The 281,257-nt window shown below is 44.7% G+C and overlaps 4 protein-coding genes across 12 annotated transcripts in view; 3 read left to right on the top strand and 1 right to left on the bottom strand.

Annotated features, from left to right (window-relative positions):
• LOC139537784 (glucocorticoid receptor) overlaps positions 1-32,689 on the top strand; it is a 108,840-nt gene extending 76,151 nt beyond the window's left edge. For 3 of the 4 annotated variants that reach the window (XM_071339560.1, XM_071339558.1, XM_071339559.1), the window contains exons 3-10: positions 5,770-5,936; positions 7,816-7,842; positions 10,256-10,372; positions 11,467-11,745; positions 22,214-22,358; positions 26,469-26,599; positions 31,670-31,827; positions 32,303-32,689. In XM_071339560.1, the coding sequence (XP_071195661.1) occupies positions 5,770-5,936; positions 7,816-7,842; positions 10,256-10,372; positions 11,467-11,745; positions 22,214-22,358; positions 26,469-26,599; positions 31,670-31,827; positions 32,303-32,473 (1,195 nt within the window). In that variant the 3' untranslated portion in view covers positions 32,474-32,689. The remainder of the gene's footprint in view (positions 1-5,769; positions 5,937-7,815; positions 7,843-10,255; positions 10,373-11,466; positions 11,746-22,213; positions 22,359-26,468; positions 26,600-31,669; positions 31,828-32,302) is intronic. The other variant, XM_071339561.1, reaches the window with a different exon arrangement.
• Positions 32,690-38,257: 5,568 nt separating this feature from the next.
• LOC139537783 (rho GTPase-activating protein 26-like) lies at positions 38,258-177,510 on the bottom strand. Of its 5 annotated transcripts, none has more exons than XM_071339552.1 (24): positions 176,895-177,508; positions 112,826-112,921; positions 111,679-111,740; positions 109,980-110,051; positions 105,419-105,520; positions 103,778-103,888; positions 102,235-102,339; positions 100,591-100,720; positions 99,218-99,318; positions 97,263-97,357; positions 93,525-93,603; positions 92,511-92,547; positions 92,267-92,332; positions 91,138-91,212; positions 88,758-88,842; positions 83,813-83,871; positions 72,105-72,210; positions 67,962-68,121; positions 65,874-66,021; positions 65,402-65,645; positions 48,447-48,482; positions 46,741-46,851; positions 45,333-45,424; positions 38,258-39,599 (listed from the first exon to the last, which is right to left on the bottom strand). In XM_071339552.1, exons 1-24 carry the CDS (start codon positions 177,046-177,048, stop codon positions 39,511-39,513), a joined length of 2,415 nt encoding a protein of 804 aa, XP_071195653.1. In that variant the 5' UTR covers positions 177,049-177,508; the 3' UTR covers positions 38,258-39,510. The 5 variants fall into 5 exon arrangements, with proteins under 5 accessions (XP_071195653.1, XP_071195657.1, XP_071195658.1 ...); XM_071339556.1 differs by lacking the exon at positions 176,895-177,508 and adding an exon at positions 118,785-119,257; XM_071339557.1 differs by lacking the exons at positions 46,741-46,851; positions 48,447-48,482 and adding an exon at positions 65,109-65,221 and having other exon boundaries at positions 65,605-65,645; positions 176,895-177,510.
• A 6,204-nt stretch (positions 177,511-183,714) lies between these two features.
• LOC139537782 (putative fibroblast growth factor 1) lies at positions 183,715-188,057 on the top strand. The gene is made up of 4 exons (XM_071339551.1): positions 183,715-184,008; positions 185,095-185,296; positions 187,045-187,148; positions 187,590-188,057. Exons 1-4 carry the CDS (start codon positions 183,781-183,783, stop codon positions 187,788-187,790), a joined length of 735 nt encoding a protein of 244 aa, XP_071195652.1. The 5' UTR covers positions 183,715-183,780; the 3' UTR covers positions 187,791-188,057.
• A 55,362-nt stretch (positions 188,058-243,419) lies between these two features.
• LOC139537780 (protein sprouty homolog 4-like) lies at positions 243,420-250,774 on the top strand. Of its 2 annotated transcripts, XR_011667599.1 has the most exons (3): positions 243,420-243,614; positions 246,361-248,502; positions 248,543-250,774. XR_011667599.1 is itself a non-coding variant. In XM_071339547.1 (2 exons), exon 2 carries the CDS (start codon positions 246,393-246,395, stop codon positions 247,356-247,358), a length of 966 nt encoding a protein of 321 aa, XP_071195648.1. In that variant the 5' UTR covers positions 243,420-243,614; positions 246,361-246,392; the 3' UTR covers positions 247,359-250,774. The 2 variants fall into 2 exon arrangements, 1 of the variants encoding a protein (XP_071195648.1); XM_071339547.1 differs by having other exon boundaries at positions 246,361-250,774.
• Positions 250,775-281,257: the final 30,483 nt, after the last annotated feature.

Below are 281,257 nucleotides of genomic sequence, written 5' to 3'. Positions count from 1 at the left end.
ATTACATGTATACAAATACAGTGACTCACGTGTAGGCCGTTTCACTGCTCTTCAGACTGGGCCGCTGCATCCTGACTGCGCTCTGCAGTGTTCTCTTCTTCTGAAGCCCGCGGTGCAGGTGTGTTTGTTCGGGAGAAGAGCATAGTGATAGGCAGCTGTTGTCGCTCTTTTTTCTTCTTTGCAAAAAGATCCTTGTACACCGACATGCCACCATCGATTACGTTGGAGAACTGTAATGAACGGCTCATCAAAGGGTCCCATTCCTCAGCTACTCGCTTAAGTTCAGTGGCCATTCGCACCATGGTTGCTAAGCGACCAAGCGTTAGTCCTTCCTTCCTTCCTGGCCAACTTAATGTAAATTTGCCAAGCTGTTTTATGTACGTACACATAACTGCACGAGACGACAAAATGATAGCACAATTCGTAGCATGTTTTGATACAAGAAGCGGGAGTGAGTTTTTAGCGAATCAGAATGCAGAGCACAATGCACCAAAAAAAAATAAAAAATGCATTATGAAAATCCGCGAAATAGCGAATCCGCGATAAGTGAACCGCGAAGTGGCGAGGGATCACTGTATATATATGCACAATTCTCAAAAACAGTTTTTGCTTTGTCATTATGGGGTTTTGTGTGTAGATTGAGGGAAAAATGTCATACATTTTAGAATAAGTTTACACATACTATATGTTTTTTAGTTTACACATACTATAAAACTTCAATTAAACGGTGTCTCAAATAGCCCTTTTTAAAAGCCGGGCAGCGGCACACATTTCAGCAAGTAAGTAACTGCTTCTTTCAAATAAACACTTGGTCTAAATTAATTGCTTACGGGGTTACCGTGAAAGTTTACGAGGTTTAATGCTTGATTACATTAAATAAGACAGTAATGACTAAAAAATTACGGCAATCATCTGTTTTTACCAACAGTAAGAAACTGCTAGCCATTGGTTGCTAACAGCTGAGAACTGCTAGTTAAATGGCAAGCACAAATACAGTCAACAACTTCGGGAGTACAGACCCCCATCAATCGCCTGATCGCACTCTAGTGGCAAAGGTAAGAACTGCCAAATGCAGTCAGAAGAATAATTATTCTGTAATGGAAAATATATATATTATATATTCATATATTTTTTTATATAGAGGCATAGTAAGACAGAAAACGTGACGGTGTTTAAATGATAACACATTAGTGCAGGAAATGAAGAAATGTATTAAAATGCTGGAATTAAACAATTTACTATGCAAATGAGCAAAGCTGTGTGCATTAAGGAAATAGATACCTGGCTCAAATAGAAGCCTGTCTGTAATAAGCACATTTTAAGTGATTTAAGCAAATAAGCTCCTGGGCTACTAATTGAAGTTTTTGTTTACTCATACTTTAGGCATTTATTAGTTTGCGAGTCGCAGGCAATTGGTGTCCGGGGGAATAGTAGTGTAAAGGGGGAATATTTTCATGGAATGAGCTGTCAAGCAGCCTTGTAGTCAGCCTAAATCCAGCCTAGCTGTGAATGGCTTGGCTGCCTGCCAAAGTCCAACCCCCCCCCCCCCCCCCCCCCCCATCACCACCACCACTTATATAAACAAGTGTCGTCTTTCCAATGACCATTAGACTGGCCTTTGAATTTAGGTCATACTCTTTGGGCCTCCCTCAGCTGTGTGACTCGTATTGAATGTAAATGCCATGCCCTAGTCTATAGACGTTAGGCCCACTTCTCATGATCTCTTAAATAAGTTACATAATCAAATGTTATTTGTCACATGCGCTGAATACAGCAGGTGTAGACCTTACCGTGAAATGCTTACTTACAAGCCCTTAACCAACAATGCAGTTCAAGAAATAGAGTTAAGAAAATATTTACCAAATAAACTAAAGTAAAAAAACAAAAAAAATCTAAAAGTAACAAGAAAATTACAAACCGATAACGATGCTATATACAGGGGTTGTATGGGGAGGTGATGTGACAATGCTTGATAATGTAAATTGAGTCAATGTGCGGGGGTACAGGTTAGTTGATGTAATTTGTCATGTGATTATGCATAGATAATAAACAGCAAGTAGCAGCAGTGTAAAAACAAGGGGGGTCAATGTAAATAGTCCGGGTGGTCATTTGATTAATTGTTCAGCAGGCTTGGGGGTAGAAGCTATTAAGGACCCTTTTGGTCCTAGACTTGGCGCTCCCTTACCGTTTGCCTTGCGGTAGCAGAGAGAACAGTCTACACTGCCTAGTATATAAATCCAGTCGGTGATGCAACCGGTCAGGATGCTGTCAATGGTGCAGCTATGTAATTTTAAGGATCTGGGGACCCATGCCAAATCTTTTCTGTCTCCCGAGGGGCAAAGGTGTTGTCGTGCCCTCTTCACAACAGTCTTGGTGTGTTTGGACTATGATAGTTCGTTGGTAATGTGGACACCAAGGAACTTAACTCTCGACCTGCTCCACTTCAGCCCGTCAATGTTAATGGGGGCCTGTTCTGCCCTCCTTTTCTTATAGTCCACGATCAGCTCCTTTGTCTTGCTCACATTGAGGGAGAGGATGTTGTCCTGGTCTCTGACCTCCTCCCTATAGGCTGGCTCATCGCTGTTTGTGATCAGGCCTACCACTGTTGTGTCGTCAGCAAACTTAATGATGGTGTTGGAGTCGTGCTTGGCCTGCCACGCAGTTGTGGGTGAACAGGGAGTACAGTAGGGGACAAAGCAAGCACCCCTAATGCCTACCCTTACCACATGGGGTGGCCTGTCAAGAAGTCCAGGATCCAGTTGCAGTGGGAGGTATTTAGTCTCAGGGTCCTTAGCTTAGTGATGAGCTTTGGTGTTGAATGCTGAGCTGTAGTCAATGAACAGCATTCTCAGAGGTATTCCTTTTGTCCAGGTGGGAAAGGGCATTGTGGAGTGGAATAGAGATTGCATCATTTGTGGATCTGTTGAGGCGGTATGCGAATTGGAGTGGATCTAGAGCTTCTTGGAGCCATGACCAGCCTTTCAAAGCACTTCATGGCTACAGACGTAAATGCTATGGGTTGGTAGTCATTTATGCATGTTACCTTGGTGTTCTTGGGCTCCGGGACTATGGTGGTCTGCTTGAAACATGTTGGTATTACAGACTCGGTCAGGAGCAGGTTGAAAATGTCAGCGCATGCTCGGAGTACACGTCCTGGTAGTCCGTCTGGCCCTGCGGCCTTGTGAATGTTGACCTGTTTCAAGGTCTTACTCACATCGGCTACGGAGAGCGTGATCACACAGTCGTCCCGAACAGCTGATGCTCTCATGGCGAGCATAGAAGTAATTTAGCTCGTCTGATAGGCTCGTGTCATTGGGCAGCTCGCATCTGTGCTTCCCTTTTGTAGTCTATAATATAAGCCCTGTCTATTGTGTTGGCAAAGCAAACTAGGGTGGAAAGCTTTACCTAATGCTGTTAAAATCTTCCTATGGATTGTATTAGAAATTAGTAAATGCTTTTTGTCTGACGAGGCGTTAAAAGGTTACTCCTAGTGTACGTCTGTCAGCATTGCTTTGACAAAGTAGTGTTAAGTTTCTGTAGTTTCATAGCGTCGTTAATTTAATGTGAAAGGGAGTCGGAGATAATTACAATCGTAGAATTGCAACCAAGGCGGGTAATTATCCTGGCTCAGACATGGCAGTATATTACAGTATCCTTCAGTTGATGCTTGAGTGTGAGATTAAAACCTCAGTCGTTACTCTCCTGGCGTAACTATAAATGCCATATATTTTCTAGGCAACTACCTGTGTTATGATTAACAACCTTGCATTAAGAATTGTTTGCTTTGCAATAACTCAGATGACTCTTTGGATGACTCTTTGGATGAAAGTCAGACAAAACACAGATAATATTAAGCTGTTTTGATATTGTCAAATGTTCTTGCTGAACACCAATAATCCCTCATAAATTGCCTATACACGGGTTGCCTGACAACGTCATGAAAATGATGCACGTGTATCTCAGGGGTAAAAGGCAGTCTTTTATGATTCTGAACGGTCAGATAGCTAGCAACAGTGACGAGAAGCTGCCATGTGGGCAATCGTAGGTGGCTAGTTTCAGCTAGTTCTTTCTTGTTCTTGATACCATGTCTTATTTTGAGGTGTTTTGACTTATGTCACGTCTATGCTAATATAGCTCAAATTAGCTAGCTTGCTAACCAACGACTGTAAACATGTACAGTGCAGTCAAAGTATTCACACCTTAACTTTTTCCACATTTTGTTACAAAGTGGGTTTAAAATTGATTTCATTGTCGTTTTTTGGTCAACGATCTACACAAAATAAATGTATAAGTAAAAGAAAAATTATAACATTTGTAAAAACAATCATGAAAAATAAAACGCGTATCTCTTGATTACATAAGTATTCAACACCCGGAGTCAATACATAGTAGAATCACCTTTGGCAGCGATTACAGCTGTCTTTCTGGGTAAGTCTCTAAGAGCATTGTACACCTGGATTGTACAATATTTGCACATTTTTCTTTATAAAATTATTCAAGCTCTGTTAAGTTTGTTAATCAGGTTGTTAAATCATTGCTAGACAGCCATTTTCAAGTCTTGCCATAGATTTTCAAGCTAATTAAGTCAACTGTAACTGGGCCACTCAGGAACATTCAATGTTGTCTTGGTAAGCAACTCCAGTGTATATTTGGCCTTGTGTTTTCGGTTATTGATCTGTTGAAAGGTGAATGTGTCTCCCAGTGTCTGTTGGAAAGCTGACTGAAACAGGTTTTACTCTAGGATTTTGCCTGTACTTAGCTCTGTTCCGTTTCTTCTTATCCCCCCCAAAAATCCCTATTTGCCGATGACAAGCATACCCATAACATGATGCGGCCACCACCATGCTTGAAAATATGAAGATTGGTACTCAGTGATGTGTTGGATTTGCCCCAACGTAATGTATTTTTTGGCAAAATCTTATGTAGTTTTACTTTAGTGCCTTATAGCAAACAGGATGCATGTTTTGGAATATTTGTATTATGTACAGGCTTCCATTTCTCGCTGTCATTTATGTTAGTATTGTGGAGTAACTACAATGTTGATCCATCCTCCGTTTTCTCCTATCACAGCCATTAAACACTTAATTATTTTAAATTGGCCTCATTGGCCTCATGGTGAAATCCCTGAGCGGTTTCCTTCCTATTCGGAAACTGAGTTAGGAAGGACACCTGTATCTTTGTAGTGACTAGGTGTATTGATACACCATCCAAAGTGTAATTAGAGTCAGTCCATGCAACTTATTATGTGACTTGTTAAGCAAATTTTTACTCCTGAATTGATTTAGGCTTGCCATAACATAGGGGTTGAATACTTACTGACTCAAAACATTTTAGCTTTTAATTTGTATTGATTTGTAAAAATGTCAGTTTGACATTATGGGGTATTGTGTGTAGGCCAGTGATTTAATACCATTTTAAATTAAGGCTGTAACACAATAAAATGTGGATAAAGTCAGTGTGCATACATTCTGAAGGCACTGTATTTGAGAGACAACCGGTGCATATTGTGCAAATGCATTTGATTTCAATAAACTATATTTTGTCACCAAATATTTAACTTTACATGTTGTCAATAATCCTTTGAATGTCAGCCAACCCCTTCTGTTTTGCCCAAAGTTGCACGTGCATTGGTTTTGTTGCTTAACAACCCACCCATCTATAGTTGTCTGGATCTGAGTGATATTCACCTGTGTAAAACTAAAACAACTGATTCTTTAAAAATACTTTTAAATTGAATGGATCTGATATGAACCTGTTGTGTTTGTGCAGTCCAACGGCGAGACCCGAGGCCAGCGGCTCCACGTCGTCAGCCCCTGCCAAGCCCAGCGGTCCAACCCATAAGATCTGCCTGGTGTGTTCAGATGAGGCGTCTGGTTGCCACTATGGAGTCCTCACCTGCGGAAGCTGCAAGGTCTTCTTCAAGAGGGCCGTTGAAGGTTGGTGACGGAGTAAACATCCACACTCACAACTCCATTCATGCCCAGTTCTCCCTCTCAATAATAGACTATAGTTGAACATATGTACTACCGGTCAATCTATTGTGGTAAAATGTACAGCGACTTTGCAGTAGTACACTTGTATGTCCTTTTTGACACATGACATGTGGACTCACTAAGTGTTGTCTTTACCTATAGGCTAGGTAAAGATATTCTAACAAAAGGGTACCGATTGGCTCTGTGTTAAAAAGTGGGCTCATTTTAATGTTTCATTTGAGCAGACTATTTTATTTAACTAATTTTCTTACAATTTCTAGCTAAGATTAGGAACATTTTAGGTTCACACAAATATAATCAGAAAAGGTTTCCTTAGGCTTCTATTACCCCAGGCCAGAGTAGGCTAGTGACTCATGGTTTTCTATCAGGCTGTGGTGTCTATGCTGCTATTTTTATGTCCAACCCATTGTTTGCATCCTATACCTCTGAACAGCCTGTCCAAACGACTGTTGGTCATTAGAATTACATGAGATCTCCTCTCCTGTTTCATATGGGGGAGATGCCGCTAAAAGATGCTGTTCCATTGTGTAGGCCTACATTGTGCTTCAAAGGGTTAATTTGTATCTTTAAAGAGCTTGGAAACTAGTTTTAGATTAAATTGTAATCATTACATTAGTTTACTCATTTGAGGCGAAGGGCTATTAGTGAAGAGTGGCTGATATGCTATTAGTGAAGAGTGGCTGATATGCTATTAGTGAAGCGTGGCTGATATGCTATTAGTGAAGAGTGGCTGATATGCTATTAGTGAAGAGTGGCTGATATGCTATTAGTGAAGCGTGGCTGATATGCTATTAGTGAAGAGTGGCTGATATGCTATTAGTGAAGAGTGGCTGATATGCTATTAGTGAAGAGTGGCTGATATGCTATTAGTGAAGAGTGGCTGATATGCTATTAGTGAAGGGTGGCTGATATGCTATTAGTGAAGGGTGGCTGATATGCTATTAGTAAAGGGTGGCTGATATGCTATTAGTTAAGAGTGGCTGATATGCTATTAGTGAAGGGTGGCTGATATGCTATTAGTGAAGAGTGGCGGCTGGCACAAAGAGCTAGCTGATGACAGTGTGTTTTAATAAATGTGGAAAACTGTCTTAACCTGTTTTCGCTTTGTCATTATGGTGTATTGTGTGTAGATTGATGAGAAAAAAAAAAATATTTCATCAATTTTAGAATAAGGCTGTAACATAACAATGTGGGACAAGTAAAGGGGTCTGAATACTTTCCAAATGCACTGTATGTGTGTGTTTGGGATTTGTAGCCTTTTTCGGGTTTGTTATTTTAACCATTTTCTCTTAACGTAGCCTAGATTTGTTTTATTACAATCTCACTACCACAGTCAATGTACCGTTCACTGGGACTGCCTTTGAAGTCCATTTAGTTGCTCTGAATGCTTGACAAGTGGGCTGCCATGCTACTGTTACTCCTATGAATACAATTGAGCAGCCATGAACGTTATCATAATTCAGGGCAGTCTATGTATTTATGTTGAGGTGTATTTACGTAGTTTGTAACACAGCTATTTCGGTGTTTGTATTGAAAGAATGGAGATATAGCTACTGGATCTGTTTGTCAAATTCAAACCCTGCGTTTAACTACAAAAATAACAGATATCACTCTGAGTGAAATACAATATTTGAGTTCAGTTTAAAGGATAATTGTTACATATTGTAAATGTTATTTCAACTTTACTGGTGTAAATGACCAAGTAAAATCATATTTAACTTTTTTGAGACTTGAATTGAGCTGTACTTTCAGCGAGAAGACGTCATATCTGTTATTTTGCTCTTTCTTCCTCCATTCTACGGTTGTTGTCGCTATGGTGAAGGATGGAGAGCACGACAAAACACAGATGGTAAATAAACCCACCTTTTTAATAACACTTCTGCTTTATCCATGTCCCTCAATCACTGTACTGGAAATCTGACCTGATATGCAAGATTGAACATGCACAGTACCCTTCTCAATGCATGTGTTTGTGATTTGATGATTCATAATGTATTTGGGTCTTAAATTCTGTTTTTAATTCCTGCTTGGAATGTGGCTCTATCATCACTTCGCTAATAGAGTTAAAGGCCCAGTGCAGTCAACGTGATTTTGGAATAATACTTTGAAGTTGTGAAAATGATAATGCCGTGTTAGTGTAACGGCTGTTTGAAAAGACTGCCTGAAATTTCTGCCTGTTTTGTTGGGATGGAGTTTTGGACTGCCTGATGACAACACCAGGCGGTAAATTGGTTAATAGATTAATAAGAAAGAGTTCCAAACCGCTCTGACAATAACTAGTTTTCAGTTTTCCCCGCTCAGACCACTCCCAAACAGTCCTAGCTAAATTCTTGCTTGAGAAATTGCTCTTGCTAAGAAGCAATTTTTGTTTCTTTGTTTTCAATCAAAATGGTCAAAAATCACACTAAGGTACTTAATTGTTACCAAGAAATGATTTGATTTTGAGATAAAAACAGCTACATTGGGCCTTTAAGAGATGTATTTATGCACAAAACCCAATAATGTCATACTGTAACTGCACTGATTCTAATGATTTGTTTGCCCTTGATTATTTTTTAACTTGTTATAATCCGAAATAAAAAATTCACATTTTGCTTTTGCTGGTAATTGTTTAATTGAATGTGATGGTGTATTTTTCTTTTAGCCAAAAGAGAGATGCCTATTTTTCAGAATAACTAACCGTGCAGTTTAAATGAACATTAGTGAACCTCTTTATTGACCTGTGATGGATAGAACACTAGAACGGAAATGCACTCATTTTGTATATTTGTGACAATACAATGTTTGTTGGGATGTCAATCATACCAACAAATATAAGAAAGGTTCAGCATAGCATGTTATTGTGTATAAAGATGCCACTGGGATTCTCGCAGCATATTAGGCTCAAGGTAAAGGCCTGTGAAGGGATGCTACAAGTAGCATGTGTACTTATCTGCCATTACCACCACGCTCGGTAAGATGTAGACCGTCTTGTGTACCTTTCTAACCTACTGTGCCTTTGTCTGACTCAAATGGCAACCTATTCCTCTCTTTATAGTGTGCTATACAGTAAGGTGCTATTTGGGACGCATGTTAGAGGCAGAGCTGAAGGAGCAAGCCCCGCAGCGGTTGGTTATGACACACAAATCACCATAACCTGTCAACATGTCACATGACCCAAATCACTCACTCGCTTTTACTAAGAGGACACTCTAGTCATGTTTGGATGGCTATTGGCTAGTGACGTCACCCTCCAACCAAAGAGTCCCCGTTCCCTTCCCCCACTCCCATCTCCCACTGTATCCCTAGCCTGACCATGTTTTCTCAGCAGGGCTGGAGGAAGCCTGCCAACCAGGGCTAGCCTAGCACCTACCGCCAGCCAAGTCCTCCTCAAAAGCCTACAGTATGAAAATGGGATTAGAGAGCGGATGCTTCTGGGGATTCAGCTGGCACTGTTTAGTTTAGTTTATGGATGGTTGTTTGCTCTGCTCTTTGCAATGGCTGCTGCTGCCATGACTACCCACTGCATTACAGTTAGCTGGGATTTGATGTTGCAGGTTCCAGGTGGATATTGTTCTGCAGTGCTTTGGCTGCGTTTCTCTGCGGTTAATCATTTGTTGTGGTACTGTAAAATAGTAATATATTAATCTATTTAACTAACTTTTACGTAAATGCCCTGACTGTAGATCAAACAAAAAAAGCTATCACATCAGTAGAAAGTGTGGCATTTGATCTCATTAATGATCATATTTATAGTTGGTATAAAACATGTTATCTGTAGATGTACTAGGTCCTTTAAAAACATTTGTTTTTGTATTTGACCGATGATGTGAATACAGTTGGGTAGGCCTACTTGTTGCTTATATTAAATTAGTTAGTCATGAGCATGGCCTCTGTCTACCATAGAAGATGCGTTGATCTGGGTGAACATTTTCAGTTGGCATTCTCCAGGCTCTGTCATACAAGCAATATTTTTTTCCCTCGTCTTCAAAACTAGGCCACACTATCAACAGCATTACACCCACAGCATAGGGACAATCTCTTTATCTCTGTTTTTAAAAAGCTTAGGCTACTATTTTACCTGTCCGTGGAGGGGTGTAAACCTCAAAAGTGAATGAGCTGTCACCTTACTTCACCTTTAGGTTAGGTCATGAGCGGCAACCCGCAGTGCTTGGCTTAGACCCTCTTGCTAGTAAAAATAAGAAAAATGAAAATATTTTGTCACACACCGGATAGGTGCAGTGAAATGTGTTGTTTTAATTACCATGTTCCTCCATCCCCAGGACAACACAACTATCTGTGCGCTGGGAGGAACGACTGCATCATAGACAAGATCCGCAGGAAGAACTGCCCGGCGTGCCGCTTCCGCAAGTGTCTCCAAGCAGGGATGAATCTGGAAGGTAAGAGTGGCACCAACACACATTCATATTGTTCTCATATCAGTGGACTGGTAGTATACACTATTTCAGTCTTTTGGCAAACATAGTCATCCGGCAAAGGTAGACAGCATGTTGTCTCTGAAAGGTAGGGCTTTATGTTTTTGTCCCCTATAGCGACTGTGATTAGGAGTAGGATTAACTCTTGGATTCACTTAAGCCAGTAGTGGGCCTTAATTCCCGCGGTTAATGTTGACATAAGCTAACCCAGTGGTTCCTCTCTGGCCCAGTGTTTAACAAGGGTCAGAGCCAGTGATCAACAACAATCATTCAGTCAGAGCCAGTTGTTCCCATGTCCCTGAGCCATAGAAAGATGGATACAAGGTTCACATCAGCTGTGTTTGGTTGTGGACATTTGTGTTTTTAAGGGAAATAGGGCCTAAATGGTCGAGTGAGAACGAAAATATGCCATTAAGAAAGAGGCAGCACTCTGCGGAAATGGACATGACGATAATTCACATTAAATCACCACTATATGCTATTTATATACATGTTCATTCTCACAGTGCTGCAGGGTATTAAATTGTTGATTTTATTTGTGAGTCAGAGAGGGGAAAAAACCTTGATGGATACGGGTGCATAAGCAGACAACCAAAACCTTGGGTTGTACCAGAACGGCTTAGTTGCCATAGAAACGTGTATGGAGGAAATAAAAAAAGGATAGACAAGACTGAGATGTTTTTTTGATGGTGACCCTCTCATCCGTTGCCAAGCGCCACATATTATAACAAAATTGATAGAACAGTTTTTCACCCAAGTCCAAAATACAATTTGTGTTCTTCTTGTGTTACGTTGCTCTTTTTAACTCACTTTCAATTATTAAAACCTTTTCAGGCGTAACACAATGTGGATGACCGACCTCTATGTTAGGGGTAAACTGTAGCCAAGGTAACCGGATAAGGCATCCTATAGGCTGCAAGTTTTTTTAATGAAAACACAAGGCAAGGTTTCTGTGTGGTTTATGTACTATCACCACCTGGGTTGAGTGAGATACGATAGCTAACAGGGAGGAGAATTACTGATCAGCTCTCTTTTATTCTCTGTCTTCCTCTTTGCAGCGAGGAAAAACAAGAAGCTGATCCGATTAAAAGGTCAGCAGACAACGATGGAGCCGAGCCCTCCCCCACCTGACGAGAGGGCCTGCGCCCTGATCCCCAAGTCCATGCCCCAGCTGGTACCCACCATGCTATCCCTGCTCAAAGCCATCGAGCCGGAGGCCATTTACTCTGGCTACGACAGCACCATTCCCGACACCTCCACCCGCCTCATGACCACCCTCAACAGGCTGGGCGGACAGCAGGTTGTCTCAGCTGTCAAATGGGCCAAGTCCCTACCAGGTGAGAACACCTGGTACACCTTCATTAACACTGGGACCACAGACATCGGGTCATTTTAGCACAAATATGACTAGCCGTCATTATGGGCTAGGCTTGGTCCATTCCATTTCAACTCGAGTTAATTCAGGAAATGAGCTAGGCCTAAATGTAAATCCAGTGGCTTGCAAATTAATGAGGATATTTTTGTATTCATCTCATGAATTTCCATTTTATTGATTGTGGAATGGAATTGAGTTGACCCCCAGCCTCTAATCATGAGAACGAAGGAGCATGGTTTGATAATCGCCCCAAATATTTACTCTGTGCCTTGGTCTCTTCCAGCGGCCAACTGGCCTGGAATGAAATAACTTGTGGAGAAATCTTACATAACCACTGCATGGTTAAGCAAATATGATCTGAAAGGACCTTCAACACTTTTGAAGTCTCAACAATGAGAGATGATTGAACTGCAATTAAAGGTCACTTTTAACATTGACTTAACCCATAACAGTCTAAGCCCCGACTAAGCTGGGATGGGTTCTACTAAGCTATATGGAATTGTTTTAAAAAGGTCATACCAAGGATAATTTTTCTATTTGATTTTGAAATTTAAGACCAGTTGAAGAACAGATTCACTACATGGAACAACAGATAGTCCCTAAAACAATCTAAAGGAACTTCCTTCTGAAGTGCCTGTTCTATATCTGAGAGAGATAAGAAAGATCAGGAAACAAATTTGTTTTGTTTTTTTTACATGTATTTAACCCCTTATTTTTGGTACTGGAGACTGTTTAGTACCAAAAATAAGGGGTTAAATACATGTACAAATAAATAAAATAGAATATATATATATATAATGTGTTTATATACTGAAACAAAAATATAAACACAACATGTAAAGTGCTGCAATAAAAGGTCCCAGAAATGTTCAATACACACAAAAAGCTTATTTCTCTCAAATTCTGTACACACATTTGTGCATCCCTGTTAGTGAGCATTTCTCCTTTGCCAAGATAATCCATTCACCTGACAGGTGTGGCATATCAAGAAGCTGATTAAACAGCATGATCATTGCATTGTGCTGGGGACAATAAAAGGCCCCTCTAAAATGTGCAGTTTTGTCACACAACACAATGCCAACGATGTCTCAAGTTTTGAGGGAGTGTGCAATTGGCATGCTGACTGCAATAATGTCCACTCGAGCTGTTGTCAGATCATTTAATGTTCATTTCTCTACCATTAGTCGCCTCCAACGCGTTTTAGAGAATTTGACAGTACGTCCTACCGGCCTCACAGAACGACCAACTGAACGCAGACCATGTCTAACCACGCCAGCCCAGGACCTCCACATGCGGGATCTTCACCTGTGCGATCCTTATGAGATCAGCTACCCAGACAGCTGATAAAACTGAGGAGTATCTGTCTTTAATAAAGCCATTTTGTGGGTGATAACTCATTCTGATTGGCTGGGCCTGGCTCCCCATTAGATTAGGGCCCAATCTGATTTCCTTATATGAACTGTAACTCAGTACAATCGTTGAAATTGTTGCATGTTGTGTTTATTTTTGTTCAGTACTTCTATAAAAAAAAATCAACTGGTACCGGGGGACTTTCAGACGAGTCTTGTGAGGCCTGTGAGCGTCCTTGAGCAAAACAACTGACGTGTTCGTGGGTCTCACCTTTCCACAGATATTAGTGTGTAGACCAAACTGTTCGGACGCTATAGACAGAAGTTGGCAGATCGGCTGTACCGACTTCAGACGAGTCCCAAACGGAGAACACCATTGTGTTTGTGAGAGTCTCATCTTTCCATAGAGGGGTCATAATAGTTTGTAGGCCAAACCGTTCTGACGGTACAGATTTTTGGTCTGACGAACACCGCTCTAGCTCTGTCTCCTTTCACCATGACATCGGCGGATGCCGGTGGATTGAGACTCATCCAATGCAAAAAACATGCAGTACCCGTCAAATGTTTGGACACCTACTCATTCAAGGGTTTTTATTGATATTTTCTACATTGTCTACATCAAAACTAGGAAAAAACACATATGGAATCATGTAGTAACCAAAAAAGTGTTAAACAAATCAAAATATATTTGAGATTCTTCAAAGTATCCACCCTTTGCCTTGACAGCTTTGCCTTGGCAGCTTTGCAAATATATTTAACAACTTTTTTAGGTTACTAGATGATTCCATATGTGTTATTTCATAGTTTTGATGTCTTCACTATTATTCTACAATGTAAAAAACAGTAAAAAATAAAGAAAAACCCTTGAATAAGTAGGTGTCAACTTTGGACTGGTACTCTGTATGTATATACAGTGGGGAGAACAAGTATTTGATACACTGCCGATTTTGCAGGTTTTCCTACTTACAAAGCATGTAGAGGTCTGTAATTTTTATCATAGGTACACTTCAACTATGAGAGACGGAATCTAAAACAAAAATCCAGAAAATCACATTGTATGATTTTTAAGTAATTAATTTGCATTTTATTGCATGACATAAGTATTTGATACATCAGAAAAGCAGAACTTAATATTTGGTACAGAAACCTTTGTTTGCAATTACAGAGATCATACGTTTCCTGTAGTTCTTGACTAGGTTTGCACACACTGCAGCAGGGATTTTGGCCCACTCCTCCCTACAGATCTTCTCCAGATCCTTCAGGTTTCGGGGCTGTCGCTGGGCAATACGGACTTTCAGCTCCCTCCAAAGATTTTCTATTGGGTTCAGGTCTGGAGACTGGCTAGGCCACTCCAGGACCTTGAGATGCTTCTTACGGAGCCACTCCTTAGTTGCCATGGCTGTGTGCTTCGTGTCGTTGTCATGCTGGAAGACCCAGCCACGACCCATCTTCAATGCTCTTACTGAGGGAAGGAGGTTGTTGGCCAAGATCTCGCGATACATGGCCCCATCCATCCTCCCCTCAATACGGTGCAGTCGTCCTGTCCCCTTTGCAGAAAAGCATCCCCAAAGAATGATGTTTCCACCTCCATGCTTCACGGTTGGGATGGTGTTCTTGGGGTTGTACTCATACTTCTTCTTCCTCCAAACACGGCGAGTGGAGTTAGACCAAAAAGCTCTATTTTTGTCTCATCAGACCACATGACCTTCTCCCATTCCTCCTCTGGATCATCCAGATGGTCATTGGCAAACTTCAGACAGGCCTGGACATGCACTGGCTTAAGCAGGGGGACCTTGCGTGCGCTGCAGGATTTTAATCCATGACGGCGTAGTGTGTTACTAATGGTTTTCTTTGAGACTGTGGTCCCAGCTCTCTTCAGGTCATTGACCAGGTCCTGCCGTGTAGTTCTGGGCTGATCCCTCACCTTCCTCATGATCATTGATGCCCCACGAGGTGAAATCTTGCATGGAGCCCCAGACCGAGGGTGATTGACCGTCATCTTGAACTTCTTCCATTTTCTAATAATTGCGCCAAAAGTTGTTTCCTTCTCACCAAGCTGCTTGCCTATTGTCCTGTAGCCCATCCCAGCCTTGTGCAGGTCTACAATTTTATCCCTGATGTCCTTACACAGCTCTCTGGTCTTGGCCATTGTGGAGAGGTTGGAATCTGTTTGATTGTGTGTGGACAGGTGTCTTTTATACAGGTAACGAGTTCAAACAGGTGCAGTTAATACAGGTAATGAGTGGAGAACAGGAGGGCTTCTTAAAGAAAAACTAACAGGTCTGTGAGAGCCGGAATTCTTACTGGTTGGTAGGTGATCAAATACTTATGTCATGCAATAAAATGCAAATTAATTATTTAAAAATCATACAATGTGATTTTCTGGATTTTTGTTTTAGATTCCGTCTCTCACAGTTGAAGTGTACCTATGATAAAAATTACAGACCTCTACATGCTTTGTAAGTAGGAAAACCTGCAAAATCGGCAGTGTATCAAATACTTGTTCTCCCCACTGTATATATACACATACATACATACATACATACATACATACATACATACATACATACATACATACATACATACATACATACATACATACATACATACATACATACATAGTACCAGTCCAAAGTTGACACCTACTTATTCAAGGGTTTTTCTTTATTTTTACTGTTTTATTATATATAGATATATATTATAAAACTGCCAGATTTCTTCTTTATAATGCTGATTACATTTCTGCGGGGGCGTGGGTTCACTTAAAAAAAAAAAAAAAAATGTATCGAGCTTGAGCTTTATAATTGTTGTTAATAATAATAATGGAATATAGGGTTGGGCGTTTGTTTCATACTGGGATATACGGTATAGCCAGAAGTGCACACAAGGTGCACTATTTCAAAACAATTTAGGCAAAAGGAATCTTGATCCAGGAGGTAGAATTTAATGTCTCTGCTCTGACTGCTTACAGTGCCTCCAGAAAATATTCACACTTTGTTGTTACAGCCTGAAAAAAATAAATTATTTAAAAAAGCACTGGCCTACACCCAATACCCCATAATGTCAAAGTGGAATTATGTTTCTCTGAATTTTTATAAATTCATTAAAAGTGAAAAACTTAAATGTTCAACCCCTTTGTTATGGCAAGCCTAAATAAGTGAAGTCTAAAAAATGTAGTGTTTAGTGTTTAACATTAGTTTTTGTATGACTATCTCATGTCTGTCCAGATTTAACTGCAAAGACCAGGGAGGTTTTTTAATGCCTTCAAAAGAAGAGCACCTATTGGTAGATGGATAAAAATAAATAAAAAAAGCAGACATTGAATATCCCTTTGAGCATGGTGAAGATATTAATTACACTTCGGGTGGTGAATTAATGCACCCAGTCACTACAAAGATGCAGGTGCCTTTCCTAACTCAGTTGCCAGAGAGGAAGGAAACCGCAGAGGGATTTCACCCTGAGGCAAATGGTAACTTTAAAACAGTTACAGAGTTTAATGGCTGTGATAGAAAAGCTGAAGATGGCTCAACATTGTAGTAACTCCACAATACTAACCTAATTGAGTGACAAGATGGAAGCCTGGACGTAATAAAATATTCCAAAACATGCATCCTGTTTGCAACAACTCTTCCAAGATGGCGTAGCAGTGGGATGTTTTTGATTGTCTTGTCCCATCCCTTGTATATATTTTTAATCTCATTTTTCCATCTACAGACTGAACATACTCTTCTGCAACCCGCCTCACCCAATGTGGTATGGATCTGCGATTTTTTGTTGTTGTTGTATACTTTAGAACTGTAACCCCCTTCAGAAGCTAGCCAGCTAACTAGCTAGTAGTCAGTTAGCCACTGCTAGCGGTCATCACCTTTAACTCGGACATCTGCCAGCTTCAGCCCGGTCAACTCCTGCCAGCCTGCACAGCGCGATATCAACCCGTAGCATATCGGACTGCTTTTCTCCACCATATTTCCGGATTTCTACCGCAGACTTTGAACCTTTACGCCGGATCATTGCAGTTAGCAAGCTGCTATCCGAGGGGCTACTCCTGGCTAACGTCTCTGTCCCGAAGCAAGCACCAGTTAGCCTGGAGCTAGCCTTTAATCTAGGCCGATCTCCCGGCTAGCCGAAGAAATCTATCAAGCAATTCTTGGGCTTCAATTACCTCTTTTTCCAATTGGCCTGGACCCTTTGCTGCCGACACGGAGCCCCGCCGATCCATCACGACTGGTCTGCCGACGTAACTGTCCGAGGGGGTTTCAACAGGCTCTTCCGTTGTGACGTCCCCCTGAGGCCCATCTGCTAGCCCTGACCTGCTAGCTGTCTGAATCTCTGTGCCACCAGCTCGCTTAGCTACTCACTGGACCCTATGATTACTTGGCTACACACTCTCCCTACTGTCAATATGCCTTGTCTATTGCTGTTTTGGTTAGTACATTTTGTCTTATTTCACTGTAGAGCCTCCAGCCCTGCTCAAAATCCTTAGCTAGTCCTGTTCCACCCCCCACACGTGGTGACCGCACCAGGCTTAAATGGTGTTTCTAGAGACAAAACCTCTCTCATCGTCACTTAATGCCTAGGCTTACCTCCACTACTCACATCCTACCATACCCTTGTCTGTACATTATGCCTTGAATCTATTATTCCGTGCCCAGACACTGTTCCGAACGCACTAGACGACCAGTTCTTTTAGCCTTTAGCCGTACTCTTATCCTACTCCTCTTCTGTTCCTCTGTTGATATAGAGGTTAACCCAGGCCCTGCAGCCCCCAGCATCCCATTCTCCAGGCGCTCTTATTTGTTGACTTCTGTAACCGCAAAAGCCTTGGTTTCAGGCATGTTAACATTAGAAACCTCCTCCCTAAGTTTGTTTTATTCACTGCTTTAGCACACTCCGCCAACCCGGATGTCCTAGCCGTGTCTGAATCCTGGCTTAGGAAATTTCTATCCCTAACAATACAATTTTGCGACAAGATTGAACTGCCAAAGGGGGCGGAGTTGCAATCTACTGCAGAGATAGCGTGCCGAGTTCTGTCTTGCTATCCAGGTTTGTGCCCAAACAATTCGAGCTTCTACTTTTAAACATCCACCTTTCCAGAAATAAGTCTCTCACCGTTGCCGCTTGTTATAGACACCCTTCAGCCCCCAGCTGTGCCCTGAACACCATATGTGAATTGATCGCCCCTATCTATCGTCAGAGTTCGTGCTGTTAGGTGACCCAAACTGGGACATGCTTAATACCCCAGCCGTCCTACAATCTAAGCTAGATGCCCTCAATCTCACACAAATTATCAAGGAAACTACCAGGTACAACCCTAAATCCGTAACCATAACCTCTTAGATATCATCCTGACCAACTTGCCTTCTAAATACACCTCTGCTGTCTTCAACCAGGATCTCAGCGATCACTGCCTCATTGCCTGTGTCCGTAATGGGTCCACGGTCAAACGACCATCCCTCATCACTGTCAAACGCTCCCTAAAACACTTCAGCGAGCAGGTCTTTCTAACCGACCTGGCCCGGGTATCCTGGAAGGATATTGACCTCATCCCGTCAGTAGAGGATGCTTGGTTGCTCTTCAAAAGTGCTTTCCTCTCCATCTTAAATAAGCATGCCCCATTCAAAGAATGTAGAACTAAGAACAGATATAGCCCTTGGTTCACACCAGACTTGACTGCCCTTGACCAGCACAAAAACATCCTGTGGCGTTCTGCATTAGCATCGAATAGCCCCCGCGATATGCAACTCTTCAGGGAAGTCAGGAAGCAATATTCTCAGTCAGTTAGGAAAGCTAAGGCTAGCTTTTTCAAAGAAATATTTGCTTTCTGTAGCACTATCTCCAAAAGGTTCTGGGACACTGTAAAGTCCATGGAGGATAAGAGCATCTCCTCCCAGCTGCCCACTGCAGAGGATAGGAAACACTGTCACCACCGATAAATCTACGATAATTTCAATAAGCATTTTTCCATTCCATTTTTCTGGCCATGCTTTCTACCTGGCTACCCCCCCCCCCACACACTTATCCTTTACCCAAGTCCAAACAGTTGATTTTCTGAAAGACCTGCAAAATCTGGACCCCTACAAATCAGCTGGGCTAGACAATCTGGACCCCCTCTTTCTAATATTATCAACTGAAATTGTTTGCAACCCCTATTACTAGCCTATTCAACCTCTCATTCGTATCGTCTGAGATCCCCAAAGATTGGAAAGCTACCGCGGTCATCCCCCTCTTCAAAGGTGGAGACACTCTAGACCCAAACTGTTATAGACCTATATCCATCCTGCCCTGCCTTTCTAAAATCTTCGAAAGCCAAGTTAATAAACAGATCACCGACCATTTCGAATCCCACCGTACCTTCTCCACTATGCAATCTGGTTTCCGAGCTGGTCATGGGTTCACCTCAGCCACGCTCAAGGTCCTAAACGATATCATAACCGCCATCGATAAGACAGTACTGTGCAGCTGTATTCATCGACCTGGCCAAGGCATTCGACTCAATCACCTCATTCTTATCGGCAGACTCAATAGCCTTGGCTTCTCAAATGACTGCCTCGCCTGGTTCACCAACTACTTCTCTGATAGTGTTCAGTGTGTCAAATCGAAGGGCCTGTTGTCCGGACCTCTGGCAGTCTATGGGGGTGCCAAAGGGTTCAATTCTCGGGCCGACTATTTTCTCTGTATATATCAATTATGTTGCTCTTGCTGCTGGTGATTCTCTGATCCACCTATACGCAGACGACACCATTCTGTATACATCTGGCCCTTCTTTGGACACTGTGCTAACAAACCTCCAAACGAGCTTCAATGGCATACAACACTCTTTCCGTGGCCTCCAACTGCTTTTAAATGCTAGTACAACTAAGTGCATGCTCTTCAACCGATTTGCTGCCCGCACTCTCCCGCCTGACTAGCATTACTACCCTAGACGGTTCTGACCTAGAATATGTGGACATCTACAAATACCTAGGTGTCTGGTTAGACTGAACTCTCCTTCCAGACTCACATTAAGCATCTCCAATCCAAAATTAAATCTAGAATCATCTTCCTATTTCGCAACAAAGCCTCCTTCACTCTTGCTGCCAAACATACCCTCGTAAAACTGACTATCCTACCGATCCTTGACTTCGGCGATGTCATTTACAAAATACCCCCAACACTCTACTCAGCAAACTGGATGTAGTCTATCACAGTGCCATCTGTTTTATCACCAAAGCCCCATATACTACCCACCACTGAGACCTCTATGCTCTCGTTGGCTGGCCCTCACTACATATTTGTCGCCAAACCCACTGGCTCCAGGTCATCTATAAGTCTTTGCTAGGTAAAGCCCCGCCTTATCTCAGGTCACTGGTCACCATAGCAACACCCACCCGTAGCACGCACTCCAGCAGGTATGTTGCATTGGTTATCCCAGAAGCCAACACTTCCTTTGGCCGCCTCTCCTTCGTTCTCTGCTGCCAATGACTGGAACAAATTGCAAAAATCACTGAAGCTGGAGTCTTATATCTCCCTCTATAACTTTAAGCATCAGCTGTCAGAGCAGCTTACCGATCACTGTACCTGTACGTAGCCAATCTGTAAATAGCACACCCGACAACCTCATTCCCATATTACTACTTACCCTCTGGCTCTTTTGCACCCCAGTATCTCTACTTGCACATCATCATCTGCACACATATCACTCCAGCCCTCACGAGGCAGGGGTTAAACGGTATTGAAAGTCATACCGTCTGTATTTCGAAATACTCCGGTATATGGTATACACAGTATATTGCCCAAGCCTAATGGAATATGGATATCGAGGAAGAGCACAGTGCTTTTGCACATTCAAGGAATCCTTAGCTCAGCCAAGCTGGTAACACAAAGGGGAGAGAATATTTCTCATCTTGAGATTGTTCAAACTGACAACATCCAAGTGGGCAACAGTTGTTGAAATTACGTCATAGTAACTATGCAGAAACCGGTTGAAATTCTGCCGCCTGGAATATTTGTGCTCCACAGCATGGCAATGTTCTGATCAAATAAACATGTACTGTTTAATTGTATCAGAATTGTTATTTGAAAGACCACTACTAACACTGCAGTACAGTGTATTAAAATGACCTATCTTCGTCTTACCTTCGTCTTATTATATCAATGTTTTGATCAAATTATGATATTCAGTTAATTAGGTACATAGCCAGTTAATGAGGTAAACCACCCCATTCATGAAAATGGTTTGCTCTTAAAGTCACGTGGTCGTGGCTTGCTATATTAAGCAGGCAGACAGGCATGGAGATATTAAATTACTGTTCTATTGAACGTTAGGACACTCAATTTGCCCATTCTAAGTGACTGAGCGTGGTATGATTGTCGGTGCCAGGCGTGCCTGTTCCATCTCAAAAATGGCCAGCCTCCTGGGCTTTTCACACACAACAGTGTCTAAGGTTTACCAAGAATGATGTGACAAACAAAAAACATTCAGTCAGAGGAAGACCTGTGGGCGGAAACAGCTCGTTGATGAGAGGTCAAAGGAGAATGACAAGAATTGTGCAAGTTAACAGGCAGGCCACAAACAGGCAAATAATGGCTCAGTACAACTGAGGTGTGCAGAATGGCATCTCAGAACGCATAACTCGTTGGTCCTTGTCACGGCTGGGCTATTTCAGCAGACGACCACACTGGGTTCCATTTCTATCAGCTAAAAACAAGAAGAAGCACCTCCAGTGGACAATTTGAGGAGTAGAAAAACACTGCCTGGTCTGACGAATCCTGGTTCCTGTTGTCATGATGTTGACAGTCAGTATTTTGTGTAAGCAGCATAAGTCCATGACTCCATCCTGCCTAGTGTCAGCGGTAAATGCTGGTGGTGTAAGGAATATTTTCCTGGCACTTGTTAGGTCCCTTTATACCAATTGAGCCACGTTTCCATGCCCAACTAATTCAGGCTGTTCTGGAGGCAAAGGGGGGTTTGATCCGGTACTAGATGGGTGTACCTAATAAACCGAGTGTATAATTTTATCAGCATTATAGCTCACTCAAAAGAATAGCACTAACAACACTGCAATCCTGACTAATGCTCTGTGGGTTGTCTGTTTTGTGCAGGGTTCCGGAACCTTCACCTGGATGACCAGATGACCCTGCTGCAGTGCTCCTGGCTTTTCCTCATGTCGTTCGGCTTGGGCTGGCGCTCCTACCAGCAGTGTAACGGGGGGATGTTGTGCTTCGCCCCTGACCTGGTTATTAATGAGTAAGTTCAGAGATGGAGAGGGGTCAGGAATACACCTAGGAGGGCTGTAGCTGGTTGGGGGCTCTGGAGATGAAAGGTCAGCCTGGGTGGTAGGTGGGTTTCTATGAATCACTAGTTAAACCCTCTTTATGATATGGATTGCCTGAATGAAACACCGATGCATATATATACAGTGTATATATACAGTACCAGTCAAAAGTTTGGACACACCTACTCATTCCAGGGTTTTTTTCTTTATTTTTTACTATCTTCTATATTGTAGAATAATAGTGAAGACATCAAAACTATGAAATAACACACATGGAATCATGTAGTAACCCAAAAGTGTTAAACAAATAAAAATATATATTTTATATTTGAGATTCTTCAAAGAAGCCACCCTTTGCCTTGATGACAGCTTTGCACACTCTTGACATTCTCTCAACCAGCTTCATGAGGTAGTCACCTTGAATGCATTTCAATTACCAGATGTGCCTTGTTTGTGTAATTTATTTCCTTTTTATGCGTTTGAGCCAATCAGTTCTGTTGTGACAAGGTGGGGGTGGTATACAGAAGATAGGGCTATTTGGTAAAATACCAAGTTGATATTAGAAAAAGTTTTAAAAGCCAAGGCTAGCTTTTTCAAGCAGAAATTTGCTTCCTGCAACACAAACTCAAAAAAGTTCTGGGACATTGTAAAGTCCATGGAGAATAAGAGCACCTCCTCCCAGCTGCCCACAGCACTGAGGATAGGAAACTCTGTCACCACTGATAAATCCACTATAATTGAGAATTTCTATAAGCATTTTTCTACGGGTGGCCATGCTTTCCACCTGGCTACCCCTACCCCGGTCAACAGCACTGCACCCCCCACAGCAACTCGCCCAAGCCTTCCCCATTTCTCCTTCTCCCAAATCCAGTCAGCTGATGTTCTGAAAGAGCTGCAAAATCTGGACCCCCACAAATCAGTCGGGCTAGACAATCTGGACCCTTTCTAAAATGATCTGCCGAAATTGTTGCAACCCCTATTACTAGCCTGTTCAACCTCTCTTTCGTGTCGTCTGAGATTCCCAAAGATTGGAAAGCAGCTGCAGTCATCCCCCTCTTCAAAGGGGGGGACACTCTTGACCCAAACTGCTACAGACCTATATCTATCCTACCCTGCCTTTCTAAGGTCTTCGAAAGCCAAGTTAACAAACAGATCACCGAACATTTCAAATCCCACCGTACCTTCTCCGCTATGCAATCTGGTTTCAGAGCTGGTCATGAGTGCACCTCAGCCACGCTCAAGGTCCTAAACGATATCTTAACTGCCATCGATAAGAAACAATACTGTGCAGCCGTATTCATTGACCTGGCCAAGACTTTCGACTCTGTCAATCACCACATCCTCATCGGCAAACTCAACTGCCTTGGTTTCTCAAATGATTGCCTCGTCTGGTTCACCAACTACTTCTCCAATAGAGTTCAGTGTGACCGGGCCTCTGGCAGTCTCTATGGGGGTGCCACAGGGTTCAATTCTTGGGCCGACTCTCTTCTCTCTATACACCATTGATGCCGCTCTTGCTGCTGGTGAGTCTCTGATCCACCTCTACGCAGATGAAACCATTCTGTATACTTCTGGCCCTTCTTTTTGACACTGTGTTAACAACCCTCCAGACGAGCTTCAATGCCATACAACTCTCCTTCCGTGGCCTCCAACTGCTCTTAAATACAAGTAAAACTAAATGCATGCTCTTCAACCGATCGCTGCCTGCACCTGCCCGCCCGTCCAGCATCACTACTCTGGACGGTTCTGACTTAGAATATGTGGACAACTACAAATACCTAGGTGTCTGGTTAGACTGTAAACTCTCCTTCCAGACTCACATAAAACATATCCAATCCAAAGTTAAATCTAGAATTGGCTTCCTATTTCGCAACAAAGCATCCTTCACCCATGCTGCCAAACATACCCTCGTAAAACTGACCATCTTACCGATCCTCGACTTCGGCGATGTAATTTACAAAATAGCCTCCAACACCCTACTCAACAAATTGGATGCAGTCTATCACAGTGCCATCCGTTTTGTCACCAAAGCCCCATATACTACCCACCACTGCAACCTGTACGCTCTCGTTGGCTGGCACTCGCTTCATACTCGTCGCCAAACCCACTGGCTCCAGGTCATCTACAAGTCTTTGCTAGGTAAGGCCCCGCCTTATCTCAGCTCACTGGTCACCATAGCAGCACCCAACCGTAGCACGCGCTCCAGCAGGTATATTTCACTGGTCACCCCCAAAGCCAATTCCTCCTTTGGCCGCCTCTCCTTCCAGTTCTCTGCTGCCATTGACTGGAACGAACTATAAACATCTCTGAAACTGGAAACACTTATCTCCCTCACTAGCTTTAAGCACCAGCTGTCAGAGCAGCTCACAGATCACTGCACCTGTACATAGCCCATCTATAAATAGCCCAAACAACTACCTCTTCCCCTACTGTATTTATTTATTTATTTTGCTCCTTTGCACCCCAGTATTTCTACTTTGCACACTCATCTACTGTCAAATCTACCATTCCAGTGTTTTAATGGTTTTAATTAATATTGTATTTACTTCGCCACCATGGCCTATTTATTGCCTTTACCTCCCTTATCTCACCTCATTTGCTCACATTGTATATAGATTTTCTTCAACTGTATTATTGACTGTATGTTTTGTTTATTCCATGTGTAACTCTGTTGTTGTTTGTGTCGAACTGCTTTGCTTTATCTTGGCCAGGTTACCTGGTTAAATAAAGGTGAAATAAAAATAAAATGGCAAGAACAGCTCAAATAAACAAAGAGAAACGACAGTCCATCATTACTTTAAGACATGAAGGTCAGTCAATCCGGAAAATGTCAAGTAATTTGAAAGTTTCTTCAAGTGCAGTCGCAAAAACCAAGCGCTATGATGAAACTGGCACTCATGAGGACCGCCACAGGAAAGGAAGACCCAAAGTTACCTCTGCTGCAGAGGATACGTTCATTAGAGTTACCAGCCTCAGATTGCAGCCCAAATAAATGCTTCAAAGAGTTCAAGTAACAGACACATCTCAACATCAACTGTTCAGAGGAGACTGCATGAATCAGGCCTTTATGGTCGAATTGCTGCAAAGAAACCACTACTAAAGGACACCAATAAGAAGATACCTACTTGGACCAAGAAACACGAGGAATGGACATTAGACCAGTGGAAATCTGTCCTTTTGTCTGGTGAGTCCAAATGGAGATTTTTGGTTCCAATTACTGTGTCTTGGTTCCAATCACCGTGTGAGACGCAGAGTAGGTGAACGGTGAATGATCTCCGCATGTGTGGTTCCCACCGGGAAGCATGGAGGAGGTGTGATGGTGTGGGGGTGCTCTGCTGGTGACACTGTCACTGATTTATTTAGAACTTAACCAGCATGGCTACCACAGCATTCTGCAGCGATATGCCATCCCATCTGGTTTGCGCTTAGTGGGACTATCATTTGTTTTTCAACAGGACAATGACCCAACACACCTCCAGGCTGTGTAAGGGCTATTTGGTCAATAAGGAGAGTGATGGAGTGCTGCATCAGATGACCTGGCCTCCACAATCACCCAACCTCAACCCAAATGAGATGGTTTGGGATGAGTTGGACCGCAGAGTGAAGGAAAAGCAGCCAACAAGTGCTCAGCATATGTGGGAACTTCTTCAAGACTGTTGAAAAGCATTCCAGGTGAAGCTGGTTGAAAGAATGCCTTGATGACAGCTTTGCACACTTTTGGCAAAGGGTGGCTTCTTTGAAGAATCTCAAAACACTTTTATTGGTTACTACATGATTCCAAATGTGTTATTTCATAGTTCACTATTGTCTTCACTATTATTCTGCAATGTAGAAAATAGTAAAAAAAAAAAAAAAAAAAAATTGAATGAGTAGGTGTGTCCAAACTTTTGACTGGTACTGTATATATATCCTGGACAAAGTGAAGAGAGAGGACATACTGTTCACCCAATAAGGGCTGATTTCACAGCCCAGTGTATCAACGCTCTGTTTCTCCAGCTGTATCATAGGCGGAACATTCATTACACTATGTGGATTGCAGATGGACACAGGTGTTGATTATTGTGTGTGTGTGTGTGTGTCAGTGAGAGGATGAAGTTGCCCTACATGACCGACCAGTGTGAGCAGATGCTGAAGATCTCCACTGAGTTTGTGAGGCTGCAGGTGTCCTATGACGAGTACCTGTGTATGAAAGTCCTGCTGCTGCTCAGCACAGGTACAGTACAACATTTACAGTGATTCTTAGTTATACAGTATGATTTGTATACTATGTTTTTCATTGTCATATTTGTAAAAGTATAACCTAAAAATGTTACCTGAATAATTTTAGTAATTTAGCAGGTGCTCTTATCCAGAGCGACTTAAAATGAATGCATTAATCTTAAAATGGCTAGTTGAGACAACCACATGCCATGGGATTTAAGATAAACCCTACCTCTTCAAAGAGTATCTGAGATGTTTTCAGAAGATGGGTAGGGACTCCCGTGTCCTGACGTTAGGGGGAAGCTTGTTCCACCATTGGGGTGCCAGGACAGAGAAGAGCTGGACTGGGCTGAGCGGGAGCTGACCCCTTGGAGATTTAAACAGTTATTCATTATAGCAGTCCAACACAGTTTGAAAGGAACAGGCTGGGGAAAAGCAGAACAAATGTTCTGACATCTCAAAGTACAGAAGAGGAGGTAATCCAGACAGACAACTGAAGCTTCAGTTTTTCAATTAGCTTTGTACAAATGAGGCCTCGGTAAAAAAAAGTCCCAGCATGACAAACCATTACCAAAACATATTTAAGCAGAAGACACTGCTTATTGACTGGGGAAAAAAGCTTTTAAAGGCTTTCAAATTACTCAGTGAGTAGTGTTGAAAGGAGCACACACTTGTCTTTTGATTGCTTCTTAGGGAAATTAAAATTACATTTGAAGACAGCTGTGCTTTTTTTTAAACCAGTGAGCAATCATCCTTGATTTCCTCTCACACAGGACCGACAGACATTTTCATGTTTTATTTTTGACTCATCAATAATGATATCCACATAATTGAAACTGGAAATGTCAAAGAAATACACAAGGGGACCATTTTTGATCGATGTAGACATATTGCCTGCTATTATAGACCTGGGTCATTCCACGAAAATGTTGTCCCTTTTTGGCGTCCCTTTGCTATTTTAAATAGAAATTCTTAACCAATATTGAGTAAAAAAAATCGATGTAAAAAGTCTGCATTTTGACATGTCCCTCCATGTTCCATCTGTGTCTTCTTGGAAGATTTTAACCCACTTAAACCCAAAATGTTTGCTAAGTTTTCACCATCAGTAATTCCATCCACCGTTTTTATGCGAGTACGGTTATACCGTATATAAAAGAAAAATGTCACGACAGCTGTTAAGAAAATTTCTTCATTTGAAATGGTGGTGAACTTTTTGTGTCGGTAAAATGTATTATGTGGGTAATTGTTGTGGAAACAATAAAACAAATTATGATGAAATTCACAAGGTGAAGAAAGTGCATGCGCTTGATGCTCCTTTACAATAAATGTCGAGTGTCTTATTCTGGTGACATGATGTTCAATGCTTGATTGCCGTTTTGACAAATAAAAACAATCTCATCATGTAGACTAGCCTACCCGCACTGTATCTGCGAGCTGTTGGCTAGAACACGTGCCAAGGCCCATTTGTTATTTAACGCAACAGTTTTTGTGTTGGTATAGTTGAAAATGTGATGAAAACACATTGAACATTACACTTTTATTTGGTACATGAAAACTTAAGCAAAAAAGTAAATGTTGTGTGCCCTATGTCATCACACACTGATTTTTATCTGCAACAAGTCAGTTTGGTGGGAAAATGCGCTTTTTTAAAAAGCGTATTTTAGAATATTTGCATGAAATTTGGTCACCAATTGGATGTACTGACCCTATTGGATGGAAACCTAGCTACGGACTCTCTCTAACTGACCCTATTGGATGGAAACATAGATATTGACTCTCTCTAACTGACCCTATTGGATGGAAACCTAGCTACGGACTCTCTCTAACTGACCCTATTGGATGGAAACCTAGCTATTGACTCTCTAACTGACCCTATTGGATGGAAACCTAGCTACGGACTCTCTCTAACTGACCCTATTGGATGGAAACCTAGCTATTGACTCTCTCTAACTGACCCTATTGGATGGAAACATAGCTATTGACTCTCTCTAACTGACCCTATTGGATGGAAACATAGCTATTGACTCTCTCTAACTGACCCTATTGGATGGAAACATAGCTATTGACTCTCTCTAACTGACCCTATTGGATGGAAACCTAGCTATTGACTTTCTCTAACTGACCCTATTGGATGGAAACATAGCTACGGACTCTCTCTAACTGACCCTATTGGATGGAAACATAGCTATTGACTCTCTCTAACTGACCCTATTGGATGGAAACCTAGCTATTGTAAAGCTGTCCCAAATGTTTAGGTTAATTAACCCTGTGAGGTGAACCGAACTCTCATTTTAATATGGTGAGACTTGTCGTAAAAAAAAAAGTTTTAATAACCTAAAGAAACATTGAACAACTAATAGCCACATCATATTGTAAAAGCGGGTGAGCTAGTTCTACTCTTTTTGGCCATTTTTGTCTGGTGTTTTGTGCTGGAAAACTGAGTGTCTTGAGAAAAACACGTCAACCCTGTTAACCATAGTTAGACAGGCTAGAAATATATATAACAATAAAACAATTTTGTGAAGCTTGTATTCAATTGCCACTTCCTGTTGCACACAACAAGCTTCTATACCCCCTGTAACAAGGATTCATGGCGGATTTAACTAGTAATTACCAGTTGGAGGCTCAGTATGTGAGCAGAGTTGAGCGGTCCAATGCTCCACGTCCCTTTCAACCGCTCCGCTAAAATCCGCTCCTCACAGGAAAAAAATCTGCTGCTCCATTCATTAAAATCACAATTTAACCAACAGCCATCCATTTTTGTGACTACCTGGACCTATCATTTGGTTGTGAAAATCTCACGTCGCACTCCAGTCAAATTGGGCTCTGCTCCACTCCACTCCACTCCAGCTCTGGTTGGAGTGCTGAATGCACCATAACACCTCTAACTATCCGGTTTGGCCGGATTATTACACATGCACATTTGTGGCCTGCTGGAGGTCATTTTGCAGGGCTCTGGCAGTGCTCCTCCTGCTCAAAGGCGGAGGTAGCGGTCCTGCTGCTGGGTTGTTGCCCTCCTACGGCCTCCTCCACGTCTCCTGATGTACTGGCCTGTCTCCTGGTCGCGCCTCCATGCTCTGGACACTACGCTGACAGACACAGCAAACCTTCTTGCCACAGCTCGCATTGATGTGCCATCCTGGATGAGCTGCACTACCTGAGCCACTTGTGTGGGTTGTAGACTCCATCTCATGCTACCACTAGAGTGAGAGCACCGCCAGCATTCAAAAGTGACCAAAACATCAGCCAGAAAGCATAGGAACTGAGAAGTGGTCTGTGGTCACCACCTGCAGAATCACTCCTTTATTGGGGGTGTCTTGCTAATTGCCTATAATTTCCACCTTTTGTCTATTCCATTTGCACAACAGCATGTGAAATTTATTGTCAGTCAGTGTTGCTTCCTAAGTGGACAGTTTGATTTCACAGAAGTGTGATTGACTTGGAGTTACATTGTGTTGTTTAAGTGTTCCCTTTATTTTTTTGAGCAGTGTATTTTCATGAACTGAAGTTCAATTTCAATAGGTGAATAACAAGTGGCAACCTAGCTAATACTTACTCACAAGGATTCCCTAAATCATTGCTAAGAATAATGAAAATGACTGCAGTTTCTACTGGTCATTGTTTTCAGGCTGGTTGTTTTGGTGCTAGCTAGGTACCAAGCTAAAGCTAGCTACCCAAGAAGTTACGGTCAAACAAATTATGCTTTATTACCAATGTGGTATTGTATGTGGTATTGTAAACACATCGTTCGTGTTTGCTTGTTTGCAGACTTTTTTGTAAAGTTTTGACAGTGCTACAGTATCTTTGTTGACACGCAAAGTCCCAAATAGCGTTCCATAGTATGTCTTGAAGCTAATAGAAGTGACGCTATTACTGTGTAACTCCGGTAGGGCAACATCTGAAAAATAGCGCACTTGGTAGTGTGTACCGGTGCTCGACCAGTCAGCGAAAGCCAACATCACCCATGAGAGAACGCTTGATTGTCAAGAAAAATGAATTCCATTATCTTGGCTTTAATGTATTTCGCCTTTTGAGTTGTCTCGCTGAAATGTTCTTACCCTTTCAAATGACTGCTCGACTTGTTGACTGCTTGATCCACACAGCAGACATTGTGGGCTAGGTTATGAATGCTGTGTTGCACGTGTAGCGCAACATTTTACGTGGCGTCATTACGGCATGTACCTACGTTATATAGGTATGCATGTCAGCTTTGACGTCGGTTTTGCACATCGGCGTTAAACTAGACATCGGCATATACCGGTATTTTTAGCTAATATCGTCCGATTACGATATGTTCACCGATATATCGTGCATCCCTGCCTGTTAGTATTGCCTGCTACTTCAATGCATCTTTAATTTAAAAAAGTAGATGAAGGCTAATAGCTGGAGGATTACACACATATTGTAGCTCTTTCAAAACAAAATAGTGATTTGTCAGTTATTCTGCACTGGAGAGGCATAAAATACTTCTCTTCTATGTTTGGAAAATAACCTCACTATATCCAAACCAAAAATAGTATACCAGGGGCAAGCCAATTTGTATATATCATCTGATAAGACAATTGGAGAGTATTTGACAATTTCTCACCTATGTTGTTTTGCATAATATCCATTGAGTGCGGTTTTGCCTGGGCCCAATTCCAAGATCCCAGAAGCCTGCAGTCCACGGTAGATCCTTCATCTGGCTCTCATCAGGGAAGAATGGGACAGCATAAAACCCATTGATGTTACCTGTGGTTCTGCATATTTTCCATTGACCTAATTGTGGTTGGTACGGAAGGGGTGGGTGGTGTGTATGAGACCGTAGTGACAGGATAATGGGCAGTGTTCAGACTAGGAGACTCTCTGGGTCAAAAGAGACTCCTTCCTGGCCTAGCCTAGCTGTAGGTCAGATTGTCTAGCGTGAATGTTGGTAGACAGAATGAGGTTGTGTCCTTGACATCCCAAGCTTTTTATTATGGCTTTTTTGTAATGACCGTGACGTAAGTACTATATTGACATACACTGCCTTAAATGCATGATGTGTAAAATATTGTTTATGTATGTTTTACTCCCTCCCGCCCTCCTTCGCTTGTGCTTACAGTACCAAAAGATGGATTGAAGAGCCAGGCTGTGTTTGATGAGATCCGCATGACCTACATCAAGGAGCTGGGGAAGGCCATCGTCAAGCGGGAAGAGAACTCCAGCCAGAACTGGCAGAGGTTCTATCAACTTACTAAGCTACTGGACTCCATGCAAGAGGTGAGACTGAGGCTGAACCCAGCCTGCTCACACAGCAACACAACACCATTCAGCAACACTTGCCACTGTTTTCCAGGGACTTATGGAACCCAGGACTTCCTGGTAAACAATGGCAAGTGTTACTGCTTGGCATATCCTGCCTAAATAAATACAATGAAATGAATGAGTATGCCCATCCACAACACACACACACACACATATTACATCTTCTACTTGTCAACATACCAACCTGTTACAGAGATCCAGTATGCATGATGAGCAGTTGTTGTTCTATGTGTATTTGTGAACCTCTTGAGTTAGAGGAGCTCATTAGAATGTCACAAGCTTCCTTTTCCAGCTATGCTATCAATGTGAAAGATGTCTTGACACTGTGCACTGTACCAAACAGTAGCTAAGCACCCTTGCATGTTGCTCTGTTGTTGCCAATGTGCGCCTAGTGAAAGACCGCTAAAAAAATACCCTGTTGTTTCCACAGATGGTGGGGGGCCTCCTGCAGATCTGTTTCTACACATTTGTGAATAAATCCCTGAGCGTGGAGTTCCCGGAGATGCTGGCTGAGATCATCAGCAACCAGTTACCGAAATTCAAAGATGGGAGCGTCAAGCCACTTCTGTTTCATGCCTTAAACCATGACACAATGCCTTAAAATGCCTCCCCTGCCTTCCGTCCGCCCGCCCGTCAAATTGCCAGCCAGCCAGACCCGCCTATTTTCCCTGCAGATGGCCCAGGACCCCCACCATTACGGATTAATGTAGTGAGAGCGTGCTCCTGAATCGGTTTCCAGAGGACTCCGGTGGAGAAATAGAACTTTCAAAGGAGAATGACACAGTGACCGAGCGACAGGTCACAAACTAGACTGACCCTTCTGAATCAAACATAACCTTTTCTGGAATCGTGTTTAGACCATGAATCACTTCATAACAGTTGATTATTGTGAGATTGGAGGAATCAAATTTTACCAATGAAAAGAGATTAATATTTTGAATTGATTTTATGCATGCACACACCGGCTCTTTTCTTCTTTTTTTTCTACACACAAGATTATCAGAAAAGGGAAAACGTGCCTTTTTTTGGTTTAGCTTTGCAGGCTGTCTATAGCCATTCTTATCAAACTGTCAAAAGCAAGTATTTTGCATAGGAATCTAATATAAACACTTTTGTATGCATTTCTATCTGTTATTCACAATGGCAGTTTCTTTTCTCAATTGGGCAGCTTAATGATCCCCGGAAGTGAACTAGCGAGAGTGAGCTCCTCATGTAAGGTAATGAAATCCAACATTTATGTCCTATTTCATTCTCCGCAACCTTTCATTAGTTGTTATACGCAAAAGCATCAATAATGCTTTGTGGTATTAATTATTCATAAGGAGAATTTGGTTCCTGCCCATGTCTGAGCTTATGTCACATACAGAATGTTAGAATTCAACAGTGGAAAAAAAAGATTCACATTTGTTATAGGTGAAACGTCAGTTCAACCTTTACAGTACCAGTCAAAAATTTAGACACACTTAAGTCAGTCTATTTTCTACATAATAGAATAATAGACCGGTGAAAATCAGGTTGAGAGAATGTCAAGAGTGTGCAAAGCTGTCATCAAGGCAAAGGGTGGCTACTTTGAAGAATCTCAAATATAAAATATATTATAACCACTTTTTTGGTTACTACATGATTCCATGTGTTATTTCATAGTTTTGATGTCTTCACTATTATTCTACATTGTAGAAAATAGTCAAAATAAAGAAAAACCCTTGAATAAGTCGGCGTGTCCAAACTTTTGACTGGTACTGTATGTGTAATAGGTTAAGTCTTCGTGTTAAAGGGAGGGCTCACTTCATGCTAAAACCGGCCTTGATTTGTGAGCTAAATGAAAATGCCAGCGTTGGTCTAGGGAGACGGGATGGGAGTTTGCAGCAGTGGCTAATGATTGTCTGTGTGTATCAGTGAGTGAGAGAGAGCAAAAAGGACAGAAAGTAACAACCTGAACAGGTTTGTTCATATGATATGAAAACGGATGTATTTATTTCAAAGTTGTCACAAGCCTATTTCTTAGGATGCGTCAAGCTGAGTTTGAGAGCATACGCACAGTCACTATTCTCTGGGAGTTGCAAATAAATTATGTAAAATGTCACAAGCTCTTCAGTTTGGCCCCTTTTCCCGTCACCTGTATCTATTATACTAGTGCCAAACCAGAACTGTGTAATTGTTTTGCTGTCCAAGCATTATTATTCTATGCTTCAGGGTGCTCATTTTATAAAAAATATTATTGTGTAAAAATAATAAGTACACCAGCTAACGAGGAATACAAGTATTGATTGTTGTTCACTAGATCATGTAGATGTTTTCAAGCCATTTTGTATACTTGTACTCTGAGACTCTTGAACTTGCAATGGTGTTTTGTAATGCTATCAAAGTATGGTGACCTGCACATTTCCCTGTGAAAAGGAAGTTTGCCGTCCCTGCTAGAAGTCATTCTCTCTCTCTTGAGGTAATCACCACACACCAGCTTATGCCATGTAAAAGACCAAAGTAAAATGGCTTTTGGAGTGCAAGTGCAGAATCATTGCTATAAGGCTTTCTACTTGGCCTCAGAATTGTTTTATTCTAACTTCTAAGCTCCTTCTTCGTAATCATTAGGCCAGGATAGTTAACAACCAAAATGGCAGCCATGTGGTCTAACTACCTCATGTAGTCATCCTTTCAGTCTGACTGATGGAATGACCACGTGAGATGGATCCCCTGGTGCTGCTCTCTGCACGTGTTTTGGGGGGAGATTGACATATTTTGGTTTACTTTCACATAGTGTTAGAGGACTGTCTGTTCTGGTCTTCGATTGGTCAAACCAGCTTGATCATATCCTAATGATCACTGCATTGCCGTAGATGTACGTACATATAGGGTAACATCCCCTGAAGTTTTGATTAATACATGTTTCATGACAACTTTTGACAGAATACCTGTATATTCCTATACGAATTTGTTTTTTTCAAACAAGTTTCACTTAAGGCCTTGCGAAAGGGAGACAGAGAGCCATACAAAAATGTGTGTTTAAATTCAGGAAAACGTAACTGTCAATGCTTTTGAAAATGGATTTCTTTTAAAACAACTTTTCAGTAATTTTGAATATCAGTTTGATCCTCTTTGATATGAATCATTTTACTGTCTTTTTGTGCATTTGATGAGTAAGACAGTAATTGTTTTATTTTTCTGTTGGTTTGTGTTTGACAAAGATAAATGTATTGCATATGTACTTAGAAAGTGTTAATATGTTGTCTGACTAAATATAAATTCTATAAATCAATGGGAAAGATTATATGAAAGACCACTTTGTTTTAGAAAATGTGGGTTTTGGGAGGGGATGAAGGACTGGAGTATATTTTGTATAGTGCAACAGAGTTGCCAAAGCAGAGAGAACAGAAGTATTCAAACAGCCAGTTACATTTACAGTAGCACTTATTATCCAATTATAGTACCTATTTTTAAATATATTTTGTAATGGTCTAGGCTTTGGTCTCTTGTATATTGCTGTGAGGATTAACCAGTCATTTAAAAATACATTTAAAAAAAGGTATTTGTGTGAAAGTAATCTACCAGAGAATTTGCACTACCACGTTTCATAATAAATAGGAAAGGAGGTAGGTTTGTACTCAAGTCTTTGCAGTGAAAGAAAGGAAATGGTCGTTTTTCACTGCAAACACTCAATACTGACCTGCCTCATATCCCATTGATTTCAGATTGATTTGTTTTGGTCTACGAACCACAAAACGGCCTACAAGAATCTACAAATATATGTTAATTCACTACCTCATCTCAACCTCATACTGGTTGAGAGAGTCTATTTTCTGTATAAAATACATGCAAATAGTATCTTTAAAGTTCGAGGGCAGATCATATTTCACTGGTATATGGCTTTCATTAAAGTCTGTTCTGTTTGTATTTCAGTTCTGTACATGTAATCCAAATGTAAAGAATATATACATTGTCTATTTGTTTACAAAATAGTTTGTATTACCGCTGTCAATGTCAATATTTTCACCAATTTGATTAAATGTTGGACTAAAATGTCTGTAGTTCTGGTTGCTCTAGTTTCACTTCATGACCTCCTAGATGATTATCAAATGTTTCTCCAGATAAACCTGTTCATAAAATAAAGGGTTTCTCAATCATTTCGCAAGTCATTTCTTAGGCCTCCAAATTTGTCTTAACCGTGTTTGTTGGATGACATCAAATACATCAGACATAAAAGTTAACGACAATTTCCATATCACTGTGTAGTATAAAAATGTTTTGACTCCATCAAACTTTGGAGCTGGGAACCTGTTCACCACCTGAAGAAATATTTGAGAAACGACCGTAAGCCTATTCTGTGTTCAACTTCTAAAGGGCTTACGTTGCTAACATAGCTGGTTTGAAGTCACTGAGGTCGAGCATGATAACGGATTATAAACCGGGTAGTTTGAGATCTGGATGCTGATTGGCTACAAACGGTGGTAAAATCTGACAATATACCACAGCATGATGCAAAATGTTTTGTTTACTGTTCTAATTACCTTGGCAACCAGTTTCTAATACCAATAAGGCACCTCAGGGGTTTGTGGTACAGTATGTGGGGTTTGTGGTACATACTGTACCACAGCTAAGGCGTGTATGAAGGCAATCCGTCGTGCTTAACAGCCCTTAGCCGTGGTATATTATTGACCCTGTCGTGTCTTTGCAACCCTATACAACACCCCTGAGGGCCTTATTGATTGAATCTACCACCTCCGTGATTAGGTACATTTTTTATTGGGGTGAACTGTCGCTTTAATGTCAGCCAGCTTAGTTATCATAATCCTCGTCTGGCCAGGGTCATAATTATTTGGGCACAACTTATCAAAACCTTTTGCAACAGAAAACAAAAATGAGTCCCTCCCTGTTTGTTTTGTGCCTAACAAATACAACCCAGGTGTGTCTTGGCTTTCCAATACTCTACACTACGGGTGTCAAATGTATCCACAGAAGGTTTTTCCTTTCAATTAAGACCTACACAACCAGGTGATGGGGAGTTCCTTACTAATTAGTGGCCTTAATTTATCAATCAAGTACAAAGGGGGAGCGAAAGCCCGCAGACACTCGGCCCTCCTTGGAATGAGATGGAATTCCCTTTATTTTGAATACGTTTTTTCATATCGGAAATGCTTTGTTATATGAGGGTTGTCTACTCAGAACCAGTAGCGGTGCGTGGGTAAAATCACTGCGGATGTGAAATACCACACCTTTGTTTCATCACAAAACCAGAGAGCAACCTCTGTCCAGTAACAGACAGTTACATGACCTACAGCATGGTCAAGCAAGTTAATTTTTCCGACATTTTCAGACCACTAAACAACTATTGATTTAGAACCATGGAGTTACCACAAGTCGCAAAGAAAACAGCAGCTGTCTCCACTATAAAAACACTATTTCAATTTCACTGTCATTAAATCACCTCTGCTTAGTCTAATACAGTGACAACTAAATAATACCAAAAACAATTTGGTTCAATCAATATAAACGAAACATGATGTGGCTGTCCATGTTTCTGATTTCTCTGTGTGTATGTGCAAGTAGAAAAACATGTTGACTCACCCTACTTGTAGAGAAACGCCAATGCCATCCTCTCTTCCATGTTGACGAAACGGTCTGTCACTCTGTCATGCAGTACACGTTTTCATTTTTTGTTGTCCTAGGATACCTGGCTAAAATCCTCGCTAGCCTAACTTCCTTACATGGGCAACGTTAGCTAGTTAACATTAGCCTTCTACATCTAGCTACATATTGAACTTCCATCCTCTCAGGCCAGAGGCACAATGTATGAATTAATGGTTGGATCAGAATAGTCGTTATAATCATTGGCCAGTACGGAAAATTAAGTAAAACCACAAATCTAAATCCCTATTTCCATCCATGGCTAATTTAGGAAAGGGACAATTTGGCTAGCTAGCCATCGGAGGACAACTCAACGAGATGCAACAATTCAAGTTTTTCTGTCACTGACGTATGCTCTCGATGGGATTTGATAGGAGTGACGCCAAATTAAAGCTGGCTTCTCTTGACACTTTCTTTGGTGCGCCTGGACCATACACAGTTGAGCTTGTTCAGTTTAGCTCAAAGCTATGGGCGGCAACAATGTCATACTCATTTGGACCAGACAGCATCAGAGAAATGGCCTACACGTTGAGAGACAGAGGGGCGCTGTTTCACTCGCTCGGATGCTTTCTCCTGTGAGATACATTCAGCCTTTTGTAAACTGAAGGAAAATGTTGAAACACAGAAACGAAAGATACATTATTTTTAAAAATCATCATATTGGAAAGAAATTTGGGCTTCCCTTGGCATCCATGACTACACGCTAGTGCTCAGAATAGGTCTATAAAATCCAAGGCATTGAGACATGAAGAAACTAGGACAGATCTGCGAGTTCAATGTTGGTCTTTAATAGATTATCTTCTATACAACCTTGTTCATGATTCAATTGATCAGAAAGAATATTCAGGCTCCCAATGGACAGGAAATAGATGCCCCCAAAAATTTAGCAACTAAGATGCTAAAAAAAAATCTGTTAGTATGCTACAATACAAAATGTGATACTTAAAAAATGATACCTTATCAAATGTATTTACAATGTTAATACACTCCAAAAGAATACAGTTCAGATCTCAGCTTTGAAATTGTATATAAATAACATAAGTGGTCTAGTTTCACATTAAAACATTTTTTACACTCTCTACCTGTTAAGAATTTTTTTTTTTTTAATTCAGTTAATGAAAACAGTTAAGTTAACTTTCTAGGTTTTTTGAGACAATTTCACCCAGTAGTTCCAATTTCTTAAATAAAAAAAGCTATTAAGAGTTAAGATATTCTGGATGCTCCCACCGCTGTACTGTATAGGTAGGTAAACAGCAGTTGTGGTCTATCTTGTCTAGGGGAATACCGGGTTGCCATGCCAAGGCGCTCACATTTATAGCGATACTCGTTGAAAAATACCCCCCTGTCATTTAGAGATGAAAGCACCCCACACAGTCAACTCCATTCATTGTGACATTTGACATTTTAGCAGACGCTCCAGAGCGACTTACAAGAGCAATTAAGGTTAAGTGCCTTGCTCAAGGGCACAATGGATTTTTCATCTAGTCAGATTGTGGATTCAAACCAGCGACCATTGGGTTACTGGGCCAACGCTCTTAACCGCTAGGCTACCAGCCGCCCTGTTCCTACAGGCAGTACACAGGAAGAGAAGTTGGACTGCAGTCCAAACCTCAGACCAATTACTTTTTTCCCGCCCCAAAATGGAAACATCTTCCAAAGTTTCAACTGATGATAGAAGACACTAAAAGCAGTGGCAGTGCAATGAACTAAGGACTGTCTGAACAGGGGAATGAGCTTTTGTAGCAACACACACACACACACACACACACACACACACACACACACACACACACACACACACACACACACACACACACACACACACACACACACACACACACACACACACACACACACACACACACACACACACACACACACACACAGAGAGAGAGTCTGCTACTGAATTCCAGATTCATGACCATGCACAGCAGGAAGCCCTCTGTGCTCCAGACTTCCAATAAGCTGCAGGGGCACAGTGCAGCTGCGTGGTCTCTCCAGTTCAGTCCTGATCCAGGACTACACAAACTCCACATAGTTCTCCGGTATCAGGCCCGTCCTGCCGTCCAGGGTGCCTTCCAGCCAGCCTGGCTCCCTGGAGGAATGAACTGAGGGATGAGAGACAGATGCACATAGCTGAGCTGTTCTCAACCGTTAACCGCCTCTCATGTTATCCAACAGAACATTAGATAGTCCCAATTTGAAAGCAGAGACCAATATGGTGAGTAGCTACTGACAGCTGGGACAGTGGCACTCTGGTGGTTATGGGAAGAATCAGAGAGGGGGGTGACACACACCGCTGCATACTTCTTGAGAAGGCGGTATAAGATGAACAAGACCCCAGTGTGCAACTGTAGCAACATTGCAACATTGTTGACCGCTAGCAGCATTGATGACCGCTAGCAGCATTGATGACCCCTAGCAGCATTGATGACCCCTAGCAGTATTGATGACCCCTAGCAGCATTGATGACCGCTAGCAGCATTGATACCCCAAGCCACCATGAAAAGCCATTACAAGCTGGCTATAGATACAATTTACATAAGGGGTCATTGCAATTACATACATTATTGTAAATGTATCAGTCCATAGGTCTGTGTTTTCTATATTTTAAAAACAAAAAACCTATAAACAAAATATAGGCACTGAGAAATGACAGGTTACTCAGAGAGTTGACAGGTTACTCAGAGAGTTGACAGGTTACTCAGAGAGTTGACAGGTTACTCAGAGAGTTGACAGGTTACTCAGAGAGTTGACAGGTTATTCAGAGAGTTGACAGGTTACTCAGAGAGTTGACAGGTTACTCAGAGAGTTGGCAGGTTACTCAGAGTTGACAGGTTATTCAGAGAGTTGACGGGTTACTCAGAGAGTTGACAGGTTACTCAGAGAGTTGACAGGTATTTCAGAGAGTTGACATGTTACTCAGAGATTTGACAGGTTATTCAGAGAGTTTCCAGGTTACTCAGAGAGTTGACAGGTTATTCAGAGAGTTGACAGGTTGCTCAGAGAGTTGACAGGTTACTCAGAGAGTTGACAGGTTACTCAGAGAGTTGACAGGTTACTCAGAGAGTTGACAGGTTGCTCAGAGAGTTGACAGGTTACTCATAGAGTTGAGAGGTTACTCAAAAAGTTGACAGGTTGCTCAGAGAGTTGACAGGTTACTCAGAGAGTTGACAGGTTATTCAGAGAGTTGACAGGTTACTCAGAGAGTTGACAGGTTACTCAGAGAGTTGGCAGGTTATTCAGAGAGTTGACAGGTTGCTCAGAGAGTTGACAAGTTACTCAGAGAGTTGACAGGTTACTCAGAGTTGACAGGTTACTCAGAGAGTTGACAGGTTGCTCAGAGAGTTGACAGGTTACTCAGAGAGTTAACAGGTTACTCAGAGAGTTGACAGGTTGCTCAGAGAGTTGACAGGTTGCTCAGAGAGTTGACAGGTTACTCAGAGTTGACAGGTTACTCTGAGAGTTGACAGGTTACTCAGAGAGTTGACAGGTTACTCAGAGAGTTGACAGGTTGTTCAGAGAGTTGGCAGGTTACTCAGAGAGTTGACAGGTTATTCAGAGAGTTGACAGGTTACTCAGAGAGTTGACAGGTTATTCAGAGAGTTGACAGGTTATTCAGTGAGTTGACAGGTTACTCAGAGAGTTGACAGGTTATTCAGAGAGTTGACAGGTTATTCAGTGAGTTGACAGGTTACTCAGAGAGTTGACAGGTTACTCAGAGAGTTGACAGGTTGCTCAGAGAGTTGGCAGGTTGCTCAGAGAGTTGGCAGGTTGCTCAGAGAGTTGACAGGTTGCTCAGAGAGTTGGCAGGTTACTCAGAGTTGACAGGTTATTCAGAGAGTTGACAGGTTACTCAGAGAGTTGACGGGTTACTCAGAGAGTTGACAGGTTACTCAGAGAGTTGACAGGTATTTCAGAGAGTTGACATGTTACTCAGAGATTTGACAGGTTATTCAGAGAGTTTCCAGGTTACTCAGAGAGTTGACAGGTTATTCAGAGAGTTGACAGGTTGCTCAGAGAGTTGACAGGTTACTCAGAGAGTTGACAGGTTACTCAGAGAGTTGACAGGTTACTCAGAGAGTTGACAGGTTGCTCAGAGAGTTGACAGGTTACTCATAGAGTTGACAGGTTACTCAAAAAGTTGACAGGTTGCTCAGAGAGTTGACAGGTTACTCAGAGAGTTGACAGGTTATTCAGAGAGTTGACAGGTTACTCAGAGAGTTGACAGGTTACTCAGAGAGTTGGCAGGTTATTCAGAGAGTTGACAACAGGTTGCTCAGAGAGTTGACAAGTTACTCAGAGAGTTGACAGGTTACTCAGAGTTGACAGGTTACTCAGAGAGTTGACAGGTTGCTCAGAGAGTTGACAGGTTACTCAGAGAGTTGACAGGTTACTCAGAGAGTTGACAGGTTGCTCAGAGAGTTGACAGGTTGCTCAGAGAGTTGACAGGTTACTCTGAGAGTTGACAGGTTACTCTGAGAGTTGACAGGTTACTCTGAGAGTTGACAGGTTACTCAGAGAGTTGACAGGTTACTCAGAGAGTTGACAGGTTGTTCAGAGAGTTGGCAGGTTACTCAGAGAGTTGACAGGTTATTCAGAGAGTTGACAGGTTACTCAGAGAGTTGACAGGTTATTCAGAGAGTTGACAGGTTATTCAGAGAGTTGACAGGTTACTCAGAGAGTTGACAGGTTACTCAGAGAGTTGACAGGTTGCTCAGAGAGTTGGCAGGTTGCTCAGAGAGTTGGCAGGTTGCTCAGAGAGTTGACAGGTTGCTCAGAGAGTTGACAGGTTACTCAGAGAGTTGACAGGTTACTCAGAGAGTTGACAGGTTACTCAGAGAGTTGACAGGTTACTCAGAGAGTTGACAGGTTATTCAGAGAGTTGACAGGTTACTCAGAGAGTTGACAGGTTACTCAGAGAGTTGACAGGTTACTCAGAGAGTTGGCAGGTTACTCAGAGAGTTGACAGGTTACTCAGAGAGTTGACAGGTTACTCAGAGAGTTGGCAGGTTACTCAGAGAGTTGACAGGTTACTCAGAGAGTTGACAGGTTGCTCAGAGAGTTGACAGGTTGCTCAGAGAGTTGACAGGTTACTCTGAGAGTTGACAGGTTACTCTGAGAGTTGACAGGTTACTCTGAGAGTTGACAGGTTACTCTGAGAGTTGACAGGTTACTCTGAGAGTTGACAGGTTACTCAGAGAGTTGACAGGTTACTCAGAGAGTTGACAGGTTATTCAGAGAGTTGACAGGTTACTCCGAGAGTTGACAGGTTACTCAGAGAGTTGACAGGTTACTCAGAGAGTTGACAGGTTACTCAGAGAGTTGGCAGGTTATTCAGAGAGTTGACAGGTTACTCAGAGAGTTGAGAGTTGATAGGTTACTCAGAGAGTTGAGAAGAGAACTTCTGCACATAAATGAGTGTGAAAACTCACTTGTTCTTGACTGACCGTACTGACTATTCAATCCGTATTGCGGAAGTTCAGCGTTACAGTGCCTTAAAATGTCAATTGCGATCAAATTTCACAGTAAACACTGCATATGACCGTCCAATCGGAAATGACCTTTACATTTCTATCACGCAATCAGCTTTCCAGACTGAATAAAACCCCTAGTCTTGTTTTGGTAGCTAGGAACTGTAGCTAGGACCTGTAGCTGGGAACTGTAGCTGGGAACTGTAGCTAGGAACTGTAGCTAGGAACTGTAGCTGGGAACTGTATCTAGGAAAGCTTAGGGAAACATTTCCTAGAGCACTATCGACCCTAGGGTGTTCCTCAAATGACATCCTATCCCATATAGAGTGCACTACTTTTGACCAGGGCCCTATTCCCTATATAGCGCACTGCTTTTGACCAGGGCCCCTATTCCCTATATAGTGCACTACTTCATACAATAATTGTTCTTCTTTCTTCCTGTACCTGAGCAACCTGGGTGGCTGTGTGGCTGATTCCCACGCTGCTAATCTCTTCTTTTCCCAGATAATCAGACCCTTGACCCAACCAGACATGCACTATAATCCTTCTGCTTCTAAGACAGGCTACACTGGGTTTGGACATTCACACAGTGTATTTCATAAAAACTCAATAACAGTTTTAATCTATAACCTAACTCGCTCAAATGGCTGCTCTGTCTACAGTAAATGTCACACTGATTCGTGAGAGCCAAATTTCCTCCTCAGCTAAACTAGGACTCTATTCAATCTGGAAAGCGTTACAGCGTTACAGCGTTACAGCGTTACAGATTCCGGGATAGAAATGTAAACGTAGTTTCCGATTGAGCGGACATATGCAGCATTTACTGTGACTGCAGTCTCTGATAAAGGTAGAAAATTGGCTTTACATTTCAAACACACTGTAAAACTGAACTTCCTCGATGTGGATTGAACAGAGCCCTTAGTTATCGTTTTAAACAGTATGAAAGTGGTTTTCATTAGGACCGAGAAAAACGGCTTTAACTAAAACAGAGATAGGATTTGGGGCTCTATTCAATCAGCATTGCGGAAGTTCAGCTTAACAGCGTGATTGAAATTTAATGGCGATGTTTCTTGCGTTAACGGAGACTGCTTTCACGGTAAACGCTGCATAAATCGGCACAATCAGAGATGACCTCTTCCATTTTTATTCTATCGCCTAATCTGTAACGCTGAATAGAGCCCTTAGTGTTAAGAGTGGTGAGGTTTCGGGATGATTAAGATAAAGTAACAGTAGGGTCCTGGCCCCTGGAGGTTTGGCTAGGATCAGGTTCCTCCCTGGAGGAGAGAAGAGGTGAGGCAAGGTAATGACAAGCCCCAGCCTGGCCCTCCTCCCTGCTCCTCCTCCTCAACCACACACTGGTACCAGGGAGGACGATGAGGGGAGAGAGGCTTGTCTTAGAAAACCCCTGGCTAATTTCTCATCTGACCAGTATATCATGTATTCAAAAAGTATTCAGACCCCTTGACTTTTTCCACATTTTCTTACATTACAGCCTTATTCTAAAATTAATTAAATAAAAAATGTTCCTCATCAATCTACACACAATACCCCATAATGACAAAGTAAAACAGAAATACCTTAGGATCAAGGGAAAGATGAACGGAGCAAAGTACAGAGAGATCCTTGATGAAAACCTGCTCCAGCGAGCTGAGGACCTCAGACTGGGGCGAAGGTTCACCTTCCAACAGGACAACGACCCTAAGCACACAGCCAAGACAACGCAGGGGTGGCTTCGGGACAAGTCTCTGAATGTCCTTGAGTGGTCCAGACAGAGCCTGGACTTGTACTCGATCTAACATCCCTGTAAAGACCTGAGAATACCTGTGCCGCGACGCTCCCCATCCAACCTGACAGAGCTTGAGAGGATCTGCAGAGAAGAATGGGAGAAACTCCCCAAACACAGGTGTGCTAAGCTTGTAGCGTCATACCCAAGAAGACTCGAGGCTGTAATTGCTGCCAAAGATGTTTCAACAAAGTACTGAGTAAAGGGTCTGAATACTTACAGTATGTAAATGTGATATTTCAGTGTTTTATTTTGAATAAATTAGCTAGTCAAGAGTCAAGAGGTCTGAATACTTTCGGAATGCACTGTATTGTTTTATAATAATAATAGGTCTACCTTCCCACATTTTCCCACCCCTAGACCCTACACCCTCTGCACTTATGGGTATCTGAGAGGATTTGCCAGGTGCAACCAATCTGGTAGTAGCTCCACCTTGCTCTCTGATGGGCTAGCTGGAAGTTTCACCATATTGTTAATACCAACCAAAACTGTTCAGATATCCACAAGTGCACAGGGCGTAGGGTTTATGGGTCCATTTGGTATTGGGACACGGTTATTTAAGAGTCACAGTGATCCGTACTCACCATTTTCAAAGGTGGTCCCTGCGATGAATGAAAGCTCAGAGTGGTGCTCCGCTTTGCAGGCGTAGAGGGCCCTAGCCTGCCTGCCTGGGATGCTACAGAGGGGGAGGGAAAATAACATGTTATAATCCAACTCACTCGGATACCACATTGGGCACTTTGAGTGTCCCACCACTTCTGTCGGGAGCAACGACAGGTGAAGCTCCAACTGTACCAGTGTCTCAAAACATCATCATTGCTCCCATATGGAAAGTCTCTGTGTGCCTATAATTCCCTTTTCCCTAATAGTCATCAACTGTATAAATACATTTATATAGTTTGACAAGGAAGTTTTATTTAAGTCTTATTTATAATGACAGGCTCAGAAGAAGGCTACCTTGGGTGGCAGGTAGCCTAGTGGTTAGAGTGTTGGGCCAGTGACTGAAAGGTTGCTAGATCACTGCCTTGTTCAAGGGCAGAACAACAGATTTTTACCTTGTCAGCTCAGAGATTTGATCTAGCAACCTTTCAGTCACTGGTCCAACACTCTAACCACTAGGCTACCTGCCACCCAAGGTAGCCTTCTTGCTTTACAAGAAGTGTGTCCTTGTAAAGCAAAAAGCCGCAACGAATATGCTATACATCCGACAGATATTTAAACAGCTCCCCTTTAAAGGCCCATGGTTATTCTGAACCTGTCAAAACCTGACTCAAGGTATTTCTAATCTGGAGTTTCTGTCTAAACCTGACTCAAGGTATTTCTAATCCGGAGTATATCTGTCTAGACCTGACTCAAGGTATTTATAATCCGGAGTATATCTGTCTAGACCTGACTCAAGGTATTTATAATCCGGAGTATATCTGTCTAGACCTGACTCAAGGTATTTATAATCCGGAGTATATCTGTCTAGACCTGACTCAAGGTATTTATAATCCGGAGTATATCTGTCTAGACCTGACTCAAGGTATTTATAATCCGGAGTATATCTGTCTAGACCTGCCTGAAGGTATTTATATTATGGAGTTTATCTGAATGCCCTGGCTACATGTATAACAATTTTTGGAAGTCTGATAGACTGGCTGTATCCTGAATCAACCAAAGATGAGCCTGTGATCCACCTTACTTATACCTTTTCACACGACTGAGCCAAGCTGAGCTGAGCTGTACTGCGCTGGCCTGGTTACACATCTGCCGTAGTTGCTGGGAAGGAATAAATTAATCTGAGCTAGTATAGTGCAATTCAAATTGGCGTGATAGTGTGAACAGGGTTCGCCTCTCAGGGTGATCAGGAACTATCTGTCAGTGATCATGCACGGTGGTGGGGGTGGGGCAGAGGGGGTGCAGCAGTGAGGCGGCGCAAAGCTCCAGAATTGGCATTGTGAGTAGGAGGTGCAACCGAAGATGGCGTGTTGGGCGGACGTGGTGACAGACCTGATTGGGGAGGAGTCACTGGAGGTGGAGGAGGCTGGCTGGGGGCTGGAGGGTGCGGAGAACATCGGCCAGGAGGGGGAGCGTGGTGAGGTGGGGCTGGGTGAGGCTGGGCTGAGAGACACACATACACAACATCCACGGTGACTAGACTGTCAGCGACTACATGGAGTGGCTATACTATATCCAGTATCTAGTGGACAGTGGCTCAGTGAGTGCAGGGACGTGAGGCAACCCGTACAGGCTGCATACAGGAATCAGCTGGAACTAAGCATCAGCTGGAACTAAGCATCAGCTGGAACTAAGCATCAGCTAGAACTAAGCATCAGCTAGAACTAAGCATCAACTAGAACTAAGCATCAGCTAGAACTAAGCATCAGCTGGAACTAAGCATCAACTGGAACTAAGCATCAGCTGGAACTAAGCATCAACTAGAACTAAGTATCAGCTGGAACTAAGCATCAGCTAGAACTAAGCATCAGCTAGAACTAAGCATCAGCTGGAACTAAGCATCAACTGGAACTAAGCATCAGCTGGAACTAAGCATCAGCTAGAACTAAGCATCAGCTAGAACTAAGCATCAGCTGGAACTAAGCATCAACTAGAACTAAGTATCAGCTGGAACTAAGCATCAGCTAGAACTAAGCATCAGCTAGAACTAAGCATCAGCTGGAACTAAGCATCAACTGGAACTAAGCATCAACTAGAACTAAGCATCAACTGGAACTAAGCATCAACTGGAACTAAGCATCAACTAGAACTAAGCATCAGCTAGAACTAAGCATCAGCTGGAACTAAGCATCAACTGAAACTAAGCATCAACTAGAACTAAGCATCAGCTAGAACTAAGCATCAACTAGAACTAAGCATCAGCTAGAACTAAGCATCAGCTGGAACTAAGCATCAACTGGAACTAAGCATCAGCTGGAAATAAGCATCAGCTGGAAATAAGCATCAACTAGAACTAAGCATCAACTGGAACTAAGCATCAGCTGGAAATAAGCATCAACTAGAACTAAGTATCAGCTGGAACTAAGCATCAGCTAGAACTAAGCATCAGCTAGAACTAAGCATCAGCTAGAACTAAGCATCAGCTGGAACTAAGCATCAACTAGAACTAAGTATCAGCTGGAACTAAGCATCAGCTAGAACTAAGCATCAGCTAGAACTAAGCATCAACTAGAACTAAGCATCAGCTGGAACTAAGCATCAACTGGAACTAAGCATCAGCTGGAACTAAGCATCAACTGGAACTAAGCATCAGCTGGAACTAAGCATCAACTAGAACTAAGCATCAGCTGGAACTAAGCATCAACTGGAACTAAGCATCAACTGGAACTAAGCATCAGCTGGAACTAAGCATAAACTGGAACTTAGCATCAACTAGAACTAAGCATCAGCTGGAAGTAAGTATCAGCTGGAACTTGGTTGTTCTTTGTTGGCTTCAGACGCAAGTAAACAATGGTAATTCCCATTAGACTAGAGTTGTCATAGTTCGATGACATCTGCGATATAATATATCTGATTGTGAACAAAGATCAGGGTGCATTTGAATTATAGCTCAGTACGTATTGAGTTGGAACTGGTAAGAACGCTAGGTGATTTGTTATTGTGATGGCACAGACATATCTTGGCTGAATTATCTTGTTATTTGTGATAGATTTGTGTCATTGGTTAGTGACGAAAGGGTGTGAAGAACACGTCCATACCTCGTTGGGATACTGGTGCGGCTCTTTGGGTTCAGCCTGGAATCACAATGGAGGAGACTGAGTTAGGCATGCTGCTTCACATTACACTGGAGTGAAGAGGTTATTAATGAGGCATGCTGATGCCTACAGTATATTTAATCATGCATAGGGTCACTGTGCCTCTATGTGCTGTTACTTTTAGAAACAGCCATTAGTGACAACAGTGCAAACCATGAATAATACTTTACACATAGCTAGCTCTGCCTGTTGTAACAACCCCCCACAAACTGACTGGGCCCAATCTGTCACATGAAATACCCCAAGGTGTTCAGATAAATATTTTGTCCTTTTTTTAGGTTTTAAACCAATCTTATGATCTACATCAGATACACCTCTACCTTTGTTTGTCTACAATTTTTAATTCAAAGCAAATGCATCTTATTCTTTCAACACTGCGGCATATATCTCTGCCATTCCCCTGACTAGCAGCAAATCTCTGCTCCTCCTCCCAGAGCGGCACGCTTCGCCTGAGCTGGCTTAATGAAACTGATCCCTTTTCACATCGTCCATCAATCTTGACAACATCATTCAATTACAGTGCGCCAGGCCCAGAGAGCTTTATCAGATGGGGTATCAACACTGCCAGACTAAATAAAGATTACCGTATTACACCTAGTCTGCTACCCCCCTAGGTTACTAAACAGCCTGTAGGCCAAATGTAACGCAGGATATTACTGGTCAGGGCAGGGGGCCTTGTTGCATTAATGAAGAGAACACAGGCAGGGCAAGCGAAATGTCAACACAGTTCTCCTGCAACAGCGTAATCAAATTAAGATCCTACATCTGTAGTGTTTTCCACTACGTCTCCAAGAATTCCACTTTGTAAGAAGGAAAGTCACCTAAGCAGCAGAATTATGAGTAAATCATATTTGTACTCCCAAAGCCTGTAATAACTGTATTACTATGTCATCTGTCTTATGATGTCTGAATGGCTCTTAGCATATTGTTGGTGCGTTTCTCAACCTTTGGAAATACTTAATGTGCCTGAGAATTCTAATTCCATCTGGTTTGTGTTCTTGTCTGCAAAGGGTCAGCTGAATTTAGTACCTCTCTCATTAGAACAATAGGCTACAGATCCGTCACTAATCCATAACTATCATATTGCTGTCCGTGCCTTGTTTTTATGACCTGCTCCCTTCGCTAACCAAGGTTCTAGAATCCTGACCTGAGACAATAAATTCTACAGTTCTGCCAGTCCCCAGAAGTGGATGAACCGGTCCAAGCCTACTTTCTGCTATTTACAATTCTTGAGAGAGACAGCTCTACTGAGAGAGAGGAGAGAGAGACAGAGACTTCCGGCGCCGAAAAGAGATGGCTGCCTCGCTTCGTGTTCCTTGGAAAATATGCAGTATTTTGTTTTTTTACGTGTTATTTCTTACATCGGTACCCCGGGTAATCTTAGGTTTCATTACATACAGTCGGGAGGAACTACTGAATATACGATTAACGTCAACTCATCATCGTTCCTACCAGGAATATGACTTTCCCGAAACGGATCCAGTGTTTTGCCTTCCACACAATACAATGGATCTGATCCCAGCCGGCGACCCTGTGCGACGCCGAAAAAGGGGAAAACGTGGCGGTCTCGTGGTCAGGCTTCGGAGACGGGCACATCGCGCTCCACTCCCTAGCATACTACTCGCCAATGTCCAGTCTCTTGACAATAAGGTTGATGAAATCCGAGCACGGGTAGCATTCCAGAGAGACATCAGGGATTGCAACGTGCTCTGCTTCACGGAAACATGGCTAACTCAAGGGACGCTAACGGAGTCGGTGCAGCCAGCTGGTTTCTTCATGCATCGCGCCGACAGAAACAAACATCTTTCCGGTAAGAAGAGGGGCGGGGGGGTATGCCTTATGATTAACGAGAAGTGGTGTGATCATCATAACAACACACAAGAACTCAAGTCGTTCTGTTCACCTGATCTAGAACTCCTCACAATCAAATGTAGACCGCATTATCTACCAAGGGAATTCTCGTCAATCATAATCACAGCCGTATACATTCCCCCCCAAGCAGACACATCGATGGCCCTGAACGAACTTTATCTGACTCTTTGTAAACTGGAAACCACACACCCTGAGGCTGCATTCATCGTAGCTGGGGATTTTAACAAGGCTAATCTAAAAACAAAACTCCCTAAATTCTATCAGCATATCGATTGTGCTACCAGGGCTGAAAAAACACTAGACCATTGTTATACTAATTTCCGCGACGCTTATAAGGCCCTCCCCCGCCCCCCTTTCGGAAAAGCTGACCACGACTCCATTTTGTTGATTCCAGCCTACAAACAAAAACTCAAACAACAAGCTCCCGCGCTCAGGTCTGTTCAACGCTGGTCCGACCAATCTGAATCCACGCTTCAAGACTGCTTCGATCACGCAGATTGGAATATGTTCCGCATCGCGTCCAACAACAATATTGACGAATATGCTGATTCGGTGAGCGAGTTCATTAGGAAGTGCATTGACGATGTCGTACCCACAGCAACGATAAAAACATTCCCAAACCAGAAACCGTGGATTGACGGCAGCATTCGCGTGAAACTGAAAGCGCGAACCACTGCTTTTAACCAGGGCAAGGTGACCGGAAGCATGACCGAATACAAACAGTGTAGCTATTCTCTCCGCAAGGCAATCAAACAGGCCAAGTCTCAGTACAGAGACAAAATCGAGTCGAAATTCAACAGCTCAGACACAAGAGGTATGTGGCAGGGTCTACAGTCAATCACGGATTACAAAAAGAAAATCCGCCCCGTCGAGGACCAGGATGTCTTGCTCCCAGACAGGCTAAACAACTTTTTTGCCCGCTTTGAGGACAATACAGTGCCACTGACACGGCCCCCTACCAAAACCTGCGGGCTCTCCTTCACTGCAGCCGAGGTGAGTAAAACATTTAAACGTGTTAACCCTCGCAAGGCTGCAGGCCCAGACGGCATTCCCAGCCGCGTCCTCAGAGCATGCGCAGACCAGCTGGCTGGTGTGTTTACGGACATATTCAATCAATCCTTATCCCAGTCTGCTGTTCCCACATGCTTCAAGAGGGCCACCATTGTTCCTGTTCCCAAGAAAGCTAAGGTAACTGAGCTAAACGACTACCGCCCCGTAGCACTCACTTCCGTCATCATGAAGTGCTTTGAGAGACTAGTCAAGGACCATATCACCTCCACCCTACCGGACACCCTAGACCCACTCCAATTTGCTTACCGACCCAATAGGTCCACAGACGACGCAATCGCAACCACACTGCACACTGCCCTAACCCATCTGGACAAGAGGAATACCCATGTGAGAATGCTGTTCATCGATTACAGCTCAGCATTTAACACCATAGTACCCTCCAAACTCGTCATCAAGCTCGAGACCCTGGGTCTCGACCCCGCCCTGTGCAACTGGGTCCTGGACTTCCTGACGGGCCGCCCCCAGGTGGTGAGGGTAGGTAACAACATCTCCACCCCGCTGATCCTCAACACTGGGGCCCCACAAGGGTGCGTTCTGAGCCCTCTCCTGTACTCCCTGTTCACCCACGACTGCGTGGCCATGCACGCCTCCAACTCAATCATCAAGTTTGCGGATGACACTACAGTGGTAGGCTTGATCACCAACAACGACGAGACGGCCTACAGGGAGGAGGTGAGGGCCCTCGGAGTGTGGTGTCAGGAAAATAACCTCATACTCAACGTCAACAAAACAAAGGAGATGATTGTGGACTTCAGGAAACAGCAGAGGGAGCACCCCCCTATCCACATCGACGGGTCAGTAGTGGAGAAGGTGGAAAGTTTTAAGTTCCTCGGTGTACACATCACGGACAAACTGAACTGGTCCACCCACACAGACAGCGTTGTGAAGAAGGCGCAGCAGCGCCTCTTCAACCTCAGGAGGCTGAAGAAATTCGGCTTGTCACCAAAAGCACTCACAAACTTCTACAGATGCACAATCGAGAGCATCCTGTCGGGCTGTATCACCGCCTGGTACGGCAACTGCTCCGCCCACAACCGTAAGGCTCTCCAGAGGGTAGTGAGGTCTGCAGAACGCATCACCAGGGGCAAACTACCTGCCCTCCAGGACACCTACACCACCCGATGTCACAGGAAGGCCATAAAGATCATCAAGGACAACAACCACCCAAGCCACTGCCTGTTCACCCCGCTATCATCCAGAAGGCGAGGTCAGTACAGGTGCATCAAAGCAGGGACCGAGAGACTGAAAAACAGCTTCTATCTCAAGGCCATCAGACTGTTAAACAGCCACCACTAACATTTAGCGGCCGCTGCCAACATACTGACTCAACTCCAGCCACTTTAAAAATGGGAATTGATGGAAATTATGTAAAAATGTACCACTAGCCACTTTAAGCAATGCCACTTAATACAATGTTTACATACCCTACATTACCCATCTCATATGTATATATACTGTACTCTATATCATCTACTGCATCTTGCCATCTTTATGCAATACATGTACCACTAGCCACTTTAAACTATGCCACTTTATGTTTACATACCCTACAGTACTCATCTCATATGTATATACCGTACCCTATACCATCTACTGCATCTGCCATGCCGTTCTGTACCACCACTCATCCATATATCTTTATGTACATATTCTTTATCCCTTTACACTTGTGTGTGTGTGTAAGGTAGTAGTGTGGAATTGTTAGGTTAGATTACTGTTGGTTATTACTGCATTGTCGGAACTAGAAGCACAAGCATTTCGCTACACTCGCATTAACATCTGCTAACCATGTGTATGTGACTAATAAAATTTGATTTGATTAGAGAAAGAGAGGGATGGAGAGAGCGTTAGCTCCTCGAGAGACTGTAGTCGCGGCAGAACTCGCTGCGACTGGCCCTGTTGAGTGATGCCTCTTTGTACAACTGGCTGACTAGGAGAAATGGAAATATTTTGATGACACGTTTTCAAGAACATTTTTGAGGTCTGAGTCACCAGGGATTCTAGTCTTGTGTGTTTTTCTCAGTTGTAATTCAGCCCTATGCTACACCGCCCCTTCTAATAAAACAAAATAGGAAGAAACGATAACAGCTGAGATCCCCAGAGGAAAAGACTGACCCTGCCATGGGGTCATCGCTGAGGCCAAACAAAGGACCTGTAAGTTCCGACTTAACCAAAACAAACAGATGGAACGTTGAAGGGTTTTGTGTTAAATCATCATTTCACCATCTGATAAAATTACAAAGACAGAGAAGACCGAAACGAAACTCAAGGTGCATTAGTAAAAGTCGTATTACTTTCAGAGGCGGTTTTGGATGGCTTGAAATTCTGCCTCTTTCCTGATGTTTCCACTGAGGTCAGGGGTCAAGGTCTTCCTAGAACTTGTAAGTGGTACCAGGGTTACTATTATGAGCTGTGATACTGTTAAACAGCTTATCAGACATACACTGATTGTACAAAACATTAAGAACACCTTCCTAATATTGAGTTGCACCCCACCTCTTTTGCCCTCAGAGCAGACTCAATTAGTTGGGGCATGGACTCTACAAGGTGTCAAAAGCATTCCACATGGATGCTGGCCCATGTTGACTATAATGTGTCTGACAGTTGTGTCAAGTTGGCTGGATGTCCTTTGGGTGATGGACCATTCTTGATACACACAGAAAACTGTGTGAAAAACCGAGCAGCTTTGCTTGTCACAAACCGCTGCACCAAGCAACTACAATCATACCCTGTCTTGCCCATTCACCCTCGGAATGGCACACATACACAATCAAAGTCTCAATTGTCTCAAGGCTTAAAAATCCTTCTTCGACCTGTCCTCCCCTTCATCTAGACTGATTGAAGTGGATTTGTTAACAAATTACATCAATAAGGGATCATGGCTTTCACCTGGATTCACCTGGTCAGTCTATGTCATGGAAAGAGCAGGTGTTCCTAATGTTTTGTTCACTCAGTGTAAAGGTGCCAGCTGTCTCCATTCAGAAAATAACAAATCCTAACTTTTATATAAGTGTTTTTTTTAAGTCAAACAAGTGCTGTGTTAAAATAACTTGTATGCCTGTTCATGGAGCAAACGGTTCACTTTCTAACATCCTGGCTAATCTGAGGAAGTCTTTAGAGGGTAATGGTGGCTATGATTGGCTAATGGCTAGGTTGTCCCAGACAGGACCACTGTCACTTGACATGTCTGAATGGGGGCCTGCCAGCCACCGTGTCCAAGCCAGCTATTAACAACCAGAACGTTCTACAAGCTGAAACAAATAGGCTAGCATTGGTGTGGCAAGTAGCCTAGTGGTTAGAGCGTTGGGCAAGTAACTGAAAGGTTGCTAGATTAAATCCCCAAGCTGACAAGTTAAAAATCTGTCATTGTAAATAAGAATTTGTTCTTAACTGACTTGCCTAATAAAAAAAAATGTAATGAAACCAAGTCACTGTACAGGCTAGCATTGAATGAAACCAAGTCACTGTACAGGCTAGCATTGAATGAAACAAAGTCTCTGTACAGGCTAGCATTGAATGAAACCAAGTCTCTGTACAGGCTAGCATTGAATGAAACCAAGTCACTGTACAGGCTAGCATTGAATGAAACCAAGTCACTGTACAGGCTAGCATTGGATAAAACCAAGTCTCTGTGCAGGCTAGCATTGAATGAAATCAAGTCACTGTACAGGCTAGCATTGAATGAAACCAAGTCTCTGTACAGGCTAGCATTGAATGAAGCCAAGTCTCTGTGCAGGCTAGCATTGAATGAAACCAAGTCACTGTACAGGCTAGCATTGAATGAAACCAAGTCACTGTACAGGCTAGCATTGAATGAAACAAAGTCACTGTACAGGCTAGCATTGAATGAAACCAAGTCACTGTACAGGCTAGCATTGAATGAAACCAAGTCACTGTACAGGCTAGCATTGAATGAAACCAAGTCACTGTACAGGCTAGCATTGAATGAAACAAAGTCTCTGTACAGGCTAGCATTGAATGAAACCAAGTCTCTGTGCAGGCTAGCATTGAATGAAACCAAGTCACTGTACAGGCTAGCATTGAATGAAACCAAGTCACTGTACAGGCTAGCATTGAATGAAACCAAGTCACTGTACAGGCTAGCATTGAATGAAACCAAGTCACTGTACAGGCTAGCATTGAATGAAACCAAGTCACTGTACAGGCTAGCATTGAATGAAACCAAGTCACTGTACAGGCTAGCATTGAATGAAACAAAGTCTCTGTACAGGCTAGCATTGAATGAAACCAAGTCACTGTACAGGCTAGCATTGAATGACACCAAGTCACTGTACAGGCTAGCATTGAATGAAACCAAGTCTCTGTACAGGCTAGCATTGAATGAAACCAAGTCTCTGTACAGGCTAGCATTGAATGAAACCAAGTCACTGTACAGGCTAGCATTGAATGAAACCAAGTCACTGTACAGGCTAGCATTGAATGAAACCAAGTCACTGTACAGGCTAGCATTGAATGAAACCAAGTCACTGTACAGGCTAGCATTGAATGAAACCAAGTCACTGTACAGGCTAGCATTGAATGACACCAAGTCACTGTACAGGCTAGCATTGAATGAAACCAAGTCTCTGTACAGGCTAGCATTGAATGAAACCAAGTCTCTGTACAGGCTAGCATTGAATGAAACCAAGTCACTGTACAGGCTAGCATTGAATGAAACCAAGTCACTGTACAGGCTAGCATTGAATGAAACCAAGTCACTGTACAGGCTAGCATTGAATGAAACCAAGTCACTGTACAGGCTAGCATTGAATGAAACAAAGTCTCTGTACAGGCTAGCATTGAATGAAACAAAGTCACTGTACAGGCTAGCATTGAATGAAACAAAGTCTCTGTACAGGCTAGCATTGAATGAAACCAAGTCTCTGTGCAGGCTAGCATTGAATGAAACCAAGTCACTGTACAGGCTAGCATTGAATGAAACCAAGTCACTGTACAGGCTAGCATTGAATGAAACCAAGTCACTGTACAGGCTAGCATTGAATGAAACCAAGTCACTGTACAGGCTAGCATTGAATGAAACCAAGTCACTGTACAGGCTAGCATTGAATGAAACCAAGTCACTGTACAGGCTAGCATTGAATGAAACAAAGTCTCTGTACAGGCTAGCATTGAATGAAACCAAGTCACTGTACAGGCTAGCATTGAATGACAACCAAGTCTACTGTACAGGCTAGCATTGAATGAAACCAAGTCTCTGTACAGGCTAGCATTGAATGAAACCAAGTCTCTGTACAGGCTAGCATTGAATGAAACCAAGTCACTGTACAGGCTAGCATTGAATGAAACCAAGTCACTGTACAGGCTAGCATTGAATGAAACCAAGTCACTGTACAGGCTAGCATTGAATGAAACCAAGTCACTGTACAGGCTAGCATTGAATGAAACAAAGTCTCTGTACAGGCTAGCATTGAATGAAACAAAGTCTCTGTACAGGCTAGCATTGAATGAAACCAAGTCTCTGTACAGGCTAGCATTGAATGAAACCAAGTCACTGTACAGGCTAGCATTGAATGAAACCAAGTCTCTGTACAGGCTAGCATTGAATGAAACCAAGTCTCTGTACAGGCTAGCATTGAATGAAACCAAGTCTCTGTACAGGCTAGCATTGGATGAAACAAAGTCTCTGTACAGGCTAGCATTGAATGAAACCAAGTCTCTGTACAGGCTAGCATTGAATGAAACAAAGTCTCTGTACAGGCTAGCATTGAATGAAACAAAGTCTCTGTACAGGCTAGCATTGCATGAAACCAAGTCTCTGTACAGGCTAGCATTGAATGAAACCAAGTCTCTGTACAGGCTAGCATTGAATGAAACCAAGTCTCTGTACAGGCTAGCATTGAATGAAACCAAGTCTCTGTACAGGCTAGCATTGAATGAAACCAAGTCTCTGTACAGGCTAGCATTGAATGAAACAAAGTCTCTGTACAGGCTAGCATTGAATGAAACCAAGTCACTGTACAGGCTAGCATTGAATGAAACCAAGTCTCTGTACAGGCTAGCATTGAATGAAACCAAGTCTCTGTACAGGCTAGCATTGAATGAAACCAAGTCACTGTACAGGCTAGCATTGAATGAAACCAAGTCTCTGTACAGGCTAGCATTGAATGAAACCAAGTCTCTGTACAGGCTAGCATTGAATGAAACCAACGTCTCTGTACAGGCTAGCATTGAATGAAACCAAGTCACAGTACAGGCTAGCATTGAATGAAACCAAGTCTCTGTACAGGCTAGCATTGAATGAAACCAACGTCTCTGTGCAGGCTAGCATTGAATGAAACCAAGTCACTGTACAGGATAGCATTGAATGAAACCAAGTCACTGTACAGGCTAGCATTGAATGAAACCAAGTCTCTGTACAGGCTAGCATTGAATGAAACCAAGTCACTGTACAGGCTAGCATTGAATGAAACCAAGTCTCTGTACAGGCTAGCATTGAATGAAACCAAGTCTCTGTACAGGCTAGCATTGAATGAAACCAAGTCTCTGTACAGGCTAGCATTGAATGAAACCAACGTCTCTGTACAGGCTAGCATTGAATGAAACAAAGTCTCTGTACAGGCTAGCATTGAATGAAACCAAGTCTCTGTACAGGCTAGCATTGAATGAAACCAAGTCTCTGTACAGGCTAGCATTGAATGAAACCAAGTCTCTGTTCAGGCTAGCATTGAATGAAACAAAGTCTCTGTACAGGCTAGCATTGAATGAAACCAAGTCACTGTACAGGCTAGCATTGAATGAAACCAAGTCTCTGTACAGGCTAGCATTGAATGAAACCAAGTCACTGTACAGGCTAGCATTGAATGAAACAAAGTCTCTGTACAGGCTAGCATTGAATGAAACCAAGTCTCTGTACAGGCTAGCATTGAATGAAACAAAGTCTCTGTACAGGCTAGCATTGAATGAAACCAAGTCTCTGTACAGGCTAGCATTGAATGAAACCAAGTCTCTGTACAGGCTAGCATTGAATGAAACCAAGTCTCTGTACAGGCTAGCATTGGATGAAACAAAGTCTCTGTACAGGCTAGCATTGAATGAAACCAAGTCTCTGTACAGGCTAGCATTGAATGAAACAAAGTCTCTGTACAGGCTAGCATTGAATGAAACAAAGTCTCTGTACAGGCTAGCATTGCATGAAACAAAGTCTCTGTACAGGCTAGCATTGAATGAAACCAAGTCTCTGTACAGGCTAGCATTGAATGAAACCAAGTCTCTGTACAGGCTAGCATTGAATGAAACCAAGTCTCTGTACAGGCTAGCATTGAATGAAACCAAGTCTCTGTACAGGCTAGCATTGAATGAAACAAAGTCTCTGTACAGGCTAGCATTGAATGAAACCAAGTCACTGTACAGGCTAGCATTGAATGAAACCAAGTCTCTGTACAGGCTAGCATTGAATGAAACCAAGTCTCTGTACAGGCTAGCATTGAATGAAACCAAGTCACTGTACAGGCTAGCATTGAATGAAACCAAGTCTCTGTACAGGCTAGCATTGAATGAAACCAACGTCTCTGTACAGGCTAGCATTGAATGAAACCAAGTCACAGTACAGGCTAGCATTGAATGAAACCAAGTCTCTGTACAGGCTAGCATTGAATGAAACCAAGTCTCTGTACAGGCTAGCATTGAATGAAACCAAGTCTCTGTTCAGGCTAGCATTGAATGAAACAAAGTCTCTGTACAGGCTAGCATTGAATGAAACCAAGTCACTGTACAGGCTAGCATTGAATGAAACCAAGTCTCTGTACAGGCTAGCATTGAATGAAACCAAGTCACTGTACAGGCTAGCATTGAATGAAACAAAGTCTCTGTACAGGCTAGCATTGAATGAAACCAAGTCTCTGTACAGGCTAGCATTGAATGAAACAAAGTCTCTGTACAGGCTAGCATTGAATGAAACCAAGTCTCTGTACAGGCTAGCATTGAATGAAACCAAGTCTCTGTACAGGCTAGCATTGAATGAAACCAAGTCACTGTACAGGCTAGCATTGAATGAAACCAAGTCTCTGTACAGGCTAGCATTGAATGAAACCAAGTCTCTGTACAGGCTAGCATTGAATGAAACCAAGTCTCTGTACAGGCTAGCATTGGATGAAACCAAGTCACTGTACAGGCTAGCATTGAATGAAACCAAGTCTCTGTACAGGCTAGCATTGGATGAAACCAAGTCACTGTACAGGCTAGCATTGAATGAAACCAAGTCTCTGTACAGGCTAGCATTGGATGAAACCAAGTCACTGTACAGGCTAGCATTGAATGAAACCAAGTCTCTGTACAGGCTAGCATTGAATGAAACCAAGTCTCTATACAGGCTAGCATTGAATGAAACCAAGTCACTGTACAGGCTAGCATTGAATGAAACCAAGTCACTGTACAGGCTAGCATTGAATGAAACAAAGTCTCTGTACAGGCTAGCATTGAATGAAACCAAGTCACTGTACAGGCTAGCATTGAATGAAACAAAGTCTCTGTACAGGCTAGCATTGGATGAAACCAAGTCACTGTACAGGCTAGCATTGAATGAAACAAAGTCTCTGTACAGGCTAGCATTGAATGAAACAAAGTCTCTGTACAGGCTAGCATTGAATGAAACCAAGTCTCTGTACAGGCTAGCATTGAATGAAACCAAGTCTCTGTACAGGCTAGCATTGAATGAAACAAAGTCACTGTACAGGCTAGCATTGAATGAAACCAAGCCAGAAGGTCTCCCCTGCTTCCCCCTGAGAGTTCTGCTCTCCCTCGCTCCCCAACACGTTTCAGATAATCAGCACGGGGAGTTAAATAAACACTTGTAATATGAGTCAGTTTTCTGCTGTAAAAAAGCCGCATCACTGTTAAAATCTGACCTTCAACTCATAAAGCATAGTTGGTCCATGACAAGCCCATTAATGACTTAGTCAGCTGTTTTATGGCCTTTCACTGCATGTCAGTACTGAGTAGATGAACTCTTGGCTTACCAAACCACTGTATTTGCTTTCTGAGAGGAAATCTTGCTTTTAACCTATTTTTTAAAGCTAAATAACTGGTTGTTGTCAAACCATCAAATTGCTTGTGAAGGTTTGATTAAAAGAAAACTCCTAAAAGGCTCGTTTGCGGTGGCATTTGGGCATGGCATTTAGGAGTACTTATCTTTCTAGATTTGTATTTATTTAAATGCATTTGGGTCCATTTTCCCATTCTAAATCAATGAATATGCCATTATGATAACATTTTGTCACCAGTAGGAGTAGTAACACCAATGAGACAAGTTTGGTTATTTAGGATTTTTTAAATCGAGGCAACAGATGCTGAAATCTAATGTCATTAACCCTTTTAAAATGATTTACTAAAGTGATATAATTAATAATTTTGCTCACAATGTAATTTCCTTCATTTAAATTGACTAAAACTAAGTGACACTTTGGATTCAGACACACCACATGATCAATGGAATCCTCAAATAAACCATTTTGTGAACGCACCCACAGATTGTTTTGAGGAGATGGGGAAACTCCATTGGAATTGTATTTACGCCCATTGTGTATATTGCCCATGCGTCGTCAATGGGCCGTACAGTTCATTCTGGGACAAGGAAAGCTCTCCTTCAAGGAGTGAATGCGAGTCAATTGTGCGCAAGCTCAAAAACCCAACATCAGCATGAATTTCGTGACCAAGGAGTACAACATTACAAATATTTTCTGAGATGTGAGATTATTAACTTGTTTTCTGTAATATCGTATAGCTTTGGAATCGTGACATTACATACTTTTGAGGAAAATAGGCATGTTTCTCGACTCATACCCTGACTTTGAGAAGGGATTGCGTGACGATTAGCTTAGCAACTGCATGACACAGCATGACAATGTGAATGTGATTGGCCAACAGTCTGCTGGGTGGGGGGGTGTTATACGTTTCTCCATTCATTGCCCCATGGGATTCCTATCTCCTCCTTTCTCTAATATCTCTGATGCACTATTTTGTGAATGTGCCATGTTGTGAATGTGCCATGTTGTGAATGTGCCATGTTGTGAATGTGCCATGTTGTGAATGTGCCATGTTGTGAATGTGCCATGTTGTGAATACTCCATGTTGTGAATACACCATGTTGTGAATGTGCCATGTTGTGAATACTCCATGTTGTGAATGCGGCATGTTGTGAATGCACCATTTTGTGAATGTGCCATGTTGTGAATACTCCATGTTGTGAATGCGGCATGTTGTGAATGCACCATTTTGTGAATGTGCCATGTTGTGAATACTCCATGTTGTGAATACACCATGTTGTGAATGCACCATGTTGTGAATGCACCATGTTGTGAATGTGCCATGTTGTGAATGCACCATGTTGTGAATACTCCATGTTGTGAATACTCCATGTTGTGAATACACCATGTTGTGAATGTGCCATGTTGTGAATGTGCCATGTTGTGAATGTGCCATGTTGTGAATGTGCCATGTTGTGAATGCACCATTTTGTGAATACGCCATGTTGTGAATGTGCCATGTTGTGAATGCACCATTTTGTGAATGTGCCATGTTGTGAATGTGCCATGTTGTGAATGTGCCATGTTGTGAATGTGCCATGTTGTGATTGCGCCATATTGTGAATGTGCCATGTTGTGAATGTGCCATGTTGTGAATGTGCCATGTTGTGAATGTGCCATGTTGTGAATACACCATGTTGTGAATGCGCCATGTTGTGAATGCGCCATGTTGTGAATGCGCCATGTTGTGAATGTGCCATGTTGTGAATACACCATGTTGTGAATACACCATGTTGTGAATGCGCCATGTTGTGAATACGCCATGTTGTGAATGTGCCATGTTGTGAATGTGCCATGTTGTGAATACTCCATGTTGTGAATGCGCTATGTGCCATGTTGTGAATGTGCCATGTTGTGAATACACCATGTTGTGAATGTGCCATGTTGTGAATACACCATGTTGTGAATACTCCATGTTGTGAATGCACCATTTTGTGAATGTGCCATGTTGTGAATGTGCCATGTTGTGAATACTCCATGTTGTGAATACACCATGTTGTGAATACACCATGTTGTGAATGTGCCATGTTGTGAATGTGCCATGTTGTGAATACACCATGTTGTGAATACACCATGTTGTGAGTACACCATGTTGTGAATGTGCCATGTTGTGAATGTGCCATGTTGTGAATGCACCATTTTGTGAATACGCCATGTTGTGAATGTGCCATGTTGTGAATGTGCCATTTTGTGAATGTGCCATGTTGTGAATGTGCCATGTTGTGAATGTGCCATGTTGTGAATGCGCCATGTTGTGAATGTGCCATGTTGTGAATGCGCCATGTTGTGAATGTGCCATGTTGTGAATACACCATGTTGTGAATGCGCCATGTTGTGAATACACCATTTTGTGAATGTGCCATGTTGTGAATGTGCCATGTTGTGAATACTCCATGTTGTGAATGTGCCATGTTGTGAATACACCATGTAGTGAATGTGCCATGTTGTGAATGTGCCATGTTGTGAATACACCATGTTGTGAATGTGCCATGTTGTGAATACACCATGTTGTGAATACTCCATGTTGTGAATGCGGCATGTTGTGAATGCACCATTTTGTGAATGTGCCATGTTGTGAATGTGCCATGTTGTGAATACACCATGTTGTGAATGTGCCATGTTGTGAATGTGCCATGTTGTGAATACTCCATGTTGTGAATGCGGCATGTTGTGAATGCACCATTTTGTGAATGTGCCATGTTGTGAATGTGCCATGTTGTGAATACACCATGTTGTGAATGTGCCATGTTGTGAATGTGCCATGTTGTGAATACTCCATGTTGTGAATGTGCCATGTTGTGAATACACCATGTTGTGAATACTCCATGTTGTGAATGTGCCATGTTGTGAATGTGCCATGTTGTGAATGTGCCATGTTGTGAATACACCATGTTGTGAATGTGCCATGTTGTGAATACACCATGTTGTGAATACTCCATGTTGTGAATGCACCATTTTGTGAATGTGCCATGTTGTGAATGTGCCATGTTGTGAATACTCCATGTTGTGAATACTCCATGTTGTGAATACTCCATGTTGTGAATGCGGCATGTTGTGAATGCACCATTTTGTGAATGTGCCATGTTGTGAATGTGCCATGTTGTGAATGCGGCATGTTGTGAATGCACCATTTTGTGAATGTGCCATGTTGTGAATGTGCCATGTTGTGAATACTCCATGTTGTGAATACTCCATGTTGTGAATGTGCCATGTTGTCGTTAAAACTACGATCCATTATGACCCATTATCAGACCCCTGTTCAGGATTGCTGCTAGCGTCAGCGGAGAAACATACTGACAACACGATGTCTCTCTCTCCATCTCTTGTCCTACATTTTATATTGGAGGGAATTAAGTGTGTTCCAAAAGGCCATCAGCTTGTGGCTCAAAATCAATTTCTTATTCAATCTGCTGTGTCCACTTCCTGTTCTGAGAGAGGGGGGGGGATTAAGGAGGAGAGAGAGAGGGAGAAAGAGAGAGAGAAAGGGATAGAGAGAGAGCAAGGAAGGGAGGGAGGGACAGAGAGAGAGAGGGGGGAGAGGGAGAAAGAGAGAGGGAGGAAGAGAAAGAGAGAGACAGAGAGAGAGAAGTGGAGGGAGAACAGGAGAGGGAGGAAGAGAGACAGAGAGAGAGAGGGAGAAAGAGATAGAGACAGAGAGAGAGAGTGATAGAGAGAAAGAGCGAGAGAGAGAAGGAGGGAGAGAGAGAGGGAGAAAGAGATAGAGAGACAGAGAGAGAGAGTGATAGAGAGAAAGAGCAAGAGAGAGAGGAGGGAGAGAGAGAGAGTGATAGAGAGAAGGAGGGAGAGAGAGAGAGGATCACACTGCAAATGGACCCATTCTCCTCAGTACCAACACCTCCAAACATGACCTTAAGGGAAAGAAAATACATGAGAACAGAGCTCTGAAGATGAGACATAATCAATGGGAGAGCAAGCGCGAAAGAAGGAGTATGAGAGAGACAGAATTGAGTATAGCCTATTTCTGTGGTTTTGGAGAGGCAGCCTTTGAGAACACATCTCGCTTCTCCCAGTGAGTTAAATTACTTTTGTCAACCCTCAAGAGATTTCACAAGGTAAGATCATATTCCATCAAAGATGTCTTCTATCAACACTCGGGGGAGTATTATGTCAATGCAAAGGTGAAGAAAGAGACCGAGAGGAGGGTGAAGAGAGAGACAGAGAGGAGGGTGAAGAAAGAGACAAAGAGGAGGGTGAAGAAAGAGACAGAGAGGAGGGTGAAGAAAGAGACAGAGAGGAGGGTGAAGAGAGAGACAGAGAGGAGGGTGAAGAGAGAGACAGAGAGGAGGGTGAAGAGAGAGACAGAGAAGAGGGTGAAGAAAGAGAGAGGAGGGTGAAGAAAGAGACAGAGAGGAGGGTGAAGAAAGAGACAGAGAGGAGGGTGAAGAAAGAGACCGAGAGGAGGGTGAAGAAAGAGACAGAGAGGAGGGTGAAGAGAGAGAGGAGGGTGAAGAGAGACAGAGAAGAGGGTGAAGAAAGAGACAGAGAGGGGGGTGAAGAAAGAGACCGAGAGGAGGGTGAAGAAAGAGACCGAGAGGAGGGTGAAGAAAGAGACCGAGAGGAGGGTGAAGAAAGAGACCGAGAGGAGGGTGAAGAAAGAGACAGAGAGGAGGGTGAAGAAAGAGACAGAGAGGAGGGTGAAGAGAGAGAGGAGGGTGAAGAGAGAGACAGAGAGGAGGGTGAAGAAAGAGACAGAGAGGAGGGTGAAGAGAGAGAGGAGGGTGAAGAGAGAGACAGAGAGGAGGGTGAAGAAAGAGAGGAGGGTGAAGAAATAGAGAGGAGTGTGAAGAAAGAGACGGAAAGGAGGGTGAAGAAAGACACAAAGAGTACAGTGAAGAAAGAGAGTGTGCGTGCGTACAAACGCGTTTGCAGGCTTGCTGATGTATGTGTACTCACAGTGAGTTTGGGCGGCTCTGTGAGTTCTGCCTGGCAGTCAGGCCCCTGTCCTGGTCTCCGTCAGTGCTGGTCAGGCTGTTGCGTGGGGTCAAGCTGTGGCCGTGGCTGCCACTGCTGTTATGGTTGACCGCTGCTGAGGAGGAGGGGGTGGCTGAAGGGTTGTTGTGGGGGGCCTTGGCCTGGGCTGGCTGCGGCTGCTGGAGCTCTAGAGTAGAGTTCACTACCACACTGTTCCTCTCCTCCACTACATAACAGCAATAAGAGGAGGAGGATATTTAAGATTGGTGATCAACGTGTCAGCCGCCAACGCAAATGCTCTCAATAGATTTTTTTTTTTACATTTGAAAAGGAGAAGAAAGTAATTTAAATCAAGAAGGATGAACAAATCTCAGGCAATTTGGATGTCTCCTGTCCTGACTGACACTGAACATTAGGAAGGGTGTGTGGGATGAAGAGAGACTGTTGTGCCCACCTTTCTGGGAGTGTGTGGGTGTGTGGAAGAGGGTGAGGGGTCTCTCGCTGCAGGACGGGGCCTTGCTCTCCGTGCTCCTCCTCCGCGGCTGCAGGTTGAGCTGTAGGTTGGCCGGGCCACCTCCCGGAACTGGCATGTCCTTGAATATCTGCACACACAGCACTGGCACAATCAACCTTCCCATACTGTACACTGACTACAGGTACCCACCCATGGCTAAATAAACTTACTCACACAACTAAACATTTAGTTTGACAATGAAATTGTAGGTCCTTTGTGAGAAGAGAGGAAATGGTATTACAATTTACAGATACACTACATGGCCTAAAGTATGTGGACACCTGCTCGTCGAACATCTCATTCAAAAATCAATGGGCATTAACATGGAGTTGGTCCCCCCTTTGCTGCCATAACAGCCTCCACTCTTCTGGGAAGGCTTTCCACTAGATGTTGGAACATTGCTGCGGGGACTTGCTTCCATTCAGCCGCAAGGGCATTAGCGAGGTCAAGCACTGATGTTGGGCGATTAGGCCTGACTTGCAGTCGGCGTTCCAACTTATCCCAAAGGTGTTCGATGGGGTTGAGGTCAGGGATCTGTGCAGGCCAGGAAAGTTCTTTCACACCGATCTCGACAAGTCATTTCTGTATGGACCTCGCTTTGTGCATGCAGCAATGTCATGCTGAAACCAGAAAAGGCCTTCCCCAAACTGTTGCCACAAAATTGGAAGCACAGATTCATCTAGAATGTCATTGTATGCCGTAGTGTTAGGTCCAGTGAAGGGAAGTCTTAAGGGGTCGAGCCCGAACCATGAAAAACAGCCCCAGACCATTATTACTCCTCCTCCACCAAACTTTACAGTTGGCACTATGCATTCGGGCAGGTAGCGTTCTCCTGGCTCATCCAAACCCAGATTCGTCCGTCGAACTGCCAGATGGTGAAGCGTGATTCATCACTCCAGAGAACGCGTTTCCCTGCTCCAGTGTCCAATGGCGGCGAGCTTTACACCACTCCAGTCGAAGCTTGGCATTGCACATGGTGATCTTAGGCTTGTGTGCGGCTGCTCGGCCATGGAAACACATTTCATGAAGCTTCCGGCAAACAGTTCTTGCTCTGACGTTGCTTCCAGAGGCAGTTTGGAACTCGGTAGTGAGTGTTGCAACCGAGGAGAGACAATTTATGCGCGCCACGCACATCAGCACTTGGTGGTCCCGTTCTGTGAGGTTGTGTGGCCTACCACTTCGCGGCTGAGCCGTTATTGCTCCTAGATGTTTCCACTTTACAATAACATCACTTACAGTTGACCGGGGAAGCTGCTAGCAGGGCAGAAATGTAACTAATTGACTTGGAAAGGTGGCATCCTACACTATATATACAGAAGTATGTGAACACACCTTCAAATTAGTGGATACGGCTATTTCAGCCACACCCATTGCTGACAGGTGTATACAATCGAGCACACAGCCATGCAATCTCCATAGACAAACATTGGCAGTAGAATGGCCTTACTGAAGAGCTCATTGACTTTCAACGTGGCACCGTCATAGGACGTCCATGATTTTGGAATGATATGTTCGACGAGTCGATGTCCATATACTTTTGGGGATGTAGTGTATGACGGTGCCACGTTGAAAGTCACTGAGCTCTTCAGTAAGGGAGTGGGTGTCCACATACTTAATACCATGCCACTCTCATAATGCTTCAGGTATTCAGAAATGTTATCAGCATTATGACAAGGATGCTTCTTTTCCCAACACTGTGTCTGGCAGCCTCCATTCCTCTGACAACATTCCATTCAGATAATTAAATCAAAAGTCTGGGGCAGATGAATCTCAGAATCAATCGCTGCTCAAGTAAAAGTGGATCATTAGTTTTCACAGACACACTTAGTGATAAATACTCCTCCACCCTGGCTAACCAGATTACAGCTCTGGTCTCTCCCTCCCTCCCTCCAACGGCCCCATTATCCGCCAGGGGCCAATGTGGGACTTGGAGACTAACCCTGTCATCCAGGTAAGAGAGATAAGATAAGGTGTTGGATTGTTTTGAACAGAACTTCTCTCTTTGAGATCCCTCAGTGACTGACTCACCCTCTCGTGGTTCTCGATGAGGATCTCCACCACGATGTTCTGGAACTTGATGTCCATGATGGCTGCCACAGTCTCTTCCTGCGGCCTCAGCAGAGTGGGGCCGAACACCACCCCCAGGTTGGCCACAGTCATCAGGTTCTGCTGGTGGTGACTGGCCACACTGGGGGGGGTCGTGAGGTAAGGGTGGGGGGGGAGCGAGGAAAGATGTGTGAGAGACTTTACATTTACATTTGAGTCTTTTAGCAGCCGCTCTTATCCAGAGTGACTTACATGAGCAGTTAGAGTTAAATGCCTTGCTCAAGGGTACATCGCCCGATTTTTCACCTAGTCAGCTCGGGGATTCGAACCAGCAACCGTTCTGTTATTGGCCCAATGCTCTTAACCGCTAGGCTACCTGCCGCACTTTAAAGATGTGTCCTGCTAGTGTGCTATAAGAGCATGGGGTTCCATTTGGGGTGCAGTATAAATCATTGATTCATTGTGACACATCTCACTAATGCCAGTTGGCTCGTATTCATATTGAGGACACACATTCTCCCCAATCAAAGTAAAATCGCAAATGGGAGTTTTGCACTGCTGATATCAGCTAAACTCCATCAAAAAAATTATTTTTCTCTTTGGCCCTGTCCAGTGTTAGTGTTGCATGGTGTTGCTACTTTCTGAGTGACAAACACTGCTGGGTCGTTCCACCAAATGACTGACTTTTGTGTCCCTTTGATATTTTAAATAGAAATTGTGCACCAATATTGAATTTTAAAAGGCTGTTATATTTAATGAAGCGCCCTTTAATATAGGCCACATGGAAAATTCAATAAATCAGATTTTTTTATGAATATGAATAAAGGCTTGCTAAAGTGCCAAAGTGTCCCTCCGTCAACCCTGTGTCACTTCTAGGAAGATTTTAACCCACTTCATTCAGCCTTAGTTATTTTGTTGCTTCGACAGTCATTTTTGAAGATCATTATTTATTTCATGTGGTTAGTGATTCATTTACGTCTGTCCCTCGTTTTAAGGTCAACCCTGTTACGTGAACTGAACTCTTGTTTTAATATGGTGGAACTTTAAACATCTAATAGTCATCTAATTTAAACATCTAACATTAAACATCTAATAGTCAAATCATAGAGTAAATGCAGTTTGTCATTTTCTGGTGTTTTGTGGTGTAAACCTGAGCAGGTGGAGCGTAACACCTGTTACCCATAGACAGACAGGCTAGAATAACACGTCAACCCTGTTACCCATAGACAGACAGGCTAGAATAACACGTCAACCCTGTTACCCATAGACAGACAGGCTAGAATAACACGTCAACCCTGTTACCCATAGACAGACAGGCTAGAATAACACGTCAACCCTGTTACCCATAGACAGACAGGCTAGAATAACACGTCAACCCTGTTACCCATAGACAGACAGGCTAGAATAACACGTCAACCCTGTTACCCATAGACAGACAGGCTAGAATAACACGTCAACCCTGTTACCCATAGACAGACAGGCTAGAATAACACGTCAACCCTGTTACCCATAGACAGACAGGCTAGAATAACACGTCAACCCTGTTACCCATAGACAGACAGGCTAGAATAACACGTCAACCCTGTTACCCATAGACTAGGACACGTCAACCCTGTTACCCATAGACAGACAGGCTAGAATAACACGTCAACCCTGTTACCCACAGACAGACAGGGTGAGAATAACACGTCAACCCTGTTACCCATAGACAGACAGGCTAGAATAACACGTGAACCCTGTTACCCATAGACAGACAGGCTAGAATAACACGTCAACCCTGTTACCCATAGACAGACAGGCTAGAATAACACGTCAACCCTGTTACCCATAGACAGACAGGCTAGAATAACACGTCAACCCTGTTACCCATAGACAGACAGGCTAGAATAACACGTCAACCCTGTTACCCATAGACAGACAGGCTAGAATAACACGTCAACCCTGTTACCCATAGACAGACAGGCTAGAATAACACGTCAACCCTGTTACCCATAGACAGACAGGCTAGAATAACACGTCAACCCTGTTACCCATAGACAGACAGGCTAGAATAACACATCAACCCTGTTACCCATAGACAGACAGGCTAGAATAACACGTCAACCCTGTTACCCATAGACAGACAGGCTAGAATAACACGTCAACCCTGTTACCCATAGACAGACAGGCTAGAATAACACGTCAACCCTGTTACCCATAGACAGACAGGCTAGAATAACACGTCAACCCTGTTACCCATAGACAGACAGGCTAGAATAACACGTCAACCCTGTTACCCACAGACAGACAGGCTAGAATAACACGTCAACCCTGTTACCCATAGACAGACAGGCTAGAATAACACATCAACCCTGTTACCCATAGACAGACAGGCTAGAATAACACGTCAACCCTGTTACCCATAGACAGACAGGCTAGAATAACACGTCAACCCTGTTACCCATAGACAGACAGGCTAGAATAACACATCAACCCTGTTACCCATAGACAGACAGGCTAGAATAACACGTCAACCCTGTTACCCATAGACAGACAGGCTAGAATAACACATCAACCCTGTTACCCATAGACAGACAGGCTAGAATAACACGTCAACCCTGTTACCCATAGACAGACAGGCTAGAATAACACGTCAACCCTGTTACCCATAGACAGACAGGCTAGAATAACACGTCAACCCTGTTACCCATAGACAGACAGGCTTGAAAATGTTTGAACAATTTAAAAAATGTTGTGAAGCTTGCATTCAATTGCCACTCCCTGTTGCACACAACAAGCTTCCATTCCCCCTGTCACAAGGGGATTTATGGGTGATTTAAGAAGAAATCGTCAACTATGTTACTTTATTTGGCACTTAAAGACCCAATGCAGCAGTTTTTATATCAATATCATAGAATTTCTGTGTAACAATTAAGTACCTTACTGTAATAGACTTCCGTTAAAATTGGGCATAAATAGCTTTAAAGCAAAAAACTATTTCTCAAGCAAGAATTTTGCTAGTAGTGTCTGGGTGTTGTCTGAGTGGGGAGGGAAAAACTGGCAGAGAGGTTTGGTACTCTCTTCGTTACTGGTCTATTAACCAATTTACCGTATGGTGATGTCACCATAGAAATCCAAAACTCCCGCCCATGCAAACCTGCTGATCGGAAAATGCTGTGTAGACTATATTTTCAACCAGCTATAAGGAAATAACACTGATCACATTTTATTCTCTCACTTTTACAGTGTTAGTTTCATCAGCTGCTGTACAGTATGATATAAAACACAGCACTGGGCCTTTAACAGGCAGGTACTATATATTTTGATGAGGTTGAACATGTGCACTTTATGACAGAATGTTAATGTTCATTTTTCTATGAATTTTTTACCACGTTACACTTCTCAAAAGGCAGCAAATTGGTGGAACAACCCTGCTGCATCATAGTGCACATGCCAACCAAGTCAAGCCCTTCTTTTAGCTGGGGTCAAACACTGTCATTATCCAACATCTGCCCATTCCTATAAAAACACTGTCATTTCCGATTTCAGGATGTACCATCTCGTATGTGACGGCACATGAAATGTAAAAATAAATGTACATAGACATAGTGTATGTTAGTTAAATCTAAACCATGACGACCGGTTTAGGATTACCCATAATCCTCTCTCAGCATGTTGGACAACAATAAATAGGGTAAGAGTTTTAACTCTGCTGCCTGCCTCTGATAGTAACCTATCGTCACTCTGACATGGTATTGAGAAAGACAGATGGCAAACTGCACCGCCTGCATTGGACAACAATACCCAGAAGAAGAGGATGAGTCTGGCGACCAAACTAATGACGTGTGTTGTTTTTCGGTGGTGGTGTAGAGGAGGAACACAGGGGAAAGTTAGGAGCCATTACTGGTGTCAACACTACAGTCCTGAGTTCATTACCAAGCCAATCCTCTTACAGGCCTGGGTGGGGGATTTGTAACATGGTCTGCATCCAAAATGGACACCCTATTCCCTAAATAGTGCACTACATAAGGAATAGGGTGCATTTGGGAGTCAGTTGTGGTCATGGCCGTCAGCGCGGTACAGGCAGGAGGATTTGTAACACAGTACATGGGAGACCCCAGGGGAGTGGGCCTAAACCAAACCTACTTTGCCAAGTGTTTCGTAAGCAGGTCCAGCATCTGCCGGTTCTTCTCTGGGAGCCAGTGGACGATCCTATGGATCTCTGTGATCCTCGCCTCCTGATTGTCACGTTCTAGAGAGAGAAGAGGGAGAGTGGAGAGAGAGAAGAGGAGAGAAGAGAGAGAGATAAGTTAGAGAAGAGAAGATAAAGAAGAGAGAGGAGAGAGAGAGAAGAGAGAAAATATAGAGAGAAGAGAGAGATGAGAGAGAGAATAGAAAAAAAGAGAGAGAAGAGAGAGAGAGAGAGAGAGAGAGAGAGAGAGAGAGAGAGAGAGAGAGAGAGAGAGAGAGAGAGAGAGAGAGAGAGAGAGAGAGAGAGAGAGAGATGGTAAGGTGAGGTAAGGACGCTGTCTAAATAACAGTGACAACGTCATGCAGAACACTCAGATGTGTTTCTAGACATCCTACTACCCAAAACATCTGTTTCCTCAGAATTCCTAATAAGGATTTCCAGCTATTGCCATTATCACAACAACAATGTTGCATTTATCAGAAGACTGGTGAAACTAATAAAACCTGCCCTTGGTTCAATCTCCTTTCAACCCACATGAAGAAATACTACAGTTGACAATAGAATACTACTGTACTTACTATAGATTTCTGTAGTAAACTGTAGTATACTGTAGAATACTATACTACACAGTGTACAGTAGTATCCCTCGATCATGTGTAGTACTTACTGTATAATGTTGTGGTATACTGTAGAATACAATAGTAAATACTATAGTATTATCCGGAAAATAAACTGTAGTAAATACAGCAGTAATGTCTGCAAAAATACTACAGTCTGCAAAACCACTACATTTAAAAAAAACTCTATTAAATACTACAGTATTTATTTTGCATATACCCTGTCCATTCCATTCCCACCCGTATCCCAATTTATGCCACCCATAAGTGAGAAACCTACATGCCAAGTACACACCATATATTGTGTTCCCTACAGGTTATAGAAAAGAGCAGAAGCTCTGACCTCTCTGTTCAGACCTACCTACCTACAGGTTATGGAAAACCTTTTAAAAACCTGCTCTTTAGTATTTCTCCAGTAGGTTTCCTCAAGGAGAAAGCCTCCAGTTCTATGTCACAGACAATAAAACAAAAACACTATAGATAGGTTGGCTGACAAAGTCAGGAAACCGATGTGCGCGCTTCCATGCAGCAGATTCAGCCTGGTGTTGTGGTTCTGGATGGCCAGACTACTAGCATGGATGGCCAGACTACTAGCATGGATGGCCAGACTACTAGCATGGATGGCCAGACTACTAGCATGGATGGCCAGACTACTAGCATGGATGGCCAGACTACTAGCATGGATGGCCAGACTACTAGCATGGATGGCCAGACTACTAGCATGAACGACAACAAACTGCCATGTGGGGAATCGTAAGGGACTCGTTTCAGCTCGTTTCATCTTATTGACACCATGTCTTGATTTGAGCTGTTTTGACGGATTTCATGTCAATGCTAATATGGCTCAAATTCGCTAGCTAGCTAACCAACAAATGTAACAATGTATTTGAGAGACAACAAGTGGTCATTGTGCAAATGTATTTATGTTTTCAATAAATATTGGAGACAAAATATAGCTTACATGTTGTCAACAATCTAAGCCAACCTCATCTGTTTTGCCTCATGGTTAGGGCATGTTGTTTCTGTTCCTAATGAACCAACTAGTCTATAGTAAATACTACAGTATACTACAGTAAATGCTACAGTATACTACAGTAAATGCTACAATATACTACAGTAAATACTGCAAAAACACTACAGTGAATACTATAGTATTTATACCATAGTATACTATAGTATTTCTTCATGTGGGAACTGCTCACACATACTATATACTATACTATTGTAGCATTTATTATGGATCCCCATTAGCTGCTGCTACTCTTCCTGCGGTCCAGTAAAATTAAGGCAGTTTATACCATTTTAAAAACATTACAATACATTTACAAGGTCTCCCTACTTCCGGGTTGGAGCGAGTAGTCGCATTTCGCTTCGCTCCACAGGTAGTATTACATTTCATTTCATTACAGTACAACGGTTTGATTTGTTTGATCTTAGCAATTTTTTTTCTTAGCTAGCTACATAGCCGTCTTTGTATCAAAGATAATTGTGTAGTTTAGAGTAATTATCGAGGTTAGCTAGCCAGCTATTTTCGTCCTTCTAACGTAGTCAACACTGCTAGCTGCTAGCTAGCCAGCTAGCTAACTTCTACCGAATAGCAGCACTGTAGAAACTATTACATTACAACGGAACGACTTGATTAGTGTAGTGTTAGCTAGCTACATAGTTGTCTTTGCTGTCTTTGTATCTAAGATAATTGTGTAGTTTAGAGTAATTATCGAGTAATTATCGAGGTTAGCTAGCGCCGCCGTTCTCCTACCTAGTCAACACTGCTAGCAACACTGCTAGCTAGCCAGCTAGCCAACTATCATTTTAGTCAATAAGATTTTTTGCTAACTTCTACCGAATAGCAGCACTGTAGGAACTATTACATTACAACGGAACGACTTGATTAGTGTAGTGTTAGCTAGCTACATAGTTGTCTTTGCTGTCTTTGTATCTAAGATAATTGTGTAGTTTAGAGTAATTATCGAGTAATTATCGAGGTTAGCTAGCGCCGCCGTTAGCTAGCGCCGCCGTTCTCCTACCTAGTCAACACTGCTAGCAACACTGCTAGCTAGCCAGCTAGCCAACTATCATTTTAGTCAATAAGATTTTTTGCAACGTAAGCTTAACTTTCTGAACATTCGAGACGTGTAGTCTACTTGTCATTCCAATCTCCTTTGCATTAGCGTAGCCTCTTCTGTAGCCTGTCAACTATGTGTCTGTCTATCCCTCTTCTCTCCTCTCTGCACAGACCATACAAACGCTTCACACCGCGTGGCCGCTGCCACTCTAACCTGGTGGTCCCAGCGCGCACGACCCACGTGGAGTTCCAGGTCTCCGGCAGCCTCTGGAACTGCCGATCTGCGGCCAACAAGGCAGAGTTCATCTCAGCCTATGTTTCCCTCCAGTCCCTCGACTTCTTGGCACTGACGGAAACATGGATTACCACAGATAACACTGCTACTCCTACTGCTCTCTCCTCGTCTGCCCACGTGTTCTCGCACACCCCGAGAGCTTCTGGTCAGCGGGGTGGTGGCACTGGGATCCTCATCTCTCCCAAGTGGACATTCTCTCTTTCTCCCCTGACCCATCTGTCTATCGCCTCCTTTGAATTCCATGCTGTCACAGTTACCAGCCCTTTCAAGCTTAACATCCTTATCATTTATCGCCCTCCAGGTTCCCTTGGAGAGTTCATCAATGAGCTTGACGCCTTGATAAGTTCCTTTCCTGAGGATGGCTCACCTCTCACAGTTCTGGGTGACTTTAACCTCCCCACGTCTACCTTTGACTCATTCCTCTCTGCCTCCTTCTTTCCACTCCTCTCCTCTTTTGACCTCACCCTCTCACCTTCCCCCCTACTCATAAGGCAGGCAATACGCTTGACCTCATCTTTACTAGATGCTGTTCTTCCACTAATCTCATTGCAACTCCCCTCCAAGTCTCCGACCACTACCTTGTATCCTTCTCCCTCTCGCTCTCATCCAACACTTCCCACACTGCACCACTCGGATGGTATCGCGCCGTCCCAACCTTCGCTCTCTCTCCCCCGCTACTCTCTCCTCTTCCATCCTATCATCTCTTCCCTCTGCTCAAACCTTCTCCAACCTATCTCCTGATTCTGCCTCCTCAACCCTCCTCTCCTCCCTTTCTGCATCCTTTGACTCTCTATGTCCCCTATCCTCCAGGCCGGCTCGGTCCTCCCCTCCTATAGTATATAGTATGTGCTCCGTGGCTCGACGACTCATTGCGAGCTCACAGAACCGGGCTCCGGGCAGCCGAGCAGAAATGGAGGAAAACTCGCCTCCCTGCGGACCTGGCATCCTTTCACTCCCTCCTCTCTACATTCTCCTCTTCTGTCTCTGCTGCTAAAGCCACTTTCTACCACTCTAGATTCCAAGCATCTGCCTCTAACCCTAGGAAGCTCTTTGCCACCTTCTCCTCCCTCCTGAATCCTCCTCCCACCCCCCCTCCCTCTCTGCGGATGACTTCGTCAACCATTTTGAAAAGAAGGTCGACGACATCCGATCCTCGTTTGCTAAGTCAAACGACACCGCTGGTTCTGCTCACACTGCCCTACCCTGTGCTTTGACCTCTTTCTCCCCTCTCTCTCCAGATGAAATCTCACGTCTTGTGACGGCCGGCCGCCCAACAACCTGCCCGCTTGACCCTATCCCCTCCTCTCTTCTCCAGACCATTTCCGGAGACCTTCTCCCTTACCTCACCTCGCTCATCAACTCATCCTTGACCGCTGGCTACGTCCCTTCCGTCTTCAAGAGAGCGAGAGTTGCACCCCTTCTGAAAAAACCTACACTCAATCCCTCCGATGTCAACAACTACAGACCAGTATCCCTTCTTTCTTTTCTCTCCAAAACTCTTGAACGTGCCGTCCTTGGCCAGCTCTCCTGCTATCTCTCTCAGAATGACCTTCTTGATCCAAATCAGTCAGGTTTCAAGACTAGTCATTCAACTGAGACTGCTCTTCTCTGTGTCACGGAGGCGCTCCGCACTGCTAAAGCTAACTCTCTCTCCTCTGCTCTCATCCTTCTAGACCTATCGGCTGCCTTTGATACTGTGAACCATCAGATCCTCCTCTCCACCCTCTCCGAGTTGGGCATCTCTGGCGCGGCCCACGCTTGGATTGCGTCCTACCTGACAGGTCGCTCCTACCAGGTGGCGTGGCGAGAATCTGTCTCCGCACCACGTGCTCTCACCACTGGTGTCCCCCAGGGCTCTGTTCTAGGCCCTCTCCTATTCTCGCTATACACCAAGTCACTTGGCTCTGTCATATCCTCACATGGTCTCTCCTATCATTGCTATGCAGACGACACACAATTAATCTTCTCCTTTCCCCCTTCTGATAACCAGGTGGCGAATCGCATCTCTGCATGTCTGGCAGACATATCAGTGTGGATGACGGATCACCACCTCAAGCTGAACCTCGGCAAGACAGAGCTGCTCTTCCTCTCGGGGAAGGACTGCCCGTTCCATGATCTCGCCATCACGGTTGACAACTCCATTGTGTCCTCCTCCCAGAGTGCTAAGAACCTTGGCGTGATCCTGGACAACACCCTGTCGTTCTCAACTAACATCAAGGCGGTGACCCGTTCCTGTAGGTTCATGCTCTACAACATTCGCAGAGTACGACCCTGCCTCACACAGGAAGCGGCGCAGGTCCTAATCCAGGCACTTGTCATCTCCCGTCTGGATTACTGCAACTCGCTGTTGGCTGGGCTCCCTGCCTGTGCCATTAAACCCCTACAACTCATCCAGAACGCCGCAGCCCGTCTGGTGTTCAACCTTCCCAAGTTCTCTCACGTCACCCCGCTCCTCCGCTCTCTCCACTGGCTTCCAGTTGAAGCTCGCATCCGCTACAAGACCATGGTGCTTGCCTACGGAGCTGTGAGGGGAACGGCACCTCCGTACCTTCAGGCTCTGATCAGGCCCTACACCCAAACAAGGGCACTGCGTTCATCCACCTCTGGCCTGCTCGCCTCCCTACCTCTGAGGAAGTACAGTTCCCGCTCAGCCCAGTCAAAACTGTTCGCTGCTCTGGCACCCCAATGGTGGAACAAACTCCCTCACGATGCCAGGTCAGCGGAGTCAATCACCACCTTCCGGAGACACCTGAAACCCCACCTCTTTAAGGAATACCTAGGATAGGATAAAGTAATCCTTCTAACCCCCCCCCCCCCCCCCCCTTAAAAGAGTTAGATGCACTATTGTAAAGTGGTTGTTCCACTGGATATCATAAGGTGAATGCACCAATTTGTAAGTCGCTCTGGATAAGAGCGTCTGCTAAATGACTTAAATGTAAATGTAAATGTACTTAAGCAATAAGGCCCGAGGGGGTGTGGTATATGGCTAATATACCACGGCTAAGGGCTGTTCTTAGGCACAACGCAAAGCGGAGTACCTGGACACAGCCCTTAGCCGTGGTATATTGGCCATATACCACAAACCCCTGAGGTGCCTTATTGCTATTATAAACTGGCTACCAACGTAATTAGAGCAGTAAAAATGCATGTTTTGTCATACCCGTGGTATCCGGTCTGATATACCACGGCTGTCAGCCAATCAGCATACAGGGCTCGAACCACCCAGTTTATAATGCTGTTTTTATAGCTTACCACAAGAGCTTATCATACTATATGTTATGAAAGCATTGATTCCCTGAAGAGGCAAATATACTATGGTTACAACCTGCATGTAGATTCTGAATCCAGCCGGCAGTTATCCCTACTTTCCATCATTATACTCCATTACCTTGAGAGAGGTTTGCCTCAGAGCACCTTTACTACTGCACTCTACAGAAGTCCTACTGTCACGATACCAGTCAACACTGTACAACAGCTGGAGATGAGGCTACCTGTCTCCTCCTGTCTTCAGGCCAGGGGCAGGACTGCCCAATTCCCTTCCAATACAGTTGGTTACCTTTCAAATACGTTGAGTGTCATTTTCCCTCCTGGAGTACCATATGGTGCTATTAGATTGGGTCCATTGTGCCGGCCAGACAACCTCAATCAAGCGTAGATGATTTTCGAAGTACATATATATTTTAAAGAAGACAAATGCTATTTGAACCCAGGTCAACAGGTCTGTGTACTGTGCTGTCTCAGAGCAGGTCTGTGTGTCTACAGGTCTGTGAGTCTACAGGTCTGTGAGTCTACAGGTCTGTGTACTGTGCTTGTTGTGGGGTCCGACCAGGATGCCAAGTCGATGACAAAGATCCTCACATATTTTTGCTTAATCATAATATGATTAGCCTGCTTAATTGCTTACACATAACTTCAAACAGTCTGAAGTATAGGTCAACAGGTGGCAGGACACAGAATTTTTGCCAGTCAGCCAGGTACCAGCCAGTCAGCTTGGTACCAGCCAGCCAGTCAGCCAGGTACCAGCCAGTCAGCTTGGTACCAGCCAGCCAGTCAGCTTGGTACCAGCCAGCCAGTCAGCTTGGTACCAGCCAGCCAGTCAGCCAGGTACCAGCCAGGCAGTCAGCTTGGTACCAGCCAGCCAGTCAGCCAGGTACCAGCCAGCCAGTCAGCTTGGTACCAGCCAGCCAGTCAGCTTGGTACCAGCCAGCCAGTCAGCCAGGTACCAGCCAGTCAGCCAGCCAGGTACCAGCCAGTCAGCCAGCCAGGTACAATTCATTTACAGCTCATTCTTCTTACTCACTCCATCTCTGTGGGTTCGCTCCAAATGGCTCCCTATTCCCGATATAGTGAACTATAATACGGGACTAGAGTGCAAGTGCACTGTAAAGGGAATAGGGAGCCAATTGGACAACAGGCGGTGTGTTTTCAACAGACGAGAGTTTATCACTTCCTGCCGTACAGCGCTAAGATTTTAAAAACACTTGCAAAGACACTCCAAGCGCACTCTCATACTGAGAGAGAGAGAGACAGAGAGACACAGAGAGAGAGAGAGAGAGAGAGAGAGAGGAAAGAGAGAGAGAGAGAGACAGAGAGACGGAGAGAGAGAGAGAGAGAGAGAGAGAGAGAGAGAGAGAGAGAGAGAGAGAGAGAGAGAGAGAGAGAGAGAGAGAGAGAGAGAGAGAGAGAGAGAGAGAGAGAGAGAGAGAGAGAGAGAGAGAGAGAGAGAGAGAGAGAGAGAGAGAGAGAGAGAGAGAGAGAGAGAGAGAGAGAGAGAGAGAGAGAGAGAGAGAGAGAGAGAGACACAGAGACGCAGAGAGAGAGACAGAGAGAGAGACAGAGAGACAGAGAGGCAGAGATATAGAGATATAGAGATAGAGAGATATAGATATAGAGAGATATAGAGATAGGGTGAGAGAGGTAATAAGATGAAAGATAGTTTGTTGTGTCAACAACAAGAGAGCAAGACTCAGAGTCTGGGTTGAGACGCAGGGCGATTCCCTGCCTGTGTGTGTCTGTCTGGTGGGTGGGTGTTTTCCTGTTAGTGCCTCAGACTATGGGTAGGTTCCAGGTGGCACACAGCCCTCCCTCCCCAAACTGGAGCTAAGAGGGGAGGGTGGAGAGGGGGGAGGAGGGACTCAAAAAACAGAGTTCATCTCAGGACAACGGCCTTGCGCTTCCCGGCATGCAGTGGAGCAAACAGACGGCTCAGAGCAGGAGGCTGCTAGACAGCCAGACAGCAGAGATGAACCAGGGAGAGAGGCTACGCAGATCTGGAATATGGAAGGACAAGCAGCGATAGGGGACAGGGGGAAGTTAGGGGACAGTTGGGTGGCAGGATGGGGTATGAAGGGAGCGTCTCTCCCTCTCTCCCTCTTTCCCTGCTCCATGATCCCAGCTGGCCTCACTGTAAAGCCATTTCCTCGTTGGCGTGCCAAGGACACGCCCTTACTTCCTGCTCCTCGCTCACAAGCCAACCCCACTACCGCCTGCCAGAGTTAAACCAGGTCATCAAAACCGGACCGGGTTGTTATACAACTTCAGGGGAGCGGGTATCAGGGAGAGGAAGAGGGAGAAACAAGTAGAACCAGATAAAATGTAATGAAAAGGGCAGAGAGAGAGAGAGAGAGAGAGAGAGAGAGAGAGAGAGAGAGAGTAGGGTGGAGCGAGACAGAGAGAGAGAGAGAGAGAGAGAGAGAGAGAGAGAGAGAGAGAGAGAGAGAGAGAGAGAGAGAGAGAGAGAGAGAGAGAGAGAGAGAGAGAGAGAGAGAGAGAGAGAGAGAGTAGGGCAGAGCAAGAGAGAGACAGACAGAGAGAGAGAGAGAGAGAGAGTAGGGTGGAGCGAGACAGAGAGAGAGAGAGAGAGAGAGAGAGAGAGAGAGAGAGAGAGTAGGGCAGAGCAAGAGAGAGACAGACAGAGAGAGAGAGAGAGTAGGGTGGAGCGAGACAGAGAGAGAGAGAGAGAGAGAGAGAGAGAGAGAGAGAGAGAGAGAGAGAGAGAGAGAGAGAGAGAGAGAGAGAGAGAGAGAGAAAGGTTGAGAGAGACAGAGACAGAGAGACAGAGACAGAGAGACAGAGAGAGAGAGAGAGAGAGAGAGAGAGAGAGAGAGAGAGAGAGAGAGAGAGAGAGAGAGAGAGGGCATTCTACGCCATTAAAAAGCTAATTCAAATTGAAATACCTATTAAAATTGGCTAAAATGAATTGAATGTGGGGTGCGAGGTGTGGGGTCCACTTGCAAAACAAGATTTCATCAAATGGGACAAACACCCCATTGAAACCCTGCATGCAGAGTTCTGTAAGATTCTCCTGCATGTCCAGAGGAAACTACAAACAATGCATGCAGGGCAGAATTAGGCCAATATCCACTAATAATAAAAACTAAAAAAATAGCAATTAAGTTTTGGAAACATCTAACATACTGAGCAAAGAAAATAGCTGAGCAAAGAAAAGAGTCCCCTCATCCAGCTGGTCCTGGGGCTGAGTTCACAAACCTGTTCTACTAACACACTGAAGCCTCAGGACCAGAACATCCAATCAATCAGGATAAACCAAATTACAACACAGTCAAAACAAAACTATATTGCTTATTGGGAAAGACAAGCACAAACACAAAGCAAAATGCAGTGCTATCTGGCCCTAAATCGACAGTACACTGTGGCTAAATATTTGACCATGGTTACTGATCAAAACCTTAGAAAAACCTTGACACAGTACAGGCTCAGTGAGCACAGCCTTGCCATTGAAAAGGGTAGACACAGGAAAACCTGTCTCCCTGTAGAGGAAAGGCTGTGCAACCACTGCACAACAGCAGAACCTGAGACGGAGCTGCATTTCCTGACAAAATGTAAAAAACAAACAAAAAAAAAATTAGAGTGTCATTTCCCCAAATTTGAAACCCTTATTCAAGGTTTCAAAGACCTCTCTGATGAGGATAGGCTACCAGTCCTGTTGGGGGAGGACGCAGAGAGCTGTGGGTTGGCAGCGCACTACATTGCTGCCTGCCATAAGATGAGGGACAGTTGGTCTGACAGACCAATCAACCTGCACATGTCCTCTACTGTATGCTTATTGTTATTGTTGAATGTATGGTTATTTTGACCCTTGGTTATTGTTGTTACTGTTGTCCCGTTGACCATTTGATTCTCATTTTTATGTTGTAAATAAGCTTTGGCAATATGTACATTGTTACGTCATGCCAATAAAGCAAATTGAATTGAATTGAATTGAGAGAGAGAGAGACAGTAAATCTGACAGTAAATCTCAGTAAGACCAAAATAATGGTGTTCCAAAAAAGGTCCAGTCGCCAGGACCACAAATTCCATCTAGACACCGTTGCCCTAGAGCACACAAAAAACTATACATACCTCGGCCTAAACATCAGCACCACAGGTAGCTTCCACAGAGCTGTGAACGATCTGAGAGACAAGGCAAGAAGGGCATTCTATGCCATCAAAAGGAACATAAATTTCAACATACCAATTAGGATCTGGCTAAAAATACTTGAATCAGTCATAGAGCCCATTGCCCTTTATGGTTGTGAGGTCTGGGGTCCGCTCACCAACCAAGATTTCACAAAATGGGACAAACACCAAATTGAGACTCTGCATACAGAATTCTGCAAAAATATCCTCCGTGTACAACGTAGAACACCAAATAATGCATGCAGAGCAGAATTAGGCCGATACCCACTAATTATCAAAATCCAGAAAAGAGCCGTTAAATTCTACAACCACCTAAAAGGAAGCGATTCCCAAACCTTCCATAACAAAGCCATCACCTACAGAGAGATGAACCTGGAGAAGAGTCCCCTAAGCAAGCTGGTCCTAGGGCTCTGTTCACAAACACAAACACACCCCACAGAGCCCCAGGACAACAGCACAATTAGACCCAACCAAATCATGAGAAAACAAAAAGATAATTACTTGACACATTGGAAAGAATTAACAAAAAAACTGAGCAAACTAGAATGTTATTTGGCCCTAAACAGAGAGTACACAGTGGCAGAATACCTGACCACTGTGACTGACCCAAACTTAAGGAAAGCTTTGACTATGTACAGACTCAGTGAGCATAGCCTTGCTATTGAGAAAGGCCGCCGTAGGCAGACATGGCTCTCAAGAGAAGACAGGCTATGTGCTCATTGCCCACAAAATGAGGTGGAAACTGAGCTGCACTTCCTAACCTCCTGCCCAATGTATGACCATATTAGAGAGACATATTTCCCTCAGATTACACAGATCCACAAAGAATTTGAAAACAAATCCAATTTTGATAAACTCCCATATCTACTGGGTGAAATTCCACAGTGTGCCATCACAGCAGCAAGATTTGTGACCTGTTGCCACAAGAAAAGGGCAACCAGTGAAGAACAAACACCATTGTAAATACAACCCATATTTATGCTTATTTATTTTAACTTGTGTGCTTTAACCATTTGTACATTGTTACAACACTGTATATATATAATATGACATTTGTAATGTCTTTCTTGTTTTGAAACTTCTGTATGTGTAATGTTTACTGTTAATTTGTATTGTTTATTTCACTTTTGTGTATTATCTACCTCACTTGCTTTGGCAATGTTAACACATGTTTCCCATGCCAATAAAGCCCCTTGAATTGAATTGAATTGAATTGAGAGACACACAGAGAGACAGAGAGGGAAGAGGAGGGGAAAAATGACTTACTGGCTGCCTTGATGAAGCTCCTTTGATACTGATAAGTCATGAGAGGTGCAGGCAGCATTCTGTGAGAGGAGAGAAGACACAGAGTCAATGAGGGGCACAGTGGCAGGCAGAGAGAGAGACAAAGAGTTGTGGCCCTCCACCCATCAGGCTGATTTTACTCTCCTTCAGGGAGGCAAAAGCTTGGGCTGTTTTTACGTGGATCTCCCTGTTAATAGCCGTCTCCCCCATCACCCTCTCTACTTTCCTCTCCCCCGTCACCCTCTCTACTTTCCTCTCCCCCGTCACCCTCTCTACTTTCCTCTCCCCCGTCACCCTCTCTACTTTCCTCTCCCCATCACCCTCTCTACTTTCCTCTCCCCCATCACCCTCTCTACTTTCCTCTCCCCATCACCCTCTCTACTTTCCTCTCCCCCATCACCCTCTCTACTTTCCTCTCCCCCGTCACCCTCTCTACTTTCCTCTCCCCCGTCACCCTCTCTACTTTCCTCTCCCCCGTCACCCTCTCTACTTCCCTCTCCCCCGTCACCCTCTCTACTTTCCTCTCCCCCGTCACCCTCTCTACTTTCCTCTCACCCGTCACCCTCTCTACTTTCCTCTCCCCCGTCACCCTCTCTACTTTCCTCTCCCCATCACCCTCTCTACTTTCCTCTCCCCCATCACCCTCTCTACTTTCCTCTCCCCCATCACCCTCTCTACTTTCCTCTCCCCCGTCACCCTCTCTACTTTCCTCTCCCCCGTCACCCTCTCTACTTTCCTCTCCCCCGTCACCCTCTCTACTTTCCTCTCCCCCGTCACCCTCTCTACTTTCCTCTCCCCCGTCACCCTCTCTACTTTCCTCTCCCCCGTCACCCTCTCTACTTTCCTCTCCCCCGTCACCCTCTCTACTTTCCTCTCCCCCGTCACCCTCTCTACTTTCCTCTCCCCCGTCACCCTCTCTACTTTCCTCTCCCCCGTCACCCTCTCTACTTTCCTCTCCCCCGTCACCCTCTCTACTTTCCTCTCCCCCGTCACCCTCTCTACTTTCCTCTCCCCCGTCACCCTCTCTACTTTCCTCTCCCCCGTCACCCTCTCTACTTTCCTCTCCCCCGTCACCCTCTCTACTTTCCTCTCCCCCATCACCCTCTCTACTTTCCTCTCCCCCGTCACCCTCTCTACATTCCTCTCCCCCGTCACCCTCTCTACTTTCCTCTCCCCTGTCACCCTCTCTACTTTCCTCTCCCCCGTCACCCTCTCTACTTTCCTCTCCCCCGTCACCCTCTCTACTTTCCTCTCCCCCGTCACCCTCTCTACTTTCCTCTCCCCCGTCACCCTCTCTACTTTCCTCTCCCCCGTCACCCTCTCTACTTTCCTCTCCCCCGTCACCCTCTCTACTTTCCTCTCCCCCGTCACCCTCTCTACTTTCCTCTCCCCCGTCACCCTCTCTACTTTCCTCTCCCCCGTCACCCTCTCTACTTTCCTCTCCCCCGTCACCCTCTCTACTTTCCTCTCCCCCGTCACCCTCTCTACTTTCCTCTCCCCCATCACCCTCTCTACTTTCCTCTCCCCCGTCACCCTCTCTACTTTCCTCTCCCCCGTCACCCTCTCTACTTTCCTCTCCCCTGTCACCCTCTCTACTTTCCTCTCCCCATCACCCTCTCTACTTTCCTCTCCCCCGTCACCCTCTCTACTTTCCTCTCCCCATCACCCTCTCTACTTTCCTCTCCCCCGTCACCCTCTCTACTTTCCTCTCCCCCATGGCTCTTTATCCTCTCCATTTCCCCTCTCCCCTTTCCATTCCTCTCTCCTCTCCCTGGCTCTAAGACCCAGCCTGGGTGAGCCCTATGGCTCTGTAGCGAGCCCTGAGGTGTTTAGGCCGGAGGTACAGTGGGGGGCAGATGAATGACTCCCATAGATATCAATGGGCCCTGGGTGGGCTGGATCTACAGGCCGCAGGTCATTCAGGTGAGTGAGCACAGCTAGTCACTGCTCTGCCTCTAGATGCGTCACTGCTCTGCCTCTAGATATGTCACTGCTCTGCCTCTAGATACGTCACTGCTCTGCCTCTAGATACGTCACTGCTCTGCCTCTAGATACGTCACTGCTCTGCCTCTAGATACGTCACTGCTCTGCCTCTAGATACGTCACTGCGCTGCCTCTAGATACGTCACTGCTCTGCCTCTAGATACGTCACTGCTCTGCCTCTAGATACGTCACTGCTCTGCCTCTAGATACGTCTCTGCTCTGCCTCTAGATACGTCTCTGCTCTGCCTCTAGATACGTCACTGCTCTGCCTCTAGATACGTCACTGCTCTGCCTCTAGATACGTCACTGCTCTGCCTCTAGACACGTCACTGCTCTGCCTCTAGACACGTCACTGCTCTGCCTCTAGACACGTCACTGCTCTGCCTCTAGACACGTCACTGCTCTGCCTCTAGACACGTCACTGCTCTGCCTCTAGACACGTCACTGCTCTGCCTCTAGACACGTCACTGCTCTGCCTCTAGACACGTCACTGCTCTGCCTCTAGACACGTCACTGCTCTGCCTCTAGACACGTCACTGCTCTGCCTCTAGATACGTCACTGCTCTGCCTCTAGATAAATCACTGCTCTGCCTCTAGATAAATCACTGCTCTGCCTCTAGATACGTCCCTCCTCTGCCTCTAGATACGTCACTGCTCTGCCTCTAGATAAGTCACTGCTCTGCCTCTAGATAAGTCACTGCTCTGCCTCTAGATAAGTCACTGCTCTGCCTCTAGAGACGTCACTGCTCTGCCTCTAGAGACGTCACTGCTCTGCCTCTAGAGACGTCACTCCTCTGCCTCTAGAGACGTCACTCCTCTGCCTCTAGAGACGGCACTCCTCTGCCTCTAGATACGTCACTGCTCTGCCTCTAAAGAGGTCACTGCTCTGCCTCTATAGACGTCAATGCTCTGCCTCTAGGTACATCACAGCTCTGCCTCTAGAGAAGTCACTGCTCTGCCTCTAGATACATCATAGCTCTGCCTCTAGAGAAGTCACTGCTCTGCCTCTAGATACGTCACTGCTCTGCCTCTAGATACGTCATGGCTCTGCCTCTAGATACGTCACTGCTCTGCCTCTAGATACGTCACTGCTCTGCCTCTAGATACGTCACTGCTCTGCCTCTAGATACGTCACTGCTCTGCCTCTAGATACGTCACTGCTCTGCCTCTAGATACGTCACTGCTCTGCCTCTAGAGACGTCACTCCTCTGCCTCTAGAGACGTCACTCCTCTGCCTCTAGAGACGTCACTCCTCTGCCTCTAGATAAGTCACTGCTCTGCCTCTAAAGAGGTCACTGCTCTGCCTCTATAGACGTCAATGCTCTGCCTCTATAGACGTCAATGCTCTGCCTCTAGTTACGTCTCTGCTCTGCCTCTAGTTACGTCTCTGCTCTGCCTCTAGATACGTCGCTGCTCTGCCTCTAGATACGTCGCTGCTCTGCCTCTAGACACGTCGCTGCTCTGCCTCTAGACACGTCGCTGCTCTGCCTCTAGACACGTCGCTGCTCTGCCTCTAGGTACATCACAGCTCTGCCTCTAGAGAAGTCACTGCTCTGCCTCTAGATACATCACAGCTCTGCCTCTAGATACATCACAGCTCTGCCTCTAGAGAAGTCACTGCTCTGCCTCTAGAGAAGTCACTGCTCTGCCTCTAGAGAAGTCACTGCTCTGCCTCTAGATACGTCACTGCTCTGCCTCTAGAGAAGTCACTGCTCTGCCTCTAGAGAAGTCACTGCTCTGCCTCTAGAGAAGTCACTGCTCTGCCTCTAGAGAAGTCACTGCTCTGCCTCTAGAGAAGTCACTGCTCTGCCTCTAGAGAAGACACTGCTCTGCCTCTAGAGAAGTCACTGCTCTGCCTCTAGAGAAGTCACTGCTCTGCCTCTAGAGAAGTCACTGCTCTGCCTCTAGAGAAGTCACAGCTCTGCCTCTAGAGAAGTCACAGCTCTGCCTCTAGATACATCTCTGCTCTGCCTCTAGATACGTCACTGCTCTGCCTCTAGAGAAGTCACTGCTCTGCCTCTAGAGAAGTCACTGCTCTGCCTCTAGAGAAGTCACAGCTCTGCCTCTAGAGAAGTCACAGCTCTGCCTCTAGATACATCTCTGCTCTGCCTCTAGATACGTCACTGCTCTGCCTCTAGAGAAGTCACAGCTCTGCCTCTAGATACGTCACTGCTCTGCCTCTAGATACGTCACTGCTCTGCCTCTAGATACGTCACTGCTCTGCCTCTAGATACGTCACTGCTCTGCCTCTAGATACGTCACTGCTCTGCCTCTAGAGAAGTCACTGCTCTGCCTCTAGAGAAGTCACTGCTCTGCCTCTAGAGAAGTCACTGCTCTGCCTCTAGAGAAGTCACTGCTCTGCCTCTAGAGAAGTCACTGCTCTGCCTCTAGAGAAGTCAGTGCTCTGCCTCTAGAGAAGTCAGTGCTCTGCCTCTAGAGAAGTCACTGCTCTGCCTCTAGATACGTCACTGCTCTGCCTCTAGATACTTCACAGCTCTGCCTCTAGATACGTCAGAGCTCTGCCTCTAGATACGTCACTGCTCTGCCTCTAGATACGTCACAGCTCTGCCTCTAGATACGTCACAGCTCTGCCTCTAGATACGTCACAGCTCTGCCTCTAGATACGTCACAGCTCTGCCTCTAGATACGTCACTGCTCTGCCTCTAGTTGCTCCACTCAGCAGGCCGTGACCATACTGCACAACCACATGCTCTCAGCTCTCTCTCTCTGCAGCATTATTATACTGACCACACTGCAGTACCAACAGAGGGCTGTATCTTTACTATGTTCAGTCATCTCCAAGACTGGACCTGGGAATGGATTCACAGTACCGTACCTGAGGTAGAACTTCACAGTACCGTACCTGAGGTAGAACTTCACAGTACCGTACCTGAGGTAGAACTTCACAGTACCGTACCTGAGGTAGAACTTCACAGTACCGTACCTGAGGTAGAACTTGATTGCACTGGTGATGGTCTTGATCTCCCATTCTGTACTGTCCAGCTCCACGTCAGCACAGGTTTTAGGATCTGTCATACGGAGAGGATAGATGTCATCATTACTCAGTCTCAGAGCTACAGTGTCTCCTCCATGTCTCTGTCTGTCAGTCTCAGAGCTACAGTGTCTCCTCCATGTCTCTGTCTGTCAGTCTCAGAGCTACAGTATCTCCTTCATGTCTCTGTCTGTCAGTCTCAGAGCTACAGTATCTCCTCCATGTCTCTGTCTGTCAGTCTCAGAGCTACAGTATCTCCTCCATGTCTCTGTCTGTCAGTCTCAGAGCTACAGTATCTCCTCCATGTCTCTGTCTGTCAGTCTCAGAGCTACAGTATCTCCTCCATGTCTCTGTCTGTCAGTCTCAGAGCTACAGTATCTCCTCCATTTCTCTGTCTGTCAGTCTCAGAGCTACAGTGTCTCCTCCATGTCTCTGTCTGTCAGTCTCAGAGCTACAGTGTCTCCTCCATGTCTCTGTCTGTCAGTCTCAGAGCTACAGTATCTCCTCCATGTCTCTGTCTGTCAGTCTCAGAGCTACAGTATCTCCTCCATGTCTCTGTCTGTCAGTCTCAGAGCTACAGTATCTCCTCCATGTCTCTGTCTGTCAGTCTCAGAGCTACAGTGTCTCCTCCATGTCTCTGTCTGTCAGTCTCAGAGCTACAGTATCTCCTCCATGTCTCTGTCTGTCAGTCTCAGAGCTACAGTATCTCCTCCATGTCTCTGTCTGTCAGTCTCAGAGCTACAGTATCTCCTCCATGTCTCTGTCTCTCAGTCTCAGAGCTACAGTATCTCCATGTCTCTGTCTGTCAGTCTCAGAGCTACAGTATCTCCTCCATGTCTCTGTCTGTCAGTCTCAGAGCTACAGTATCTCCTCCATGTCTCTGTCTGTCAGTCTCAGAGCTACAGTGTCTCCTCCATGTCTCTGTCTGTCAGTCTCAGAGCTACAGTATCTCCTCCTCCATGTCTCTGTCTGTCAGTCTCAGAGCTACAGTATCTCCTCCTCCATGTCTCTGTCTGTCAGTCTCAGAGCTACAGTATCTCCTCCTCCATGTCTCTGTCTGTCAGTCTCAGAGCTACAGTATCTCCTCCATGTCTCTGTCTGTCAGTCTCTGAGCTACAGTATCTCCTCCATGTCTCTGTCTGTCAGTCTCAGAGCTACAGTGTCTCCTCCATGTCTCTGTCTGTCAGTCTCAGAGCTACAGTATCTCCTTCATGTCTCTGTCTGTCAGTCTCAGAGCTACAGTATCTCCTCCATGTCTCTGTCTGTCAGTCTCAGAGCTACAGTGTCTCCTCCATGTCTCTGTCTGTCAGTCTCAGAGCTACAGTATCTCCTCCATGTCTCTGTCTGTCAGTCTCAGAGCTACAGTATCTCCTCCATGTCTCTGTCTGTCAGTCTCAGAGCTACAGTGTCTCCTCCATGTCTCTGTCTGTCAGTCTCAGAGCTACAGTATCTCCTCCATGTCTCTGTCTGTCAGTCTCAGAGCTACAGTATCTCCTCCATGTCTCTGTCTGTCAGTCTCAGAGCTACAGTATCTCCTCCTCCATGTCTCTGTCTGTCAGTCTCAGAGCTACAGTATCTCCTCCATGTCTCTGTCTGTCAGTCTCAGAGCTACAGTATCTCCTCCATGTCTCTGTCTGTCAGTCTCAGAGCTACAGTGTCTCCTCCATGTCTCTGTCTGTCAGTCTCAGAGCTACAGTATCTCCTCCATGTCTCTGTCTGTCAGTCTCAGAGCTACAGTATCTCCTCCATGTCTCTGTCTGTCAGTCTCAGAGCTACAGTATCTCCTCCATGTCTCTGTCTGTCAGTCTCAGAGCTAGTATATCTACAGTAAATGAACTCCTTTTGCATTATTTATGTCGTTTTATAAATGATCTAGCTATTCCCCATAGCTAGTCACATAAACCCTCAGGATGGTTTTCTGCTACAGTATAGACTCCCCTTACAGGCAGAGGTTTCCAGCTATCAGAATAAGACAGGTGTGTGTGTGAGTGGAGGTTGTGTAAACAAAACTACTGCATAAATATGAAATACATTCGCTTCAAATCTTTCCCCGAATATATACCTGTTTGGATTTGTTCCTCTCTCTCTCTCTCTCTCTCTCTCTCTCTCTCTCTCTCTCTCTCTCTCTCTCTCTCTCTCTCTCTCTCTCTCTCTCTCTCTCTCTCTCTCTCTCTCTCTCTCTCTCTCTCTCTCTCTCTCTCTCTCTCTCTCTCTCTCTCTCTCTCTCTCTCTCTCTCTCTCTCTCTCTCTCTCTCTCTCTCTCTCTCTCTCTCTCTCTCTCTCTCTCTCTCTCTCTCTCTCTCTCTCTCTCTCTCTGATATCTCTGTCTTACCCATGGCAAGACCCAGTAGGTTCTGTACTCTGGAGTTCACCCCAACAATCCTGTACAGACCCTGCTCATCGATGCCTGTGGGAGGGAACAGAACAGAGACACTTTTCCATATTTTGTTACGTTACAACCTTGTTCTAAAATGGGTTAAATAAAACATTTTCCTCAGCAATCTACACACAATACCCCAAAAGGACAATTGTCTGTAGAGCTGAGACAGGATTGTGTTGAAGCATTGAAGGTCCCCAAGAACACAGTGGCCTCCATCATTCTTAAATGGAACACGTTTGGAACCACAAAGACTCTTCCTAGAGCTGGCCGCCCGGCCAAACTGAGTAATCGGGGGAGAAGGGCTTTGGTCAGGGAGGTGACCAAGAACCTGATGGTCACTCTAACAGAGCTCTAGAGTTTCTCTGTGGGGTTGTTTTTCAGCAGCAGTGACTGGGAGACTAGTCAGGATCGAGGCAAAGATGAACAGAGCAAAGTACAGAGAGATCCTTGATGAAAACCTGCTCAGAGAGCTCAGGACCGGGGTGAAGGTTCACCTTCCAAAAGGACAACGACCCTAAGCACACAGCCAAGACAACGCAGGAGTGGCTTCGGGACAAGTCTCTGAATGTCCTTGAGTGGTCCAGCCAGAGCTCGGACTTGAACCAGATCGAACATCTCTGGAGAGACCTGAGAATAGCTGTGCAGCAACGCTCCCCATCCAACCTGACAGAGCTGGAGAATCCTACCCAAGAAGACTCGAGGCTGTAATCGCTGCCAAAGGTTCTTCAATAAAGTACTGAGCAAAGTGTCCGAATACTTATGTAAATGTGATATTTCAGTTTTTTTTATTTTGAATAGATTAGCTAACATTTCTAAACAACAGTTTTATCTTTGTCATTATGGGTTATTGTGTGTAGATTGATAAGGGGGAAAAATATGTTTTATCAGTTTTAGAATAAGGTTGTAACGTAACAAAATGTGGAAAAAGTCAAGGGGTCTGAATACTTTCCGAAAGCACAGTATATAAAGATCTTATAGGACCTATAAGAGACACACTGCCCGATGACACCAGATTGACAGTACAGTAGTATTAGAGAATACTACTGTGTGGGCTGTAAGCAGCCACGCCTTAGTTCAATACCTCTGGTCTCCACAGCATAGATTAACTTCTTCACAACGTTGAAGCCAACCACGTCCAGCTGGACCACTGTTACATGGAGAGAGAGGAATGGAGAGAGGGCAGAGGGAGAGAGGGAGGGAGGTATAGAGAAAAAAAGAAAGGGAGAAACAGAGGTAAAGAAGAAAATAAATCCCATCAATTATCAGTGTGCATTGATCTGGACAGATGGTAGAGTAAAGATAATGAATACCAATGAGTCACTTACTGCCTTCACTCTGGCTGTCTCTGTTTAAGTTATAGACCTGGAAGGAACAGAAACGCCCGGTTACCACGGTTACACCGCTTAGCTTTACCGCCAGCACCACCAGTCTCAAACACCTATCTGTGTACTGAACCCAGGCTGTACTTACATAAGCCCATGTACACCATGCTGTAATAAAACACTGTTGGACACAGTATGTCAGACTACCTGGCCGCCGTGTAGTAAAACAGTACATTGGCATCAATGGAGAGACCACAGCCTGCGGTCTTCCTCCGATAGAGCCTACTGATTCAGGTGGCTTCCTGAAGGAGCTGAAGGTTAGTTATTCAGCTATGCATCTACTGGAACCGGTGTTTGAGGAAGGCCTGCAGCATCATCAAGGACCCCACACACCAGCTGTTCACTCCCGTACCAACAGACTCAGAGACAGTTTCTATCTACAAGCCATCAGACTGCTGAACACTTGAACTGGACTGACTACCTGCTGTGATTCTACGAGCCTTAACACTCATGTATTCACACACACACACACACACACACACACACACACACACACACACACACACACACACACACACACACACACACACACACACACACACACACACACACACACACACACTTCCATGCTACACACACATTCATGCTACACACACACCTGCTGCTACCAGTCTCTTATTATGATTTGTAAATACTAAACACTTCCCCCTTCCACAAAACAAAACAGGTGTAAATATTGGACTATAAATTGTGTCTTCCTGTATTATAATAAATGCTAACATGTTTATTCTATTCTACTGTCATTTACTTTATGTTCGTATTCTTATCTGTATTATTTCTTATTGTTGTTGCATTGCATTTCATTGAACGGTGTGTAACATGTGTATCCTGTACATACGACTAATACAAAAAGAACATGGAGATTACGGAGTTCCTGTGATGGGCTAGACACACACATATGCACATACACACGCACGCGCATACACACAGGATGGGTGTGTAACCGTGGCAACATACCGGTTCTCTCCCATCCATAGCCTCCATCCACAGCCTACGGTCTTCCTCCGATAGAGCCTGCATGGTGATCACCCCCGACCTGCAACACATACACACACACACTGATACAGGCTCACCTTCAGCTGTCAATACAGTCCTGCTTCAAACCACACACACACACACACACACACACACACACACACACACACACACACACTGATACAGGCTCACCTTCAGCTGTCAATACAGTCCTGCTTCAAACCACGCACACACACACACACACACACACACACACACACACACACACACACACACACACACACACACACACACAGATACAGGCTCACCTTCAGCTGTCAATACAGTCCTGCTTCAAACCACACACACACACACACTGATACACATACACACATCCGCGCCACACACACATGCGTGCATATACAGACATGGACACACGCACACGCACTCATAAACACACACACACACACACCATAATGCACCATAATGAACACTCTGCCTAACACTCACAGTCAAGTTGTCCTTGTGAACTGTTAAAGCATGTTGAGTCCAGCTTTTACTGACATGCTGATAAAAAGGGTTGTGGTTACAACAACTGTACACTGCATCTAGCAAACACACACACACACGCTGGGCAGAGGACACACACACAAACACACACACTGGGCAGAGAACACACACATACAATGGGCAGAGAACACACACACACTGGGCAGAGGACACACACACACACACACACTGGGCAGAGGACACACACACACACACACACACACACACACACACACACACACACACACACACACACACACACACACACACACACACACACACACACTGGGCAGAGAACACATACATACAATGGGCAGAGAACACACACTCACACACACACACTGGGCAGAGGACACACACACACACACACACACTGGGCAGAGGACACACAAACACACACACTGGGCAGAGGACACACACACATACACACACTGGGCAGAGGACACACACACACACACATACACACACTGGGCAGAGGACACACACACATACACACACTGGGCAGAGGACACACACACACACACACACACTGGGCAGAGGACACACACACTAGAGGTCGACCGATTAATCGGAAGGGCCGATTTCAAGTTTTCATAACAATCGGAAATCGGTAATTTTGGACGCCGATTTTGCCGATTATTTATTTATTTAAAAAAAAAAATTTTACACCTTTATTTAACTAGGCAAGTCAGTTAAGAACACATTCTTATTTTCAATGACGGCCTAGGAACAGTGGGTTAACTGCCTTGTTCAGGGGCAGAACGACAGATTTTTACCTTGTCAGCTCAGGGATTCAATCTTGCAAACTTACGGTTAACTAGTCCAACGCTCTAACCACCTGCCTCACGAGGAGCCCGCCTGTTACGTGAATGCAGTAAGAAGCCAAGGTAAGTTGCTAGCTAGCATTAAACTTATCTTATAAAAAACAATCAATCAATCAATCATAATCACTAGTTATAACTACACATGGTTGATGATATGACTAGTTTATCTAGCATGTCCTGCGTTGCATATAATCGATGCGGTGCGCATTCGCGAAAAAGGACTGTCGTTACTCCAACGTGTACCTAACCATAAACATCAATGCCTTTCTTAAAATCAATACACAGAAGTATATATTTTTAAACCTGCATATTTAGCTAAAAGAAATCCAGGTTAGCAGGCAATATTAACCAGGTGAAATTGTGTCACTTCTCTTGCGTTCATTGCACGCAGAGTCAGAGTATATGCAACAGTTTGGGCCGCCTGGCTCGTTGCGAACTAATTTGCCAGAATTTTACGTAATTATGACATAACATTGAAGGTTGTGCAATGTAACAGGAATATTTAGACTTATGGATGCCACCCGTTAGATAAAATACGGAACGGTTCCGTATTTCACTGAAAGAATAAACGTTTTGTTTTCGAGATGATAGTTTCCAGATTCTACCATATTAATGATCTAAGGCTCGTATTTCTGTGTGTTATTATGTTATAATTAAGTCTATGATTTGATAGAGCAGTCTGACTGAGCGATGGTAGGCACCAGCAGGCTCGTAAGCATTCATTCAAACAGCACTTTTGTGCGTTTTGCCAGCAGCTCTTCGCAATGCTTCAAGCATTGCGCTGTTTATGACTTCAAGCCCATCAACTCCCAAGATTAGGCTGGTGTAACCGATGTGAAATGGCTAGCTAGTTAGCGGGGTGCGCGCTAATAGCGTTTCAAACGTCACTCGCTCTGAGACTTGGAGTAGTTGTTCCCCTTGCTCTGCGTGGGTAACGCTGCTTCGAGGGTGGCTGTTGTCGATGTGTTCCTGGTTCGAGCCCAGGTAGCGGCGAGGAGAGGGATGGAAGCTATACTGTTACACTGGCAATACTAAAGTGCCTATAAGAACAGCCAATAGTCAAAGGTATATGAAATACAAATGGTATAGAGAGAAATAGTCCTATAATTCCTATAATAACTACAACCTAAAACTTCTTACCTGGGAATATTGAAGACTCATGTTAAAAGGAACCACCAGCTTTCATATGTTCTCATGTTCTGAGCAAGGAACTGAAACGTTAGCTTTCTTACATGGCACATATTGCACTTTTACTTTCTTCTCCAACACTTTGTTTTTGCATTATTTAAACCAAATTGAACATGTTTCATTATTTATTTGAGGCTAAATTGATTTTATTGATGTATTATATTAAGTTAAAATAAGTGTTCATTCAGTATTGTTGTAATTGTCATTATTACAAATACATTTTTTTTTTTATCAGCCGATTAATCGGTATCGGCTTTTTTTTTTTGGTCCTCCAATAATCGGTATCGGCGTTGAAAAATCATAATCGGTCGACCTCTAACACACACGCACGCACGCACGCACGCACGCACGCACGCACGCACGCACGCACGCACACACACACACACACACACACACACACACACACACACACACACACACACACACGCACACACACACACACACACACACACACACACTGGGCAGAGGACACACAAACACACACACTGGGCAGAGGACACACATACACACACTGGGCAGAGAACACACACACACTGAGCAGAGGACACACAAACACACACTGGGCAGAGGACACATACACATCATGAATAAATAAAGAGGACTGAGTGCAGGAACGGGCTGATGACGGTGGAGAGAGATCTGAGGCTGTAGTGTCGGGGAGGCACAGACTCTGCTGCTCTAACTGCAGTCAGACAACACTCTGCTAAGACTGGCCTGGATAGGAGAGGAGGCAGACATCTCTCATGATCTAACTTACACCCTCATTTTCAAAACTAGACCTTCTAGCGTCTGTCTCCAGGCAGCTTGTAGTGTTCACAGGACAGGCACGGCTTAATGCTGAACAATGCATTTCAAACTACTTCCATCTTAATGTTGAACAAAGCATTTCAAACTGCTCTCATCTTAATGTTGAACAAAGCATTTCAAACTGCTCTCATCTTAATGTTGAACAAAGCTTTTCAAACCACCCCTCATCTTCATCTGCAATTAATGTAACATTAAAGAGACAAGCTGTGTACTGGGATTTTGCGATTGCCAATCCTCATTAAGATCCTCTGTGTTGAGCTCTCTCACTAGTCACTCAGCCACAGCCACAGCCTCAGCCCCAGCAAGACTTGTGAGCACCACCCTGTGGTTGGAATGAGTCACAACAAGCTATTCGACAGCAGCAATGACTCACCTGTCTACGCCCTCCACATCAAAACAGAACCTCTTCTCTATAGAGTCCGTCTTCCGCCTTGTGCAGGACTTCAGAGTGAAGCTCTCCTCCTCTCCCTGAAAGACAGGGGTGACCTTAATCAACCTTTAAGAAGAGACATTTTATGACATTCAAGTTAAATCAATGTGAAGTTCCTTTCCCAACGTGTGTGGAACCATGTCATTACGGTGCATTTCTTATATTCTCGAAGTGAATTGGGGACAAGGACTAGGATGGACGGACTCAAAGGACCTAGGAAAAGATGTGTAGGAAGCTTAGATGTATCATTCCAGTGCAACTATTTTACAGCCCATCTCCCTACTATCAATCCCTCCTCTCCCCTTTCTTCTCCTTTCCTTTCCTCTCTTCGTCTCTCCTTTCCTTTCCTCCCCTCTCCTCTCTTCTCCTCTCCTTTCCTCTCCTCGTCTCCCCTTTCCTCTCCTTTCCTCCCCTCTCCTCTCCTTTCCTATCCTCATCTACCCTTTCCTCTCCTTCTCTCCTTCTCTCCTTTCCTCTCCTTTCCTCTCTCCTCTCTTCTCATCCTCTCCCCTCTCCTCCCCTTTCTTCTCACCCCTCCCCTTTCCTCTCCTCTCTCCCCTTTCCTCTCCTCTCCTTTCCTCTACTCTCCTCCCCTTCCCTCTCCTCTTCTCCCCTGTCCTCTCCTTTCCTCTCCTCTCCTCCTTCAAAGGGACTGCATTAGCACCTGAAGTGTCACTACTCTGTTTGTACACAGGATCCCAGCAGACACAGGGCAGTAATCCTGAGAGAGGGACCATCAAGCCACAACTCTGATGTGTTCCGAATGATAGGTCCTCTCCTCTCTGATTCTTCCTCTCATGTCCTCTCATGTCCTCTCCCCTCTCCTGCCCTTTCTCCTCTTCCCCCATCACTTCTCTCCCTTCATCTCCCTCTCTCTGCCATCCTTTTCTCCACAGTACACTTCAATCAGTGTGAAAGGAACTGTGAGATGAGGAGTAGAGCCCGACCGACATATTGGTTCACTGATATTATCAGCCGATATTGGCCTTTTACAGCTATCGGACGATAATTCCACCGATAAACGATATTCAATAAATAGGATGAAAAAAGTGAATCTCATGCTGATCTGAACACTTACAGACATAATGATGTCATTCATTTCACCATGTAAGAAATCAACATTTGAAACATATTTCTTGGGCAATTTAGAAATTACTTTTTCATTTCCCCGGTGTAAAACACTATATCGACAGTTTCCCCCAAAATAACTGCAGTCATTCAAACCTCTAGTGACAGATGTCACACATGATTTCTGCTTTAAATCGTGACTGGGAGGCCTTAAATATGAATGTGTCTAATTAATGTGTCTATGGCTCTGTTCATGAGGGTTGGAGAAGCCCCTGAGGTTTCTGGAGAGCTCTCTCTCTCTGTGTGTGTGTGTGTGTGTGTGTGTGTGTGTGTGTGTGTGTGTGTGTGTGTGTGTGTGTGTGTGTGTGTGTGTGTGTGTGTGTGTGTGTGTGTGTGTGTGTGTGTGTGTGTGTGTGTGTGTGTGTGTGTGTGGTAATTGGATGAGTTGACCCCTGTAGGTGGGGCTCTAGTCTCCCCTATACTTGGGTGTATTAGAGCAGAACTTATCCCTGACAAGATGTTGGGCTTGGCATGGGCACTGTGTTAACTACTGTCTGAGAGTGGCACTGCAGGAGAGGTTGGCCCACTGCCAGCTCTGTGTGTCAACCCTGCCAGCCCTGAGTCACGGTACCATGACCTGCCGCCCATGCCAAGATAAGAGCCCTGCATCATCGCCGGTAGGCGAAAACAAGCGAGCGACCGATGCCAATATTTCTTTCTCTCTATTCTCGCTCTTCTCTCTCTCACTCTCTGTCTCTCTGCTCCAACAACTACATGGTCCCACGGCATGGCAGAGTGGCATTCTGGGTAGAAACAAACAGACAACGCACCACTTTGCCTCCAGACTTCTGGTCAAACAGGACCATGGTGACTCGTTTGGGCTCTCGATGGTAGGTGCAGTAGTACTTGACCCAGGTTGACACAAAAGAACCTGAGAGAGGGAAGCGAGAGAAGCAGAGAGAGAAGCAGACAGAGAAGCAGAGAACAAGCAGAGAGAGAAGCAGACAGAGAAGCAGAGAACAAGCAGAGAGAGAAGCAGAGAACAAGCAGAAAGAAGCAGAGAGAAGCAGACAGAGAAGCAGAGAGAGAAGCAGAGAGACGTACAAAGAGAAGCAGAGAGAAAAGCAGAGAGAGAAGCAGAGAGAGAAGCAGAGAGACGTACAGAGAGAAGCAGACAGAGAAGCAGAGAGAAAGCAGAGAGAGAAGCAGAGAGAGAAGCAGAGAGACGTACAGAGAGAAGCAGAGAGAAGCAGACAGAGAAGCAGAGAGAAAAGCAGAGAGAAAAGCAGAGAGAAAAGCAGAGAGAAGCAGACAGAGCAGCAGAGAGAAAAGCAGAGAGAAGCAGAGAGAGAAGCAGAGAGAAGCAGAGAGAAGCAGACAGAGAAGCAGAGAGAAAAGCAGAGAGAAAAGCAGAGAGAAGCAGAGAGAAAAGCAGAGAGAAGCAGAGAGAGAAGCAGAGAGAAGCAGAGAGAGAAGCAGAGAGAAAAGCAGAGAGAAGCAGACAGAGAAGCAGAGAGAAAAGCAGAGAGAAAAGCAGAGAGAAAAGCAGAGAGAAAAGCAGAGAAAAAAGCAGAGAGAAGCAGAGAGAAAAGCAGAGAGAAGCAGAGAGAAAAGCAGAGAGAAGCAGAGAGAAGCAGAGAGAAAAGCAGAGAGAAAAGCAGAGAAAAGCAGAGAGAAGCAGAGAGAGAAGCAGAGAGAAAAGCAGAGAAAAGCAGAGAAAAGCAGAGAAAAGCAGAGAGAAGCAGAGAGAGAAGCAGAGAGAAAAGCAGAGAAAAGCAGAGAGAAGCAGAGAGAGAAGCAGAGAGAAGCAGAGAGAGAAGCAGAGAGAAGCAGAGAGAGAAGCAGAGAGAGAAGCAGAGAGAGAGGCAGAGAGAAGCAGAGAGCGGGGAAGCAATGAAAAAATGGTTTTGGTTACCAATTTATTACTGCACATGCTCAGTGCCCTTGTCACCTCTCATCCTGAATACAATTACTCTTGTTGTTTCTATGGGGAAATTGTTGTTTCTATACAACAACACTGGTACTACTTTTCTAAATGGTAAAAATAAATGACTAAATAGTGATGTAAAATGTGACCTTATTGCATCATGAGAGAGAGAAAGAACTGTCTGTGTGTGTGTGCTTGTGTGTGTGAGAATGAGAGACAGTGAGATCGAGAACGAGAAAGGAGTGAGAGAGACAGAGAGCATGACGGGTCACTCACGTTTCTCCTGTACAAACAGGTATCCCTCCATGGTGTCATGGCTGATGCTCTTGTGTTCATGGGGGTTCTCCTTCATCTTCCTCATCAGACACTCCACCTCAGACCGGGTGCTTTCAAAACGGTTCCGCGTCTGAACAGGGCAGGAGAGGAGACAGAATGATGGAAACATCCCACCTACCATCCTGCATTCTGAGCAATTCACCACTGTCTGTAGTTGTTGGGTTAGGGCTATTGACCACTGTCTGTAGTTGTTGGGTTAGGGCTATTCACCACTGTCTGTAGTTGTTGGGTTAGGGCTATTCACCACTGTCTGTAGTTGTTGGGTTAGGTCTATTGACCACTGTCTGTAGTTGTTGGGTTAGGGGTATTGACCACTGTCTGTAGTTGTTGGGTTAGGTCTATTCACCACTGTCTGTAGTTGTTGGGTTAGGGCTATTCACCACTGTCTGTAGTTGTTGGGTTAGGTCTATTCACCACTGTCTGTAGTTGTTGGGTTAGGTCTATTCACCGCTGTCTGTAGTTGTTGGGTTAGGGCTATTGACCACTGTCTGTAGTTGTTGGGTTAGGGCTATTCACCACTGTCTGTAGTTGTTGGGTTAGGGCTATTCACCACTGTCTGTAGTTGTTGGGTTAGGGCTATTCACCACTGTCTGTAGTTGTTGGGTTAGGGCTATTGACCACTGTCTGTAGTTGTTGGGTTAGGGCTATTCACCACTGTCTGTAGTTGTTGGGTTAGGGCTATTCACCACTGTCTGTAGTTGTTGGGTTAGGTCTATTGACCACTGTCTGTAGTTGTTGGGTTAGGGGTATTGACCACTGTCTGTAGTTGTTGGGTTAGGTCTATTCACCACTGTCTGTAGTTGTTGGGTTAGGGCTATTCACCACTGTCTGTAGTTGTTGGGTTAGGTCTATTCACCACTGTCTGTAGTTGGTGGGTTAGGTCTATTCACCGCTGTCTGTAGTTGTTGGGTTAGGGCTATTGACCACTGTCTGTAGTTGTTGGGTTAGGGCTATTCACCACTGTCTGTAGTTGTTGGGTTAGGGCTATTCACCACTGTCTGTAGTTGTTGGGTTAGGGCTATTCACCACTGTCTGTAGTTGTTGGGTTAGGGCTATTGACCACTGTCTGTAGTTGTTGGGTTAGGGCTATTCACCACTGTCTGTAGTTGTTGGGTTAGGGCTATTCACCACTGTCTGTAGTTGTTGGGTTAGGGCTATTCACCACTGTCTGTAGTTGTTGGGTTAGGGCTATTCACCACTGTCTGTAGTTGTTGGGTTAGGGCTATTCACCACTGTCTGTAGTTGTTGGGTTAGGGCTATTCACCACTGTCTGTAGTTGTTGGGTTAGGGCTATTGACCACTGTCTGTAGTTGTTGGGTTAGGGCTATTCACCACTGTCTGTAGTTGTTGGGTTAGAGCTATTGACCATTGTCTGTAGTTGTTGGGTTAGGGCTATTCACCACTGTCTGTAGTTGTTGGGTTAGGGCTATTCACCACTGTCTGTAGTTGTTGGGTTAGGGCTATTCACCACTGTCTGTAGTTGTTGGGTTAGGGCTATTGCCTTGAAAGGCCACTGGGTTGGCAAAAGAGGAAATCTGATCAGCACCTCATGCCTGTAATGTATGACATTAACATGAATCTTACATTCTGAATGCTGATGGTGAGGTCTGTCTTGAAGTGGTTGAAGTCTTTGGCCAGTTCGTACCCATGATGGTAGTAAGTAAACAGCCCTTGAAGGAATGCCAGCAACTAGAATTGATGTAGAGGATGACAAGGAAAGGAATTGATGTAGAGGATGACAAGGAAAGGAAACAAGGTTGAGAAACATTCCTCTCAACTCAATTAAATGAAATCAACCAAATCTACTCTAATTTGTTTTCAAAGGTACTTGTTGTCAGCTACATTCTAAAGCTACAGATGTAGGATCTTAATTTGATGACCCTGTTGCAGGAGAACCTTCCTGAAATGCAGGAAATTTAAGTGTATTCGAGGTTAAAAAAGATTTTTGAAGTTTGTCATTTCAACTTTGAAAATTCAGACTTGATTTTTCCTTAGGAAAAATGTATCAACCCCTACAAAAACATCCATTAATTATAATCCACATAATAATTCACATTTCCTGTTGCTGCAGGATTATTTTCCTGCTGTAGCAAACTGGCTCAGTATAAGTGACACGTGTATGTGACCAATAACAGTTGATTTGATTTTAGTACAGTAACAATAGTACAGTAACAGTTGTACAGTAACAGTAGTAACAGTAGTACAGTAACCATAGTAACAGTAGTATAGTAACAGTAGTGACAATTGTACAGTAACAATAGTACAGTAACAGTTGTACAGTAACAGTAGTAACAGTAGTACAGTAACCATAGTAACAGTAGTATAGTAACAGTAGTGACAATTGTACAGTAACAATAGTACAGTAACAGTAGAACAGCAACTATACCACAGTAACAGTAATATAGTAACCGTAGCAACAGTAGTAGAGTAACAGTAGTAGTACAGTAACAGCAGCCCAGTAACAGTGGTAACAGCAACAGTAGTACAGTAACAGTTTAACAGTAACCATGGTATAGTAACAGTAGCACAGTCACAGTAGTAACAGTATTATAGTAACAGTGGTACAGTAGCCGTAGTAACAGTAGTACAGTAACAATGGTACAGTAACAGTGGTACATTAACCGTAGTAACTGTAGTACAGTCACAGTAGTACAGTAACAGTAGCACGGTAACAGTAGTATAGTAACAGGAGTAACAGTAGTACAGCAACAGTAGAACAGTAACAGTAGAACAGTAACAGTAGAACAGTAACAGTAGAACAGTAACAGTAGAACAGTAACAGTAGAACAGTAACAGTAGAACAGTAACAGTAGAACAGCAACTATGCTACAGTAACAGTAGTACAGCAACAGTAGAACAGCAACTATGCTACAGTAACAGTAGTAACAGTAACAGTAGTATAGTAACAATAGTAGGGTTGCAAAACTCCAGTACCTTTCCCCAAATTCCCAGGTTTTCCAGAAATCCTGGTTGGAAGGTTCAGGAGGGAATAAGCAGAAAATACGTCTTCCGAACCAAGATTTCTGGAAGACCTGGACGTTTTGGGAAAGGTACTAGAGTTTTGCAACCCTAAGCAGTATACAGTAAAAGACAGCAGATGCTGAGGGCGGTTGGCATTCTCACTCACCGGCTCTACAAAGTCAAACATCTTCCTCTCCTGGACTTCCTGCACCTTGAACACGTACTCCAGAGACACCTCATAGAAATGCTGCCGCACGTGGTCCACCTGACTGTCTGCCTGCACAACACACACGTGACTCTGTTGGAACTGACGTTCAGGACACACACATCACCTCAGGATTGAAGTGAGACAACTCACAAACACATGAACACTTAAAGGTAAACATGGACCTACTGCAGCAAGGGAAAGGTATGTGCTTAATTCATGGAAACATGGACCTACTGCAGCAAGGGAAAGGTGTGTGCTTAATTCATGGAAACATGGACCTACTGCAGCAAGGGAAAGGTATGTGCTTAATTCATGGAAACATGGACCTACTGCAGCAAGGGAAAGGTGTGTGCTTAATTCATGGAAACATGGACCTACTGCAGCAAGGGAAAGGTATGTGCTTACTTCATGGAAACATGGACCTACTGCAGCAAGGGAAAGATGTGTGCTTACTTCATGGAAACATGGACCTACTGCAGCAAGGGAAAGGTGTGTGCTTACTTCATGGAAACATGGACCTACTGCAGCAAGGGAAAGATGTGTGCTTACTTCATGGAAACATGGACCTACTGCAGCAAGGGAAAGGTGTGTGCTTACTTCATGGAAACATGGACCTACTGCAGCAAGGGAAAGGTATGTGCTTACTTCATGGAAACATGGACCTACTGCAGCAAGGGAAAGGTGTGTGCTTACTTCATGGAAACATGGACCTACTGCAGCAAGGGAAAGGTGTGTGCTTACTTCATGAAAACATGGACCTACTGCAGCAAGGGAAAGGTGTGTGCTTACTTCATGGAAACATGGACCTACTGCAGCAAGGGAAAGGTGTGTGTTACTTCATGGAAACATGGACCTACTGCAGCAAGGGAAAGGTGTGTGCTTACTTCATGGAAACATGGACCTACTGCAGCAAGGGAAAGGTGTGTGTTACTTCATGGAAACATGGACCTACTGCAGCAAGGGAAAGGTGTGTGTTACTTCATGGAAACATGGACCTACTGCAGCAAGGGAAAGGTATGTGTTACTTCATGGAAACATGGACCTCCTGCAACAAGGGAAAGGTGTGTGCTTACTTCATGGAAACATGGACCTACTGCAACAAGGGAAAGGTGTGTGCTTACTTCATGGAAACATGGACCTACTGCAACAAGGGAAATGTGTGTGCTTACTTCATGGAAACATGGACCTACTGCAGCAAGGGAAAGGTATGTGCTTACTTCATGGAAACATGGACCTACTGCAGCAAGGGAAATGTGTGTGTTACTTCATGGAAACATGGACCTACTGCAACAAGGGAAAGGTGTGTGTTACTTCATGGAAACATGGACCTACTGCAGCAAGGGAAAGGTGTGTGCTTACTTCATGGAAACATGGACCTACTGCAGCAAGGGAAAGGTGTGTGCTTACTTCATGGAAACATGGACCTACTGCAGCAAGGGAAAGGTGTGTGCTTACTTCATGGAAACATGGACCTACTGCAGCAAGGGAAAGGTGTGTGCTTACTTCATGGAAACATGGACCTACTACAGCAAGGGAAAGTTGTGTGCTTACTTCATGGAAACATGGACCTACTGCAGCAAGGGAAAGGTGTGTGCTTACTTCATGGAGATGTGCTTCTTTCTTCTTTGCTGATAGACTCAGGTGCTTCTCCAGTGCAGCACAGTACTTCTCTGTCTCTTTGTCGTATTTCTTCTTGGCTTCCTGTGAGATGTCAGTAAAAAGGTCACCAACAGTCACTTTGTTTCCTCTAAAGTCCTGGACACAACACACAGCAATGTGTATTTTTAATTAACCAGGAAGCCCAATTGAGGTCAGAAGACCTCTTTCTTAAGGGAGACCTCTATATCAGACATATGGCCCATTTCCAAAAAGGATTTAACCCGGTGTTATACCCAAAAGACTTTCTGTTTCAATCTACGCGGTACTGGCCCATGGCTCCGGTGAACCTGTTTCACTTGGGGCCAAAGCCAAGCCACTGGAACTGCAGCTTTAATTTACATAATGGCTAACTGTGAACTTTAACACCTTCTCACAAAGAAACTGTTTTGATTATGCAGGGTTGTTGATTCTGCTCTTTACAAGTCCTCACTGTCAGCCCTAGCTATGTAAACACAATGCCCCTAGTATATCATAAGGGTGTATACACTAGTGTAACACTGGTGTTACAGTTGAAAAGCAGCAATAGATCTCTGTTTTGACATCATCACTGCTACACTCTTAGAAAAAAGGGTGCCATCTAGAACCTGAAAGGGTTCTTCGGCTGTCCCCATAGGAGAAACCTTTGAAGAACCATGTTTTGTTCCAGGTAGAACCCTTTCGGGTTCCATGTAGAATCCTTTCCACAGAGGGTTCTACATGGAACCCAAAAGGGTTCTACCTGGAACCAAAATGGTTCTCCTATGGGGACAGCCGAAGAACCCTTTTGGAACCCTTTTTTCTGAGAGTGTACCTTCCAACAGAACATCATTTCTCAAGAATCGTGGGTATTATTGGTATGTCCAGAGCTCAGCTTCACCGACAAACCTGGAGGCACATGTTGTGAGACACAGGTTGAAATCACAAGTCCTCTAGGGCTGCAGAAACCAACAGAGACAGCTCACAGCTGGTGGGAAAACAATAGACCACTTTATACCGAACCTCTGGTATTGAGGTCATCCACAGACAGACATACAGACATAACAGGGTGTGTCAGTACTAACATACAGTACAGTACTCATCACCCTGAGGCACATTGACTGTGTCCACACCTGCTACTGAGTGATGTCATCATCCCTGTCCACCCAGTCACATGACCCAGCCTTTCAAAACCAGCCAGTTTCCACAGGAAGTAGAAGCAATCAACCCTCCTCAGAACAGAATGACCACAACAGCTGCTCAACACATCACTTCGAAGCATCATAATATAGCAAACCAAAGTCATTCTATTAGCTCTAACCCTTCATAATAAATTCACCTGCATCATGGCTGTTATACACTTTTGACATGTTTCAAGGCCGTGCTATCCGGGATCCTTGGGACGTCCCTACCCCCCATTGAAGTTGAAATTTTGAATGGTTAATGTTGGGTACGGGTTAAAGTTAGGTAAGGGTTATGGTTAAGGTTAGGGTAGGGTTAGGGTTTAGGGTAGGGACGTCCCAAGGATCCCGGATAGAACTCATCTACCTTTCAATGTAGGCTTTTTGAGTTCAAGTATCCTTCAAACACTCAATTATTCTTCAAACATTCAATTAACATACACATCCTTCTAACTTAGACTGCATAAGGATATGGTGTGAAGTACATTCACAAAGTTATATCAATTTAATATTACTCTCAATATGATGTCCGTTACCTTTCTTCATTAACAATACACCAGCTAAATCCTGATAAAGCCCTTCATGTATTACCATTATTGGCCATGTGGTGGCAGTGTCTTATCACATACGACCTGTCAGCTCTGGCAGGCAGAGCTGAGAGCAATTTAGACACACCGAGGTAGTGTGGGGAGATCTCTGAATGTGGTCATCAATGGTGATTTAATAGAGGGATGCTACTCCCCGCAGTGCATACATTACATAGTCTAGCCTACAAACATATAACTTCTACAGTTGAAGTCGGAAGTTTACATACATCTTAGCCAAACATATTTATACTCAGTTTTTCACAAATCCTGACATTTAATCTTAGTAAAAATTCTGTCTTAGGTCAGTTAGGATCACCACTTTATTTTAAGAATGTGAAATGTCAGAATAATAGTAGACAGAATGATTTATATCAGCTTTCACATTCCCAGTGGGTCAGAAGTTTACATACACTCAATTAGTATTTGGTAGCATTGCCTTTAAATGAATTATCTTGGCTCAAACGTTTCAGGTAGCCTTCCACAAGCTTCCCACAATAAGTTGGGTGAATTCTGACCCATTCCTCCTGACAGAGCAGACAATGCAGGAGTGGCTTCGGGACAAGTCTCTGAATGTCCTTGAGTGGCCCAGTCAGGTTTGTAGGCCTCCTTGCTCGCACACGCTTTTTCAGTTATGCCCACAGATTTTCTACAGGATTGAGGTCAGGGCTTTGTGATGGCCACTCCAGTACCTTGACTTTGTTGTCCTTAAGCCATTTTGCAACAACTTTGGAAGTATGCTTGGGGTCATTGTCCATTTGGAAGACCCATTTGCGACCAAGCTTTAACTTCCTGATTGATGTCTTGAGATGTTGCTTTAATATATCCACATCATTTTCCATCCTCATGATGCCATCTATTTTGTGAAGTGCACCAGTCCCTCCTGCAGCAAAGCACCCCCACAACATGATGCTGCCAGCCCCGTGAAGCGGGGTTGGGATGGAGTTCTTCAGCTTGCAAGCCTCCCCCTTTATCCTCCAAACATAACGATGGTCATTATGGCCAAACAATTATATTTTTGTTTCATCAGACCAGAGGACATTTCTCCAAAAAGCACGATCATTGTCCTCATGTGCAGTTGCAAACCTTAGTCTGGCTTTTATGGCGGTTTTGGAGCAGTGGCTTCTTCCTTGCTGAGCGGCCTTTCAGGTTATGTCAATATAGGACTCGTTTTACTGTGGATATCGATACTTTTGTACCTGTTTCCTCCAGCATCTTCACATGGTCCTTTGCTGTTGTTCGGGGATTGATTTGCACTTTTCGCTTCAAAGTACGTTCATCTCTAGGAGACAGAACGCGTCTCCTTCCTGAGCGGTATGGCGGCTGCGTGGTCCCATGTTGTTTAAACTTGCGTACTATTGTTTGTACAGATGAACGTGGTACCTTCAGGCGTTTGGAAATTGCTCCCAAGGATGAACCAGACTTGTGGAGGTCTAGAATTTTTTTGCTGAGGTCTTGGCTGATTTCTTTTGATTTGCCCATGATGTCAAGCAGAGGCACTGAGTCTGAAGGTAGGCCTTGAAATACTTCCACAGGTACACGTCCAATTGACTCAAATGATGCCAATTAGCCTATCAGAAGCTTCTAAAGCCATTACATAATTTTCTGGAATTTTCCAAGCTGTTTAAAGGCAGTCAGCTTAGTGTATGTAAAATTCTGACCCACTGGAATTGTGATGCAGTGAATTATAAGTAAAATAATCTGTCTGTAAACAATTGTTAGAAAAATTACTTGTGTCATGCACAAAGTAGATGTCCTAACCGACTTGCCAAAACTATAGTTTGTTAACAAGAAATTTGTGGAGTGGTTGATAAACTACTTTTCATGACTCCAACCTAAGTGTATGTAAAGTTCCAACTTCAACTGTATGCAGTGGCTGTGGAATCAGCACAACCTGGACAAAGTCAGTTACCTGCCAAACTGAATGGAAAACTGATCATTTTTGAGTCATCAGTGCATTTCCTAACAATCAGTGGATACGTTAAAATGTAACAGACAAATATGTTGTTTTTTGTCTTTCAAGGCTAAACAGGGATTATAAAATGGCTACATGACCCAATAAGGATTATAATTCCCCTCATAATCACACAATGACCCCATAGTAAGGATTAACAGGACATTTAGAGGGGGGGATTCCCCCAATAGTGTGCAACTGCAGCCAGCAATTCGGGCATCCCATTGGTTCATTCATGAACACCCACCCCCCCTCCTCTTTGCATCCTATTGGTTCATGCATTGCTATTTAGCTAGATAGCACATGGGGTCGCCCCTGCCTCCCGCCTGCTGTGTACAAGAGAAAACCTTACCCGACAGGCAGGACCAAAGGACACTGTCTACCAGTTGTTCCTGCCTCCCGCTAGCACAGCAGGTCGGAGGCTGGGGCAATACCATGTACTAGCTAGCTTGATGGTTACTGACACAGAGTGCTTGCTAGTTAGCAAGCCACCACACAGTGTCGCTCATGCCTGCTATGTACCAGAGTACTCCTTAGGACTAGCTGGCTAAACCAGCAGTTTCCTTTGATCCTGTCTGCCGAACAGCTGCCCTCGCAGTCGTTATCAGAACTGCGGGAAAACAGTACCCATCTTCTGTGGGGTTTATAGGCTGCTGGCATTCAACGGTATTGTGCATTAACGCCACCTACTGTACCGGAGTGCCCCCACCTCCCGCCTGTCCCAACTAATAAAACAATTGCAAAATAAATATTAGTATGCAGGAAAGCCCCGAATTGCGGGCCTCAATTGCACCTTTCTCGGGGATCCAGTCATAATATATCCTTACCTTGGCAGCACTGATCTGCTCCTTCCTGAAGCGCTCCAGCGGCATGATCAGCACATCATTGGCATTTTCAATCTGAGCAGAGATGCAGCAATCAGTCACGACACAGCTGATCACACAGGACCTCACTCCCCTGGACTTTTTCCACATTTGGTTACATTACAGCTTTATTCTAAAATTGAATAAATCAATTTTTTCCCTCATCAATTTACACATAATACCCCATAATGACAAAGCCAAAACAGTTTTTTAGGAGTTTTTGCAAATTTATTAACACCAAAAAATGGAAATCACATTTACATAGGTATTCAGACCCTTTACTCAGTACTTTGTTGAAGCAGTGACTACAGCCTCAAGTCTTCTTGGGTATGATGCTACAAGATAGGCACACCTGTATTTGGGGAGTTTCTCACATTCTCCTCTGCAGATATTTTCAAGCTCTGTCAGGTTGGATGGGGAGTGTTGCTGCACAGCTATTTTCAGGTCTCACCAGAGATATTCAATCGGGTTCAAGTCCGGGCTCTGGCTGGGCCACTCAAGGACATTCAGAGACTTGTCCCGAAGCCACTCCTGCATTGTCTTTCTTAGCTGTGTGTCTTTCTTAGCTTAGTGTCATTGTCCTGTTGGAAGGTGAACCTTCGCCCTAGTCTGAGGTCCTGAGCACTCTTGAGCAGGTTTTCATCAAGGATCTCTCTGTACTTTGCTCCGCTCATCTTTCCATCAATCCTGACTAGTCTCCCAGTCCTTGCCACTGAAAAACATCCCCACAACATGAATCTGCCACCACCATGCTTCACCGTAGGGATGGTGCCAGGTTTCCTCCAGATGTGACGTTTGGCATTCAGGCCAAATAATTTAATCTTGGTTTCATCAGACCAGAGCATCTTGTTTCTCATGGTCTGAGTCTTTAGGTACCTTTTGGAAAGCTCCAAGTGAGCTGTCATGTGCCTTTTACTGAGGAGTGACTTCCGTATGGACACTCTACCATAAAGGCCTGATTGGTGGAGTGCTGCAGAGATGGTTGTCTTTCTGGAAGGTTCTCCCATTTCCACAGAGGAACTCTAGAACTCTGTCAGAGTGACCATCGTGTTCTTGGTCACCTCCCTGACCAAGGCCCTTCTACCCCATTTGCTCAGTTTGGCTGGGCGACCAGCTCTAGGAAGAGTCTTGGTGGTTCCAAACTTCTTCCATTTAAGAATGATGTGTTCTTGGGGACCTTCAATGTTGCAGACATTTGTTGGTACCCTTCCCCAGATCTGTGCCTCGACACAATCCTGTCTCGGAGCTCTACGGAAAATTCCTTCGACCTCATGGATTGGTTTTTGCTCTGACATGCACTGTCAACTGTGGGACCGTATATAGACAGGTGTGTGCCTTTTCAAATCATGTCCAATCAATTGAATTTACCACAGGTGGAATCTAATCAAGTTGTAGAAACATCTCAAGGATGCTTAATGGATGCACCTGAGCTCAATTTAGAGTCTCATAGCAAAGGGTCTGAATACTTATGTAAATAAGGTATTTCTGTTTTTGTTTTTTTATACATTTGCAAAAAAAAATGTTTTAGCTTTGTCATTATGGGGTATTGTGTGTAGATTGCTGAGGGAAAAAATGTTTTAATCAATTTTAGAATAAGGCTGTAACGTAACAAAATTCAAGGGGTCTGAAAACTTTCAGAAGGCACTGAATATCTGACACTCACCATCCGTGTTCTCTCATCCTCCAGGTTCTGCAACACTCCAGCAAACTCCTGTAGAGACTTTGCTGTAGATGGTTAGAGACAGACAGACAGACAGAGACAGACAGACAGACAGACAGACAGACAGACAGACAGACAGACAGACAGACAGACAGACAGACAGACAGAGACAGACAGACAGACAGACAGACAGACAGACAGACAGACAGACAGACAGACAGACAGACAGACAGACAGACAGACAGACAGACAGACAGAGGGAGGGAGGGAGGGAGGTTAACAATAAATAATGAGCCAGTGATCATACTGTACACAATCTAACATTCAACACGTGTGACTTTGCTTGCATAACAAGGTTATTCATTTGAAATCCTAGTTGACATGCTTGCTTTAGACCAGGATGTGTTTTCAACTAGCAAGCAACTGATTGTTCCATCCCTGCTCTAGACCAGGGTTTCTCAAACTCAGTCGCCCCCCCCCACCTGGGTGCACATTTAGTTTTTTGCCCTAGCACATAATATCTGATTCAAATAACCAAGTCAGCATTAAACTTTGATTATCTGAATTTTCTGTGTAGTGCTAGGGCTAAACAACGTGCACTCAGGGGGGGGGCCCCGGGACCGAGTTTGGGAAACCCTAGTTTAGATCTAACCCAGCATGACTGCATTGTTTTGGGTCAGAGTTTTCACTTGAGATGCCACGATCCTGTTCCAACATTTACACGCACTCGACAGAGTAATACTCTCCAAATGGAGTTCAAGTCTTACATTTTAATTCCTACTATAAAAAGGAACCCAAAATATTCCAGGAATGTACTTTTAACAGAATGGCAAGTTTATTGAGGTCCTTGAATTTCATCCAACTTGTCAAGGAACCTAAATGCATTTATAACAGCATTTAGCCCTGCTGGGAAGAAAACTGAAAAGACCAGCATGCTGATCACCAGCCTTCGCTGTGATTCAGACACTAATGACCAGCCTTCGCTGTGATTCAGACACTAATGACCAGCCTTCGCTGTGATTCAGACACTAATGACCAGCCTTCGCTGCGATTTGGACACTGGTGACCAGCCTTCACTATGTTTCGACACTGGTGATGAGCTTATGCTGGTGCTGAGTGTGTAACTACAAGCTTCTCAGGGCGAGCTCACCAATACATATCTCGTCATCCGTTTCTGCGTCTCCTATGCACTGGAACTTAAACTCATTGAGAGACTCTGCAAATTTCCTCTTGGCCGTGGACAGATCTGAAGGGGGACAGAGAGAGGGCAAGTCACGTTAACACAAAGAGGGAGGCGTATGGGCGTCTATAAAAAAGAATGCATGAGGTGTTAAAGGCTCCTTCCTTAGCTATGTCCTCTGCACAGTTTGTGTGTCAACCATTCTCACAGAGAGAGAGGGGGGAAGGGAGAGAGAGAAATTGACCATGCTTGTGTAATTAGCATGAGCCTTTCATGGGGCACACATGTATGATTTGCAGTTGCTTGCCAGTCTGAATAATTTCTAACTGAGGCCCTGTAACTGTCAGGTTTTGGCCAGGACTGTTCAGGTTTTGTTCACTAGATGTCCCCCTTGCACCTTTTTTGTACCTTTTGTTTTTTCTTGCCCTAATTATTGTTTGCACCTGTAAGTCATTCCCTTGTTAGTATTTAACCCTGTGTGTTCCTCAGTTCCTTGCTCAGTGTTTGTATGTTAGCACCCAGCCCCAGCCTTTGTGAACATTTTTCTCTTGTTGAATTTTCCAGAGGTTCTCTGGTTTTGTTCTCGTGTATTTTTGGATTGATCTTTTGAGGTTTGTTTTTTCCCTTGCTGTTTTTACCACTTTGTGGATTTTCTTTTGTATTTTGGAAGATATCTATTTTTTATTAAACCACCATCTCTAGTACTGCTGTGTCTGCCTCATCATCTGGGTTCTGCCAATTATTAGTGACTGTTTCTCGCACCGGGTCCTGACAGAAACACTGAGCCATTAATATGAACCCAGAGGCAGCCAGTACCCAGGACTTTTTTCCCATGCTGTCCCACCACGAGGGGACTGTCCAACGTCACGAAGCTGCTCTGGTTCAGCAAGAGGCCTTACTGGCTGGACATTCTCAACTTCTGTCGGAGATGATGACTTCCATAAAGCAGATTTCTGATCAACTTTCTCCTGCAACCGCTTCTGCTCCAGTTCATCAGATTCAAGTGCCCGTGGCAGTTAACCCCCTGGCTGAACCTCGTCTGCCGCCTCCCCAACGGTTCTCAGGTGATCCGAGGGTTTGTAAGGGGTTTTTCACCCAATGTTCTCTCTCCTTCGAGCTGCAACCCTCGTCGTTTCCCACCGACCGGTCCAAGATAGCATATATCATCACCCTGCTGTCGGAAAAAGCCCTAGCCTGGGCTACTGCTGTGTGGGATGCCCAAAGTCCCTGCTGTGCCAGCTACTCTACCTTTGCTGAAGAATTCAAGCGAGTGTTTCAAGGTCCTACCAGCGGTCCTGACTCAGCCAAACAGCTCCTGACTCTCCGCCAAGGTCGGCGCAGCGTGACGGACTATGCCATCCAGTTCCACACGGTGGCAGCAGCGAGTGGCTGGAACGACGAGGCGCTCACAGTGTGCTTTTTGAAGGGTCTTTCCGACACCATCCAAGATGAACTGGCCACTCGGGAACCACCAGACAACCTCGAGTCCCTGATCAAGTTGGCTTCACGCATAGACCTGCGTCTGAGAGAGAGAGAGCTCAACCGTAGATCTCTCACCCTAGCTCCTATCGGTCCCAGCTCCGAGTCTCCACCTTTATCCTCGCTGACTCCACCGGAACCCATGCAGGTTGGACGCATCTCCCAGGCTGAGAGAGACCGCCGGATGAGGGAGCGATGCTGTCTATATTGCGGCAAACCGGGCCATTTCCTCTCCACGTGTCCCGGGCTCCAGGGAAAACGCACTCTCCCGTGCAGGCCTGGGAGGACTGTAACGGGAAACATAACCTCCTCCCATCCATCCAACTCCCGCCTGCTCATTCCAGTTACCCTTTCCTGGGACAACCACGAGCTTCCCCTTCAAGCCTTGGTAGACTCTGGAGCCGCAGGTAACTTCATGGATGGTGTCTGGGCGAAGGAAAATGGCGTTCCCTCTGAACCTCTAAGTGATCCCATAAGGGTTACTACGTTGGATGGAAGCCCTTTGGGATCTGGACTTGTCACTCGTGTCACTACCCCCTTGCGACTTTCAGTTTCCCAACACCAGGAAGTGATGAACTTTCATCTGACCTCGTGTTCCGAGTTCCCTCTCGTCCTTGGATACCCCTGGCTTCACAGCCATAACCCTCACATCGACTGGTCTGTGGACACTATCAAGCAGTGGGGTCCTACGTGCCAAGCCACTTGTATCTTCCCAAGTTCCCCGAGTTCCCCTCCCGAGTCTCTAGAATCCATCGACCTGTCCCGAGTTCCCGAGTGTTACCATGACCTCAAACCGGTATTTAGCAAACAGAGGGCCACCAAACTACCACCCCATAGACCTTACGATTGCCCCATCGACCTGTTTCCGGGCACATGCCCCCCCAGGGGTCGGATCTTTTCCCTATCTCCTCCCGAACGAGCTGCTATGGATACCTACATCAAGGACTCTCTGGCAGCAGGCCTCATGCGTCCATCCACCTCGCCGGCGGGAGCAGGGTTTTTCTTTGTGGCCAAAAAAGACGGGGGATTACGTCCTTGCATCGACTACCGGGGACTTAATGCCATAACCGTCCGTAACCGCTACCCGCTACCCCTTATGGCCACAGCCTTTGAGCTGCTCCAGGAAGCAGTGGTCTTCACTAAGCTTGACCTGCGGAACGCATACCATCTTGTGCGGATCAAACCCGGTGACGAGTGGAAGACCGCTTTCAACACGCCTACTGGTCACTACGAATACTTGGTGATGCCCTTCGGCCTGACCAACGCTCCAGCTGTGTTCCAAGCGCTCATAAACGATGTGCTTAGGGATATGCTTAACATCTTCGTGTTTGTTTACTTGGATGACATCCTCATCTTTTCGAGCTCCCTTCAAGAACACACTAAGCATGTCAGGCAAGTACTCAAACGCCTCCTTGACAGCCATTTGTACGTTAAGCCGGAAAAATGTGAATTCCATTCCCCCCGAGTACAATTCCTGGGATTTGTAGTGGAACCCGGTCGAGTCCAGATGGACCCCACGAAGGTAGGGGCGGTAGCGGATTGGCCCACCCCCAAGTCCGTTAAGGAAGTTCAGCGTTTCCTGGGCCTCACTAACTTTTACCGCAAGTTCATCAAGAACTTCAGCTCGGTGGCAGCCCCTCTCTCAGCTGTAACCAAGGGTGGCAACACAAGGTTTCTGTGGGGAAGAGAAGCTGAGACGGCCTTCCAAGGACTCAAGCAGCGCATCCTCTCTGCTCCCATTCTGACACTACCAACGGCGGATGAACCTTTTGTGGTGGAGGTAGACGCATCAGAGGTTGGGGTTGGAGCTGTCCTGTCTCAGAGGGGTGAAGACAAGAAGCTTCATCCTTGCGCCTTCTTCTCTCACCGGCTTACCCCGGCCGAGAGGAATTACGATGTGGGGGATCGTGAACTCCTAGCGGTTAAGATGGCATTGAAGGAATGGAGACACTGGCTCGAGGGGGCTTCTCAACCGTTTCAAGTGCTTACGGACCACAAAAATCTGGAGTATATCCAGCAGGCGAAGCGGTTGAACTCCAGACAAGCTCGATGGTCTCTTTTCTTCAGCCGATTTCAGTTTATCCTCACCTATAGACCCGGGTCGAAGAATCTCAAACCGGACGCCTTGTCACGAATCTACTCTCCTGCCATTCGAGAAGATACTGAAATGACTGTCCTTCCGGCCGCTAAGATCGTGGCTCCGATCTCGTGGCAAGTGGAGGATACCGTGAAACAAGCCCAAGCCATCGAACCGGGCCCTGGAGGAGGTCCTGCCAATCGGTTGTTTGTTCCCAAGGCAGCAAGGTCCCAAGTCCTTCTGTGGGGGCACTCCTCTCGCCTCACCTGTCACCCGGGCGTAGGTCGCACCTTGGAGTTCATCCAGCGTAAGTTCTGGTGGCCCACCATAAAAGAAGACGTTGCCACTTTCGTCAAGGCCTGTTCCGTGTGCTGCCAGGGCAAATCTTCTCACCTCCGCCCTCAAGGACTCCTTCACCCTCTATCTATTCCCCACCGACCCTGGTCCCATATCTCATTGGACTTTATTACTGGCCTTCCTCCGTCCCATGGTAATACAACTATCCTAGTCATCATCGACAGGTTTTCTAAGGCGGCCAGGTTCGTTCCCTTGACTAAGTTACCTTCTGCCAAGGAAACGGCTGAGTTGGTGATTAACCATGTGTTCCGAGTCTTCGGCATTCCGCAAGATATGGTTTCCGACAGAGGTCCCCAGTTCGCCTCAAGGTTTTGGAAGGCCTTCTGCCAACTCATAGGGGCCACTGCCAGTCTATCTTCAGGGTATCATCCGGAGTCCAATGGCCAAACCGAGAGGATGAATCAAGAGCTGGAAACCACCCTCAGATGTATGGTCTCCAACAACCCGTCCACATGGTCGTCCTTCATGGTTTGGGCCGAGTACGCGCACAACACCTTGTGCTCCTCCTCCACTGGTATGTCCCCGCACGAGTGTCAGTTTGGCTATGCTCCTCCATTGTTCCCGAACCAGGAGGCAGAAGTCAGTGTGCCTTCAGCCTCGAGGTTCATCAGACGCTGTCGGCTTACGTGGAAGAAGGCCCGTCTTAATCTTCTGCGTTCCTCACAGAGGTACCAACAACAAGCCAACAGACGTCGCCGTCCCGGGCCTACCCTGCGCCTCGGCCAGAGAGTATGGCTCTCAACCAAGAATTTACCGCTACGGGTGGAGTCTCGCAAACTGTCCCAGAAATTCATCGGTCCCTTTAAGGTTGCCAGAAAAGTGAACCCCGTTACTTTTCGCCTGCACTTACCCAGATCCCTTAAAATTAATCCCACGTTTCACATTTCTTTATTAAAACCTGTTGTTTTTTCTCCCCTTATCCCGGCAGGCAGACCTCCCCCTCCGCCCCGTATCATCGGAGGCCAGTCGGCTTATACCGTCCATCGGATACTGGATTCCCGCCGGGTGCAGCGGTCCTGGCAGTATCTGGTGGACTGGGAAGGCTACGGTCTCGAGGAGCGCTCCTGGGTTCCTGCCAAGGACATACTGGACCCTGACCTCATTCGTCAGTTCAGGGTCCTCCACCCTGAGAAGGCTGGTAGGAACGTCAGGAGCCGTTCCTAGGGGGGGGATTCTGTCAGGTTTTGGCCAGGACTGTTCAGGTTTTGTTCACTAGATGTCCCCCTTGCACCTTTTTTGTACCTTTTGTTTTTTCTTGCCCTAATTATTGTTTGCACCTGTAAGTCATTCCCTTGTTAGTATTTAACCCTGTGTGTTCCTCAGTTCCTTGCTCAGTGTTTGTATGTTAGCACCCAGCCCCAGCCTTTGTGAACATTTTTCTCTTGTTGAATTTTCCAGAGGTTCTCTGGTTTTGTTCTCGTGTATTTTTGGATTGATCTTTTGAGGTTTGTTTTTTCCCTTGCTGTTTTTACCACTTTGTGGATTTTCTTTTGTATTTTGGAAGATATCTATTTTTTATTAAACCACCATCTCTAGTACTGCTGTGTCTGCCTCATCTTCTGGGTTCTGCCAATTATTAGTGACTGTTTCTCGCACCGGGTCCTGACAGTAACCTTGTACTTTTTCATAAATACTGAATGGCTCAGCATATCAAGGAAGCTCTCGCCTCAGGAGTGAGACCTCAGAGCTGGCTATAAAACACCAATGGCTTCAGAGTTTGCTCTCGTAAACTGAGTCGCAATGTGTTGCTGGCATCAAAGCCACCAAAGTATGAAAACACTATGGCCATAAATAGCTGTACATTGAGATCTCTGTACATCGAGATCTCTGTGGTCAGACTGGTAACCTGATCATGTTTCACTTCTTCTGAAATGACTCAAATGAGGCATTAGAGTTTTGGCCAAGTTGTTTCTCTGTAAGGGCAGTGTTAAAGACTGTTGGAGAAGGATTAGGTGAGTGACAGGTGGCCAACAGTGCTTTAGAGTCTAGGTGAACCAAACACCCTGTCACACACACCACACGGCAGGCAGTACGGTGCAGCAGGCCTGTCATGTCATGTGTCCTTCTCGTCTCCTCTTCTGTCAGGTTTTCCACACATTTCTCCAGAATGTCCCTCACTGGAACTCTTCACTTTATCTCTCTCTCTGTCTCTCTCGCTGTCTCACACTCTGTCTCGCTGTCTCTCTGTCTCACTCTCTGTCTCTCCTTGTGTCCAATCATCTCAACTCTTTAGAGACAACTCCTCTCCTGACTGAGTTTAGACTCTCTCGTCACATTGTAAAGATGACATGAACAGATCTATAGCAAAGCATGGTGACATACCACCTGACTCGAGATGTGTATTTGTATTTATTATGGATCCCCATTAGTTCCTGCCAAGGCAGCAGCTACTCTTCCTGGGGTTTATTAGGGATCCCCATTAGTTCCTGCCAAGGCAGCAGCTACTCTTCCTGGGGTTTATTATGGATCCCCAATAGTTCCTGCCAAGGCAGCAGCTACTCTTCCTGGGGTTTATTAGGGATCCCCATTAGTTCCTGCCAAGGCAGCAGCTACTCTTCCTGGGGTTTATTATGGATCCCCATTAGTTCCTGCCAAGGCAGCAGCTACTCTTCCTGGGGTTTATTATGAATCCCCATTAGTTCCTGCCAAGGCAGCAGCTACTCTTCCTGGGGTTTATTATGGATCCCCATTAGTTCCTGCCAAGGCAGCAGGTACTCTTCCTGGGGTTTATTAGGGATCCCCATTAGTTCCTGCCAAGGCAGCAGGTACTCTTCCTGGGCTTTATTAAGGATCCCCATTAGTTCCTGCCAAGGCAGCAGGTACTCTTCCTGGGGTTTATTATGGATCCCCATTAGTTCCTGCCAAGGCAGCAGGTACTCTCCTGGGGTTTATTAGGGATCCCCATTAGTTCCTGCCAAGGCAGCAGCTACTCTTCCTGGGGTTTATTATGGATCCCCATTAGTTCCTGCAAAGGCAGCAGCTACTCTTCCTGGGGTTTATTATGGATCCCCATTAGTTCCTGCCAAGGCAGCAGCTACTCCTCCTGGGGTTTATTATGGATCCCCATTAGTTCCTGCCAAGGCAGCAGCTACTCTTCCTGGGGTTTATTATGGATCCCCATTAGTTCCTGCCAAGGCAGCAGCTACTCTTCCTGGGGTTTATTAGGGATCCCCATTAGTTCCTGCCAAGGCAGCAGCTACTCTTCCTGGGGTTTATTAGGGATCCCCATTAGTTCCTGCCAAGGCAGCAGCTACTCTTCCTGGGGTTTATTATGGATCCCCATTAGTTCCTGCCAAGGCAGCAGCTACTCTTCCTGGGGTTTATTATGAATCCCCATTAGTTCCTGCCAAGGCAGCAGCTACTCTTCCTGGGGTTTATTATGGATCCCCATTAGTTCCTGCCAAGGCAGCAGCTACTCTTCCTGGGGTTTATTAGGGATCCCCATTAGTTCCTGCCAAGGCAGCAGGTACTCTTCCTGGGGTTTATTATGGATCCCCATTAGTTCCTGCCAAGGCAGCAGCTACTCTTCCTGGGGTTTATTAGGGATCCCCATTAGTTCCTGCCAAGGCAGCAGCTACTCTTCCTGGGGTTTATTATGGATCCCCATTAGTTCCTGCCAAGGCAGCAGCTACTCTTCCTGGGGTTTATTAGGGATCCCCATTAGTTCCTGCCAAGGCAGCAGGTACTCTTCCTGGGGTTTATTATGGATCCCCATTAGTTCCTGCCAAGGCAGCAGCTACTCTTCCTGGGGTTTATTATGAATCCCCATTAGTTCCTGCCAAGGCAGCAGCTACTCTTCCTGGGGTTTATTATGGATCCCCATTAGTTCCTGCCAAGGCAGCAGGTACTCTTCCTGGGGTTTATTAGGGATCCCCATTAGTTCCTGCCAAGGCAGCAGGTACTCTTCCTGGGGTTTATTAGGGATCCCCATTAGTTCCTGCCAAGGCAGCAGGTACTCTTCCTGGGGTTTATTATGGATCCCCATTAGTTCCTGCCAAGGCAGCAGGTACTCTTCCTGGGGTTTATTATGGATCCCCATTAGTTCCTGCCAAGGCAGCAGCTACTCTTCCTGGGGTTTATTAGGGATCCCCATTAGTTCCTGCCAAGGCAGCAGGTACTCTTCCTGGGGTTTATTATGGATCCCCATTAGTTCCTGCCAAGGCAGCAGCTACTCTTCCTGGGGTTTATTAGGGATCCCCATTAGTTCCTGCCAAGGCAGCAGCTACTCTTCCTGGGGTTTATTATGGATCCCCATTAGTTCCTGCCAAGGCAGCAGCTACTCTTCCTGGGGTTTATTAGGGATCCCCATTAGTTCCTGCCAAGGCAGCAGGTACTCTTCCTGGGGTTTATTATGGATCCCCATTAGTTCCTGCCAAGGCAGCAGCTACTCTTCCTGGGGTTTATTATGAATCCCCATTAGTTCCTGCCAAGGCAGCAGCTACTCTTCCTGGGGTTTATTAGGGATCCCCATTAGTTCCTGCCAAGGCAGCAGCTACTCTTCCTGGGGTTTATTATGGATCCCCATTAGTTCCTGCCAAGGCAGCAGCTACTCTTCCTGGGGTTTATTAGGGATCCCCATTAGTTCCTGCCAAGGCAGCAGGTACTCTTCCTGGGGTTTATTATGGATCCCCATTAGTTCCTGCCAAGGCAGCAGCTACTCTTCCTGGGGTTTATTATGAATCCCCATTAGTTCCTGCCAAGGCAGCAGCTACTCTTCCTGGGGTTTATTATGGATCCCCATTAGTTCCTGCCAAGGCAGCAGGTACTCTTCCTGGGGTTTATTAGGGATCCCCATTAGTTCCTGCCAAGGCAGCAGGTACTCTTCCTGGGGTTTATTAGGGATCCCCATTAGTTCCTGCCAAGGCAGCAGCTACTCTTCCTGGGGTTTATTATGGATCCCCATTAGTTCCTGCCAAGGCAGGAGCTACTCTTCCTGGGGTTTATTAGGGATCCCCATTAGTTCCTGCCAAGGCAGCAGGTACTCTTCCTGGGGTTTATTAGGGATCCCCATTAGTTCCTGCCAAGGCAGCAGGTACTCTTCCTGGGGTTTATTAGGGATCCCCATTAGTTCCTGCCAAGGCAGCAGCTACTCTTCCTGGGGTTTATTATGGATCCCCATTAGTTCCTGCCAAGGCAGCAGCTACTCTTCCTGGGGTTTATTATGAATCCCCATTAGTTCCTGCCAAGGCAGCAGCTACTCTTCCTGGGGTTTATTATGGATCCCCATTAGTTCCTGCAAAGGCAGCAGCTACTCTTCCTGGGGTTTATTAGGGATCCCCATTAGTTCCTGCCAAGGCAGCAGGTACTCTTCCTGGGGTTTATTATGGATCCCCATTAGTTCCTGCCAAGGCAGCAGCTACTCTTCCTGGGGTTTATTAGGGATCCCCATTAGTTCCTGCCAAGGCAGCAGCTACTCTTCCTGGGGTTTATTATGGATCCCCATTAGTTCCTGCCAAGGCAGCAGCTACTCTTCCTGGGGTTTATTAGGGATCCCCATTAGTTCCTGCCAAGGCAGCAGGTACTCTTCCTGGGGTTTATTATGGATCCCCATTAGTTCCTGCCAAGGCAGCAGCTACTCTTCATGGGGTTTATTATGAATCCCCATTAGTTCCTGCCAAGGCAGCAGCTACTCTTCCTGGGGTTTATTAGGGATCCCCATTAGTTCCTGCCAAGGCAGCAGGTACTCTTCCTGGGGTTTATTATGGATCCCCATTAGTTCCTGCCAAGGCAGCAGCTACTCTTCCTGGGGTTTATTATGAATCCCCATTAGTTCCTGCCAAGGCAGCAGCTACTCTTCCTGGGGTTTATTAGGGATCCCCATTAGTTCCTGCCAAGGCAGCAGCTACTCTTCCTGGGGTTTATTATGGATCCCCATTAGTTCCTGCCAAGGCAGCAGCTACTCTTCCTGGGGTTTATTAGGGATCCCCATTAGTTCCTGCCAAGGCAGCAGGTACTCTTCCTGGGGTTTATTATGGATCCCCATTAGTTCCTGCCAAGGCAGCAGCTACTCTTCCTGGGGTTTATTATGAATCCCCATTAGTTCCTGCCAAGGCAGCAGCTACTCTTCCTGGGGTTTATTATGGATCCCCATTAGTTCCTGCCAAGGCAGCAGGTACTCTTCCTGGGGTTTATTAGGGATCCCCATTAGTTCCTGCCAAGGCAGCAGGTACTCTTCCTGGGGTTTATTAGGGATCCCCATTAGTTCCTGCCAAGGCAGCAACTACTCTTCCTGGGGTTTATTAGGGATCCCCATTAGTTCCTGCCAAGGCAGCAGCTACTCTTCCTGGGGTTTATTATGGATCCCCATTAGTTCCTGCCAAGGCAGCAGGTACTCTTCCTGGGGTTTATTAGGGATCCCCATTAGTTCCTGCCAAGGCAGCAGGTACTCTTCCTGGGCTTTATTAAGGATCCCCATTAGTTCCTGCCAAGGCAGCAGGTACTCTTCCTGGGGTTTATTATGGATCCCCATTAGTTCCTGCCAAGGCAGCAGGTACTCTTCCTGGGGTTTATTAGGGATCCCCATTAGTTCCTGCCAAGGCAGCAGCTACTCTTCCTGGGGTTTATTATGGATCCCCATTAGTTCCTGCAAAGGCAGCAGCTACTCTTCCTGGGGTTTATTATGGATCCCCATTAGTTCCTGCCAAGGCAGCAGCTACTCCTCCTGGGGTTTATTATGGATCCCCATTAGTTCCTGCCAAGGCAGCAGCTACTCTTCCTGGGGTTTATTATGGATCCCCATTAGTTCCTGCCAAGGCAGCAGCTACTCTTCCTGGGGTTTATTAGGGATCCCCATTAGTTCCTGCCAAGGCAGCAGCTACTCTTCCTGGGGTTTATTAGGGATCCCCATTAGTTCCTGCCAAGGCAGCAGCTACTCTTCCTGGGGTTTATTATGGATCCCCATTAGTTCCTGCCAAGGCAGCAGCTACTCTTCCTGGGGTTTATTATGAATCCCCATTAGTTCCTGCCAAGGCAGCAGCTACTCTTCCTGGGGTTTATTATGGATCCCCATTAGTTCCTGCCAAGGCAGCAGCTACTCTTCCTGGGGTTTATTAGGGATCCCCATTAGTTCCTGCCAAGGCAGCAGGTACTCTTCCTGGGGTTTATTATGGATCCCCATTAGTTCCTGCCAAGGCAGCAGCTACTCTTCCTGGGGTTTATTAGGGATCCCCATTAGTTCCTGCCAAGGCAGCAGCTACTCTTCCTGGGGTTTATTATGGATCCCCATTAGTTCCTGCCAAGGCAGCAGCTACTCTTCCTGGGGTTTATTAGGGATCCCCATTAGTTCCTGCCAAGGCAGCAGCTACTCTTCCTGGGGTTTATTATGGATCCCCATTAGTTCCTGCAGAGGCAGCAGGTACTCTTCCTGGGGTTTATTAGGGATCCCCATTAGTTCCTGCCAAGGCAGCAGGTACTCTTCCTGGGGTTTATTAGGGATCCCCATTAGTTCGTGCCAAGGCAGCAGCTACTCTTCCTGGGGTTTATTATGGATCCCCATTAGTTCCTGCCAAGGCAGCAGCTACTCTTCCTGGGGTTTATTATGAATCCCCATTAGTTCCTGCCAAGGCAGCAGCTACTCTTCCTGGGGTTTATTATGGATCCCCATTAGTTCCTGCCAAGGCAGCAGCTACTCTTCCTGGGGTTTATTAGGGATCCCCATTAGTTCCTGCCAAGGCAGCAGCTACTCTTCCTGGGGTTTATTATGGATCCCCATTAGTTCCTGCCAAGGCAGCAGCTACTCTTCCTGGGGTTTATTAGGGATCCCCATTAGTTCCTGCCAAGGCAGCAGCTACTCTTCCTGGGGTTTATTATGGATCCCCATTAGTTCCTGCCAAGGCAGCAGCTACTCTTCCTGGGGTTTATTAGGGATCCCCATTAGTTCCTGCCAAGGCAGCAGGTACTCTTCCTGGGGTTTATTATGGATCCCCATTAGTTCCTGCCAAGGCAGCAGCTACTCTTCCTGGGGTTTATTATGAATCCCCATTAGTTCCTGCCAAGGCAGCAGCTACTCTTCCTGGGGTTTATTATGGATCCCCATTAGTTCCTGCCAAGGCAGCAGCTACTCTTCCTGGGGTTTATTATGGATCCCCATTAGTTCCTGCCAAGGCAGCAGGTACTCTTCCTGGGGTTTATTAGGGATCCCCATTAGTTCCTGCCAAGGCAGCAGGTACTCTTCCTGGGGTTTATTAGGGATCCCCATTAGTTCCTGCCAAGGCAGCAGGTACTCTTCCTGGGGTTTATTATGGATCCCCATTAGTTCCTGCCAAGGCAGCAGGTACTCTTCCTGGGGTTTATTATGGATCCCCATTAGTTCCTGCCAAGGCAGCAGCTACTCTTCCTGGGGTTTATTAGGGATCCCCATTAGTTCCTGCCAAGGCAGCAGGTACTCTTCCTGGGGTTTATTATGGATCCCCATTAGTTCCTGCCAAGGCAGCAGCTACTCTTCCTGGGGTTTATTAGGGATCCCCATTAGTTCCTGCCAAGGCAGCAGCTACTCTTCCTGGGGTTTATTATGGATCCCCATTAGTTCCTGCCAAGGCAGCAGCTACTCTTCCTGGGGTTTATTAGGGATCCCCATTAGTTCCTGCCAAGGCAGCAGGTACTCTTCCTGGGGTTTATTATGGATCCCCATTAGTTCCTGCCAAGGCAGCAGCTACTCTTCCTGGGGTTTATTATGAATCCCCATTAGTTCCTGCCAAGGCAGCAGCTACTCTTCCTGGGGTTTATTAGGGATCCCCATTAGTTCCTGCCAAGGCAGCAGCTACTCTTCCTGGGGTTTATTATGGATCCCCATTAGTTCCTGCCAAGGCAGCAGCTACTCTTCCTGGGGTTTATTAGGGATCCCCATTAGTTCCTGCCAAGGCAGCAGGTACTCTTCCTGGGGTTTATTATGGATCCCCATTAGTTCCTGCCAAGGCAGCAGCTACTCTTCCTGGGGTTTATTATGAATCCCCATTAGTTCCTGCCAAGGTAGCAGCTACTCTTCCTGGGGTTTATTATGGATCCCCATTAGTTCCTGCCAAGGCAGCAGGTACTCTTCCTGGGGTTTATTAGGGATCCCCATTAGTTCCTGCCAAGGCAGCAGGTACTCTTCCTGGGGTTTATTAGGGATCCCCATTAGTTCCTGCCAAGGCAGCAGGTACTCTTCCTGGGGTTTATTATGGATCCCCATTAGTTCCTGCCAAGGCAGCAGGTACTCTTCCTGGGGTTTATTAGGGATCCCCATTAGTTCCTGCCAAGGCAGCAGGTACTCTTCCTGGGGTCCAAACACATAAAAGAAAGATAAAACAGTACATCATATAACATTGTTACACCGCTACATGTCTTTAATACAAAATGTATAATACCACTATACAACAATATTACAATGTGTGCGTATGTTATCATGTACAGTGGGGAGAACAAGTATTTGTTACACTGCCGATTTTGCAGGTTTTCCTACTTACAAAGCATGTAGAGGTCTGTAATTTTTATCATAGGTACACTTCAACTGTGAGAGACGGAATCTAAAACAAAAATCCAGAAAATCACATTGTATGATTTTTAAGTAATTCATTTGCATTCTATTGCATGACATAAGTATTTGATCACCTACCAACCAGTAAGTATTCCGGCTCTCACAGACCTGTTAGTTTTTCTTTAAGAAGCCCTCCTGTTCTCCACTCATTACCTGTATTAACTGCACCTGTTTGAACTCGTTACCTGTATAAAAGACACCTGTCCACACACTCAATCAACCAGACTCCAACCTCTCCACAATGGCCAAGACTAGAGAGCTGTGTAAGGACATCAGGGATAACATTGTAGACCTGCACAAGGCTGGGATGGGCTACAGGACAATAGGCAAGCAGCTTGGTGAGAAGGCAACAACTGTTGGCGCAATTATTAGAAAATGGAAGAAGTTCAAGATGACGGTCAATCACCCTCGGTCTGGGGCTCCATGCAAGATCTCACCTCGTGGGGCATCAATGATCATGAGGAAGGTGAGGGATCAGCCCAGAACTACACGGCAGGACCTGGTCAATGACCTGAAGAGAGCTGGGACCACAGTCTCAAAGAAAATCATTAGTAACACACTACGCCGTCATGGATTAAAATCCTGCAGTGCACGCAAGGTACCCCTGCTCAAGTCCAGGCCCGTCTGAAGTTTGCCAATGACCATCTGGATGATCCAGAGGAGGAATGGGAGACGGTCATGTGGTCTGATGAGACAAAAATAGAGCTTTTTGGTCTAAACTCCACTCGCCGTGTTTGGAGGAAGAAGAAGGATGAGTACAACCCCAAGAACATCATCCCAACCGTGAAGCATGGAGGTGGAAACATCATTCTTTGGGGATGCTTTTCTGCAAAGGGGACAGGACGACTGCACCGTATTGAGGGGAGGATGGATGGGGCCATGTATCGCGAGATCTTGGCCAACAACCTCCTTCCCTCAGTAAAAGCATTGAAGATGGGTCGTGGCTGGGTCTTCCAGCATGACAACGACCCGAAACACACAGCCAGGGCAACTAAGGAGTGGCTCCGTAAGAAGCATCTCAAGGTCCTGGAGTGGCCTAGCCAGTCTGCAGACCTGAACCCAATAGAACATCTTTGGAGGGAGCTGAAAGTCCCTATTGCCCAGCGACAGCCCCGAAACCTGAAGGATCTGGAGAAGGTCTGTATGGAGGAGTGGGCCAAAATCCCTGCTGCAGTGTGTGCAAACCTGGTCAAGAACTACAGGAAACGTATGATCTCTGTAATTGCAAACAAAGGTTTCTGTACCAAATATTAAGTTCTGCTTTTCTGATGTATCAAATACTTATGTCATGCAATAAAATGCAAATGAATTACTTAAAAATCATACAATGTGATTTTCTGGATTTTTGTTTTGGATTCCGTCTCTCACAGTTGAAGTGTACCTATGATAAGAATTACAGACCTCTACATGCTTTGTAAGTAGGAAAATCTGCAAAATCGGCAGTGTATCAAATACTTGTTCTCCCCACTGTATGTGTGTGTCTGTACCTGTGTGTGTGTCTCTTCACAGTCATCGCTGTTCCATAAGGTGTATTTTTATCTGTTTTTAAATCTAATTTCACTGCTTGCATCAGTTACCTGATGTGGAATATAGTTCCATGTAGTCATGGCTCTATGTAGTACTGGACTTGGGGATTGTGACCTCTGGTGGCATGTCTTGTGGGGTATGCATGGGTGTCCGAGCTGTGTGCTAGTAGTTTAAACAGACCTCTTGTGGCATGTCTTGTGGGGTATGCATGGGTGTCCGAGCTGTGTGCTAGTAGTTTAAACAGACCTCTGGTGGCATGTCTTGTGGGGTATGCATGGGTGTCCGAGCTGTGTGCTAGTAGTTTAAACAGACCTCTTGTGGCATGTCTTGTGGGGTATGCATGGGTGTCCGAGCTGTGTGCTAGTAGTTTAAACAGACCTCTGGTGGCATGTCTTGTGGGGTATGCATGGGTGTCCGAGCTGTGTGCTAGTAGTTTAAACAGACCTCTGGTGGCATATCTTGTGGGGTATACATGGGTGTCCGAGCTGTGTGCTAGTAGTTTAAACAGACCTCTTGTGGCATGTCTTGTGGGGTATACATGGGTGTCCGAGCTGTGTGCTAGTAGTTTAAACAGACCTCTTGTGGCATGTCTTGTGGGGTATACATGGGTGTCCGAGCTGTGTGCTAGTAGTTTAAACAGACCTCTTGTGGCATGTCTTGTGGGGTATGCATGGGTGTCCGAGCTGTGTGCTAGTAGTTTAAACAGACCTCTTGTGGCATGTCTTGTGGGGTATGCATGGGTGTCCGAGCTGTGTGCTAGTAGTTTAAACAGTGCATGTACCTGAGCACACAGAGGTACCTGGACTGCTTATCGCAAATGTCAAATATAGCTAAGTGCCCATTTGGGGATGTCTGATTTCTGAGAGCGGGGTCACGGCCAAGGTCACGGCCAGGGTCTGCCATTATCAACGGTGACCCTGGAGAAATTAGGGCTAAGTGCCTTGCTCAAGAGCACCTCGGCAGAATGTTCACCTTGTCGACTCGGGGATTTAAAATAGCAACCTTTCGGTTACTGGCCCAAAGCTCTAACCACTAGGCTACACATACATAAATAATATGAATCACCTCTGCAGCCAGTTGGGTTTTTGCAAAGAGATCTCTTGTAAAAGGTGCTCTAACTCAATCCCAGCCAGGGCAGAGGAAAACTTGCCTGGCTACCCAGACTCCTTGCTCCAGCCAAATGCTACGCAACACCCTCGGCCAGAGCCAGAACACACATGGGTAATTAGTCTTGGCTTTGATAGTAAGCATTAAGCTAACCGCTGCCATTACTGTTTTGTCACTGGATGTTCTGAGACGCCAGAGGAAGAAGAGCGGCCAGGGATACACGCAAAAAATAAATGACCTTATTGACTCCCGCCTCTCCAGCCCTCTACCCCCACTTCTCCTCCTCTATCCTCTGATTCCTGATCTCCGGCCCACCACACAATGATGCAGCACAGTCCTGCTCTCTAGCCCCTGGAACACAATCTCACAGGGCCCCTGAAGACAGACACAGACCGGCAAGGAGGGAAAAAGACGGGAATCCGCCAGAGTGCCTGCACCCGGAAGCAACAGAGCAATTTAAACATGACAAACGGCAGTAGCAGTACACATTGACTGTGTCAGTGAAAGTCTGAGAGTGAAAGTCTATGAGTGTGTGTGCGTCTAACTGTGTTCCTGACTATGTGACTCCACTTTAAGGCCGGGCCCTGTAACCATATCAACAGGATATCCACAAGCAGCCAGAGTGCTATGCAGCACTATATATAAACACTATTCATTCAGGAAAACAAAGGCATATTTCAGCAGCAACACAGCATTGGATTTGTCTCAACTCCTGACTTGACCCAGGCAGCTGAGGAAACCGATGATTACAGTTTTACCTGGAAGGAAGGGAGGCTAAAGTACAGTCACTTCAGTTTGGGCTGTGACTACAGTCACTTCAGTTTGGGCTGTGACTACAGTCACTTCAGTTTGGGCTGTGACTACAGTCACTTCAGTTTGGGCTGTGACTACAGTCACTTCAGTTTGGGCTGTGACTACAGTCACTTCAGTTTGGGCTGTGACTACAGTCACTTCAGTTTGGCCTGTGACTACAGTCACTTCAGTTTGGCCTGTGACTACAGTCACTTCAGTTTGGCCTGTGACTACAGTCACTTCAGTTTGGCCTGTGACTACAGTCACTTCAGTTTGGCCTGTGACTACAGTCACTTCAGTTTGGCCTGTGACTACAGTCACTTCAGTTTGGCCTGTGACTACAGTCACTTCAGTTTGGGCTGTGACTACAGTCACTTCAGTTTGGGCTGTGACTACAGTCACTTCAGTTTGGGCTGTGACTACAGTCACTTCAGTTTGGGCTGTGACTACAGTCACTTCAGTTTGGGCTGTGACTACAGTCACTTCAGTTTGGGCTGTGACTACAGTCACTTCAGTTTGGGCTGTGACTACAGTCACTTCAGTTTGGGCTGTGACTACAGTCACTTCAGTTTGGGCTGTGACTACAGTCACTTCAGTTTGGGCTGTGACTACAGTCACTTCAGTTAGGGCTGTGACTACAGTCACTTCAGTTAGGGCTGTGACTACAGTCACTTCAGTTAGGGCTGTGACTACAGTCACTTCAGTTAGGGCTGTGACTACAGTCACTTCAGTTAGGGCTGTGACTACAGTCACTTCAGTTAGGGCTGTGACTACAGTCACTTCAGTTAGGGCTGTGACTACAGTCACTTCAGTTAGGGCTGTGACTACAGTCACTTCAGTTAGGGCTGTGACTACAGTCACTTCAGTTAGGGCTGTGACTACAGTCACTTCAGTTAGGCCTGTGACTACAGTCACTTCAGTTTGGGCTGTGACTAAAGTCACTTCAGTTAGGGCTGTGACTACAGTCACTTCAGTTTGGGCTGTGACTACAGTCACTTCAGTTTGGGCTGTGACTACAGTCACTTCAGTTTGGGCTGTGACTACAGTCACTTTAGTTAGGGCTGTGACTACAGTCACTTCAGTTAGGGCTGTGACTAAAGTCACTTCAGTTAGGGCTGTGACTAAAGTCACTTCAGTTTGGGCTGTGACTACAGTCACTTCAGTTTGGGCTGTGACTACAGTCACTTCAGTTTGGGCTGTGACTACAGTCACTTCAGTTTGGGCTGTGACTACAGTCACTTCAGTTAGGGCTGTGACTACAGTCACTTCAGTTAGGGCTGTGACTACAGTCACTTCAGTTTGGGCTGTGACTACAGTCACTTCAGTTAGGGCGTGGCTATGTGACCACAGTCACTTCAGTTAGGGCTGTGACTACAGTCACTTTAGTTAGGGCTGTGACTACAGTCACTTTAGTTAGGGCTTGGCAATGTGCAGTTGTGTGAAACAAAGATAAAAGCACAAATAGAGGCTAATATGAGAAATATTATCAGCACCGTGACATTCTAGGACACTCTGAGACATTACAAGACGTAGATTATTATCAAATGAGACACGGAAATTCCTGAAAATGATCCTTGCTGTGTGTCACTCAGATAGCAGAACAACATGAACCAAAATAACTGGTGTTGTTTCTGACGGACAATGACTGATTCATCAGTTCATTCGTTGAACCCCACGTTTTCATTGACTGACCCACCCTATCTTTAGGCCTTCCATCATCACCAATCACCTCTAGACTTCAAATATATTACTAAACATGAATATCTCCGGCACCCAGGCTCTACTCTTATCAGAGAGAGAGAGAGAGAGAGAGAGAGAGAGAGAGAGAGAGAGAGAGAGAGAGAGAGAGAGAGAGAGAGAGAGAGAGAGAGAGAGAGAGAGAGAGAGAGAGAGAGAGAGAGAGAGAGAGAGAGAGACCTTCGCTTATGACCTTCTCCTTGCCCCAGAAGTGAGGCACAGGGACATCCCCTAACTTACCACAGGATGACAGAGGTCAAACTGTGTCATTGAAAGAGAACAACATGATATACCCCCAGTCCCAACATGATACACCCCCAGTCCCAACATGATATACCCCCAGTCCCAACATGATATACCCCCAGTCCCAACATGATATACCCCCAGTCCCAACATGATACACCCCCAGTCCCAACATGATACACCCCCAGTCCCAACATGATACACCCCCAGTCCCAACATGATACACCCCCAGTCCTACACCCCCAGTCCCAACATGATATACCCCCAGTCCCAACATGATACACCCCCAGTCCCAACATGATATACCCCCAGTCCCAACATGATATACCCCCAGTCCCAACATGATATACCCCCAGTCCCAACATGATATACCCCCAGTCCCAACATGATATACCCCCAGTCCCAAAATACCCCCAGTCCCAACATGATATACCCCCAGTCCCAACATGATACACCCCCAGTCCCAACATGATATACCCCCAGTCCCAACATGATACACCCCCAGTCCCAATATACCCCCAGTCCCAACATGATACACCCCCAGTCCCAATATACCCCCAGTCCCAACATGATACACCCCCAGTCCCAATATACCCCCAGTCCCAACATGATACACCCCCAGTCCCAACATGATACACCCCCAGTCCCAATATACCCCCAGTCCCAACATGATATACCCCCAGTCCCAACATGATACACCCCAGGTCCCAACATGATATACCCCCAGTCCCAATATACCCCCAGTCCCAACATGATATACCCCCAGTCCCAACATGATACACCCCCAGTCCCAACATGATACACCCCCAGTCCCAACATGATACACCCCCAGTCCCAACATGATACACCCCCAGTCCCAACATGATACACCCCCAGTCCCAACATGATACACCCCCAGTCCCAACATGATACACCCCCAGTCCCAACCTGATACACCCCCAGTCCCAACCTGATACACCCCCAGTCCCAACATGATACACCCCCAGTCCCAACATGATACACCCCCAGTCCCAACATGATACACCCCCAGTCCCAACATGATACACCCCCAGTCCCAACATGATACACCCCCAGTCCCAACATGATACACCCCCAGTCCCAACATGATACACCCCCAGTCCCAACATGATACACCCCCAGTCCCAACATGATACACCCCCAGTCCCAACATGATACACCCCCAGTCCCAACATGATATACCCCCAGTCCCAACATGATATACCCCCAGTCCCAACATGATACACCCCCAGTCCCAACATGATACACCCCCAGTCCCAACATGATACACCCCCAGTCCCAACATGATACACCCCCAGTCCCAACATGATATACCCCCAGTCCCAACATGATACACCCCCAGTCCCAACATGATATACCCCCAGTCCCAACATGATATACCCCCAGTCCCAACATGATACACCCCCAATCCCAACATGATATACCCCCAGTCCCAACCCTAGTGCATTTATCTTGCAGTAATATTGACATTTAAGTCATTTAGCAGACACTCTTATTCACAGCTACTTACAGTAGTGAGTGCAATACATTTTCTACTGGTCCCCCATGGGAATTGAACCCACAAGCCTGCCGTTGCAAGCACCATGCTCTACCAAATGAGCCACACTCATCATGAGCACTGTATGCCATCTAGACGTGTTGATATCATAGTCATGTTAATACCTCCAGATAATCAGAGTTAACATGAGGCTCTCAGAGAATGTACCTGGTTCTAATCCTGTAATCTAATCCAGATGCCCAGTCTGACAGCTACTTTCTGATTCGCTCCCTCTCTCTCTCTAGTAACTGATTTCTTGAAGCAAAACTATCAAGTTCAAGTTTTATTGTCACAAGTACAGTGAAATGCTTAACTTTCATGCTCTACCTAACAGTAGTGATTGTAAAAAAAAAAAAAATACAGTTACATGTCAGGATACTATTTTTGACGATATATCGTAAACTGTCAAAAGAAAAAGTTCCTGGAGTATCCTCTAGGGGTTCTTCAAATTGAAACTGTGGGGGAACCCCTATAAGTTCTTCAAAGAACCCCTTTTAATGGATTCTTGAAGAACATTGTTTAACAAACCCCCTTAATATTAATAATATGCATAACAATAAAAAAAATCTAAATATGAGGTAAACTCCCAGCAGTATATCCTCTGACGTGTCGATGTTAATGTGTTGATGTTCTCCGTATCTATAGCCAGAAGGATTTTACAGTGCATGGTGATCAAACAGGTTTCCTGTTATATTCATCAGAGTCTGTGAACCCCAAAAAATGTAATTATACAGATGCTTAACAAAATTATATCATACCTTAGTTTTTGTGGTAACTGTGAATGAAAAAACCTGTTTTGATAATGGTTTTCATACACATATCTTGGCCATAATGTAGAAGCCTATGGGATATTCATTGACGAGGTAACACGGAACCCAAACCGGCTGCGCGCGTGCGCCATCGTGCATAAATTTATTTTGTACCCCCACACCAAACTCGATCACGACACGCAGGTTAAAATATCAAAACAAACTCTGAACCAATGACATTAATTTGGGGACAGGTCGAAAAGCATTAAACATGTATGGCAATTTAGCTAGTTAGCTTGCACTTGCTAGCTAATTTGTCCTATTTAGCTAGCTTGCTGTTGCTAGCTAATTTGTCCTGGGATACAAACATTGAGTTGTTATTTTACCTGAACTGCACAAGGTCCTCTACTCTGACAAATTAATCCACACATAAAACGGCCAACCGAGTTGTTTCTAGTCATCTCTCCTCCTTCCAGGCTTTTTCATCGTTGAACTTATATGGTGATCGCATCTAAACTTTCATAGTATTACCACGACTACAGGCAAAACAGTTCGTCTTTCAATCACCCACGTGGGTATAACCAATGAGGAGATGGCACGTTGGTACCTGCTTCTATAAACCAATGAGGAGATGGGAGAGGCAGGACTTTCAGCGCGATCTGCGTCAGAAATAGGAATGAGTTCGATTTTAGCCCTTGGCGTCGCAGACGCTCGTTCGCGCGCGTGAGCAGTGTGGGTGCAATAATTGAATAACATGGATTTCTAAATGTATTTTGCGACGCTCGCGCACACGACGTGTCCGGTCTGGTCAGCATGTAAGGGAGGAGGATGGTAAATGTGATCTGTATAACATACCAATACAAATAGACATACCTTCATATGCCTTCTCATCCGTATACCTGCCGACACAGACACAAAAGTGAGCAGTTCAGTCATCTGCACCCAATACAGCTAGCCTTCTACATATTCTTATAGCCTGCATATTCTTACCTCTTTGTTGATTGATATCCAAAACAAGATCAATTTAGATCATACAAGGGACAAACCTTCCCTTAAATTGAGATCTTAACATATTTCAGTTAAGTGCCTGCACCTGCTGCCCTTTCAAATCCAAATGTTTCAGTTGGGCCGTTAGTTTCCTGCAGGAACCACCACCAACTAAGGAGGTTCCTCGATGAACCCCACCTCCTATGAGGTTTTTGGAAGAACCTTTTGGGGGCCATTTTCAGTGACAAGAACCCTAAGGTTCTTCAAAGAACTTTGAGGATCTTAGAAGAACCCTTGTTGAACCACACATTTTAGAGTGTATCGTTTTGACAATATCACAACATTATTTCTGTGCTAGTTTGCTGTACCTGCATCAAAATTACAGTATTTTTCCTTCATAGCTTGTTCTCCACTTCTTTTGAAATCTTCTTTCAGCATTTTAATATCCATGACTGGTCAACACTGGTTCTCTCAGGGCTCTGTTGTCCCTCTGCAGCAGCAACGTGTTTGAAACATCGAATTGCAATACATATTGTATTGGCACCTAAATATCATGATAATATCATATCGTGAGGTCCCTGGCAATTCCCAGCCCTACCCAACAGTGCAGTAATCAATATCAAAATAGCAAAACTAATCAAAATAAAGGATAAAACATGTATGTAGTAAAGAAAACACAAAAGATAGGAAGCTATGCACTGCTAAATTACTTATAAATGCAGCTCTCTACCCTCTTCTCCCGTGTACCAACCACACCCAGGTTCACATGCTCTCCCTGTGTCCTTGGTGAGAGGGTAGTGAGAGGGTAGTGAGAGGGTAGTGATAGTGAGAGGGTAGTGAGAGAGGTAGTGAGAGGGTATTGATAGGGTAGTGATATTGATAGGGTAGTGAGAGAGGTAGTGAGAGGGTATTGATAGTGAGAGGGTAGTGATAGTGAGAGGGTAGTGAGAGGGTAGTGATACTGAGAGGGTAGTGAGAGGGTAGTGGTAGTGAGAGGGTAGTGATAGTGAGAGGGTAGTGAGAGGGTAGTGAGATGGTAGTGAGATGGTAGTGAGAGGGTAATGAGATGGTTGAGGGTAGTGAGAGGGTAATGATAGTGAGAGGGTAGTGAGAGGGTAGTGAGAGGGTGGAAAGAGGGTAGTGAGAGGGTAATGATAGTGAGAGGGTAGTGAGAGGGTAGTGAGAGGGTGGAAAGAGGGTAGTGAGAGGGTAATGAGGGTTGAGGGTAGTGAGAGGGTAATGATAGTGAGAGGGTAGTGATAGGGTAGTGAGAGGGTGGAAAGAGGGTAGCGAGAGGGTAATGAGATGGTTGAGGGTAGTGAGAGGGTAGTGATAGTGAGAGGGTAGTGTGAGGGTAGTGAGAGGGAAGTGATAGTGAGAGGGTAGTGTGAGGGTAGTGAGAGGGTAGTGATAGTGAGAGGGTAGTGAGATGGTAGTGAGAGGGTAGTGAGAGGGTAATGAGATGGTTCAGGGTAGTGAGAGGGTAGTGATAGTGAGAAGGTAGTGAGAGGGTAGTGGTAGTGAGAGGGTAGTGAGAGGGAAGTGATAGTGAGAGGGTAGTGCGAGGGTAGTGAGAGGGTAGTGAGAGGGAAGTGATAGTGAGAGGGTAGTGTGAGGGTAGTGAGAGGGTAGTGATAGTGAGAGGGTAGTGAGATGTAGTGAGAGGGTAGTGAGAGGGTAATGAGATGGTTCAGGGTAGTGAGAGGGTAGTGATAGTGAGAAGGTAGTGAGAGGGTAGTGGTAGTGAGAGGGTAGTGAGAGGGAAGTGATAGTGAGAGGGTAGTGAGAGGGTAGTGCGAGGGTAGTGAGAGGGTAGTGATAGTGAGAGGGTAGTGTGAGGGTAGTGAGAGGGTAGTGATAGTGAGAGGGTAGTGAGATGGTAGTGAGAGGGTAGTGAGAGGGTAATGAGATGGTTCAGGGTAGTGAGAGGGTAGTGATAGTGAGAAGGTAGTGAGAGGGTAGTGGTAGTGAGAGGGTAGTGATAGTGAGAGGGTAGTGCGAGGGTAGTGAGAGGGTAGTGATAGTGAGAGGGTAGTGAGAAGGTAGTGAGAGGGTAATGAGATGGTTGAGGGTAGTGAGAGGGTAGCGATAGTGAGAAAGTAGTGAGAGGGTAGTGATAGTGATAGGGTAGTGATAGGGTAGTGAGAGGGTGGAAAGAGGGTAGTGAAAGGGTAGTGAGAGGGTAATGATAGTGAGAGGGTAGTGAGAGGGTAGTGATAGGGTAGTGAGAGGGTGGAAAGAGGGTAGTGAGAGGGTAATGAGATGGTTGAGGGTAGTGAGAGGGTAGTGATAGTGAGAAGGTAGTGAGAGGGTAGTGGTAGTGAGAGGGTAGTGAGAGGGAAGTGATAGTGAGAGGGTAGTGCGAGGGTAGTGAGAGGGTAGTGATAGTGAGAGGGTAGTGTGAGGGTAGTGAGAGGGTAGTGATAGTGAGAGGGTAGTGCGAGGGTAGTGAGAGGGTAGTGATAGTGAGAGGGTAGTGAGAGGGTAGTGAGAGGGTTGAGGGTAGTGAGAGGATAGTGAGAAAGTAGTGAGAGGGTAGTGAAAGTGATAGGGTAGTGATAGGGTAGTGAGAGGGTGGAAAGAGGGTAGTGAAAGGGTAGTGAGAGGGTAATGATAGTGAGAGGGTAGTGAGAGGGTAGTGATAGGGTAGTGAGAGGGTGGAGAGAGGGTAATGAGATGGTTGAGGGTAGTGAGAGGGTAGTGATAGTGAGAGGGTAGTGTGAGGGTAGTGAGAGGGTAGTGATAGTGAGAGGGTAGTGAGATGGTAGTGAGAGGGTAATGAGATGGTTCAGGGTAGTGAGAGGGTAGTGATAGTGAGAAGGTAGTGAGAGGGTAGTGGTAGTGAGAGGGTAGTGAGAGGGAAGTGATAGTGCGAGGGTAGTGCGAGGGTAGTGAGAGGGTAGTGAGAGGGTAGTGATAGTGAGAGGGTAGTGAGAGGGTAGTGAGAGGGTAGTGCGAGGGTAGTGTGAGGGTAGTGAGAGGGTAGTGAGAGGGTAGTGATAGTGAGAGGGTAGTGAGAGGGTAGTGAGAGGGTAGTGAGATGGTTCAGGGTAGTGAGAGGGTAGTGATAGTGAGAAGGTAGTGAGAGGGTAGTGAGAGGGTGGAAAGAGGGTAGTGAGAGGGTAATGAGAGGGAAGTGATAGTGAGAGGGTAGTGCGAGGGTAGTGAGAGGGTAGTGAGAGGGTAGTGAGAGGGTAGTGTGAGGGTAGTGAGAGGGTAGTGATAGTGAGAGGGTAGTGAGATGGTAGTGAGAGGGTAGTGAGAGGGTAATGAGATGGTTCAGGGTAGTGAGAGGGTAGTGATAGTGAGAAGGTAGTGAGAGGGTAGTGGTAGTGAGAGGGTAGTGAGAGGGAAGTGATAGTGAGAGGGTAGTGGTAGTGAGAGGGTAGTGAGAGGGAAGTGAGAGGGTAGTGATAGTGAGAGGGTAGTGAGAGGGTAGTGAGAGGGTAGTGAGAGGGTAGTGAGAGGGTAGTGAGAGGGTAGTGTGAGGGTAGTGATAGTGAGAGGGTAGTGAGATGGTAGTGAGAGGGTAGTGAGAGGGTAATGAGATGGTTCAGGGTAGTGAGAGGGTAGTGATAGTGAGAAGGTAGTGAGAGGGTAGTGGTAGTGAGAGGGTAGTGAGAGGGAAGTGATAGTGAGAGGGTAGTGGTAGTGAGAGGGTAGTGCGAGGGTAGTGAGAGGGTAGTGTGAGGGTAGTGATAGTGAGAGGGTAGTGAGATGGTAGTGAGAGGGTAGTGAGAGGGTAATGAGATGGTTCAGGGTAGTGAGAGGGTAGTGATAGTGAGAAGGTAGTGAGAGGGTAGTGGTAGTGAGAGGGTAGTGAGAGGGAAGTGATAGTGAGAGGGTAGTGGTAGTGAGAGGGTAGTGCGAGGGTAGTGAGAGGGTAGTGATAGTGAGAGGGTAGTGAGAGGGTAGTGAGAGGGTAGTGAGAGGGTAGTGAGAGGGTAGTGAGAGGGTAGCGATAGTGAGAAAGTAGTGAGAGGGTAGTGATAGTGATAGGGTAGTGATAGGGTAGTGAGAGGGTGGAAAGAGTGTAGTGAAAGGGTAGTGAGAGGGTAATGATAGTGAGAGGGTAGTGAGAGGGTAGTGATAGGGTAGTGAGAGGGTGGAAAGAGGGTAGTGAGAGGGTAATGAGATGGTTGAGGGTAGTGAGAGGGAAGTGATAGTGATAGGGTAGTGATAGTGATAGTGATAGGGTAGTGATATTGATAGGGTAGTGAGAGAGGTAGTGAGAGGGTATTGATAGGGTAGTGTGAGGGTAGTGAGAGGGAAGTGATAGTGATAGGGATAGGGTAGTGATATTGATAGGGTAGTGAGAGGGTATTGATAGTGAGAGGGTAGTGATAGAAATAGGGTAGTGAGAGGGTAGTGAGAGGGTATTGATAGGGTAGTGTGCGGGTAGTGAGAGGGAAGTGATAGTGATAGGGATAGGGTAGTGATATTGATAGGGTAGTGAGAGAGGTAGTGAGAGGGTATTGATAGGGTAGTGTGCGGGTAGTGAGAGGGAAGTGATAGTGATAGGGATAGGGTAGTGATATTGATAGGGTAGTGAGAGGGTATTGATAGTGAGAGTGTAGTGATAGAAATAGGGTAGTGAGAGGGTAGTGAGGGGGTAGTGAGAGGGTAGTGATAGAAATAGGGTAGTGAGGGGGTAGTGAGAGGGTATTGATAGGGTAGTGAGAGGGTATTGATAGTGAGAGGGTAGTGATAGAAATAGGGTAGTGAGAGGGTAGTGAGATGGTATTGAGAGGGTAGTGGTAGGGTAGTGAGAGGGAAGTGAGAGGGAAGTGAGAGGGTAGTGGTTGTGATATGGGTAGTGAGAGGGTAGGGGTTGTGATAGGGTAGTGAGAGGGTATTGATTATGAGAGGGTAGTGAGAGGGTAGTGATAGGGTAGTGAGAGGGTATTGATTATGAGAGGGTAGTGAGAGGGTAGTTAGAGGGAAGTGATGGGGTAGTGAGAGGGTAGTGAGAGGGTATTGAGAGGGTAGTGAGAGGGTAGTGGTTGTGATAGGGTAGTGAGACGTTATTGATTATGAGAGGGTAGTGATAGGGTAGTGAGAGGGTATTGATTATGAGAGGGTAGTGATAGGGTAGTGGTAGGGTAGTGAGAGGGTATTGATTATGAGAGGGTAGTGAGAGGGAAGTGATAGGGTAGTGAGAGGGTATTGAGAGGGTGTGCTATTTACAGAATGGCTGTGTACAGGTACAGTGATCGGTAAGCTGCTCTGACAGCTGATGCTTATAGTTAGAGAGGGAGATATAAGACTCCAGCTTCAGTGATTTTTGCAATTCGTTCCAGTCATTGGCAGCAGAGAACTGGAAGGAAAGGCGGCCAAAGGAATTGTTGGCTTTGTTGATGACCAGTGAAATATACCTGCTGGAGCGCCTCCTACGGGTGGGTGCTGCTATGGTGACCAGTGAGCTGAGATAAGGTGGGGCTTTGCCTAGCATAGACTTATAGACCACTGCGACCTGGAGCCAGTGGGTTTGGCGACGAATATGTAGTGAAGGCCAGCCAACGAGAGCATACAGGTCGCAGTGGTGGATAGTATATGGGGCTTTGGTGATAAAACGGATGGCACTGTGATAGACTACATTCAGTTTGCTGAGTAGAGGCTATTTTATAAATGACATCGCCGAAGTCAAGGATCGGTAGGATAGTCAGTTTTACGAGAGTATGTTTGGCAGCATGAGTGAAGGAGGCTTTGCTGTGAAATAGGAAGCGGATTCTAGATTTAATTTTGGATTGGAGATGCTTAATGTGAGTCTGGAAGGAGAGTTCACAGTCTAACCAGACACCTAGGTATTTGTAGATGTCCACATATTCTAGGTCAGAACCGTCTAGGGTAGTAATGCTAGTCAGGCGGGAGGGTGCGGGCAGCAAAGGGTTGAAGAGCATGCACTTAGTTTTACTAGCATTTAAAAGCAGTTGGAGGCCACGGAAGGAGTGTTGTATGCCATTGAAGCTCGTTTGGAGGTTTGTTAGCACAGTGTCCAAAGAAGGGCCAGATGTATACAGAATGGTGTCGTCTGCGTATAGGTGGATCGGAGAATCAACAGCAGCAAGAGCAACATAATTGATGTATACAGAGAAAAGAGTCGGCCCGAGAATTGAACCCTGTGGCACCCCCATAGAGACTGCCAGAGGTCCGGACAAAAGGCCCTCCAATTTGACACACTGAACTCTATCTGAGAAGTAGTTGGTAAACCAGGAGAGGCAGTCATTTGAGAAGACAAGGCTATTGAGTCTGCCGATAAGATTGCGGTTATTGGTGAGTTGCTGCAGGGGGTGCTGAGATCTTGGCCGGGGTAGGGGTAGCCAGGTGGAAAGCATGGCCAGCCATAGAAAAATGCTTATTATAATGATCGATTATCGTAGATTAATCGGTGGTGACAGTGTTTCCTATCCTCAGTGCTGTGGGCAGCTGGGAGGAGGTGCTCTTATTCTCCATGGACTTTACAGTGTCACAAAACTTTCTGGAATTAGTGCTACAGGATGCAAATTTCTGTTTGAAAAAGCTAGCCTTAGCTTTCCTAACTGACTGTGTATATACAGAGGAGGAGTAGGATAAGGGTACGGCTAAAGGCTATAAGAACTGGTCGTCTAGTGCGTTCGGAACAGAGAGTAAAAGGAGCAGATTTCTGGGCGAGGAAGAATAGATTCAAGGCATAATGTACAGAGAAGGATGTGAGTACAGTGGAGGTAAACCTAGGCATTGAGTGACGATGAGAGAGGTTTTGTCTCTAGAGGCACCATTTAAGCCAATTGAGGTCACTGCATGTGTGGGGGGTGGAACAAAAGGGCTAGCTAAGGCATGTTGAGCAGGGCTGGAGACTCTACAGTGAAATAAGACAATAATCACTAACCAGAACAGCAATAGAGAAGGCATATTGACATTAGGGAGAGGCATGTGTAGCCGAGTGATCACAGGGTCCAGTGAGTAGCTAGGCCAGCTGGAGACACGGCGATTCAGACAGCTAGCGGGCCGGGGAAGGCAGATGAGCCTCCGGGGGACGTCGCAACGGAAGAGCCTGTTGGAACCACCTCGGGTGGTTACGTCGGCAGACCAGTCATGATGGATCGGCGGGGCTACGTGTCGGCAGTAAAAAGGTCCAGGCCAATTGGTAAAATTGGTATTGTAGCCCAATAATTGGCTGATGGACCTCTTCGGCTAGCCGGGAGATGGGCCGAGCTCGAGGCTAGCTCCAGGCTAACTGGTGCTTGCTTCGGGACAGAGACGTTAGCCAGGAGTAGCCACTCGGGTAGCAGCTAGCTAGCTGCGATGATCCGGTGTAAAGGTTCAGAGCTTGTGGTAGGAATCCGGAGATGTGGTAGAAAAAAAGCTGTCCAATATGCTCTGGGTTGAAATCGCGCTGTGCAGACTGGCAGGAATTGACCGGGCTGAGGCTGGCTGATGTCCGAGTTACTGGTGATGACCACTACCAGTGGTAACTGACTACTAGCTAGTAGCTAGTTTGCTGGCTAGCTTCTGATGGGTGTTCCGATGTGGGACTGCTATCGTCTTGGTGTGGGCTAGCCAGCGTTGGGGTTGTGTGGGCTAGCCAGCGTTGGGGTTGTGTGGGCTAGCCAGTGTTGGGGTGGTGTGGGCTAGCTAGTGTTGGGGTTGTGTGGGCTAGCCAGCGTTGGGGTTGTGTGGGCTAGCCAGCGTTGGGGTGGTGTGGGCTAGCCAGCGTTGGGGTGGTGTGGGCTAGCCAGCGTTGGGGTGGTGTGGGCTAGCCAGCGTTGGGGTGGTGTGGGCTAGCCAGCGTTGGGGTTGTGTGGGCTAGCCAGTGTTGGGGTGGTGTGGGCTAGCCAGTGTTGGGGTTGTGTGGGCTAGCCAGCGTTGGGGTTGTGTGGGCTAGCCAGCGTTGGGGTGGTGTGGGCTAGCCAGCGTTGGGGTTGTGTGGGCTAGCCAGTGTTGGGGTGGTGTGGGCTAGCCAGTGTTGGGGTTGTGTGGGCTAGCCAGCGTTGGGGTTGTGTGGGCTAGCCAGCGTTGGGGTGGTGTGGGCTAGCCAGTGTTGGGGTTGTGTGGGCTAGCCAGCGTTGGGGTTGTGTGGGCTAGCCAGTGTTGGGGTGGTGTGGGCTTGGTGTGGGCTAGCCAGTATTGTGGTGGTGTGGGCTTGGTGTGGGCTAGCACGTGCCCAGGCTACACACTCACTGACACACAAACATGCTACACACACTACACACACACACACACTGACACACACAGGCCCAGATCCACACCCGTGATTTCCACATACCTCTCAATCACATGCTAATTACTCCCACTTGTGTAAATATCTCTGCTGGTGGTTTGACTGCAGTGTGAGACATAGACCTGAGGTGTACTCCCTGAGGCCAGGCAGAGAGAGAGAAAGAGAGAGAGAGAGAAAGAGCGAGGGAGGAAGAGAGAGAAAGAGAAAGAGAGAGAGAGCACTACAGCTGACAGAAACATTTTCATGAGAAGGAAAAGCCATTGTACTTTGGAGCAGTGGAAACGTGTTCTCTGGAGTGATGAATCACGCTTCACCATTCACCGTCCGACTGACGAATCTGGGTTTGGCGGATGCTAAGAGAACGCTACCTGCCTGAATGCATAGTGCCAACTGTAAAGTTTAGTGGAGGAGGTGTAATGGTCTGGGGCTGTTTTTCATGGTTCGGGCCCCTTACTTCCAGTGAAGGGAAATCTTAACGCTACAGCATACAATGACAACCTAGACAATTCTGTGCTTCCAACTTTGTGGCAACAGTATGGGGAAGGCCCTTTCCTGTTTCAGTATGACAATGCTCCAGTGCACAAAGCGAGGTCCATACAGAAATGATTTGTCGAGATCAGTGTGGAAGAACTTGATTGGCCTGCAGAGAGCCTTGACCTCAACCCCATTGAACACCTTTGGGATGAATTGGAACGCCGACTGCGAGCCAGGCCTAATCACCCAACATCAGTGCCCGACCTCACTAATGCTCTTGTTGCTGAATGGAAGCAAGTCCCCGCAGCAATGATCCAACATCTAGTGGACAGCCTTCCCAGAAGAGTAGAGGCTGTTATAGCAGCAAAGGGGGCACCAACTCCCTATTAATGCCCATGATTTTGGAATGAGATGTTGGACGAGCAGGTGTCCACATACTTTTGTTCATGTTGTGTACGTCATAAAGACCCAATTATTATCACTGTTACACAGTGTGTGGCATCCCCTTTAAGAGGGTCAGGAGAGGGCAGGACTTGAAGACAGGACACACACACAGACAGATAGTACACCACATGCCCACAAACACATGCAGGAACCTTGTTTAACTAATCAAAATGTGACCTACACGTTTGATCGGTTACAAGAGCAAACAGGGCAGCCTCTGACACAGTGCTGCGGCGGACAAAAGAGAACCCTTGAACACACACACACTGGAAACAAACCCTTTGTCTGTCTCTCTGAACAGCTGGCTTTCATCACATCTGCATGTGTCAGCATGGAGACTATAGGCATGGGAATGTGTGTGTGTTTACAGTTTGATGACTGATGAAAGAGGGGCATGGGAAGATTGGGTCACACCCTGTTTGCCTCATTACTATCATCAGCGAAGCAACATTGAAAAGACTGACAGGGAAACACACACACACACACACACACACACCACTCTCACTGCTACGCTCTTCCAGTGCTTTAATGACAAACAAAAAGAGAATCCCAGGGAGTAATGACAGTCAATCAGGAAATAACTAAAGAGAAAAGGACTGTTAGCCATTTTAGCGTTTGCTGTTTCCCCCTGAAAACTGAAGCCTCATCAGAAACAGAATGTTCCTTGGAACCAAACAGAGTTTTAACAATGGCTAACTCAAACCAAGAAAACAAAGGACCAGTACCACAAAGGGCCTGCTAGAATGGCCAGAGAATTAGGAAGAAACATTGAGCACGTAAGGCAGCTATTGGGAACTAAAGTAAACAGTTTGAGCCAGTTCAGAAGGAACACAGAAGAACTGTATATCTGTAAGCCCCAGGGGTTTCTCCTCTTTCCACTGCTTTCTTTCTCTCTTTCCTCTGTTCCGTGTCTTTTCTCTTGTCCGAAACCAGGCTCAATGTTCGGCCACATAGCTCTTCCCATCCCCTAGCAACGGGCACAAAAAGGGCTACCATGAAGAACAGAAAGATGTTTTCTTTTCTTTAGCAGCCGGAATTCTTTCTCCGGGGTTTTTGGCTCTGCTACGCCTGATGCTGACACAGCAAGTAGAGAAACCAGAGAGGTTTTCTCCACTAAAAGGAACAAAATCATCCAACAACTCCCACAAAAACAGTAGTGCAGCAAGCAGTACATTAACATTCAACATGAGATCCACAGAAGTGGAAACCATTTCCTCTGTGCGATCATGATGTTTCATGTGGTGCAGCAGCAATAATTTAACTGTGAACCCCACTAAAAAACAGAAAATCCATAAGGTCTCACAAAGCTTGTTCTGCTCCAGGTCAGCAGAGTGAGAGAGAGGGGAGGGGAGAGAGAGAGAGGGGGGAGGGGAGAGAGAGGGGGGAGGGGAGAGAGAGAGAGAGGGGAGGGGAGAGAGAGGGGGAGGGGAGAGAGAGGGGAGGGGAGGGGAGGGGAGAGAAAGAGAGAGGGGAGGGGAGGGGAGAGAGAGGGGAGGGGAGAGAGAGGGGAGGGGAGAGAGAGGGGGGAGGGGAGGGGAGAGAAAGAGAGAGGGGAGGGGAGGGGAGAGAGAGGGGAGGGGAGGGGAGAGAGAGGGGAGGGGAGAGAGAGGGGGGAGGGGAGGGGAGAGAAAGAGAGAGGGGAGGGGAGGGGAGAGAGAGGGGAGGGGAGGGGAGAGAGAGGGGAGGGGAGGGAGAGGGGAGAGAGGGAGGGGAGAGAAAGAGAGAGGGGAGGGAGAGAGAGAGGGGAGGGGAGGGGAGAGAGAGGGAGAGGGGAGGGGAGGAGAGAGAGAGGGGAGGGGAGAGAGAGGGGAGGGGAGAGAGAGGGGGGAGGGGAGGGGAGAGAAAGAGAGAGGGGAGGGGAGGGGAGAGAGAGGGGAGGGGAGGGGAGAGAGAGGGGAGGGGAGAGAGAGAGAGGGGAGGGGAGAGAAAGAGAGAGGGGAGGGGAGGGGAGAGAGAGGGGAGGGGAGGGGAGAGAGAGGGGAGGGGAGGGGAGAGAAAGAGAGGGGGGAGGGGAGAGAGAGAGAGAGAGCGAGGGAAGGGGAGAGAGAGAGAGAGAGGGGAGGGGAGAGAGAGGGGGGAGGGGAGGGGAGAGAAAGAGAGAGGGGAGGGGAGGGGAGGGGAGAGGGGAGGGGAGGGGAGAGAGAGGGGGAGGGGAGGGGAGAGAAAGAGAGAGGGGAGGGGAGGGGAGAGAGAGGGGAGGGAGAGAGAGGGGAGGGGAGGGGAGAGAGAGGGGAGGGGAGGGGAGAGAGAGGGGAGGGGAGAGAGAGGGGGGAGGGGAGGGGAGAGAAAGAGAGAGGGGAGGGGAGGGGAGAGAGAGGGGGGAGGGGAGGGGAGAGAAAGAGAGAGGGGAGGGGAGGGGAGAGAGAGGGGAGGGGAGGGGAGAGAGAGGGGAGGGGAGAGGGAGAGAAAGAGAGAGGGGAGGGGAGGGGAGAGAGAGGGGAGGGGAGAGAGAGAGAGAGAGGGGAGGGGAGAGAAAGAGAGAGAGCGAGGGAAGGGGAGAGAGAGAGGAGGGGAGGGGAGGGGAGAGAGAGAGAGAGGGGAGGGGAGGGGAGAGAGAGGGGAGAGAGAGAGGGCGAGAGAGCGAGGGGAGGGGAGAGAGAGAGAGAGAGGGGAGGGGAGGGAGAGAGAGAGGGGAGGGGAGGGGAGAGAGAGGGGAGGGGAGGGGAGAGAGAGGGGAGGGGAGAGAAGAGAGAGAGGGGAGGGGAGAGAGAGAGAGAGGGGAGGGGAGGGGAGAGAGAGGGGAGGGGAGGGGAGAGAGAGGGGAGGGGAGGGGAGAGAAAGAGAGGGGGGAGGGGAGAGAGAGAGGGGAGGGGAGAGAAAGAGAGAGGGGAGGGGAGGGGAGAGAGAGGGGAGGGGAGGGGAGAGAAAGAGAGGGGGGAGGGGAGAGAGAGAGAGAGAGCGAGGGAAGGGGAGAGAGAGAGAGAGAGAGAGAAAGAGAGAGGGGTGGGGAGAGAGAGGGGGGAGAGAGGGGAGAGAGAGAGAAAGGGGAGAGAGAGAAAATAGAGAGGGGACGGCGGAGAGAGAGACAGGAGAGAAGAGAGAGAGAGAGAGAGAGAGAGAGAGAGAGAGAGAGAGAGAGAGAGAGAGGATAAAGCCCCTTGAATTGAATTGAGAGTAGAGAGAGTGAGAGAGAAGGGGGAGAGAGCACTGTGATGCTCTGTTGGGGGGGGGGGGTTGCAGTATTTCACTAGCTGACCTCCCCATCTCCCACAAACTTGACATTGGTTTCAGCCACTTACTAACAGACATAAATATCAGGCCTAATTCATTCTGGGAGGCAGAAACAAAAGACTAAATTTATCTGTGCAAAACTAGAGACTAAAAGAAAACAACAGGTTTCCCAGTAGGTTTTCAACAGTCATCCAACAACCATGGGATCACCTTGTGCTTGATTCAAGTGTATTCATCCACAGCTAGAACATTGGAGTGAGTCCAGGAGGTCGTCTCACTTTTCTGTTGACACATAGAACAGGAACAGCAGCGCTACAAACACCTCTGAGACACTCCTCCTGTCTCACACACATGGAGCAGGTCATAGGTCATTTACACGGAGGTCACCGCAGAGACTTAGCAAGACATCTCTGCCTCCTTGGATATTTCAAGTTGATTTTGGGTCATTTCCATGTAAAGGACCCATGAGTACCAACGTGAAGTTCATAGGAGGATGTCAAATGAAAGCTAAGAGTCCATATTTTTTTAATTAAAGCGACAAAAGCGAAGAGTCTATATATTTTTTTTAATTAAGGCAGCATATATACCTTTTTCAACTACTTTCTATCCTAAAAATGTTGAATACGTGAAGCCTTTGATTTCTGGTCAAACAGATGGAAAAGGGGTCTTAGAAAAGATCAACAAGAAAAAATCTTAAGAAGGTATTAGAAATACAAAACATTTGAATTAAAGACCCCTGCCAACTAATATTACATTTCGATTTTAGTCATTTAGCAGACGCTCTTATCCAGATCGAATTACAGGAGCAATTAAGGTCAAGGACACATCAACAGATTTTTCACCTAGTCAGCTCAGGGATTTGAAACACAGTTTTGAAGAAAAAAAAAAAAGTTTAAGAAATATTGCCTTGTGTGTTGAAATTCCGTTACCAAAAACAGACATATCTTTAAGATACTGTATGTTCAAAATTTCTCTCCCTCGTGCGGAGGGAACATAATGAAAGTTCACAAAAGTAACAAGTAAAGGTAGACCTATCAATTTCCTATAGTGTTTTTACTGATATCAATTTTGTTTATGAATTATTAAGTTATTAAAACTCAGTAATGGAATTTCGGTAATTGTATTGCCTACAATGGGAAATCACAGTAGTCACAAATCACAGTTGGGTTCACAAGTTTGGACAGCACAGTACAGTACAGCACAGTAGAGTACGGTGCTATACTCTATTGTACTGAACTATACTGTACTAAACTATACTCTACTGTACTCTACTGTACTGTACTAAACTATACTCTACTGTACTCTACTGTACTGTACTAAACTATACTCTACTGTACTCTACTGTGCTGTACTTTGATGTCCAAACTTGTAAAACATAAACGTCTATGATTGGTTCAGATTTGGTCCAGTCCAGACCAACCAGATTTGGTCTTGTTTGGGGGCGGCCCTCATTACAATAATAGCCAGAGTGTAGAATAATACCCAAATATGCAAATGTATACGTTTATGTAACTCAGGATACATCACCATGAAGAGAATAACATTCATATCCATAATTGTGCATTTCTGTATAGTAAGGATCAGGAACCCATGATGAAATTCTGTTACTGCAATTCCGTTACCGGGTGTAAATCCACTTCACCTTCTGTAGTTTAAGCAATGTCTCATGTCATAGCTGACACCCCATTCTTTCTGCAGACATCTTTGAATCTTAATACGGAGTAGATCTTGAACTGAGTTTTTGGAAAACGTTAACACAAAATAATGTGGAAGATTTTACCCAGATTCTGTTACCAAACTTTGCATCTGCACAGTTATTCTGGTAAATGTGTTTTTGTAAAATTGTCTCTATAAAAATTGTTAAAAGTTGTCATTGTGCATAGAGTTGTGTGATTTGTTTAACTTTTAAATCAATGGTTTTGTTTGCCATCCATTTTAAAGTGAAAAATCTAAATCTCAGCGCAATTCTGTAACAGTGGAATTGCCCTGGGTCTAAAATAGTCCACCTCAAATCCAATTGGTTGTGTCCTACAGTTGTAGTATATCATGTGACTGTCATGACTGTCCTGTGATGATCCGAATGGGTCAGATCAGCTTGGCAATGGATGACAGTAACCAGACCCTCTCCCACCCACAAAGGGGGGAGGAGGGAGCTGCTGGGGGGTTGACAGCTCACACCCTATCATAAATGAAAAGAGAGGGGATCCAGAGAACATCCCTCTCCAAATTCACTACAGGAATGTTCCTTTGTCTCCAGAGAGTTTCCAGCTGAAACTTTAACACGTTCAAAAAGTGAATACTGGAACAATATTGCTAACATAAGTACGTGGGGAATGGTCAGAGGTGATCTAAAGAATAATAATGTCACATGGGATGTTATTTTGTGATGTCATTAAAAGTGTTATTAAGGAAAAACTGTAACTTGAAAAGTATACACACGACATGTACGAATTCTCCATCCTCTACGTTGTAGATATGAAAATTATGAATGTATTTTTGTTAAGATGGGAATGTGATTTTAGGAGCCATAATAGATAATTTGTCTCACTATAAACTTGGCACAGAAAGTAGTCACGCCACGAGTGAGGTCAGAGAGCATGTCAGCCTGACGGAACTGTCCCTTTCGACCAGAGTGCATAAAAGGATTGGTAAAGAAATGAACATTTAGACCAGAACATTGCCAGGCTGCAGCTGTGCGTGTAAAGTGGTTTGAACCCTGAATACCAACACGAGGTGGGGAAGAAAACTCTCCTCTTAGACAATCACTGGTACAGCTGATTAGCTGTCCTAAGTCAAATATCTAGAAAAGCTAATTTAAGTGGGACCATTCTACTACTCTTCTCAAATCACTGTATTCTACTCCTCTCATCACCAATGGGACAGTTAAGACGGCTGGCTAGCCTATCTTCCAAGGAGCATCTTCCAGAGTGAACAACAGTAGAAGAGACGGGTGAATGACCCCTTTTGGACAATCAGAGCCTTACAAGTGTGCCGCGAAAAGGCCCGACAGCGAACCAAGGCATTGACACGTAAATACATTAATGATTTCTTATTCCAAAAGGGCGGCGGTTCGTGTGCAAAGTATATGATTAATGTGAGAATAGTTTCTAAAATGTATCAACGATAAATGTCTCTTATTTTCTCTCTCTCCCTCCCTCCCTCTACATCTCCTTTTGTAAAAAGTGTGTATGTTATCCTGTGTCATCATTTAGTTAGCTAGTAAATAAATAATTAAAACTATTTGTGTAGTACTGAATCATAAGTAAGGCTGGGTTTTTTGCAGATGCAGGAGTTTACGACTGTTCAGAATGAGAATATGATAAGAGGATATAATTAACGCATTGACTATTTTATGGATGTGATAGGTAAAGACCTTTAGAGTTGAATTGGGGAGATGGTAACTCTTTAAACAACCGCTCTCGTGGTGCCCCAAATTCCTAATGAGTTAATTGTTACATAATTAATTTAATCGGGTAACAATTAAACATAGTTAGTTGATTAGATAAATAACAGTCATCAGATGAATGAAAGTAAAGTCACGACATGGCTCTTACTCTAAAGAAGTCAAAGGGTTTGTACCGGAAAAGCATTGGAAACACTGAAACATTCCTGGCATTAGCAACATCAGTGTCAGCAGCAGTTTCTTGGAAAATGCACGCCTGAGGACATTGTTCAAGTTCAAAGACCTTGATAATAGGCTGAATGTTCTATGACAAAAGTCCTAAGATGGTCCAAACACAGACCTCGTGGTATGTTATATATTCATTTATTTTCACTGTTTGCCGTAACATGCAGTCTGAAACAGTGTAGCCAAGTGGTGCTAATTTGGGTGGACTTCTACTCAGTATTCCAGCACATGTCACACAGACACAGCCGTGGCCCTTTGAGTGACACTTGACCTGAAAAGAGAGCATCCATTTCCAGGCTGATTGTTTGCCAAGGCGATCCCCTGACCCCATTCCGTCAGCTCTCATTGTGAGCCAAGCCTGTGTGACGGAGCCTGGAAAGAGAGAACAGGAGAGCAAGGCTGAAGACAGCCAGGAGAGAGTTAGACTGACTGACAGGAGAGAGGGTAGTATGTTTGAGTGGTGAGGAGAGGAGGGCTAGGCTGAAGACAGCCAGGAGAGAGTTAGACTGACTGACCAGAGAGAGGGTAGTATGTTTGAGGGGTGAGGAGAGGAGGGCTAGGCTGAAGGCTGCGTTGGGCAGGCAGCCCAAAGGTGTAGAGCAGGCTGACAGCATGGGGAGAGAGCAGGGAGTTAGACTGAAGTAGTCTGACAGGATACTGGCAGACATGAAGAGATACAGAGCACAGAGCAGTGAACTACAAATGGAGGTGCACAATAGCCAGGCTCTGGGAGAGATCCAGTGTGTAGGATTTACTAATCAAACATGAGATGTGAGGCCGTCAATGTACTGATATTCAATCAAACATGTCCTCTGCCTGAAAACCCAGGACCATCCAGGGCAGGAAGTGCCAAACAGGAAGTGATTTCCTCACTCACAGCCAATCAGAGCAGAAGTCCATATATGGCCACAGAGTCAGTAGCAAGCTGTTGTGAGATTGTATATGAATATGAAACATTATTAATGCCACACGAGTGATGAATGTGACAAGAATTCTTGAATATTTTAGCATTTTCAGCCATCCACACAGACAGACCAGCGCTATTCATAGTGAAGAGGCCAACACCCTGGGTCTATAGATGTGCCCCAAATGCCCTATGGGCCCTGGTCAAAAATAGTGCACTATAAAGGGAATAGGGTGCCATTTCAGATGCATCCTACCACTACTGCTTTTATTGCTAGAGGTCCACTACAACAAGTCATCGTAGTCTAAAAGCCTGTTAAGAGACTCAGTGAACACGGAGGCACCGCGTAACAGCTCTGGAGAACGTGTCATCACGACACCAACCAATCGTTTTGGTGCGTTTCCAATTCGTTCTGACATTTACCAGTCCAGTCAGCTCAAGCTATACCCAGCCCTGGCAACATGGTTCATTCATTCCATTCTACTGAACACGCAAATAATTAGTTGTTAAGAAGATAATGATGCTGAAATCCCACTTCAAACAGATCTTGAGTGAGTAAATCAGAATGCACTTTGATCCTCTTCAGACCCGTCGGTGCATCCCTCTCTCACAGCAGGAGAGAAAATAGAGAGAGAGGACATCAAGCATTCAAATTAGTCTTTGGCTGCATCTTCCCCTAAAACAGCAGGTCTGTGAGGCAGTGTGCCAGGCATGGCGGTCCCAGAGGACCAGGAAACAAAAGCACCTCTCACTCCCCAGAGGTGTGGCTGCTGCAGGCGATTGGTATTCCCATCTCTCTCTCTCTCTCTCTCTGGCCAGACAGCATGGGTGAAGGAGGGAGGCTGGGAGTGGGAGAGGCTGGGGCCTGGCACTGATAATAACCCAATCGGAGCTGGGCTTCCCTACCCTTCCTACCCCTGCACATGCCTGCCTGCCGGGCGTTGACTGATTCACCACACAACACCCAATATCAGACCACTTCTCCCTGTCTCCACTGCTCTAGTCCACACCACCACCCCACACACCACCCCATGCTCCAAATCCTGTCTGCTGGTTAGAGGAGACAGGCATTACAGCATGACAGAACAGTAAAGAGAGACTCAGGGCAAAACGCCAAGTGACTGCAGCATTACACATGAATTATAAGAGGATCAGTACAGCCAGAGACGGTTAGATAGGTACAGCTGCCCGGGACAGTGGACAGGGTTAGATAGGTACAGCTGCCCGGGACAGTGGACAGGGTTAGATAGGTACAGCTGGCCCGGGACAGTGGACAGGGTTAGATAGGTACAGCTGGCCGGGACAGTGGACAGGGTTAGATAGGTACAGCTGGCCGGGACAGTGGACAGGGTTAGAAAGGTACAGCTGGCCCGGGACAGTAGAGAACTCTCTGGAACATAACATGAGGAGAGAATGGACAGTGTACGCTCTAGTAGCCTTCAGCTCTGTAAGAGCCCCGTGGCTGTTTGGCAGGCCAGCCCAAGCCTAGCCCCTCGCCCTCTCCCTCCCACACCTAGTCTCTCTCTAACAGCCTCTAACTAAGAGCTAAAAACCTTAGCCTTAGCTTGGTTTCAAACCATTAACTCTTAGGGCCAGCCAATGTGTTTAGGGAGTCAGAGTGTCCAGACACAGAGAGACCAGACCATTTGTATTTGTATTTATTATGGATCCCCATTAGTTCCTGCCAAGGCAACAGCTACTCTTCCTGAGGCCCAGCAAAATCAAGGCAGTTATACAATTTTAAAAACATTACAATACATTCATTGATTTCACAACACACTGTGTGCTCTCAGGCCCCTACTCCACCACATATCGTGTATGTGTGTATCTGTACCTTTGTGTGTGTCTCTTCACAGTCCCCGCTGTTCCATAAGGTGTATTTTTATCTGTTTTTTAAATCGAATTTTACTGCTTGCATCAGTTACTTGATGTGGAATAGAGTTCCATGTAGTCATGGCTCTATATAGTGCTGTGCGCCTCCCATAGTCTGTTCTGGACTCGGGGACTGTGAAGAGACCTCTTGTAGCACGTCTTGTGGGGTATGCATGGGTGTCTGAGCTGTGTGCTAGTAGTTTAAACAGACAGCTCGTGCATTCAACACCTCTCGTAAATACAAGTAGTCATGAAGTCAATCTCTTGTCGGCTGGAGTCTGGGTCAGTTAGCACCGCTAGCTATCTCCTCCCCTCGTCGGCTGGAGTCTGGGTCGGTTAGCACCGCTAGCTATCTCCTCCCCTCGTCGGCTGGAGTCTGGGTCGGTTAGCACCGCTAGCTATCTCCTCCCCTCGTCGGCTGGAGTCTGGGTCGGTTAGCACCGCTAGCTATCTCCTCCCCTCGTCGGCTGGAGTCTGAGTCGGTTAGCGCTAGAGGTCGACCGATTGGCATGGCCGATTAATTAGGGCCGATTTCAAGTTCATAACAATCGGTACTCTGCTTTTTTGGACGCAGATTATTGCCTATTACATTGCATTCCACGAGGAAACTGCGTGGTAGGCTGACCACCTGTTACGCGAGTACAGCAAGGAGCCGAGGTAAGTTGCTAGCTAGCATTAAACTTATCTTATAAAAAACAATCAAACTTAACATAATCACTAGTTAACTACACATGGTTGATGATATTACTAGTTTAACTTGCTTGTCCTGCGTTGCAAATAATCAATGCAGTGCCTGTTAATTTATCATCGAATCAAAGCCTACTTCACCAAACGGCTGATGTTTTAACAAAAGTGCATTCGCGAAAAAAGCACAATCTTTGCACAAATGTATCTAACCATAACATCAATGCCTTTCTTAATTCAAATCAATACACAGAAGTATATATTTTTTAACCTGCATTTTAGTTCAAAGAAATTCATGTTAGCAGGCAATATTAACTAGGGAAATTGTGTTACTTCTCTTGCATTCATTGCATGCAGAGTCAGGGTATATGCAACAGTTTGGGCCACCTGGGTCATTGTGAACTAATTTGCCAGAATTTTATATAATTATGACATAACATTGAAGGTTGTGCAATGTAACAACAATATTTAGACTTAGGGTTGCCATGTATTTGACTGAAGGAATAAACATTTTGTTTCCGAAATGATAGTTTCTGTATAGCTATCTCCTCCCCTCGTTGGCTGGAGTCTGAGTCGGTTTGAATCAGGGATACCCGTGGACATGCATGGTGGCCTTTAGTTGGTTGCAGACAATGCTTTGCTTTCCTTCGCTCAGAGAGACAGAAAGAGAAAGAGAAAGAAAGGGAGGGATAATTTATGGAAGAAGTGCCAAATGATAGGAGGAGAAAGAGAGGGACAGGAGGAGAAAGAGGGGGACAGGAGGAGAAAGAGGGGGACAGGAGGAGAAAGAGGGGGACAGGAGGAGAAAGAGAGAGATAGGAGGAGAAAGAGAGAGATAGGAGGAGAAAGAGGGGGATAGGAGGAGAAAGAGGGGGATAGGAGGAGAAAGAGGGGGATAGGAGGAGAAAGAGAGAGATAGGAGGAGAAAGAGAGAGATAGGAGGAGTAAGAGGGGGAAAGGGTGAGTAAGAGGGGGATAGGAGGAGTAAGAGGGGGGTGGGAGGAGAAAGAGAGAGGGATGGGAGGAGAAATAGGGGGATAGGAGGAGTAAGAGGGGGATTGGATGAGTAATAGAGAGGGATGGGAGGAGAAATAGGGGGATAGGAGAAAGAAGGGGATAGGAGGAGAAAGAGAGATAGGAGGAGAAAGAGGGGGATGGGAGGAGTAAGAGAGATAGGAGGAGAAAGAAGAGGAGGATGATAGAGGGATGACAGGACATACAGTTGCCCATATGGCCTTGCAGACCCTGGAGCTTCTCACTAGATGTAGGCTACATACATTAAAACACCAATACAAAGGTGTCCTCTTTCCTACACTTGTACTGTATGTTGCCAGTGGTAAGCAGGGGCCAACTGCTGTGTCAGTGACGGGCTAGTCATGTTAGAAAACAGCTCATATACACATATAAAATGTGAGCTGAGGTGCCTTCATGCCGTATTTATGTCACAGGGCAATATAAATACGATCAGAGAAACATCATGAAAGTAGCGGTGTAATGAAATGTGTTAAATGTCTGCCAAGAGTTATAAAATCCAATCACCTAAATCTGATTTATTTCACATAACTGTCATTCACTGTTGATTTTCAAACCCCGGAATGTAAAAGACATTACTCAATTTGCTCCATTTTAATAGCAAGATTGTTACACCCAGAACGGTCTATAAGACATCTAACTTGGGTTATTCAATTGCCTATATTTAGATTGGAAGTCCTTTATCTTCATCTAAACTGCTAACTCAGTCAGATCTTTGAAGCGTTCATTGTTTTCTCCAGGAGTCAAACACATACCTTGTCCACCACCAGTCTGTAGATACAGCTTAAACAGCCATCTTTGACCTCAGTCTCACAGTGCACGTCGACAACAACGATGAACGTTGCAGAGCCACTCGTAATAGTGAAACTGACACGTCCGCTTGTGACATTACAACAACAAAATAAGTTACTTCCAACAACCAGCACTGTTTTTTATTTTACCTCGGACATCATTGCACATCATTGCACATCATTGCACACCATTGCACACCATTGCACATCATTGCACGCGCTGTACAACAGCAGAGTACGTAGTATGTACAGTGATTTATTTTTTACCACGAAGCTGGATGCTCCTCTCTAAACAAAAAAAAACAATAACAAATGTGCTGGGGGCAAACAGTTTCCCCTTAGGCAGATTTCAGCTTTAAGCCAAAGCACAGATCTGATCTCAGACCAAGCTCGGCTATGCCAAGGCCAGTTGATGAGGGGACCATTAGAAAGTGATCTGTGTTGTCACAATGGCCTTTTATCAATTAGATTTTCTCACCTCCTGCATCCTCTCTCCTCCGTCCTCCTTCACCTCCTTTTGAAAAAGGTCAAAGATAATCAAGGAGAGGCGGCGAGGAGAGAGAACGTGGATGGAAATGCACTAGCTTGAAATGAAACAGTCCTTCTTCACTCGGGGCGGATCCCAAAATAAATGTTGTTTACAGGGGCGGATCCCATAATAAATGTTGTTTACAGGGGTGGATCCCAAAATAAATGTTGTTTACAGCGGTGGATCCCAAAATAAATGTTGTTTACAGCGGTGGATCCCAAAATAAATGTTGTTTACAGCGGTGGATCCCAAAATAAATGTTGTTTACAGCGGTGGATCCCAAAATAAATGTTGTTTACAGGGGTGAATCCCAAAATAAATGCTGTTTACAGGGGTGAATCCCAAAATAAATGCTGTTTACAGGGGTGGATCCCATAATAAATGTTGTTTACAGGGGTGGATCCCATAATAAATGTTGTTTACAGGGTTGATTCCAAAATAAATGTGGATCCCAAAATAAATGTTGTTTACAGGGGTGCATTGCATAATAAAATGTTGCTTACAGGGGTGCATCTCATAATAAATGTTGCTTACAGGGGTGCATCTCATAATAAATGTTGCTTACAGGGGTGTATCTCATAATAAATGTTGTTTACAGGGGTGCATCTCATAATAAATGTTGCTTACAGGGGTGCATCTCATAATAAATGTTGCTTACAGGGGTGTATCGCATAATAAATGTTGCTTACAGGGGTGTATCCCAAAATAAATGCTGTTTACAGGGGTGGATCCCATAATAAATGTTGCTTACAGGGGTGCATCTCATAATAAATGTTGCTTACAGGGGTGTATCTCATAATAAATGTTGCTTACAGGGGTGTATCCCAAAATAAATGCTGTTTACAGGGGTGGATCCCATAATAAATGTTGCTTACAGGGGTGTATCCCAAAATAAATGCTGTTTACAGGGGTGGATCCCATAATAAATGTTGCTTACAGGGGTGCATCTCATAATAAATGTTGCTTACAGGGGTGTATCTCATAATAAATGTTGCTTACAGGGGTGTATCCCAAAATAAATGCTGTTTACAGGGGTGGATCCCATAATAAATGTTGCTTACAGGGGTGCATCTCATAATAAATGTTGCTTATAGGGGTGAATCCCAAAATAAATGCTGTTTACAGGGGTGGATCCCATAATAAATGTTGCTTACAGGGGTGTATCTCATAATAAATGCTGTTTACGGGGTTGATTCCAAAATAAATGTGGATCCCATAATAAATGTTATTTACTGGGGTGGATCCCATAACTAATGTTGTTTACAGGGTTGGATCCCATAATAAATGTTGTTTACAGGGGTGGATCCCAAAATAAATGTGGATCCCCAAATAAATGTTGTTAACAGGGGTGGATCCCATATTAAATGTTGTTTGCAGCGGTGGATTGCTTAATAAAGTTTGTTTACAGGGGTGTATTTCAAAATAAATGGTGTTTACAGGGGTGGATCCCAAAATAAATGTTGTTTACATGGGTGGATCCCAAAATAAATGTTGTTTACAGGGGTGGATCCCAAAATAAATGTTGTTTACATGGGTGGATCCCAAAATAAATGTTGTTTACATGGGTGGATCCCAAAATAAATGTTGTTTACAGGGGTGGATCCCAAAATAAATGTTGTTTACATGGGTGGATCCCAAAATAAATGTTGTTTACATGGGTGGATCCCAAAATAAATGTTGTTTACAGGGGAGGATGCCATAATAAATGTTGTTTACAGGGGTGGATCCCATATTAAATGTTGTTTACAGGGGTGGATCCCAAAATAAATGTTGTTTACAGGGTTGATTCCATATTAAATGTTGTTTACAGGGGTGGATCCCAAAATAAACGTTGTTTACAGGGGTGGATCCCAAAATAAACGTTGTTTACAGCGGTGGATCCCAAAATAAATGTTGTTTACAGGGGTGGATCCCAAAATAAACGTTGTTTACAGCGGTGGATCCCAAAATAAACGTTGTTTACAGGGGTGGATCACAAAATAAATTTTGTTACAGCGGTGGATCCCAAAATAAACGTTGTTTACAGGGGTGGATGCCATAATAAATGTTGTTTACAGGGGAGGATGCCAAAATAAATGTTGTTTACAGGGGAGGATGCCAAAATAAACGTTGTTTACAGGGGTGGATGCCATAATAAATGTTGTTTACAGGGGAGGATGCCAAAATAAATGTTGTTTACAGGGGTGGATGCCATAATACATGTGGAAAGTGCTCAAAACAAATGAAGTTAGTTGTGCCAGACATGTTATAAATAAAACAATAAGTAGCATATAGTTTTTAAACGTGTGAATGTTTTTGTCATCTGGCAAAACAAAAGCTGATTCAAAGGGGGTGTGGCAGATTTCCGTAGTAGATAACACATGAGTATCCTTGATGACAGGTGGCTATCCAGGAGGGGAAAACACTCTTCCATTCACCTACTAACGAAATGTCACACCCCCGACCACTCCACCACTTATCGGTTTCTGGGTCATGGAGGAGAGAGGACGGAGGAGAGAGGACTGTCTTTTGCCCAAACGAGAAACTCCCATAGTGAAGGAGTGAGAGATTAAAGGTTTAACATGGCGGTTGGAGAGGAGATGTTCAGGATCAGTCAGTCTACGATGTAGGAGACACTTTAACCTCCACACCTCTCTTCCCCCCCGTCTCACCCTCTCTACATCCATCAGCCCCTCCACCCAGATACCCACTAAGTCTGAATTTGAACAATATCTCCACCTGCCTGCACCTCCCCACTCACCTCCCCACTCACCTCCCCACTCACCTCCCCACTCACCCCAGCAGAGAGAGGGCAGCCCAGGGATTAAATATTGTTAGCGGAGGTTCTTTTTGGAGCTGGCTGTAGGAAACGGCTGGGAGCTCGCACACAGTCATACACACACACATTCACACTCACACTCAGGCATACACACACATTCACACACAGGCATACACACACATTCACACTCACATTCAGGCATACACACACATTCACACACACACACTCAGGCATACACACACATTCACACACACACACTCAGGCATACACACACACACTCTCTCACTCTCAGACTGCCAGCGTGTTGTGGTTTGTTTGAGTTGGCCCGGCAGCGCCAGAGACAGCTCTTCCCTCTCCAGCCCACCACGGAGTGTGCACACACACACACACACACACACACACACAGGGAGAAAAATAACCCCAGCATGACACACAGCAGTGCTGAGGAAGACTAATCTGGTTGTGATTGGACACAGCAGTGAGAGAATTGGCCTAAATCATCAAAGGCTGTGGAGGAGAGGAGGGTGGGAACCTGGACGGAACTAGGGTGGAAGACTGCAGAGAGGGACTAGGGTTGAAGACTACAGAGAGGGACTAGGGTTGAAGACTGCAGAGAGGGACTAGGGTTGAAGACTACAGAGAGGGACTAGGGTGGAAGACTGCAGAGAGGGACTAGGGTGGAAGACTGCAGAGAGGGACTAGGGTTGAAGACTACAGAGAGGGACTAGGGTTGAAGACTGCAGAGAGGGACTAGGGTTGAAGACTACAGAGAGGGACTAGGGTTGAAGACTACAGAGGGACTAGGGTGGAAGACTGCAGAGAGGGACTAGGGTTGAAGACTGCAGAGAGGGACTAGGGTTGACGACTACAGAGAGGGACTAGGGTTGAAGACTACAGAGAGGGACTAGGGTTGAAGACTACAGAGAGGGACTAGGGTTGAAGACTGCAGAGGGGGACTAGGGTTGAAGACTACGGAGAGGGACTAGGGTTGAAGACTACAGAGAGGGACTAGGGTTGAAGACTACATAGAGGGACTAGGGTTGAAGACTACAGAGAGGGACTAGGATTGAAGACTACAGAGAGGGACTAGGGTGGAAGACTACAGAGAGGGACTAGGGTGGAAGACTGCAGAAAGAGACTAGGGTGGATGACTGCAGAAAGAGACTAGGGTGGATGACTGCAGAGAGGGACAAGGGTGGATGACTGCAGAGAGGGACAAGGGTGGATGACTGCAGAGAGACTAGGGTGGAAGACTGCAGAGAGGGACTAGGGTGGATGACTGCAGAGAGGGACAAGGGTGGATGACTGCAGAGAGGGACAAGGGTGGATGACTGCAGAGAGACTAGGGTGGAAGACTGCAGAGACTAGGGTGGATGACTGCAGAGAGGGACAAGGGTGGATGACTGCAGAGAGCGACTAGGGTGGAAGACTGCAGAGATGGACTAGGGTGGATGACTGCAGAGAGGGACTAGGGTGGAAGACTGCAGAGTAGGACTAGGGTGGATGACTGCAGAGTAGGACTAGGGTGGATGACTGCAGAGAGGGACTAGGGTGGAAAGGGGTAGTGTGGAGAAGAGTAAGTTGAAAAGCTCTGGGGTGGAAGAGTGGGGAGGCATTACTGTGTTGGTAGGTAACCATCTGTCATCTCCATAGGTTTCTCTGACAGGGAGTAGCTGACAAAAATAATGAGCTGAGCACTGTTACTGCTGAGTCACTGTTACTGCTGAGTCACTGTTACTGCTGAGGCACTGTTACTGCTGAGGCACTGTTACTGCTGAGGCACTGTTACTGCTGAGGCACTGCTACTGCTGAGGCACTGTTACTGCTGAGGCACGGTTACTGCTGAGGCACGGTTACTGCTGAGGCACTGTTACTGCTGAGGCACTGTTACTGCTGAGGCACTGTTACTGCTGAGGCACTGTTACTGCTGAGGCACTGTTACTGCTGAGGCACTGTTACTGCTGAGGCACTGTTACTGCTGAGGCACTGTTACTGCTGAGGCACTGTTACTGCTGAGGCACGGTTACTGCTGAGGCACTGTTACTGCTGAGGCACTGTTACTGCTGAGGCACTGTTACTGCTGAGGCACTGTTACTGCTGAGGCACTGTTACTGCTGAGGCACGGTTACTGCTGAGGCACGGTTACTGCTGAGGCACTGTTACTGCTGAGGCACTGTTACTGCTGAGTTACATCAAATGGTGTAGCACGTCACTGTATCATGATAAGTGATGTGCTGCCTGCCGGTAAAACAACCCTCCTTCTAGAGGGAGTCACGTTACAGTTATGACATCATGGCTATCGTATTCCCATATCATGTTCTCAGACATATAGATGTCCCTATAGAGCTCGCCAGCTTGTAGTCCTAATAACCTGAAATGAGTTACCTCTGGTTCGTTCAGCCATTCCTATGGGAAAAAATGAATTAGGAAAGAAAAGGGTTTTGGGATAAACGCTGAAAGTAAGGTAAGGTCTGAGTTTAACACAAGTTTAGGAGGTCTTAAACATTTTTGTTCTATGAGATAATGGTGGTCATTTAACATGACCTTTATGTATTATAAAGCATTATATGCTTTTTTTAATCACATAAATGCTTCAAAATTCACAAAAAGTGATGTTTGCTGACAAAGATTATCTCATAGAACAAAACGTATAATATCTCCTAACCCTGTATTTACCACAGACCTTATTTTCGGCATTAATCCAAAAACCCAACAAAAACGCCATTCATTTTCCCCATAGGCTTTGTCCAACGAACCATGGCGGAGTTAGTGCCTACAAAAAGACGCCATTTCTATTTCTCTCTGTATCATTACAGACAGTGTCTGTGCCCAGCGGTGACACTCATTAAGCGTGTGGCTGTGTCTTTGGGGTCACCCACCCATCGACCCATTCTCTGTGTCTTGGGCTGCTCACGGTGCTGTACAGTATGTGCGTAACCAGCGGCTCAGACAGACTGTTGACAGAGTGAAAGAAGAGACACAGACAAAGGGAGAGAGAGGCTGGAACTCTGCAGTCAATGCCCCTGGTTAATTATTCAACATCACCACCACTTCTCTCTCTGCACATCCACTTCTCTATTCAGGCACTTTACTGTCACCCCGCCACACACTGGTCATAACACTCTTACAATACATCACACTATGCAGTAGAGTTCTGGGTGTATCTGACCAAGCTGTGTGCTTTCTAAATCATCCCAACACACAGTTTTGTATTCCCTAGTTATTACATTAAACCAAAGAGGTATAGAGGGGCTGTCATAGGGCAGTAAGAGTTATTTATTAGCGGATTCTAAACCAAACCGTGGCGTGAGCCTGCAGAATTCTCTGCTCAGGGAAGAATGCACTCCATATTGTTAGCAGGGGAGGGAGTGAGAGTGCACAGGAGAGAAGGAACGTCTGGCTCCATATTACCACAGCGCTGCTCGTGCCTTGTGCCACACACATTCTAGAAACCATTAAAAGGCTTGCCCTGGATAACACTTATTAATGTATGTATGTATGGCCACTGACTCTCATGAAAAGACAGTAACGTTTCTGATGTAAGATCTAGAAAAAGGGGAAACTGGACTTCCAGGATTCCTCACGTTCGAGACTTGGAACGCAAAACTAGAGACAGAAAAAGAGGGGAGGGAAACAGAACGAGGGAAAAGAGAATGAGAGCGAGAGCGAGAGTGAGACACAGAGACAGAGACAGAGAACCAGAAGCTGGCCTGCCATGACACCAGCCCTTGGGGTCTGTCCCCTCTCTCTTTCTCTGGGTAGAGTGGAACACTGGCTTTTCTGTCCCACTGCCATCCTCTTTCTATCTTCTCTGCTCCCTCTCTCCATCTCCTCCCACTCCGCCCCCTCTCTGACCCTCATGGAGTGGACAGCAGCAGCAGACACAGGCCTCTCTTCAGCAGACAGAGTAGAGGGAGCAGAGCAGACACAGAGCTCACTGACTGCAATGGGAGAAAAGGCCTGTTCACACAATGACCTCCATTCACAGAGGGGGAGAGGAGGGAGAGGGGGAATCACACAGACCACAGGCTGCTGCCACCAGCCTTGTATTGGGAGGATAGCGGGAGGGAAGTACACCTGTCCTCAGACCTGTGGAGGGGTGCATACTGACAGGCTATAAGGTGATGATGATGATGATGATGATGGTGATGATGATGGTGGTCTACCGACAGCATGGCGGGAGAGTGAATCAGCAGAAGGACTACAATTTACCTGATGTTAGTGTGCCACAAAATACACTCAAAATGACACTGAATGTCTTGTTTTAGATGGCCCATGTTAGTTATATGGCCACTGATATCAACTACGACATTCTACAGCTGTGTCTGTCTGGAACTCAATGGCTGCAGTAACTGAGGGTCCAAAATATTTTACTAAATGTTGCAAGTTTGTAAGTGCAAGCTTCAGGCTGGACTAAGTTGAAAGTTGATACAATGTTTCGAATTCCTTGCAGACAGGCCATGAATAGCCAATGTGACTTATTTTTATCAGGATATTTTCTACCTGCAGGCTGCAATGTATTTATTTGTTGGCTTTATGTGGGCTATAGTTGGCAATGGCAGAAGTTACTTTTAGATTTGTATAATTTTCCTTTAGATAACATGAATGATTTTGAGAAAGGACGACTTTATTATAAAAGAAATGAAATGTGCATACGAACATCATAACTGGCACGCAGATCGGTAGAAATTGTCAAATAAATTGGCACTCCTAATGGAAAAGGTTGCAGACGCCTGGTGTAGCCTATTACCGTCAACTTCGGGAGCGTAATGGTAGAATATGTGAAGACCAGCAGCAGCGGGAGGTCGGAAAACAGTTTTTTTCAGCAAAACACCAGTCTCAACGTCAACAGTGAAGAGGCGACTCTAAGCCTTCTAGGCTTAGTTGCAAAGAAAAAGCCATATCTCAGACTGGCCAATAAAAATAAAAGATTAAGATGGGCAAAAGAAAACAGACATTGGACAGAGGAACTCTGCTTAGAAGGCCAGCATCCCGGAGTCGCCTCTTCACTGTTGATGTTGAGACTGGTGTTTTGCGGGTACTATTTAATGAAGCTGCCAGATGAAGACTTGTGAGGCGTCTGTTTCTCAAACTAGACACTCTAATGTACTTGTCCTCTTGCTCAGTTGTGCACCAGGGCCACCCACTCCTCTTTCTATTCTGGTTAGAGCCAGTTTGCGCTGTTCTGTGAAGGGAGTAGTACACAGTGTTGTACGAGATCTTCAGTTTCTTGGCAATTTCTCTCATGGAATAGCCTTCATTTCTCAGAACAAGAATAGACTGACGAGTTTCAGAAGAAAGGTCTTTGTTTCTGGCCATTTTGAGGCTGTAATCGAACCCACAAATGCTGATGCTCCAGATACTCAACTAGTCTAAAGAAGGCCAGTTTAATTGCTTCTTTAATCAGAACAACAGTTTTCAGCTGTGCTAACATAATCACAAAAGAGTTTTCTAATGATCAATTAGCCTTTTAAAATTATAAACTTGGATTAGCTAACACAACGTGCCATTGGAACACAGGAGTGTACGCCTATGTAGATATTCACTAAAAAATCTGCCGTATCCAGCTACAATAGTCATTTACAACATTAACAATGTCTACACTGCATTTCTGATCAATTTGATGTTATTTTAATGGACAATTTTTTTTGCTTTTCTTTAAAAAACAAGGACATTTCTAAGTGACGCCAAACTTTTGAACGGTAGCATACATTTTCAGATATTATAAGTTTCTAATTCTGTCAGAAAGTTGTTTGCAAGTCAAAGCGTACTGTTAGCTAGATAGCGAACATTAGCTTGCGGGCTCACTAGCTAACATTACATGTATGATCTTTGTAGCAATATAATTCTAAATCAGAAAATCCATTTGCATTGCTAGTTAAAGCATAATGTTAGTTAGCTAACATTGAACCTAGTTGGTTAGCATTAGCTACCTGCACATTCATACTACAGCTATGCCAATGTTTGTATTGGTAGTAGATTGAGTTGGGATTATGCAGGTTAATTGTTTAGCTAGCTAGCTACATGTCTAAACAAAAGACTACAATTCGCCAGATGATTACATGACCCATCAAGTTAGCCAGGTGTGTCTGGGGGTGGTTACGGCCATCTATTGTATTTCATGAACATGTGTACATGTCTAGACAATAGTGACCCATCCACTTAGCTAGATGTGGCTGGGGGGTGGTCATCTAATAATTATAAAATATTTATACAATATTTTTATCTGGACACTTTCTGTTTTTGATATTGCTACTATGCAAATAACCATTTCAGTGTACTGTTTACACCTTCTGTATCCTGTGCATGTGACAAATAAACTTAGATTTTCTTTGATATAGTGTGTGTTTACCAGAGACTGTAAGTGTAGAACAACATGACCTGCACCAAAGTCAGATTAGGATATAGACCAAGGACTAGATAAAGTATATTTTTACCTGGAGGTTTCCTTATTGTAGGCTACTACTTTTACCACTTTTAGTCTTGAAATCTTTGGTTGTTTACTAAACTACTCACTCTGTTTAGCACATGGCCTCACATGTGAATCCTTAAAGAGATGGGTGGGGCTAAGGCTTAAGAGGATGTGAATGATGCTGAATGGGCGTAGACAAAGAAGAGCTTTCCAATAGGTGTACCAAAACATTCACGGGCCATTTTCTCAAAAGTGGGCTTACAGTGTATGATATACCACTTTCTAGCTCTGAGTCTCTACTTTTATCCAATGTAAAAAACACCATTTCAAATTTTGCTACATAGGACCGAATCCAGGTGGCGGGTCACATATGGGCAATTCCAGGGTAACGGAATTGGGTTGAGACTTAGATTCTTCACTTTAAAATGTATGCCAAACAAAAACGATTGATTTCAAAGTTGAACAAACCATACAACTCTATGCACAATGACTACTTTTAACAAATTACACAGTAAATTAAAACAAAACACATTTACTGGAAAAACTGTGCAGATGCAGTTTGGTAACATAATTACGGTAAAATCTCCTTCAGTTTCATTCTGTTACCAAACTTTGTATCTGGAAAAAGAAAGGGACAGCTGCATCAGGAGATCAATGATAATAGTGCTGAATGAATGAATGATTTGCATGTCTTCACTAACAAACTTGACATTCTTAAAGAGACAGCGTACAATTTTCAATGTAATGCATCTCAATAGAAATCAGTGTTTTTACACAATGTAGAAACCTAATATTCTACAAATGTCTTTGTAATTTCAATCATTTCAATGTTTGTATCAACATTTGAGCTTTTGTAATAAACAGATGTATTTACAGGGTTACATGTTTGTTTCTAGGGCGTGTGCTTCAAACGGAGCTAGAATTCATATAGGCCCATTAAAGGCTGTATCTCAATCAATTACCAAGATTTGCTTTTACTTTAGGGCTCTAGCTCTGTTTAGGATTTCCACCTTGTTCCTTCTTTAGGACGACATAGTAGCAGTCAGATAACCTCCAGGAGATTGTATGCCTTCCATTTCCTAATAATTGCTCCCACAGTTGATTTCTTCAAACCAAGCTGCTTACCTATTGCAGATTCAGTCTTCCCAGCCTGGTGCAGGTCTACAATTTTGTTTCTGGTGTCCTTTGACAGCTCTTTGGTCTTGGCCATAGTGGAGTTTGGAGTGTGACTGTTTGAGGTTGTGGACAGGTGTCTTTTATACTGATAACAAGTTCAAACAGGTGCCATTAATACAGGTAACGAGTGGAGGACACAGGAGCCTCTTAAAGAAGAAGTTACAGGTCTGTGAGAGCCAGAAATCTTGCTTGTTTGTAGGTGACCAAATACTTCATTTTCCACCATAATTTGCAAATAAATTCATAAAAAATCCTACAATGTGATTTTCTGGATTTTTTTTCTCATTTTGTCTGTCATAGTTGAAGTGTACCTATGATGAAAATTACAGGCCTCTCTCATCTTTTTAAGTGGGAGAACTTGCACAATTGGTGGCTGACTAAATACTTTTTTGCCCCACTGTACATGGGGTACCGGTACTGAGTCAATGTGCGGGGGTATAGGTTAGTCAAGGTAATTGAGGTAATATATACATGTAGGTAGGGGTAAAGCGACTATGCATAGATAATAAACAGTGAGTATCAGCAGCGTAAAAAAGGGGTGTCGTGTAGAGGTCGACCGATTATGATTTTTCAACGCCGATACCAATACCGATTATTGGAGGACCAAAAAAAGCCGATACCGATTAATCGGACAATTTTTTTATTTTATTTGTAATAATGACAATTACAACAATACTGAATGAACACTTATTTTAACTTAATATAATACATCAATAAAAGTCCATTTAGCCTCAAATAAATAATGAAACATGTTCAATTTGGTTTAAATAATGCAAAAACAAAGTGTTGGAGAAGAAAGTAAAAGTGCAATATGTGCCATGTAAAAAAGCTAACGTTTAAGTTCCTTGCTCAGAACATGAGAACATATGAAAGCTGGTGGTTCCTTTTAACATGAGACTTCAATATTCCAAGTTAAGAGGTTTTAGGTTGTAGTTAATATAGTATTTATAGGACTATTTTTCTCTATACCATTTGTATTCCATATACCTTTGACTATTGGATGTTCTTATAGGCACTTTAGTATTGCCAGTGAAAGAGTATAGCTTCCGTCCCTCTCCTCGCTCCTACCTGGGCTCGAACGAGGAACACATCGACAACAGCAGCGCTACCCATGCAGAGCGAGGGGAACAACTACTCCAAGTCTCAGAGCGAGTGACGTTTGAAACGCTATTAGCGCGCACCCCGCTAACTAGCTAGCCATTTCACATCGGTTACACCAGCCTAATCTCAGGAGTTGATAGGCTTGAAGTCATAAACAGCGCAATGCTTGAAGCACAGTGAAGAGCTGCTGGCAAAACGCATGAAAGTGCTGTTTGAATGAATGCTTACGAGCCTGCTGCTGCCTACCATCGCTCTATCAAATATCAAATCATAGACTTAATTATAACATAATAACACACAGAAATACGAGCCTTTGGTCATTAATATGGTCAAATCCGGAAACTATAATTTCAAAAACAAAACGTTTATTATTATCGCATATACCCTGACTCTGCGTGCAATGAACGCAAGAGAAGTGACACAATTTCACCTGGTTAAAATTGCCTGCTAACCTGGATTTCTTTTAGCTAAATATGCAGGTTTAAAAATATATACTTGTGTATTGATTTTAAGAAAGGCATTGATGTTTATGGTTAGGTACATGTTGGAGCAACGACAGTCCTTTTTCGCGAATGCGCACCGCATCGATTATATGCAACGCAGGACACGCTAGATAAACTAGTAATATCATCAACCATGTGTAGTTATAACTAGTGATTATGATTGATTGATTGATTGTTTTTTATAAGATGAGTTTAATGCTAGCTAGCAACTTACCTCGGCTTCTTACTGCATTCGCGTAACAGGCAGGCTCCTCGTGGAGTGCAATGAGAAGCAGGTGGTTAGAGCGTTGGACTAGTTAACTGTAAAGTTGCAAGATTGAATCCCCGAGCTGACAAGGTAAAAATATGTCGTTCTGCCCCTGAACAAGGCAGTTAACCCACCGTTCCTAGGCCGTCATTGAAAATAAGAATGTGTTCTTAACTGACTTGCCTAGTTAAATAAAGGTGTAAAATAAATAAATACAATTTTTTTTTAAATCTGCCAAATCGGTGTCCAAAAATACCGATTTCCGATTGTTATGAAAACTTGAAATCAGCCCTAATTAATCGGCCATTCCGATCAATCGGTCGACCTCTAGTCATGTGTAAATAGTCCGGGTGGCCATTTGATTAACTGTTCAGCAGTCTTATGGCTTGGGGGTAGAAGCTGTTAAGGAGCCTTTTGGACCTAGACTTGGCGCTCTGGTACAGCTTGCAGTGTGGTAGCAGAGAGAACAGTCTATGACTAGGGTGGCTGGACTCTTTGGCAATTTGTATGGCCTTCCTCTGACACCGCCTGCTATGGCAGGAAGCTTGACCCAGTGATGTACTGGGCCATACGCACTACCCACTGTAGCGTCTTGCGGTCGAATGCCGAGCAGTTGCCATACCAGGCGGTGATGCAACCAGTCAGGATACCCTCGATGGTGCAGCTGTAGAACATTTTGAGGATCTGAGAACCCATGCCAAATCTTTTCATACAGCTCTGCATTTAACAAAAAAAGGGGAAGCATGGGCTGAATGTCTCTCAGACATTATTTCCGTCATTAAGAAGAAATAGGCTTATTTTCATTAGAAATGGCCTAATTCAAGAGTTGACATCCTAAAAATAAACTCCACATACCGTATGTGTGAATCTCACTTCCTCTTTCACGGTCAGGAGGCCAGAGTGGAGGCCCGTTCAGAAACCGTTGCCTCTGTGCATACTTTCACCAGATGGAAAGGGAATGTCTCTAAAATGAACCAAACAGAGCTGATCTATTATTTTCTATTCCCTTTTTCTCTGCCTTTCCACTGCTATTTAAAATGTTCTCTTTAACTGTATCCCCTACTGACATTGTCATTGGGCCATCTTCAGTGCCTTCAGCACTTGTGCTCTCCTGCACAGAGAGAGTGAGAGGCCAGCTATGTTTCACTCACAACATGTATGTGAAGGCAGCTTGGAGGAAGTTCACCTGCACAAAACAAAATAGACCTGAATGCATGGAAGGCAGGCTAGTGTGCAGGGTAAAAACCTTCTCTAGCGTGAAATAGTTCCCAATCGTTCTGATTGTGAAGTCATGTTGTAAAAACAGGGCAGACTCATGGTTTAGAATTTCAATAACACTGGAGAAAAACTAACAGGAAGTGGAATGTGGTGGAACAAACTATGTATTTAAATGGCACAGTTAACCAACATGTGCATGCATGTTTATAGCCTATAGAGATAATTAAAATTAGACTGGTGCATACCAGGGAAACAAGATCCACATCCTTGTGAGTAGAAACACAAAGGAAAAAGCCTGAACACAAAATGCTGAGTGGCTAAGTGACTATGCAATTATGAAGGATGTAACTGAATAAGGCTTCTAAAGCTCAAATATTTACCAGCTCTGTGTCCAACTGGATTGTGTTAACTCATCTTGGTAGTATTAGAGCCAAAATAACCCAAACACATGATTGGACAATCTGAGCGTAATTGATGAAGTTCAGCTCTACCGCTGTAGGTCAGGACCATCCCCTGACAGAGCTGCATCATTGGTGCCCTAATTTCTCTTCCTCTACATCACTGCTTATGGAATACCCCCACCGACCCCCTTTCGCACACACATTTATTTCCCTTTGTTCCCATCTGATGCATTCAGCAGAATGTCCCTAGACGCAATGGCACCCGCCACTCTCCCTCTCTCTCTCTCTCTCCCTCTCTCTCTCTCTCTCTCTCTCCCTCTCTCTCTCTCTCCCTCTCCCTCCCACTCTCTCTCTCTCCCTCTCCCTCCCACTCTCTCTCTCTCCCCCGAAGGCAGACTGGAATAATGTGGCTTGGGTTTTTCTTTAGGGAGTCTTTGTTGTGAAAGGCACGCACACACGGGGGACACCTAGTCAGTTGTACAACTGAATGCCTTCAACTGAAATGTGTCTTCCGCATTTAACCCAAAAACCCCTCTAAATCAGAGAGGTGCGGGGGCTGCCATAATTGTCATACACAGCTTCGGCACCCAGGGAACAGTGGGTTAACTGCTTTCGTCAGGGGCAGAATGACAGATTTTTACCTTGTCAGCTCGGGGATTCGATCCAGCAACCTTTGGGTTACTGGCCCAACGGTCTAACCACTAGGCTACCTGGCAGAGACTCCCTGGGTCAGTAGTGTTGTCGTTCCATTTGATTTCAAATGTTTTTTGAACGCACCCCTTTAGATTCAAACAAAACTTCTCATACATGCCTGCCCATGGTAGAAGTGTCAGAAAGTGACTTTTTGGACCTGAATGACAAAACATTCAGGAGATGTTCAAAGTTGACCCATTTTGCATACCACACCAATAATAATTATTATTATTTATTGTGTCCCTTTCAGGAAATGTGTCTTGCGTCTCAACAGACCACAGCACAGCATCTCCACATAAGTGCATAAATACATAAATCACAAGCAATAACTACAGCAGATAACACAGTTCACAGTCCATAATTCAGTTCGTAAATTCTGGGGGGGGGGGGGGTAGTTGAGCAGTTATTTATTCAATTGACGTATACTGGTGGGGATGAATGATTTCTGGGCTCTGAAGGTTTTGTAAAGATGGACTCTGTATCGGCGGGCTGATGGTAGGAGCTGGTGCTCCTGGTTGAGTGGGTGTGTCAGGTCCGTGGTAATTCTCGCTCCTGCCATCGCCGCTCTCATACATTGAGACAGCCATGTCTTCCTCACTGGAAAATCTAAACGGTTGAGTTTGATGTCATTTAAAAGCTTCAAACAGGGTCGTCAAACTATTTTATATATAAAAAATAAAAAAAAGTTTTAATCAAAATTATGTCATTTTTTACCTTTAATGTCAATTATCTAATAACGGGTAAACTCATTTTTTTTGCATATGTTTAAGCAATAAGGCTCGAGGAGGTATTGTGGTATATGGTGGTATATTGTGGTATATGGCCAATATTCCATGGCTAAGGGCTGTTCTTATGCACGACGCAAAGCGGAGTGCCTGAATACAGCCCTTAGCCGTGGTATATTGGCCATATACCACAAACCCCCAAAGTGCCTTATTGCTATTATAAACTGGTTACCAATGTAATTAGAGCAGTAAAAATAAATGTTTTGAACATACCCGTGGTATACAGTCTGATATACCACGGCTGTCAGGCAATCCGCATTCAGGGCTCGAAACACCCAGTTTATAATGTAGTTTAGACCCTATGTCATATCATCTGAGGTGTTTGTGTTGTGTCCACCACCGGTTGATACACAGCATGCTCTTGAATACAGGGTGGGTGATAAATGTACTAAAATGGGAATAAAATAGAAATTTGACCTTTTGAAATGGTACCACAAAGATGGTTGGAGGTCCACACATCAGAGAATGTTGACTTGAATGGGAACATCTGTTGTTCTAAATTATACTGTCAATATTCCATAGGAAACCTATTGAAATAATAGAAATATAGATACTAGAAAATACATTCTCATTTAAGTTGACATTGATGGTGAGTGGACCGGTAGCCATCTTTATGGTAGTAATTGAAAGTTTAAATTTAAATTGTGTACAAGCTAAATTACAGTGGTGTGAAGGGATAGGTCCATTCTACAAATTCTATTTCTATGATTGAAATGACACCCACCTTGTATTCAAGAGAATGCATGCTGTGTCTCAACCGATGGCGGGCACTGTACTAACACATAAGATTATGCAAATCATAGTCTAAGCTACAACATATGCAAAAATATATATTTTTATATACAAAAACTGACATTAAAAGTAAAAAGAAAAATACTAAAAATATTTTTCCCAAAAAATGATCAAATACTGTAGTTTGACAACCCTGTTTGTAAGCTTTTAAATTATATCAAACTCAATAGTTTATATTTTCCACAGCAAAATGGGTGAACTTTGAGCACCTCAATCTCCTGAATGTTTTGGCATTCAGGTCCAAAAAGTCACTTTCTGACCACTTCCACCATGTGCAAATATGTATAAAAAGTTTCATTCAAATCAAAAGGGGTGTAATCAAAAAGCGATTGAAATTAAATGGAATGACCCCACAGTCAGTGTCCCTTACAGAAAAATTACATGATTTCACATGTGAAATTTCCACATTCTATGAAAGAAATCTGGTAAAAATGTGTTTTTGGAACACTTCACATGTGTAATTTCGCATGTGAAATCAAGTCAAAATGTGTGTTTTTGGAACATTTCACATGTGAAATCATGTCAAAATGTGTTTTTGGAACACTTCACATGAGATCTTGTTTTCACATGTGCTGAAGAAAGGCCTAACTTCTGGTCTGGTGATTCCCACTCTGCTTCTTACAGGGTTAGAGATGCTTCTACAGGGGAACATAGTGAGGCAGTGAGTCACTTGTCAGGTTTTTGGGGGCAATAAAGTTCAGTTACTTAGAACACAACATGGCTGAAAGCAAAGGCCATTATTTAGAGTCTGTTTATAGGGACCTATTTCTATAGCTGAACCTGGATGTTTAAACGGCTACGTGAAAGGATGCAGGTACCATTTCACTTCCGCTTAGCTGCATTCACTTCACAACAGCATCAACTAAACAAACACTGGCACCCTGTCCCCTATATAGTGCACTACTTTTGTCCAGGGCCCATATATAGAATACGGTACCATTTGGGACACAACCGTCAGCACATCCTTGCTGGACAGTGTGAAGGTGAGAAAATATCATTAAAACAAGTTTACATTTGCTACAGCTGCAGCTAATACTTCAGTAATAACTGTGTAACTACAATAACGGTGTAATTACAATATCCCATAACTGTATGATTTGGTCACCTCACCTGATAATCCCAGTTGTTGACAGTGTGAGACATCATCTTATGTGAGGTGGAGGATTATAAAACACCCTGCTGAGTTTCCAGTGTTTCCTCTGTATTCATTTAGCAGCTTCAAAAAATATATACATTTTTAGTTTTTATATATACAATAATTGTTGAGACGGTAAAAGAATTTCAGTGAAAATTTAAATGACTAAAATCAGATATCTATATTATGTAGAAAAGATAATGGCACGTGTTTTTTATAAGATCATCTTTGAGAACGAACAACCACCAGAATAAAAACCAGACAGTCAGGGAAAATGTAACATTCTACAAATGTCATGACATGGGGCCCACCATTGATTTTGTTATAATGTTTGCGTCACTCAGATAGCATAAGCCATGGGGAAATCTGTACAATTACAGGAAAGTAGCTTTAAAACGGCAATTTTTCTCTCAGACCCCATGACAAAATGTGTAGAATTCCAGGAAACTAGCTTTAAAACTGAAAACATTTCTCTCCGCCTCATGGCAAAATTTGTAGAACTGCAGGAAATTAGCTTTAAAGTAACTGCCCAGTGAAAATCTCATTTAATAAAAGTTAATATTCTGATAACTCATACCCAAATAATGTTGTTGACTCATCCTATACTTGTAATTGAGACCAAAGTATAAATAGGAGAAAAAATACTTCAAAAACCCCACCTAAAACTTTAATAAATGCTTGCTGTTTCCTTAGAGTATGATGTAATACTTCTCAGGAGGAGGAGCTGGCCAATCAGTGGTCTAGAGGAGGATGAGCTGGCCCATGAGAGGCTACTTGCATGAATATTTTTTATGAGCGGTATACACCCACACCATTTTGTTGTTGGGGTACACCCACACCATTCCAACGCAGAAAAACGTTTTTTTAACATGCTTAATTTAAAAAATGTGGAAGAAAGACTATTTCACTCATACTGTAAGTAAGTATAGTTAATATTTCATAGAAATCTGGAAACACTGGGAAGTTACTTTAAAACAGCAAAATGTCTCTGCGGCCAATAGGAGAGCAACATTGGCCATGCCCACTACCATGACCCCACTGCCCCCCACGCTAACTTTGCCACCTCTGCTGAAAAAAATCTTAGGGGAAACACTGGTTTCTGAAGGACAAACTCCGGCCTACTCCCTAATTCTACATTTTGGGTCATTTCATCATCCCATTGTAGGACAGGATACATGTCAACTCAGGTTTGATAGGCCATGGATACACACTCACAAAAATACTCTTCTACAAGACCTTCTATAAAAGAAACTGCTACTGGAGACATTCATTTGCCATCTCTTCCCTGAAATGTTGAGTCTGTTTTTAAACAATTAAAACCTCATGGAAATCTATATATATATGATTCTCAGTAATGCTCACATAAAAATACTCAAGAGGCCTGAAGCATATTCCACCTGTAATAACTCATTCTAGACGATGTGTGTTTTAGCTATGTTAGTGTAACAGTGACATACGGTAGAAGGTGGACCAATCGCATGAGGTAAACTAAAGAACAGCTCGTTTCACACAAACCTGGTCCTCAATTTTATCTCTGGGATACTGGTGGCAACCTTTAATGTCAATTAAGATATCAAAATATGCAGCCCCCGCATCCGCAGAACAGCGCCAGTAAACCCAAATGTTGGTTAATTTGAGTGATTAAAATAATATCATGTTTGAGGGCGGAGGTAAAACGTTTCATCTGGATCCCTAATGACAGGTTGCCCTTTGCTTACAGAACATCCATCTTGCTCCTGGCTGGCTGCCTGGCTGACTGGCTGGCAGGCTGTTGACTACTGCTAGTGTTGGTGCTGTGTGAAGTCTGTGACTGACTGTAGGATTGGCCACAGGAACCACACTCCAACCAACCGGATGGGGAAGCAGTAAATGCCACACTAACAGACGTGTAAAGTGGGGTTGAAGAATCGCCTAAAGCCTCTGGTGTAGTGTAAGGTTTACTTTCTCTCTGTGGTGAGAGGTTACAAACATGTACTTGTTGTTGTGCCACCAGCAACCAGAACAAGGACAAAGCAGAGGGACTTGCCCAGAAGGTTAATTCTGGATTTAATTCGCACAAAAGTGGAAAGCTTTGAAATAATGTGAAAAGTGGTGCGATCTTGTCCAGAGCGACTTACAGTAAGTAGTGAGTTCATACATTTTCATATTGTATTTGTACTGGTCCCTCGTGGGAGTCAAACACACAACGCCAAACTCTACCAACTGAGCCACACAGGGTAATACACATGTAACATACAATTAAAACACAGCAGCTACACAGCCAACTGTACCTACAACAGCTGACTATCCCTAACCCCAGTTCTCCTCTGACCTGGGACTGTCGGTCACTACGGGTCATTCAGTTTGATTTCTAGATGTCCCTGACAGACAAAAGCAGAATGATCCAGACCGTTAATGGCAGCTGACTGGGCACTGTGCAGAACAGCATGGACTATCTGTTTACTGGCCTGTTTTGAACATCTATCATGCGTTAGAGTGGAGCGGAAACTTCCGGGATGTGTATAGTAGTGTAGTAACAGTGTGTGTCACCCTATGAGACAACTGTGGCTAAATGTAAACACTAGCTCTTGAACTTCACACTGACAGACTGGTGATTGGTGAACATGGACTTTAGCTTGAGGCTTAATGATACATTGTTCCAAATTCCATGTTCAACCAGCATGCACCTGTCAAGAGTTCTACTGCCCTCTATCTGATGATGTTCAATGACTAGGCTAAGTCCTAACCAACTAATTATGCATGAAAAGATCAGGCAATTATGGAAACGTTATACGTTACCATTCATACTTTATATATACACAATATAGGCTACTTTAAATCTAAAATCATCTTTAAGAAGATTAGAAATCTATCACATAGGGCTCTATGATAGGGCAATGTCTTCATTCATAGTTGTTTGGGAATTTAGCTGGGCACAGAAGAGCAGTCATCATCACAACACAAGATAGCAAATGGATGATCTTACTTTTCAATGCTTGGATGAGCGCCTTCCCATCTTTGATTAGTTCTTTGATGAATTTGTTGGTCTTGTCCAGTTCCAGTTCGTGAGACTTTAATCTGTCTCGGAACTGTGGACTGTCCAGATAGCAATCACTAAACTCCAGAGCAGGCAGTCCCATGTTTCCTCTGAGTCCACAGCACCCGAGGTCGGAGGAGGAAGAAATCGTTGACTGGTGATGTGCAATCCACTTAAGAAGGTAGCGGAACACAGAGATTAACACTATGCAGATACCTGTCTACATTACACTACATAGCCAACGCAATAATCTTGCTGACAACATGCAGGCGGGCAACGTGGATCTGGTTTATTTTAGCCTAGGATCCAAACGGTATCCCCCAAAAAATCGCACGCGAAAAAAACTGTGCTTGTATAGGAGGGAAGTACTGAAAGAATATTCACTTATTGGCAGTCAACGATGCCAGGCAACCTGTGCATTCGTCATGACAACGCCGTACTGGTAAGGAAAATAGGAGGAAAATGAAAGAAAAAACGAGGTACGGTAGTTGCTGATTCTTCTCTGGGCGTTTTAAATGCAGAGCTGTCTCTCAAGCGTTGGTGTTCGTTCCATCGTACCAACCTACCCCGAAACAGATAATCCTATGATGGATGCAGCTCTAGACCAATAGCATTGCTCAGTACCAAAACAGTCCGAGAAGGGAAGGCGCACTACAGTTGCGGGAGATGGGTGCATAAAGGAAGGGTTGGTTGGTCAAAAACGCAGTGATGTCACTTTAAAGAGCGGGGAATTTCGTTTTTTTTTTTTTTTTTTTTTTACATCAACCTGCTAAGGCTAGGATAAGAAAAGCGACAACTTGTTGTTAAATCTTCAACTGTTGTCCATTGGGAGAGCAATTGTTAGGTAATTACACACATCACAAGCCTTTATGTACTCTGCATAGTTGCAAATGAAAATGTTATCCATAATTTCAAACAATGTGACTGTTTATGACAACTTTAAACTAGCTATAAACAAATTAATAGTTTAGAAACTACTTATAAGTAAGTAAGTATTGCACTATAGAGAGAGAGAGAGCGAGAGAGAGAGAAAGAAAGAAAGAAAGGGTGTGTGTGTGTGTGTGTGTGTGTGTGTTAGAGGTCGACGAATTTAGATTTTTCAACTCCGATACCGATGCCGATTATTTTAGGACCAAAAAAGCCGATACCAATTAATCAGATGATTTATATATATATATTTATATATATATGTGTAATAATCACAATTACAACAATACTGAATGAACACTTTTATTTTAACTTAATATAATAGATAAATGAACATCTATTTAGTCTCAAATAAATGATGAAACATGTTCAATCTGGTTTAAATAATGAAAAAACACAGTGTTGGAGAAGAAAGTAAAAGTGCAATATGTGCCATGTAAAAAAGCTAACATTTAAGTTCCTTGCTCAGAACATGAGAACGTATGAAAGCTGGTGGTTCCTTTTAACATGACACTTCAATATTCCCAGTTAAGAAGTTTTAGGTTGTAGTTATTATAGAAATTTTAGGACTATTTCTCTCTATAACATTTGCATTTCATATACCTTTGACTATTGGATGTTCTTATAGGCACTATAGTATTGCCAGCCTAATCTCGGTAGTTGATAGGCTTGAAGTCATAAACAGCGCTGTGCTTCAAGCATTGCGAAGAGCTGCTGGCAAACGCAGGAAAGTGCTGTTTGAATGAATGCTTATGAGCCTGCAGCTGCTTACCACCGCTCAGTCAGACTGCTCTATCAAATATCAAATCATAGACTTAACTATAATATAATAAACACACAGAAATACGAGCCTTAGGTCATTAATATGGTCGAATCCGGAAACTATCATTTCGAAAACAAAACGTTTATTCTTTCAGTGAAATACGGAACCGTTCTGTATTTTATCGAACGGGTGGCATCCATAAGTCTAAATATTGCTGTTACATTGCACAACCTTCAATGTTATGTCATAATTATGTAAAATTCTGGCAAATTAATTACAATCTTTGTTAGGAAGAAATGGTCTTCACACAGTTCGCAACGAGCCAGGCGGCCCAAACTGCTGCATATACCCTGACTCTGCTTGCACAGAATGCAAGAGAAGTGAGTAAATTTCCCTAGTTAATATTGCCTGCTAACATGAATTTCTTTTAACTAAATATGCAGGTTTAAAAATATATACTTGTGTATTGATTTTAAGAAAGGCATTGATATTTATGGTTAGGTACATAGGTGCAACGACAGTGCTTTTTTCGCAAATGCGCTTATTAAATCATCACCTAATGAACATCCAATCACATTAACTGTTACTCTCTCGCGGGAATTCCATTAACGGTCCGTATGTAGCCAAATGTAGCTGCTGCTCATTCAGTTTGCTTGAAAATGGATGAATGGTTAAAAAAGTAAGGCCCGTGTCCATAGAGACACATACCAGCTCTACTGGTAGATCTGCTACTACCAGCAGTACTACAGCTGTCGACGACACAAGTTGTTCTGCTTCCATGAGCACATCCAATGCTAGCATCAGTAATTCTACATTTGTTGTTTGCCCAGCTAGCATGGACACTTGTGAATCTGATGCAGCCGAAGAGCTAATTCTCCCTTACCCGGGAAAGCACTGAACAACAGACAGGGACGTTGGACCACAGAAGAGGCGCAAATATGATGAGAACTACATTGATTTGGGGTTCACTTATATTGGGAGTAGTGCCTTTCCTCAGCCACAGTGTGTTATATGTGCAAAAGCATTATCTCACAACTCGATGAAACCTTCACTCTTGCGCAGACATTTAGAAACAAACATGCCAATTTGAAAAATAAGCCATTCAAGTTTTTTGAGCGAGAATTAAGACGACTTTCGAGTAGTAAGACATGTATAAAAGCAACAGATACCATTAATAAGAAGGGGCTAGAAGCGTCTTATATGGTGAGCTACCGAGTGGATAAGACAAGCCCCATACTATTGTGGAGGACTTCATTCTTCCTGCTGCCGCGGATATGGCTGGGACAATGCTGGGGGAAAAGGCCATTAAAACTATACAGACAATGACTTCATCAAACAACAATTTTTCACAACGCATCAGTGACATGGCAGGAGATGTTTTGAAACAATTACTGCTTTGTTTCAAAACAAGCCAGTGAATTATATGCGTTACAGCTGGATAAGTCAACAGACGTGGCAGGCCTGGCACAGCTCCTGGTATATGTCTGTTACTTTTATGGGGGTTCAATAAAGGAAGACATCCTCTTCTGCAAACCATTGGAAACCAGGACCACAGGAGAGGATATTTTTAAAGTACTGGACAGCTTTGTGACATCAAATGGACTTTGGTGGTCAAGATGTGTTGGTATCTGTACTGATGGCGCAAAAGCCATGACAGGGAGACATAGTGGAGTGGTAAGGGGCGTTGCTCCCGAGGACACTTGGGTACACTGCAGCATCCACCGAGAGGCTCTTGCTGCCAAGGGAATGCCCGACAGCTTGAAAGACATTTTGGACACTACAGTGAAAATTGTTAACTTTGTTAAAGCAAGGCCCCTGAACTCTTGTGTATTTTCTGCACTATGCAATGATATGGGCAGCGACCATGAAACACTTTTACAACATACAGAAGTGCACTGGTTATCAAGGGGCAAAGTATTGACACGTTTTTTTGAATTGAGAGACGAGCTTAAAGTTTTCTTTACTGACCATAATTTTCACTTGTCTGACTGCTTGCATGATGACGAGTTTCTCACACGACTGGCCTATCTGGGTGATGTTTTTTCTCGGCTGAATGATCTGAATTTAGGATTACAGGGACTCTCTGCAACTATATTCAATGTGTGGGACAACATTGAGACTATGATTAAGAAGTTGGAGCTCTTCTCTGTCTGCATTAACAAGGACAACACACAGGTCTTTCCATCATTGTATGATTTTTTGTGTGCAAATGAACTCAAGCTTACGGACAATGTCAAATGTGATATAGCGAAGCACCTGAGTGAGTTGGGTGCGCAATTACGCAGGTACTTTCCTGAAACGGATGACACAAACAACTGTATTCATTATCCCTTTCATGCCCTGCCTCCAGTCCACATAACGACATCTGAACAAGAGAGCCTCGTCGAAATTGCAACAAGCGGAAATTGCAACAAGCGGAAATTTAATTTAATCAGAAGCCACTGCCAGATTTCTGGATTGGGCTGCGCTCAGAGTATCCTGCTTGGCAAATCGCACTGTTAAGACACTGATGCCCTTTGCAACCACGTACCTATGTGAGAGTGGATTCTCGGCCCTCACTAGCATGAAAACTAAATACAGACACAGACTGTGTGTGGAAAATGATTTAAGACTGAGACTCTCTCCAATACAACCCAACATTGCAGAGTTATGTGCATCCTTTCAAGCACACTCTTCTCATTAACCTGTGGAGAGTTATTCACAATTTTTGATGAACAAATCAAGTTTTATATGTAAGATGGCTAAATAAAGAGCAAAATTATTGATTAGTATTATATTATTATTTGTGCCCTGGTCGTATAAGAGCTCTTTGTCATTTCCCACGAGCCGGGTTGTGACAAAAGCTCACACTCATTCTTATGTTTAATATATGTATCGTATAGTGCTTCAACACCTGTAATGCTTTCTGTTTGGGGTTTTAGGCTGGGTTTCTGTACAGCACTTTGTGACATCAGCTGATGTAAGAAGGGCTTTATAAATACATTTGATTGATTGATTGATTGATAGTGTGTGTGGCAGGCTTACAATGAAGGCAAAAAACAACATTTGAGAGTGCGCTGACCCTGGTGCTAGAGGAGGAATGTAGCTGGAGGCTGAATGTTTGAAGGGGTACGGGACTATAAAAAGTTTGGGAACCACTGCTGGACAGTACAGTGTCCCATGTATTCTAGTAGTGTCCCCTATACTGTGCAGTACAGTGTCCCATTAATTCTAGTAGTGTCCCGTATACTGTGCAGTACAGTGTCCCATGAATTCTAGTAGTGTCCCATATACTGTACAGTACAGTGTCCCATGTATTCTAGTAGTGTCCCAGTGACCCATTCTCTAGTAGTCTATAGTAGTCTTTTATAGGGTGGTTTGTTCCAGCTGCCTTCAACTAAGCCATAAAAATAAACATTTACATTGAATGTGAATGTAATGTTCTGCAAGATATTTTTTTAGGCACTATGAATGAATTTTAGAATCACATAGTTCATCCACAATATTTTTCCTTGTTGAATGAGTGGTGTGCAATCACCCATTTTGAACTCTCAACCAACCATGTCATGGAAGTACATGCATCATTCTCTGAGGCTCGAGCCAGTCACTCATAGATAGAGGAGAAAGGTGTTCCCCTCTGGTTGACATGCTGGGAAGGAGAATGCCCCTCTCTGTCTCCAGTCTAGCCAGCACTAGTATCCCCAACCCCAGCCAACTATGTGGTAGAGGGAGACACAGTGGGCCTTTCAGTCCCCCCCAGCATTGGTCCAAAAAGCATGTTTCTAGAGGGTCCCGAGAAGGTCAGAAACAGCAATCAGGAAGTCTTCAGGGGAACTCTCTCATATACTTATAAGCCAGGCCGAGGGTGATCTCACAGCTGGCACATTTCGGCGAGGCTCCAGAGCACTCTTAGATGGGAAAGACACTTAAGAATTTGCCATATTCTCTTATCCTCTTTCCAGAGAGGCCAGGGGCCCATTGCTGTCATACCGCTGGTGTTATACAATTCACATATGGATTACACTGGGTGTCATTCACCATATGAAGCCCTAAGCCATCTCCACTACCTCTATATAATACACTCAGAGAACACCTTCTATGCATGTACAGCACAGGTGGCTGGTGGCACCTTCATTGGGTAGGATGGGCTCATAGTAATGGCTGGAAAGGAATAAATGGAATGGTATCGAACACATCAAACATGTTTTCCACGTGGTTGATGCCATTCCATTCACTCCATTCCAGCCATTATTATGAGCCGTCCTCCCCTCAGCAGCCTCCGGTGATGTACAGTCATCTGTGACTAGAATCTTATTTCTGAGGCGTTTGTAAGGAGAGCGTATAATATTTTATTGGTGGTCTTGTCTGCCATCTCCTGGTTAAAGCAAGTGCTAAAAGAGGCCTGTCAAATCCGGGACTTTCAAATTGCTGTGAAAAATGAATAGGTAAGGGATAAGTAGGTCAGGTGTGTGTGTGTGTGTTCTTAATAACATGCAATGATCACTATGTTTAAAGTTCACATCTCACAAAGAAATATCCTTCTTTAACCAAGCTAATCAACAATGTGATGAAACACCTCCACGACTGTTGAAATCAATGATGTCTGGGTATACTCCATGTGTCCTGCCTCCAATGAATGTTAAAGTTACCTGATGTATTTTCAACATTATTTCACTTAGCCTGTATTATAAAAAATGATTGAACATGCAGATGTAGTGTATGAATTATTGGATGGCCACAGTTTGGGAAAGTGCCCTTGAAGACTAAAAACAGCAGTCCACATGAGGCAGAGGGAATTATTCATTTAGCCTGCACTTTCTATGTTTTTGACAGTGTGGCTCTACAGCAACACTCACTTGCCTTGCCTTGCCTACCACAGTAAAAATAGAACCAGAGAGTAGCTAACAAGAGCTTTGCTTTTCTCTTACTGAGATGTCATGTAGGGAGTTATGGTGTAAAACTTTATTATAAAGGTGTTGCTCACTCACTTCCTGTTTTAATTCACATTCATCTTGTTAATGTGACGTTTTTCTCTTATGTCTCCAGGAGACCCAATAGGAATGTATCATATCATAGGCAGCCTGCTCACTTCCCGGTGCAGGCCAGGGACCCACGTCACTCCCTGAGCTAGTGGTTTAAATATAGCCCTGACAACGGCCTGCTGAAATGGATCTGGTGACGCTGGGCGGCTCCTGGATGATTGACGGAGTACAAATACAGACAGAGTCACCCAGGCAGCCACTGCACCACAGGGGCCAGTTCTCCCAGGAGACCCACTTCCACAGGAGGCCTGACACACAGACGCTGAGAGACTCATCCAATTCACACTCAGGAAAAAGCGACAGGGCGGACATGCTGGCTCATCTGGGGCATTGTAACATGGCGTTGTCACAGGTAAGTTCTGTCTTGGTCGGTTCCGGTCCCACCCACTCTCAGCCAGTCGCTGGACGTCATTCGCACCCAGGGGTTTGTCCTGGTGTTCTCCGGAACTTGTCTGGCACTACAGTAACAGTTCCACTTCCAGTAATACAATGAGTGACTACTGCTGTTCCTTCTACTGCTGCTGCTTGGAAAAATAGTCTCTATGTGGGAAGGCCTAGCTTCCTCCTGTGGCTTTTTGTTCTGAACCAAGGCCAGAATGATTTCCAAGACATTCCGGATGTGGAGTCTGGCTAAGCCTGTGTATGCTAATGATAACAGGCTACCACTGGCTACCGTTCTGCTTTCAATCTAAAAAGGCCAGGCACAGGCTCCATGACAGCTGCACGGGGCTCTTTTTCCAGGGCATAAGATTAGGAAGATTTTCACTGAAAGTCATCTCCATTTTCTGGGTGAACGTGACTGTGCTGCCTACTAATCCAGACCAGGAAAGTGATTTGATCAGGGATTAGTCATTCTCAAAAGGATTTTTTTGTTGTTGCTTGTTTGACTGATTAGAGTGATTGATAGGTGACCTTGGAGCCAAACAGCTGGGAATAGACTGATTGCATGTGGCTGTGCACTTTACATTATGGCTGCAGACAGAGATATTGATATGCTATAAAGAATTAGGACTGTTTTCTGTCATTTTAGAGAGGTCCTATTTTATTTGTGTACAAACATAGTCTAATATAAATATACTTTTCTCTGAATGACTTGCTTTCTAATATTAGTGATGTGTTTAAACATTTGTAATATGATATCACTGCCATCTGCAACTGATATCCATGTGAATTGAATCACATTACTTTAAACAATGAAAGCAAACAGGTCTGCACATGTGGCGATTTGCTTGGCCTGCAACGCAATCTGATTCATGCACCATTTCATACGCAAACCGGAGGTCCATGTAAGGCAATCGGCTTTTCTCGTAATCAAATTATAAGGCGTTCTTATCCCGCATTACAGTTACCTTTTTTCTCTTCCTTGAAAAAAACGAGCGCGCATATCCCACACTTCCAGTGACACCAGAATCAACAATTGTCCCGTGACTCTGTCCAGCCACAGGGGCATTTAGCAGGCACATCTCGTCCAGAGGGACTCTACAGAATGACAGAGGGAGAAATTACTGTGCTCTCCATGGGGCCAACGACACAGCAAAACTACAGACCTCTCATACGGCTCTACTGTATGAACGGAGGACATCATCTACAGATTCTACCGGATGGGACTGTCGCGGGCAACAGAGATGAAAATAAAGATGGTAAGAATTGTTTTTGGGAGGTATTCGATATTCTGAACTATAATACACAGTTAAATAAACATATGATGAATGTTTAGTTACGTTTTGGTATTGTAGGCTATAAACATAAATAAAGAGTCGCACACTTTATACACTGAACAAAAATATAAACGCAACATGTAAAGTGCTGGTCCCAGTGGCGGTTCTAGCTTGTATGGCTCCCTGGGCGAATTTCCCCAACACAAATAAATAATCATAACATTTAAAAATATATACAACAATAAGACTCATAAATATCAAAAAGAAGTAACAAAGACAAATGTTGATTTGGCACTCGAGCATCAATACATTACCCATCCCCCAACACCGTCAACCAAGAGTCAAGACTTAACCAATACACCTTGGTGGTGTGCAGACTGGTTTTATATTATTCTTAACGATTTCGCACAAACCAGAAAAAAATGCAACAATATGTCTATGAAACTATATATTCACAGTATTATGAATGAATTGTGGTTTATTTGGTAGCATTTCATAGTGTGACTGATTTTACTAATTGCATTAGTACTGTACAAAGTTAGAGGTGCGCTATTTGATAGATTCCCCTGCTCCCCCCACCTCGGGTTTCCAGTGGGGAGACCTGAGGTCAACCTACCCCCGCCCCCTCCCCATCTCATACTTCTGAGTGGGAGACCTTCCCAGGCAGTAGCCTGCCTAGCTCACAAACTAGAATCAGGGCACCCACTCCGACAAGGTTAATTGACCCACAGTCCCACACGGTGACATAATATCATTAACGTGACGTCCAAATGAGCGATAGAAAACCGATCGCACAAATGTCACCATTCCAACAACAACATTTTTTGGCCGGCGGCCCATGTCACCTATACCTAAATCCGCCACTGGCTGGTCCCATGTTTCATGAGCTGAAATAAAAGATCCCCGAAAATTTCCATATGAACAAAAAGCATATTTCTCTCAAATTTTGTGCACAAATTTGTTTATATCCCTGTTAGTGAGCATTTTATATTTTGTCAAGATAATCCATCCACCTGAAATATGTGGCATATTAAGAAGTTGATTAAACAGCATGATCATTATACAGGTGCACCTTATGCTGGGGACAATATAAAGGCCACTTTAAAATGTGCAGTTTTGTCACACAACACAAAAATGGCTCAAGTGTTTCACCATTTGAGGGAGCATGCAATTGGCATGCTGACTGCAGGAATGTCCACCAGAGCTGTTGCCAGAGAATTTAATGTTAATTTCTCTACCTCCAACGTCGTTTTAGAGAATTTGGCAGTACGTCCAACCGGCCTCACAACCGCATTTCAGTTGACTGATTTCCTTATATGAACTGTAATTCAGCAATATCGTTGAAATAGTTGCACGTTGCGTTTATATTTTTAAGCTCCCAGTAATTAATTGGTGACCCACCAATGTGTCGGCATCACTGTGCCTTCTTCGGGCTTTAGTTTGGTGTTGACATGTAGAGGAGCATAGGCCTACTAACACCTTACGTTTACAGTTATTTAGAATAGCCTATAGGCATATCAGCTACTTACCTCAGAAATAATACATAGTTGAATACGTTTATTTATACCATTAAGAAACAATATCACTTTTGTGAAGTATTTAGAGGGAGCAGTCTCATTCTCACACCTTTCTAATAATGTTCTCATGATAGGCTTTAGGGACAACCTGACGCCAACTACCACTACAATCAGCCCTTCGTTTTGACACCAGCCTGTGTATTTGTGCTCTAGACATCCTGAAGGTAAAAGCAGTGAGTGTTGGTGTGGTGGCCATCAAGGGCCATGAGACGGGCCGTTACCTGGCCATGGACAAAGATGGTCATCTCTATGGATCGGTGAGTCTCTCCTAGCAACACTTTGGAAATTACTGTATCAAACTCTGTATAAAATTAAACAGTTCCTAATCAAAAACCCAGATGGAAAACTACAGTATAGCTTTCACCTCTTTGAGCTAGACAATTTGATCATGTAGCTTAACTAACCTAAGAATTATTATGAGTAATCCATTACCCTGGGGGAAATCACAATCATCAAGAGATGAGAAACATCAACCAAACAGATGTATCAGAAGGGGTTGCTTTGGGTTTCCTATCTTCAAGTCAAAGTCTTCATTCATTGTATCTTGAAGTCAAAGTCTTAATTTATTATAATGATTAGAGGCTAGGTTTCCGGACACAGAAAATCTCCATTGAGCATACTTTTTGTCCAGGACTAGGTTTAATCTGTGTCCAGGAAACCACCCCTAAATGTTCTTAATCTAACTTTATTTATTCCAGAAAACTCTGAAGGATGAGTGTTACTTCCTGGAGAAGATGGAAGAGAACCATTACAACACATACAGGTCTCAGAAGTACCAGGCCAAAGACTGGTTCCTGGGGCTCAAGAGGAACGGGCAGCCTAAAGCTGGCCAAAGGACACACATAGGCCAGAAGGCCATATATTTTCTGCCTCGGCCTGTTGACAACACCACCATGTAAAGGCAGAAGACAGGAAATGTCAACAATGACCATGTCACAGCAATCAATCACCTCAATTCACTTTGAACAATGTGCTCTTAATCAATAAGTAAATGTGACAAAGCATCAATAATAATTATGTTATTATATTTTATGATCTATGGGCCATTTTAATGTATTCCTTTTGTACGATAATAGCATATGTATCACACAAATGGTTTCTTATTTATATCCTATGTTTCCTCATATTTGTTGGAGAATATTTATTAATAAAATGTTGTAAAAAATATATTTTTATTTTAGTTTTCATAATAGAATGGGCACATTTTCATTGAAATACAATTTCATATTAAATATTGTAGCAAATGCTGGAATTATATTATCATAGGACTCCTAGCATGTCCCATAACAACTATTACAAAGGTTATTAGACTGGTATTACTTCAGTCCTACTGACACATGTGGCACATTCTTATTTTTTTACTTTAACTCTTAAGGAATAGTATATTATGAAGTGGGTGGTTCCAGCCCTGAATGCTGATTGGCTGACAGCTGTGGTATGTCAGACCATATACACGGTTATGACAAAATATTTATTTTTACTGTTCTAATTAAGTTGCTAACCAGTTTATAATAGCAATAAGGAACCTCAGAGGTTTGTGCTATATGGCCTACATACCACGGCTAAGGGCTGTATCCAGGCACTCCGCTTTGCGTCATGCATAAGAAATTCACTTAGCCGTGATATATTGGCCATATAGCACACAACCTCGTGCCTTATTGCTAAATTTTATCACACCGTTTTTACTTATTCTTGTTTGTACGGCACTGTCATACTCATAAATACTGAGAAGAGATACTGACTATGACCATAGGGTGGCAGCATTGAACCTTGCTCAATTCATACTGTTCATTCAGGAAACGTAACGTAGGAGTACAGCTGAAATAGATCTGTTGGTTGGTAGAAACCTGTTGATATAAGCATGGCCATAATTACATATGAGGGCACGAGGTCCGGACCTTGATAATCTTTTCTAATTTTAAAATATATATATAGATATTTAAAATATATATATAGAAAAATACAGTACCAGTCAAAAGTTTGGACACTACTCATTCCAGGGTTTTTCTTTATTTTTGCTATTTTCTACAACCAGCTTCACTCACAACATTTGGCATCAGCAAACCGCTCGCCCACATGACTCTGTCTGCCAACTGCCCTGTACAGTTGAAACTGGGATTCATCCTTGAAGAGCACACTTCTCCAGCGTGCCAGTGGCCATCGAAGGTGAGCATTTGCCCACTGAAGTCGGTTACAAGCTGAACTGCAGTCAGGTCAAGACCCTGGTGGGACGACGAGCACGCAGATGAGCTTCCCAGATGAGCTTCCCTTTCTGAAAGTTTGTGCAGAAAATCTTCAGTTGTGCAAACCCACAGCTGTTTGGGGGGCTGGTCTCAGACGATCCCTCAGGTGAAGAAGCCAGATGTGGAGGGCTTGCATGGTTCACTTGGTAAGAGGTTGTGAGGCCAGTTGGACGTACTGCAAAATTCTCTAAAACTACATTGGTAGAGAAATGAACATTCAATTATATGGCAACAGCTCTGGTGGACATTCCTGCAGTCAGCATGTCAAGTGCACGCTCCCTCTGAGCCTTTATATTGTCCCCAGCACAAGGTCCACCTGTGTAATGATCATGCTGTTTAATCAGCTTCTTAATATTGCCAAAACCTGTCAGGTGGATGGATTATCTTGGCAATGGATAATCTTGGCAATGGATAAAATGTTCACTAACAGGGATGTTGTGCAAAACATTTGAGAGAAAGAAGCTCTTTGTGCATATTGAACATTTTGTGGATCTTTTATTTCAGCTCATGAAACATGGGACCAACACTTTAAATGTTGAGTTTATATTTGTGTTCAGTATATATATTACTGGTCAACATCTAAATATTGCTCCCAGCGTTGATCAAAACTCAGAACGCTTATATTCTTGATCTGACTGAGTTCTAATCGCGCCTGCCTCTTTGTGAACGAGTGGAATGACACTCAGTAGTTTGCTCATTATGTTCGCCTGCGTCCCCCGGATTTGGCTCCCCGATTTGCCTTTTTAGCGTCACATTCACCACTCTCTCATTCGAGGCACAGACCGAGGGACTGAGATGTGAAATGAACTACCCAAGTTCGCAGTCGGCTCAATATGGAACTAGTATAGAGATACTGCTGACAGTGTTTGCGTGATGCCGGACAAAAGGCAATTTTAAAACTGTCCCGCGACTCCTGCTGTGTTTACAGACATCCCCCAAACAAAAAACGACTCTCGGAGAATGAGTACACTACGACACAGCTGGTAAATAGTCGCTAATATATATAATCAGGCTGAATCACATTCGGCCGTGATTGAGAGTCCCATAGGGCGGCGCACAATTGGCCCAGCGTCGTCCGGGTTTGGCCGGGGTAGGCCGTCATTGTACATAAGAATTTCTTCTTAACTGACTTGACTAGTTAAATAATGGTTAAATAAAAATAAAAAGTGTTTTAAACATGACAATACGAGCGCTTATTTCAAATATCGCTCTGTAAGCCACGCCCCAGTGGTCAGAGCTAGGCATGTTGGACTGGAACATGTTTTAAAGCCATAGCCGCAGGAAGTAGTTTGAGGGTGGGGTCCTGTCCCGGCTGCAGACGGCTATATCGGTCCGCTAATACAGGGCTATTAAAGGCCCAGTGCACTACTTTTGTGGGAAAAAAACTTTTTTCATGTTTTTATATTTGTTTATATTTTTCAGGGTTTGCTGCAATCAATCAATCAAATGTATTTATAAAGCTGTTTTTACATCAGCCGATGTCACAAAGTGCTATACAGAAACACAGCCTAAAACCACAAACAGCAAGCAATGCAGATGTAGAAGCACGGTGGCTAGGAAAAAATCCCTAGAAAGGTAAGAACCTAGGAAGAAACCTAGAGAGGAACCAGGCTCTGAGGGGTGGCCAGTCCTCTACATGCTGTGCCGGGTGGAGATTATAATAGTACATGGCTAAGATGTTCAAATGTTCATAGATGACCAGCAGGGTCAAATAATAATAATCACAGTGGTTGTAGAGGGTGCAACAGGTCAGCACCTCAGGAGTAAATGTCAGTTGGCTTTTCATTGCCGATCATTCAGAGTTAGAGACAGCAGGTGCGGTAGAGAGAGAGAGTCGGAAACAGCAGACCGGGACAAGGTAGCACGTCCGGTGAACAGGACAGGGTTCCATAGCCGCAGGCAGAACAGTTGAAACTAGAGCAACAGCACGACCAGGTGGACTGAGGACAGCAAGGAGTCATCAGGCCAGGTAGTCCTGATACATGGTCCTAGGGCTCAGTTCCTCTGAGAGAAGAGAGAAAGAGAGAGAGAAAGAGAGAGAGAGAGGGAATTAGAGGGAGCATACGGACACCGGTTAAGACAGGAGAAATACTCCAGATATAACAGTCTGACCCTAGCCCCCTGACACATAAACTATTGCAGCATAAATACTGGAGGCCGAGACAGAAGGAGTCGGGAGACACTGTCGATACCCCCGGACAGGGCCAACCAGGCAGGATATAACCCCCACCCACTTTGCCAAGGTACAGCCCCCACTCCAATAGAGGGATATCTTCAACCACCAACTTACTACCCTGAGACAAGGCCGAGTACAGCCCATTAATATCTCCCCCACGGCACAAACCCGAGGGGGGCGCCAACCTGGGCAGGAAGATCACGTCAGTGACTCAACCCACTCAAGTGACGCACGCCTCCTAGGGACAGAATGGAAGAGCACCAGTAAGCCAGTGACTCAGCCCTCGTAATAGGGTTTGAGGCAGAGAATCCCAGTGGAGAGAGGGGAACCGGCCAGGCAGAGACAGCAAGGGCGGTTCGTCGCCTCCAGTGCCTTTCAGTTCACCTTCACACCCCTGGGCCAGACTACACTCAATCATAGGACCTATTGAAGAGATGAGTCTTCAATAAAGACTTAAAGGTCGAGATTGAGTCTGTGTCTCTCACATGGATATGGATAGGCAGACCATTCCATAAAAATGGAGCTCTACAGGAGAAAGCCCTGCCTCCAGCTGTTTGTTTAGAAATTCTAGGGACAATAAGGAGGCCTGCATCTTGTGACCGTAGCGTACGTGTAGGTATGTACGGCAAGACCAAATCGGAAAGATAGGTAGGAGCAAGCCCATGTAATGCTTTGTAGGTTAGCAGTAAAACCCTGAAATCAGCCCTTGCCTTAACAGGAAGCCAGAGTAGAGAGGCTAGCACTGGAGTAAAATGATAATATATTTTGGTTCTAGTCAAGATTCTAGTAGCCGTGTTTAGCACTAACTGAAGTTTATTTAGTGCTTTATCCGGGTAGCTGGAAAGTAGAGCATTGCAGTAGTCTAATCTAGAAGTGACAAAAGCATGGATACATTTTTCTGCATTCTTTTTGGACAGAAAGTTTCAGATTTTTGCAATGTTACGTAGATGGAAAAAAGCTGTACTTGAAACAGTCTTGATATGTTCGTCAAAAGAGAGATCAGGGTCCAGAGTAACGCCGAGGTCCATCAGTTTTATTTGAGATGACTGTACAAGCATCAAGATGAATTGTCAGATCCAACAGAAGATCTCTTTGTTTCTTGGGACCTAGAACTAGCGTCTCAGTTTTGTCCGAGTTTAAAAGTAACACATTTGCCGCCATCCACTTCCTTATGTCTGAAACACAGGCTTCCAAGGAGTGCAATTTTGGGGCTTCACCATGTTTCATTGAAAGGTACAGCTGTGAATTGTCCGCATAGCAGTGAAAGTTAACATTATGTTTCCGAATGACATCACCTAGAGGTAAAATATATAGTGAAAACAATAGTCGTCCTAAAATGGAACCTTGAGGAACAACAAAATGTGCAGTACCCTCAGCACACCTACTTCCCGCAGCTATGTGTACAGCCTCTCATTTTACAATTGGTCCGCCTTGGTTCTGTGTAGCCTAGTTATGTTAATATATTTGAGACCAGTGTGTTGCAGTTAATTTTGTCTTTGACTTAATAAGTAAAATATCTTTGAGTAGTAAACAGGGAAACAGAGTCTCAGACAGTTTGCAATAGAACATACCAGAGGGGGGCATCGTTTACTACCTAAATTATTGGAACATCTTGTTCCCACCAGTGTTTGGAATAGATTGAGATTGTTGAAAATACAGACCATGGGACTCCTTTTTACAAGGAGATTTATTTGTCAAAGGTCTGTGGTGGGTCTGTGTAAGCTATGTGATTATATTGGAGACAGGTTTATAGCAGTGAATGTCATTTTTTAATTTACTGTTATAATATTTCAAAGTAGCAGCCATATAACAGCCAGGAAAACTAATTGTTCTCACTTTATGATAGAACATTCACTGTGGCGCTCTTTACCTGAATTGTTAGAATGTTCATGTGATCATAACAAAACTACTTATTTTACTCATATAGAGATATAATTAAATTGTGTTTTCTTTGAAAAAAGGGGTCTGGCTGAGAATAGAACATTCACTTTTCTGCCTGAGTGTGGAGCTGTTTAGCCCAATTTTCTGGATTATTTTGTGAACAGAACAAAACTACTTATTTTCCTCAACTATAGATTTAAGTAAATGGTGTATGTTTAAAATGACGTGCCAGGCTGACATGGACTGTTTTCTCACCTTATTCTCCGACCAGGTAACAAGAAGTGAAAACTAAACAAGGACTGAAGTAATAGACATCTTATTTGACTCAACAAGAGATTGAACGCTACCTGAATCCAGGCTGCATCACATTCGGCCGTGATTGGGAGGGTGGCGCACAATTGGCCCAGCATCGTCCGGGTTTGTTAGGCCGTCATTGTAAATAAGAATTTGTTCTTAAGTTCTTAACTGACTTGCCTAGTTAAATAAAGGTTAAGTTAAAAAATAAAATAATAATATGTACTCAGAAAAGTAACATAAGTACAGTATCACAGCGAGGTCAAAAAGGTGTGTGTATTAGTCAGATCATCCAGTGTCCACAGCAATACTGTTGATTATTATCTACCCCCAGTACATGTGGCGTACTATGTTAGCCATGCTCTCACAAACCCTCATCTTTTCTCTTTCTCTGTCTCACCTTCTGGAGGGACTGAGGCTCTTGGACCGCAACTGAGAATACCCTGGCCTGACACCTGGACGTGCCTGGCCCAGTCTTACCTGGCCCCCCTCTACCTGCTTGTTGCTGCCTCTCTGTTGCTGCCTCCACTGGTTCTTTCTCTGTCAGTTATCAGTTATTCCATACCAAGGCTACATGAGGCTGAATGGCAACTAATTCATCTCATTGGTGCATGACTGTTCAGTCTGTTAAGTATTCCAACAATGGAAAATTGATTTCTTGGCTGAATTAAGGTTTTATTAAACCTTCAAAAGGGACAAACATACACAATAAAGGAAGGGCTCTGGCTAGTATTACTTAGCCAGCTCGAAGGATGAAGTAAGAGGCTAACGTTAAACAGAGCCTACCTCAGCAGAAGCAAAAAGTATGCTTCTAAGTTCTCATAATAACGTTGCTTTACAGAGAGTAGGCTACTGAGACAGACAGTGATGTAGCGCTCAGTGGTGAGGCTGAGGCAGGCTGCAATGCATGCAGGAGGAAGTAGAGGAGACAGAGAGAGAGAAGTAAGCAGAGAGAGGTTTATACAGTGGTTCCCAAACTTGGGGTCGGAGCCCCCTGAGAAAATCTGTTCTAATCTTATCAAACAACATAGGAACTTTTATATGTTTCAGGGTTCTCCCGAAAGAATGTAAGAAGGGCGCTGTGCCACCTTGTGGACTGTCTTTGCCACTTTTTTGTCTTTTTTCTTCTCTAGATTGCAGAAAATGTTAGGTGTTCAAAAACTCAAACATCTCCAAAGGCCTACGGGCCACCCCCGCCGTACACAGCAGCAACACCTTGTTGAAAAATCCAGGGGAGAACCAAGGGTTTCAATATGAACATCTCCACATGGCCTGTCTTCCTTATAGGCCTGCATTAAAATGCAATCAAAATGCAAACAATGCATTTCAAAAAATATCATACCTTTTTTTTTGCCGCTGATGCTACGTGTCAGTGTGAATGATTTGTCATATTTCCCCCCTGTCAGGGGTATAACATTACAATTGTATGGCTAATAGGCTATGTGTTTGTAGTTTGACTGAGGTGAATGAACCTACAGCAGCCAAGGTGATAATGACTCTGGGCATTTCTGGTTATTTTTGCTGTTCTCCAAATAGCATTTTAACATTTGTTTTAATTATTGTGTAGAAATGCAGCATATGACATTCAACTTTTTTTTTTTTTATCGGGCCTCATTAAAACTCAAAACCTGGTTACGACCCTGGAAAGAAGTTACATCACATGATGATATTTACATTTTCTTAACTTATTTTTGTTAAGAGCAAATAGTAACACTCCTCCCTTACATTAAAATCTAGAACTATCAGTTTTCAGACCCCTTGACTTTGTCCACATTACAGCCTTATCCTAAAATTTATTTTTTTAAATCCTCAGCAATTTACACCCAATACCCCATAATGACAAAGCGAATACAGGTTTTTAGAAATTTCTGCAAATGTATTAAAAATAAAAACAGAAATACCTTAATAAGTATTCAGACCCTTTGCTATGAGACTCGAAATTGAGCTCAGATACATGCTGTTTCTGTTGATCATCCTTGAGATCCTTGAGAGAGTCCACCTGTGGTACATTCAATTGATTGGACATGATTTGGAATAGCACACACCTGTCTATATAAGGTCCCAGAGTTGACAGTGCATGTCAGAGTCAAAACCAAGCCATGAGGTCGAAGGAATTGTCCGTAGAGCTCCAAGACAGGACTGTGTCGAGGCACAGATCTGGGGAAGGGTAACAAACTATTTCTGCAGCATTGAAGTTCCCCAAGAACACAGTGGCCTCCATCATTCTTAAATAGAAGACGTTTGGAACCACCAAGACTCTTCCTAGAGCTGGCCGCCAGGCCAAACTGAGCAATTGGGGGAGAAGGGCCTTGGTCAGGGAGGTGACCAAGAATCCGATGGTCACTCTGACAGAGCTCTAGAGTTCCTCTGTGGAAATGGGAGAACCTTCCAGAAGGACAACCATCTCTGCAGCACTCCACCAATCAGACATTTATGGTAGAATGGCCAGACGGAAGCCACTCCTCAGTAAAAGGCACATGACAGCCTGCTTGGAGTTTGCCAAAAGGCATCTAAAGACTGTCAGACCATGAGAAACAAGATTCTCTGGTCTGATGAAACCAAGATTGAACTCTTTGGCCTGAATGCCAAGTTTCACGTCTGGAGGAAACCTGGCACCATCCCTACGGTGAAGCATGGTGGTGGCAGCATCATGCTGTGGGGATGTTTTTCAGCAGCAGAGACTGGGAGACTAGTCAGGATCGAGGCAAAGATGAACGAAGCAAAGTGCAGAGAGATCCTTGATGAAAAAATAAAGGTGTGCCAAGCCGGTAGCGTCATATCCAAGAAGACTCGATGTTGTAATCACTGGCAAAGGTGCTTCAACAAAGTACTGAGTAAAGGGTCTGAATACTTATGTAAATGTGATATTTCAGTTTTTTTAAATAAATGATCAAAAATGTCTTTAAACCTGTTTTTGCTTTATCATTATGGGAGGATCAATTTAATCCATTTTAGAATAAGGCTGTAATGTATCAAAATTTGGATAAAGTCAAGGGGTCTGAATACTTTCAGAAGACACTGTAGTAATCCATCACTTTTATTTTGCAAGCAGCAAGAGGCAGAGAGACTGACTATGGTAACCAATCACTACCATAAAGTAACTCGATTGAAATAATTTATTATCTTGACATTTGACCTCTGCTCAAGGTTTAAATGCATCTACAGTTACATAAACAGAGTATTCTGCTGTCCGGAGAGGGTCTATTGTCAGTCTTGCATAATAGCCATACAAAGTAATTATTCTAAAATGTGTCACTTTCTCTTGACTACGAGTTTATTTTCAATAAAACAGGAAGTAATCGTTACAGTATATCCTGAATGATTGACCAGTGCACGCTGGGTGGTGAGCTGAAGCAGCTGAGCCAAATGGCTAACAGAACCGGTGGCTGTAGTTAAGTGTGCCCCCTGCTGTTGGCTGTGCTGTTCCATGTGTTAAAGGCTATGATAGGTTCACTGGACAACGAGACACGCCCCATGCAGGCTGGTCAGGCAAGCCTCTCTCGCTCTCTCACGCATGCACACACAAAGAAAGAGCCCTGCACCCTGGCCTCCAGCCTCCGGGGCCGTGGCAGGAGCAGGAAGGGAACCATTCACTGTAAACTGAACAAGCAATAGCTTCCTCTGGGACTCCCCCAGCCAGGCTGCAGCCAAGATCCCGCCACCATAAAGCACTTTGACAGACCCCTGTCACGATGGCAGACAAATCTACTATAAATTGTACAAACACTCCTCCGTAAATCCCGGTCTTCTCCTCCTCTTTAGTCTCTCATTGTGAAAACAGAGGTTGCATTGTTGACAGTTGTGTGTTGATACTTTTCCTTTTACCTCCAGCTGTCAGGAACGGAAACAAGCTGATTCCAGCTGATTCCAGTGTAATTAAACAGACTGCTTTTCATCTGCTGGAGCAAGAGAAAGGAAGAAAGAGACAGAGAGAGAGGGAGAGATAGAGGAAAAAAGAGACAGAGAGAGAGGGAGAGATAGAGGAAGAAAGAGACAGAGAGAGAGGGAGAGATAGAGGAAGAAACAGACAGAGAGAGGGAGAGATAGAGGAAGAAAGAGACAGAGAGAGGGAGAGATAGAGGAAGAAAGAGACAGAGAGAGGGAGAGATAGAGGAATAAAGAGACAGAGAGAGGGAGAGATAGAGGAAGAAAGAGACAGAGGGAGCGAGAGAGAAAGAGACAGAGAGAGGGACCGAGAGAGAAAGAGACAGAGAGAGAAAGAGAGAGAGAGAGGGACCGAGAGAGAAAGAGACAGAAAGAGAAAGAGGGAGGGGGTGGATGGGGGCAGGCCAGAGAATTCTCCATGGTGTGTCTAGCATGCCTGTGTTGGGCCTCTCACATGCAGAGCCTATCTGTAGCTGTTTTAATGGATGATTTGTGCTGGATAGACATGTTCTAATGGATTCTGAAACCTCTCCTCTATAGCACCTGGTGGTTGATTCCTGCACCTTTCCCTTGGACATTCTTCAGAGAGCAATTTTAGCGACTAGCTATTTCTTTTGAGTACGACAGAACACAAATGGCCCTACTAGGGTGGAGGCCTATGTGAGTGAATTAGAGGTAGATGCCTCTGGAACTTTTACACTGATTGTGTAGGTGAAGTTATGAAGATTGTACTCCTATTAGAGAGACGGTGAGAGAGACAGTTCCTCAGTTTAGGTTATTTAATGTTGCTAGAAGATAAAAAATGTTTGCAATTCTATTCCATGTCAATCAGCTGTGATTATCCAATTAACTGTCCATTTATCCGTACAAGATGTGGCCTGGAAATAATAATAAACATGAATGCAATGGCATCAATACTAAGATCAAATCAAATGTTATTTGTCACATACAAATGTTAGCAGATGTTAATGCGAGTGTAGCGAAGTGCTTGTGCTTCTAGTTCTGACAATGCAGTAATAACCAACGAGTAATTTAACCTAACAATTCCACAACTACTACCTTATACACACAAGTGTAAAGGGATAAAGAATATGTACATAAAGATATATGAATAAGTGATGGTACAGAACGGCATAGGCAAGATGCAGTAGATGGTATCGAGTACAGTATATACATATGAGATGAGTAATGTAGGGTATGTAGTGATACATTTTTGATCAATGCCCATCAATTTCCATTATTAAAGTGAGCTGGAGTTGAGTCAGTATGTTGGCAGCAGCCACTCAATGTTAGTGGTGGCTGTTTAACAGTCTGATGGCCTTGTGATATAAGCTGTTTTTCAGTCTCTCTGTCCCTGCTTTGATGCACCTGTACTGACCTCGCCATCTGGATGATAGCGGGGTGAACAGGCAGTGGCTCGGGTGGTTGTTGTCCTTGATGATCTTTATGGCCTTCCTGTGACATCGGGTGGTGTAGGTGTCCTGGAGGGCAGGTAGTTTGCCCTCAGTGATGCGTTGTGCAGACCTCACTACCCTCTGGAGAGCCTTACGGTTGTGGGCGGAGCAGTTGCCGTACCAGGCGGTGATACAGCCTGACAGGATGCTCTCGATTGTGCATCCGTAGAAGTTTGTGAGTGCTTTTGGTGACAAGCCGAATTTCTTCAGTCTCCTGAGGTTGAAGAGGCGCTGCTGCGCCTTCTTCACAACGCTGTCTGTGTGGGTGGACCAATTCAGTTTGTCCGTGATGTGTACGCCGAGGAACTTAAAACTTACTACCGTCTCCACTACTGTCCCGTCAATGTGGATAGGGGGGTGCTACCTCTGCTGTTTCCTGAAGTCCACATCTCACATCTCCTTTATTTTGTTGACGTTGAGTGTGAGGTTATTTTCCAGTAACCTCACACTCCAGTATCTACTGCCAGAACTCTCTTTGAGCCAGTATGGAAGAGAGACTCGTCGAAATCTGAGTAGCTTGGTCAGCGGATGATACAGACGATGGGGTGCATAGTATCCATCTCCAGGTGCTCTGCTCTGGGCAGTCTACCGCCAACACTAAGGAGTCCATAATCCTTATCATACTCAGAAGTAAAGGGACCCAGATGACTGTTAGAAGGTATAGACCGGTTTGACATGACGGCCTTGACCTCTTCAGGAAACTATTCCATCTGAGCTCGCTTCAGGAGGAGGTTCTCTGCGGCTTTGTAATCTGCTGCTTCGCTGGGTGAACTGGAGAGTGGATCGGCCACCCCGTGTAGGGATCTAGTTGCCTTCATAAGGTCTTTCCATGTATCAAACTTGCTGATATCTGGAAGCTGACAACTGGAACTGACAGACACATGTCCGCAGAAGGCTGATTTCTTCAGTTCACTGTCATCATGCTCCAGGTCAGCAGAAGGCATTGAAGGCCACTGATCTTCTGAGTGTTGTAGGAACTCAGGGCCTTGGTGCCATCAATGCAGTTGGACCAGCTCTTTCAAGGTCTTGCCCAGAGTGACTTCATCCACCGGGCTGTTTGCAGTATCTGTAAGGTTTTGAATCTGTGCAACACAAGTTCCTCACAAAATATGTGCAGGTCTCGGGTCGAGTGAGGCCCAGTGAGGAGAAGATCATTGAGCAACCGTCCTTTATGCTGGAACGAACAGTTAAACATAATCCTATCCTGTCCATTGTGATGCACAATATGGTGGGGTATAAACCAGTAGATTCTTCAGCTACCTCGGGTGGCACCAGTGACACGGAGCCTGCTGTCTGCAGCTTCTTGATCTCCTGGCAGTACACCTCAGCGCATTTTTGGTCTTTGGCGAGTCTTCGCTCTGTGCTTGAAGGCTTGGCAGTACAGCTTCCTTTGGAGCATGGAGAGTTGCATCGTTGACCCGACGATGCAGGGTTGTAGCTTAGGACTAAACAATATCAACCTCTACCCTAAAGGTGGATGTCTGGAGTAGCATCATGGCTTGCTGGTCTTGTTTTCGAGCGAGTCACCAGCTTCTCACTCACATAGGGAAGGGTATCGATAGTTGCTCCAACTTTCCGAAGATCTCAGCGGAAGGTAAAACGGTAGTCGTAAGCAGGCACTGTTGTTCAGCTGGTGCTCTGTGGACAGAGCTAGTTGGGCCTTACAGGGACCAGCCGAGATCAAATTTCAAATCAAATCAAATTTATTTATATAGCCCTTCTTACATCAGCTGATATCTCAAAGTGCTGTACAGAAACCCAGCCTAAAACCCCAAACAGCAAGCAATGCAGGTGAAGAAGCACGGTGGCTAGGAAAAACTCCCTAGAAAGGCCAAAACCAAGGAAGAAACCTAGAGAGGAACCAGACTATGAGGGGTGGCCAGTCCTCTTCTGGCTGTGCCGGGTGGAGATTATAACACAACATGGCCAAGATGTTCAAATGTTCATAAATGACCAGCATGGTCATATAATAATAAGCACAGTAGTTGTCGAGGGTGCAACAAGTCAGCACCTCAGGATCGGTGTGGACAGCAAGGAGTCCACCAGGCGGGCCTGTACACACGGGCTGTATGGGTATCAGGAGGTGAGGCATGTCTGAACCAATCAGCAGCAGAGGTTGAGCTTGGTCCACCGGTGGCAAAGGCAGCTTACGGAGGTGGTTGTATCGCCTTTTGAGAGCTGCTACTAGGCAGAAGTGTTCCGAAAGCCCTAGGTTGTCTGTGGTGAATGCCTGACATATCCGATACTTCTTGAAAGTTTTGAGCCGGGGGAACACATCAAAGGTAACTGAGGCACCTTACAGTTGCACAACGTCTTGTGGAACTGTCCTGAAGGTGAGGGTCTCAGGCTCAGAAGTAAGGTTTAGTTGTTGAACAGCCTGTGTGATATGTCAAACAAAAACAAATGATTGCAAAGTTAAGCAAACTCTTTGCAGAAGGACTACTTTTAAACATTTCCACCAGAGTTTGTTTAACTTTGCAATCATTGGTTTTTGTTTGACATACATTTTAAAGTTAAAATGGTGTTAGAGACTCTCCATCTACATAGCTCTCTGTGAGACAGCTAAATTAGCTATTGGATCTATTGGATTCTAAATGTGTCAGGTATTTTAGGATTCTTGCCCTACTTGATAAAAGCTATTGTCTGTTTCCCGAATTACACCCTATTCCCTATGTAGTGCACTACTTTTGACCAGGGCCCATACGTTTGAGACGTAGCCATTGTGCAAGCATTCCTCTCTTCGCCTTAATAGAATGACTTACTGTAGGTGAAATACACTGGTAGAGTTGCGTATGAAGATCCTGTGGGATGTTGTCCTCCAAGTATGGCTGACGTAAAAGAATGAGTCTGTCCGTCATGCCGGTCTCATGCTGTGTGTGAGTTATGGATGCAGCATTTCCGTTATGGGTCAGGTCCGTGAGAACTCTCAATCATTGTGGTTCCATATCACATGCGTAGTACCTTGCTGCTATGACCGGAACCTCCTTTCGTCTCAGCTCTGACATCACACATCCTGCTTAGTGCGCACTCATGCCAATGATGGTAAAAAATATCCTCGTGGAGCCATAGGCACACAAACAGACCAGCTGTCAGTGGATGCCGATGGGAGGAGTTATAGGAGGACGGGCTCATTGTAATGGTTGGAATGGAATAAATGGAACGGTATCAAACACATCAAACATATGTAAACCACTTGTTTGACTCCGTTCCATTTATTCCACTCCAGCCATTACAATGAGCCCCGTCCTCCTATAGCTCCTCCCACCAGCCTCCACTGGTGTGTGTGTGTGTCATACAATACGATAACAATATCAAACCAAAGTTATGACTTTGCAGGGGATTTCCAGGATTTGAGATGGGCAAAAGCCATTAAATATGATTCACAAAGGGAAGCTCACCTCTGGTCAGTCTTGCTTCCTGGTATAAACGCACTTGGCAGGAAGGAGGTGGGTTGGATAGAAGAACACAGTCATTCATCCTTACTCTGTTTTTCTATGGCGTTAAGTTGAGCTCAAACAGCCAAAATGGAAATGTAGTATTTATTCAATAATCATTAATGAAAGGAGCCTGATTTAAGGAGCAGACTCCCTAGATTGGAAAGCTGTGATTTTGCAGTAAACTGAGGAAAAACACATAGTTAAGTAATCACTTTCCTGTCATATCATTAATGCAGTGGATTTTTAATTTCCTCTGATATCGTCATGGAACGGATCTATTTAAGGTGGGATACAGTACGTATGCAGACGTAACGTCCACGTCTATCCATGGGTTTACCTACTCTTCTGCCCATCATTACCCCTTCCTCTTCTCTTTCCTCTTCCTGTCATTCTCAACATGAACCCCCCCCCCGGGGCAAAAAATAGACCACTTACTTATGACAAAACAACAGTCAGGAGGATCTGGCCTATTTCTGGTAAATCTCTTGCATTCCAGATGTCAGACTTCTTGGATATATTTCTTTTTTTTTTTTACAACAATGTCACACATGTTGCCCAGGATACCGAAGGCCTCTTTCTCTCCCACTTTCTTTCTTTCTTTCAGTTTTTAGGTTGTGTCCTCTCCCCTAAAAGAGCAGAGAGTTCCCATAATGATTCCCTCCGTAGTAGGAATATCGAAACAAATCGGGCTTTTGAAGTGTGCCATTGTTTCAGTGTGGGGGTGGAGGCTAGCTGTTCTCACCAGTGCTTCCTGTGTTGTGGGATGTGTGGACTCAATGTCCATAGAGCTTTTAGCTGCATGTGAGACAGGCCTTCTACACCTACGCCTTCCATGACCAGGTTGGAGCTTTCAGTTGGAGCTTTCAGTTCTGAAGAACACTAGTGCAGAGCAGAATCCTCTCTTTGAATGAGTGGATCCGTGTGAAAAGCTTTACTTCTAGAGAGGGGCCTTAAAGGAAAACTCCACCCAAAAAGCATATTTCGGTATTTGTTTCATTAGTCAATTGTTGACATAGTCCCAAAATGTTTTGCTTGTCACCAATCAAGTTTTCAAGATATGTAACTTTCGTATGATGCTGCATTTTGCACCATATAATGCTTCGTTTGCATCAAATGATGCAAAATGCATCACACAGGGATGATTTCTGAATTTTGAAAGTTACATACCTTGAAAATTTGATTGCTGACACGCAAAACATGTTAGGGGCTATTTTCAACAATAGACTAATGAAACAAATACCAAAATATAGTTTTGGGGTGGAATTTTTTCTTTAATAACACTGCATGGTCTCTGTGTTTGATTTATAAGACAACTGGTTCAAGCACACTGTCCACATTGCTCGAGGGCTCATGCAGGCAGGCAAGCCTTAAAGGAAAAGGAAGGGAAAAAGTCCCTCCTTAGTTTCTCCTTAGTTATTTTCAGACTCTGGCCTGTTTTCAATTCCTCCTGCCCAAGTTTTTATCTGTATAATTTGACAAAAAATGATAACATAGTATAACCCTTTCAAAATAGTTTCACTCAACACAAGGAGTTTGTCAGTTGACCAACTTCTGAAAGGTGTTCTGATTGTCACAGACGGTGATGATAATAATGTTTAAAATGTATTTTAACATAGCAGACACAGAATAGATTGTACAATGCATAATCGCCCTTGCTATGCGGTCAACTGGCTTTCAGTGAGATAAAAAATAAAGCTCCAGAATGTGTCTCCCAGTCAGAGGGACAGGTGTGATGGAGGGCTTGTCAGATAAAACAAGCATTTTCAGTTACTTTCTCTGCTGAAATGTGCCAAGCTTAAGCGGAGCGGCAGTGCAGCGGTACAGCCAGAGAGGCAGGCTCTGGGAGAGGGATTTCTGGGCTTATTTGCCGACTCCTCGCAGGGCCTCTGAGGAGATATCAGTGGACTGGGAGTGGACTAAGACGGGCTGGCCCTCCTGGACAGACGAAGGGCTGGAGATAGATCTGCATGAGAGATAAGCTGACCCCACATCCTGCAGGCTGAGGCCGGCCAGTGCAGTGTGTTGTGTGTATGTGTGTGTGTGTGTGTGTGTGTGTGTGTGTGTGTGTGTGTGTGTGTGTGTGTGTGTGTGTGTGTGTGTGTGTGTGTGTGTGTGTGTGTGTGTGTGTGTGTGTGTGTGTGTGTGTGTGTGTGTGTGTGTGTGTGTGTGTGTGTGTGTGTCAGTGCGTGCGCATGTTTCCTCTTCTTTTAGAATTTATTTGAGATTGCTTTTTACTTGTATGGGGTATGGAGGGACTTGTATGGGGTATGGAGGGACTTGTATGGGGTATGGAGGGACTAGTATGGAATATGGAGGGACTTGTATGGAATATGGAGGGACTTGTACGGGGTATGGAGGGACTTGTACGGGGTATGGAGGGACTTGTATGGAATATGGAGGGACTTGTATAGGGTATAGAGGGACTTGTATGGAATATGGAGGGACTTGTACGGGGTATGGAGGGACTAGTTTGGGGTATGGAGGGACTAGTATGGAATATAGAGGGACTTGTACGGGGTATGGAGGGACTTGTATGGAATATGGAGGGACTTGTATGGGGTATGGAGGGACTTGTATGGAATATGGAGGGACTTGTATGGAATATGGAGGGACTTGTACGGGGTATGGAGGGACTTGTACGGGGTATGGAGGGACTTGTATGGAATATGGAGGGACTTGTATGGGGTATAGAGGGACTTGTATGGAATATGGAGGGACTTGTACGGGGTATGGAGGGACTAGTTTGGGGTATGGAGGGACTAGTATGGAATATAGAGGGACTTGTACGGGGTATGGAAGGACTTGTACGGGGTATGGAGGGACTTGTACGGGGTATGGAGGGACTTGTACGGGTATGGAGGGACTTGAATGGAATATGGAGGGACTTGTACGGGGTATGGAGGGACTTGTACGGGGTATGGAGGGACTTGTATGGAATATGGAGGGACTTGTATGGGGTATGGAGGGACTTGTATGGGGTATGGAGGGACTAGTATGGAATATGGAGTGACTTGTACGGGGTATGGAGGGACTTGTATGGAATATGGAGGGACTAGTATGGAATATGGAGGGACTTGTACGGGGTATGGAGGGACTTGTACGGGGTATGGAGGGGCTTGTACGGGGTATGGAGGGACTTGTACGGGGTATGGATGGACTTGTACAGGGTATGGAGGGACTTGTACGGGTATGGAGGGACTTGTATGGGGTATGGAGGGACTAGTATGGAATATGGAGGGACTTGTACGGGGTATGGAGGGACTTGTACGGGGTATGGAGGGGCTTGTACGGGGTATGGAGGGACTTGTACGGGGTATGGATGGATTTGTACAGGGTATGGAGGGACTTGTACGGGTATGGAGGGACTTGTATGGGGTATGGAGGGACTTGTATGGGGTATGGAGGGACTTGTACGGGGTATGGAGGGACTTGTACGGGTATGGAGGGACTTGAATGGAATATGGAGGGACTTGTACGGGGTATGGAGGGACTTGTATGGGGTATGGAGGGACTTGTATGGAATATGGAGGGACTTGTACGGGGTATGGAGGGACTTGTATGGGGTATGGAGGGACTTGTGTGGGGTATGGAGGGTCTAGTTTGGAATATGGAGGGACTTGTACGGGGTATGGAAGGACTAGTATGGAATATGGAGGGACTTGTACGGGGTATGGAGGGACTTCTACGGGGTATGGAGGGACTTGTACGGGGTATGGAGGGACTAGTATGGAATATGCAGGGACTTGTACGGGGTATGGACGGACTTGTACGGGGTATGGAGGGACTTGTACGGGGTATGGAGGGACTTGTACGTGGTATGGATGGACTTGTACAGGGTATGGAGGGACTTGTACGGGTATGGAGGGACTTGTATGGGGTATGGAGGGACTTGTATGGGGTATGGAGGGACTTGTACGGGGTATGGAGGGACTTGTACGGGTATGGAGGGACTTGAATGGAATATGGAGGGACTTGTACGGGGTATGGAGGGACTTGTATGGGGTATGGAGGGACTTGTATGGGGAATGAAGGGACTTGTATGGGGTATGGAGGGACTACTATGGGGCATGGAGGGACTTGTACGGGGTATGGAGGGACTTGTATGGGGAATGAATGGACTTGTACGGGGTACGGGGTATGGAGGGACTAGTATGGGGTATGGAGGGACTTGTACGGGGTATGGAGGGACTTGTACGGGGTATGGAGGGACTTGTACGGAGTATGGAGGGACTTGTACGGGTATGGAGGGACTTGTATGGAATATGGAGGGACTTGTATGGGGAATGGAGGGACTTGTATGGGGTATGGAGGGACTTGTATGGAATATTGAGGGACTTGTATGGGGTATGGAGGGACTTGTATGGAATATGGAGGGTATGGGGAATGGAGGGACTTGTATGGGGTATGGAGGGACTAGTATGGAATATGGAGGGACTAGTATGGAGTGTGGAGGGACTTGTACGGGGTATGGAGGGACTTGTATGGGGAATGAATGGACTTGTACGGGGTATGGAGGGACTAGTATGGGGTATGGAGGGACTTGTACGGGGTATGGAGGGACTTGTATGGAATATGGAGGGACTTGTATTGGGTATGGAGGGACTTGTATGGGGTATGGAGGGACTTGTATGGGGAATGAAGGGACTTGTATGGGGTATGGAGGGACTACTATGGGGTATGGAGGGACTTGTACGGGTATGGAGGGACTTGTATGGAATATGGAGGGACTTGTATGGGGAATGGAGGGACTTGTATGGGGTATGGAGGGACTTGTATGGAATATGGAGGGACTTGTATGGGGTATGGAGGGACTTGTATGGAATATGGAGGGACTTGTATTGGGTATGGAGGGACTTGTATGGGGTATGGAGGGACTTGTATGGGGAATGAAGGGACTTGTATGGGGTATGGAGGGACTACTATGGGGTATGGAGGGACTTGTACGGGTATGGAGGGACTTGTATGGGGTATGGAGGGACTTGTATGGAGGGACTTGTATGGGGTATGGAGGGACTTGTACGGGTATGGAGGGACTTGAATGGAATATGGAGGGACTTGTACGGGGTATGGAGGGACTTGTATGGGGTATGGAGGGACTTGTATGGGGAATGAAGGGACTTGTATGGGGTATGGAGGGACTACTATGGGGCATGGAGGGACTTGTACGGGGTATGGAGGGACTAGTATGGGGAATGAATGGACTTGTACGGGGTATGGAGGGACTAGTATGGGGTATGGAGGGACTTGTACGGGGTATGGAGGGACTTGTACGGGGTATGGAGGGACTTGTACGGAGTATGGAGGGACTTGTACGGGGTATGGAGGGACTTGTACGGGTATGGAGGGACTTGTATGGAATATGGAGGGACTTGTATGGGGAATGGAGGGACTTGTATGGGGTATGGAGGGACTTGTATGGAATATGGAGGGACTTGTATGGGGTATGGAGGGACTTGTATGGAATATGGAGGGACTTGTATTGGGTATGGAGGGACTTGTATGGGGTATGGAGGGACTTGTATGGGGAATGAAGGGACTTGTATGGGGTATGGAGGGACTACTATGGGGTATGGAGGGACTTGTACGGGGTATGGAGGGACTTGTACGGGGTATGGAGGGACTTGTATGGGGAATGAATGGACTTGTACGGGGTATGGAGGGACTAGTATGGAATATGGAGGGACTTGTACGGGGTATGGAAGGACTTGTACGTGGTATGGAGGGACTTGTACGGGGTATGGATGGACTTGTATGGGGTATGGAGGGACTTGTACGGGGTATGGAGGGACTTGTATGGGGTGTGGAGGGACTTGTACGGGGTATGGAGGGACTTGTACGGGGTATGGAGGGACTAGTATGGAATATGGAGTGACTTCTAGGGATATGGAGGGACTTGTACGGGGTATAGAGGGACTTGTATGGGGTATAGAGGGACTTGTATGGGGTATGGAGGGACTTGTATGGGGTATGGAGGGACTTGTATGGGGAATGAAGGGACTTGTACGGGGTATGGAGGGGCTAGTATGTGGTATGGAGGGACTTGTACGGGGTATGGAGGGACTTGTACGGGGTATGGAGGGACTTGTATGGGATACGGAGGGACTTGTGTGGGGTATGGAGGGTCTAGTTTGGGGTATGGAGGGACTTGTACGGGGTATGGAGGGACTTGTACGGGGCATGGAGGGACTAGTATGGAATGTGAAGGGACTTGTACGGGGTATGGAAGGACTTGTACGGGGTATGGAGGGACTTGTACAGGGTATGGAGGGACTTGTACGGGGTATCGATGGACTTGTACGGGGTATGGAGGGACTTGTACGGGTATGGAGGGACTTGTATGGAATATGGAGGGACTTGTACGGGGTATGGAGGGACTTGTATGGGGTATGGAGGGACTTGTACGGAATATGGAGGGACTTGTATGGGGTATGGAGGGACTTGTTTGGAATATGGAGGGACTTGTACGGGGTATAGAGGGACTTGTATGGGGAATGAATGGACTTGTACGGGGTATGGAGGGACTAGTATGGGGTATGGAGGGACTTGTACGGGGTATGGAGGGACTTGTACGGGGTATGGAGGGACTTGTACGGGGTATGGAGGGACTTGTACGGGGTATGGAGGGACTTGTATGGGGTATGGAGGGACTTGTATGGGGAATGGAGGGACTTGTATGGGGTATGGAGGGACTTGTATGGGGAATGGAGGGACTTGTATGGGGTATGGAGGGACTAGTATGGAATATGGAGGGACTAGTATGGAGTGTGGAGGGACTTGTACGGGGTATGGAGGGACTTGTATGGGGAATGAATGGACTTGTACGGGGTATGGAGGGACTTGTACTGGGTATGGAGGGACTTGTACGGGGTATGGAGGGACTTGTACGGGGTATGGAGGGACTTGTACGGGGTACGGAGGGACTTGTATGGGGTGTGGAGGGACTTGTATGGGGAATGGAGGGACTTGTACGGGGTATGGAGGTACTTATATGGGGTATGGAGGGACTTATATGGGATGGCTGATTACTGTTTCTACATCCTAGAGAAAGAAAGAGGCAGCCGTGTTTGAATAGGATCAGATATCTATTGTGAGAGGCTCTGAGATAGGTAGAGAGATTGGTTGTGTGTGTCAGAGATAGCCTGCATAGCATAGCTGAGTAGAGCAGTGTGGCGTGCCGGTGAGACTGGGGTTGATGAGACGTCCTTATCATCTGGATAGGGGCTCAATGTTCAGCAACAAGAGGAAAACAGGGCCACGCTAGATTAAAAATTAACAACAGCTTTTGGACTCAGGCCTGTGCACGCAGGCAGGCAAGCAGGCAGGCAGGCAGGCAAGCAGGCAGGCAGGCAAGCAGGCAGGCAGGCAGGCAGGCAGGTAGGCAGGCAGGCAGGTAGGAACTCAGGTACAAGCCCAGCTAGAACATTTGGTTCCTTGGAAGTTGTGGGAAAGTATATTTTTGGTTTCCCATTAGTTCTGGGAATGAGTCCATAAATTTCCTGACTAGTAAAACCTAAAGTTTTTAAAACGTTCTGAGAACGGAAGTGAACATTTAGCTTGTTCTGGGAACCTTTATTTTTAAATAGCTCGGAGGTTCTGAGAACTGCCCCATCAGGATCGAGCTAGCGTGTCATATTTTTTTAAGCATATAAAGCTGTTAATTTTAGACAATTCAAACAGACCTCATTTCAAAGACAACAAGCACTCATTAAGAACACACTTACAGTGGGGAGAACAAGTATTTGATACACTGCTGATTTTGCAGGTTTTCCTACTTACAAAGCATGTAGAGGTCTGTAATTTGTATCATAGGTACACTTCAACTGTGAGAGACGGAATCTAAAACAAAAATCCAGAAAATCACATTGTATGATTTTTAAGTAATTAATTTGCATTTTATTGCATGACATAAGTATTTGATCACCTACCAATCAGTAAGAATTCCGGCTCTCACAGACCTGTTAGTTTTTCTTTAAGAAGCCCTCCTGTTCTCCACTCATTACCTGTATTAACTGCACCTGTTTGAACTCGTTACCTGTATAAAAGACACCTGTCCACACACTCAATCAAACAGACTCCAACCTCTCCACAATGGCCAAGACCAGAGAGCTGTGTAAGGACATCAGGGGTAAAATTGTAGACCTGCACAAGGCTGGGATGGGCTACAGGACAATAGGCAAGCAGCTTGGTGAGAAGGCAACAACTGTTGGCGCAATTATTAGAAAATGGAAGAAGTTGAAGATGACAGTCAATCACCCTCGGTCTGGGGCTCCATGCAAGATCTCACCTCGTGGGGCATCAATGATCATGAGGAAGGTGAGGGATCAGCCCAGAACTACACGGCAGGACCTGGTCAATGACCTGAAGAGAGCTGGGACCACAGTCTCAAAGAAAACCATTAGTAACACACTACGCCGTCATGGATTAAAATCCTGCAGCGCATGCAAGGTCACCCTGCTCAAGCCAGCGCATGTCCAGGCCCGTCTGAAGTTTGCCAATGACCATCTGGATGATCCAGAGGAGGAATGGGAGAAGATCATGTGGTCTGATGAGACAAAAATAGAGCTTTTTGGTCTAAACTCCACTCGCCCTGTTTGGAGGAAGAAGAAGGATGAGTACAACCCCAAGAACACCATCCCAACCGTGAAGCATGGAGGTAGAAACATCATTCTCTGGGGATGCTTTTCTGCAAAGGGGACAGGACGACTGCACCGTATTGAGGGGAGGATGGATGGGGCCATGTATCGCGAGATCTTGGCCAACAACCTCCTTCCCTCAGTAAGAGGATTGAAGATGGGTCGTGACTGGGTCTTCCAGCATGACAACGACCCGAAACATACAGCCAGGGCAACTAAGGAGTGGCTCCGTAAGAAGCATCTCAAGGTCCTGGAGTGGCCTAGCTAGTCTCCAGACCTGAACCCAATAGAAAATCTTTGGAGGGAGCTGAAAGTCCATATTGCCCAGCGACAGCCCCGAAACCTAAAGGATCTGGAGAAGGTCTGTATGGAGGAGTGGGCCAAAAAACCCTGCTGCAGTGTGTGCAAACCTGGTCAAGAACTACAGGAAACGTATGATCTCTGTAATTGCAAACCAAGGTTTCTGTACCAAATATGAAGTTCTGCTTTTCTGATGTATCAAATACTTATGTCATGCAATAAAATGCAAATGAATTACTTAAAAATCATACAATGTGATTTTCTGGATTTTTGTTTTAGATTCCGTCTCTCACAGTTGAAGTGTACCTATGATAAAAATTACAGACCTCTACATGCTTTGTAAGTAGTAAAACCTGCAAAATCGGCAGTGTATCAAATACTTGTTCTCCCCACTGTAACAAGATAGAGGGTAGACAGAGTTTTGTTGATGCTGAGAATGGAATGTATATGTTTTTAAATAACATTTTTAGAACGTTCTCTGAACGTTACAAAAGTTGTCTTGTGTTTTTTTTATTGAACGTTTTCTTAACACTCTGAATAATTTGAGAACATGGCCTTAAATACAACCACGAGGAAGCCTGTAGGAAACATTATACCGAAGAACTGAAATTCCCACAGAAGGTCTTGGTTTCGTAATGTTCCTGGAACAATCTGAGTTCATGACTTTAAATAGAACCACAAGGAAACCTGTAGGAAACGTTGTTATGCTGAAGTATTGAAATTCTCCCAGAAGAACATTGTTTCTTAATGTTCTCTGAACTATTTGAGAACATTCCCATTGCCAAACAAGTTGGAGAACGTTCCTAGAACATTACCAACATTTTAATTAAACATAAGTTGTTACCATGTTTTAAATTTTAGGAAACATTCTGTTAAAGTAATGAAATACCAAGAAAATAACGTTTTTGGCAAGTTCCTTCAAAGTGCTGAGAATTTTCCAAAGCCAAGCAACTATCCTGCACCATTCCCAGAAAGTTGTGGGAAGATTGTATGCAAAATAACCATGGGACAACCACAATCTCACCAAACTGTAAGAAACACATGGTTCTCAGAATGTTATGTGCTAGCTGGGGACACATCGTTTTGTTTTCTCCATCTTCTATGGAGCTATCCTTTCAGAAAGACCCTTTCAGAAATCACATTGTGGATCGACAGAGAAAGAAATAGGAAGAAAGAGGGAATCTGGTTCACAAAAGTGTCTTGTATTATCCCTCTGATCTGGTGTGTCCAGCTGAAGCACAGTATTATTTGGTCTGGTGTGTCCAGCTGAAGCTGAGTATTATCTGGTCTGGTGTGTCCAGCTGAAGCTGAGTATTATATGGTCTGGTGTGTCCAGCTGAAGCTGAGTATTATCTGGTCTGGTGTGTCCAGCTGAAGCTGAGTATTATATGGTCTGGTGTGTCCAGCTGAAGCTGAGTATTATATGGTCTGGTGTGTCCAGCTGAAGCTGAGTATTATCTGGTCTGGTGTGTCCAGCTGAAGCTGAGTATTATCTGGTCTGGTGTGTCCAGCTGAAGCTGAGTATTATATGGTCTGGTGTGTCCAGCTGAAGCTGAGTATCATCTGGTCTGGTGTTTTCTCGGGAACTGACAACTGGAGGTTGGACTGGAGCGCTGTGCCGTGCTGTGCCGTGCTGTGCTGTGCTGTGTCTCCCAGCTGGGCCAAAGGCTCAGCCAAAACTAGCAACCGCTTCATTTACTGTCCATGGGCCTTAATCACTCACAGAGCCTTACAGACCGTAGTAGAGGAGCCGCAAGGAGAGGCCAGATCAACCATGGCTGGGCTGTTTTAGTGTTACTCATGTTGTACTTGGCTTTGCTAGGAAGCTATTTATTTTGTTTTGTGTGAGTGGGCGTCTGTTTTTTAAAATAAAAAAATAGACTTGATCATAATAACTATTATACAAGTGTTTTCAAGTACACACCTGAAAGATTTTAAAATAGACTAGATCGGCAACTTTTGGGTGGCAACGGCGGTGAGACTCAAGTGTTCAGTGAGAAATGCAGCTCAGTCCCGTTATGTGTTGTCAGACACAATGAGAGGAAGTCTGCACAGTAAGCCAGTCTCCTCCCTTATCACCGGGATGGGTGGAGAGCCAATGTAACTAACTCATAGGCTATGTCCCAAACGGCACCCTATTCCCTATAGTGTACTTGTTAGGCCCTGTTCAAAAGTAGGGGAATAGTGTGCCGTTTGGGACGCAGCACAACAAACTGAGACACTGCATCCTGGATGACAGAACATATGACGTCACAGGGTAGAGATGATTAATACGCAGCTCCAGGTCTATTTATAGAAGGCTATTATCAGCTCAATGACAACCAAGGTTGATTTGCGAAGTAACAGCCAGTCACATAAGAGGGTCCTACTATATAGATGTATTTTAATAGAGTTAGCGGCTCATTGGCCTTACAAGCACATATCCATTTCGGTACAAGCTACAGTTTAAAGGTAGACTCAGCGATATTACGTAGAGGCAGAAAGTTAACAGAATAGTTGGTCAATTTCTGCAACAACTAAGTGCGTTGAAGCACGAGACTCAACTTCTCAGATGTTTTGGTTCCCTGGCTACCACGTGAAGTAACAGCGTGAAGCGAACCCATGGACATTCGCAGATACTATGTGTGACTGTGAGAACAAAGTCTTACATCTCGCTCATCTCAATATCTGCAGCGCTGGTTGTGTAAACGTAATTTCACCGAGTCTCCTTTCAATAGGATATCAATAGTAGTATGTTGTTTTACACTCTCTCATCCTCATCCCCCCTTGCTCATCTGGTCATAAAAAAACAGGGGTTAAATTTCAGCCTTCATTCATCTGCGGTCTGGCTGCTGTTTTTGGTGCTTACTTCCTGGTAGGTCAGCAACAGTGAAAGTGCAACACAGGAACTAGAAGGCAGTCGTGGTGCTGATGCTCATTATTGGGATGGATAGAACGACAGGGTTGGGGGCACACACATTCCTCTGCGCCTCAAACTGTGCCCTCATGATCATAGAAATGGAGCAGAAGGAGGTAAAAAAAGATATCCATTATTTTAGCTTCTGCCTGGACCTTTTGTGCGCAGCTCAGCCCTTGAACGGGAGCGATCAACCAACCATAACAATCCATAATGTTCTTTCTGCCTCATCCACAAGTCTAAAAGCGTGCCTCCGGTCGTGGCTACCCCCACCCGGCCCCCCAGCGCTGCCCTGCCACCATGCCTGTGAGCGGCGTGCAGTCAGCAGAGACGCAGGGCCATGGCTCTGAATGAGACAGCGGAAGACCCCATGAAAGGAGGATGCAGCAACTGAAACAGGGCCCTACAAACAGCCTGCCTGATCACGTAAGAGCAGGGGCCTCATGCATATGCTTGCTCTCAGCAGTTAACACATCAGGGGAAATGTGCTCCTGCCTGTCTGGTTCATGTTTATATTATGTAGATGTTAGGTGCGATGGTGTTATGTATTATACATTTGCCATATCAGTTATTTTTTTACCATATGGAAAAATCTGCCATAACATTCAGGCCAACCACTGGTGGTCAACGAGACAGTTTAGGAAACTGGCAGATTGAGTGTGCATTCCTTGACTATTTGTTCTTATTAAAGTGGCTTTCCATGCCTCACTGTGGGTTTGTCTGTGAAACCTCCAGTGTTTTGGTTAGAGGGTTCGCTTTAAGTGCCTCCAGCTTTCTTACCTTTCTGGGATTATCATCTAGCTTTCTTACCTTTCTGCTAACGACTCCCGCGGGATTATCATTCAGCTTTCTTACCTTTCTGCTAATGAGTCACACGGGATTATCATCCAGCTTTCTTACCTTTCTGCTAACGACTCCCGCGGGATTATCATCCAGCTTTCTTACCTTCCTGCTAACGACTCCCACGGGATTATCATCCAGCTTTCTTACCTTTGTGCTAACGACTCCCACGGGATTATCATCCAGCTTTCTTACCTTTCTGGGATTATCATCCAGCTTTCTTACCTTTCTGCTAACGACTCCCACGGGATTATCATCTAGCTTTCTTACCTTTCTGCTAACGACTCCCGCGGGATTATCATCCAGCTTTCTTACCTTTGTGCTAACGACTCCCACGGGATTATCATCTAGCTTTCTTACCTTTCTGCTAACGACTCCCGCGGGATTATCATCCAGCTTTCTTACCTTTCTGCTAATGACTCCCGCGGGATTATCATCCAGCTTTCTTACCTTTCTGCTAACGACTCCCGCGAGATTATCATTCAGCTTTCTTACCTTTCTGCTAACGACTCCCACGGGATTATCATTCAGCTTTCTTACCTTTCTACTAACGACTCCCACGGGATTATCATCCAGCTTTCTTACCTTTCTGCTAACGTCTCCCACGGGATTATCATCCAGCTTTCTTACCTTTCTGCTAACGACTCCCGCGGGATTATCATCCAGCTTTTTTACCTTTCTGCTAATGAGTCACACGGGATTTTCATCCAGCTTTCTTACCTTTCTGCTAACGTCTCCCATGGGATTATCATCCAGCTTTCTTACCTTTCTGCTAACGATTCCCACGGGATTATCATCCAGCTTTCTTACCTTTCTGCTAACGACTCCCGCGGGATTATCATCCAGCTTTCTTACCTTTCTGCTAACGACTCCCACGGGATTATCATCCAGCTTTCTTACCTTTCTGCTAACGACTCCCACGGGATTATCATCCAGCTTTCTTACCTTTCTGCTAACGACTCCCGCGGGATTATCCTCCAGCTTTCTTACCTTTCTGCTAACGACTCCCACGGGATTATCATCCATCTTTCTTACCTTTCTGCTAATGACTCCCACGGGATTATCATCCAGCTTTCTTACCTTTCTGCTAACGACTCCCACGGGATTATCATCCAGCTTTCTTACCTTTCTGTTAACGATTCCCGCAGGATTATCATCCAGTTTTTGGGAAGGGAGGAAATCAAGTAGCCGTGATCAATTTACAGAGCGAGGGGTAGTGTCCCGGAAAAGGAAAGGAGCCAGACAAAGTACTAAATGACAGAGAAAAGTGGTTGGCACTATATCCCAACTAGGCCTGTAGCTCCCATTCACCAGCAGGTAAGAGAGAGAATGAGAGGGAGAGAGAGAGAGAGAATGAGAGGGGGAGAGGGAGAGAGAGAGAGGGAGAGAGAATGAGAGAGAGAGAGAGAGAGAGAGAGAGAGAGAGAGAGAGAGAGAGAGAGAGAGAGAGAGAGAGAGAGAGAGAGAGAGAGAGAGAGAGAGAGAGAGAGAGAGAGAGAGAGAGAGAGAGAGAGAGTAAATAAGAAGAAAAGAAACAGAAAGCGAGAGAAAGAGAGAGTGGACCAGCCCTCATGTCCATAGATGCTGAGAGGGAAACTGAGCACCATGTGGCCCCGTCTCTCCCTCTCCCCCCTCTGTCTGACAAAACAACACAATGAGGCTAATCGCTCAGAGTCCACAGGGAATCAACTCAAGTGAGCCTTTCTCCTGCTCGGCAGCCCAGTAGAAATACAGCCGGGCCCTGGGAGTGTGGACCGAGTGAGATGTTGGAGAGATCTTGTCTGACTGATTGGTTTTCAATGCAAACAGATATCATAAACTTATTGTGAAAATCTAATAGAACTGATGGTTTCCTATTACACAGGAAACAAGGAAATCCAGAATGGATATCAGGGATATTTACTGCCTATGTAAATGTCTCACTCCCAGTAAGAGTAACTCCCATAATATTCTGCTTCTATTAGCGGGGCTCAGCCTTCAAACAGCTTTTTAGTTGTATTTTTATAACTTAAATCCTTGGACAAATCTCAAAACTAATGCTCTGGGTAATTGTTTTGGCTTTGTCTTTTTTTAATGTAATTAATTTCCATTTAAGAAAATAATTTTGGGTCTTGGAAGGACCTGGTATTTTGCAGAGGAATGCTGCACTTGAAAAGTAGTTATGACTTAATGAGAATTCCACTTGCAGCAGGAAGGATTGGCTTAGAATGCGTGTCCCTCAGCGAATTGGTTGAATGTTAATCACGATGCCTTTCGCACACACAGAAGGGTCCAGTCTGGGCCCTGTTCTGCCCTAGGCTGCACAACCACACAGACAGACACATGCAGGAAGAGACAGAGAGAAGGACAGACGGAGGTAGAGAGGTAGAGAAGGAAGGAGGGAGGGCGGGAGGGAGGCAAGGGGATGTTTAAAAAAAACTGGGCTTTGGTGTTGTCTCCCTAGCTTAGAGCTGATTGGTTTCAGATTATCTTTAACCACACAAGGTTGAGTTAAAGGAGAAAGGACTCTGGGTGCCTTAGTGTTCAGAGTTAGTATTACTTTCCTCTCCCTCTGTTCTTCCTGTAATTTCCTGATAGCCAGAGTCCACGGTATCAACTCCAAACAAACACATGGATTTGGTTTTCTGGTGCTGTTCCACTGAGAGGTACATGAGTTCTCCAGACTTGTATGTTACTTGCAATGAGTTTGTGTTCCTCCCCCTCCTCCTTTCCTCCCTCCCTCCCTCCCTCCCTCCCTCCCTCCCTCCCTCCCTCCCTCCCTCCCTCCCTCCCTCGTTTCCTCCCTCGTTTCCTCTCTCCCTATTTTCCTCCTTTCCTCCATTGCTTCCACCCTCCCTCCCTCCCTCCCTCCCTCCCTCCCTCCCTCCCTCCCTCCCTCCCTCCCTCCCTCCCTCCCTCCCTCCCTAATTTCCTCCTTTCCTCCATCTCTTCCACCCTCCCTCCATTCCTCCCTCCCTCCCTCCTAGTCTCTGACGTGAAAGACACCAGGCCTCCGGAGATCTTGTCCCTGTGGAAGAAATGCTCTCTGCTCCTTTTTTTTCCATAAAATTATTTATGTCTGACAGGCCTCCTTGAGACAAATGGCTGCCATATGGAGAAAGGGGAAACTCTCTATCCCTTATTTTTTCCCTGTGTGTTTGAGTTTTAGAAATTTCAATAACTTGGCTGTGGTGCATTTTTTATTGTCCCAAGGATTTAGCTACGGCTTCCTAGGGCAGGGGTTCTCAAACTTTTTGGGGCCGGGGACCCCTTTTGTGATAGCAAATTCATCAGGGACCCCCTCATAATCAGAACACAACTTGAGTTAGATAAAACAAAAAGCATACAAGGAGTTTTACTATGACTTCAGCAGTGCAGGGCCAGACAAACCAAGTCTCAGGCCATGTGAAGGCACATTTTAAAGGCCCGCCTCTTGACATCGGATAATTTTTGTTCCAGTTTTCAAGCTAATTTCCTGCAATTCTACACATTTAGTCACGGGGCAGAGATATTTTTTGTTGAAGCTTTAAAGGTAATATCCTTCAATAATAATTGGTGGAGTACTGTGGATGTAAGGGTCTGCTTTTCTTTGTCAAGCTTGTGTTCCTTTTCTTTGTGTTCTGGAACGTAGCCCTGTCTTTCATTTTTATTCATTGATTTCACCTGTGTTGGTTTCTCACCTGGTCTCATCAGCTCCCTATTTAGTTCAGTTCTTTCTGTTTGTATGGTTGTGAGTTATTGTTTGTTTTTGACTGCCTACCTGTGTTTGACAATTGCCTGCCTGCTGACCACGATTCCTGCCTTCTGTGACGGCTTAATAAACATCTGCCGCGCTCTGCGCGTGAATCTAAACCTTTTTCTCCCTGAGTATTCATTACAGTGGATACCAATATCCCTGTGAACCTACCAGGCCCGTGTTGTCCAAGCTTAAGAACATTCATTGTAGGTTAATAATATTACATTGTATTACACACTCAAATTATTCCATGGATACCTTGGTCAAAATTTGTTAAATCTGTTATTGTTAGTAATATTCATTACAAAAATATTAATGAAAAAAATAAATATATGTCAATTTTTGAGATCTGGCAGTGGACACCATTCAGTACCTCTGTGGCCACTTTGAGAACCCCTGTCCCAGGCCATATGTTAATGGCGATATAGTGTGCAGATTCAATACAACACCGAAGTCTAGGATACGAGTCATACGTAGTAGCAAGTCTATATCAAGGCACAAGGCAAGACCCAGATGCAGACACAGGAGGCAATGGTTGGAGTCTTACAATGTTTATTAATCCAAAGGGGTAGGCAAAATAATGGTCGTGGACAGGCAAAAAGGTCAAAACCAGATCAGAGTACAGGAGATACAGAGTGGCAGACAGGCTCGTGGTCAAGGCAGGCAGAATGGTCAGGCAGGCGGGTACAAAGTCCAGAAACAGGCAAGGGTCAAAACCGGGAGGACTAGAAAAAGGAGAATGCAGAAAGCAGGAGAACGGGAAAAACACTGGTTGACTTGGAAACATACAAGACGAACTGGCACAGAGAGACAGGAAACACAGGGATAAATAAACTGGGGAAAGTCAGCGACACCTAGAGGGGGTGGAGACAAGCACAAGGACAGATGAAACAGATCAGGGTGTGACAGTACCCCCCCAGGGACGCCACCTGGCGTCCTACCTGGGCGCATACCTGGCTGACCGGGGTGTCGGCGGTGGAAATCGGCGATAAGGGCCGGGTCCAAGATGTCTTTAGCAGGAACCCAGCACCTCTTCTCCGGGCCATAACCCTCCCAGTCAACCAGGTACTGGAAAACCCTGCCGCATGGTCGAATCTTCAGGAGGCGTCTCACCGTATACGCTGGCTGGCCATCGATTACCCAGGGGGGCGGGATGGGCCTGGAAACAGAAGACAAAGGACAGTGAGACACGGGCTAAATTCTAGATATATGGAAAGTAGGGTGGATACGGAGGGTACGGGGTAACACAAGACGGACAGCAGTGGAACTCAGGACTCTGGAGATGGGAAAAGGACCAACGAACCGGGGAGACAGTTTGCGGGACTCTACCCGCAGGGGCAGGTCCCGAGTGGAAAGCCATACCCTCTGCCCAATGCGGTAGCGGGGAGCTGTGGTCCGGTGACGGTCCGCTTGTCGACGATACCTGGAGTTGGTCTTGAGAATAGCCGCCCTGGCTCTTCTCCAGGTACGTCGACAGCGGCGGACAAACATCTGGGCCGAGGGTATGCTGACCTCCTGCTCTTGTTCCGGGAAGAGTGGAGGCTGAAACCCTAAGGAGCACTCGGAAGAGGAGAGTCCCGTGGCAGAACAGGGAAGGGTGTTCCGGGCATACTCCACTCCAGGATTGAGATGATGGGACAGAAAGGCACAGGGATGAAGCTTCTGGTCCTGGGCAGATCGCTGGGACAGGATGGCCCCCACTCAAACATCCGAAGCATCCACTTCCACCACAAATTGATGCGAGGGGTCCGGATGGATGAGGATGGGTGTTGTTGTGAACCGATGCTTCACAAAGGCTTTGTCCACAAAGGCTTTGTCAACAGCCGGAGACCATTTGAACGGAACCTTGGGAGAGGTGAGTGCCGAGAGGGGGGCCGCCAGGGTGCTGTAATCCCAAATGAAACGGCGGTAGAAATTTGCAAAACCAAAAAAATGTTGCAACTGCACCCTGGACGTTGGTTAAGGCCAATCCACCACTACTTTCACCTTTCCAGGATCCATCTGAACATTGCCCTCAACAATGACATATCCCAGAAAGGTGATTGAAAAGTGGTGGAACTCACACTTGACATGAAGAACATGTTCCTGTGCAGATCGGGAAAAAAACAGGATGTCGTCAAGGTACACAAACACAAACCGGTTAAGCATGTCCCGAAGCACGTCATTGGCCAAAGCCTGGATAACAGCGGGGGCGTTAGTGAGTCCAATTGGCATGGCCTGGTACTCACAATGTCCACTGGCTGTGTTGAAGGCTGTCTTCCACTCATCCCCCTCGCGTATCCGAACCAGGTGGTAGGCATTATGAAGGTCCAACTTTGAAAATATGGTGGCCCCCTGGAGAGGTTCAAATGCCGAGGAGAGGAGAGGTGGGGGGGGGTAACAATTCTTGACAGTAATGTTGTTAAGTCCCCGGTAGTCAATGCACGGACGCAGAGTCTTGTCCTTCTTCTCCACAAAGAAAAACTCTGCGCCGGCAGGAGATGTAGACGGATGGATGGCCCCAGTGGCTCCTCTATGTATTCCTCCATAGCTTTGGTCTCTGGTCCGGACAGAGAATACAACTGACCACGAGCAGGTGTAGTGCCTGGGAGAAGATCAATGTCACAATCATAAGGATGGTGCGGGGGAAGGGAAGTAGCACATGCCTTACTGAACATTTCCAGGAGGTCATGGTATTCTGTGGGGATAGCAGAGACATCCACAGTCTTGCTAACATCCTGAGGAAGATGACTTGAGAATGTCTGTGCTGCTTGAAGGCAGTGGGAATGGCAAAATTGGATCCAACCCAGGATGGAGCTTGTGGTCCAGTCATTCACAGGATTGTGCTTTTGAAGCCAGGAAAATCCCCAAATAACCAGAACATGGGGAGATGTAATGAGGAGGAACTGTATTGTCTCACTGTGGTTACCAGAAACCCGTAATTGAACGGGCACAGTATTATGGGTGACTTCCCCTATAGAGCGGTCGTCCAGTGCCCTAGCATCCATGGGAACAGAGAGAGGCTGAGTGGGAATACCAAGCTCCGAAGCCCCCAGAGTCAATGAGCACTCGGAGAGACTTAGATTGGTCTCCCCACAGCACAAGAGCAAAAAGGGGTGTGCGGGTGATGGGAATTAGGGAACTCCCAGTCTGACTCACCATAGTACTGGTACCAACTGGAGACAAGGGTTTCCTAATAGGGAAGGTCACTATAAAATGTCCTGTCCCTTCCACAGTACAGACAACAGTTATTATTCATCCTCCGTGAGCGTTCCCCAACTGATAACCTAGCTCTTCCCAACTGCATAGGCTCAGGAGTATCCAATTCACCCATCGTAGATTCACGAGAGAGCTCGGGAGGCTTCGAATCCTTTTGGAAGAGCTGCCTTCGGAAACTTCCGGATTCCCTTGGAGGTGAACACGCTATGTTGGGTGCACGAGTGTGTTCAAGACCAGACCTCCTCTCACTCTTGCGGAACGCGGTGTTCATCAATTTTAATGGTTAGGGCGATAAGGGAATTGAGATCCATCGGCACTTCCAGAGCAGCTAGCTCATCCTTTACCTCCTCAGATAATCCGTGCAAAATAGTATCTAAAAGAGACTCTGGATTCTAGGCACTCTCGGCAGCCAACGTGCGAAAATTAACCACGTAGTCTGCCACACTACGGGAGTTTTGACGTAAGTCAAGCAGTTTACTGGCCGCCTTTCTCCCGGAAAACGGAGATTCAAATACCTTTCTGACTTCTGCCATGAATTCCTCCAGATGACCACAAATGGCAGATTGTTGCTCCCAAACTGCCGTAGCCCAGGAGAGCGCCCTTCCCGACATTAGCGTAATAATATACGCTATCTTCGATCTGTCTGAAGGAAACAAAGATGGCTGTAGCTCAAAAATAAGTGAGCACCGAGAAAGGAAACCATAGCAGGTACCAGGATTCCCCGAATATTGCTCCGGAGGAGGTAAGCGGGGTTCTTGGGGAGCCGGGATAGGCTGTACAAACTCACCACAGACAGGGGGAAAATTACTGGTTTATTGGAGTTTTTCAGAGGTGGCAGGCAGCCTTTGAGCTAACTCCCTGATTTGCTCCATAATATCCTTTAACCCATGGTCGTGGCGTTCCGTCAAGGACCTGAGCCCTTACAAAAGGCCCTGTAGCAACTTCTCATGTCTCCTAATGGTGGCTCCCTGCAGTCAGTCATGTTAAATTCACCACCCTGCATGCCACACAGGAAGAATACCCTGACGTGTTGCTACAGTGTAATGGATGTTTATTGAGAGGCTGTGTCCCATATCTCATCCCAGCAACGGGTTAAATGTCTTCATTTTATCTCAATATAGTGGAGTGATTGACAAGCCGAACCAAAGTGATATAACATGCCCTTCCTCCGGAGGGAGAAGTGACCAGTGTTTTCCCAGTGCAGTATCCATCCTACGTTCAAAGTTCTTCATCCCTCCCAGTATAAAATGTCCTGACCCTGGGGGAACAGCTGCTGGGTTATCTAATCCTCCCTAGGCCTCCCCCTCCCTCCCTGAATCTCCATTCCTTCCTTCCTACATCTCTCCTCTAATAGCTCCCTTGTTCCTGCTGGACAAAACTGTCTCTTTGTGGCTGCTCTTAGAGCAACATTAAAAACAGGAATAGGGAAATTGTAAACAGGAGGCTTTTGGCCTATACAGGCCAAGGCGTACACAAGGCCTCTGAGGCCTGCTTCATGCTAAACAGAGAAACAGAACCTTGCTTAGGGGTTGAGGGATTTCATTCTGTGAGCGAAGAAAGGCATTCATCCAGCCTGAAGTGGAGTCTTTGTAAAGAGATACTTGTATAATATATGAATTTCTGAGCAGAAATCATACCTTCCTATTGATACAGTGGCAGGGGTGACGTTGACCCAGTGACAGCCTAGTCTTGAACACTCAACCCTAGGCAACAGTAACTAGGGTCTGGTTTCAATGATGGACTCTTTTTGCAACTTCGATTAGGGGGGGGGGAATTGTTCCGGGGCGGGTCCTCTTCAGACAGAGAACTCTCACAACAAATCATGAGGCCAGAACATGATTCAAAACCGAAGTTTGCAGGAAAACCTTTGAAGTGGTTTGCGTGAAGGTAGTCGATGCAAACTAGCCACTTGAGAAATGCACTCATTAAAACTAATCTGTTGATCTCCATCTCGCTAGGTATTATTTTGTATTTTATTCAAGCGGATAAGGTCGTGACGTAGGCAGTGTAGTAGTTCCTCTATGCCAAAACACACCATTATTGAAACCAGACCCTAGTCACTGTTGCCTAAGGTCAGGTTTTTTGAGACTGGTGACACCCAAGCCAAAACACTGGGATGCATGTCCATTAATGCGTCCCAATTGGCACTCTATTCCATTCATAGTGCACTACTTTTGACCAGGACCTCTATTCCCTGTGGGCCCTGCTCAAAAGTAGTGCACCACACAGTGAATAATGTGCCATTTGGCTCAGTTGGTAGAGCATGCCAAGCCTTTCATGAGAGATATTGAATACCCTTTGAGGGTCCCTCCTCTCTCCCTTTCTGTCGCTCTCTCTTTCTCTCTCTCTTACTCTGACTCTCTCGCTCTGTTTCTGAACATTCCATCCACTCGCGCTCACACTACATAGTGAATAATGAGCCATTTGGCTCAGTTGGTAGAGCACGGCGCTTCCATGGCGCCATAGTTGTGGGCTTGATTCCCATGGGGGACCAGTGCAAAATAGTATGAAAAATGTATGCACTCACTACTGTAATCCGCTCTACTAAATGACTAAAATGTAAATGTGATTTGGGACACAGCCCATGTCTTCAGCTGGCTAATGGATCAGGCTGTCATCTGCGTCCCTGTTCACCCAATGTAAACATACGCTGATTTGTCATTAATAGGATGCATGCGTACACTCTGGTTTCTCCAACGCTACGGTCAAATGACCTCATCATGTAGAATAATAGATCAGATTGAACAATTATTTTAATGTGGATCTAAATATTAAATAGATCTGTCATTATCAGTAAGCTGTCAACAAGATAAAGGATACTTGGGAGAGTTGTTGTTTGGTTCTCTGAGCGTGACCATATCTGACAATAGCACACTGGCATACCAGTTTGAGTCCAACAGACAGGATTTGTCATCCTTATAAGACAAACTGTTGTAATAATTTCAGTGCATTACATTTGCACTTTTTCTTAAGTTCAGCCAGTTCCCCCTTCTCTCTCTCTACGCTGATTCATCCAGCAATCAGTTGATTCTATCCCCTGGGAACTGAGCAGCTCTGCACTACAGCACTTTAGGAATCCAAAAATATATTTCACTTTTTGTCAAGATGGAAAGGGATTATGATGAAATAAAATACTTTAAATAAAAGTAATTACTAGTACTATAGCTTTACAGAGATCTGAGATGTATATTAGGCGGTCCTGCAGCAATATACTGTGTTGTTGGATTCTTTGGACGTTTGGATGCCTGTTTTGTTATCTGGAGTGTTGTTGTTGAACATCTGCACTAGTTTCTCTGCAGCACTGGCTGCATTCTTCTCCTTTCCATATATATAGTGGAAAGATATGGCCCCCATCTGATTCTTAATTAGCCTGCATAATTATTATTCTTGTTTGACAATGTATAATGCTTTTGGACAGCTGAAGCACACACACAATATTTATTCTGAAAAATTATCCTTTCTAGTTTGAATTTATGTTGTCTAATAGTGTAAATCAAAGTGGATATTTCCTTTCTACTGTCTATGGTGCCTTGTATATGGCCATAAGGTGGTGTGCCATGTTCGTAAAATCTGTACATCGGTATGGTAGATGTGAAGACAAAGTGTGGCAGGTTAGGCCAAGCCTTTCATGAGAGATATTGAATACCCTTTGAGGGTCCCTCCTCTCTTCCTCTCTGACTCTCTCGCTCTGATTCTGAACTTTCCATTCACTCGCGCTCGCTCTCTGTGTGTGCTTTGAACTCCCAACTGCTCTTTGAAGGAAAGTCATAAAAAGCCCTTTTATTCAGGCCCAGCCTCTTTGATGGGTTTGCCACTTTGTACAATGCTCTGAACCTTCCTTCACATGCAGGGAAAGACAGGCCTCTGTGTCTGGCACTGCAGACCAGACAGGCCGATGGGTTCGGAGTGGGACCAATCAACCAACCCAGGCCCCAGAGGCACAGCCAGCCAAACCCAGGAAATGACAGCCCATCCTGGGTTAGAAGCAGGAGACAGCACCACCCTCCACCAGCACACATGCTTACCATTGAACCCTGTGTTGTGGTTGCTCACTGTAAATTATACCTTATGTGTCTCTCTTCACCTGCTTTCTATTAATTTCCACTCATTTTTATACTCTTGTTTTTATTCTCTCTTATCTTTTCTCAGTCTAGAGTAGACTGAGTTGGAGGAATAGATTTTTCCTGAATGAACCTCTAATACTATGCACTTGTTGACATTTCTGAAACAGAATGATTCACATTCTTCCCACATCTTGTCAGCTGACCAGTCTGTTCTGGGACATGAAGATGTTAAAAGTGCATTTTAGTGCACTCCTATGGAATGGCTGCCGTTTTACGGAATCCTAACCAATTGTTCTATTTTGTGTGTTTTTTGCGTTGTTTGTAACTTATTTTGTACATAATGTTTCTGACATCGTCTCGTATGACCGAAAAGAGCTTCTGGATATCAGAACGATTACTCACCTCCAACTGGACAAAGATGTTTTTATTTAACAAGTCGGACGCGAAGGATTTACTCCAGATACCAGACCATGCCCAAATCCCCTTCATTCGTATGAAGAAAAGACGCTGATACAGGGGACGCAGGTCCTGGTGCCTTGTGAGAATTCATAGGCGAGGGGGTAACCCGTCTCTACCATCCGTCATATTGGCAAACGTGCAATCATTGGAGAATAAACTGGATGAGCTCCGTTCAAAACTATTCTACCAACGGGACATTAAAAATGGTAATATCTTATGTTTCACTGAGTCGTGGCTGAATGATGACATGGAAAATATACAGTTGACTGGTTTTCCTGTGCACCTGCAAGACAGAACAACTGCCTCCGGTAAGACAAGGGGTTGCGATCTGTGTCTATTTGTCAATAACAGCTGGTGTGAAAAATGAAATATTAAGGAAGTCTTGAGGTGTTGCTCGCCTGAGGTAAAGTATCTCATGATAAGTGTTAGACCACACTATTTACCAAGAGTTTTCATCTATATTTTTCGTAGCTGTCTTTAACCTCTCTAGGGTATGTGGGACGGTAGCGTCTCACCTCGTCAACAGCCAGTGAAACTGCAGGGCGCCAAATTCAAAACAACAGAAATCCCATAATTAAAATTCCTCAAACATACAAGTATTTTACACCATTTTAGATACACCAACAAGATACACTTGTTGTAAATCCAGCCACAGTGTCCGATTTCAAAAAGGCTTTACGACGAAAACACACCAAACGATTATGTTAGGTCAGAGCCAAGTCACAGAAAAACACAGCCATTTTTCCAGCCAAAGAGAGGAGTCACAAAAAGCAGAAATAGAGATAAAATGAATCACTAACCTTTGATGATCTTCATCAGATGACATTCATAGGACTTCATGTTACACAATACATGTATGTTTTGTTCGGTAAAGTTCATATTTATATCCAAAAATTGGAGTTTACATTGGCGCGTTATGTTCAGTAGTTCCAAAACATCCAGTGATTTTGCAGAGAGCCACATCAATTTACAGAAATACTCATAATAAACATTGCTAAAAGATACAACTGTTATGCATGGAATTTTAGATCCACTTCTCCTTAATGCAACCGCTGTGTCAGATTTTTTTTTAAATTACGGAAAAAGCACACCATGCAATAATCTGAGTACAGCGCTCAGAGACCAACACAACCCAAAGAGATATCGACATCTGTTGTGTAGTCAACAGATGTCAGAATAGCATTATAAATATTCACTTACCTTTGATGATCTTCATCAGAATGCACTCCCAGGAATCCCAGTTCCACAATAAATGTTTGTTTTGTTCGATGAAGTCCATCATTTATGTCCAAATAACTCCTTTTTGTTAGCGTGTTTAGCCCAGTAATTAAAATTCATGACGTGCGATCACTAGGTGCAGACGAAAAGTCAAAAAGTTCCGTTACAGTCCGTAGAAACATGTCAAACGATGTATAGAATCAATCTTTAGGATGTTTTTAACATAAATCTTCAATAATGTTTCAACCGGAGAATTCCTTTGTCTTCAGAAATGCAATGGAACGCAAGCTAACTCTCTCACATGAACGCGCATGGTCAGCTTGTGGCACTCTGGGACAGACCTTACTCAATCCCCTCTCATTCGCCCCCACTTCACAGTAGAAGCCTCAAACGAGGTTTTAAAGACTGTTGACATCTAGTGGAAGCCTTAGGAAGTGCAACATGACCCAATTTCCACTGTATCTTGGATAATCAAAGAGTTGAAAAACTACAAACCTCAGATTTCCCACTTCCTGGTTGGATTTTTTCTCAGGTTTTTGCCTGCCATATGAGTTCTGTTATACCCACAGACATCATTCAAACAGTTTTAGAAACTTCAGAGTGTTTTCTATCCAAATATACTAATAATCTGCATATCCTAGGATCTGGGCCTGAGTAGCAGGCAGTTTACTCTGGACACGCTTTTCATCCGGACGTGAAAATACTGCCCCCTACCCAAGAGAGGATATACCAACTCAAACTGATGCTGGCACTAAAACCACACTCAACGAGCTGTATAAAGCCATAATCAAACAAGAAAATGCTCATCCAGAAGTGGCGCTCCTAGTGGCCGGGGACTTTAATGCAGGGAAACTTAAATCCGTTTTACCTCATTTCTACCAGCATGTTACATGTGCAACCAGAGGGGAAAAAACTCTAGACCACCTTTACTCCACACACAGAGATGCATGCAAAGCTCTCCCTCACCCTCCATTTGGCCAATCTGACCATAATTCTATCCTCCTGATTCCTGCTTACAAGCGAAAACTTAAGCAGGAAGTACCAGTGACTCGCTCAATGCGGAAGTGATCAGATGAGGCAGATGCTAAGCTACAGGACTGTTTTGCTAGCACAGACTGGAATATGTTCCGTGACTCATCCTGTGGCATTGAGGAGTATACCACATGGGTCACCGGCTTCATCAATAAGTGCATCGATGACGTTGTCCCCAAAGTGACCGTGTGTACATAACCCAACCAGAAGCCATGGATTAAAGGTGTCACGGATCCCCCGATAATGCTGCTCATTCTGTTCACCAGTTCCTGAGGTCGACATCACCGACCTTCAAGGCTGCACAGAACTGTGTCATTACACACCTGGTTCCAGTTCCTCACTGATTGTATTTGTATTGTTAAGCGGAGAGACACAGGGGAACCCAAGAGCAGACTCAGATGAGGAAACAGGGATGAATAAACCAAAATATTTATTGTTACACAGGTAGATATGGAGTGCAGATCCGTGGAAGCTCGGATGAGTTGCAGAAAAAACAGATGTGGGGACTGAGGTTGGAGTTAGCTGAGTAGAACAGGGTAAACAGGTCCTGAGGGGAATCCAAGGTAGTGGTGGTGAGTCAAATCCAGAGCAAGGTAGTTGGGTGGTGAGATGTGGAACAGGAGACAGGAGCCAGAGACAGAGCGGTTTCTGCAATGAGAGGATAAATGGTGTCAGGCAGGGAAACAGGCATATCAAAGTAACAGGATCTTGACTAATCATAAATGGCTAGAATCATAAACTGACTGAGCAGAGATTACGATCTGGCAGAGTGGAAGTGGCAGGACTGAGTATTTGTTAAGGTCTTGATTATGGAACAGGTTGCAGCTGGTAGGGATCTGCTTTGACTCCAGCATACCTGTCTCCAACCACACAATCACACAGTGAGGGAGAGGGAGAGGGAGAGGGAGAGAGAGTGTACAGGGGTAACTGCAGGTCAAGAACAACCAGATGACCACCAGAGGGCGTAGCAGGAGCAGATGTGACGTGTAAATGTGCCCTTTGTTTCCCCTTTGGGCTGTCCAGTATTGTTCCCATGTCCGTTGGTCGTTTGAGTACCTATGCCTTGTCTCAGCCTGTGCTGCGTGTTTTGTGCTTTATGTATTACGGATCTCGTCTCCTGTCGTTCTACGAGGTTTACCCTCGTACTTTTGTTTGGGTACATCCCAGTGTTTTGTATATGTGTTTGTTTTGGGTGTATTAAAAATTCAGATGATGTATTCCTGCACCTGTCTCCAAATCCTTAACAACAGCGTGACAACAGGCAACATCTGCACTGAGCTAAAGGGTAGAGCTTCCGCATTCAAGGAGTGGGACTTTAACCCGGACGCTTATAAGAAATCCTGCTATTCCCTCAGACGAACCATCAAACAGGCAATGCGTAAATACAGGACTACTACACCGGCTCCAATGCTCGTTGGATGTGGCAGGGCTTGTAAACTATTAAACTTGTGTCTGGTGACACAAGCCTACCAGACAAGCTAAATGACTTCTATGAGCGCTTCGAGGAGAGCAACACTGAAATATGCATGAGAGCATCAGCTGTTCTGGACAACTTTGTGATCACGCTCGCCATAGCTGATGTGAGTAAGACCTTTAAACAGTTCAACATTCACAAGGCCGCAGGGCCAGACAGATTGCCAGGACGTGTACTCTGAGTTTGCGCTGACCAACTGGCAAGTGTCTTCACTGACATTTTCATCCTGTCCCTGGCCGAGTCTGTTATACCCACATGTTTCAAGCAGACCACCATAGTCCCTGTGCCCAAGAATATTAAGGTAACCTGCCTAAATGACTTCCAACCCGTAGCACTCATGTCTGTAGTCATGAAGTGCTTTGAAAGGCTAGTCATGGCTCACATCAACACCATCATCCCAGAAACCCTAGACCCACTCCAATTTGCATACCGTCCCAACAGATCCACAGATGACACAATCTCTATTGCATTCAACACTACCCTTTCCCACCTGGACAAAAGGAACACCTATGTGAGAATGCTGTTCATTGACTACAGCTCAGCGTTCAACACCATAGTGCCCTCAAAGCTCCTCACGAAGCTAAGGACCCTGGGACTAAACACCTCCCTCTGCAACTGGATCCTGGACTTCCTGACGGGCCCCCCTCAGTTGGTTAGGGTAGGCAACAGCACATCTGCCACACTGATACACAACACAGGGGCCCCTCAGGGGTGCGTGCTTAGACCCCTCCTGTACTCCCTGTTCAACCATGACTGCGTGGCCAGGCACGACTCCAACACCATCATTAAGTTTGCCGACGACACAACGGTGGTACACCTGATCACCGACAACAATGAGACAGCCTATAGGGAAGAGGACAACAACCTCTTCCTCAATGTCATCAAGACAAAGGAGATGATCGTGGACTACAGGAAAAGGAGGACAGAGCATGCCTCCATTCTCGTCAACAGGGCTGTAGTGGATCAGGTTGAGAGTTTCAAGTTCCTTGGTGTCCACATCACCAACAAACTGTCATGGTCGAATCACACCAAGACAGTTGTGAAGAGGGCACGACAACGCCTATTCCCCCTCAGGAGACTGAGGACATTTGGCATGGGTCCTCAGATCCTCAAAAGTTCTACAGCTGCACCATCGAGAGCATCCTGACTGATTGTATCACCGCCTGGTATGGCAACTCCTTGGCCTCCGACCGCAAGGCGCTACAAATGGTAGTGCGTACGGCCCAGTACATTACTGGGGCAAAGCTTCCTGCCATCCAGGACCTCTATACCAGGCAGAGGAAGGCCCTAAAAATTGCCAAAGACTCCAGCCACCCTAGTCATAAACTGTTCGCTCTGCTACCGCACGGCAAGCGGTACCGGAGCACCAAGTCTAGGTCCAAAAGGCTTCTTAACAGCTTCTACCCCCAAGCCATAAGACTGCTGAACAGCTAATCAAATGGCTACCCGAACTATTTGCATTTCCCCTCGCTGTTTATCATATATGCATAGTCACTTTATCTATACATTCATGTACATACTACCTCAATTGGCCCGACCAACCAGTGCCCCCGCACATTGGCTAACCGGGCTATCTGCACTGTGTCCCGCCAACCCCTCTTTTACGCTACTGCTACTATCTGTTTATCATATATGCATAGTCACTTACCCATATCTACATGTACATACTACCTCAATCAGCCTGACTAACCGGTGCCTGTATATAGACTCGCTACTTTTATAGCCTCGCTACTGTTATTTTTCACTGTCTTTTTATTGTTGTTTTTATTTCTTTACTTACATATTGTTCACCTAATACCTTTTTTGCACTGTTAGTTAGAACCTGTAAGTAAGCATTTCACTGTAAGGTCTACACCTGTTGTATTCGGCGCACATGACAAATAAACTTTGATTTGATTTGATTTTGTTTCGTTTACCTGGCCACTGTTTCAAATCCAATACAAGTCAATTGTACCTATATTAGCATTTTCAAGCTTCATGTCCAAATCATCTATAAGTAACTTCATTGAGTTAAACAATACATTTTTATGTAGTTTAGGATGATTAGGACATCAGGTGCGAAAATACCAATATAGGTACCATTGACTTGCATTGGATTCGTGCCACAAATGCAAAAAAGTTAACATTTGAAACAGTAGCCAGGTAAACAAAACCAAAGCATGGATTGCTGTCATACCTTGCTTACAGGGAAACCAATATGTCATTTTGGAAGTTGGGTGAACTATCCCTTTAACAGGTCATTTTTGTCAATCTATGGAAACTATGGTGATTTATACTTAAATAATTTGAAATATATTAATAGAAAATATTTTTTCAATGCTTCATCTTTATATCTGTGTCCATATTTTCCATAGGTTTCTAGCAAGTGGATAGACCAGATGGTTCAATAGAAAACGTCCTAATTAATGAAAAATGTATCTAATCAACAATGACATGTGTTGCTATTAATTCTGCAACTCTTCCAACTGTTCACTTGTTTTCAACTGCCACCAGTTTGGCCCCAAAACATTTACAACAAAGACATGTTGATCTAGTAAAATAAAGGAAAATGTGTTTAAAACATAAAGAATATTCCATGCTGAAACCCAATAGTATTCACCAAGGCTGCTTTTACATAGGCAGCCCAATTTAGAACGGCCAGTCATTATTTGGTGTATCCGATACCTTTCTCACATTTTCTTTAATGTGTAAACAGCAAAAAAACGAATGGAATCTGATCTTTTGAGTTCAGATTTACACCACATCCATATGTGGATCTCAATCATAATACAATTCTGAAGCTCAATATGTGACCTCAGTCTGAATTCTCAAATCTGTTGTTTTTTTTGCTCTGAAGTGTTTTTTTTTGCACATGATCTGCCATTACAGCAACAATTACCTCAAAATGTAAAGGAACAGTGACAGGAAATGAGCATTAATAATAATAATAACTTTATTTGTATAGCGCTTTCCATACAAGTAACAAAGTGCTTCACATCATAAAATAAAAGTGCTAACAAAGAAACAAAGACAGGAGGAAGGAGAATAAAAAAAAGATAGCATTGAAATCATACATTAAAACCATTTTTATGAAAGTGTGTCTTCATTGCATCTGTGTGCTACTCCAGAGACTACATCAGAGTGAAAAAAGGTTGGATTTGGATTTTAAAAATGTATTGGGTTCTTAGGGTGTCTGTGTATAAAAAAATAAGAAAAAGAAACACATTCATATATATATTTTTTTTTTTTTTGTTGGTGACATACACTGGATATGTGCGGTGAAATGTGTTTTACAGGGTCAACCATAGTAGTACAGATTTTTCAGCTTGTCGGCTCAGACAAGCGAATCAGTGACCTTTTAGTTACTGGCTCAATGTCCTGTGGTAAACAGTCTGTTGATAGGTTATATTTAAGATAATGTTTAACATCTATGTCATTTAATTTTTCATGTTTAAAACATCTTATTTTATTATTTTATATATTTGACATGTTCTGAAAAATACAAAAAAAATTTACTGGTTCATTTATTAAGTTACCAGTAGCATTCCTTTTCTTCACAACCCTACACGTTAACTTATATTCAAAAACGTACCATTTTAAAAAATCGAATATTGGTCACATATACAGTACATATTTAGTAGATGTTATTGCGGGTGTTCCTAGCTCCAACAATACAGTTTTAAAATGGGTCTGAACAACTGCATGAAAAAGCCAGGATAGGAACTTCAACAATACGTAGGTGGACATATCACACAGAATTATAATTTTGTAAATTTCAATGTAAACGGAACTGTAAAATAAATATAATACAAATAAATACAAGTTTAAAAGTAAGCATTGCCTCTGTTTTTAGATGTAGATACATGGTATGTAGTTTAAGCAGCACTGTTGTTCCTCAACAGCTAAAGGACTGGAACTGAAAATTAATTCGGTGTCCCGTCCATATATGGGTGGAGGGTGGGGGGGTGCATTTGAAATGAGAAATTGTGCAGGGAAGAAAAAGTGTGGACTTGGTAAAGTGAGAGAACTGGAACGGGTCAGAGAGAAAACAAAGGTGGTGTGGAGTGGGGGTGAGGAGGGGGGCCTGGGAACCTCCAGGTATGGACCTGTCCGGATGGCTCTCCTCTCCCTGAGTCCCTGCCACACAAAGGTGGCAGGCTGAGCTGGCACAGGGCCAGCGGTGGAGCCCGCCGACCCAGGTGTAGGGTTACGGGGCGCCATTCAGCCCAGGAAGTGTCCCATGTCGCACTGTCCCCTGGCCCATCAAAGGGTCTGCTGTGTACTCTCCATCTGCCCAGGCCAGACAGGGGCCCACGGGCAGACCCGCCGAGAGAGGGCTGTTCTGTCCTGTTCTGTTCTGTCCTGTCCTGTTCTGTCTTGTTCTGTCCTGTCCCCCAGAGAGGAATGAAATGGATGACTTAAGAAATAACGTCTCTTGAAAAGACTTTCCAGAGGACTGTGTTACACCAGGATTTGGTTTGAACAAGGTCCTTTTAAGATATTTAGTTATTCAAGACAAATTTTCATCAATGGTTGGACAAACTCCTCTCAGTTGGCCACGTTGGTTTCTGATGGTGTAACTTACAGCCAAAGCATAGAGACAGAGAAGATGTCCTGAACATTACCTCTCAGACCAGCTCTCTGAGTGGGTTTCAAAACAGATTTGGCATAAAAACAAAGCTGGCCCCTAAAGAGAAAAGTATCAATGCTTGAAAGATACATTTTCACTGCTGAAAATCACATTACTTTCATGTTCAGACAGAGGGACACTCAGGAGCTATCAGGACTCCAAGAGTATGCTAAACAGATTGGTAAAAAAAAAGGTACTGCTGACACATAATTTCTCTGTTAAATTAACAACAAAGATGGAATGTAATATGACATTTTATTAAATAGTTTGGGAAATGGCATCTCTGAGTGAAGATCCTCGGAGCCAGATGATGTGATGGCAGGTAACCCTATGCGGGACAGCTGGCATCGAAATCCCCCCCGCTGGTGGAAAGGAGTTCCAATGACGGGCTTTAAAGTTCTCATAGTGGGGAGTGGTGGTGGGGAGGTGGATGGTTGCTGAAAACTGTTGCTGAAAAACAACAAGTGAGAGAACTTGGGTAAGTTGACATATAAATACAGTACATCCCAAGATTTACGCCCATTGGTTAAGAGAGTAGGTGATAATTGCCAGATTGACCCCATAGAGACATGCATACAAACACACAATAACATATGCACTACACACTCATGTACACATGGATTTTGTGTTAGAGATGTGTGATAGTAGAGTAGAGGCACACACTTAATATGTTGTGAAATCTGTTATTAATGTATTGTAATGTTTATAAAATGTATAACTGCCTTAATTTTGCTGGACCCCAGGAAGAGTAGCTGCTGCCTTGGCAGAAGCTAATGGGGATCCATAATAAATATAAATACAAATAGGTTAAACAGCAAACGTGAGGAATGTGTATTATTGTTGCTGTGGTTATAGGCTATAAGGTAAATAGGTGAATGACACATGGCTAATAGGAAAGAGGAGAAGAAACAGGATGCTGATACGTCTCTATTCACTCCCACTATGCCCCTAGAATAGGAAACAAAGTGAATTATGTTATGCTTCCTGGATGAAGTTAAACAAACATTCAGACCAGCCTTCCTGATTGAACTTTCATAAACTACATTTTGATAACAACCCATTTTTTTGCTGGGTGGGTGGATTCCTTTTCTTTGCTGCTTTGTCTATGTCTTCTCCATATGAAGGCTGTGAGGCTTCGTCAGTCTCAGATGACCGTCAACCACACAGTCACATTCAGAAAAAATCCTGAGACGGCCATCTCGCCCTGATGGCCACAATGTCATCTGTGTATTTCTAGACCAGGGGGAAATGAACAGTTAAGTTAGTTGTGACTAAGGAGTGGAGACTATTGCCTTACAGCAAAACACAAGTAAGGACATTAGAAATCCCTTCAGCTCCTGATGCATGTGGTTCACCAAGTTAACCTACTTCTCATTTAATAATACTGTACGTCATAAAACACATTACTTACAGATATAGAAAATATCAATAAAAACATAGCTGAGATCACAATATGAAGGTAAAAAACATAATATCACCTCTAAGCCTTTTTCCATGACAACCCTTTTCCATGACAACCCTTTTCCATTATAACCGGAAGTTATGAGTTGACCTTTTTGAATAAATACACAGACAAAGCACATGACTGGATTGACATCCCCCTAGCAGGATTTCATTGAGAAATCAAGTTTCAGGTCACTGGGTCACACAGCCACTGTCCACAGAGGAGGACAAATGGTCACCGGCTGACTGCACTCCTCACAGTAGTACATCTCCGACTGTCACCACCCATAATGACATAGTGTCACAGCAGGTGGGGTGGGGGCGGGTGGCAAAAGCAGGCAGGCAGGGAAGAATGGGGCTAGGTGGGGGTGTGACACTTGTTGTTTCAGGTGGCCAAACTCACAGTCCCCCAGCTGGTCCCAGGAAGTGGCCTTGGAGGCAGTATTGGCAGCTCATTAGCCCAGATCAAAGGGGCCACTTCTCCCTGGGTAAACCAGCTCCCACACACTGCCCTTTACCTTCCTCACCCAGACCATCTGATTGATATACAGGCAATGGGGTTTCAATTAACAACATACCAACCAATGATGATACAGAACACATATTAACAAAATAACTCTGAGTCAGTCCAACCATTCCTCATAATATATGGTCCCCTCTCAAACTCTTTATTACCATTCAGAAACACATGATCTGTTTTTATTTATTGTGAATCAGCCACAGATGAAGAGAGCAGCCTGTCACATCCGAGAGTGGAGAACCTCGCCCCCTCACCATCCTCAATCGACTGCCTCACAGAAAGTGGGCTAGTTGCGGATGTTGAAGTGTACTCTTCCCAGCTGGAGCTTATTTTAGCCGTTAGCCTGTCAACAGATGCGCTCAGAGGATGGATAGAGCTAATGCTCTGTACGTGAGCCAGACCTGCTCTGCTGAATCAGGTCTTAAATATAGCCTAGCCCCTCCGCTGGTGGTGGTGATTCCATGATACTGTTACTGCTGTTGGGCTTAATGAAGGTCAGCACGTATCATGTCTCGGAAACTGGCTGACTGACTGACTGACTGCTGAGGCGCTCACTAAACTGTCACTTCCTCTCTTCTGACTGCCTGCCTCCCACCCACACACACCCAGCCCTACCTCACCTTCCCCTTCCCACACTTCCTACCCACACCCAGCCCTACCTCACCTTCCCCCTCCCACACTTCCTACCCACACCCAGCCCTACCTCACTTTCCCCCTCCCACACTTCCTACCCACACCCAGCCCTCCCACACGTCCTACCCACACCCAGCCCTACCTCACCTTCCCCCTCCCACACTTCCTACCCACACCCAGCCCTACCTCACCTCCCCCCTCCCACACTTCCTACCCACACCCAGCTCTACCTCACCTTCCCCCTCCCACACTTCCTGCCCACACCCAGCTCTACCTCACCTTCCCCCTCCCACACTTCCTACCCACACCCAGCTCTACCTCACCTTCCCTCTCCCACACTTCCTACCCACACCCAGCTCTACCTCACCTTCCCTCTCCCACACTTCCTACCCACATCCAGCTCTACCTCACCTTCCCTCTCCCACACTTCCTACCCACACCCAGCCCTACCTCACCTTCCCCCTCCCACACTTCCTACCCACACCCAGCTCTATCTCACCTTCCCTCTCCCACACTTCCTACCCACACCCAGCTCTACCTCACCTTCCCTCTCCCACACTTCCTACCCACACCCAGCTCTACCTCACCTTCCCTCTCCCACACTTCCTACCCACATCCAGCTCTACCTCACCTTCCCTCTCCCACACTTCCTACCCACACCCAGCCCTACCTCACCTTCCCCCTCCCACACTTCCTACCCACACCCAGCTCTACCTCACCTTCCCCCTCCCACACTTCCTGCCCACACCCAGCCCTACCTCACCTTCCCCCTCCCACACTTCCTACCCACACCCAGCTCTACCTCACCTTCCCTCTCCCACACTTCCTACCCACACCCAGCTCTACCTCACCTTCCCTCTCCCACACTTCCTACCCACACCCAGCTCTACCTCACCTTCCCCCTCCCACACTTCCTGCCCACACCCAGCCATACCTCACCTTCCCCCTCCCACACTTCCTACCCACACCCAGCCATACCTCACCTTCCCTCTCCCACACTTCCTACCCACACCCAGCTCTACCTCACCTTCCCCCTCCCACACTTCCTGCCCACACCCAGCCCTACCTCACCTTCCCCCTCCCACACTTCCTACCCACACCCAGCTCTACCTCACCTTCCCCCTCCCACACTTCCTACCCACACCCAGCTCTACCTCACCTTCCCTCTCCCACACTTCCTACCCACACCCAGCTCTACCTCACCTTCCCTCTCCCACACTTCCTACCCACACCCAGCTCTACCTCACCTTCCCCCTCCCACACTTCCTGCCCACACCCAGCCATACCTCACCTTCCCCCTCCCACACTTCCTACCCACACCCAGCCATACCTCACCTTCCCTCTCCCACACTTCCTACCCACACCCAGCTCTACCTCACCTTCCCCCTCCCACACTTCCTGCCCACACCCAGCCCTACCTCACCTTCCCCCTCCCACACTTCCTACCCACACCCAGCTCTACCTCACCTTCCCCCTCCCACACTTCCTACCCACACCCTGCCCTACCTCACCTTCCCTCTCCCACACTTACTACCCACACCCAGCCCTACCTCACCTTCCCCCTCACACACTTCCTACCCACACCCAGCCCTACCTCACCTTCCCTCTCCCACACTTCCTACCCACACCCAGCCCTACCTCACCTTCCCCCTCACACACTTCCTACACACACCCAGCCCTACCTCACCTTCCCTCTCCCACACTTCCTACCCACACCCAGCCCTACCTCACCTTCCCTCTCCCACACTTCCTACCCACACCCAGCCCTACCTCACCTTCCCCCTCACACACTTCCTACCCACACCCAGCCCTACCTCACCTTCCCCCTCCCACACTTCCTACCCACACCCAGCCCTACCTCACTTTCCCCCTCCCACACTTCCTACCCACACCCAGCCCTACCTCACCATCCCCCTTCCACACTTCCTACCCACACCCAGCCCTACCTCACCTTCCCCCTCCCACACTTCCTACCCACACCCAGCCCTACCTCACCTTCCCTCTCCCACACCTCCTACCCACACCCAGCCCTCCCTCACCTTCCCCCTCCCACACCTCCTACCCACACCCAGCCCTCCCTCACCTTCCCCCTCCCAAACTCTGCCCAAGCTCTAGAACCCTCCTCCACTTCCCTTCCTCTGTGAGGCACAGGGTACTATAATCACACATACTTTACCAAGTCTAACGTGGACACTCCAAATATTTAAATGGCTGACAACAGGGATGAGTCACAGATGGACAAACTCAGAGACCCTTTGCCTTGATATAGTCATCCAACAGGTTTGGAGTGAATGAGGTTTTGGGAGGACTTCATAGTTGAACGCGCTGACTTGACCTATACACATTCTTATTTCTCGTATCTTTTGTTTATTTAAAAAATATATATTTTACCTTTATTTAACTAGGCAAGTCACCACAATTGGAACGAGAAAGCACACGCATGCGCACACATGGAAATGTATCACTCGAGTCCAACAAAATGGAATATAATAGAATGTTGAGGATAAAGTTCGGAATTACACAAAAGACCTGCATCCCTCTACTGAGTACTTTGCTGTTTCTAAAAGGATAAATGTGGGTGTTTTGGGATCCTTTGTTCATGGTTTCCGTCGGCCCCCATATTGCAGAGCGAGCAAACAGAGATTTGGTTCAAAAATAGTGAACCAATCCTTTAAATGTGAGCACTGAAAGCAGTCTTGCTTCTCTTGACTGATAAAACAAACATAATCCTCATTGCATTAACCAGGCATTAGGACAGCCATACTGCCCTGATTGGGCTGTTCGATATGACGTATAATTCCAGCCATGTGATTACTGCCTGGTCTGGGCTGTTAGGTGGGCCTGCCCATTGTTGGACTTCAGTCGATCCAGCGCCACAAGCTGGAAAGTGAAGAGGACCACTTTGGGCTGGGCTGAGTGGGCTGAGCCACACATGGAGGATACATATAAACCACACACACCGCACAGACACAGGCCAACAGGCTTTACCAGACAACCACAGGCGAGTACAGCCCTCACACAAACCAAGCTGTCTGAAGCAGTGAAACAGTCTGGATGTGCATGTCAAAGAGGGAAAGCATCCACCATGTCCTTGTAGGCCCTGATATAGGGCAGATCAAAGTTCATAGGTTTCTATTCCTCTCTCAGTGGGATGTGCCGGTATGAATCAGGAGTCCCATTCAGTGGAGAATGCTGTGTGAGACGTCCCTCTTCTAGTGTGAGAGAAGGGACCCCTGTGCCAGGGTATCTTTGTGTTGTAGATGAGGGAGTACTGGTGTGGGGTCTCAGGAGACAAGGATGTTATGTGCACGGAGCGACACGTGGAATGCCCAGAATGTGAGTGGTGTGAAGGGCGCTACACCACACCCCTAGCAGAAGGTCACACTTCAGGGCTGGTTGGTCCCCTGGGTGAGGGTTCAGGCAGGGTCCTGTCACCCTTCTCCAGAGAGGTTAGGGGTCGGCTTCCACCAGGGGCTCAGTTTTCACCTCTGTCACTGCAAGGGGGTTGAGGGATGCTGCTTCCAGTCTTCCCACATCGCCCACAGCCCACATTCCTCACATTAGTTGTCCGTAATAACAGCCCCTCTTCCTGTGGGCTATGTCCATGACCACAGAGGCCCTCAGAAATATCTGGTTGTTAGGTTTATGCAGGTGGACTAAGATGTGTTCAATTTATAATGGATTTGCTTTCTGTGGATGGCCAAAGATGTGTTAAATTTGAAGTGAGAGACGATAGTTTGTCAGCTGTGTGTTCTAACTATAAAACTAATAAACATACCTTACTTTTTACATGTTAATTACAATCTAATGACTTGGGCTTTGGTCAAAACCCATATTTACACAAGACCATTCTCATTATATTTTTCTTCGCTAATTACCTGTGTTCACATCTAGATGGAAATTACGAATACATTTTGAGCAATTTCTACGGTAGAGAGTACAACTGTCTTTAAAATGTGTGTAGACCACAATGTTTTACAAGGGCCATCCAGTGCTCTATGATTAAAGATATTGAAGTAAACATAATACATCATTCTCCATACTACCATCAGGTAATATATTCAGCTTTACTTTCAAAATGGGAATATTTATATTTGTTGAATTCAGATTTAGAAGAAATTAATATTGGCCAAAGTAATCAATCTCAAGTGAGACACAATTATGATGGCTACACACACAGAGGCAGAAAGGCAGGTACACACAACAGACACACACACACACACACACAAACACAACACACAAACCAAAAATACATACACATGCTCCTCCCCTTCTCCTCCCCTTCCTACTTCTCACCACAGACCTTTCTCCACTCCAAAGCACACAAACACACCTTCTAAAAACAATGTTTCTGCAAATTCAGGAAGTCAATATTTGAGAAGTTGAAACTACCTGGCTCCATGTTTGAGATCTGCCTTACTCTAGAAACTTATTGCGGAATTCATCATTACTCTCATGTTGTCATTGGGTCCGAACTAGAACACCCTGACATTGTTTATGAATGAAAATAATTTATCCTGTACAACAGATGTTGGCCTCACATCCACAGAGGTACCAAGTGGATGTGGGAGGGACCATAAAGAACAGGACAGAAATATTATTTTATTTTGTGACGATCATGCTGCAAACAAAATTCTGTAATTGGACAGGCAGCTTTTGCAACCAATGCCTGCAAACCACAAAGCTGCAGAGAGAGAGAGAGAGAGAGAGAGAGAGAGAGAGAGAGAGAGAGAGAGAGAGAGAGAGAGAGAGAGAGAGAGAGAGAGAGAGAGAGAGAGAGAGAGAGAGAGAGAGAGAGAGAGCTCTGTGGGTGCCACCAGACAGGAAGGGATTTCCATATGTGTGATTGTGACCACTGCTTCCCAAAGAAACAATTGGGGCTGTGAAGGACCCTTATTTCCTAAGTGTTCATCCTTGTTGCAATGTGTGGTCATTAGCACTGAATAGAAAAGATTGCAGACTGGGCAGGAGATTTATCTAAATGTGTATTCACATCTTACAGAAACTGCAGCTATTTCCCAAATGCTGCATGGTCTCAGTTGCATATGTGCCCTTGAACACGTCCTTACAAACAATTACAATTTGGTAGTGTTAAAGTGAAGGTGAGCTTGTCATCGAAGTCTGTGCTAATGTAGTGGGAGACTATTAACCTTTGACAGCATTAAATACACAAGTTGGGAGCTGAATGCTATCCGTGGGGGAAGGGCAGACAGTGAGTTGTTAAAAGGGAAATTCACACTCATTTTCCTTCTTGTGGTTTCGGTACAAATCAACAGCATCCTGTTCTTTTGTGAATCATGCATGCCGTCACGCTGGTTCTGTTTCACAGTTTGGTGTCATAAACTCAAATCAAAACGGTCTTTTACTGTGCAAGGACTCGACTCAAACTGCAGCAAATGGAGAAAGCAAAGACCCTATTATTCGTAAATGTAAATACATATAAACACAAGAGGTAAAACAACAGCAAATGCCATCGTTTCGATCTTCTTTGAATCGTGATCCACAATATAGGCCTACAAGTGAGTAATAATATAATACCCTATTAGTAGCCGATATGCAACGATCTAGGTTGAGCAAACAGTTATTTGGCCTACATGTTTTCAGTTTGGACAAAGCTTTGATTCTACATAGTATTTTACTTACATTTTAGGCCAGGCGGCTCTCCATATGCTAATGATTCTTTCCTTTAGCTTTACCTTCTTTAGACAACAATAGTTTACCATATAACGACGAGACATAGACTTAACGTTACATCAAATATTTATTTTCTTAATGTTATTATTTCCCATTGCACAATTCAAAATGGTCAAGATGCCCCTGACATGAGGTTACATATTCGGAAATTAGCATTCATTTTTCAGGTCGGAATCATGAATGAGTAAATCGATGAATAAATAAGCAGCATGGTGTGAGCTCATTCATGTAATCCTCTCTGACATCGCCCTTGTGACAAAAAACTCCCAATTCTTCCATTCATTAAATCTTGGTATCACGCTTGCGCAATGAAATTCTGAGTCCTCCCATTCATAAAAACGTAACCCCCGCATTTGAGCTCTGAGACGTTGTGCCCTCCCATTCACAAAAAAATGTCAAGGCATCTGCGCAGTACGTTCTTTACCCTCCCATTCATAAAAACCAATTTCCCCATGTAGTTGCAACATCGTATCAAAAAGACCGTGTCCTCACTGCAGTAAGCAGCGAGTGGATAGTGTTCAATCATTTTTGGACTTAGTGTTTTTTCTTTACCTGGGAGAAATATCTTTGGAATATACATGCAGTCTTCGAGCTCAACAGAGAAATGCGCTGCTAGTCTGGAAAAGTAAGTTATTCTATCGGATTTATAATGACGTTTTCGACATGGGATACATAAACCATAGTAGCCTATCACATTTTTGGTTAAACAATTTCGAATACTGGTGTGTACATCACTTTTGTGGATTGCTTGGGTGCGCTGAACATTTATTTTTCTCTCTTGCAAGCTGTTCCCGTATTTGTACTTTGTGTCAATATTTAACCATGGATGCTACTGTAGCAAGGTTGTGGACAAGAGAGGAGTAATAATGAGAGCAGATTAAATAAGAGAGCCTAAATGCTTACTTATGTTTTACCTCGTTCATTTTTAAAAGCGTTATAAGCCGTTTATACACATCTATGTTGTGGGTAAAAACAACAGCCTAACGTAGGCTATTAGTTACGGACTCGTGTCTTTGCCTCTTGCTGCTGATCATTCGCATTATCGAGGCTGGTTGCGTGACGCTTCTCTGCAGCGTTCGAGCTGGCACATCATGTGCATATGTCAGGTGGTTTTGTCATCTATTCCTTTAAATAACTCCCCGTTTTAAAAGAAACCGTTTGTCCAATAAAAATAAGCAGCGTTTTGGTCTAAACTGCCACCCTCCTTTCATAAACCAATAGCCCTCACTTTAGCCACTTGCGCGTAAAAATATATAATTTTAAGACGCCATAGCCTATATGTTCTGGAGATTTGGCTATTGTGAATCACTTGTCGAATGAAATGTTATCATCATGTCTCGATAAATATTTAGTCAGATTTTACGTTTATTTTCTATTTCCAATGACGTGTCGCCTCCGGTTATATTCCCTTAATTCACCGACGCTGAGGGGAGGGAGGAGGGAGACACTGTAGCCTACCTACATACGGTCTCTGGATTCACTGGTTCTGATGATCAGGAGTATTTGCAGATCTGAGCGACGCAGCATTTTGCTCACAACTATTTTCAGGTTCCGTGATTATTGCTGTGGCAAATGACCTGACAATCGTATCAATATGTAACTAAAAATGTCATGAATTTCTTTATACTTTGTCATGTCTGCCAGCTACAGTGGTATGCCTGTAGTCTACCACACAACATTATAGTGTCTACTATAAAGTAACTACTAAGTAGTAACTGTTGTGCCCTGTATGACTATTGGGTCATTAAATAGGGCATGTTGGCATTTATTGGGACGAATCTTGTCCTGGAAGCAGCTCTGCAGCGTGGTCACTAGCTGACACTGCTAACTTTATGCTTAACCTTAAATTAAGACCAACAAGCTCACTTTTGTTTTCATGATTTTTTTTAACGAAATAGACCATTTTGACTTCGCACCTGGCCCAAACCGCTCATCTCTGCCTCCAGGACAGGATTCATCCCAATAAACGACAAACCTGCTTCCATAGGTGCCATTACAGTCTACCTACTAATTCTGGGGTTCTTCCTTTTTAAGAGTGATGATGGGGCATGCTAGCTCGTAGTCTTGGAACTATGTCTCTTTTGGCGCATGCAGAGTAATATCCAAAAACCAGTGTCCGACTCTTGTAAAGATCAGATGGGTAAAGAGGAACATGTTATTTGTCACTATGGAGAATACTTGTTAGTTAGGCCCACCCAAAGGTTTCTACTCACAGCATCATAGTAATGAATAACTTTTACACTGCAAATTGACCGCAAGAATCCCAAACAGATATAGCATTTGACAAAAACAGAATGCTTTCAAACATTGATTACATTAGGATACGATCACATATGTCTCTCTATTTATACGTCGGAATACTTTGGAACAGATTTTCTAAATTAAAATCACTTTGAGGAAATTTTTCAGTCTTTTATGTCCATCAAAAAAAAAATACATATATTTCGCTCAGAAAACTTGGGGCGCCAAATAAAATCAACAGCGAGCTGAATTTGGCCCGCGTGCCGCCTTTTGTGGAACCGTGTCCTACAACCTTTAGGGAGAAATGAACACTGACCAAATGTAATAAAATCAACAATGCGATTCATTACATTTTTGTCTAGTCACCAAACATAAAAAAAAGCTATATCTATTTCATCAATGGTCCTTTGGTGAATGTGTTTATAGCACTTGAAGTCATGTGTTATAGTCTCATTCTGGTCTATAGGGCCCCTCTTCTGAATATAATTTGGCATAGGCTTTAGTTGTTATTGCATTCAAGTTTGGCAATTAATGTTGACGTTGTGGTATTTTGTCTTTTGAGAAAGTGTGGAACATGAATTGGGTAAATGACATATTAATGCGCAACATAATGTGGATTTTATTGCATTTGAATACCAGGTATTATTAGAATGTTTATATATATATATTAATAATGTGCTTGTTAATATTCATTATAAACTGATACAGGACGTTCTCTGAATATAACTGTCATCAGTACAATCGGTTGCTATGAGTCATTGTTGAGAATATATACTCTATGCTGACTCACGTCTTGTACAACCACTGACTAAGAGCCTTGTGTTAGATGGGTTTGTGTACAGATGTAGGTTCATCATTTGATCACTTTTTTGTTGCTGAGAATTTCCCTGCAAAGCAGGAAATGCAAACATGTAAAAATACGTCTAAAGTTTGTCATTTCCACTTGATTTTCCCTAACAAAACATCTATCAACACCTGTGTCCATTAATTATAATCCACATAATAATTCACATTTCCTGTTGCTGCAGGATTATTTTCCTGCTGTAGCAAACTGGCTCAAATTAAGATCCTACATCTGTAAGTAGGGTAGCCATTCCAGGAGGCTGACTGCTGTCTCTATGTTTCTGCAGGACTGCTAGATGTTGAGCTCTCTGTTTGCTGTATGAGGGACACAACCGCACAGATGGAGTCGAGGGTTCCCCACCACATCCCCGGAGTGCCTTCCTCCATTATATCCCAGCCGTTGCTGGACAGTAGGGTTCCGTATGGAAGGCTACAGCACCCGCTCACCATCTTCCCAATTGACCAGATGAAGTCCTCTCATGTGGAAAACGACTATATTGACAGTCCCGCTGTGGTCTCCCAGCAACCCCTCAACCAGAAGGCTGTCAACAGGGGGCCCCATGAGGCACTGCTAGGGGCCCCCCACCTCCCCCAACTGGCGCGCTGCAACCCTCACAACGCCACCACACACCCCTGGATAACCTTCAGCGGGCGGCCCAGCTCCATCAGCAGCAGCAGCAGCACCTCGTCAGACCAGAGGCTGCTGGACCACGCAGCCCCCACCCCCGTGGTGGACCACAGCTCCACCGTAGTCACCACCAGGACCCCCTGCTGCGAGCCCAAGGCGCTCACCTCAAAGATCCTGGATCTAAAGACTGCTGCCCAGGGAGCCCCAACGGTTGACAAGAAGCACATGCTGCTGTGTGAGATTTGTGGGAAGTGCCGGTGCACGGAGTGCACCCTGCCCCGGACCCTGCCCTCGTGCTGGGTGTGTAACCAGGAGTGCCTGTGCTCAGTGCAGAGCCTGGTGGACTCAGCCACCTGCATGTGCCTGGTCAAGGCCATTTTCTACCACTGCACCGAGGACGAGGATGATGAGGGCTCTTGCGCCGACCGCCCGTGCTCCTGCCACCAGTCTAACTGCTGTGCGCGCTGGTCCTTCATGGCAGCCATGTCCCTGGTGCTGCCCTGTCTGGTGTGCTACCTGCCCACCATGGGCTGTGTCAAACTGTCGCAGAAGTGCTACGACAAAACCAGGCGCCCAGGCTGCCGCTGCAAGAACTTCCAGCAGGCCTGTAAGAGCATGGAGGCCAAGGCTGCAGGCCAGGAAAAACAGGCCTCATGATAGTCATTGGCTGTTGCCTTATCAATACCCTCTGGATAGGACAATCGCCCCAACCCCTACCCGCTGGATGACTTCCAAAAAACCATGGTACTTACAAAAGGGTTTACACTTGTCCTTCTTGGTTCGAGTGATGTTATTCCACACAAGTCAGAATAGGTCTGTCTGCTCAATTGGTTGTCCTAGACAACTGCTTGCCTCAGAACCCATCTTTATAAGTATAACAGACGGGCAGATTTTGTTTCTAAAATGGCTGAAGGCACAATTCATTATCCCTCTATACTGCTCTGAATTTCCAGCTTCATCATAGCTAGCTACTCTATGACACATTGGACCCCAGTTGTTGTTCTCCTAAAAAAAGAAGAAAAAAAGAAGCCTGCTCCAAAGCAGTTTCCCTCTGTTTATGCAAACTGTTGATTTCCTTTTGGGTAGTAAAGGATACTTCAACTGAAACAGCCACCCACTCTCCCCCATATATGAAAAGTTTCAGTTCCATACAAGCCTTCCTGTTGCTAGCTTGATGTTGAGCTCGTTATGTCAAGGTGGAAAAGTGAGAGGTAAAGTCGTGTGGCTTTGCCCGTCTGATATGTAAAGGTCATACCACAACTGAGAAAAAAATTGTGTTTAGGATTGCCTGACTTGATCACTTTCCATTTCTTTGAGGGGATTTTTTAAACCTAGCTTTTACCAATCACTTCAGAATAATTGCACGTCATGCCGTGCATGATGTGACGTAGTGGTTAACCCCAGTGCTCGAGGTGGATGTGTTGTAGAAAAACCTCCTCAGGGATTGTTCCTCATCAGTAGAATTTGGTCTAGCACGTAAAAACTGCCATTAGCCTAGTTGACTTCACTTTGCACAAGAGGCAAAGAACAGTTTAAAAAGGGCAAAAGGGCAATTGTGAATTATTTAGGAAGAGGAAGTTAAGAGAGGAAATGAAGGGAAAATACAGTTTTCGGGAAAAAAGGTGCTATCCAGAACCTAAAAGGGTTTTTCGGCTGTCCCCAAAGGAGAACCCGTTGAAGAACCCTTTTTGGTTCAAGGTAGAAACATTTTGGGTTCCATGTAGAACCCTTTCCACAGTGGGTTCTACATGGAACCAAAGGGTTCTACATGGAACCAAAGGGTTCTACATGGAACCAAAGGGTTCTACATGGAACCAAAGGGTTTTACGTGGAACCAAAAGGGTTCTCCCTGGAACCAAAAATAGTTATCTTATGGGGATAGCTGAAAAACCTTTTGGGAATTTTTCTGGAGTGTAGCGTTTTCAGGAAGAGGTAAAGTGAAGCTGTAGCATATCTAGCCAGCCTTAGTTAAATCAAACCTGCCACTTGAACAACCTTTTTAGATGAAGCAAACCCCTTATGATGTACTGAAGCACAGTATTAAGTATCAAAGCTTAATGTATTTTACATTACTCTGTGAACTACTTTGAGTCCACATTGTATCAAATTTTATTGGTCGCATACACATATCTAGCAGATGTTATTGCGGGTTTAGCAAAATGCTTGTGTTCCTAGCTTCAACCGTGCAGTAATATCTAACAATACACAACAATACACACAAATCTAAAAGTAAAATAATGGAATTAAGAAATTCTCAATTTTTGCTGCAGTGTTGAGTTTGTCGTCTGTTAGAAATATTATTTATCTTTATTTTCTCAATCTATTTTTGTGGCTTGCATGGAGTACCAATGACTTTGCCAAAGTAGTTTAGTATAGCTTGTTTAGCTGTCTTAGGGATCATGTTTGTTATGCACTCGCCAAATTGTCAGAGGGCAATTGCTCTTAAAGGTGCGGTGTCCTTTTTTTTATGCCAAACTGAAGTATGCTTCAGTTTGGCATAAAGGGATACCGTCGTTCCATAATCTACACATTTCTGTCACGTTGGTTCTTAAGGTCCCCCACTAACATTAGGGCCTGCCTCTTTTACATTTTTGTACTAGTCTTGTTGCACAAAGCAGAAAACATACAGGAAAAAACACACTGTTCTTAGTCTTGAATGTATAAGGCAATATTATTTTCAAATGTTTGCAATTCAATCCAAGGGAAGGTGCCAAAATGGGGAATGATGTTCTGACTGGCAAAGCCAGGGAATATTTGTTGATGTGGTGACAATATGTTATAGAAATAGACCTATGCAGGTGATATGTTGTTGTAAATAGTTCTGAATGTCCTTGAAAAACTGCATGGTACATTATAACTACAATACAAAATATAGATAGATATATAGATATATATTTTGAGGGTAAAGATTTGAGGTTGAGGGGAAGAGGGAGGGGGGGAAGACAGGTCTTTCTATCATAAGCACTTGATTTAGAAAAGTGTGCCCCGCAGTAAAAATACCTCTGTTTATGCCATTCATGCCTCGTTAGCAGGATAGAGGCGAAGCTAATTCCCAGTTCTTCAGTGCCCCTGCAACTGTGGAATCATTGAATCCACTGAAGGAATACAATTTTGGCCTATGCGGATCAACCCATTTCCCCCTGTTTGTACTTACAGTGTCGCAACTTTTTTTCCTCCCCAAGTTGTCCGACAAATACCCTGGCCTTGATTGACAAATACCCTGGCCTTGATTGACAAATATCCTGGCCTTGATTGACAAATATCCTGGCCTTGATTGACAAATACCCTGGCCTTGATTGACAAATACCCTGGCCTTGATTAACAAATACCCTGGCCTTGATTGACAAATACCCTGGCCTTGATTGACAAATACCCTGGCCTTGATTGACAAATACCCTGGCCTTGATTGACAAATACCCTGGCCTTGATTAACAAATACCCTGGCCTTGATTGACAAATACCCTGGCCTTGATTAACAAATACAGCTGCTGTCCATAAACTTGTCAAAACCACCATGAGGAAAAGAGAACTCTAAAGCTACATTCCATTCCTTCTTGTTTAATAGTGGATCTCTTTTGCTTCTCTGCCTTTTTTTCTCAGTCTCTCTCTCACACTGTGGCTTGGGTAAAATTCTTAGCCCCAAACTACCTTAGTGTCATGTGTTTGGTGGCCTGTTAAGGTATTGAATAATCACCAACCATGACAACTCAATAATGAAGCCTTTTATTTTGTTAGATTGCTGTGACTTAAACTCCATTTTGTGGTACACTTGTGGCCACTAGAATTATCTTCAACTCAATCAAAATAACCTTCCAAACTGCTGGCTCCTGCTATTCAATGTCTTTGCCTTTGCAATGTCAATGTTGTGGAAAAATTAGCTCTGTGCTTTTGTTTTGTTTAACTATAACAAAATGAAAAAATCTCACATATAAAAGTTTCCCTTTATAGATATATTTATTTTGAAGTTCTATTTTATATAGTATTTATTTAGATGCCAACCTTTGTTTGTGAAGAAAGCTTATGTCGAAATGGAATGTACATTGACATTGGAAATATATATTGTTAAATATAAACATGTTGTGGTGTCTTTTTTTACTGACGGTCATCTACTTGAATCATACACGAACCAAACTCTTAGACAGACAGGAAACATACCAGTACCTTCTCTGTCTTTCTGCCATGTCCTTTCAGCTTGGAGGAACATGGTTAAGTGTTAAAGCTACCAATGAGAGTTCTGTTTCCATAGTTACAAGACTTAGTTTGTCATTTTGTTGATCTGGGGCGGGAGAGCTATGGTTGAAAGTTTAAAAAATGAAAAAGTGGGCCAGAAATAGCCTGTTTCCCGTTCATTCGCAAAGGACCAAATTAAAACTGCTAATCATGTTAAATCAGGACATTTTGTGGTTTTCACTGTTTCATTTGAATGCTTCCTGAATTCCCTTCCTTTTAGTTTAAATTGTATTATTCTCCTATAGAGCAGTGGTAAGCCACACCCCAATTCAGGCCAGAAGAAGCTACATTTACTGACAGAAAATATTACAGTAAGTAACACTGGGGCTCCCGAGTGGCGCATTGGTCTAAGGCACTGTATCTCAATGCTAGATGTGTCACTACAGACCCTGGTTCAATTCCAGGCTGTATCACAACTGGCTGTGATTGGGAGTCCCATAGGGCAGTGCACAATTGGCCCAGTGTTGTTAGGGTTTGGCCGGGGTAGGTCGTCATTGTAAATAAGAATTAGTTCTTAACTGACTTGACTAGTTAAATAAAGGTTAAATAAAAAAAATATTCAGATATTTTTACTTACTGTAAGAAAAACCATGCTGAGAAAATGTTTTCCTCTATTTGGAAAAAATGTCCTTGTGTGTGTGAACACTGACAGGGTTATATAGATGATTCCTTTTCTCCCAACAAGAACACCACCGTACCTACGTGGTCAACCTGTGCTGTACCTACGCCCCCACCCCCAGGCCCACCTGTGTCGTTTCCCCTCCAGGCAAGGCAGGGCCCTGTCTCCTGAGTGTTACCTGTAAGCACCTGGGGGAGATGAGTGAGAAGCTGAGATGACTTCCCCTCCTGGCTGAGCTGGGGCTTCCGCTGCAGCCTGTGGCACTGGGGCCTGTCTGTTAGAGCAGGTGAGATCTGAGACAAACCTGCCTGTCTGTCATCTCCCCACCCTGCACTGCGCTCCCTCCCACACCACCACCGTGTATTCCACACCACTGCTGTCACCCCCCCCCCCGCTCCGCCAGGCCCAAAACTACACATCAGCTCAGGAATTTTAAATGGCAGCAAGTGAAGAAAGCACCCCTCTCACAGACATAGGATATGGGAAAAGGTAATGCTGTCGCTGGTAGGTGTCGTATTATCTTAGCTAACCACACTGTTTCATGGATGAGTTCTTAGGAAGTGTCAGTCAATGCACAATGTTGAGAGTAAGGTCGTCACACTCCGTCAAACAGCATATTCTCACTCTGCAGGTTGGAATGGCTGTGCTTTGTTGCCGATAGCTCCCATGTACAGCACTTCCTAAATCCCATTATGATCAAAGCTGTGAAAATATCTGTAAAAGTGACATGACGAAACGAAGAAGAAAAAAACACTTATGACTCTGACTACATTGTGTACAGTACCGGTTCCTATAGCTTTTATTCAGGTTTATCCTTACTCTGGTAGTATCCTTCTCATACAATATACTCTATTATAAACTGGGTACTTTGGCTCCTGGATGCTGATTGGCTGAAAGCTGTGGTATATACTACGGTTATGACCCCCAAAAACATGTTTTACTCTTGTAATTACGTTGGTAACCAGTTTATAATAGCAACAAGCTCCTCAGGGTTTGTGGTATATGGCCAATATACTAGTTTTGTTTTTACTTAGCCGTGGTATATTGGCCATATACCACACCCCTCCCCTAAGCCTTATTGCTTCCTATTATTATCTAGCTAATATATTATCATCAACAATAATATGATTGTCCTTGTATTTATCTGTAATCTTGTTTATAGTGTTACAAGTCTATAATTTAAATGTTCTTACTATTATGCTGTAGTGCCTGCTGGTGATAGCAAAGCCCTTCTTTCAACAGAAGTGTGTCACCAGCCCTCCAGCTATAGAGGACATTGTTCTGTGCATGCCAAAGTAAGGCCACACCATTCTGGAAGTCACAGCCACAGCAGACACACAGTTGGACCATCAAACAGATACCTATCACCCTGTCCAAGTTCGACATAACATCCGTTGATCCTTCTATTTTTTTTTTTTGCCTTTTTCTTTGCTTGGTGTTTCTCATGTTCAGCAGCCATTTTGTCCAGCCAGTCAGTCCATGCTGTGACTGGAACAGACCTGTCTGCACATTTCCCAAGTAAACTCATCCATGTTGATTTGGTTGAAGTAAACGTCCCCTTGCAGTTTGGATGACATATTGCAAAAGTCCTTTCCACATCTGGTGCAGTACTCATCCCCCTCTCCCTCCCTCTTCCCCTCTCTACTGGTTGTGCATACTAATGACATGGACTGGAGAGAGAGAGAGTCAAACAAAAGTGCCTCAACGATTTGTGAGGTCAGGGAATTGGAAGAGAGATCCTTCTGGGTTTTCCTACGGGACATGTGCAGGTCTGCAGGAATGCACGCTCAGATGGGCGGAAATGGCAAGTACACGCTGTTTGGAAATGTAACCCTGACATTTAGACCTGGAGATTGCGAAAGCCATCCTGCACTGGTATTTCAGGGCCCAGCGAACCAAGTGTGACAGGAAGACTTCAACGCAAGAGAAACACACACTTCAACACTTTAAGTTAGAGAAAAAGGAGGTGGGGTGAGAGTAGGGAGATAGAGAGAAAGGGAGGTGAGGTGAGAGCGGGGGCATTAGAGAGAAAGGGAGGTGGGGTGAGAGCAGGGGCATTAGAGAGAAAGGGAGGTGGGGTGAAAACAGGGGAGATAGAGAGAAAGGGAGGTGGGGTGAGAGCAGGGGAGATAGAGAGAAAGGGAGATGGAATTGAGAGTTTGCCAAAAGTTTCAGAGTGCACCAGCCAGACTCCTTCGGTCTCCAAACTCCATGGCATCTGACCAAGCAGCAACTTTAAACAAAGAGCTACTGTCTTGCCTGGGTCGTTCTTGAATTATGGTGACATTTGGGCATGCCATTCTGGGAAGAATTTAAAAAATATATATGTACTGTATTTGGGTACATCGTTCCATTTTAAATCGACTAATTCGGTAGCTTAATTACTTTTTTTTACCCTTATAATAACATTGTGCGACCAGTAGGAGTAGTAACACCAATGATGGTAACACCGATGAGACATATTTTGTACTGTAAATTAGGATTTTCTGAAATGGAGACCACAAATGCTCAGATCCAAGGTCGTCAATCCATTAAAGTGATATAATTAATCATTTTGCTCACAACGTAATTTCCCTTCATTTAAATTGACTGAAACTAAGTGACACTTTGGATTCAGACTCACCGAATGATCAATGGAATCTTCAAATTTATGACATACTAAAAAGGTGTGATTAGCTAATAATTTTCATTAATACAGACCCCTCCCCTGATAACAGTTTTCCCCTGAAGAGAATGTAATGGGCGGCAGGTAGCCTAGTGGTTAGCGTGTTGGACTAGTAACTGAAAGTTTGAGCGGGGGCATTAGAGAGAAAGGGAGGTGGGGTGAGAGCAGGGGCATTAGAGAGAAAGGGAGGTGGGGTGAAAACAGGGGAGATAGAGAGAAAGGGAGGTGGGGTGAGAGCAGGGGAGATAGAGAGAAAGGGAGAGAATGTAATGGGCGGCAGGTAGCCTAGTGGTTAGCGTGTTGGACTAGTAACTGAAAGTTTGAGCGGGGGCATTAGAGAGAAAGGGAGGTGGGGTGAGAGCAGGGGCATTAGAGAGAAAGGGAGGTGGGGTGAAAACAGGGGAGATAGAGAGAAAGGGAGGTGGGGTGAGAGCAGGGGAGATAGAGAGAAAGGGAGATGGAATTGAGAGTTTGCCAAAAGTTTCAGAGTGCACCAGCCAGACTCCTTCGGTCTCCAAACTCCATGGCATCTGACCAAGCAGCAACTTTAAACAAAGAGCTACTGTCTTGCCTGGGTCGTTCTTGAATTATGGTGACATTTGGGCATGCCATTCTGGGAAGAATTAAAAAAATATATATGTACTGTATTTGGGTACATCGTTCCATTTTAAATCGACTAATTCGGTAGCTTAATTACTTTTTTTTACCCTTATAATAACATTGTGCGACCAGTAGGAGTAGTAACACCAATGATGGTAACACCGATGAGACATATTTTGTACTGTAAATTAGGATTTTCTGAAATGGAGACCACAAATGCTCAGATCCAAGGTCGTCAATCCATTAAAGTGATATAATTAATCATTTTGCTCACAACGTAATTTCCCTTCATTTAAATTGACTGAAACTAAGTGACACTTTGGATTCAGACTCACCGAATGATCAATGGAATCTTCAAATTTATGACATACTAAAAAGGTGTGATTAGCTAATAATTTTCATTAATACAGACCCCTCCCCTGATAACAGTTTTCCCCTGAAGAGAATGTAATGGGCGGCAGGTAGCCTAGTGGTTAGCGTGTTGGACTAGTAACTGAAAGTTTGCAAGATCGAATCCCCGAGCTGACAAGGTAAAAATCTGTCGTTCTGCCCCTGAACAAGGCAGTAAACCCACTGTTCCTAGGCTGTCATTGAAAATAAGAATTTGTTCTTAACTGACTTGCCTAGTTAAATAAAGGTAACATTTTGAATGACATAAAACTAAGGGGACACACATTAGAGCTATACTATAAGAAAAAAAACTATTTTAATAGCCTTCTATCTATACAATATATTCAATCATTTTGTTCAACGTTTAGCGTTCAAAATAATAGACATATACATCTAAATCCCCAAAACATGTCACTAGAACTCTGGGACAACTACATCACTACTGGGTCAAGCCAATGTTCTTACCCATAGCACTTTAAATGGTGCATAACCAGTTTTGCCGTATAAAGGACTTGCATTATGTTTTATTAAACAGTTAAATATAAAAAATAAAAAAACATGTATGATTTATGACTATTTGTCATTTCTAAGTGCTTTTCATGGTTGCAAAGGCAAGGGACGCAAATGCCATGACCCGCATCATTTCCGCTTTCTGAGGCTACTCAGGCCTGCTGCTCGCTTCGACTCTGCTAACACCTAGGCCAAATGGATTTGCACTGGTCAAAGCTCAGACAGCTGTAAAACGTATAGCACTTGTGTCTTGAAAGAGCATTTTATATTATAAATACACCACAGTAAATGTGGTTGGGAGTCAAAAACCTTGTCACTGATTTTTCAAGCCAATTTAAACTGAGACTGCACCACTCACGAACACTCAATACCTCTTGGAAAGCAATTCTGACTTGTCTTTGGCATTAAAATGTGTGTCATTTTCCTGCTGAAAAATAAAACTATGCTTGGGTTAGGTTTTCGGAAGACTGAGGCCGGTTTCCCTCTAACTTTTTACCTGGGCTTTGCTCCATTCATATTTATTTTGATCCTGACAAACTCCCCAGTCCCTGCCGGTGAAAAGCATACCAATAACATGATGCTGCCACCAGAATACTTAAAATAAAGAATCACTCTGTGTTGTGTTTTATTGGATACGACCCAAGCCTGTCGTTTTTAATTTAGGTCAAAAAGTCTATTTCTTTATCGTGTTATCTTGCTGTATTACCAAACAGCCTTTTTACAAACAAAATTGATGATTTGGAGTGGATTTTTTTTTATACAGGCTTAATTCTTTTCACTGTCATACAGGCCAGTAATGTGGAGTGAATGTAATGTTGTTAGTCCTCTGCGTTGTCAAGTACTGTGGTGGCAGCCTCATGTTATGGGTATGCTTGTCACCGGCAGGGACTGTCAGGATCAAAATTAAAATGAAAGGAGCAAAGCCAAGACAAAAAGTTTGAGGAAACCTTGACACAGTCTTCTGAATACCTAACCGTGGGATAGAGTTTTATTTTTCACCGGGACAATTACACAAATGTTAATACCAAAGGCACCCCAGAATGGCTTTCCAATAGGTGTTGAGTGTTCCTGAATGGTCCAGTCTCAGTCCTGACTTAAATTGCGTTGAAAAGCAAAGACCAGGTTTGAATATTGCTGTCCATCAATGACTCCAAACCAAATTTACTGAGCTTGAGCAATTTTGACAAAAACAATGTAAATATGTTGCCCTAAGAATTGTGCGAAATTTATGGAATGTTATTCAATATCGTTTACAGCTGTAACAGCTGCCAAAGGTGCTTCCACCAAGTATTAACTCTGGGGTGTGAAGACATATGCAATCAAAACATTTTATTTATTTGATTTTATTCATTTGGACTATTTTCTATACATTTTCTTTGACTTTGGAAATGTGGAGTAGGTTGTGTAGATCGGTAGGATTTATTCCCTTTTGAGATCAAATTTGAAGGTTCAAAATGTGAAGACTGTGCAAGGGGTATGTAGACTTTCACAAGCGACACTATGTCATCTCAAATCACATTTTTTATCACATTTTATTAGTCACATGCCCCAAATACAACAGGTGTAGTAGACCTTACAGTGAAATGCTTACTTACAAGCCCCTAACCAACAATGCAGTTTAAAAAATACGAATAAGAATAAGAAATAAAAGGAACAAGTAATTAAAGAGCAGCGGTAAAATAACAATAGCGAGACTAGTATATACAGGGGGTACCGGTACAGAGTCAATGTGCGGGGACACCGGTTAATCTTGTTCCTATTCAACAATTTTCTTCCATGCACTACTTTCTGCAGAAGGCACATTATACCAAGGAGGCAAACCGTTTCAGTTAACTTTTGTGTGCAAAGACATGCAGCATATTCATACACAAAGCCTATAAACTGGTGGATCAGTCATAGCTGTGGGGCAGCAGGTAGCCTAGCGGTTAGGAGCGTTCGGCCAGTTTCTGAAAGGCAGCTGGTTTGAATCCCCGAGCCAGCTAGGTGAAAAATTGAAAAATCTGTCGATGTACCCTTGAGCAAGGCACTTAACCCTATTTGTAATTCACTCTGGATAAGAGTGTCTGCTAAAATGTAAATGTAGCTCAGCAAACGGGATTGTTTTTCCTTATTTTTAAATGGCTCAAGGAATGGCAACAAAAGTGAATTGAGGTGAATGGTAGGGGACAGGAATTTTAATGAGGCTCCACGACTCACCATCATTACAAGTATTCAGACCTTGTAATTTGATACTTTTAAACTTGAGACTGATCAGCTGTTGTATATTTCATGTGGATGGATCTTTCAACTTGAATGTCTTATGCCTAAGTACATGTGTAAAAGAGCATTCCTGTGACATACACACACACACAATTCTCCGGCCTATGCTCTCTCTGTGCTGGGTGAATAACAACACAGCAGTCCCCTGAGGCGCCGAGGGGCCAGAGACTACCAAACTTGGCTTCCGACCCCACAGCGCTGACACACCCACTTGGACTCAGCTGCAGTGCATTCCTGGTGAGCGCATTGTCAAAGCCCAACACTTCCTCTGGAGCTCAGCCAACACAACCGCAATAACATTTTATACATTTATCTCTCACAGAGAACACTGTTGCAAAACCTTCCCTCCCCTCTCCCTTCCCCTTTCCCCTCTCCTCTCACCTCGTCTCCCCTCCTCTCCCCTCCTCTCCTCTCCTCTCTTCTCTCCTCCTCTCCTCTCCCCTCCTCTCCCCTCCTCTCCTCTCCTCTCTCCTCTCCCCTCTCTTCTCTCCTCCTCTCCCCTCCCCTCCTCTCTCCTCTCCCCCCTCTCCTCTCCTCTCCCCTCTTCTCCCCTCCTCTCCTCTCTCCTCTCCCCTCTCTTCTCTCCTCCTCTCCTCTCCCCTCCTCTCCTCTCTCCTCTCCCCTCTCTTCTCTCCTCCTCTCCTCTCCCCTCCTCTCTCCTCTCCCCCCTCTCCTCTCCTCTCCCCTCTTCTCCCCTCCTCTCCTCTCCTCTCTCCTCTCCCCTCTCTTCTCTCCTCTCTCTCCCACAGTTCAACTCTCATTTACTTCTTCTTCTGTTGTTTCCAGGTGTTGTTAGCTCCATTTTTTTTAAATTGGTAGCTACTCTGAACCCATGTTTTTAATTGGTAGCTACTCTGAACCCATGTTTTTAATTGGTAGCTACTCTGAACCCATGTTTTTAATTGGTAGCTACTCTGAACCCATGTTTTTAATTGGTAGCTACTCTGAACCCATGTTTTTAAATTGGTAGCTACTCTGAACCCATGTTTTTAATTGGTAGCTACTCTGAACCCATGTTTTTAATTGGTAGCTACTCTGAACCCATGTTTTTAATTGGTAGCTACTCTGAACCCATGTTTTTAATTGGTAGCTACTCTGAACCCATGTTTTTAATTGGTAGCTACTCTGAACCCATGTTTTTAAATTGGTAGCTACTCTGAACCCATGTTTCTAATTGGTAGCTACTCTGAACCCATGTTTGGGAACGTGGGAAAATGACTTTTTCCTCTGACTTTCAGGCACATAGGGAGTGATGACATCAGTCCAGTGACAGCCAGTATCTCCTTTCTGTATACCTTCCCTATAAAGCAACGTAGGTACCTGGCTCAGTTATGCAAATCAGTTTATTATCTCATCCCACTGGGCGAAAACTGATTGAATCAACGTTGTTTCCACGTCATTTCAACCAAAAAAATCAATAGGATGAAGTTGAATCAACTTGGAAAACTGATTGAATTTTCAAAAAGTAATCAACGTCAAGGCATTTTGTCTTTTATTCACCCAACTTTGAATCTAAATCCAATGACGTGGTAAATTGTTTTGTTGATTTCACCTTGAATTCACGTTAGTTGACAACTCAACCAAATATAAATCCAAACTAGACATTGAACTGACGTCTGTGCCCAGTGGGATCTTTCTTCTCGTACCGCTGCCCTGCCGTTCTACCACAGTAGCAGTAGGCCAGACTCCAAGGCTATAGACTCAGGAAGCTGCTTCCTGTAGACCCCGAGAGAGTATGGGAAGAGTCGTTTTCTAGTATAGTATAGTATAGTATAGTATAGTATAGTACAGTATAGTATAGTATATGTATGTCTTAATTTGATCACCCTGTTGCAGGATAACTTTTCTGCAATGCAGGAAATGTAAAACTTGTAGTGTATTTCAGGTTTGAAACGCTTCTGAACTTTGTAATTTCCACTGAAATTTCAGACTTGATTTTATCAACACCTACAAAAATGTCCATTAATTATAATCCACATAATAACTCACATTTCCTGTTGCTGCATAATTATTTTCCTGCTGTAGCTAACTGGCTCAAATTAAGATCCTACATCTGTAGGAGGCGCAGAAGGACAACCAGTCAGAGGATATGAGCTGCTATTTCCACAGCCCTCAGTGGCTCCTCTCCTCACCCAGCCAGGCGCTGTACTCTGGGTCCTCAGATAGCCGCTAGTTGCACTATGGGTCCTCAGCCACATTGTCTTCACTACTAATATCTCTTGCTCTCTATTGTGTTTCCTCTTTTTACCAAACTTGTGTGGGTAGCTGTTACCAGGCTGCTGCGATCGCATTGTGAAAAGGAAAGAGGGAGGACTTCCGAGGTGTATGCCCCACATTGGTTTGACTGTCCTACATAGATAGAACTCTGCGGTTGGCTGAGATGTGTACTGCAGGGGGGATTAGTACTAAGGATGTGTTTGCAGTGGTGATTTTATCAAAGGCTTTGCTGTGTGTGTGTGTGTGTGTGTGTGTGTGTGTGTGTGTGTGTGTGTGTGTGTGTGTGTGTGTGTGTGTGTGTGTGTGTGTGTGTGTGTGTGTGTGTGTGTGTGTGTGTGTGTGTGTGTGTGTGTGTGTGTGTGTGTGTGTGTGTTTGCACTTGTTTGCCTACCTTATCAGGACCCCAATGTCCAACAATTCACCCGAATGTCTTGACAAGGTAGGAAAATAATGACTTTTTTCATGTCCTAAATTTATTCAATGCTATTTTAAACTTAAGGGTTAGGGTTAGGTTAAGAGTTAGGGGTAGGGTTAGGTTAAGAGTTAGGGGTAGGGGTAGGGTTAGGTTAAGAGTTAGGGGTAGGTTAAGAGTTAGGGGTAGGTTAAGAGTTAGGGGTAGGTTTAGGTTAAGAGTTAGGGGTAGAGGTAGGGGTAGGGTTAGGTTAAGAGTTAGGGGTAGGTTAAGAGTTAGGGTTAGGGTTAGGTTAAGAGTTAAGGGTAGGGTTAGGATTAGGGTTAGGGTTAGGTTAAGAGTTAGGGGTAGGGTTAGGTTAAGAGTTAGGGGTAGGGTTAGGGTTAGGGGTAGGGTTAGGATTAGGGTTAGGTTAAGAGTTAGGGGTAGGGTTAGGATTAGGGTTAGAGTTAGGGTTAGGAGGGGTAGGGTTAGGTTAGGGGTTAGAGAAAGTAGGATTTTTAATTGTAAAACATTTTTAATCCCAATTTCTTTTTAAAGTGTGTGTATGTGTGCGCATGCATGTGCGTAGCAGGATCAGTTGTCCCTGTGCCTTCTCCCCTCATCACCACACAGCTGCTGTGCCTTCTTCCGTCTTCGGGACTGTCTATGTAAGTTATTAAAGAGCCAACACAATGGCTGCACAAACGCATCAGGTCAGTGAAACAGGAAGCGGACCCTTATGTAACAGGTATGACTTCACAGGAAGCCAGGGGAACAAAGGTTCGGATGCACAGGACCCACAGATAAAGGTCCACTGTGTGTCTGCTGCCTCCGAGTTACAATGATGCTTTGTTGCCATGATCAGGAAAGAAGGGACAAGCGCATGTATCATTTGTCCCCTTAGTTTACCTTGCGTGGGCTAGCAGCGGGCACACGGCCCATCTGATAAACAGCCAAAGCAGGGTAGATCCACACAGGACAGAGATTCACCCGGGGGCCTGATGGTGATTTGTGTCCCCCAACCTGAAGAGGCTGGGGAGGGGAGGCGACCACTCTGGCTGGAGGGGATTTGTAACATAGGCTACAGGGTAAATGCATTTTTGACAGCATCCCTTTTGATCTGAACAAAACTTTCCATACATGTTTGCCCATCCCTGTAGGCTGTCTCTCCGTTGTCGGTGATCAGGCCTACCACTGTTGTGTCGTCTGCAAACTTAATGATGGTGTTGGAGTCGTGCCTGGCCACACAGTCATGGGTGAACAGGGAGTACAGGAGGGGACTGAGCACGCACCCCTGAGGGGCTCCAGTGTTGAGGATCAGTGTGGCAGATGTGTTGCTACCTACCCTCACCAACTGGGGGTGGCCTGTCAGGAAGTCCAGGAACCAGTTGCAGAGGGAGGTGTTTAGTCCCAGGATCCTTAGCTTAGTGATGAGCTTTGAGGGTACTATGGTGTTGAACGCTGAGCTGTAGTCAATGAATAGCATTCTCACATAGGTGTACCTTTTGTCCAGGTGGGAAAGGGCAGTGTGGGTGCAATAGAGATTGCATCATCTGTGGATCTGTTTGGGCGGTATGCAAATTGGAGTGGGTCTAGGGTTTCTGGGATAATGGTGGTGATGTGAGCCATTACCAGCCTTTCAAAGCACTTAATGGCTACGGACGTGAGTGCTACGGGTCTATAGTCATTTAGGCAGGTTGCCTTAGTGTTCTTGGGCACAGGGACTATGGTGGTCTGCTTGAAACATGTTGGTATTACAGACTCAATCAGGGACATGTTGAAAATGTCAGTGAAGACACCTGCCAGTTGGTCAGCACATGCCCAGAGCACACATCCTGGTAATCCGTCTGGCCCCATAGCCTTGTGAATGTTGACCTGTTTAAGGTCTTATGGCAAGCGTGATCACACAGTTGTCCGGAACAGCTGATGCTCTCATGCATGCCTTAGTGTTGCTTGCCTTAAAGCGAGCATAGAAGTAATTTAGCTCGTCTGGTAGGCTCGTGTGACTGGGCAGCTCACGGCTGTGCTTCCCTTTGTAGTCTGTAATAGTTCGCAAGCCCTGCCACATAAGACGAGCGTCACAGCCATGGTGGTACGATCCGATCTTAGCCCTGTATTGACGCTTTGCCTGTTTGATGGTTCGTCGGGGGGCATAGCAGGATTTCTTATAAGCTTCCGGGTTAGAGTCCCGCACCTTGAAAACAGCAGCTCTACTCTTTAGCTCAGTGCGAATGTTGCCTGTAATCCATGGCTTCTGGTTGGGGTATGTACGTACAGTCACTGTGGGGACGATGTCATCGATGCACTTATTGATAAAGCCAGTGACTGATGTGGTGTACTCCTCAATGCCATCGGAAGAATCCCGGAACATGTTCCAGTCTGTGATAGCAAAACAGTACTGCAACTTAGCATCTGCTTCATCTGACCACTTTTTTATAGACTGGAGTCACTGGTGCTTCCTGCTTTAATTTTTGCTTGTAAGCAGGAATCAGGAGGATAGAATTTGTGCTCACATTTACCAAATGGAGGGCGAGGGAGAGCTTTCTCTGTGTGTGGAGTACAGGTGATCTAGAATTTTTTTCCCTCTGGTTGCACGTTTAACATGTTGATAGAAATTAGGTAAAACTGATTTAAGTTTCCCTACATTAAAGTCTCTGGCCACTAGGAGCGCCTCCTTAGGGTTTACTGTTTGCTTATTTCCTTATACAGCTGACTGAGTGCGGTCTTAGTGCCAGCATCCGTCTGTGGTGGTAAATAAACAGCCACGAAAAGTATAGATGAAAACTCTCTTGGCAAATAGTGTGGTCTGCAGTTTATCATAAAATACTCTACTTCAGGCGAGCAAAATCTAGAGACTTCCTTAGATTTCGTGCACCAGCTGTTGTTTACAAATATGCACAGATCGCCCCCCCCTTGTCTTACCGGAGTGTGCTGTTCTATCTAGCCGGTGCAGCGTATATCCCGCTAGCTGAATATCCATATCATCAATCAGCCACGATTCCGTGAAACATAAGATGTTACAGTTTTTGATGTCCCGTTGGTAGAATATTTGTGATCGTACCTCGTCTAATTTTTTGTCCAATGATTGAATGTTGGCGAGTAATATTGACGGTAATGGCAGCTTTCCCACTCACCTTCTGCGGATCCTTACGAGGCACACTGCTCTGTGTCTTCTGTACCTGCGTCTCTTCCTTTTTCCAATTACTGGGATGTTGGCCTTGTTGGGTGTTCGGAGTATGTCCTGTGCGTCCTGCTTGTTGAAGAAAAAATCTGTGTCTTATCCGAGGTGAGTGATCGCTGTCCTGATATCCAGAAGCTCTCAGTCTAATCCGAGGTGAGTGATCGCTGTCCTGATATCCAGAAGCTCTCAGTCTAATCCGAGGTGAGTGATCGCTGTCCTGATATCCAGAAGCTCTCAGTCTAATCCGAGGTGAGTGATCGCTGTCCTGATATCCAGAAGCTCTCAGTCTTATCCGAGGTGAGTGATCGCTGTCCTGATATCCAGAAGCTCTCAGTCTAATCCGAGGTGAGTGATCGCTGTCCTGATATCCAGAAGCTCTCAGTCTTATCCGAGGTGAGTGATCGCTGTCCTGATATCCAGAAGCTCTTTTTTGCCGTAAGATATGGTGGTAGAAACATTATGTACAAAATAAGTTACAAATAACGCAAAAAAACCACATAATAACACAATTGGTTGGGCGCCCGTAAAACTGCTGCCATTTACATTTACATTTACATTTAAGTCATTTAGCAGACGCTCTTATCCAGAGCGACTTACAAATTGGAAAGTTCATACATACATCATACACATTTCTTCCGGCACCATCCATGTCTTAATTACTAGAAAAGATAAACGGTTGAGATTGATTACATTTCAAAGCTTACGAACAGAGTTGTCTCAAACTATTTTATAATTTAATTTGTAAAAGTTTTTTAATAACAATTTTTCAACCTTTTTCGTCATTTTTAAACCATTAACGCGTAAACTCTGATTTTTTTCACATTCTCGTATGTTGCAGCTTAGACCATGATTGAAATCATCTGAGGTGTTTATATTGTACCATCAGCTGAGACACAGCATGCAAACTCTTGACACCCACAGGGTGCGTGTCATTTCAATCATAGAACTAGAATGAACTCAACCCTTCAGACCACTGAAATGAGGCTGGTAAACCATTTGCATTTCAATTGACTTGGCGTTTCTACATTCAATTACAACCACAATCACAACCGATGGCGGGCACAACACAAAATCTTCAGACGATGTAAAATAGTCTAAGCTGCAACATATGTGAATCAGATTTTTTGTACGTTTTTACACGTTTTTAAATAATTGATGTATAAAGTTTTTTTTTTTTTTATACAAAAAAAATTAAAAATAAGAAATGAGTTTGACAACCCTGTTCATAAGCTTTGAAATGATATCAATCTCAACTGTTTATCTTTTACAGTGATGAAGACATGGATGTCTCATGGTATGGTGGGGTTTGCGAAATAGGTTAACTTTCAGCACCTTTATCTCTTGAATGTTTTGGCATTCAGGTCTAAAAAGACACTTACTGAGCACTTCTACAATGGGAAAACATGTGCAGGTTAGCGTTTTTTTCGTCATGAATCTTGTTCTGGAGGTAGCTCTGCAGAGTGGTCACTAACTGGTACAGCCACAAAGTCATAAAATCTGATTTGAAACCTAACCACAGGAGGTTGGTGGTGCTTTAATTAGGGAGAAGGGGCTCGTGGTAATGGCTGGAGAGGAATAAGTGGAATGGTTTCCATGTGTTTGATGATTCCATTTGCTCGGTTGCAGACATTATTATAAGCCGTCCTCCCCTAAGCAGCCTCCACTGAACCTAACCCTGACCCTGACCTTAACCCTAACCTTAACCACACTCGTAACCCTAATACCTAACCCTAACCTTAAATTAAGACCAAAAAGCACATTGTTGTTTTCATAAATTTTTACAATATAGCCAATTTGGACTTTGCAGCTGGCCTATCTAAGAGGAAATTGCTCAGTTCTCCCTCCAGGACAAGACTCATGACAATAAATGTCAACCTGCCAAATATGTAAGAACGATTTCATGCAAATCAAAAGAGAAGCACTCGCATGAATATCTGCTAACCATGTGTATGTGACCAATAACATTTGATTTGATTTGATGTGCGGTCAAAAAAAGATTGAATTGAAATGGATTTACCCTACAATAAGGAGAACCTGGCATGAGGGCTGGATGTTAGGTAAACCTAGCTGTTGATAACACCACTTAAGAGGACTCATGGAGCAGCTGAACACACACACACACACATCTGTTGTGCTATTTATCTGCCTAGTCAGTTCCCGTTCATGAGGGAAAGTTTTCTTACTCCTGATAGATAGTTTTCTGGTCACAGGACAGTTTCCCGTAGTGGACTTCTACTTGCTCTCTGATGAATGATCATCAGTTAGTTAGTATGCTTCCTTTTGGTTTTGTAATGGAATGGGTATAGAATGAAGCACAAGACTGGGTACATTGTTAAGATGCAGAATATCACAAGCTACAATGATCATCGCCATGCCAACAGCCCTTTTAAGACCCAACACACCTCGGTAACACAACTATACCACGAGAAGACTTCCCAGACGTTCCCTGAGCATAATACTACACTTCATCTTCTCCATCCTCAGATCCATGAGATCTCTGCCAGCAGCGACAGCGTGTGGGGCTATGGCACCTAGGAGAGGGCTAACTTGGCATGTCTCACCATGGGTCTAAGTCTGCTTTTAGATGTGAGCCTTTTTAATGTGGATTCCTATGTACTCCCAGTGCTCTTATGGCCTCACCCCCCCTGTTATAGTGGTGATTGTCTGTCTTTCTCACCACTGTTAAAATAACTGGGTCTGTGACGACAAATCTTCCTGAAGTCTCATAACATAACATGTCTAAAAATACCCCCAGCCCTGTTTGAGTATGGGAGTGGCCATGGCTCAGACACACACACACACACACAGAGAGAGAGAGAGAGAGAGAGAGAGAGAGAGAGAGAGAGAGAGAGAGAGAGAGAGAGAGAGAGAGAGAGAGAGAGAGAGAGAGAGAGAGAGAGAGAGAGAGAGAGAGAGAGAGAGAGAGAGAGAGAGAGAGAGAGAGAGAGAGAGAGAGAGAGAGAGAGAGAGAGAGAGAGAGAGAGAGAGAGAGAGAGAGAGAGAGAGAGAGAGAGAGATGCTTGATTTCCAGAGAACACAGAGAGGTTTGTAAAGCCAGGACATGAGTAGGGGAGGGGAGGTGTTGTGTATGAGCAAGTGGTGGTCAGTTCTGGAGCTGGCCGGAGGGCCGGAGGGCCGGCTGGCAGCATGGTTCCCTGGCCCGGGCTGATGTGGCGCCGTGTATAGGATGTGGTGGGTCACGGTGAAATGCTTACGACACACATCCTTCAGCGCCCACCCTGTCGTCCAGGAGCATCGGATATTGGATTAGTGTGTTAATCTCTCCCTCACAGTTTTCTCACGTTCTATTTCCTGTGTCTTTCTCTTTCCTTGCCCTCCTTGCTTTCTCTCTCCTTAACCCATCCTTCGCTCCTTCTCTTTCGCTCTCTCTCTGTCTCTCTCTCCCTCTCTCCCTCACTCCATATCCCTGTCCCTCCTCCCTTTCTTATAGAGTGCAAAGGGATATCAGTTTTATAAAGTTTAGTTAATGGAGGATTTCCTTCCTTTGTGAGAGAGAGACGATCAATAATGCCCTTCCTGTCTGACGGTCAGAGCATCTCTCTCTCTTTCGATCTCCTATATTCTTTATCATGCTCTCTCCATCTTTCTATCTTATTTTCTCTTTCTCTCTACCCCCCTCCCCCCATCTCTCGCTCTATCCCATGGGAGAGGGGGGCCAGCTGGGAGAGAGGGGGCGCTCATCCGCCCACCCGCATGGCTCTTTCCTGCCCCCAGGGTGCTGGACACAGGAGCTCCCAACAGTGAGAGGAGGGGGGGAAGAGAGCACCTGCTAGGCGACGATGCCCCAGACAAAGACACCTCTGTCCAGGCCGCACAATGGTGGCCAGGGTCCTTTCCCCCTGTCTGCCTACTCTGGCAGCCCCACAGCAAGCTGTCCTTACAGTCTGAGTGTATACTCCCCTCCACAGTTCCCACACAATGTCTGACTCTTGTTCCCAGGGTCCCCCATATTTGGCCCGAAAACCCCCTTTCTTCATAGAAGAGAAAAGGCTTATCTCTGGTGGAGACTGTCATGTGAATGGTTGGTGGTGACCCCACACAGTTTGGCTGGAGCCCGGGGCCGGCATGAGAGAGAGCTGATGGTCTGATTGACTGGCAGAGAGTGTCTCTCTGTTTCTCTGTCTGTCTCTCTGTCTGACCCCTCTGTCTCTCTGTTTCTCTGTTTCTCTGTCTGACCCCTCTGTCTGACCCCTCTGTTTCTCTGTCTGTCTCTCTGTCTGATCCCTCTGTCTGACCCCTCTGTCTTTCTGTTTCTGTCTGTCTCTCTGTCTGACCCCTCTGTCTGACCCCTCTGTCTTTCTGTTTCTCTGTCTGTCTCTCTGTCTGACCCCTCTGTCTGACCCCTCTGTCTTTCTGTTTCTCTGTTTGTCTCTCTGTCTGACCCCTCTGCCTCTTTGTCTGACCCCTCTGTTTATCTGTCACTCTGTCTGACCCGTCTATCTCTGTCTGACCCCTGTGTCTCTCTGTCTGACCCCTCCGTCTATCTGTCTGATCCCTCCGTCTCTCCGTCTCCCTATCTCTCTGTCAGACCCCTCTGTCTCGATGTCTGGCCCTCCTTGTTTGGATTCAAAGACTCTGCTGGGCAGAAGCAGCCCAGGGAACAGATTTCTGGCCACTGATTCTAGTTTTGAAGTGGTGGTGAAACTACTTCTTGAGCAGCGGCTCCTAATAATGCATGAAGGAATTTCCACTCAGCCGAGGTCTGCCTCTCACTGGAGCTCCTGTTCAAGGTTTCATATGTGTGCCTGGGTGCCTCCCACTCTATGCATTAGTGAATCTACATTAATCTCAGCTGACATGGTCCAGGAAGAGCTCGGAATACACACACACACACGGACACGCGCATACACACACACACACAAACGCACACACGCCCGCATGCACGCGCACACACACACAAATGCCCACACACACACACAGAGAGCCTGCTCAAATATTTGGACAGGATGTTTTTTTCAATGGGTAAAAGGAGGCAGGTCGCAGGTTAACCAGATCAAGATGAAATACACATTCAGCAGGACAAACAGCACTGGCCATTCATAAAGACATACACATACACAAATGTACACGTGTTATTAGGATGGTCCACTGAGATAGAGGAAAGGTTGGGCAGCACTGACACAAAATACACCCAGAAAACAGGGAAGACCTAATATGGATGTTTTAAGAACTTTTTAGTTCCAAAAGGGTTCTTTGGCTGTCCCATAGGAGAACACTTTTTAGTTCCAAAAGGGTTCTTTGGCTGTCCCATAGGAGAACACTTTTTAGTTCCAAAAGGGTTCTTTGGCTGTCCCATAGGAGAACACTTTTTAGTTCCAAAAGGGTTCTTTGGCTGTCCCATAGGAGAACACTTTTTAGTTCCAAAAGGGTTCTTTGGCTGTCCCATAGGAGAACACTTTTTAGTTCCAAAAGGGTTCTTTGGCTGTCCCATAGGAGAACACTTTTTAGTTCCAAAAGGGTTCTTTGGCTGTCCCATAGGAGAACACTTTTTAGTTCCAAAAGGGTTCTTTGGCTGTCCCATAGGAGAACACTTTTTAGTTCCAAAAGGGTTCTTTGGCTGTCCCATAGGAGAACACTTTTTAGTTCCAGGTAGAACTCTTTTGGATTCCATGTAGAACCCTCTGTGGAAAGGATTCTACATGGAACCAAAACAAGTTCTACCTGGAACCAAAAGGGTTCTACATGGAACTAAAAGGGTTCTTCAAAGGGTTTTCCAATGGGGACAGCCGAAGAACCCTTTTAGGTTCTAGATTGCACCTTTTTTTCTAAGAGTGTAATCTCTGTACTCCTGTGCTGAGGGACTAACATGTCTCCCTCTTTAACTCTATGGTATATATTCCATTCACAATAATCTACCCATAATATTGCATGCAGTCGAGGTAAATACCTAACACATGCAGGAAGTCCTATGTAGATCGCTATTGTACACCTGCATATCACAGCATTGAACCCTGTCGGTCAATCAGCTGTGAGAAAGAGAGAGAGGGCGAGAGCGAGAGAGAAAGAGAGCGAGAGATTGTCTTCCTAATGACTTCTTATTAGCCTCTCTCTCTGCTTTCCCCATGCGGTGGGTGAAACTTTCCCCCTGCCTGCTCTAATGGCACCCAGATGAGGGCCAGCTGGAAATGAATAGCGAACGGATACAAGGAAGTGAACACTACATGGACATGCCAATTAATTGGCTTAAATTAGCAGAGGCGTATATACAATGCAATTGCTAATCGGGGGAGTGATTGTAAGCAGCGTTTGATTTTGTCTGCTAATTATGCGCTTGCCAGGTTTCCTCCACCGGTGCCTCTGTGCCACAAGAGCATTAGTGAGGTCGGGGTCCGATGTTGGGCGATTAGGCCTGGTTCACATTCGGAATTCCAATTCATCACAAAGGTGTTCGATGGGGTTGAGGTCAGGGCTCTGTGCAGGCCAGTCAAGTTCTTCCACACGGATCTCAACAAACCATTTCTGTATGAACCTCACTTTGTGCACTGGGGCATTGTCATGCTGAAACAAGAAAGAGCCTTCCCCAAACTGCTGCCACAAAGTTGGAAGCACAGAATCGTCTAGAATGTCATTGTATGCTGTAGCGTTAAAGTTTCCCTTCTCTGGAACTAACTAAAAACATCCCGAGACCATTATTCCTCCCCCACCAAACTTTATAGTTGCATTTGGGCAGGTAGTGTTTTCCTGGCATCTGCCAAACCCAGATTCATCCTTCGGACTGCCAGATGGTGAAGCATGATTCATCACTCCAGAGAACGTGCTTCCAATGCTCCAGAGTCCAATGGCGGCGAGCTTTACACCACTCCAGGTGACACTTGGCATTGTGCATGGTGACCTTAAGCTTATGTGAGCTTGTGTGGCCTAACACAGACGGGCGGCTCAGGCGGCTCAGGACAGACGGGCGGCTCAGGACAGACGGGCGGCTCAGGTGGCTCAGGACAGACGGGCGGCTCAGGCGGCTCAGGACAGACGGGCGGCTCAGGCGGCTCAGGACAGACGGGCGGCTCTGGCCTGGAGAGAGAACCTGGAGGGAGGAGACGGAGAGACAGCCTGGTGCGTGGGGCTGCCACAGGACCCACCAGGCTGGGGAGACCTACAGTAGGCCTGGTGCTTGGAGGAGGCACCGGAAGGACCGGGCTGTGGGGGAGCACTGGAGCTCTGGTGCGCAGCCTTGGCACCACTCCCCCAGGCTGGATAACTACTCTAGCCCGGACCCTCCAGAGTGCAGGCACAGGTTGAACCGGGCTGTGGGTGAGCACTGGAGATCTAGTGCATACTACGCGCACCTCTCCCTTAGGCTCAATTCCCACATTCGCCCGGCACTAGCGGAGTGCAGGAATAGGACGCTCTGCACCCTCCCAGCGCCCCGGAGACACAGCACGCAGAGCCGGCGCAGGATACCCTGGACCGAAACGGCGTACCGGAGACCAGACGCGCTGAGCCGGCACAATACGCCCTGGCTGGATGCCCACACTCGCATGACACTTTCGGGGGGCTGTCCTATAGCGCACCGGGCTATGGGCGCATACTGGCGACACCGTGCGCTTAACCGCATAACACGGTGCCTGACCAGTAACGCGCTGCTTACAATAAGCACGAGGAGTGGGCTCAGGTCTCCAACCTGACTCTGACTCTGCCACACTCCCCGTGTGCCCCCTCCCAAAAAAATGTTGGGGCTGCCTCTCGTGCCTGTCGCGCTGCCGTGCTGCCTCTTCATATCGCCGCCGCTCAGCTTTCGCTGCCTCCAGCTCTGCCTTGGGGCGGCGATATTCCCCAGCCTGTGCCCAGGGTCCTTTTCCGTCCAAAATCTCCTTCCATGTCCAGGAGTCCAGAACACGCTGCTGCCCGATACCACGCTGCTTGGTCCTTGGTTGGTGGGTTATTCTGTAACGGTTCTCGTCCTCTTCGTCTGAGGAGTAGCAAGGATCGAACCAATACGCAGCGTGGTAAGTGTCCATTTTAATTTATTAAAACTGAACACTGAAAAATACAAAATAACAAAGTGAATAAATACCGAAAACCGAAACAGTCCTAAAATGTGAAACAAACACTACAACAGGAAACAATCACCCACAACACACAATGACAAACAGGCTACCTAAATATGGCTCCCAATCAGAGACAACGACTGACACCTGCCTCTGATTGAGAACCATACTAGGCCCAACACATAGAAATCTAACAACAGAACAAAACATAGAAAAACAACATAGAATGCCCACCCCAACTCACGCCCTGACCAAACTAAAATAAAGACATAAAAAAGGAAATAAGGTCAGAACGTGACAAAATGGTAGTGGAATGGGACTAGTGTGACGTATCAAATACATTAACTTGTATTCGGTACAAATCACATTATTGTGGGAGTAACTCCTCTAAGAGTATGAATTGCATACGCATTGTTTGAAGGACAATAGACCAACATAACTAATGTAGTAGATCAAAGCTGTGTGCTGGAAAACCTTGGTAGAGCATGGGTGGAGTAGGCATTGTTGTGCTCGTGAATTTAATGTATTTTTCGGCTATGGGTGAGCTTCTCACAGATTTTTTATATACAATATATACTGTATGTATATGAAACATGGATAAAGAATGACACAGAACCTATGCACTGTTTTCTCTACCTTTGGAAGAAGAAAGAAACACTACTTCCCTGATACGACTAGCAGACATTTAAAGCCTTTGCAGCTACATTAAACACTGGGACATGTAGAGAGTCCACCTAGAGTTTTCTTAGAGGGTCAGCATGTAACGTTTCCCTTTTAACCAGAGAATAAATAGTGTTTACCAATTTGGGCTTAGTTATTTTTCCGTGCAGCAGCGTGGAGCGAGGGATTGTGTGTGTGTGTGTGTGTGTGTGTGTGTGTGTGTGTGTGTGTGTGTGTGTGTGTGTGTGTGTGTGTGTGTGTGTGTGTGTGTGTGTGTGTGTGTGTGTGTGTGTGTGTGTGTGTGTGTGTGTGTGTGTGTGTGTGTGTGTGCTGTGTGTGTGTATGTGTGTAGGGGGGGGGGGGGGGGGGTTTGAGACGAGCGGTAAAATAACGTGATTGTGTTTATTTGTGGGCTGTGTGTGGGACACAGGAAGCCTTGGGGGCCTGGCCTCTCGCTGTTTGTTATGGACTGAGCAGGAAGCTGTTAGCGGTCTCTGTCCTCCATAACTGCTGGGGATGGAGCCTTTGAGGAGACAGCCCAGTGCAGAGGCAGACACTGTTTTCTTCAAACACACCCAGCAAACACCAGCCAACACTTCCATCTTCAGTACTGAAACACTCAATATGGTATGAATATACAAGCTCATATTGCAATTGTATTTCTATCCATACCATCTTATTTTTCCCCATATCAGTCTCATCCCCTCTTGCTTACTTCTCCTCCATTGCTTTGAACAGTATGTTGTAAAACACAAATGTCCGTCTTTTTTCACTTGCCTGAGGTTTCCCTTTAGTTTCCTTTAGTAATTTGACATTTTCACCACATCCAGTTTGATTTTCTTGCTGGTGTCTTGGATGGGAGCAGCAGGGATTTTTTGGGGGAACCTTCTGCCCCCTGCTATGTCTCTCTTGTGTGGTTTCCTTACTGAGGGCCTCCAAAGCACATGGCTGTGGTCCCAGAAGGGGCGGGGGCGGGTTCTGGACCAGGGCAAACACGGTCAGGCAAGAGCAGAGCAGCGGAGAAGAGGCCTCCCTCACTAGGCATAAACACCATGTAGCCACTCCAACACACAAAGAGATGTTTCATTGTGCAATTTGTACTATTCCCTTTTTAACCTTATCCTGTTGCTGCTACAGAGGGACAGAAAGAGGGAGGGAGGGGGAGAGAGAGAGAGAGAGCGAGAGAGAGAGAGAGAGAGAGAGAGAGAGAGAGAGAGAGAGAGAGAGAGAGAGAGAGAGAGAGAGAGAGAGAGAGAGAGAGAGAGAGAGAGAGAGGGAGAGAGAGAGAGAGAAAGACATACAGAAATACAGAAATACAGAAAGAAAGAAAGAAAGAAAGAAAGAAAGAAAGAAAGAAAGAAAGAAAGAAAGAAAGAAAGAAAGAAAGAAAGAAAGAAAGAAAGAAACAGGGGGAGAGAGAGAGACCTGTCCAAGAAGGTCATCTCCTCTTTAAGCCATCCAAACCTTTCAGTGGAAACACAAGCAGAACCAAGATGTTTCCTCTGGCAATCCCTCTCTCCCACAGCTTATATGAGAAAAATATGACCATAAAACCTTTGATAATGAATAATTTCCGCAGTCAGAATCTGGTCCCTGCAGATCGTCTTATTTTACATGCAGCAGAACACTGTCCAGAATTCTAAAGTTCAGATCATGATGTTTTTTGGGGTGAGAGATATGATATGAAATGGATTTTGGAAAATAAAAGCCAGGAGGCCATGCAGTGCTGATTGGAGCCAAGCCGTTGTTCAGTCATTAAAGCCAGTTGTACATCCTCACGAGTGGGTCTGATAAGCACCAACGGTCGGTCTCTCTCTTCCTGGGGATAAGGATTGGAACATGTTTCAGGGGTGATGTGGCAATCAGAAATAATTCTCCTCAGCTGATGGGTTTACAGTGTCATAATGTACCTCCCTAAACTAGATCTATTAAACTGATTTCAAATGGACACATTTCAGCAATGCCTACGGAGGAGGAGGTGGGGAAGGATGAGGGGGAGGATGAGAAAGGGGAGGAGGAGACAGCATTTACTTCCCAGCTAGCATATAACGCTCTGAGCACCACATGTTTCTTAGGTGGGTATTTCAGTACTTCAGCATAGTTTTTCCGGCAGGTTTCCTCATGGTTTTCTTTGAAGTCATGTTCTCAGAACATTAAGAAAACTTTCCATAAAAAAACAAAAGAAAACATTGGTAACGTTATTTATTTATTTATTTCACCTTTATTTAACCAATGTTCAAAGAAGGTTCTAAGAATGTTAATTAAAAACGTATACATTCCATTCTCAGTAGTGGTGTAGTGGATGGTATATGCAGGAATATGTTGTATACCCACTTATTAACAGCCAGGATGTGTATCAAAGTAGTGTAGTGGAGGTATACACTGTATCAATTAATAAGGCTAATGGAACAGATTAGAATGTTTACCTCCAAATGCTCAGTGCAGCAATGTGGACACGGCGGTAGGCCTAGAATGGTGCAACACGGTTCCAAAATGTGCACCCCTCATGCGAGTGGTTTCATGGACAAAGATAGAAATATATGTTAGAAATGTAGAGAGGGGAGATCTAAAGATGCAGCAACTATCATGGGTTGCTAGTATGACTAGAATAATGCCTTTGGCTGCTAGACAATGATGAAATAGAAAGGAAACCAGTAGAACAAGAGAATGCATTTCAGGAAGTCTGTATAAAATAACTGCCTCCACATTTCTATGGTGGGATTTTGGCTATAGGCAACTTTGAGGCAAGGTAAGACATGCCTCATAATATGAAGTAAAATGTCCAGGTTTCAAGCAATTAAGGAACAGGAAACAGTCTTCTGATGGAAAGGCTTTCTCAAAACCTTCTCAAATAAATGTTAACTAGCTACAAAGTAGTCTATGCCTACCTGGCAGAACGATATCAGGATTATTTGCATCAATCCAGTGGAGATTTGTCTTGCAAACTCCATCTTATGTGCTACATAAAAAACACTAATCAAACAACAGTGCTAGGTACCTGCAAACTTGAATTACTACACTCATTTCTTAGACTTTGCCCAAAACTCAAAAGTGGTCTCCTGATGTGGTTTAAGCATTTTTGTGGACTTAGAACATCCAAGTTAGTTGTTTTTTTTTTTACAAAAATGTGTGACTTTGAGAGCGAAAACTTTAAGAAATTGGAAAACCTGTGCATTTCTGACTCAGTTGACAGCCTCAATGATCTATTTCAATTGTAGGCCTACTGTTAACCTACATGTACAGTACAGCTTGGGTTTACCTGACTGTGAAAAAACAATATTGGATTCATAATTGTAGGTCATTCAGTATGTCACTGTTTCTCTTTTTTTTTTTATGTTTACCCACAACTCTAGGCACCACTGGTTCTCAGTGTCAACAAAACTCTTTCTATCCTCTACTTTGTTAATTGGTCCATTTCACATTATCTTTATTTACAAAAATATGCTTCTTAAATAGAAAAGAACTTGACTCTAAAGTAAAGAAATAACTAAAACATAATGTTGGCAACTGCGTGTTATGGCAAATACTAGATCGAGAAATAGAGAAAAACAAACACAGCGAAACCATGGACCTAGTAGCTGCTGACTCGACTAAATTGAGTTTGGAGATCCAACTAATAGAAATTTGCACTGGCAATGAGAAACTGTGTAAGCAGCTGAAGAAACTATTTGATGATGTCCAAAAAAGCTAAACTGATATGACCAAACTGGGCAAACGTGTGGAGGCCAAAACCAGGTAAACCTCGGAGATAATCGCACGGGAAAAGCTCCAGAAAACCGTGGCTGAACATTAAATACATAATTCCGGGGCTTACTGAAAGATTAAAGCAGGATGGAGGACTTTAATCGCCGTTCAAATTTTTGTTTTGAAATTTCTTCGAAAGCTGTGGAACAACCGGAATGGAAGAATTCCTGGAAAAGGTAATACCACAACTACTGGGCCAGGAGAACGTCACACGGGCTCCCACAATTGAACAAGCACATCGAACAGGTGGCCCGAGAGGGGACACGAGCAACAAACCAAGAGGCATCATTGCAGGGGACAAAGAAAATGGGAAAAACAAATCGCGTTCTCTCTGGTGTACCCAGCACAACTACGGGTCAAACGGAAGGAAAGAGACATCACACTGAAATCAGCAAAAGAAGCTACCCGATTCCTGGATATCCTGGACAAGGAGAACGATGGAAATTGCAATGAATAAACTTTATAGACTACATGACAGCCTCTCAACAAACGATGTATGTCAGATATGGCACTGGACTATTGAACTGTTTAGGCTAATGAAATTAGGTCAACGATGGACTATTAGGGGAGAGTCAGGATGAAAGTAACACGGGGTGAAAGTAACACACAATTTTCTGTGGTAAAACAGAAGCTACATAGGTTTAAAAACGCTTTATCAATGTGGGCAACATGATATCATCATGTGCGTTATCAATGTGGGCAACATGATATCATCACGTGTGTTATCAATGTGGGCAACATGATATCATCATGTGCGTTATCAATGTGGGCAACATGATATTATCACGTGTGTTATCAATGTGGGCAACATGATATCATCACGTGCGTTATCAATGTGGGCAACATGATATCATCATGTGTGTTATCAATGTGGGCAACATGATATTATCACGTGCGTTATCAATGTGGGCAACATGATATTATCACGTGTGTTATCAATGTGGGCAACATGATATCATCATGTGCGTTATCAATGTGGGCAACATGATATCATCACGTGTGTTATCAATGTGGGCAACATGATATCATCACGTGCGTTATCAATGTGGGCAACATGATATCATCACGTGTGTTATCAATGTGGGCAACATGATATCATCATGTGCGTTATCAATGTGGGCAACATGATATCATCACGTGTGTTATCAATGTGGGCAACATGATATCATCATGTGCGTTATCAATGTGGGCAACATGATATCATCACGTGTGTTATCAATGTGGGCAACATGATATCATCATGTGCGTTATCAATGTGGGCAACATGATATTATCACGTGCGTTATCAATGTGGGCAACATGATATTATCACGTGTGTTATCAATGTGGGCAACATGATATCATCATGTGCGTTATCAATGTGGGCAACATGATATCATCACGTGTGTTATCAATGTGGGCAACATGATATCATCACGTGCGTTATCAATGTGGGCAACATGATATCAACACGTGTGTTATCAATGTGGGCAACATGATATCATCATGTGCGTTATCAATGTGGGCAACATGATATCATCATGTGCGTTATCAATGTGGGCAACATGATATTATCACGTGCGTTATCAATGTGGGCAACATGATATCATCATGTGCGTTATCAATGTGGGCAACATGATATCATCACGTGCGTTATCAATGTGGGCAACATGATATCATCACGTGTCAATTATTCTTTTCTTTTTATTCTCCTATAGAAAATCCCATGGTGGAATTTACAAGAAATGCAGCTAGGCCAACTGAACATGTAGCCGATAAACACTGAAAATGTTGAATAAATGGACACACTCACTTTGTATGGAATAAAATCCAATTCAAAAGTCGAATGTGTGCGAGATGGCACGCGCGAGCAAGATGAAACATCATTGCGCGAGCAAACACTCATGCCCCGTATACATTGTGATGTATTTCATTACACCAGTCATCTTCATTGAGTCTTGCCTCGCTACTGAACTGACAAGTGTAGTGTTCGTAATGCAAGATCAAGGAGAGCCTTTCTCTCATCAGAGATCACATTTACTTTGAGAGATTTCAAAATATGACCTTTTCATTCAAGACAAGATAAATACACAAAAAATGAAGAACACGACATGGACTGACCAGGTGAATCCAGAGGAAAGTTATGATCCCTTATTGATGTCAGTTGTTAAATCCACTTCAATCAGTGTAGATGAAGGGGAGGAGACAGGTTAAAGAACGATTTTAAAGCCTTGAGACAACTGAGACATGGATTGTGTATGTGTGCAGTGGTGTACCCAATTTTCATACTTGAGTAAAAGTAAAGATACCATAATAGAAAATGACTCAAGTAAAAGTGACCCAGTACAATTCTACGTGAGTAAAAGTCTAAAAGTATTTTGTTTAAAAAATACTTAAGTATCAAAAGTAAAAAGTATTAAAAAAAGTATAAATAATTTAAAATGTCTTATAATAAGCAAACCAGAAGGCACCATTTTCTTGTTTTTTTTAATTTACGGATAGCCAGGGGCACACTCCAACATTCAGACATTATTTACAAACTGAAGCCTGTGTGTTTAGTGAGTCCACCAGATCAGCGGCAGTAGGGATTACAAGGGATGTTCTGTTGATAAGTGAGTGGATTGCACCATTTTCCTATCCTGCTAAGCAATCAAAATGTAATGAGTACTTTTGGGTGTCAAGGTAAATGTATGGAGTAAAAAATATAATATTTTCTTAAAGAATGTAGTGAAGTAAAAGTAAAAGTAGTCAAAGTACAGATACCCCAAAAAACTACTTAAGTAGTACTTTAAAGTATTTACACTACTGTATGTGTGCCACACAGGAGGTTGGTGGCACCTTGATTGGGGAGGACGGGCTCGTGTTAATGACTGGAGCGGAATAAATGGAATGGTATCAAATACATCAAACACATGGTTTCCAGGTGTTTGATGCCATTCCATTTGCTCCGTTCTGGACATTATTATGAGCCGTCCTCCCCTCAGCAGCTTCCTGTGGTGTGCCATTCAGAGGGTGAATGAGCAAGACAAAAGATTTAAGAGCATTTGAACGGGGTATGGTAGTAGGTGCCAGGCCCACCGGTTTGCATCAAGAACTGAAATGCAGCTGGGTTTTTCACACTAAACAGTTTCCTGTGTGTATCAAGAATGGTCTGCCGCCCAAAGGGACATCTAGCCAACTTGACACAACTGTGGGAAGCATTGAAGTCACCATGGGCCAGCATTCCTGTGGAACACTTTTGACACCTTGTATATTCCATGTCCCAAAGAATTGAGGCTGTTTTGTTAAGTTACTTTTTCTTCAATTTGTTTTTCTAACTTTATAGCAAGTCAAGTTAGCTTGCACTGCAGAACAGCTAGCTAAAAGCTTGGCTAGGTTGAAGATACCTAGCTATCGACCTCCACCTAATAATTATCATCAAAACAAACTTGACAGCCAATGTGTATTATTTAACATTACTATTACAATAGTACTCACTTATAGGACTGGGTAATTGTAAAGCCATCACGAAAACCACATATTTTCATCTTCTTCTGTGGCTTGGTAACTTCCTTTTCTTCGACAGACTGGCCACAGAAGAAGATGAAAATGGAGCCTTCACCCGCAAGGGGGCGTTGCGATTCAATTCCAGGATGGACGTCCCTATTGAAATGCGACGAAACGTTGTGGACGTCCCCATTGAGATGTGGCACAACATCCGGCGCAATGTAATGGAGTGATTATGGGTAATGTGAACGAGGCTTGAGTTAAGAGAGAAGAAATATGGGCTGCAGTCCAAACACGTTATTTTTACCCACTCAGCCCTTGCACTAGCCACTTTCCCTCTGGGGAATCCTAGTCAAAACCGGATGCAGTTTGATTGCCATCTTATGTGGAGGTCCAATTCACAAATGTTGCCCCCTCGGTCATCGATTTAGCTTGAGGGAGCGAGTGAAGAACTTTGATCATTTGTGGGGTTAATATGACTCACAATTCAATGTAAACTGTATTTTTGGCATGTGAGACAAAATTATGACACTAGCATGCTAAAAAAATATATATACAGTACGAGTCAAAAGTTTGGACACACCTACTCATGCAAAGGTTTTTCTTTATTTTTACAATTTTCTACATTGTAGAATAATAGTGAAGACATTAAAACTATGAAATAACCCATATGGAATCATGTAGTAACCAAAAAAGTGTTAAACAAATCAAAACATATTTTATATTTGAGATTCTTCAAAGTAGCCACCCTTTGCCTTGATGGCAGCTTTGCACACTCTTGGCATTTTTCCATGAATTGACTTCGAGGCAAACTTTTTTTTTTTATATCACTCACAGCTGAAGTTATTTACGTTTTATACAAGATTGTGTCACATGCACATGCAGAAGGAAAAACAATGGTAATCACTCACGCTCTTGTCTGGGACCTGCTTGTTCTTATTATAGCTCAGTGATCTCATCTCACACAGTCTCAGGTGAGTTTAATTTGTGTTTGTGTCCAAATGATCACAACTGTTTGTGGCAACACACGCAAGCATTGTTATTCCTAGCTTGTTGAGTGACTTGATAATGGCAATCTAGCAAGCTAACATTAATAGCAGCTGTTCACATAAGTCAACTAAATTCTGTAGCTAGCATTTGAAGCTAGTTAACTAGCGCTACTGTAACAGTACTGTACCGGTAGGCTTGCTAGTTGATATCTAGCCAATGTTAGTAAGGGTTTGTGTGTCTCTGTGAAGAAGATAGCTGATATAGCCAATTAACTAGCTAGATAACGCTACTGTAATGCTACTGTACTGGTGGGTTTGCTACTTGCTATTGTGTGTCTCTGTGAAAAAGATAGCTAGCTAACCTTTAATACACAACTTATTTACTTGGCTACTAGCTAGTCATGTGGTGATGTTTTACTTGATAGCTACTTGAATTGAGTGTGTGTGTGTGTGTTTGTCTACAACTTGTAGGCTTGTTTACGTGCTGCTCTGCAGTTTGTTGATAACCTTACTTTGCTACCTGCCAACTTTACGGTTTTTAATTTTTAATTACCGTTTATATTTTTATTTTTTCCTTCGCTCAACTTTTTTCGTTCAACTTTTTCACCCCGGACGCTTTATCTGGAC

The sequence above is a fragment of the Salvelinus alpinus genome, chromosome 13, assembly GCF_045679555.1.
Source record: "Salvelinus alpinus chromosome 13, SLU_Salpinus.1, whole genome shotgun sequence".
Classification (NCBI taxonomy): domain Eukaryota; kingdom Metazoa; phylum Chordata; class Actinopteri; order Salmoniformes; family Salmonidae; genus Salvelinus; species Salvelinus alpinus.
The sequence above is the reverse complement of the archived record's forward strand: the minus strand, read 5'-3'. Positions and strand labels throughout refer to the sequence as shown.

Excerpts from the sequence above, each read along its gene's own strand:
- LOC139537783 (XM_071339552.1), bottom strand. The coding sequence starts at position 177,048 with ATGGGACTGCCTGCTCTGGAGTTTAGTGATTGCTATCTGGACAGTCCA. Across the intron at positions 105,521-109,979 it reads AGCAGATCAGTGCTGCCAAG|GAAGCCAAGAAGAAATACGA; the intron begins GTAAGGATATAT and ends GACATCTCACAG. Across the intron at positions 99,319-100,590 it reads CCTGTTTGTACAGGAGAAAC|GTTCTTTTGTGTCAACCTGG; the intron begins GTGAGTGACCCG and ends TCCCTCTCTCAG.
- LOC139537782 (XM_071339551.1), top strand. The coding sequence starts at position 183,781 with ATGGATCTGGTGACGCTGGGCGGCTCCTGGATGATTGACGGAGTACAA. Across the intron at positions 185,297-187,044 it reads CAGAGATGAAAATAAAGATG|ACATCCTGAAGGTAAAAGCA; the intron begins GTAAGAATTGTT and ends TTTGTGCTCTAG. Across the intron at positions 187,149-187,589 it reads ATGGTCATCTCTATGGATCG|AAAACTCTGAAGGATGAGTG; the intron begins GTGAGTCTCTCC and ends TATTTATTCCAG.
- LOC139537780 (XM_071339547.1), top strand. The coding sequence starts at position 246,393 with ATGAGGGACACAACCGCACAGATGGAGTCGAGGGTTCCCCACCACATC.